General features: G+C 39.4%; 6 protein-coding genes and 2 non-coding genes across 16 annotated transcripts; 6 read left to right on the forward strand and 2 right to left on the reverse strand.

Annotated features, from left to right (window-relative positions):
* The first annotated feature begins 33,322 nt into the window (after positions 1-33,322).
* On the forward strand, positions 33,323-73,680 carry DARS1 (aspartyl-tRNA synthetase 1). Its single transcript, XM_064155712.1, has 16 exons — positions 33,323-33,485; positions 34,646-34,703; positions 40,571-40,663; positions 45,472-45,574; positions 53,907-54,009; positions 55,212-55,292; positions 55,740-55,799; positions 63,479-63,590; positions 65,536-65,670; positions 66,875-67,022; positions 67,961-68,107; positions 68,714-68,756; positions 69,600-69,680; positions 70,289-70,400; positions 71,279-71,350; positions 73,025-73,680. Exons 1-16 carry the CDS (start codon positions 33,414-33,416, stop codon positions 73,114-73,116), a joined length of 1,512 nt encoding a protein of 503 aa, XP_064011782.1. The 5' UTR covers positions 33,323-33,413; the 3' UTR covers positions 73,117-73,680.
* A 5,050-nt stretch (positions 73,681-78,730) lies between these two features.
* MCM6 (minichromosome maintenance complex component 6) lies at positions 78,731-94,189 on the forward strand. The gene is made up of 17 exons (XM_064155723.1): positions 78,731-78,890; positions 79,502-79,648; positions 80,155-80,265; positions 80,704-80,953; positions 81,849-82,014; positions 82,101-82,246; positions 83,095-83,245; positions 83,874-84,015; positions 84,994-85,135; positions 85,264-85,371; positions 85,970-86,125; positions 87,151-87,279; positions 88,394-88,555; positions 90,791-90,926; positions 91,487-91,654; positions 92,543-92,682; positions 93,541-94,189. Exons 1-17 carry the CDS (start codon positions 78,781-78,783, stop codon positions 93,652-93,654), a joined length of 2,478 nt encoding a protein of 825 aa, XP_064011793.1. The 5' UTR covers positions 78,731-78,780; the 3' UTR covers positions 93,655-94,189.
* Positions 94,190-96,676: 2,487 nt separating this feature from the next.
* Positions 96,677-120,914, forward strand: LCT (lactase). The gene is made up of 17 exons (XM_064155736.1): positions 96,677-97,340; positions 99,904-99,983; positions 101,617-101,700; positions 102,631-102,733; positions 103,349-103,424; positions 104,626-105,313; positions 105,672-106,317; positions 107,418-108,977; positions 109,310-109,578; positions 110,567-110,857; positions 112,523-112,721; positions 113,406-113,608; positions 113,958-114,067; positions 115,927-116,061; positions 117,087-117,310; positions 118,197-118,433; positions 119,120-120,914. Exons 1-17 carry the CDS (start codon positions 96,677-96,679, stop codon positions 119,326-119,328), a joined length of 5,778 nt encoding a protein of 1,925 aa, XP_064011806.1. The 3' UTR covers positions 119,329-120,914.
* On the reverse strand, positions 120,231-135,474 carry UBXN4 (UBX domain protein 4). Its single transcript, XM_064155750.1, has 13 exons — positions 135,341-135,474; positions 129,201-129,303; positions 128,355-128,383; positions 127,368-127,486; positions 126,655-126,808; positions 126,103-126,211; positions 124,534-124,588; positions 124,217-124,381; positions 123,299-123,426; positions 122,464-122,566; positions 122,027-122,158; positions 121,502-121,710; positions 120,231-120,861 (listed from the first exon to the last, which is right to left on the reverse strand). Exons 1-13 carry the CDS (start codon positions 135,420-135,422, stop codon positions 120,723-120,725), a joined length of 1,527 nt encoding a protein of 508 aa, XP_064011820.1. The 5' UTR covers positions 135,423-135,474; the 3' UTR covers positions 120,231-120,722.
* Positions 135,475-140,057: 4,583 nt separating this feature from the next.
* Positions 140,058-194,571, reverse strand: R3HDM1 (R3H domain containing 1). Of its 9 annotated transcripts, XM_064155780.1 has the most exons (27): positions 194,483-194,571; positions 193,481-193,691; positions 183,332-183,373; positions 182,786-182,875; positions 177,916-178,030; positions 175,327-175,405; positions 173,986-174,045; positions 173,764-173,904; positions 171,144-171,252; positions 170,951-171,046; positions 169,479-169,516; positions 169,345-169,395; positions 168,992-169,218; positions 166,215-166,469; positions 162,222-162,376; positions 160,723-160,824; positions 157,546-157,806; positions 156,505-156,625; positions 151,722-151,876; positions 150,967-151,115; positions 148,816-148,919; positions 148,076-148,243; positions 144,994-145,163; positions 144,653-144,803; positions 143,277-143,359; positions 142,676-142,760; positions 140,058-141,673 (listed from the first exon to the last, which is right to left on the reverse strand). In XM_064155780.1, exons 2-27 carry the CDS (start codon positions 193,649-193,651, stop codon positions 141,306-141,308), a joined length of 3,546 nt encoding a protein of 1,181 aa, XP_064011850.1. In that variant the 5' UTR covers positions 193,652-193,691; positions 194,483-194,571; the 3' UTR covers positions 140,058-141,305. The 9 variants fall into 9 exon arrangements, with proteins under 9 accessions (XP_064011850.1, XP_064011869.1, XP_064011859.1 ...); XM_064155799.1 differs by lacking the exon at positions 173,986-174,045; XM_064155789.1 differs by lacking the exon at positions 169,345-169,395.
* A 34,724-nt stretch (positions 194,572-229,295) lies between these two features.
* On the forward strand, positions 229,296-288,307 carry ZRANB3 (zinc finger RANBP2-type containing 3). Its single transcript, XM_064154297.1, has 22 exons — positions 229,296-229,351; positions 229,570-229,932; positions 237,223-237,381; positions 253,498-253,516; positions 255,953-256,131; positions 259,399-259,630; positions 261,623-261,708; positions 263,729-263,900; positions 264,286-264,414; positions 266,166-266,285; positions 267,533-267,652; positions 268,151-268,330; positions 271,044-271,196; positions 272,248-272,695; positions 273,612-273,812; positions 274,308-274,399; positions 277,220-277,321; positions 282,906-283,048; positions 283,823-283,948; positions 285,191-285,584; positions 286,815-286,946; positions 287,437-288,307. The coding sequence occupies exons 1-22, from the start codon at positions 229,296-229,298 to the stop codon at positions 287,533-287,535; spliced, it is 3,705 nt and encodes a 1,234-aa protein (XP_064010367.1). The 3' UTR covers positions 287,536-288,307.
* Positions 275,336-275,454, forward strand: LOC135188358 (5S ribosomal RNA). The gene has a single exon (XR_010307673.1). It is a non-coding gene; the product is annotated as a 5S ribosomal RNA (ribosomal RNA).
* LOC135188315 (5S ribosomal RNA) lies at positions 275,973-276,091 on the forward strand. Its single transcript, XR_010307656.1, has one exon. It is a non-coding gene; the product is annotated as a 5S ribosomal RNA (ribosomal RNA).
* Positions 288,308-288,358: the final 51 nt, after the last annotated feature.

Below are 288,358 nucleotides of genomic sequence, written 5' to 3' on the forward strand. Positions count from 1 at the left end.
GACTCTCTTAAAAGGAGCTCTTTCTCTTCTGCAGCTTAGCCTAAGGAAATCCTGCAAGAACAATGTGTGACTGAAATACACACAGGTTTCCCAAATGGTGGCAAGACCCATTGATGCTGCTTCAGATAGTACCAAGACAGCAATGTGTAGTACAAGCTACACAAGAAAGGGTCTTGCTTGTATAGGATTGATTTGGATTCAAGCTTTTTTCCTTTCAGTGTGTTGTATATTATGTAAAGTGTCCTGCAGTGAACAAGATACTTGGGTGCCACACTACATTACTTTTCCTCAAGTATTTCAGCAGATAGAATTGCAACACCACATACGCAACTACTTACTCTCAAAATAAACATTCCCATTTCTCTTCTTAGTAGAGTAGCCTGGAATCTCATTGCAGATGCTGAAGGTTTGGTAACAGAAAGAGGAGCCTTGAATACTTTCTTTCTAAAATCAGATAGCAATGACAAAACTTTATCAATTAAGGTGGACTTATTGCTTTAGAAAATGGCTGGTTTGATGCTCCTGAAGTCACACAACCTGTACACATTTATAGAAAAATGGTAGCACTGAGGATGTTGCAACTTTCCTGGAGCTATCTCTGTAAACAAGAGGAAATCCTTAGGACCCCTGCATTATCCAGCTCTCCTGCTGAGCTTATCAACAGGGTATAACTGATTCCAGTACATGGATATATTTTCATTGTACAATAGTGTCTTCTCCAGTCACAGCTGAAGATGTTGCTAATACTTTTTCTAGGCAGAGCATCCCTGATGAGCTTTTATGCTGTTGTAGTTTTTGTTTCCTTATTGCCCTTTCTGCACAGTTACCTCAATGAAGTGGGCACACAATACTTTGGAATCACACAGCACTACGCATGTGTTAGTGGATACACTTGATTATCTCTCTTCCCCAGAAGATCATACTCATTAGCCAAATAATTCCTAAAAGTTCCCTTCTTTTTCCATCCTTCTTTTTCTATTATTTCCCTGCTGATAGCTCTACAAAAGCTGTGTCTATGATTCTATGAAGTCTTGACTGAAACACCAGAAGCACAGCATGCCTAATATGCATGCAATTGAGACATAGTAAAATAAAATGCATTGTATTTTCAACACACAAAAAAATTGTATTAAAGCATTTATGACACTAACTCTAGTAATGAAGAAATGAAAACTAATAGTCCAACCAGTAACTGATTACAGAGGTTTTATGTATGGACAAATACCCTTCTCAATTCAGATAAAATACTTAATTTAAAATTAAACCAAGGTATAATAAAGACTATGTGTATTAAATGGATCCCATTTTAACTTTTTTTCCACTGAAATTGTTAATAATTTAGCTTTTGAGACAGAACAGAATAGTCTAACAAAAAGTACCACTTTCTTAAAAAATAAAATTAAGGACTAAGGTATAATGTTTCTCTTTGGCTAATCTTATAATGACCAGTCATAGAATCATAAAATCATAGAATCAGCCAGGTTGGAAGAGACGTCCAAGATCATCCAGCCCAACCTAGCACCCAGCCCTATCCAGTCAACTAGATCAAGGCACTAAGTGCTCCATTCAGTCTTTTCTTCAACACTTCCAGGGATGGCAACTCCACCACCTCCCTGGGCAGCCCATTCCAATGCTAATCACTCTCCCTGGGAAGAACTTCCTCCTAATATCCAGCCTATACCTCCCCCGGCACAACTTGACACTGTGTCCCCTTGTTCTGTTGCTGGTTGCCTGGGAGAAGGGACTAACCCTGACCTGGCTATAACTTCCCTCCAGGTAGCTGTAGACAGCAATGAGATCACCCCTGAGCCTCCTATTCACCAAGCTAAACAACCCCAGTTCCCTCAGCCTGTCCCCTGGTATCCATAGACTTGCTCATCCTTTTAAACAGAAATGAAGAACACCAGAGTAGAACTTTATTCAAATACCTGCTAAAATGATTGGAGACTCTGACTGATACACTTTCGATTAGGACACTAGCACAGGGTCTCTTGCACAATAACTTTCTCCATTATTTTCCTCTGCCATCACAGCTACCTAAGCATTTGTGATTAATTTTTACATCAGATAGTTGGGGCTTTTCAGAAGAGTCATTACAGTGGGGCCTATGTGGTTAACTGATGTGCTGAGCAAAACTGATATATTGCAAAGTGAAGTATCAGGCTGGAAAGCTAAGCCAGCTGGAATAAACCATGTTTATTCTTTGCCTTTTTATACATAAAAATGCTTTTGAGTGTATTTGTTCAAATGTTAAGATGTATCCATCTACAAACTCAACTTCAAAATTTCACATCTCCAGTTACGAGAGATTTACAAAGGGAAACACTCATTTACCCATCAGGCACTTCTGAACACATCTTTGGATGTTGTTGCTGTTAGGTTTTTATATAGTTGAGCTACTTATTTTAAGTTAAAAAAAAGTGGCATCTGTATGTAATTTCCATGCTCACTTGGCACCACTACCTCCTTTTGATGACAGTCTGTACTGTTTCTCTTTCTTCTTCTAGTCACTCCAGCTGCAGAACCCAGATGTCAAACTCAGGAATGTATTTTTTCCCGGCAGTGATAGCTGATTCTATTGTTGGCACCTCTGATGGTGGCTGTTCCAAGGCTGCATGCATGCAGCTTCCTAAGTTTAAACTGCAGACAGGATTTTAAATTAATGTGCTAAAACCTTTTCAGTTGCCTTCATTGTGAGAACTGTATTTTATAAATTCATCAAATACACAAACATAGAGATTTCATTATTTACTATATTGTTTTCATGGCAATTGTTGTGCTTCTGTAGCCAGAAACTAGAAGGCAAGAAGAAAGCTCCTAAAAGTGCTAATGAGACATCAGAAGTATTTGCTTACTTTTAATAACTAATTCACATGAAGAAGCAAACATAAAGCAACTGAAGATGAATGATGACAGTAAAGAGTAAGGTAGAAAGAAAAAAGTGAAAAAGTAAATAGACTAAAAAATAATGAACAGCAAAGATATGAGGGAGGAACAAAATATCAGAACTTCTAAAACATTCTGCCTCATGCTTCTAAAGAGTGAAGCTCTTTTAAAAAGTGACAAGGGGTAAACTTCTTTCCAATTAATATGTTTCTGTAATTGTATCTTTTCTCTTCTCCTAGCTTAATGTTTTGCTACAGTATTTGATTCTTCATCACATGGAGAACATATTTGTCTCCTTTGCTTACTTTGCTGCCATTTACTCATACACAATGATTGGTCTGGAGAACTGAATAAGCTAAGCAGCTTGCACCCTCATAGCAGCAACAGAAAGCACCTGCCTGCTTTCTCTATGTGACAAACTAATATCCTGTCAAGAAATACCATAAAGACAACTCCTTCTCCATCAGTAAACACAATTTGGAGGCAGCTTCTATTTTACATAAATAAATGTTAGCAGTTGTTTTACACTGATGCACACATAAGTCACCAGAACAACTTATTAAGACAGAAGAGTGGCCGAAGGCTAAAAGAGCTAAACTGTAGGCTGAGGGAAGGGAGAAAAACAGTTGAATTCTTTAATGTGATAAAACAGTGGTTAAGTGGTTAGACTGGAAACTTCGAGATAAGTGAGTATGACCAAAGGTTTAAGGATTCAAATAAAGACATCTAATTCATTTGAAATCCAGAAATCCAGATGCCAACATCATAATTCCTATTCATCACTAACAAATGCTTATGTGCACCACAGGTGTGGAATGGATTCTACATAAGCAACAAAAACATAAGCAGGAATCTACAGCATCCAGATAGGTAGACAGATAGACTAGTCAGGTTTTACAGTATGAAGAAGATAAATAGATGAGAGACAGTACAATTGGGCTGACATAAAAAATAGGGGCATCAGGTTCAACACCAACACCAGGAGGTATTGCTTCATATTAATAGTTAATTTGTGGAACTAAAAGATGCTTGCAGTTTATATGTACACAAAAACTGTTATCACTAAATTAAAGGAAGAAAATCCAGTGTGTACAATTAAATGCAAAGAGGCTCTATTTGACTTAAGACGTTCCTGCTCTGAAAAAACACTGGAGGCTGGGAGAGCATTTTAGGGAAATATAACTGTATACTTCCTGTCTTCTTACTCTTTCCTGTACTCTGGTGCTGGTCAGTGTGAAGATGACAAGTCTCTGATTTAAATGAACTTTTGGTCTGACCCAATTAAGCTGTTCCTATATTCACCCTTGGAAATTTGAAAAGTCCTACTGAAATCAGCAGAATGTCTGAATTTTTACCCAGTAGAGACTTGGACACCCAGCATTTCGTCGGAACGATCAAGAGAAAAAGTAATTTACTACAAGACAGAAAGGTATTGAGAATGTATTGTACAATATTGTAACTCCAGAAGCAGAAAGTTTCATTAAACCAGTGAGGTTTTATTTTAAACAGCTGGGGAGGGGAAAAAAGTTAGCAATGTAGAGAATGCGTTTGTGTGTTCTGGGGTAGAAGCAATTTCATGAGAAAGCACAGAAAGAAGGAAGATGATTCTGCTTCAGATTTGGTACTGGATGGAAAGCCAGTGAAGCCAGAACTGATGGCAGAAAAGCATTTTTGTAGTGAGAGTGGCATGATTGCTACCCTCCTGCTTTGGACAATAGAAGTCAGCTTTTTTTTTTCTTTATTTGGACTTACTTAGTCTCTACAGAGTCAGTAACTGAGTCTCAATTTCAGCACTAGGAATTTCAGTACCTCTAAAATAAATGTCTGTATATGCATCCTCAATCACCAGCCATTTATAAAAATGTATTCTCAATAATTTAGGAATACGCAAATGTCTAAGATTAAGTAGTTATCACAACTGAGACCAAACCAGCTACAGATTGTGGGTTATGCAGTGTCATAGCTAAAAGCACAGGGATGATGACAGGCCAGCTCTTCACCAAGAAGGGAAGCCTAGTATGAAAAGACTGCTATGAGAAGATAAATTCCAGTGTTTTGGTCCTGTAGGTAAAAATGAAGAATAACATTAAGAACATTGTCAAGAAGGGAGATAGAGACTGAAGACATTTTGCCCCAGGAGAAAATGTACTGCAGAACTTAGTCATGACAAGTGCATAATACTTACCTCATAAATACTTACTTCAAGCATCATGAAAACATCTAATTATTCTCACAGTTATTCCTACCAAAAACAAACAAACAAACAAACAAACCCAAACAAAACCAAAACCACAAAAATTAAAACAAAGCAACAAAACTTATGGGGATTAGATGCTGTTTGGAATTTGTGACCGAAGTCTTAGAAACAGTCAGTTACACTTGCAAGTGTGAAAACTGAAAATGTTAGCACACAGATGGAAAAGGGAAACATCTTTACTCAGCTGTTTTGTATACAAAAGTCAAAACTGACACCTTATCACAAGTAATTAGTGCACTCAGAAGTGCTAAGGACATTATCATATTCTTCTGTTTCTTATATTTTTTAATACAGCAAGATTTTATGCAAGTTAGAGAAAGCAAAGGAAAAACAAGCTTGCCTATATGTAAGTAAGCAAGTCAACTTGCCTATGAATGTGGTCTCCAGAACTCTGCCTCTAGTAAGTGGATTTGTTTTCCCTTCTACATCTACTGCCCAACCACTTCTTCAAATTGTCTGTATAAACACCAGGTATTAAAACAGTGAGGTCCTTTTTTTATTTCCATAATATCAGAAGGATTTAATTGAATTAATAACAGCTTTCTAAACACACAGAAGCACAGAAGTATGAACTGTACTCTCCATCCTTCAGCTGCTTTCAGCAAGTGTATTAAAAGGGCACCAATATATGGCAACTATATGTCTGTTCAAACAAAAATGTAGCTTTCAAAATCTACAGCAGGAAGCCATCCCTCAGCTTTTCAAGAGTACACTATCTGGAATAAGATGAGGCAAAATATTTTGACTTAACAGGTGATGAATTTCAAGACATTCTTCCAGGATAGAAGATTGAGTAGGAAGGAACATGCCTTAAAGTTGTTATTTTTGAAAGAAGTAAAAGGTATAATTAACATTACTGTTCATAAAAAGAAGTCAACAAGCTTGTAGCTCAAACAGCTTTCCCATTGAAAGATATAAATAAATCCATTTTATTTTCACATGGGGAATGCACAACTGAAATATTAGGAATTAAGAGGGATTACTTACAGATGTTACAGAAAGGAAGAACACAAATTATTTCTCTTTAGGAAGAAACACAGCAGAAAAATCTGGGTAGTTAACAAGCTACTGGACTAATAATCCATTACTATGCAGACTAGAATTTTTAGGTGAGACTGGAACCTGGCTAAAATCCATACTGAGAACACAGTCCTCTGGAATTATATGTCCATCAGATATCCTTCATAAAGGCTGGAAGGTGTCTAGGTCCTACCAGAGAAGAACCAGTATGCACTAAATTTAGGAACAATTGGCATCTAGCCTTCAAGCGCAGGTAGAGATGATGTGAAAGTAAGTCTGGAAACAAAGACAAGGGTTTGCATGGCTCCTCTAAGGGCTGGAAAAAATTCAGGAAAAGAACAGCTTCAGCCAGCCATAGCTTACTGTAATTACCTTGTTTGCATTGTACTTTATCTGTCACATGACCACCAAGCAGAGCTGAAGATATGAAAAAAAAATCTCCCCTAGCAGCTGAAATATGAATAGTAAGAAAATGAAGACAGCCTAAGTTCATTAAAGAAAGAGTGTTCTTCTTTCTTTTAGGTCTCAAAGGGAAGGAGATTACTTTTAAGGTACCCACAAATCCTGGAAGAAGACTCTGAGAATTGCTCTGCAGCTCTCATTTCTAATTCTGACTTCAGCAGCACAGGCTGTACAGGAATAACTTCTCTGTGATTCTTGAGAGGTAAAGAATATTCCAGGCAACCTAAACAAGCCAGTTTCAATGTCAGAACATTTATGAGCAGAGAAAATGGGATTCCACACTATTTTTGTCTGTTGATGCAAAATGCATCAATGGTAATAGCTGTTGTTACTGTTGCAACTCCTGGTGAAAAGGAGAAAACTATTACAAATGTCATGAGTCTCTATGTAGACTGCTATGCTTGGAGAGACCCTCCATCATAGACTGTCCAAATGCCAGAGTCAAGAAAAGTGTACGAAACTCATGACCTAGTCACTCACCAAAGATAACAGGACATTCCCTTGCTGACACTGTGTAGGTTTTTCCACTACCTGTGAAAGATGTAATAGCTCCTACAGACTTTGTGTTCATCATATCTACTGGAAGTGCACAGTCCAAAGCCATACTTATATGCTTGGAATGAAAACTTCCAAGGGAAAAGAATGGTTCCTGAAGCCAAGTAGGTCTGTGACATGAAACAAGCCTCCATCTTTTGAAGGATAGATTCTAGCATTTGGAATTGATTCCGGGCACATAGAATCTGGTGGAAATAAAATCAAGATGGGTTGTTATGTATACATCATGGTCTACACTTCAGAGGAGACTGTTACATGTTGACAGTGAGTCTTAAAGAGTTAAGAAATGCAAAATAGACTGTGGAGTTTGTAAAATGTTTTACCTGCCAGCTAATAAGATAAAGATTGGAAATAATTCAGTATGAGCAATGGCTACTTCAAGAAACTGACATTGACCCTCAAAGTAACAGGAAGATCAAACTGCACAATCCTGTACAGTGGTGCTAGGTTGCAACGAAACAAAGAAATTTCATATGGCATGAATTATATTGTGAAAACAAATTAAGATGAAGAGAGAAAAGGGAGCTGACACTTTGATATAATGGTGTTGTCATCATCAATGGTTACCACCACCATCCTGAGCTTGAATCTGACAACAAAAACACTCAAAGTTTGAGGTATCTCTCTAGCTTCTTTTCTTCTTTCAATGCTAGAAAACAAACATACCTTTTCTCTGACATAAAAGAGGAGACAATCTGTGGTTCCCAGATTATACAAGCACCTACTTTGTTTGGAAGGTCTAGTCTGAAGGCAACAGCTGTAAGGAACATTCAAGTAAATCTAGTAGAAAAGTGGGCAATATTTTAAGCATCTGAAGTGAGACAGTGGAATAAGCAACAACATTTCAAGATCAGACTATAAAAGTACTCTTTCAAAATTCTGTCAAGGTATTCTGTAGAATTTTAACTCTCACATGGTTATCCTAGTAAAAGCCATGTGGCATGGAAAATTCTGATTGGGTAGAGAAAAATTGGGAAGTTTAAAAAATAATTACTTTAGCACAATGCTACAATTAGGAAAAAAAAGAGAAGAGGAAGAAGAAGAAGGAAAAAAGGAACAACTGAAAAAATGCCTAAAAGGGAAACATCCCTAAACATCCCTATCACAGCAAACAGAATGGGTTAAAAAAAATCCCAGTATTGCTGGTTTTTTCCTTCTTTTAATTTGCTGTTGGAAAAGATTACCCAAGCAGTTATTGCACTTACAGTCAAGCATGGTGTAATTAGACATAGTCAGGTAAATTTGATATGTGAAAATACAATGAGATTTTCTTCTTCTTTTGGCAAATTCTTCCAGCCAAGTGAACATCCACACTGAGGAAAGAATATTGCATATTGCTAATAGGCACAGATTTCATATCTGAATGTCTATGTCAGTCACTAATTTAGAACTGTGAAGAGACTTACATTTATCTAACTTCAAAACTGGGGTTGTAATGCCATGTAATTAGCACCATGTTATTTGAGTTGTGTGGTTTTTTTTTTTTCTTTTTGCAGTAGATAGTAAAAGGAAAAAAATAAAATATAAGCAGAACCAATAAGACAATAGTTTGTTTAACACAACTTTTAAATTCATTGGTATACTAGCATTCTGTGGAACAGAAATAAGGGATCATTGTGTAAGTAATCATCAGTTGGTCAGTATCTAGCCAGTGAAGAAATACAATTTATTAGCAGTGTTCATATTTGAAGTCTTCTTCAACATCCTAGTGACAATGGCCTTTTCTAATGTTAGGGAAGAGTTCTTGCTGTTTCACAGTATCTTTAGGACACTATGACCCAGTGATGAGCTGCACTTGGCAAAACATGCAGCTGATAGGGAATTATGACAAATGAGCACTTTTTTAGTTTGAGAGAGATCTTAATGAAAATGACACAATTTATAGTTTCAGCTAAACAAACAGGTCAAATATAATGAACTAAAAACACTATGGAAACCACAAACTGCCTTATGCTCACTAAGATTTTGTCTATAGTCTGTTCCCTAGCTGAAACTAACTCGTGTCTTCTAGACATTTTTGGCAAGCAAAACAACGTCTGTAGGGCAGATGTCTCGTGGAAGTAGAGACAAAAGCAATATGATAGAAGTAATCATGCCAGATGTCCAGAGCAAGTAATTATTCACAATAAAATTAACTGATAGGACATCCAAATCTTAAGACACTCATTACCCTTAGCCACCTATGCCCTAGAAACACTGACAGAGGTGAGACTAATATCAATGTTAAAAGTGAAACCTACTATGTAGGTCAGTAGCTTTCATCTCATAAAAAGTATTTTACAGCAGTCACTTGAAAAGTTGTTATTATTTAGTGGCAGCTGACCAAAAAATATTTCTGCAGAGAATTTTTCAGATATTTCCTCAAAAGGTCAATCTCTTCTACATAAGGAAGAAGTAATTTAATGCTCAAAATCCAGTATTATACAAGACAGTGCAGGAAAAATAAATTAATTATTACTGACAATGCATTATTTAGGACTGCCACTTGGGTTAGTGTTTAGTTTAGTTTAGTTTCTTGATGAGAGTAAATGGAAATACAGGAAATACAGGGCCACAAGGATGAAGAGGGCTGGAGCACCTATTCTGCGAGGATAGGCTGAGAGAGTTGGGGTTGTTCAGTTTGATGAAGAGAAGGCTCCAAAGAGACCTTATTGTGGCCTTCCAATATCTGAAGGGGGCCTATAGGAAAGCTGGTGAGGGACATTTTAGGATGTTGGGTAGTGATAGGACTAGAAGAAATGGAGCAAAAGTAGAAGTAGGCAGATTTAAATCAGATGTTATGAAAAAGTTATTCACCATAAAGGTGGTGAGACACTGGAACCAGGTGCCCAGGGAGGTGGTGGAAGCTCCATCCCTGTAGGTTTTTAAGTCCACTTTGTTTAGAATAATTTTTTTAAACATGCACACAAGAATCTTAGCTTTTCACCCCCCGAATGCCTCCTGTAAACCAAGTATATTCACTATGCAATATTACAAGTCAATTAAATATACCACCCTTTTAGATTCACAGAAATGCTTAATGAATTAACACTGCATAGTTCTTACTCTCCTTACCTCCTGCTGATATTAGAAGTACTCAGAAGCAATTGTCTTTTCAAATTATCTCCTTGCACATTTACATATTAAATCAATTTTGCAGGCACAGGTGTGATTAGAACACACACATTTCTGGGTTTTCCTGTGCAAGTACGCTCTGTGCAAACACCATCATTCATGAATGACTAGAAGTGTCACTTTGAAATTTAATTTAGCTATTTGGTTTTTTGTTAGGACATATATTGGCAAATCAGACCAATATTTGTCATGATATCAATTTCATAATAGAAGTGTATAGTATTAGCAATGTGAGCTACAATTTCTTAGGAGCAGGCTTTCAGTGGGATTTTGACAGTAAGAAGTGACCATAGGTCTTGTTCTCTGCTTCACAGCAGAATGATTTTTCCATCTTGGTAGGGCACTTCACAGGCAAAAAGAAAAGTTTTGTAAACATTTGTCTACATTCAACATTACTAAAAATAAAATGTGTACACTAACCAAGGTATTTAATAATCAACACTTGTTTGAGAATACTATAGTCACAAGAAACACTTCAATGGGACTACTATCATGTCTTCTGAATTTTTTTAAGATAGCTTCCTTTGAAAGTATTTCAGACAAATTTGTTATGGAGGAAAAAGTACTGATAATACCAAGCAACAAACACTTTACAAAGTTCACATAACTGTCTTCACAAAAATAGAGCATGTACCTTCCACATGATATGAGAGTCACAGAATTTTTTGGATGATGTTGTAAATACAATCAAAGCACATTTTGTTTCATTTTGGCTTGTTAGAACTACAAAAGAAGAAGGAAGAAATAGCAATTTGCAAGGAAATGGAAAACAAGGCAAGATAAATGGGAAAAAATAGTTATGCTTAATAAGATTTGTTTTCATTGGAAATGCTGTTGGGCTTCACTTTCAAACTACAGAGTTATCTACTTTCAGTTGATTAGAGACAATGCTTTGCAATCTGTCTGAGCTGCTTTGACTCTCTCACCAAATAAAAGATCAAGTGTGTCACACCTAAAGAGAAGAAAAAACGTTAAGGAAATGAAAGAACAAAGAAAGAACCTATGTACTTTAGATATAAACGTGAAGACAATTGCATTAGAGATAGTAAATCACAGTCTGGCAAGGATGCTGGTGGAGAAACTCTGCTGTGACTGAAACTCACAAAGAATTACTAACACTCACAAGAATACTTTGGAAGACCATAGCTGTGTTTTTGTTTATACTAAACTCTATCTTGATATATTAGGTTTCTTCATTTTAGTAGTTGCTTCAACTTTCCCTTTGTTGTAGCTTTCCATCATCATCCTACAGTCTCCCAGTGATTAATGACTTTTCCATCTTTCCCTGTGCCACAGCAGCACTTATCACCTTTCTTCCTTCAAACTGTTTAACATAAGTAAGCAATTTTAATTAGTAAAGGTATTATTCTCAAGCAGAATACAGTTTGACATTTGCTGCTTCTCCTTTATGTCTCTTTCCATCTTACATTCTCAAAAGTGTTACTGATTTCTCCAGCTGAAACTGATATAATAAGAATTTACCTCTTCCTAGAAGCCTTACTTGCTGCTACTTCTGCACTCTCAGATTACTGTAACTACAGCACTACTACTAACTACTGCTAGAACCATCCCTATGTTGCATCACATTATCACACCCTTAAACATGTATTATCTCATGACCTAATTATTACCTGCATCTTAAAAAAAAAAATCACCTGCAATTCAAAAGTCACATATATTATGTATTGTAGAAGAGTAACTGTATCTATACTAGTTACAGTGCTTTAAATGTCTTGGTTAGCCACGACAAAATCTACAGTACCCCTAGCTAGTTAGCCAGAAAGCAAAAGCTGGGCAGACAGCATGCTCCCACCAGACTTAATGATCCAACACAACTGCTCATTCAGCAGGAGTCAGTTCTTCATCTGAAAACACTGCCAAGGTGCACCATTAATGTTACTACATATCTTAGATACATACAGAAATTAAATTTAGGAACTTATTATGGACATCAGAGCAGGGTTCAAAATACTGAATATTAATTTACAATCAGTGTTTTTTTTCCCGTACTATGGCTCACAACTATATCAAGTTATCAAGAGACAAATGTTCATCTGTAGACTACAGAAAGAGCCTTCAGGAACAGCCTCTAGCAAATTCTGTGATCACAAATCTGGAACGTATCTAATGGAATCTGACGGTGATTCCACACAAGCTACATCAGAGGATCTCTGTCTCAAAGTACGCCACTTCTAACTGGGATTGCACAGTATGTGGCACTATTACTGTCTCTGCACAGGAATCACTTTGTGATGCAGAAGGGAGGCTAAGGGAAAAAAAAAAGTTCTTTTCACAAGTACATTTCCAGTAGCAATGATGCTGCCACCATGACAGTTTGTGCATATAAATGATGAAAACTGTACAGGGATAGTTAATATTTTCACTAGACAAAACAATATATTCAGTAGTTCCTTTACTTCAGGTCAAAATAAAAGCTTATATGAAATAAGAGCTTATACCTCAGAAAGTCCTGCTTTTATTTCACCTAAGTCATTTGTCTAGTAAAAGATATTACTGCTTCAGACAAGCCTTGACTCAGTGTTCTCTTAATTGTTGATTACAACCGTTGTAAATTAATAGAGATCTCATGTCAAGTGTTCCATTACTTTTAACGCACTAAAAGACAGGTTGTTGACTTAATCTTTTACTTCACTTCTGAAGACTTTTTTTACTGCACTTTTTTTTTAAAATACTTCTAATATTTAAATACTTAAAGCTCTTTCCAGTGCTAACAAAGCAAGCCTACTGCTGATGGTAACATGTTAATTCAAGTGCATGTTTTAACAGGATTCCCAGGCTCTAATAACCATTACTTCCTGCATTCATAATAAAAACAGTGTGAGATGGCTATGTTCTCACATATCAAACAAAACTGCAGGACAGCCCAGTTAAATGACTCGCCAACATACAATTTGATACAGCATTAGCAATTTTCTAAGTCTGCCTCGATTATCCACGTTGCTGTTTAGTACATACCAGGTTAAATGCTCATTGGCACTATAAAGTGTTTGATTCAAATAACTCCTTGTATGTTTTGAGAAAACTTTGGTGATTTTAAAAATGAGAGGTTTAAAGATAGAAAGTATTTTTTTTAAGTTTGCCTAACCTTAATGTGTTTCTTTACAACATATGGTAAAGTCATTATTTAAAGGCAGGTTCTGGGCAGTACACATCTTTCACTACAGGCATTGAAACTAGGAACTCATCTGCTCATATTTATTAAACTCTCAATACAATTTCAAACATTTGCTGAGCTGATGACACTTTCAAATATGGTGGGATTTATATGACATAGGTGAACAACAGGAACACGATTTCACTTCAGCCAAAATCATCTTAAATTGTTGTCGGCGCAAAGAAAAAAGGGAATAAACAGCTGCAGTACTGAATCACATTAAACACAATGACAGGGCTGTGTAATACAGGCTTCATGTTATAAAGCTTTCTTTTTTCCCTTTAAACTAAGGAATGTGCAAATGGTAATCACACCAGCTCAACAGAAAAACACTTTATAGCACACCCAAAAATGTGGAGGTGATCTCTTTTATTAGGGCAACTTAAAATATAAAGAAGAAGTCCTTGAGAAATTTTATTTTAATTTGTTTTATCAGAGCTTGTGAGCAGTAAAAAAAAAAAAGGAAATCAAAGGGCTGCCCTGTGTGGTGCCTCTTGGTAAAATAATCAGCTTTGAAGTTATTCTTTGGATAACACAAGACACTGGGTTAAGTAAGGGGCACCTCCTTAGGATTTATTCCCATTTGATGCAGCACTGCCAAACATATGTAAATTTTATACCAAACTAAACGTGAAAACATGTATTATACTCAACAACTATACAAACGCTATGTTTGTTCCCTAAATAGCCACACAGCTGAGAGCAGACAGAGGAAAACACAGGACAGAAAAATCAAGTAAAAACTAGGAGGAGAAAAATGACAAAATGGAAGAAAAAGTGAGCTATTGATCTACCAATACCCTTACACCAGCCACTCCCCACCTGGAGCAATATATCACAGTTCAACAAGTCATTAGCTATGACAACTTAGACAACAGAGAATCTGTACTTATGTACAGAATAAATGAAACCAGATTCATTCTTAATCTGACAGCTAATTATACTCATTTAAAGAAGCACATCCCAATTCAGGATAGCTAAAAATGGTCTCTATGACCAAAAATCTGCTAATTTCTTATTTTTCTTCCTACTCATAATTCACTGATTTTATCGTCTAACACAAGGCGGGTGGGGGGCGTGGGGTTAAAATGGAGGCAGAAAGAGAAAGAAACAGAAACAAACAGAAAAAAAGATGAACAAGTGAAACGAGAATACAGAACTCACAGCAACAGTATCTTGTGTAAAAGACTACAAATGTAGATACTACCTCAGACTTTTTCAAGGAATTTTTAAACTGAATATATTCTCCCTTGTACCAAAGCTTTCCATAGCAACTCACCATAGAGCCCTCCATATATCCGAATGGCATCTTGATAAAAGCTAAGGACTTGTCTAAACTTGCCCATACAAATAAGATACAATCTATGTTGGAAGTAGAACAGTAACTTAAAAATTTCTATAACTCCAAATCTTCTATACATGAACATTCTTATTCCAGAATAAAACCATCCAAGAGGGACAGCTGCAAGAAAATACTCAGAAATTGTTTAAATACAGTTAATAGTTTGACTCCTGTATATGTGAACCTTCTGAAGAAAGATTCTACACTGATCAGATAGCTCAGTGCAGAACTCATAGTTTTGTTCATTGTTCATTTGAAGACTTAAAATATTTGCACAAGATGTGACGTTTTGATGACAGCATTGCCATCGAAGTTCCCCTCACCCAGTACTTCCACACAACCTCATTATCAGAATTAACAAACTTTTGCTTGACATATTTCTTATCATATTGACATACTTCTAATCCATCATAAGAAGGATATAGAGCTGTTGGAGTGAGTCCAGAGGAATACTGTGCACAGTTCTGGAGCCCCAACACAAGAAGGACATTGAACTGTTGGAGTGAGTCCAGAGGAGGGGCATGAAAATGATCACAGGGCTGGAGCACCTCTGCTATGAGGACAGGCTACGAGAGTTGGAACTCGTTAGCCTGGATAAGAGAAGGCTTCAAGAAGACCTTATAGTGGCCTTCCAGTAAGCAACCTGTTGTAATGGGAGGTATCCCTTCTATGGCAGAAGGTTGGAACTGGATGATTTTTGAGGTCCCTTCCAACCTAAACCTTCTATGATTTTACGATCAAAGGGCTGGAACACCTCTCCTATGAGGGTAGGCTGAGGGAGCCGAGGTTGTCCAGCCGACAGAAGAGAAGACTCCATGGGGACCTTACAGCCGCCTTCCAATACCTAAAGGTGTCCTATAAGAAGGCTGGATAGGGACTTTTCATAAGGCTGTCTAACAATAACAAGGGGAAATGGCTTTAAGCTGAGGGAGAATAGGTTCAGGCTGGATCTTAGGAAGAAGTTCTTCAGTACAAGAGCAGCGGGACTCTGAAATAGTTGGCCCAGGAAGGCTACACCTCCTCTCTGGGGGTGTTCTGGGCCAGGTTGGATAAGATCTAGAGTACTCAAATCTAGTTGAGAGGCTCCTATGCCCATGATGGGGAGGCTGGAGTAGACGATCTCTATGGTCCCTTCCAACTTAAGCTGTTCTGTGATCCTGTGATTAGCAGTTGATGTAATTTTATCATCCCAACATACTGGCTGATTAAATGAATTTTTAAATTCTGTCTCTTTACAGTAAATACCATAGGAAAATATATTCTGAAAATCATTATTTAAGTTTCTGATAATATTTTGCCACTAGAATATGTTAGAGTAGTTCAAATGCACTGTGGCTTTCCATCCAGCATGAAACTCCTGGAATTACCCTGGGTGACTTTCAAATGCTGTGTAGGAATGATACTATGACAAAATGAAGGCAAGCATAAAAGGGAGTCAATAAAGAAAAATATATATTGGTGTCAAATCATATTTGTGGAATCTATGGAAACCTCCATCAAAGTGAATGAGATTTGCATCAAAGACATTTTTTATGATGTCTGAGTGAAACTGAGTAAATGTGCTTGAAAATCCATACCTGGACAAAACTAAATAGCTCAGTGTTGGTCTGTAAAAGTTAGATGAACAATTGACAACTGATGTCTTCAAATCAGGTACTCCGTCTGGCATTTCAGAGCTTAAAATACACAACAAAGTGGTCAGAAGAGGTTTGCAAATGGTAGAGAATTTCAGAATTGAACATAGGCTCTCAACTTTGAATGTTGTCTCTAAACATCAAAGAAAAACATTAAAAAATACAGCAGTAAGTATCACAACTAACCTACTGCAATAACTTTTCATTCATTTTGACAGTGGATGGGATTACCAAACTGAAGCAGATCACAGAGGAATCATTTTATACAACAAATATCATACCAAAATAATAAAAAATTAAGGATACTTTCAGTCCTCAGCCACAGACCCTTCATCTTTGGATAACACTCTGCTTGTTGAGTGAAGATTTTAATGAAAACAGTATTTCAGAACTTCCTTTCTTTGTGAGTAGTTGTCCTCACCTTAACCTTATTTTAACATTGTTTTTTGTGTGGGCGTTTGTTGTATTGTAGAATATGGCAGATCTGATAAGAGAAAAGCAAAGACTGAGCCTAGTCTTATTGTATCAGAATGGTTGAAAAACCTGGGAATTTCTGATCCTGCTTTCAGACACAGAATAGATACACAGTTTTTGATTACAGAAAATTCTCTTTCAGTCAGATACAAACCTAAACTTCAGTTGGATTCTCTGATGAACAATCAACATGACTCATTTCCTGAGCTTTGGGAGAAAAATTGTTTCTTGCACAACCCAGTGAACTGAGAATAATGGGAATGATATGCTTGATGACAGCAGCAACAGAGAATCTAAGAAGTACCCCAGAAGACTGCACTTTGGAATTAAAGTATGAATGTCGCAGGGACAGCACATAGAATGTTTGATCCCAAAATATTTGCTTCTTCCAGTGCTCTGTGAGCTACAGCTGTAACTGTCACAACCACCCATTACCTGGACAGTTGGTTCTGCCCAGACATTCTAGCTTGTTTGTAAAAAGATCACAACAGCCATTAAAGGACAACAAAACCCCAGTAATTTACATTTTGGTTTCTAAAGGAAATAAAAATATTTCTTTTATCTACATTTCATCTTATTATAGCTTCTTTTCAAGCCTCATAATGCAAAAACCTGTAATTGTCTGAGTTTGTTACCTCATATGACAGGATTTTTCAGATATAATACAATTATTATTCCCCATTCTTTGGGTATTCTGTGCAAAAAGAGCTTCCTAATCTCTACTCTCACCATAAATCATCAATCAATTACGTGTCTGAGAAAAGATCCATGATGCTTCCACCTGAGTTTGTCAGAATCACTCCTGAAATTCAGAAGTGGTTGGCTGCTGCAGAACAGTGGCCTTCACACAACAGGACAGGATGACAGCACGTCCCTACTGTTGGAGGGTATGTTCAGTCTTTAACATCTCAGCAGTCTCATGTGCAATAATGACTTTCCAATTAATTTGAATATATTAAGCATATTCATGCTATTAGCTGGATTCCTATACATACTTAGAGGAAAACCAAAGAAGACTTAGGGTGAACAGAGCTCCTGGGTGAATGCACCAGTGAAACTGTTTTCTGCAGAAAAGTAATTCCAATGTATAATGGATGCATCTGTCTGTAGGGATTTACATCTTTTCTAGAGCTCTTATGAGGACCAATCATACTGACACGTTTGCTTTAACCTTTAAATTAAAAAAAAAAAAAAAAGAATCCTATCATCAATAGATTATGGCTGGAAAGAGAGTCTGTTTACAGGCAATGCTTCTCAAAATGATTCATAATATACTTCCTTGTGCTTCTGGTAACTTGTCTAAAATTGGCTTCGTATCACATGAACCTGAGGTAGAATTTTTTCACTGTGAGGGTGACAGAGCACTAGAACCAGGTTGTGGAGTCTCCCTCTCTGGACATATTCAAGAACCATCTGGATGCATTCTTGTGTGATCTGCTCTAGGTGATCCTGCTCTGGCAGGGAGGCTGGACTAGATGATCTTTCAAGGTCCCTTCCAGCCCCTGACATTCTATGATTCTATTATTCAGATGGACTATTGGTCTGATTTAATGCTGCTTGGATATTTAACTAATTCCAGTATTTTCTCCAGAGTTCAAGTTTTCCCTAAGAAAGCATCATGCAATAGCCTCCAGCGAAGGCTGCCTCAGTGCTTATTTCCTGAATCTGATCTTGACTTCTGAGGGAATTAGCCATTTAGTTAAGTGAGCTGCTAACTCTTACAGTGGTGAAGATACTCATCTTCACAACTATTTACCTAGCAACTCTGACAGGAGGATTTAGTTGGAAACATTTGAAAGCTTGTTTCATAAAACCAAGGGCTCCAGATTCCCAAATCATTAATAACTGAAATTGCTGATAAGTACTTCTGCATGTTAAAAATGAATACTCCATATCTATAAATGAGAGGGAAAGGAGAGCTGGACAATCAACAATAAATTTAAGCTCCTTTTGGAAACCGTAAGGCTCCCTCAGCATCTGTTCACTAACTTTCCCTGGGAGATGTCCAATTCAAATTCAGTGAGAGTTAAACACTTGACCCTCTCAGGTTTTTTAAAGCCCCAGATGAAGTGATATTTAACTAATTCCCACACTAATAGAAATTAGTCATTTGGCACAAGGATACAATCTAATTGTTGGTCACTATAATAGATTCAGTTCCCAGCACAGCATTTAATAACGTCATTATAGGAGCTCACATGTCCTGTCCTGCTGGGCTAATAGCAGTTGAGTTTACTGGCCTGAAAGCCCAGTCATCTGGACTTCGAATACAAGGGAAGTAGCTGCATTGGAGGATGTCTCTCATCACTTGCAGTAAGGCTGTGTCTGTTTCTTCAGCTTCCCACAAGCATGTTTTGTTTTTCAGAAGCTTGCATATCCTACACGTCAGAAGTAATGCATTTTTTGTGTGACCATCCTCACATGTTCCATAAAATCAGTGAAATTAGATCCTTCTCTGACATGTATGAAATAAAACTAGCTATTCCTGAAGAGTTTTACTCTTGAATAACAGGAGTTTTTCTCCCTTTTCCCATTTTTTTTCTCTTTCATTCTTAGTGTTCCTGCTTTGCTGCCAGAATTTCTAAACTGGTGAGCTCACTCTTCCCCCTCCTCCTTTTCTTCCTTTCTCTTCCTCCTCTGCCTGCCGGTGGGTTTCAATGGGCTCCTGCAGTTACTCAGGCGGACAGCATTCCGTTGCCAGGCAACTCCCTGAAAAGAAGCACATGCTGCTGCTGCTCAGACAGAGCGTGCCCGTCTGCTCCAGTGATGCTGTGGCCTAATTTCTACCTCTGTTGTGTTAGATACAAAAGGGAACATCTCCAGAGTAGAGGGTTACGGAGTACTGAATTATCTGCACTTTTTTGTTGTTTGTTTTTTCCCCGCTCTCCTGATCGGGTGCATCCCCTTCCATCTTGGGGCCTCCAGAAGTCATGCATGTCTAATCTGCATGCATACCTTTGGGACTGTTCACTGAGCTTTGAAGAATACTGACAATTTTCTGTTAGTTTTTGGCTGAACTAACAGTGCTTAGGGAGATCTGTTAAGCTTTCCTGTAGCTCTCCCATAAGGGCAGTTTTGCATGTAAATTCTCAAGGCCATTCATCTTTTCCTACCTGACTCTATTGCCTGGGTGTTTGGATTTTTTTTAAGGGCCTGTTTAGGAATGCAGGCATAGACTTTTTTATTTTCTCTCCTTTCACTGTGCCTTCCAGAGAACAAAGAATGGCAAACTAAGAAATTCCTTTGGTTTTTCCACAGTCTGAAGAAAAATCACTGCTTTATCCATGGATTTAGTTTTGAACTGCCTAATCTTCTCAAAAGGCAGACCCATACAGATTCAGATTTTGTGGTTTGAACTCAGCTCTGCATTCACAATACTTCACTGTCTGCTAAAGACAGCCTTATCAAAAACATCAGTCAGAGTAAGAAGCAAGTTTCCTTATATTTATTGCTAGCTGTCTTAAATTTATTGTTAGCATGTTTTTAACACAAGAGATGCTTCCATTAGTTGCCTTTTGTCAGTTCTGGTACCAACTCAGCAGTTCACTCAACCTGCAAGCAAACATCAACCTCGGAGAGAAGCTGCACTGTATGCAGCCTGACAGCATCCAATATTGCTCTGGTGCTGTGGGTATTCCCCCATCCTCTCCTCACTCCTGGACCAGGTCTGAAATCCCAGTCCTAATCTACAAATCCCTAATTTTGTTAGTGTGCATCTACTTTAAGGGTATCCAGGAATTTTCATCCACTGATCCCTAGAGTCAGCACTGCACTATAGATTTCTGCCAGCACAGTTACATTAACACAAGCTAAAAAACCCTATAACCTCCAGCTGACAGTCCTACCAGTAAATGAATGCCTCCTTCATCATGGTTTATGCCACCAGGGCAGAACATTTGTCATCTTAGTTTATGCTTTCAGAAATATACTGTAATTGAATGGGTAAAAAACACGGTGGCATGGAAAAACATGGGAACTTCAGATCTGCCTATATTTTTCTGATCTTTTGCATATCTCCTAGACAAAGGATCAGAACAGTTCAGCTGCACAGTAGCCGCAGTTCTAGAGTAGCAACATCTCATCCTTTTAGAGCAAAAGGATATTTCAGTTCCTGAGAGTTTCACATACTAAGCAGTCACCCCATTATTTACAAAATGTTTTGAGACCCTATGGAAAGAAAAGTGCTATATACAGGCAAAACAATAGTTAGTACTTGCATGAGTCATGCATACACAACTTTCAGCATTATACAATTCCTCAAACATCCTTCCTTCCCAAACACACTCTGTGTATGATGAAACACATACAACTTTTTTCCCCTTAAAAGCACAGCTTAATAGCTCTAAAGAATAAAAAAAAGTCTTAACATTACACTAAAAATTCACACTTATATTTGAAGTCAATCTCAAAGGGAAAATATGGCCCCAGAACTATTTGTGGCCATGGTAAAGCTAATGAAAAAAAAAAGGGGGGGGAGAGGGGGGGAATTCAGGTGATCCCTTGCCAAACAAGTAAAGAACTGAAGAGTAAGAACATAAGACAATTTACCATACAGATACCAATTTCTTATTCACTGTCCAGACACAGTCTATGTGTTTCTCTACACATTTTCAGATCTTGCATCAGTTCAAGATGATACTATACTTTGGCTCACAGCCAGAAAGCGGTAAGTGAAATAATGTTCCAGTACTTGCACTGTGAACACACAGCTGGCTTCAAAGGGAAATGGACTAATCCTACTTCATTTCCCTTCTTCAGTATGTGTTTAAAGAGCTTTGGTGCACTGAAGGAAATCGACCAGAATTCATTAGTTCCCTTCTGATTCAGCTCGTTGCTGTTGGAAAGGGAAACAGGTCGGGATTGCAGGACCCTACTCAATTTCCTTTTGAAGACTTCAAGCCAACTCTCCTCTCATCTCTACACACACATAGACCTTCACTAATGATGCACATATTTAAATGTAATACCTCTCTGAGATGGCTAAAATATATAAAGACTGTGAAGAGGAAATACTAAATATTTTTTAAAATAAAAATAATCTATTTGACTTTGTATCATTGAGAACTTTTGCCTGAGAGTATTCCTGAAAAACAAACTCAGAAAATCAAGACAGGAACTTCTAGAAAGAGACACAGGAGAAAAGAAAAGGGTAAAACCCGAAGTGAGACTAGGAAAAGCTCATGATGAAGGAAAGAAGAATAATACTACAAATGAAACATACACATTTTCTACCATTCAACAGAAAATTCCAGCAAACTTAATTACAATAGTTAAAGAAAATCCTAGGCATTATTTTGATCTTGTTTCAAGGTGGGTTTGAGATGGAGACATCAAGTTTAATTACTTGCTCTGGGTATAAGGTTTTTTCTTCCCATTTGTAATCAGATCCCTCCATTGCTCCATTCAGAGCTCGTGCCATATTTCTATGAGCCTTCTCAAGGTTACTGGAAGCAATAGGGTTTTAAATGACTCCAGGCTGCATCCTGCTCAATTTAAGGCTCATGGCTTTTGAAACAATAAGCCAGAATCAACACTATTCGAAAGCAAACCTACAATCAACCACCTACGTAGTAAGTGGCTTGTGACAAAGCAGAACAGAAGAAAACTACAGGGCTCATAATGCAATCATGGCTTCACTTGAATTAAAAAAAAAAAAAAAAAGCCACAACATGTAAAAATCACTTTTTGTAACTCTAGTGAAGACAAACAAGTATTATTGCTCTAAGTCTAAACTGTGATGCTTTAAATGGTGAACAGCTTATGAAATTTCCTACTAATTACAGATCTGTGAGCTTGGAGTAGTATATTGCACAGAAAATGCATCCTGAAGTTGGAATCATCCAAAAAGCCTTCAAAACAGCAACACCACACCTGAGAAAAGATCCTTAAGTTTTAGGTCTTACTGCCTGAAGGAATAGAGGTATCTGAGGAGCAATATGCAACAATTCACAAATTTGATTCCTTACTAGTTAGCTGCAGAACTAAGAGTACAGACACAACACCTATCCTACACTAACATCTTCTCATTGTAGGAAAATGAAGGACAATTAGAGAGCAAGTAATGGCTCAGTGATTCTGTAGAACACTCTACCACCTACAGAGTCAGTTAAAATGAGATTATTTTCCTTTGCTATTGTATGCCAACTTTGGTTTATGGCTTAAACTTTTATCCCTAGACCATAATTTAAAATGCTATCCAACCTGCTCTAGAAAAAGGTTGTATGACATTTATAACTCATAAAGGCTGAGAGCTTCATATGGAAGTGCTGGGATAAACACAGCAATAACACAACCTCTTTGCATATAGAACTTACTTTCTCACTCCAAGGACAAAGGTTGAACAACCCATCCCTCTTTAGTTGCAGTGAATGGATAGTGTACAGGAAGAAATCAGTCATCACTTGCAGATAACATCACAAACAAATAAATAAATGAAACAAAAACACTTCACAGCTGAAACATTCAAAGTCAAAACTAGTTTGTTCATCATTTTTCTCACTTTTGTTGTTTAATGCACTTCAATTTCAAAGTACAAAACAGTAGATGACACAAAAGCAATTCTAGCTCAATCAGCTCAGCGAGTATAACTAATAGCATTTTAAAAATTCTCTCTTCTTTGCTACCTTTATGCCTCTATGATTTTTATTCTTGTTTGCTACACTGATTGCATAAAAGGGTTTTGGTTCGTATTCCATTTGCAAAATCTGCATTCTCCTTCCTATGTGCTCACGTTCACTGTCTCTCATAGATAAACATTTTCCTCTGTTCATGCACACATATGACTTAAATTGTACTTGATGTCACCTCAGAATTCAAGTTTCCCTCCAATCTGAAATAAATTATTCTGGATAAAACTATATTCTAAATGTATTTAAGCCCTGAACAGGGATGAGAATTTTGGTTTTACTTTCAGAAACCTCTCGGCTTGCAAAACGTATTCCAGCAAACCCTTGCCATGATTCCTAATGTAGTGAGACATAGGTTGCTTTTCTAAAAATCAAAATTAAGTGCAGAATGACATAAAACAGTTTAATAACGTGACCAACCGTGAAGAATTATTATTTACAAAAGGGAGTTAGTATACGCAAGGAGAACTGGGCTCTTGAAGACATAACAGGAAAAGAAAACATCCTTTGGTTTAAATCAGAAATGTCTCTTAGATTTCAAATGAGAGGCAGCAAAGTACTGAGGAAGAGAAATTAAATACTGCGGCAAGAGGCAGAACATAGTGACAGAGTTACATTTGCCCTTGCTGTTGTTCTTTGACAGGTACCAATGACCATGTTTGTCTGCAAGAAAGATGTAATATACTATGGAGACGACCACAGGCTGCCCAGTAGAGGAATGAAGGTGATCAGGGAGCCAGAAAATATGAAGTCGTCCCACTATACACTGCACACTACGAAGAGATTTGATATCTGTGAACTTATTCTCAGTAAGAGGTTTAACCTGTGACTTGTCAATATTATACTGTCTCACTGATTCTTCAAATATAAAATATCACAAATCACTAGTAATTCAGTGTTCCCCCTAAGCAATACAGCCTCCTAAGCATGAGGTCCAGATTTTTGACATTAGGTAAAACCCCAAGGATTCTTCAGTTCACTGACAAATGTGCTTGCTCTAGTAATTGTGCCCAAACTAAGAAAAATGAGAAGAGCTCTTCCAACAGAAAGTCCAGTAGATAAATTCTTTAGTGAAAAAAAATAAAAAAGATGTATTAAAAATTTCTTTCTCTGTTCAACCTTGGATTAAGCAGCTGTCTACTTCCTAGGTATTTAGGAAGACTACAAATAGAACCTAGCCTATTATTATGCATTAAAAAGTGAGCTTTCCATATGAGAATTGCCCTCTCTTGCCTGCTCTACTAGTTTAAGACACACATTTAACACTAACTGGTCCAGACGGCTTCTCTGCTTTCTCAATAGCCTTCATAGCTTACTTAAGTTGTTTTCTAAGGTCTTCCTTTGGCTAGGTATGTTTACAGCACTAGGATACTGTAAGGCTTGTTAAGAAGTAGTTCAGCGCTATTAAAGGTGATCTTCCCACTTCCAGTTCTATTTGTTCTTCTTCCTCTACCAAGTCAGTCAAATCTTTCAGTTTAAAGTCTGGGCACTCTTCAACAGTCAAACCTCTGAGAAAAGCATTCGAAGTTAAGCCCTAGGATGTCCTGACCTTCTGAAAACCTTAGAGCCACATTCTAAGAAAGTGACAAAGATGAACTCCACAGCAGGTTGAAATTTGCTGATATAATACAAGACAACTGTAAGTAGCCTTCATCCTGGATAAAGAAACTGTGAGCCCCAGCAGTGCAGTAAGCATAGCGGTGGTCTCCAAATGCAGTATATCCAAGATGCACATCTCAAAATGATTCCCACTATAGACACACATGCCTTTGCAAACAGCAGTACCTTACAAGCTACTGTCCATCGTCCCTTTCACAGTGGTTCATGATGCTACGCTTCAGTGGAAACTGTTAACTCTTATCTACGCTCTGCTCACCAGAGCATTTCCCATTGTGTTTCAGGTAAGGTCAGACAGACTGGATTAAACAAACAGCAGAGCTCTCCTAACCTGGATGACTGTGCCTGAAATAGACAGGGGTGCATAAATACGGGGTACTTAATTCTGAGGAGTGGCACCACACTGAACTTAATTTGGTTTAAATGCAGGTTACTACAGAAAGTTAACTTTAAGACGGTACTGTGGACAGCCAGTCTCTACTGGGTCACTGGTTGAAAAGACTACTGTCCCTGGCTTGCTGTTAGGTACTTCTTTGGGAAAATTTGCAGCCCCTCAAATTTCTCAGCCATATGACCTTACCTATTTTTTTTTTTCTGTAGTGTGATCCTACAAATGCCAAAATCTTCCACCCAGTTCTTGAATCTCATGTTCAGTTTTGCTAACTCTTCCTCCTCAAGGAAAACAGACGAGATATTTGCTTTGTGCTAATGTCTATCTAGCTGACAACAAAATAAGGTACCCCAGTGTTTATTAGCTGAATAAATGCAAGAAAGGCAAAACCATAGAGCATATTGGAAGCTGTACATTTTAACTATATTTCACAAGGTGTAACTTACTACCTTTCACATCTTATTTTCCAGTTAGACACATTCAGATCATGAAATCTGGAATGTTGACTACAAAAATGAAAATCTAACATACAGACTTTGACAGTCATATTGTTAAATCATTTATAGCATACAGGCAAAATTAACAGGACAGTCCTCAACCCAAAAAGAGGAGTCATCTATCAAGGTCTGAGAAACAGAATCTTCAGAAAATACGTACCCTGATTGTCAGGTAATATATTTAGTCATTCTGAATGAAGAAGAGATAAACCAAAACATCTGCTATCATGCAGATTTACATTTGTGAAAAGAAGATGGGATATGCCAGGTTAATCACCCTGTTTCTCTGCTACCCGATGTGAACCACACACTCATTATTTTATGTCCTTTAAAACCCAGCAAAATGTAGAGGGAAAACTCCCCCAGAAGGATAAAGAACTAAGCTAGCAATTCTTTTATTCCCAGTCTTGAATACCATAAAGTTTATAAATGCCTGCAAGTTTTGCTCAGTAGATGAGAGAGGAAGTACTGCAGTGAAATGTAGCTGTGGTTTGCATAGTGCACAGGTCATACTGGTTTCTCCAGAACTGTAGGTATGTATACCTTGTAGGCTGGATGTATGCATATCACTTAATCACACTAGTTGCTCAGTGTTGAAAATTGGTGTCATAGTCTTTCTGTTTCCTGAATAAGAACCTAACTAAACATGTTTCTGAGCAAAGGATTGCATCCCATAAAATCATGACATGTTAGGTTTGCAAAGTGTAGTGCTTAAAATGAAAATACAAATCTTACAGAAAGGTGATAAGTGATAAACTTGGCACTACCAAAAAACCAGAGGAACTTATTTCCAGGTATTTAGATCATTCTGAAAAGTTGATTAGAACTCTGCAGAAACTAAGTAACTTCAACCCAAATGCTACACTTATCAATCTGCTCTGATCAAATTTAAGATTTACACTATTTCTTACTGGCATATGGAAGCAGTACATAAAGGAACTTCAGTACATATGACTGAATGATTTTTTCCCCAACATGAAAATGACCATCCACCTTTTGTCCAAAAATCAGGAAAAATGCCTATAAGCTGAGAACAAGTGCAAGCAGAATAGCAGAATTTGTTGGACACCTTTATTAAAATCCACTGTCAAATAAAATTTTTTCTTTAGTATGATGGTGAAGACAAAGGCTGAAGCAATACCTAATTCAAATCACACCACTCTAGTGAGATGGAATCATCTCAGTTTACAGGAGAGGTTACATCCTAACAGTGTTTGCCTGAAACTCTGGTAAAGAAAAGCTTGGGCTATAATGACAGAGTGTGCAGAACGACCCCTATTACCTTTTGGCTAAGCACTACTTTTAGAAAGCTCTAGTAGTTTATCATTACTATATGGTAATGATGACTTTTCTCAGACACAAAGAATTATGGGTTTTATCAATGGTTCATGCCAAATGCAAGTCCTTAGAAGAAATCAGCCCAAAGCAGGTGCACAGAGCTGTCAGACCTTGAAATTTGTTTTGAAACCAACCACCTGTTAGTGTAATTGTGTGGCTGTTTTTCCTGGCTTATGGGATTTTACTTCAGCTGTTGTTCTCATGCTAACGCTTATTTCCTCCAGGAATCGGTCAGTCCACTTACACTGTCCTGCAGATTTCTATGTGACTGTCTTCACAGTCCCATTCAAAGTATATATGCAAAGTGGCTGGTGTGGCACTCTTAAATCAATAACACACGTTGTTTACAAAATAGCTCGTGAGTGCTGTAGGAAAATGCCTGAAGAAACAGTACTTAACGTCCTCCGTGTCACATTTAATTGCTTAGATGACTCGTCTCTGTTTCTTGTTTGTTTCAGACAGTAACAAAGAACATTTACTCTTAAGGGATGATCTCAAAGATCAGATTTACTGTTGGTGCCTGATTCACATTCTACTGATAACAGAGCACTGTTCCTGCCTCTGCAATACAGTCTGAGTCAGGATTCCCATTAAAACCTCCTGTTTCTAATGGTTTATAACTTCACCAGAAGTTGGCTCTGGGTTAGAGGTTAGCAAAGATATTCTCAGTGCACAGGAACATTTACTCGAAAAAATCTGGAAAAAAAAAGGAAGTCTGCCTAAGTGTGAGATAAAAGTGTAAAAATTATAATCAGAAGGACAATGGCTTAAGACGCTTTTTGTAAAGGGGAAATGGCATGTAAGAAAGGCACTTAAAGGGCCAGTCAGAACTGCAGTCCCTTTATTTTCTAGACTGCTGGTTTCAGCACCCTTTGGACACAAGCCACCCCAGAAAAAGAACTGAACACTTAGGTGAAAACAATAGTTGAGCTGTTAATGAAAATAGCCAGTCCCAATAATCCCGCAGCTCCACACTGCCCTCCAGGGAGGGCTGACAACAAAATTATGACCTTTCCCTCAGTTTCCCTCTGTCAGGAGATAATTCCTTGGGTGCAAACACATGAAGCGAGTAAGAAAAATATAGCTAACATAAACATGAAAATATTCATAAGATATTTCATGACATGAGAACAGCAAAAGATAAATCATCAAGATTAAGCAGTCCATGTGCTCTTACTCATGCACAGATAGCTGCTATCCAAATGCCTTCTCCAAGTATCATGTAAAGGAAACAATAAACAATTTCTGGGTAACAGTTCATAAATATGTGCAATACTGCATGTCCAATGAGCACAGCTATTTCATTCTATAATCATTACTGGATATAGGCATTATATGAAATGTGAGTTGTTTGCAGCTACTTAAAATAATCCTGGAACACAATAAACTGTTGACAAGATAGCTCCTATCTAAATGTATTGTCCATCCTCGACTGTAAAGCACTGTCATCTTGTGTTTATCAGAAGAAACCCTTCTAAAATGCAGCGAGAAACTCAATTGTTATCATTGTCTTCACTTAAAAAGACTACACCTTTGTATAGAGTTCTGTTAAAAGAAATCCTGCTGCTTATCATAAGCACGTACTTCCCCAAAGTTCCTGTTTTTTTAGAAGTTTCATTAATTGCAAATGTTGTTTACTAGAGGAAAAGCGTGATTGAAGCTCTAAAACAAAGAGAATAGTTGTAACTTTAATCCTTTCAATAAGCCTTTGTTTCCCATTGACTAAAAACTTCCTAAAGGAAGTAGAGCTGCGAAAATCCAGGAAGGAATTAGATTTGCCAAATTCTGTTCCTACTTGGACGTAGATGCAAAGGCTTTGTTATTCATTGTCCAAATGTTTGACTTTTAAAAAAAAAAATGATCAACGACAAAAATGCTTTCCTCCTAAGGTTGAAAATTATTAATAGACAAGCTTTGCCTATCACAGAATGCACACCATGAACTTACATAACTTACAAAATAAAGAATATTTTCATTGCTGCTGCAGCATTTTTTTGGTGGTGGTTTCTTTTGTCTCTTTTTATTTTCTAAGGAGAATTCGAATACCAGCCTGACCATCATACAAGAACCTACAGAAGTAAAACAAATATGGCAAGGAAAACTCAAATTCAACCTCTTAAGCATGCTTTGCAGCATCCAAAATAAGAGAAATCTTCAAAATCCCTTTCCATAACAGTGAGTAATTGCACACTGGGAAGTGTACTATTGCAGCAATAAAGCTGAATTCCCTTAAGACCTTTCAGAGACACAACCAATTTGTTTTGTATTTTTTCCACACGCTCCTTTTAACTCTGTACCACTTCACGCTCTCCAGGTTTTAACTAGCTGAACATGTGGAGACTAGCTAAAGATATTCTCATTCATTCCAAAAGGCAGAAGTTATTTTAATTTCTTATTCTAAAAAAAGACAGTTCCTATCTCCTTCTCACTAACATGGTGTCTAAGTTCTTCATTTCTTGATCAATAGTACAGGAGAAGAGAAAAGAATATTTGAGATGCTATTTTTGTAAAGCCCTATGTAAGGATAAACTGCGGAAGGTGCTGGCTACTTTTAACTTTTTCATGGTCTTGGTGGAAGTGTTGTTTAACATATCATGGCACCCAGCTCTTAAGCAAAATAGGCACTCTGTGTTAACAAATGTCAAAGGTTTGGCCAAGCACAGCTGGATAACTGAGCTGGAAAGACTATGCTGCGAGTTGCAGCAGCCAACATAAGGCAACAGAATGCTGTGGTTAACATCATATCCAGCCAGAGGAGAGGCTGACCAGGCATTACCTTCAGCCGAAGCAGAAGCAAATGCTTCCAGCTACCTAATGTGACATATTTACAATGCTATGGAAACAACCATAGAGCATTTGTAAATACACAAATATGCACATGACCAAATTTTGGAACAGCTTCAGAATAATGATATATTGAATATCATTATTCACAGTGACTTAATTAAAACTTGCTGTAATATTTTCCTGCATGTTAATACAAATAAATGGAAGATATCCTCAAAATCAGGACAAAGTGTTAACTAGACTAAAATGTAACAGGAAAAAGAAGAAAAGGGAAGAGAGAAGAGACAAGAGAGCCTCCACATTTCTGCATTCCACTTATGAACACAACAGTTGACAGCCCACTCCCTCCCTTTAAGATGGAAGATCCAGTTTTAATTTAAACTACAAACTGTTGACCAGGCCTCAGCTTGGCTTTGCAATTCACTATATGCCTGAGGGATAAATTATTTAGCATTACCACATGGTATGTCATGTCTTGTTACTTAAGTGGAATATGGCTTCCATCCAGCTGCACCCCTGGGGCCCACCGATTGGCTGTGGGTGACGTCATTTCCATTTGGTAATCCTTGGAAAGGCCCAAGGGACAGTGCTGGCTGCCCAGCAGGTCCCCCAACCCCTCCGCCTCCCACCCGGGCCCAGCACTGGCTTTGCTCCTACTTATCACTCTAAGGTTCACTGCAGGCACTGCCCCAATTACATGAATTTCAATAACAGTGCAATGAAACAGAAGGTGCAGAGGATGAGCTATATCATCTGCACATTGTAGTTTGCTTTCCTCACAGATGACTTGTAATAAATTGAGATGGATGTAGCAAAACAATTTTTTTTGCTGCTGACCCAAATTAAATGGAGAATATTGAGGCATTTATTTAATCAAACATTAACTATTGTCAGTAATTCTTCCTAAAATCAGCTAATTTTTCTGTTTTCAATGTATCACAGAATTTTGTTCAGAAAACCTCTTTCTGTACTACAAGACAAAGGGATTCTGGATAAATGATCTGAGAGCACAAACTCTGCAAACTGCTGATTCTCAAAGTCTGGCAAAGGAATAATTAGCTACAGTGCCCTCTAAATTGCCAGATTCTGTTTACAGTTAACACCTCCATTATATTAAAAGGGTTTTCCTTTCAGAACCACTTTCAGGTTATTTGCCCCAGAGGAAAATACTCATTATGCTATTCACTGTTGGAAGGTTCCAAGCATAAAAATAAGGGTTACAAGGTTGGTTTGTTTCTACTGAATTTCACAGCAAAGTCAGAGAAATGACGAGAATTGCAGAGTGCTCTGTGGTGAGGCATGAGATTTGCATCTGTCTGCTAGCTAAGGTTCAGCAGTGGCTCTGCTCAGCCTCCTGTTCTAAGTGACAGGTAACAGAAAAGACGCAACTGACACGCTGAAAGAAATCCACATTTTGTTGCTGGTACATTAGTGTTTAAGTACAGCGCACTGTACCCTATTCTGAGAATGTTGTTTCTTGTGGTGAGTAGATACGAAAAATGACTGTGATTTGCTTTCTCTGTTACTGGATCTTAATTCTTTGCAACAGTTTTGCACTAGAAGAAAGGACTTTGCAAAAGCTATGTGGTATTCGGGTGTAGCGTGTAATGCTCTGAGAGAGAGGCAGAAGGGGAAATCTGCAAGGGGATTCCCAAAAGAAGAGATGCAGCACAAAGTGCTGTAAAATAAACAACTGAAGGACAGGAAGTGATGAACTCTAATTGATACCACAAGAGGGATTAGTTAATCAAATGTGAACATTCAAATCTGCAATTTAAACCAGGAGAACTCCTTTCTCTCATCTGGTACAAAATAAACAGTCTATAGCCATAGGATCCAACAGCTGCATGCAACTTTGATTTCTGTCATTTTAAAGTTGGCACCTGCAGCAAGCCCCAGCCTCAATACTGGAACATTGACTTAAGCACCCAGCTGGAGGGAAACACCTGGATTTGCACTGATGTTCATTCTCCCCAAACTATCAGACCTACTTTAGGTTTTAGCTGACTAATAATAGACAACAGGACTAGCAGGGGCACAGCAGAGTGAAATCCTATCAGCATAAGTAAGACAGCACAAAGTGAACTTCTGTTTAGCCACCAAGCTGCCCAAGCACATTAGTTAGTCACCTCACAGTCCAATACATCAGATTGTAACATGCCTGACTGCCAAGCAGGCTGAGCAAGGACCAAACCCATCTGCCACCTCAGAGCTGTGGCCTAGACCAGCATAGCTCTGCTGCAGCATGGCATTTTTTGCCTCAGCATCAAACAGGGCTGGAATTTAGGAGCCTAGTCAGGATGGTGCACTTTGGTGAAAATCTCAGAATAGTTTGGGTTGGAAAGGCCCTCTGAAAGTCTTCTAGTCTAGCTCCAGGTGATAAGCAGGGACACTTCCAACTAGATCACACTGGTTAGAGCCCCATCCAAACTAACCTTGAACGCTTCCAGGAATGGGGCCTCCACCCCCTCTCTGGCCTGTCTGGGTCAGTGTTTCACCACTGTCACAGGAAATGTCCTCCTTGTATCTTTTAGCTGAAAAGCACTGCCCCTTGTCCTGCAGCAACGGACCGTGATTAAAAAATGTCCCCATCTGTTTTATAGTCCACCTTTAAGGACTGCACGGCTGCAATATGGTTTCCCCACAGCCTTTCCGTGTGCAGGTTGAGCAACCTCAACTTTATCAACTTTTCTTCACAGGAGAGGTGCTCCAGTTCTCTGGTCGTTTTTGTAGTCCCCCTTTGGCCCCGCTCCAACAGGTTCAGGTCTTTCTTGTACTGAGGGCTCCACAGCTGGACACAGCACCACAGGTGCGGTCTCACCAGAGCAGAGAAGGCAGAATCACCTCCCCCGACCTGCTGACCACGCTGGTGGGGATGCAGCCCAGAAACGATTTTTTAAGTCTTTTGGGCTAAAATGACTCTTTTGCCTGCCGCCCGCCGTCTGGAGACAGGCGCCTACAGCAAACAGCTCTCCTCCCTGGCGGCAGGAGAAGCGCCACGGCCCTCACGCCAGTGACAGCCCCGCCTGAGCTCTCGGCGGGACGCAACTCCCTGCCCGCCCCGCCCGGCTCAGCTTCCCGCCGCCGTCACGCGCGCAGCGGCGGCGACGACTCCGCTCTCGCGAGAGTTGGCCGCCGCGCGGCAGTCTCGCGCTGCTGCCGCTTCGCTCGCGAGAGGTGTGGGCCGGAGCGGGCAGCGGCGTGGCTGAGCGGCGCCGAGCCGAGGCTGGTCGTGAGGATGCCGAGCGCCGCCGGCCGCGGCCAAGGCCAGGAGCGCCGGCCGGAGAGTGGAGACTCGTCGTCGGCCGATGTGGGTCTCTGCAGGGAAGGGGCGGGCGCGGCTTCAAGACTGCCCACCCCGAGAGGGGGAAGGGGCAGGGTCCGGCCTAGCGCGCGGTTGGAGCTGGTTTAGGGTCCGACGCTGAAGGGTCAGGCGGCAGCGGTCCCTGCGGGGTGCGGAGGCCGGGCCCGGGACGCGGGTTTGGCCGGACCCGAGGGCAGAGCTGCCTTTCGCTTTTGCCCTGCCAGTCCACTTTCCCCTGCCCTCGGCCCGGCTAGTTTGAGACTCACTGAAGAGCTCGGCCCCTCACCGGTCATACAGCGCTTCCAGAGCTCCGGCGGAACCCCATCTCCGCGCGTGGGGTGTACGAGGCTTTGCTTGAGCCGTGAGAACCAGCAGAACCCTGCCCTGTCACCGGGGCCACTTCTGCAAGGGCACTGGTGGCTCCCGTTGGCCTGGCAGGGATATCTGACACTGATCACAGATCAGTGCTGAAAAATTGTCGGCCACTATTTCTTAAAAAAAATTAAAAATAAAATAGTAATAAAAAAATTCTATTTATTTTTGTGGTAAAATCAGTTTTGCTTGCTGATGAAAGGCAAAAAAATATATCTGCACCAAGGAATTCTGCATATAGGTGGCTTCTGTAGAATTGCATATGGGCCACAATTCATCAGAAGTGGTGGAACCAAGTAAAGGATTTAAAATTTACTTAGGTTTATATATTAAATAGAATAAAATAACCAAGCTTTTTTATTTGGAAATTCAGTAGAGTTTAGTTGAGAAACTAAATTTGTGGTCATGTTGATGAAAAAACCCTACCTCTCTCTATCTTAACCAGAAGATTTTGGTAGTGGTCAGTCAGGTTTGCTTTGGCTGTCACAGTGACATGCAGGCTGATGGATTTCCTAGTGTGCTGGCATAAGGGAAGGAAATACTTAGCAATGGATGTACTGTAGGACTCAATTTTATCCTTTCAGGAGTGGACTCTTTATAGAGGTATTCACACTTAGTTCTGTGTAGCAAGTAATGGTCCTAATGCATGTTTGGTGGTGGAGTTTCTTTCCCTTGCAGGGCACAGTTATTTCCCTTGTGTATACCTAGGGGCTAATTGAGTTGTATTACTTCCATTAACTCTGTAATGATTGTGTTAATTTTTCTTTGATACGTGTTTCTCACCTCCATTTTAGGATTATGCTAAGGAAAGATATGGAGTTTCATCAATGATACAATCCCAAGAGAAACCAGGTCAGTTAAAAAATGAAAGCTTTTTTAAAAGAACGGGGGAAAGGGAAGAGAAAAAAAAGAATTTATATGCTTGGTATCTTCAGTATTTGTTGCACAAATCATTTACCAAACTTTTTCGTTCAAATCCTGTTGTCATTCTTTCCTTTTACTCAAATATGTTTGACACTCACGAGGCTGCACTCGAAGTGTCCAGTTTTGGGCTCTCCAGTGCAAAAATAGACATCGACATTTTGGAGCTAGTCCAATTGCTCAGGAACTGTAACAGGGTCTCTAAGGAGAGGCTAAGGGAGCTCAGCTTGTTCAGCCTGGAGAAGAGGAAGTTGTGGGGTGATTATTACTGTTTAAAGCTACTTAATGGGAAGGCGAAGAGAAGATAACAGCCAGACATGGAGGTGTGTGGTAATTGAACAGGAGGCCATAGCACAAGTTGAAACACAGGAAATGCTGATTTCTGAAGGAAAAAAAATTTCTGAGGGTGGTTGGATATTGGAAATGAGTCGAGAGAAGTTATGGAATCTCAGTCTTTGCACTTGCCTGGAGTACACCCTACACAGCTTCTCAGCTTTTGTCTGTCCTGTCACTGTAAACTTAACTTTTTTTTTTAAATAATTGTTATTATTTATCATGTAGAGAGTCCTGAGATGTCAGGCTTTTTCTTTGAAGTTTTTCTATGGTTTGCTGTTCCAGTGCTTTGTATGAGGATATCTGTCTGTTTATGCAGCCTTCATTAGTCCTGCGTGTGAGCACCAAATCCATTAATACTATATATTAGCATTACTCATACTACTGTGGATTCAGGAAAATCTTATTTTCTACTGATGTGGAATTGGAATTCGGAGAGATTTGTCAGCTAGAAAACAATCTTCTAGGCCAGCATCCCAATAAATAATAATTTTCATATTATTCACTTCATGAAACAGGAATGAGGGAAGGTAATGCACTGGCTTATTATAACTTCTTCGTAAAAAAGGAGCATCATCTGTGCTTAGGTGATTTTTTTTTTTTCTCCTCTGGATGGTTGTGTTGATTGACCTCACTTAGGAAGGGAAATGGAGAATGTAGGGAGAAGAAGAAGGCACAAAAGCAATCATAGATTAAAACCAACAGAGGGGAAACATTATGCCCAGAATGTAATGGGACAGGAAAATCACTAGGGACTGTATTAACAGTCATTATTGAATGAAATACATACTATCTGTCAAAGAAAGGAAAGGAAAGTTGGAATTGCATTGTAAGACAGTCCAGCTGCTGGCTGCTGTGGTCTCCTGTCTGATACTGGGTCTTTCTGATCCATTTCAACTATTAACAACAACTTGTTTAGCCAGCTTAGCAAAGTGAAAGGAGTTGGTTATGGATTGGCTAGGGATCTGATGACCATTGGAAGGGGCGGGAACACAGCCATACAAAGTTGGAACCGTGCAACAATCCATAGATTGGTGTGCATAACCAAACAAGTATAGTATTAAGAAATAAGTACTTTATCCAAGCTAGCATCCGACTGGTTAACCTGCACTGCTGAAAGATTGACCTGTTGGATCTTCTCTCCCTGCACTCTTCTGTAGAGGCATTTGTCTCACTAGGGTTTCTGCAAGTTGTTTCCTCTGCCAGTTTCACAACCTATAGCAAACAATCATGTGGGAGTCCCAAGTTGGCAGATTGAGATGGTGGATCAAATCCTACTCTCATAGAGAAAATCTACCCTGCCAGCTGTGTCATATTCAGAAGAAATACTGAAGAATGGAGAAAAAAGTATGTTGAGAAGGAAAATGGCAAAAGCTACAGGAAATGTAGGCTGAGTGTTGTGTTTATGTCTTCTGTTCCCTTGGCCCTTGATTGTCATTTTGAAAGAAAAGTCTCAACCAGTGTATGAACATGATGGGTAGGTTTTCCAGTGAGCTTAAAATACAACCTGCAACACTTCCACTGTTCAGTTTTGGAAGATGCTTATCCTGAACACCAAAATTAGGTAACAATAAAACCTAAAATACCTACAAAAAACCCTTCAAGATCAACCTAGTCCTTTTCTTGAGACTAATGCCCTCTTGTTTAAAGATTCAGTAATTCCCAACAGGAGAGCTCTTACCATAAGGCTAATGGGAGAGTGAAATCATCACTCAGCATCAGTAGTGCTGATGCTTTTCTTCAAAGTATTCTGCTTGTATTGAGTGTCTTCAAGGAACTACTACTTGGGGCACAGGGCGGGTGGGGAAGCACAAATGGGGGTGTTCCCATCTGTCTGTACATTATTGATTTTGTTGATTTCTGAAGTCTGGGTGCATGCCATTTCTAATGAATTGTGTGATGTGCAGATCCACATACCATCTGGTAGCTGGAGCCAACAGACAATACAGACAGCACAGACATGGGTAGGAGCTCAGTTGGACACTTGCAGCACTGCTGTTTTCAGCTTTGCTTTAGTAGCTGCACTGTTCTGAAGACACTTGGCTGAACATGAGAAGTTAAAAAGCGTAGAGTGATCAGAACAGATCACTCACCTTCCTGAGGGGTAGGCTCATTGTTCATTTGCTGTACTCATAGATGCTTCTCTGTAAACAAAACTTGTCATGTTTTCACAATGTTACTGCATAGATGCTTCACTCTTTTCTACTGACTTCACGCACACCTTTGCCTCCGTTCTTGGGTTACTTCAGTCTTCTGCTAGTGTTGGCTGACCTGGCTATCTCATGTTCTCACTTCCTGTTACATCATATCTTTTAAGTCCTTCCTGCCTGCTTGAGGCTATGATTGCTAGTTAAAACTCCACTTGCCTTTCCCTTTTTCTCCCTTCAGCCTTATTACTTTTATCTCTCTTTCCTGGAAGCTGCTTTCATCTTATATTGCTTTTGGCTTTCAGGATTTTCTTTATTAAACTTCCCTTTCTCAAATGTATCCAAGATTGTAAATATGTTGGCACTTAACAGAGACAGCAGAAACATTGATCATACTGTTCAAAACACCATGATGCAAGAGAAGTGAACTTAATATTAACAGGCGGATGTGACAGGCGGGGAACAGGGGTCTAGGGCTGGAAAAGCAATTTTGTCTTGTATAACCCACACAGCTTTTGGGATGTGTATCCTCTTCCCCCATTTTTAGAAAGGTTAGAGTACTGAGACAAAGACAAAAATATTTAGTATATTGAGAATAGACAGGGCTATGCATGAAGAGAATTTAAAAAATAGAGTTTCCTCTTAAAGATGATTCAGAATGGCAGCAAGGGTGAGGTAGCATGCGTACTGATTTGGGACTGGAAGTAGTTTCAGACTTGCAGAGTATTTGAACTCTGTTTCGAATCTTTTTTCCCTGTAACTGTAGCATGATTTAGAACATCTTTGTATTATTGTTTATAAGTAGGTGGTAGTCTGAAGAGTGTGGTGGGAAGACCTTAAAGGTGAGAGCAAAGCTTTGTTTTTATCATGTGAGAGATGTTAATGAACTGAAAGGAATTACAGATGAAATGATGTATGAGACCACAGAGGAAAGATTTGAGCTTTGATATGTACAATATGTTTGTTGGACAAGACAAAATCGGTGACAAAGACAAACAATTGCTTACATTAAGAAACAAACATCATCAACTACTCTTAGAAATAAGAGGAAAAGAATACTAGATTTAGGGAAAGTTGAAGTAGGGAAACAAAGTGACATAACAGCTTTTCCGTTGGAGCTCATTGACAATACTAGAGGCAATGAGTGCAAGCAGAAACGCAGCAGGTTCCCTCTGAACATCAGGAAACACTTTTTTTTTACTGTGAGGGTGACCAACTGCTGGCACAGGTTGCCCAGGGAGATTGTGGACACTCCATGGAAATACTAAAAAACTGTCAGAACTCGTTCTTGGACAGCTGGCTTCTAGGTCCTGCTTGAGCAGGGGGTAGATCCTTTCCAATCTCAGCTGTTCTGTGATCTGCTTTTAGGAGAAAATGACTTTATGATGTTGTGTTTGTTTTTTTTTTTTAATAATACTGTTTTATTACCCTTTTTATGAAAGGTGAAATAGTTTTTAGTAATTCATGCCTTAGAGGAATTTTTGTGTCCAAGATGTCTTGTTTAGTCTTGACAAAATGTGAACCATCATGTATCCAAAAGACATTTAAATATAGTTATCTAATGCAGGTGGTTCCTCAAGCCCTAAGGATCCATAAAAAGCCTTGCACCTCATTCTGTCTTTATGCTTGTGCCTGGAAAATGTTTTAAATTTCAGAGAATACAGCTTTAAGTTAACTGAGGTAATTTTAGCTGTATGAATATCAAACTCTTAGAAATAATAAAGCTTGTGGGTTGTACTGGTTGCACGTTTTCTATAGTGCTGTACTGATAAAATTTGAATAACAGAAGTTACTGGTGAGTGATACCATCTTTATGTCCTTTCTCCCTTCCCCAGTGCACACATGCACACACATTATTGATATATTTGAGTCAACTTCCTATGACATTTCTTTGTGGTCTTTTGTTCTGTTCTGGTTTTGATATGTATCTCTGAAATAAAAAACTACATTGCCCTGAACATAAGCTAATAGTTTTATCCCCTTAAAATTCCCTGTGCAGAATAATAGGCTTACAGGGCAAGCTGTGACTGGTATTCAGAGATAGAGGGAAGGAGTCCAGAGCAGCAGATGGTAACCTAGAGTAGGCAAACTGCAAAAGTTCTGGCGGGAAAAGTCTGGAGTGGAAGTATCTTAGTAAATGTAACATTACTTTGAAATAAGGGAGCAGTCTGTGATAAGAGGCAGGGATGGAGTTTGCTTGTGTTTCAAAATAGAATAGAATGATAGAATTTCTGGAGTTGGAAGAGACGTGTAAGGATCACCTATTTTTCCCTGCTAAGCAGTGTTTTAACCACATACAATCTGTAAATTAGGAAGTGTAGCTCTTAGAACTGTTGAGGATCTCTGCAGTGCTGTGTGTAGCCTCTAAATTAAATCTTTGAGACCATGTAAAAATACATTTGGTCAAAAAGTCAACAGAACAATATAGTTACTCCTTCTGGAATAGCTTCATTTGTAATAATAAAATGCATCTCAAGGAATAACGGCATGCACCCAGCATAGTGGCAGTTCATAATGGTTGTATACAATTCTTAGCATTTTGATTTACTTAAAAATATTTACCTTTACAGTTTCTTTTTCCTTTACTGTCCAAAAGCTGCCATTTCCAAATCATGCATTCCTACTGTTATTTAGCTTTCTTAGCTACATAGAAATTGAAGGGTTCTTTCTGGTGAACACAATGATAGTAGTGCTTGATCAGGTTGTCAGGGACACTCAAAATAATTATAGTATTACTCTTCTTGCTCTGAAGTGCCAATAATTTAATCAGATTTTCTTTTAATCTCTAATGCACATTTACTATTGATTTCCTTTTCTATTTTAAATATTTTATGGTGATACTTGCCCTACTTACAGATGCAGAGAATGATCTCATCACCTCTGAGCTGTTGTTTTGCTGTGTTCAACACACCGGCTTTCATGTCCCACAGTGCAGCAGGGCAGACATCCCCTAGATAGCAGAATTTCAGAGTAATAAGTGCAGGTAGTACAGGTCAGCACAGTGAAGTCCTATCAGAAACAGTGTAGTCATGCTGGGTTCTGCCATCCATGAACTACAGTAGGTCTTGCTTTTGGTTTAGGGCAGTTCAACCCTGCTATGTAACTCAAACAATAAGCTTAAACCAGTTTAAAACCACTGAGAAAGGAAATGGGATCTTGTGTGTTTCCAGTACATCTGTTATGCTATGGACTTATTTTAAAGTTTAGCAATGATGGAAAATGTATTTGGAATTAAAAGTGAAAAATGTTTTGTTTCAAAAGAAAAACCCAAACTGTTTTAAATTGTGTTGTTTTTTGCTTTTTTTCTCTGTAATTCAGATAGAGTTTTGATTCGAATAAAAGATCTGACAGCAGAGAAGGCTGATGAAGTGGTTTGGGTTCGTGGCAGAATTCATACAAGCAGAGCTAAAGGTGAGATGCATCCAGGGTTTTTGATGGTATAACCTGAATCTTTATTTTGGCTTCATGACTCCTTAGTTATGTCTTACACACAAGAAAACTTTACACCAGGTTACTCTTCATTTTAAGTTAACTTTTTCTTTTTTCACTTATCTTGCCCCAAGAAGGTAAAAAGAAGTTTTGTTTTCAGCTGATTGGAAATTGGGCATTACTACTACAATGTAGTAAAAATAAATAATGGTGAACAATTGTAAAGAGGAATTTAAAAATACTGTAGTCATACTTTTTTGGGTGATAATAGTTGTGAGGTAGATCAGTTCTATGCTTCTACCATAAAACATACTTTTGTTAGAAATGTATCAGTTTTCAAACAGGTGATATTCATTCTGCTGCATATGAAAATTTTCACAGGACCTTTTCTTCAAAAGGAAGCAAAAATATTTGCTAAAATTTGAGAATTTTTACTTTCAATTATCAGCACCTGCTATATAAATTAGAACTTAAAATCAGAAGTATCTTTATTTTAATAAGACAAAGGGAAAATCCTTTTACAGATTCTCAGTGATGTGGGCTGATATACTTGGCTGTCTGACAGCCATATTTCTTCCCTGAACTCAGAAGTCCTCTCTGGAGATCAGTTTGCCATATGCAAACTTAAATAGGCTTTGGCCTTTTCAGTTGACATCAGATGCAGACAACTGTTGTACTGATTTCACTTACGTTTGGCAGCTCTGTAGTGAGATATAAATATCTTGTCTTCTCAAGAGCTGAAAAAAAAAGACTATAATTGTCTTTGCATTGAGAATAATGCAAATTAGGAAGGAGAATCCAGTACAGAATGTTGTCACAGATACAAGGTTCATTTGTCTTTTTAAGGCTTAATTTTCTTAAAAAATGTCCATTTTAATGAGTGTCTGTACTGTGGTTAGTTAAAATAAGGAACTACATGGAAATTCATAGATATAATGCACATTTGAATTTGTATTAGAAACTTTAAAATTAGGGAGTCCTCTGTGATTTCCTCAATAGTTCTGTCATGAGGTTTTACATGGAAGGCACTCTTCCCTGTAAATAGAAACTGAACCCCAAAAGCTCTGAAAGAGTTGGTCATTATAACTTGAAGTTGTTCAGACAGGAGACACTAACTATTATTGTCAGTATACAATAAGGAGTATCCATATGGCTTTTTTCTTTTGCAATTATAGGAAGAGTTCATACAACAGTTGATTAAAATGAGGTCTCTATGCAGACATTTAAAACAATGTAAAATTCAATAGTTGCTTATTACTTGTCTCTGTGTTGCATTTATATGTAATATCTTTCCTGGTATATGCATTTACTTCAGTCAGAGTAACATATGTAACATGACAATATTAGGATGTGAACTGTTTGCCATCCTTCACCTTTAACCTCAGGAAAGACCACTGTTTTTTGTTCAACAGCAGTGCTTATTTTCAAAACTCTTTAACACAACCTGAAAAATGAAAGCTAAAGGTGTTGCTTATGGGCATGAAATATTCTCAATTTGTTGATTGTGCTTCTTGTTCCTTCTTGGTCTGACAACACAGAACAATTCTGACATTTGGGGAATGCTGCTAGGGAATGCCATATGCTTGTTTATTTAAGCTGTGGGAGAAAGAATCTTACAAGGAAAGCAAATGTTTAAGAAGTAATATTAGCCTTTCCCACACACATTGTGGTGCTATTGCTACCATTATGAAAAGGAAAGTCTTGCAGGAAACAGGAAAATCTTACACAAAAATAGTGTTAGTTTTTCTCAGAAGCTCAACTTTGATTCCTAAATATCCAACATACCCTTTATTTAACCCCGTTCTTGACCAATAAACCAAAAACCCAAAATGTGAGCAACTGCGGAATCCAGCTGTCTCGTATAGCAGGTCACTCATGAAGTCTGGTGGAAATGAACTGAAGGATGTGTAAAGAATGGGGTGTTGGGAATTTCTGTGGGTTATACTAAAATTAAAGCGCTTGGGGCTCTGTGTTTTTTTATCATTGATTGAATAGATGCTAATTTTGGCCTATTTTGAAGCTACCAATCACATTTATCATCAAAAAGCAGTTGGGAAATCGTCAGGGTTCTGCCAGGCAGCTGGGACTTGTGCAGTATGCTAGACCTGAACTTGGTTTTGCTTTAGGAATGTAAAGGTTTATAAAACATCAAAACAATGTGTCTCAAAAGAAAGAGTACCACCAAGAGCAATTTACATACTGGAACAAGTTTTTTAGTAAGCTATATAAAGTTTTCTTTGCTGGCAGATGTGTGTAAATAGTGATGCAATAATTTATATGACAGAATGGATTTTACTCTTTATAGAAATTCATTCCTTACATCTTTTTCTCTCCTAAGATGTTAGCACTTACATCCAAGAAAGGAAACATTCCTATTTGGTTTTATGTGCTTACTTTTGATGGGTTTCTCTGTGTGGTGTCTTATTTGTTCAGTGACTAAAAGTTCCTTGCATTAGACTGAGTCAGACATTTCAAACCAAATTTCTTTTGAAAGTTTTCATCTGTTTAGACATTTTTGTGGAACACAATATTGGTTTGTTTTATAGAAACTTAGTTTACTGTTGAATGTGCATGAAGTTAGTCTTACACTTTTCACTTAAATACTAAGTAAATACTGTGAAGTACATGGAAAACATCCCATAATTATTTTTCTTTTTTTTCTCTAATGCTTCATTTTCTGTCTCTTCATCTGGAAAGACATCTAATAATGAAGTAGATTTGATTATGGGTTATCTTTTTTATATTTTATTTTGCATGCCTTGAACTCTTTTGAGAAAAGTTCTGTTTCCTCTTAGAGTCTTTGTAGTTGATATTTTAACTATTCCTATCAGGGAGGTTTGTTTGATCACTTATCTTCTATGTGATTAAAAAAGGCTGTATTCTACAAAACATCCGATTTCCTCATGAGAACAACTACTGGTACTCATGACAAGAAGATTTGAATCCTTTTATGATGCAGATATTGATCAAACTCCTAGTGGTTGGGATTAAGTACAACTGCCAAAATTTTCCTTCTGGTTGGTGTGACAGCAGGTCCTGCCGTGTATTTCACTGTCTTCTCTTTAAATAGTTGTTCACTGTCTTCTCTTTAAATAGTTACTAGTTGAGGGGCATTTTAGCTGTCTTTAGCTGCATATTTTTTGAGCAACTCATATCATTGCCAAAACCTCAGTCATATTTTGCTAAATTATTTGTGACTGAAAGCATGGAGACAAGTACTGTTTTCTAGGGTACACTGTGTCAGACCACATTGTCATTAAGAAATACTGAGATGTCAAAGATGTGAGATACAGTTTGCTCATCCAAAGAAACTGAGCATATTGTGTCCCATGGAAAAACTGCTTCATTTGTTGACTTACTGGATCTGAAACACAGGCATGTATACCAGTGAATTCTCTTTTTAATTTCTGAAGCCTATGGCTTAATGTTTGCCTGCAAGAAATATGTACATCCCTACCATATTAGCTTCTTTAATTGCATATTGCAGCCTCTAGAATAAAGAAATAATTGTACTCTGTTTTCTGAAAACAGTGCATTTCAGAAATCATAATCATAGGACAAGATGCATTACTTCCCATAATTATGGCATTAATTTTTAGTAATATTTCATACTAGGTTTGTATGTTTGCTTTTACTTCCATCAGATTGTGTGTCAAATGTTCAGCATTTATCTTCTGATACTGTTTAAATTAGCTGCAGGTACACCTCAGGAATGGTCATCTGCATAATTAAAAATGAAAACTGAAAGTGGCTTTTAATGCCAGTCGATTCTAATGTTTTATAGTCTGAGTCAATGGTAACTGGGAAATAGCTATCTCTAACAAAGCTTCTGGCTTCTTCCCATTCTCACCATTTTAATGGAAATGTTGTAATGTTATGAGTCAGAACTTGGAATTATAATGATGCCTTTTATCTGATGCTGGTACAACAATGAAGTGTTTGTTGTTAATTTCTCTCTCCAAGGAAGAAACATTTTAAATCACCATATTCCTTTAAGTTAAGAAGTAAATTATTATTAGACATGTGAGAGAAATATGAAATGAATGTGTGGCAGCTAAACAGATTGGAAGATTTGTTGACTTGGAAATACACATTTAAAATGTCAACAAAGCTCTCTGTAAATTATTATTAATTTCTATCAACATCTTTTATGCTAAGCTGTTCATGAATAAATTGCTCTTACTGGAATTTTTATTTGGGTCGTTTAGGTTTTTGTCATTCACCAGAATCAATACTCTTGTTGTTCCACTTCATTCTGAATGTGTGTGGTGTATTATAGAATGAACATTGTTGGTTTAGTCCCTGTGGTGCAAAATCAAGCCTATTGCCCAGAGTGGTTTTGTAAAGTGAACTTTGCAGCTTTAATCTGAGATGATAAGACAAAACTTTTAAAATAATGTAGGCTCAAAGTAGTGAGTTGAGAGCAGAACAACAAGGAAAAGTATGCTTCACTTCTTGCTGTTGAAGAACAGTGGAGAGTTTAAAGGTTGTGATTTTTTTTAAATCTAGATATTATTTGGCTTGAAAAGCTTATTGTTATTTTTAGAAAAGGTCCATTCACATGTTTGTAGACATGAGGCAGAATTACTTGATTTATCTCAGTGTTTGCTCTGTGTGCAGATGCAGAGCAGACTAGTTTGGTGTAGCTGTTTCTGTGTGGGGACTGTTGAAGGAGAGACACACTCTTAAAAGCTCAGCTTAATACTAAAGTAGTAAACCTTTTTTCTCATTCACAAAGACCTCAAGTAACTTGTCCTTAATACACCTGTGTTGTTTTCCTTTGTATTCAGGGAAGCAGTGTTTCTTAGTCCTGCGTCAGCAGCAGTTTAATATCCAGGCTCTTGTGGCTGTGGGACAGCATGCAAGCAAGCAGATGGTAAAGTTTGCTGCCAAGTAAGTAAGCAATTATATCCTGTTGTCAGAGTAAACAATGGTGGGAACCAGGACTCCCAGGGGTTGGGACCATTTTCACACATTAACATCAATGCTTCGTTTGTCTTAAAATGTAGTTATTTAAATTGTCAGCTCACTATTGCTTTGAATACATTACACTGACAAAAGATAAAATAGAGAACAGGCTTGAAATTCATTCTGAACTGCTGAAGCAGCATTCTTTTGCCATAGACAACCTACATTTACTTTCAAGCTGGCTCACAAAAAGTCTGGCAAGCTGAGTTTAGTTGGACACTTCATTTTGTGAGTAGTGTTTGTGTGTGTCTGCACATGCCCAGGGCTCTTCTTCTACAAAGTGTAGTAATACATTTCATAGCTAGAACTGATCTGAAGAAGTTCATATTGCAAGTGGCTTACTGAGTTGAAGAAATTAGGAGAATCTTCTGAGCAGTGAATTAATCTTATTTACACCTTATTTTTAGCATTAGAACATTTAATAAGGGATTTAAGTTACTTTAAAAATATTTGTTTGGGGGCTAATAGTTAGACTTGCCAATCAAACAAGTGTTTATTGAAGAAATTTAAATTCAGTTATTTGCTTTGTTCTTAAAGATAAAAAATACTCTTCTCATGCTACTTACCTCAAGATTGTGCTCTAAGTTTGTCCACTACTAAACATACTTACATGACCAAGGTATTTTTGTAGGAGAGGTTTTAATAATATATTTCTACTTGTTCACAAACAGAAATGTGGATCAATTCAGTGCAATAATCTGTTTAACATGTGGCACTTGAGTTGCTTCTGTGTAGTTCTTGGCACTACTCTCATGCCTGGGAAAGGAGCCCCCACTAATTAGCTGTAAAAGTGCTACAGCCTTCAACCTTCAATATGTCATGGAGAGGAGGGATTCATTATAGTGTAGACTTCCAGAAGCCAAGTTAAGAAGGTTAGGATAATGCTTCTGCTGATGAGGTTCAAGGCAATGGGAAAACAGAACCAGCAGTGTTTGCTGTTTGGCGATGCTTAGTGTTGGCACTGCCATGTGAAGCATGCTGTTTACAGGTGTTTATGAGCCAAAGTGAAGTGTTCTGTTTCTTCATGAAATAGTTTGTTCTCTCCGGTGCTTAGAATCTTTGAAAAGAATTGAGTATATAATCTACTCATTCCCTAGTCTATCTCTCTCTAGCCTACCAGCTGCCTGCCTTTACTCTCTCAACAAATTTGAGCTACAGAACAGTGGAACAACACTTAAGAGTTCTGATGCACACTCTCTTTTTCTCCAGCTCGCTCCCACATCTCTCATTTCCAGTTTCCCTCGTAGCCTCTTCTTCAGTAACAGAATTTCTTGTATTTCATGAGTGGCATTTTTTAGTGGTTAGAAGCTCATGAGAGGGAAGTTGGTCTTTAGCCTTTTCTTCCATATTCTGATTCTGCTACTTATAAGCTTTTTATGACTTTATCTTTTTCATTTACTAGTATTTATTTTTATTAGTTTTCTCTCCGGTTAGTGAGAAAAACTAGGTCACAAAAGGTCCAGAGCTAACAAAGAGTGGAAAATGGTGGAAAAGGCTGTCTGGAAAGAGTTGAGGACAAAACTCCTTTATCTTCTCACAGCAGTGATCTGTTAAATCATACAGAACTTCATCTTTAGGTTCTTTCCATCTCCCTGTCATCTCCCTACTTTCCTTGATGTAGTAGGGCTGATTTCCTCCAAGTAGCCAGACTCATGATGTTTGTACTGAGTTTTGACTTTTCTTTCTTCTTTTTGTGGTGGCATTTGCTAGCGAAATCCTGATACTTCAGCCTCTCTAATTTATAGCATGCATGTTTTACTCATTATTTGTGCTTCTGAAGTGCTCACATGCTTATCTTCATGTTCTTTGAATGATTGAACTTTCTTTGCTGTAACCTTCTGAGTTTATTTTTGGAGGCTTGCTTTTGGTATTTTAACACCATCAGTGCAATCATCTTCTTGTGATGCCTTCCCACTAACAAGCCTATTATTTTAATACCCTGCCATGCTCTCCCTGACTCCAGTGTTTTATGTCCTTCTGCAATTTTGTCTGATGTTACCACTGTAAGCTGCCTCTTCTCCTTCAGAGGCTTCCGCTGTTCTCTGACTTCTAAGTGGACTTGCGGTCACTGTGCCAGCAACACCTGAAGCACAGCAAGAGAACCTGCCTTGTCTTCAGACACTTTCCTGCTAGTCTTTACCTGCTGTGGAATGATGACATTATTACTAGCAGATGAGGCCTGTCTTAAATGTCTAAAAATAGCTGTATTGTTTCCCTGCTTTTCTCAGTGTCTTTTTGTCACCTCGCCTTGTTTCCTACATGTTATTGAAGAAAACATTTAACTGAAATACTTTACATTTCAGTTAAAGTAGGTTAATCTTTTTTAGTGATAGCACATAAACTTTATTCTTCACTTGCTATTTTCTCTTATTTTGATACTAGGTCCAAAACTTTTTCAAAGTAACTTGTGAAATTCTGCATCGCAAGTTTTTTAATGAGAATTGGTTAGATCATCAGCATGTTTTGTACAAATATTCATAAATAATAAACAAAACACTTCCTCTTTTAGATATTGGCACATGGAAGCCAAGAACTTTCATAACCTTCTGTGGTCTGGCAACATTCATATAGTAATATTCTCCATTATCATAAGAATATAAGTTCTTAGAGATAAATACTAAAATACTGCTTTAACTCTGTTTTACGGAGAAATTTATGTGAATTTAACTATGAAAACTTTCTAGTTGAACTTTGAGAACATACACAGCCAAGAAGATAGAGCCAGATGAGATACTGGATTTTTGGTAACTGTGGAGTTCTTAATGCCTTTCATCAGAGAAAAAAAAAAACCCTAGTCGTGCAAGGGATGGTGTCTTAAGAGGAAGAGTTAATTGTCTCTTTCAGACAGCAGAGATGCCAAGTGATTCAATTAGTGCTCTATCAAAATACTTTCTTTTCCATAAAGTATTGGGTGTGCTCAGTTTTGGTTTTCTTTATCTTTTTATATCAGCCTTCAGCTTTTCCCTGCCACATCTACTATGCTACTGTAGCCACAGTAGGGTGATAGAGCAGTTGGGAAGGTGTTTAACAGGTTCTGATTTAGCTGCCCAAGCGATGTGCTCTTGTTTGGGAAGTAATTTGAGGCCTCTTTATTACAGACTAGAGAATGAAAATCCAGAAAAGAGATTAAAAATTAAAAATTATATATATATAAAAAAAAAGGTAAACCTGTATGGAAATATTTCATATTGTAGAAAAATATATACCCAGGTTCATCAGCTAAGATAGATGTATTATGTCAGGAAAACTGCTGGATATTGCAAAAATATTTTCTTTATACTTTTTCTATTTATTTTTTACTCAGTTATCTGGAAGAAAGTGTCAAATCACACCTGTTAAGTTTGCTGGTGAAAATGGAATGGTGAAGTAGAGGCTAGGAGTATATAGTAGCCAGGCTCCATTTAGAGTAATCAGTTTGATACTTTTAAGTGTGAATTTGTACCGTGGAGGTCATTAGTTCAGGTTTCATGTCTTTTCAGGATTATTATGTAGGAAAGTAAGTGATGAGAAATGTGAGGTCATGATAGACTGACTTAACAGAAGCCTGTGCAGCTCTCTTACCTGCTATGCTATGAGATCTCTTGAGCTTTGAAATAGAGGAATAAAATGCCATTGATATAAAATATGCCAGTCATTAGGCTATTCCTGGAATATTTTGTCCACTTTTGCTGCCTTTGTGTCTGAATATATGTCAAATTGGAAAAGGTTGATGGTGAAGCTGTAAGATTAAATTCTATGTGGTGAAGCAGATCTGACTTCCTGTGAGACTAAAGAAAACTCTATCCTATCCAAGAGAAATTAGAAAGTAATTTAAGTAGTAAGTAAATCCCAGTCTGATGGTACCTATGCAAGAAGATTTGCTGCCAGTGGAGGGTTCTTTGCTTTGCAGATAGAAAGGTGTGACAAGATAAAATGAACAGATGGTGAAGCTAGGCAAATTGAGAAGGAAAATGAAGTATTTTTTTCCCAGGGAAAATTATTTAAAATATGTAATGTTTTTGTTACTTAAACTCTTGTTAAGAAGATAGGTTTTGTGTTCTTTTTTTTAATACATTAAAAAAAAATTCCCCAGAAGATGCACAGATTCATCCAGATGTTAGAATGTTGGCTTAGGAAACAGATGGTTGTATTTTTAGAATGGAGAGTATTCAGTGTCAGTTAACTCCCTTTTCAGAGGGCTTAATGGATACCGACTGTGTTTGTGCAGGCAGTATTACAGGTGCTGCTATTGACTCCCAATATAAAATGTTTATGCTTTCAACTATTTATCAAGTGAATTAATTTTTTCAAAGCAAACTCTGTTGCCTTCAGCTTTAACTGACATGACATTCAGTTAAAGGACCATTGATTTTTATGGTTTATGGCAGTTATTTAATGTGTTTAGATTTAATAATGTACTTAGATAATGTGTGTGTGTGTGTATATATATATATATATATATAAAAAACAGTCTGTGGTCTGTGTACAGAAAACATTGTTGAAGGAAAAAAAACAAAACGAAAGTTTGAGTCAAGCATAGATGCTTCTATTAAGTAAAACATTTTCTGTTTGAAGTCTTATTATAAATAAGCAAATTTCTTCCAATTCCTTAGACTTCTGGTCAAGACAATGTTGATTGTGATTCACTGAGGGAGGCCCACATTGGGTTCAGCTTGCAACATGAAGCTGTTGATGAAAGATGTTGTCATACAGACTGCAATATTGCAATCTTGTGGTTAAAAGAGAAAGTCTTGGCTAATAGGCATGCAGATAATTAAGAGGGACATAAGGCATCTAGTGGACATTTTTGTAATTATAGTCCTAAGATTTTGGAAGGAACATTACATACAAAGAAGTTTGTTATACAGAGGAATTTATTGGACTTTATGAATCTGTCATGAAAATAGGTTGTTGAAGAATTAAACAGTATAAAGATGTCACCTGTCTTCCCTTAGTGCATCCTAGCTTAGTTTATAGTCATTTGTAATATTAATTACAGGTAGAAATACTGTCATCTTTAGTGGAAGTGGTGCTAGCTTTGGCATGTTTTTCTGCTGCTTGTTCACTTTTTTGTGTTTGTTCAGGGTTTTTGTTTTCATTACCCAGGGGAATTTTATCAAAAAATCACCTAGATGACTTTGTGATGCTGCTACTGTTGCAGAGAATTCTTTACTGTAGTTAATATACCCTTTGCTGTAGTTACCAGTGTTTAATTAAGGCAGCTTGTTTCTTTTTGTAGTCTGAAGTGAAATTATCATTTTAGTAACGTTCTTGAAATTACTTGTTGGGATCACGAAGACACCTTGTAGGTTTCTGTATCTTATAATTCATGCACTGTGTTAGGGACTACAGATTTTTCCAGTGCTACATCTTCTTGAGTGTGGTTCAAACAGAACTGAAAACACGAGCTTTTACTCTGTGCCCGATTAGATACATAGTCTGAATGATCGAAATCATGTTTTCTAAATACCAAATGAAAGTTTAGAGCAGATGATGAATACAAAGGTGGTCATATGCAGTAGAAAAGTTGGTAATGCTTTTGTGTGCCCTGGCAATTATATGTGTATTTGGATACAGGGGTCTACATTGAGAGGAACTGAGTTGAAATATATTATGGCAAATTTAATGACTAAGGGATGTTACAGTTTTAAAGTGCATTCCAGACCAAGTAACACACAGCTTTAATTGCAGCTTCAGCTTAGAGAAGGTGAAAAAGCACATTTAATCACAAGTGCAGAGTTTTAAAGTTTTGTTATGCGAGTTTTCAAAGCAATATTGCAGTTAAATGTAAAAAAGTCAGTTTCTTCCTGTATTTTTCAACTGCTACCATTTTGTATGTCTTGAGTTTTGTGCATGTTCAGATCAAAGCTCTGTAGGGACTTCACTAACACCAGCTTTCAGCCATGGGATCAGTAATCTGATTATGAATCCATCATACAACACATTTGCACTTAACCATTATTTTTTTCAGAGTGCAGAGAATTTGCCTCAATAAGTTTGAAACACATTGGTTTTATTTGCAGTTATTAGTGAGAGGCCTTGTATTTAATAGGTTAGAAGCCAAATTTTTCAATTTGCTGCCTCAGTCTTTGGAGACAAACATTTGTAGGAGAGTGTACTTCTAAGCACTTAGTTTCATTTCTCCTTGTCTTTCTTGAATTTGTTGTCTCTGCTCAAATAATGGAGATGAATGGTGGCTCACCCTTAGCTAAATGAGTTCTGATCAAAGCCTACTGTCAACCTGTGCCTTGTACAAATGTAGTCATTTGTTCATTACATTGATTTGAGCAACTGTAGCTCTTTAAAGTGTAAATGTACCAGAAAAACATACTATTCACAAATTTTATGCACTATGTGGAATTACCTATTGGTTAAGCAAGTCAAGCATATGAAGCACTGAAGTCTGTGTAACTTTTAGAAGAGCTGCTAAAGAGTTCTCTCACCTGAAAATATGAATGTCAAAGAAATTGTGTAATCAACTGAAATACTCAGATACTGCCTCTTTTTCATGACTAGTGACTTTCTTATGCTGATGCTATGAGGTTTTGAGAATTGCGATGCTTGAATTTTTCCCTACTGTTACTTTAACAACAAAGTTTTCACAATTTAGGTCATTTTTATAGAAAATCCATTGGGATAACTTAAATTTTGAACTCAGATGTATAACATTAAAAAGTTTGTCCCAAGTTTAGACCAGGAGATCTGTCTAGCTTTTCACAGAACTGATAAGGATATATCAGGAACAGCAGAAAGCAGAGGAAGTAAGCAGCTGTATTTGGCAGCACTTGAGAGTTTGTATCTCAGCTGCTTCTGGGTCATACCATTTAGGCTTTAACAGAGAAAAAAAGCTAAGTTTCCCTCGTCATCTAAAAAGGCAATTGTTTAGCTGGATAGATCCTACTTGAAAAATGTGGGAGAATGACTAATTCGAAACATAAATATTTCCAGAGAGAAACTTCTCAGTCCTACTAAGTTTCTCATGAACTTTTACAGTAGCTGAACAGAAAGATTGTAGGGCTAGAATAACTAGTGTTTGCTCACAGCTTTTTGACTTACTCCAGGTGGTGATGGGTAAACCTATGCAGAAATGAGTGATTAGTTTCGAATCATAGGTACCAGCAGCACTAGCTTGTATGTGCTTGTACTCTGTCCTTACCTGCTTTACCTTGGGGTTACTGCCCCTCAGTAGCACCTTCTGTGCATATAAATATTTATCTCACCACCATCCAACTTAGCTGTATGGGTCTGGGGGGTTGGATGTTTTGGGGTGTGGAGAGGGACCTTACTAAAATAAAGCCAACTTTGTAAACCTATATATTGTTAATTGCTCTTTACTAGGATCAGTTGTGGCCAGCCTACCTCACTTGCAGTTAAATTGTGGGCCTGCTACTTAGCTGCTTTCTAAGGGCTTATGTGGTCAGGTGATGTGCATAAATTGCTTTCCAGTCTTCTCAAGAAGGCTTGAAAAATTAAAGATTAAGTTTATTGTAACAGTTATTTTTCATAAAAAAAGAAGTAAGTATTTTGTGATATTTGGCCTTATAAAAGGAGTCTAGCAAAGGGACAGACTGAAAATACATTTCCAGTGGGAGTTGGGGTGAAGGCAAGATTATCTGTAGAAAATTACTGGTTTAAAGACCAGTACCTTAAATAATAAAAACTGCTTACACAAATTACTTTCTCACCTATGACTCTTGAGGCTTTTGTTATTATTTGCTTATAGCAGTCCCACTTTATATTGTATTTTGGAAGACTTTCAAGATGTTATATGGTGTTTTAATATACTATTAGTGACTGTTAGTGGAGAGCAATTAAGATGTCCCCTGTCATAGAGAAATGACTTACAAGCATCTTGCATCTTTCAGTAACAAGTCATGTAGTTTAAACAAGATCAATCAGTTTTGATTTTTCCCTCCACATCTAGGACTTCCTTTCAGTTTGTTTTTCTGCTGGTTAAGACACATCTTTCAGATAATTGCATCAGCTGACACATACAATAGTGTATGTGGCCTAGAAAAAGAGCTATGCAACTTGTCAGTTTATGTATACACACAGAAAGAATGAGTGAGCACTAAGCTTAATCACAATTCTTTCCCTCCCAAGTATTCCATCCCAGCTTGAATTTGTTGTGGCTGGGAACATTTTACCAAAGTACTTCATACTTATTTTATATAAAATAAGTGACTTTACCTGAATCTTTAACTCTGTTTTTCAGTACTGAGCCTAGTGCAGTGTGCAATGAAATTCCGTAACCCTTCTGTCCTATCTTTATTGACAGCATCAACAAAGAGAGCATTGTGGATGTAGAGGGCGTTGTGAGGAAAGCATATCAGAAAATTGGAGGTTGTACTCAGCAAGATGTTGAGCTTCACGTTCAAAGGGTAAATTTTTGAGCAAATGAAGCACTGGTTAATTGTTTGAGAGGTTATCTGTTTAGGCTGTCTATCTCTGCATATATGTGTCAGTAGGCAATCCCATACCAGAAAAATAACCTTTGCTTGAAAGGACAAATTTCAGTGCATTATATGTAGATGTAAAACATTTCTGGGCTCAAGATTTGATTTTCAGAATTTGCTATTTTTCTTTCTCATTTGAATTACAGTACCAAGTAAAATAAAGTACCTCACTAGAATAATGTGGCTAGGAATGCTTGTAATTCTAGCTTTTTATTCTTAACTGTGGCAGATACTATAATAAAAAGTCTGCTTCTTTTTGAGTGCAAGTCGGAGGTTTCTTCTTTATCAGAAAGTTACAATATTCCCCTTAGTACTCTCCAGTGGAATGGAGTACATAACTCTCAGCAAAAGTAAAGCACTAGTTTAACAGTACAGAAGCCCTTGAAATCTGAAGTTCCTGTAGTTTGTGCTGTAAGACTGGAGGAAGTGCAACTTTATAATTTGTTTAAATACAAAGCATATTTAAACCTTTATATAATACTCTTTCCTTCAAGGTTTACAGCCAACAATACAGCTGAAACACAGTCAACTCAAGAGTAGAGTACAATGGCTATTATAGCAGTAAGACACATTTTAGCTAAGTGGTGGAGAAAATCTGCAGATTTTGAAGAAAGCATATTTTAATATATGTGCAGATAATCATTTGTACCCATGACTAGACTGAAAGGCAATGCAAAGTGGTTTTCATTCTCTGGTTTTATTTTAGCTGTCTTAGAGATTTTCAGTCAGAAATGTCTCTTTCAGATGCAATCAGATGGTAAGTAAAATAATAAATAAACAGAAAGAAGAACAGGATGATCTTGCTGGAATCAGAACCTAAAACTCTGTGAAATCTAGTAATTCCAGAGCTGGCGTTCATGCCAATAGGCTTGTCCCTCAGGCAGTTTGTAGTTGCTCAGCTCACTGTTTCCCAGAAGAAAGAAAGATATTTTTAATCTTTCAAAAGGAAAATAAGAACTTAGCACTTCCAGTATTGCCATGAGAACGTACCCCTGTATCTCAAGTATTTGAATAAAATTAGTCTTAACAGCTAGCTGTTTCAAGTCTATGCCAGAAATACCCTTTTGTAAGTCACACCTCTGTTTGAGCCAAATCTCAAGCTATTTCTGTTCCCGTCTCAATTTCAGATCTATGTCATCAGTTTAGCTGAACCCCGACTGCCCTTACAGCTGGATGATGCTGTTCGGCCAGAAGTGGAAGGAGAGGAGGTGAAAACTTTTAATCCTCAAATTATTTTTGTTTCTGTAGTTGAACAAAAGCATGAAAGCCAAGCACCTTTCTAAATGCAGTGAATTTGTTAGGCTTGCATTTTACTGCCTGTATGTTATCCAGAACTGTGTTAGAAATCTCTCTGTCTTTGATATCTGCTAAAGTGCAGTAGAAGGTCAAGACCAGAGGATTTGCAGTCTTCTATGGGCGTGTCTTCTGCATCCTCCTATTTGAGTTCTGCCTGTGACCCTTGGGAGAAGTTACAACTTGAGATTTGCTGTGCTTTCAGTTTATATTCTTTCTAGAATGATCTAGACATTCTACTGAACTTATATATCACTCTTGGCTTTTAGACAAGGGATGTTTTCCACCATCGAATTTGACTTTATTTGGGTTTTTTTTTGAGGCATTATATATTCATTATGGTTTTTCACTCAACTGTTTAGGATGGAAGAGCTACTGTAAACCAGGATACAAGGCTGGACAACAGAGTCATTGATCTGAGGGTAAGGAATATGCTGTATGACATACTTCACAGTGTCTGCATGTTTTTACTCTTCACATTTCTGAATCCATGAAGAAGTAAAAGCTATGAATTTGATGGAAGGGTATTGCTGGCCAGGTTTAAACTAAAAACATTTGCCTATTTGTGAGTGTCATTGTGACATTAATCAAAGAACACATCTAAGTAGTTTAAAGGTGAAGGTTTAGGATTTGGCATGTGGCCATGTACATCTGGGCTTTTTTATTTATGAGAGTCAAACACAGCATTTCTTCTCAAATGTATTGTCAGATACCCAAAAACTGTATAAGGTGAGTTTTGAATTTAACATGTAATTGGGGTGCTATAATGCATGTGTCACAAGTGAAATTCTGCCAGGCTGTAATACCAATCTCATTCTTTCTGTTTCTTCCACAACGTTGATACCTATTCTTTTTTTTTCTGAAACACCTTTCTTCATCCAGGTGATAGAAACACAGCCTGCTGTGAATTCATATACTTCTCAAATATTAGTTCTTTCTGATCAACAGCAAACAACTACCTACATAATCACTTACGGAACTTTTCTCCATAAAACAGCCATGCTAAGCACACATGCAATGAACTGCTCATCCTGATAGGAGGCTTTCTGGTCTTTTCTTATATTGGTTCTTCACAGTAACACTTTAATTAATTTGTCATTGAATGAGGCATGTGCTTAGCTCATAGTGTATCTAGCACTGCCTTCAAAGTGCTGATAATGACAGTTTCTCAGTAAATCAGTCTGTGAACCAGGGAAATGAAACAACAAAGTTTGTTTTCTTGAAAATTTGGAAGAGTTCTGGCACTGAGATGCTTAAAGCATTTGAACATCTGACCTCCTTATCTCAACAACTAAAACTATTTGTGTAAATTGTTTTACTTGGACCAAAGTTAATTGCTTTTTACTTGACCTTTTGTACAATACTGAGCAACTTCAATTTGTGACTGCTTTTCAGGAATACTCAGTATCTCATCATATTGATCTCTTCATCTGTGGTTTAAATTAAGCCTTTGATGAAAAGAATTCTGTAGAATGGTTGAAAGTGAAAAACATTTAAAAGCATGATTGACTTATGGTAGTGATAAGGCAGAGGGAGAATTCTGGGATGCTCCTAGCGTGAGTTTTACTTGAACTTCTGGTAATGAAGAAAAATACTCAACAGCACTCTGGAGAAACTTGAGAAAATCCATTTAAATTAATTGAATACCAGCATAATAATCTGGAAAGAGCCATGAACCCCAAAGGAAACATAGAAGTAATACAAAGGGGAAGAAAATGGTGTGGAAGTATCTTTGGCTGTAGTGCAGATGAGGGCATCTGCAGAGTAAAACCTAAGAAGGTGTATGCTAATAGGGAAAAAAAAGGAAGACTGTAAAGCCTGAATGAACACAAGAGATGGAACAGAATGGAGTGGGCTAAAATTCTTCTGTCCCTGTATATTTTCAGCAGTCCAGCAGAACTCTCCTGGTACTTCTCATACATCTCTGCCACTGTAGGAGTACAACATTAGTTGTTAGTATTCTGCCAGGAGGGTACAGCTAGTGAGCTAAGTGGATGCTGCTGGAACCTTTTCTGTCTTGTGTGTTCCAGCCATTGGTGGTACACCCATTTATTCAGCAAAGTTTAGCACCTTGTTTTGAGATCTGAACTCTTGCCTTTACAGAAGCTGCTTTTGTCCTTGGCTCCATCAGCTGCTGCAGTGTGCTAAGCAGCTGTCTCATGCTGAACAGGAATTCAGGTTAAGATTTTACAAAATTGATAGAAGGATGAAATCTCAGTACTTCAGTGCTTTATGTCTCATCCTCTGCATGGACCTGTGCTGGATGTAATCTGCCCACAGCTTTCTCTAGATTAGGCATGGGTATCTGTCTTGCCCTCCTCCTATGTACAGGAAAAGATCCTGTCTCTGACTGTGTCACATTTCTGCATGTCTTTTCTGTTGCACATTTCATGATTTGTTTCAGAGCAAAAGGAGATTGTTTTGGGGCAGTAGCCTTGTGCAGATTCTTCCTAAGTTTGCTTTGTTTCTCTTGCAGGAGCTTTGCTTGCACAAGTGAAGATTCTAAATAATTATGTGTTGCTTTGACCTGATTTTTTTAAAGGGAGAGCTGAAAAAGCAGGAGAGGATTTAATGAGGAAAAGGGAAATCCCAGTGAGAATACATGTGCTTATATGAATGTGCACATCCTAAACACTAAACAGTGAAATCACAGGAGTGGTGACATGAAGGCAGTTTGTCCTTCAAGTAACTGAAAAAATCCTCCAAAGTAGTAATTGATTTTCAGTGATTTGGTTGCATGGACTGGAGCTGTAGTACAAATGGGACTTCAGAGAGTTCCTGGTGTTTTGTATGCACTAAGTAGCTATGCTCTGAGGAGGATTAGAAGACATGGTGTGTTAAAATCTCAGATATCTGAAACTATTGTTAGTCACTGTTCTCCTACACCTCTCCCTTTTAGGAAAACCAGATCATGGACAGCAAGGAAGAAATGTTAACAGAACAGGTCTAACAGAGATGCTCTGGTGGCCTGTTCCTAGAAGTGTGGGAGGAAGTCCAACCACAGCTATATGCCCCATCTATTCTGGTTTCCTCAGTGCCCCAGTTTAAGGAAGAAGGAGGTCATCGGATATCAAAAATAGAGATACTATGTTTTGGAGAAGGATTTAACAAATAAAATGCATAGGTGTTGGCTAGACTCAGACTAAAAAAAGCCCCAGTGGGAAACTAAAATTACTGTTGTGCATTTAAATATAGTCTTTAAAGTAGTTAACTAGTTTAACAGATTTTAGGTAGTGATTAACCAAGGAGTTCATTGGGTAGGGCCAAATTATGGTCAAGTGGAGTCAGTTTTGATGAATGAATGAATGAATGAAAGGAACTGGATTCCCAAAATTAGCATAATTCCATCCAGCTATGATATATGCTAAGAAAAGTTAGATTATTATGCAGTAGAAGTGCAGTTAATAATAAGGAAATTAGTGGAGCTGTTATGCTACAAAGATTGCAAGACTGCCTTTCATATATGTGTTTTTTAGCAGCTTTGCATTTTAGTTGCAGACAAAGATTTGCCAGAGGTGTCTGGTAGTATTTTGTGAAGGTTAGGGATGTAAAAATCCCAAGCTATTGCTGAGGTCATTATTCTGATCTATGAAGGGAAAATGGTGATTATCTAGGGTGGAGCAGTTTTAAAAATCCTTTCCAAGGAATGATGACTGATGAGGAACGAATCTGTTCCTGATGGGTTAACTCATAAAATACAGATCACAAAATTGTAAAGTAGAAAAATTAGGGGTGTAGAGACAAGAGAGCTGGTAAGAAGAATTGAGTCCTTGTATAGACCCAATTTTTCTTTCACATAACCACAGGTGACTGTGAGAAAACCACTGCTGGCCTCAGTATTTCTCATGATGGCTTAGTGAAAGTCGAAACAATTGATTCTAGAGGTGTTTGCTTTACCATTCCTTTATCAGAACAATTAAAAAAGCCAATTTGGAGCACTCATTGTGTTTTTAAATCTTTACTTCTGTGCTGTTCTTAAATTTAACTGAAGTATTCAGTGATGTATGGATTTTCTATGTGAAAACATCTACAGAAACAGTATTTCCTGAGTATCTCTGGTAGATGAGAAACACTGTAGAAAAGACAAGCAAAACACTGGCTTTTGACTTCTGCTTCTAGGTTTGTTTTCCTCTGAAGAAAAAAATCAATCCAGGTTCATCCAGTTTTAACACTGGACCTTGCTCTGGCTTATTTTTGACGTCCATCAGGCTTTTTATCTGAACAGTGTCTGTCCACTTTAGTCTTGAATTATACACATTTTGCAGACCTAATGCTATAATTGTATCTGCTAATGCACAGCTCACTGAGACCATAGCATAGTCTTTTTAGGGTCAATATTCCCCTGTTTAAGCTCATCAGGATAGAGGGTAAACATGTTTCTTCAGTAGTTTATGGATGTCAGACTATGTTATATGATAATCCAACTGTACATTGATCTTAATGCAGTTTTGCTTTTTTTTTTTTTCAAAATACCTGGTTAGTTCAAGCTTGATTTCATTGCATTGAATTAAATTTACTCATTGCAAAAGCTGTATTTTCTGGACTGAATTCAAACTGTCACAAACAAGTAGATGTACAGTTTATTTTATTGTGGGTAGGCATTTGGTAGTGAAGATATAAGACAGTCCCAGTCATTTAGACAACAGACTTCCTGTTTGTATCTTTGTCTTGTAAATAATGCTGAAATCTGAAGAAAATTTTACCTCACTCACTTGGGGGTTAAAAACTCCCTGCTATTTAACATAAATCCTATTTCCTAGCAAAACCTTAATTTCTCATATATATAGTAGAGAAATTGCAGAATTATTATGTCAAATAATTCTATTACTTAATGTAGATTACATTGTTTTCCCTTTTTATTCAGCCTACTTTATGTATTTAGCAATTGTCATGGTGGAAGATAGTTACAGCAGGCAAATAGAAAAGCAGAACTGAGGTGAGAATGGAAAAAATTCTACAGCTGATGTGAGAGTAAAACGAAAAGTTCACAACTTTGCACGTCTGTTCCTCAGTCACACCTCTTAGAGATATGATCATGTAAGGTGTCAACTGACCTCAATTCTACTGAAACACCCGTGTTGGTCTTTGGCAACTCCTGTGGCTATTCTAGCAGTGCAGCTTGTGCTGAATGAAACATAATTTTTAAAAAATAATCTTGCTTATAGTGTTAAAATACACTGTGTTCTGTTCTCATTAATACTTTCCTTTGTGGCATTTAAATAATAAACACACAGGTGAAATTAGAATGAGGTTATGACCTCAATTCATAGCTCAGTATTGTTAGCTAAACATGCTTTCTGCTGTCTGTAACAAAGGTGATTATTAAAAATAATGAGTTTTCCTGTAAAATCAACTCTGCAGACTGAGTTAAAACATTAACACTTAACTTCAGCAGCATTTAAGTGGCCTAAGTTTGATTCTGCTTAACTTTTGGGATATTTGCTGTCTGTGCTATAGTCTTGGGTAAGATAATTTGTCAATATATGTTGAAGAGTTCATATCAGGGTAAACACTACAGGAAAAGAATGTCATGACATAATATTTTTTAAGGCAAGGTAAAATTAATTTGATTTTGACAGCTATCTCTGGCTTCAATTTGCCATATTGTACCTAAGCGTGGTAGCTCAAATGTAACTCTGTTTGTTGCCTTCCCTAGTACCAAACATAGTAATACACAAGCCAGCATCCCAGTTAAAGACAGGCTAATAGCTTGAATTATTTTCTTCAGAAAAAAATCACTCTCTTTTTGTCCTAAACATTATATCAGTGCAAAGGATGTAATTAAATCTGAAAAGTTTTGCTCCATGGGTAGGTACTGAATCATCTTTAAAATCTTTGGAAAGTTGTAGTGCACATAAAACTTTTGAGGTCATCCATTTGATTACACTGCACGTTGACAGCTGCAGTTCTTAGCTTATCTCAGATGTCTTGTTGGACTGTTTAATTCTTACAAGGAGACTGCAGTATCACAAATTCTCAACAGTTATCTTTTTTGGCAGTTTGTGAATGAATGGGCACTGAAACTCAGCTACCTTTGGTAGAAAGAAGAGTGGTCTTGTCAGATCTAATTTGAGGTACAGAGAATTGCTGCTTATTCTTTGCTTGGTCTGTAGTTAAATACAAGTCTCAATGTCCAGATCTAGGAATCTGGTTGCTTTCATAAGTACTATTTTTTAAGCATAATGTTTCATTATAGATGGAATTAGGAAAGCAGTCTTTGTCCTGCATCCTCATTAAAGCAAGGAGGGGTTACTAACTGACGAACTACTGTTAGTGGAGAACTCTGTTAGTCACTATATGGCTGTGCTTTTGTGTACACTTTTAGGTCAGACCAAGTAATTGCTTTCACATTGGGTTTAGGAACCATTTTTCTTGTTCCTAGGACTGCTTGACATAGGACTGCATTCTTACCAGCTCTGGCGTGAAACTGATGTTGGCTCATCAGAAGGGTAGAAGAGGCATTGTTACTATCATGCTCCAGATACAAATGTTACACATTTTTGTCTCTTTACATTTTTAGATATGAGACTAATTATCAAAAACTATAATCTCAAATGTGACTGTTTAAGTTGTTAGTGCTAGGGAAAAAAAAATCTCCTTAGAAGCAGGAGATGTGTAAGAAAAAAAAATTGTATTCCTTTAAATCATTGCAGTGCTTTGATGTAACACTGTCAAATTACACCCAGAACTCAGGCAAGGTCTTAACGTCTGTCTGGTTCTGGGAGACTTGTATGAAAAAGGGTGAAAATGTTTGAGGGTACTTTTGTAACCATTGCTCAAAACCTCATTTCCTTAATTTTGAAAGTAGTGGGAGTATCAGCTGTGGTTAATGCTGTCAGACAGTGAGAGCAGCTACCTTTTATTTACTAGTCTCATCCACTTGCACTCTTGAGATACTTTATTGGTCAGCTAAAATTGGAAATAACTCCCGATTACTATAGCTCTGCAGTGTTATTGCAGTTTTCTCTTTTGCTTTTTCAGTGAAGTGATATCTTTATCTCGCAGAGATGATGGATGTAGCTCTAGCTCATCATACCTGCTGGCTGTCTAAATTTGGGTACTTATATAATTTGTTTTGGTTGGGGATTTTTTGTTTTGTGGTTTGGGTAGGAGTCATGTGAAAAAGACCACAAGGCTGCTCTTAACTTACGTGCAAAGCTGGGTACCTTTCAGAAAGAAGAAGTAAACAGTGCTATGACGCAGTTTGTCATAAAGAACTGTTCTCTTGGCTGTTTGCAAGAGTTCATTGGGTTTTATAGACACTTCGTAGTTGCTGTCAAGTCTTGAACACTGCAAGCACAAAATCAGATATGGGTTCAGTGCTGACATGCTGCAGTGTTTCCAGCATGTGCTAAAGTGGTTGTTTTTTTTCTTCTTCACACTAAAGCCCAAGATTGTTGCAGGAACATTTAGTGTAGGTATTTGCTAATCAGATAAGCAGCTTGACTGCGTCACGTACATAAAGAAAAAGACAAACAACTCAGCTAGATCTTTTGTTTTCAAGAGAGAAGGACTACAGTTCATGTGATCATATGTTATGTGGGCTGTTTTAAATGCTGGGACTTTACACTTTGTTTTGGGGATGGTTTTATGTCAGTGTTGTACGTGGTTAACATGTGGCTGTGTTTTTACACAAAAAATATTGTATTTGGTAGCCTTTAATAGACACAAACATTTCTACCCCGTGTAAGTTATTGAGGGCTTTGCTTTTATCATGCACTGTATATTACTGCAGCTGTTTTGGTTCAGTGTGCTGAAAGCTTTTTAATAGGTTTAGTGTTTTTATTCAATTTCTTACTATAAAAGCTTTATTTGCAGAAGCACGTCCCATGAATCAGTGAGTCTTTAAATGTAGAATTGACTACAGTGTCTCCTTTATAACTGAATATGCCATAAATTAACATGAGTAGTTCCTCCTGTTTCCTTTGCTGTTTCTTTTTGTGAAATAAACAATTACTGATTTGCACTTTTCTCTGTTTAGGCAAATACAATAATCAAGTGTTCCTAAGAGAAGAGATTCATCTTTCCAGCTGCCTGGAAAAAGTGCCAGATTCAGAAAAAAAACTGACCTAGAATTCATTATTCTATCTTCTTCTTATAGACCTCCACTAGTCAGGCAGTCTTTTGCCTTCAGTCTGGTATTTGTCAGCTTTTCCGAGAAACTCTTATTCGCAAGGGATTTGTGGAAATTCAGACTCCCAAAATCATTTCAGGTATTGTATATATGATCCAGCAGCTACAGGTCTGCTCCTTTTGCAGTTGCTTAGTGTATTTATCTGCCCAAAAGTTAGTAATATTTTGTTTTTAAAAGATGAAGCTCTACTTCTAATTTAGGTGCAACGTAGCAAATTTCTCCTAGGAGGTATTAAATCTGTCCTTTATTTTTTTCCTGAATTGGAATGTTAAAAGAATGACAAGACAAATATAATATATGTGGCTTCTGTACTCTGCAATGCATGTAAAGTTTCATTTGGTTAAATACAGATGTCTGCTCATATGCGTTGTTTTTCAAATTGGTGTTCTCAATGTTGAGCACTGTCAGTTCCATTACCAGTATCAAAAAGAGTCCACTCCAATTTAAATTAAAAGCAGCTTCCATCATAAAGAAGTTGCAACAAACAAAGCATGGTATAAAAGATGTTGCTATTATATACATCACTTCTTTAGCAGTGCACATATTGCTGAATAGAAGGTGGTAGCTGCATGGCACAACAGCTTCAGCCCAACTACACTCTGAAAGTGTAGATTTTGCTTCTAGATTGTTGCTGATCAGCTGTATTGTCTTCAAAAGTCAGAATACTTGATGTACTGATGGGTGTTTGTCTACCCTCTTTGTGGTGTCCTTTGAGGTTTGCAGATGTTGCTAAGAGATATGGCCTGGAAATTGTAGGGCAGAATACCTATGTTAACTCATTGCATATGCATTCATAATATGCATACATTTTCCTGCTGGATTTTATGCTTATGTATTTATATTTTTGAACACAGCTCTTGATTGAGATAAAAAAGGGCTTTTTAACAGAGTACATGTAGGCAGGTATTCTTTCAACATGGAGAGTATCATTGTACTATAAGATTAGATGACTTTTTTCCTACAGAAACAGTTGAAACAGCATGAAGTACTGAAGGCGTCTAAGTAGCTTATTCACATAGGTCCTTTGAGGAAGTGTGCTATTCTCACTGTGCAGTGTACCATTGCAAGCAAGCAAGCAAGCATCCTATTGTTTGAATGAGATCATACTCTGTAAAAATAACTAAGTTAAATTGATGCAATCCTACTCCCCTCCAAATTTAAATATCAGCTGTTCTTAAGTTCTGAGATTTTAGAAGTTATCTGTATTGAAAACTAACTAAACATTCACCGTAACCATTTCAGTGGGAGTAGTGATCGTGAAAGAAATGCAAATCTCAGTGGAATGGTTAATAACAATAATTAATACTTTAAGTAGAATTGTCTTAGTATTGAAACATTCAAACGTTATTAACTGATCTCTCACTCTGGCATGCTTTTTGTTAGCAAGTACAGTAGTTCTTCTATCACACCCTGGCACATGGAAAGGTGAAATGACTCAGCTGATAGTTTTGGTAGGCAGTTTGTAGTAAAGGTTTCAAATGCCTGTGTTTTTGGTTCCTGTTCTCTCAAGGTAACCTTCTGTGAAACCTGCCTCAAACTGAGAAAAGGCTTTATACATTTGACAGATGTCCTCCAGTAAATCTAGTTTTGATTCTGAGAGATATTTATTGCCTTCACTTAGAGAGGATGATCCTGGCAAAACAGGATATGCACTTTCATTTCAGCCGCCACAGTTAACCCCTGGAAGCCGACGTCACTGATGGAGATTGGTTTCCACAGAAGTTTTGGGCTGCAAGTAGACGTTGTGGTCCAAGCTGGCATCCTCTGCGGTTCTCACTCTAAGATGAAGGACAGCTGAGAATAGTAACATTTTAACTACCCCAACTAAATTTTCAGATTTGCAATACAATGTGTCACAGACCTGAGCTGAAAAATATCCCTTAGCAGTAATGGATGCAGATATATCCTTTTCCTCTAAATATGCTTTGAAGCAAAATCTCCATCTGATCTCTGAATATGAGACCAGTAGTATATCATTCTACCTCTTTTTATGTTAATAATTACTGCAAGCATTTGCTTTTCAGCTGCCAGTGAAGGAGGAGCCAATGTGTTTACTGTATCGTACTTCAAAAGCAGTGCCTACCTGGCTCAGTCCCCACAGCTGTACAAGCAGATGTGTATATGTGCTGACTTTGAAAAGGTTTTCTGCGTTGGGCCAGGTAAGGAAAGCACTGGTTTATCTGAAGTTTGAAGTGTGCAGAGATGGCTTTTAGAAGCTGTGGTGTAAATAAGATAATATGCACACTAAGAGCTTTGAATGGTTTCACTTAATGTAGTTTCACTTACTAAACACAAATGTCATTTAGAGCAAATAACGAGAGTAAAGTTGACAGAAGTTGCTGGAACAAAACTAAAACACCAAAATAAAGGTGGAGGAGTACTCTTTGGCGCCTGCTGTTCTGTGAGGAGAAAGAATAGAGTTACATTGGAAATGGATAGTGTGATGAAATTAATAAAACATGAAACAAACTCTGTGAATACTGAAGCTGTAGTTTCCTATTAACAATGGCCAGTAGTTGCAATTACTTTTAGTTGTCCAATAGCAAGCAGGTAAAAAACAGGCAAGCTAGGGTTTAATGTTCTCATGGTTGAATATTATATGCTTTATCCCTTGCTTTTGTACTTATACCGGACTTTATTTGGAAAATGCATACTTTGAACTGAGCTATCAGTAAGAATTAATTTCCAGTTTCATGCTCTTTCTATCTCAAAAGCTGACAGGATTTGGTTTCCTTTTAAAATTTCCTTTCTTATATATTTTTTTTCCTTCTAAGACCTCAAGAACAGGTTTAAAGCTATGTAAGCTGGAAATAGATTTACAGTCCAAACCTCAAATGCTGGAAAACAATAGCATCTTAGAAAATGAAAAAAAAAATGCAAGCAAGTCAGAAGATTTTCAATTTCTTGTTAGTTAGTAACAAATGACTCACAGTTTATCTGTTTACATTACAGTCATATGTTTACATTAGACTCCTATATCTGAAAAAAGCCCAAACTGAGAACACACATGTGCAGATGTCAGTTTCCTCAGAAAAAAAAAGCAGTTTTCAAATCTTAAAGTTCTTGTGTGCCTGAAAGCTTGTCTGTTCTTACCATTGCTCTCTGCTGGTCTAACAAGAGAATACTGCCTCTCTGCAAGGCCTGTCTTGTATCCTTGGAGCACCACAACTACAATGATCTTGTCACTGTTGTTTTAAATGATGCTCTGAGGCAGCTAGTTATGTTTTTTGGTTTTTTTTCAGTGAGAACTGTCATGTCTAAAGACAGCATTGTCTGCCTGATCCAAATGCTGATGTGATTGATTGTCAGTGTTGTTTATAATAATTTTGGGTCAGTTAGAGTTTCTGTTGTCTCATTTTACAGTATTTAGAGCTGAAGACTCCAATACACACAGACACCTGACTGAGTTTGTTGGTCTGGATATTGAAATGGCTTTTAACTATCACTATCATGAAGTGGTAGATGAGATTGCAGATACTTTGGTGCAGATATTTAAAGGACTTCAGGAAAGGTAATGAGAGCTTTTTCCATTTTATGAGCTACTTTCTTTGTTTGAGATCTCTTTCGCTGTGGTATGAAATGAGTGAGTGTTTTATCCTCAGCTTGTCACATAATGATTAGTAGTCTGGTTTGCAACAAAACTTCTGAACAAACATTTTTGCTTCTCCTAACTATTTCTTTCTGATGACTTTTAAAGTTCACTCAAGCCATGTGCCAGTAAATTGGTTTTAGTCTTGAGATATATCTCCTGGAGTATGATAGCTTGCACTAAGTAATTTTTACAGTTGCATGGACTTCTTAACAGAAATGATCCATCATTAATTTAAAGCATCCTTCTTTTTGTGCCACTTCAGGTAGAATGATTGTCATATTTTGAAACTTTTTTTTTCTGAGACAGACTTATCATAGCAGCCTGCATCTCTGCCATGAAAGCAGCAGATTATTTTTCATTATTCACAGCCTAACTTGTTAAAAAGCCAAGCCAGAAGTTTAGAAAGCAGTTTTCATTTGCTTACAAATTAGACTATGATGCTAGCAGAAAAACAAATCTTTTCATCTGTCTAGAAGGAAATGTCTCTTTTATATTTGAAAATGGATATTACTCAAATCAAAGAAGAACCCAGGTTAATATTACAAACCAAAGGGATGATTTCTTGGTCTTTACTGTGAAAAAAATTACCTACTCAATTATTTCTTACAAAAGGAATAAAACAGAAGTAATAATAGAATATTAACGTGTATATCATTGAAGCAGATGAATTAACTTACATGACACATTTCATTAGGATTGTACAGCATTTCTCCAGTAGTGTCTTTGAAAGGTTTTTATGTTGCAAGAGGGACCTCTTGTGGCAAAGTCGTATTGCCATTGCAAAATCTTTGTTAGATGCAGGAAGAGTACATTTCTTGATTGTTTTGTATTTTCTGTTCTTGTTTCTTCATATGTAGGTTCCAAACTGAAATCCAGACAGTGAACAAACAGTTCCCCTGTGAGCCATTTAAGTTTTTGGAGCCAACTCTGAGGCTGGAATACTGTGAAGCTGTGGCCATGCTTAGAGAGGCTGGTATTGAGATGGGTGATGAAGAAGATCTGAGGTACTTTGGCAGAACAGAAATGTGTTAGTCTTGTGAAAGTGTTAGCAAAGTGTCCTCTGCCACTGACAGCCTTGAAGAAGGAATCACAAGTTTTTAGAGGAATAGACAGTACTCATATCCAGGTCTCCTGACAAATAAACTAATGAGTATGAAAACATGCCTTTTTTTTCAAGGTAGACTGTATCTACAAACTCTGAAATCCCAAAGAAAATAACTTAGAGCATAAAGTGAGAGTAACTTGAACATTGTTCAATTCCTTTACTTTTCTGACTGACTGCAGTCCTTCATGTAAATTGTTAGGTGTTTAAATAGGATTAAACAAAAAGATTCCTCTGTCTTAAGGTCTTGCTTTTCAGGGCACGAATATCTTTAGGGATCAGTTAATTTAGGGATTTCTAGGACCAATGCAAAATGTTGGGGAACAGAAATAAAAATACTTTGTTTCTGACATTTCTGTGTGCACAATCCAAAACGTTCAGAAACAAGTAGGAGATTTTTCTAAAGGGCAGTGTGCAGCAGTTCTGTAGCTTCAAATCTTAGCTTCATGTAGTGTATAACCAGTACAGGTTTAAATCACTTACTTTCAGTGTTGATAATCTTTTTCAGCACACCTAATGAAAAGCTCCTGGGACGCCTAGTAAAGGAAAAGGTAAAAATTATTTTAGAAGAAACAAGTTTGCCACTGAATCTGAAATCTGATGTCATAGAGTTATTAGGATGGCATAAATGCCTACTTCATGTAAAACAACTTTTTACACACCAGTTGTGGATACAGTATCTTAGAATGTGTAGAAGATGTGAGGAGTTTGTGATTAGCTTAGGCATTTTTTGTCTAATTTCATTCTCATTTTGCTGCTGCATATTTTGTCTACTGACGGTTTTGTCTTCATTAATAAACAGTTATACTTTTACTCTTTTTATATTTATTTTTATACTTTTGTTACACTGCCCAGTTATTACAATTAACAAACAAACAAACAACAATTAACCCAAGCCACACAATAAGTGAAACAGAATTCTAACTAAATGTATAGAAGAAGATGAGATCTTTGGAAAAAAAATAAGTGCCTGTTCCTCTAGCAAGACATTTGATTGAGAAACATTTTTAAATTTACAGCGGAAGTAGTATTGGCAAACTGAAAAATAATACACACTTTTCATAGAATCATAGAATCAACCAGGTTGGAAGAGACCTCCAAGATCATCCAGTCCAACCTATCCCCCAGCCCCATCCAATCAACTAGACCATGGCACCAAGTGCCCCATCGAGTCCTTTCTTGAAGACCTCCAGGGACAGTGACTCCACCACCTCCCTGGGCAGCCCATTCCAATGGGAATAACCATTATTTTTTAAGACAATACTGTCAAATTTGTGGAAAGTTATTGGGAGAACTTTTTTATTTCAAAGATTTGCTGGTTGTGTCTTCATCTTGTAATTTGTTCTTCATATAATTTTCTCTTGTACTAACAGTTTTATATTACCTTCTTTCAGTATGACACAGACTTCTATATTCTTGACAAATATCCTCTTGCTGTGAGGCCTTTCTATACAATGCCAGACCCAGTAAACCCTGTGAGTAAAATTATTTGTTGTTGTCAATTTATTTGTTTGTTTGTAATTTAAATTATTCCATGTAAGGATAACTTGACAAAATAGATAAAGTTTATGTATGTGATCTGCTGTTACAATTGAAATACCAATTACAAGATTAGATCAGTGTTACATGACTTGGAAAATGTACACAGTTACTCTTCACTGGTGAAAACATCCCAGAAAGAAACAAATCTAGCTAGAATTGGGAGAGCTTTATGAAGAGATCTCCATGGTCAGAGCATTGCCACTGAAAAGAAGCAAAACCGTTTTTCCAGATAGGCTTCTTCACACTGTTAGAAATTTTCCACTTTATTCCTAAATTCAGGGTAAATATCTTTCATGCATCTTTTTTTCTGGGATAACTACATACAAGTGTGATGGTTTTTCAGAATGAACTTAAGATTTTTAGATTAATTCCAGTCTAATGAGAGGAGCCAAAGGGCTGTAATGCCTATAATGTCTAGGCAGACTGCAAATACATTGCAGTTCTACTGCACAGCTTTGGCTATCAAAAGAGAAATTGTTGAGGTGTGCATAAGGATGGAAAAACTCTAGGAAATAAACACATTTTTTGTTTGTTTTTCCAGAAAAATTCTAACTCTTATGATATGTTCATGAGAGGAGAAGAGATCTTGTCTGGAGCTCAGAGAATTCATGATCCTCAGCTGCTGACAGAAAGAGCCAAGCATCACGGCATTGGTAACAAGACAAACAACATGAAGCTGAATTTAAGAGAACATAAATCATGATTGGATTTGTTTCCTTGAGAGGAGGAATTTGGGGCAGAATTTCTTATATGGCAGTAGTGCTAAAATCACAATGCTGTTTTGTTCTTAATCTATCTAATTATGTTTAACCATTTTAATCTACCATGGTGGTATTAAGAAACTAATTAGTTTCCCAGCAATACCTTGATGAAAAGGAATTGTTCTCAAGGACTCTAAAGAAAACATAATGCAGGAAATACCTTCAACAGAATGAAAGCAGACAAGTCTCATTCAGTTGTGCCTCTCTGCACTCTCACAAACCTTTTACAGGGTACTTGAGCAGAGGCTTGGTTGACTGTCCAAAATTTTTACATCCTGAACTGAGAGCAAAATAAGCAGAAGTGTAGAAGGGAGAAAGAGTAAGCTAGGTGGAGACTACAAATTTAAAATGTAGCTTAAAAATATGCTTTCAGTGAACAGCAATGTGAAATGTCAGATAGGCAATAGCAAAAAAAAGAATAGCTCCCACTGAAGCCAGATGGAAAAATAGTTGTTCAGTCTTTGCTTTCTCACTGCAGTTTGTTCAGGAAGTCACCATTTTCCATAAGTTGCAATGAGCATTTACACCTAGCTCTTAACTCGGTTCTCCATTTTCTTTCCTGCTGAGGTTATTAACAAAGTTATGAAACAAAACTGTTATGGTCATAATTTCTGGACAGTCCTGGATAATTTGTATGTTTAATGAGTAAAAGCCTGTTTTAATTTTGTAAGTTAAATTGGTAATTTTTCTGTTGAGCAGTCTTCTAGTCACTTGTATGCTTGACTTGGGGTTCATTAAGCAGATGAGAAACATGTCATCTTCTTCTCTAGATTTGGAGAAAATAAAGGCTTACATTGATTCCTTCCGTTTTGGTGCACCTCCACATGCAGGTGGTGGAATAGGTAAGCATCTGTATTTTATTTTGTTTTGTGTTAGCCTGAGCTTAATGAAAACTGTTCAGGCTCAAGAAGGCTTCAGTATGAAATTTGTATTAGTAATGTTATTAGGGAAATGTGTGGAGCTGTTTATTCTGGAGAAATTAAGGAAAGAAACTATAATGTAAGTAAGGATTATCATAAAATAAAAAGCTGAAATATTAATGGCATATTCTGGTAAGTTTAAAATTAGGTATCACAAGAAAAAAAAAGCCAATTTATTTGGTAGGCACATCACTTTCAAATTTGACCAATGAGAAAAAGATAAGGAAGCAGGAAAATACTGTATTATTTGTGAAGTTTGATAGCCTACTAATACCAGAAGACAGCAGTCTCTTAGTGCATTTGATGAAGTTGTTCTGCAGTGATGAGAAATAAGTGATTGCTTCTGTCTTATTTGGTGATTTGACTGAATGTCACTGATCAGTTCTGCTGATGCTAATTATTTCAGTAAAGGTATTGAGGTTTTGTGTCTTGGATGTGAGTATTTTACATATTAAAAAAAGACACAGTTTAGGCATCCTAACGATAACAATTTACAGTTACACACATTGCTTTCATTAGCAGGATGAAATTCCTTCATGCATATGGAAATCAGACATTCTGTAGGTCCTGGACAATAAATACAATCATTTCCTTGATTCAGTCTTTCTGCATCTGCTTTACTTTTGTAAAGTATATTTAGTACATTCTCAGCATGTTCTCAGAAGAACTTCCTAAGCATGGCTCCAGTAAATGGATTAGGTCTGCAATATGCTATAGAAACAACTGGTTTTCTATACCTACAAGATGTGTTGCTTCCATGTAGTACATGTGAGCAGAGACAACATTTGCACGTAACCCAAAATAATTTAGGCCAGTCAGAACAGACATGGAGGTAGCTGAAGCCACATCTCTTCTGCAGAGTAAGTGTTCTTCATGGCACATTCTTGAGGTCAGACCAACTACCAGACAAATAGGAGATGCTGTATTGGGTGGAAACCTTAAAATAGAAGGGCGTTGTGTGAAAAGTAGTATACATTTGGGTTTCATCTCACCTGGGGTGGCTGGGGTGCATATGTGGCCCCATGGATTAGGGCCTTTCATGTTCCACAGTAAACACGTGACCTCTGAGATTTCAGGAAGAAACAGCACAATGATCAGTGAAATATTTAGTATCACCAAGATACCAGGAGTTACACAGGTATGTATTGTTGAATCTACATTTTTGTACTGTAGAGAGTTTGAGATAAGCTTCCCCAAATGTAGGTTTTTACTGTAGTTGCTTATGGCACTTACTCTGAAGCTGTTAAGACTGGTTTGGACTTCTCTACTGCGTTCAAGATAGAGTTGAGTACCCACCTCCCTTTTCAGTTTTCTACACCCATCTTTCTTGAAAATCTGACGTGATTCAGAGTAGGATTGAGTCTCTGGTACCATTGCTTATTGGTACGTGTTCAGGTGAAGTTTGCATCCTGGCAGAAGGTGCTGTATCTAAAATCCTGTACTGTTGGTTCTCCTTTCTGTGGTCAGGTACACTAACACATCTGTGTGTTGGGTTTCACTGGTGTGTCAGGCCAGCTGTACACAGGGAGTAACTTTAGTTTCTTGTTTCAAACAAGAAAACTTGAGTGTACTGATGAGTTCTTTCATTTGTTGCAGGGCTGGAAAGAGTAACCATGCTGTACTTAGGGCTGCATAACGTTCGTCAGACCTCCATGTTCCCACGGGACCCCAAACGACTGACGCCCTGAGATGAGCTGCTTGTGAAAGTTTGAGGTGATTTGTCCTGCAAGTGAGATATGATTGCAAACACAGCCCCTGCTGTCGATAAACCTCTGCTGATTAGAGCATTGTCACATGCAATTAAAAAGACCCAAAACTTCTCATTTACTGAAGTGCCACAATACTTTTTTTTTTAATCCTCAGTTTTTTATTTAAAAGAAGATATTTTAACAGATGAAGACTCTTTGTATTGGCAACTGTGCACATTTTTAAATGAAAATGTGATACTTTCAGTTAGTATTCTGGTGTCACACTAAATTGTATCATGTTTCTAAACATTTTAATAAACGATGCAATAAAAAATCTGCATTTTTAACTTATGCCAGCAGGATTGAATATTCTGAAGTACAGAATTGGCTCAAAGCTAAAATAAATGGCTACTTCCAATTTAATAATCGGAAGAAACCAGACAGTGTTAATTTACAAGAGTGTCAGGCAGAGAAGCAGGTGAGAAGAACATTCTTAACAAAAAGTCTTCATATGAAGTTGTGAAAACAGGTTGCAATAAATCTCTCAAAGTAAATTAGATGCAATATCTGTCTTTTGGTTTTTGCTTTGCATCCTCACAAGAGAACTGTGAATTGATTGAGGTTGTTTGTTGGATGTTTCAACAATGCTATAACTGGCTAAAGTTTAAAATCTATTTTCTGGGTTCCCTTTTTTTTTTAAAGTTGCATACAAGCCATAGGCCTATATTTTATGTTACTCTTTGAGAATGGATAGGAGGTTACACACATGGAATACACAAGGGATATTATATAATATTCTTGGTAAATAAATGAGAGCAGGACCATGTGTTTTCCTGCTTGACCCAGCCACTAAGATAACAAATAAATCAGCAAGTATTTGATACATCTGTTGCCAGTGAAAGAAAAGTAAATTAATGTAAGCCAACCTATTTTTAGTTTCTTTTGCAGTTATAAATGCCATGGGCAGCCCGACTGTTGGACTGTTGCACATTTAGAGAAACTGGGTGTTTCTCTAAGTCAGCTTCTAAAATTCTTTATAGACATCCTTTTTCTGAACTGAATCACTTGCTTTAACCTCCTCAGTTTGCAATGATGCACAAAGCTACTTCTCTTCCTCTTCCAGCCTGAAGGATGAGCCCTGCATTTGAAGAGGAGACAGGTTATTTGAAACTTCTTTTATGGGCTGCCTCTGACAATTATGTTTCAAATTTAGATAATTTTTAAAGTATGGATGCCAGAGAGCAAAAGATTAAATTCCTTATGTGGGCAGTACAATAGACTAACTGTAATCTTAATACACATTTGTAATTCTTGACTTAATTTTTGCTTAACATTTCACATGATGAAGCTTTCAGTGGGAGGCATGGTTTAGACAGTCTGTGTTAGTATTGCTACCTTGATTTTTAAATGTCAGAGAAGTCACATATTGGTTGTGCTACAAAAAGGTCAGTCAGACTGCGTATAAATTGTGTAGAATTTCACAAAAGGGCAAATCATCTTTTGCAGCTGCCATTGAACAAGACTTAATTTTAATGTTTTGTGACAGGAGTTGTCCATTAGAAAACAATCATAGTAAAGGTCAGCTAGGTAAAGTGCTGGAAATGTAGAAGTTAAACTTTGTTTAGAAGTCATACCATTCAAGGAGTAACATACTCTGCAAGTTTGCTTATGGGACTGTTACAATTAATTTACCATGGAATCGTACCCAAATTACTAACTTCAGAATCTTTCAGGCTCCTCAGTTTGTAGTTTACAAAGCTAAGTGGATTATAAACACGTCTTATCACAGACTTAATAGTGATGAATCCAACTTTCAAAACAGTTCCTTATTCAGCTAAGCCAACTGGAATGAATTTAATTTACTTAATGCTGTTCATATGTAACTGGTAATGAATTCCATGTCAGAAGTGCATCCTAATAAGGGGCAAAATTACTGACTTACATTTCACACCACCAAACAAAAAAAATACTCATCAGAAGTGTTTCTTGCTCTAGGTTTGGCAGCAAATACATTGCCTTAACAACTGTGTTTATCCCAATTCTCTAAGAGTTAGCTGAACTCACCTTGTAGTTTGATTTATTCACAGTAGCCACACAAGAACAAGAATTTGGATGGAGAAGCTGATTGCTTTGTATGCAGAAACCTTTCATGCAGTTTTTCATAGCTAACTGAAAGTAATTATGATCATAAATCAAAATGCAAAATGTCCTGAATGCAATCATAACAAGATACTTCAGTAGGAGTTGTGCATTGCTAGAATTTTATTTGAACCCTTGCAAATAGTAATTTCAGAACTTCACATTGCTTTGATAGGTAGCAGCTAGGGTTTGGTAACTCTAAAAAAGTCAAACTTGCATAATCCTTTATTTCCAGTAACTTGCAGGAAGTTCAGCATTTTATATGGAGTTCACATTGCTGCAGCTTCTCCACCAGTTAAAATGTTTTCCTTTTTTTTCCCATAACATAAAGATAGTAATTACAACCAACTTTTTAAACTAAGAAATTATAAAGGATATTGGTGAGGACTCCCCATGGAGTCATCTGATCAAAACAAACACAAAGATGTAGTTTGCCTCTGAGGTTTTAACAAGAAGATTTTTCTGTGAAAGCCCATCTGTGTTCATTGAGCTGTCCAAATCTGCTCAGCAGGAAAGAGGACTGGGGCTGCTCTCATGGAAGCACAGTGAAGGGCTGGTTCCCCATGGATGCACACAGCTTTTAACCTGGGGATTAACCCTAGTGGGTAGCCAAGCCCCATACAGCTGCTTGCTCCCTGCTTACTGGGACAGGGGAAGACGAAAGGAAGAATAAAAACAAGAAATCTTTGTGCTTCAACTGTGGGCCAGTCAATTCCAGGTGTATAGGACACCCTTCCAGGTGAAAACAAACTGTGGCCTGCAGTCCGCTACCAAAGGGAGAATGCAGTATCTATTGTGGCACACTGCTTGGCTGCCCTGGATTCCAATTCATAGTGAGGTTCCAGCATGTTTTGTATGTCAGCACTCAGCAGTAATGTGATTTCAAACTCTCCATGAAGGAATTCATCTTCTTTGGCAGTGAGATACTGCTATTGCAGGTGATTTCTGCAAAGTACACAGCAGAATGCTTTGGGGTTTTTGGCCTCCTGGGATTGTCAAAATTCAACCTGGTGCAACCCAAATCTTGGCTCATAACCATTTGAAGTTACCCATAAAAACCAAGCATTGTATACTCTCAGATTTAACACCATCCAACTTGCAAGCTGAAAGACTAGAAAAATAAGCCTCACAACCAACTTATACTTGTGCACATTTTTGCTAGTGTGAGCTCATAAAATACAGAATTTATTGACTGCAAGTTTTTGCAAAGTTATCAAGTTAATGATTTCTTACGATTTTCTTATTTTCTTTGGATTTGAAAGAGCAGGTAAGCCTAGAACAAACTGCAAACAGTTGGGCATTTTTTCTTCACTTTGCCACCACTTCAGCCCTTAGCCATCTTCAAAAAGAAAAAAAAAAACAAACAACCAACCAAAAATCACAAAGCTGTAATTAAGTACCAAATTGGATTATATGTTACCTGCATTAACAGCAACTTTCAAAGTTGCTAACACAGCCAGAACCTCCACTCTGACTTCAGCAATGAAAAGTGGGCAAAACATGCAGAGCTGAATCTTACTATACCCATCAAACCACAGCTTTGACCATTTTGCAATTAAGACTCTTCTTCACGATACGGCATTTGCACTGTAACACAAAATAACCCCACTGCAGGAAGCTTCTGCTTCTTGCACCTCTTACAGGGTTTCAGAAGTGAAAAGAGTCAGCCCTAGGCTGCCTTAATTACATCAAAGTTCCCAGTTTAGGCAGAGATTAATGACTTTGCAGTTGGCAGAGCGATTCTAAGCAATTTTTCATAGATATTGAAATGGTTCCTGCTGGCAGGCATCATGTGCCACCAGCTGCCATTCAGCAATGGCTGGCAGCCATGGCATCACTTGGCAAATTTATCATACTACCTTAAATGCAACCTTACAGACGTGGAGCCAGGTGTCAAAACTAAGTGCTAAACCTCACCTAGCTTAATTTATATCATTTTCACCTGAGGTTAGTCCTTCAGAAACCAAATGTGCAGCCTACTTAGTGGCTCTTGTCAGCCCGAAGCTGCCTGAAACACCTCCAACACAGTGTAGGGGCTTCCACGGCTCTCTGCTTTCCTCAGCAGCACCCTGGGTGCACTAGTGGAGTTGTAGAATGACAGAATGCTTTTGGTTGGAAGGTCATCTATTCCAACACACCCTGCAGTTAGTGGGGACACCTGTAACAAGATCGAGCCCCATCCAACTTGTCCTTGAATATTGCCAGGAACCAGGCATCTACCACTTTTATGGGTAACCTGTGCCAGTGTTTCACCACTCTCAGTAGTAAATAATTTCTTCTTTACATCTGTCTAGTCTAAATCTCCCCTTGTCCACTCACAACAGGCCCTGCAAAAAAGATCATCCCCACCTTTCCTATAGGCCCCTTTAAGTACTGAAAGGCCACAATGAAGTTTTCTCAGAGCCTTCTCCAAGCTGAACAACCCAAACTTTTTCAGTCTTTATTCACAGAAGAGGTGCTCCAGGTCTGTGATCATATTTGTGTCCCTCTTCCAGACCCATTCCAATAGGTCTATGTCCTATTTGTGCTGAGGACTCCAGAACTGGATGCAGCAGTGCTCTCATCAGAGCCGAGGGGCAGAATCCTCTTCTTTGACATAGTGACCACACTGTTTTGGATACAGTCCAGGATAGGGTTAACTTTCTTGGCTGCAATAATCATAGCATCACTCCAGTTGGAAAAGGTTCTTGAGATCATCAGGTCCAGCCATCATGTAGGCTCTTCACCAGCTTAGTTGCTCTTTTTTGCACCTGCAAAACACAGTTACTGGGTCATGTCCAGCTTTTCATCCAGCACTGTTCTCTGCAGGACTGCTCTTAATCCCTTGATGGACCAGTCTGTATTTGTGTTTGGGATTGCTTGCTGAACTTCAAGGTAAGCTTGGGTCCATCTCTCAAGCCTGTCCATATCGCTCTAGCTGACACCCTTCTCTCCAGCATGTCGACCACAGCGCACAGCTTGGTGTTGCCTGCAAACCCGCTGAGGGTGCACTCGATCCCTCTGTCCAATTCACCGACGACACTTTAGCGGGTCTGCTTTTTGCAGGCCTAGCACCCTGCGAAAGTTGACTGCCGATCGAGACCAAGATGAAGCCACTAAAAGCAAACAGCTATATGCTTATGGCACATCTTCCTCCTCGACCGCAGGCTTGAAGCTTCACTGACAGAAGCAGCCGCCACCAGCCTAAGCCAGCCCCACACTACAGCCTCACCCCCAAGGCCCCGCCGCCTTGCCAGGCACGACCAATGACCGCCAAGCTGCGCCGCGCCTTTGGCGCGAAAACGGCCGAGAAGGGAGGGCCGAGAGGGGGCCGCGAGGCAGTGCTCTGGGGGCTCGCGGCCGCCGATTGGCCGGCGCGGCGAGGCCTATCGGAATGGCGCCCGCTGATTGGCCGGCGCGGCGAGGCTTAGCGGGCCTGCGCCCGCTGATTGGCCGGCGCGGCAGCGCACGCGGGGTGTGCTGTGGCGCGAACGGGCTCGCGGCCGGGCTGACGCTGAGACAGCTGCAGCAGTAGCGGTAGCCGGGATGGATCTGGCGGTAGCGGTGGGGGACACGGGTGCAACTCAGCAGCACCAGCAGCTCCGCGATGAGGTGGCCGAGAAATGCCAGAAGTTGTTCCAGGACTTTTTAGAAGAGTGAGTACGGGGGACAGGGCTGTCAGGAGGCGGCGGCGGGCCGCCAGCGCCTCACAGGAGGGGCCGCCATTTGGCGAGGTTGAGATTCCGTCGGGGCCTGCAGCAACAGCCCCGCGTGTGTCAGTCAGGAAAGCTCTCGGGTTGCCTGGGCTCGCCGCTGAGGGGTCTCTGGGGAGTGCAGTGCCGCCTCCCTTCCTAGGCGGGTTTTGGGGGGACTTTGGCAGGCGCATCCAGCCTGTTTTGTGACAGCCAGGTTGCGGATGCCTTTGGCGGCTTCGTTACACCGTAGTATGTCAGACTCCCAACCTTTTGCTTCCCGAGGGACTCTTCAGTTACAAGCAAGGAACCTATTAACATCACCATGAGGAACATAAAGCCAAACCCGTTTTGTTGGTGCAAAGTCATTGGTAAACCATAAGTAAAGTTCAGTGTTTCAGACTACCTGTATGAATTGCAGATCCGGTGTTCTGTGCTGGGCTTTTTTCAGAATGGATTAGCAAGGGGGGCAGGAGAAGTATTGTTGGAAGAGATGTTTGCAAAGGAATGTAGGGTGCTGCTGTTCTCTTGCATGCTCTGTAACGTGTGTGATCCTTTTCCTGAACCACTTCCAGGTTTCAGAACAGCGATGGGGAGGTCAAATACCTGCGTGATGCCGAGGAACTGATTCGTCCAGAGCGAAACACATTGATCGTCAGCTTTGCAGATTTGGAGCAGTTCAATCAGCAGCTTTCTACCACTGTTCAGGAGGAATTTTACAGGTAAAATGTGGCGATCACAGCAGCATCGCTTAGCCCACAGGTCGTCTCAGGCCCATAGTGTCCTAAGTGTTAAGTGAAAACTGAGTGGTTTATCTGCTTTCTGTGTCCTGAGAATACTTCTATTTACTTTTTGTTTATATCTTAATGGATTCCTCTCAGGAAAACATTAGTTAACTAGGCATTTAGCCTAGTAAATAAGTTATGATGGTTAGTAGGAGGATACAGAATAAACTCTAAAACTTTTTGTTCTGAAAATATTTTAATAAGTCACTGGCTTATTTTGAGTATCTACTTCTTAATGCAAGGCTAAAAGTGTCATAAAATGAGACTGTTTTCAGATAATGTAAAATTGGATTATTATGCAGTCCTCTCATATTTGGATTAATTTTTGTGTGTTCTTGCATCATGTGGCAGTGAAAGCCAGAACCTAGAGATGCACAGTCCAAGCCTTTGATGTGGTGTGAAGCAAATAAGGCATTTTGATAGACTTCTTTCCTCTGTTTCAGGGTTTATCCTTACCTCTGCCGTGCAGTAAAGATTTTTGCCAGGGACCATGGAAATGTTCCTTCAAACAAAGACTTCTATGTTGCATTCCAAGACCTACCTACCAGACACAAGTAAGATGATTTTTAATTCCAGAAACTTGTGCATTTGTACTACTGGGAAAACATGCATTTGACTAAGACAGTTGAGAAGTTGACTGATCTTGTGCAGGATGCCTTTTTAAAACAGTTATTTATTTCTGAATCTTACTCAGGTACTTGCATTCATCATATTCCACAAACAAATGTGTCTTCTCTAATTAAAGAAAAGGCTATGTTGCTTTTGAAGTACCAGTGAAGAAACTTTTGGGTTGAACTTCAGAATTAATCTAAAATGTTAGTAAAATTATGACGTTATAATATATTCTAAGAACTTTTGTTTCTTTTGTCTGTTTACAACTGTTTAGTCAGGGACTGAAAGGAGCTGTGTGGCATCTTAGTATTTGGGCAGTACTCTGGGCCTGAAAATGTCAACTCAAGATTTTGAACCTTACAAATTTCTTTTTTAAACAGAATTAGAGAACTGACATCAGCAAAAATTGGCTCCCTGACACGTATCAGCGGACAGGTAGTACGTACCCACCCAGTCCACCCTGAGCTTGTGAGTGGAACCTTCCTGTGCCTCGACTGTCAGACAGTGATTAAAGATGTGGAGCAGCAATTTAAATACACACAGCCAAACATCTGCAGAAACCCAGTCTGTGCCAACAGAAGGAGATTCCTGCTGGACACAAACAAATCAAGATTTGTTGATTTCCAAAAGGTACAGTAGTCAAGTTGGGGGACTGTGCTGGTATTGCAGGGACAAAGGCTTGCTGTGGGCTGAAGGCCATCAGTTGTTTGGAGTCAGCCAGGATAGCTGCCCTGAGCTGGCTACAGGTGTATCCCAGACTATAAACCTCACACTCAGTATGAAAAGAGGAGTTTGCTACGCTGAATTTAGCTTTGTGTACTTTATATTGGCATTGGTATTGATTTGGCTGTTTCATTAAATCAACTTTCTTTTCAGCCTCTGCTCTGGTTTAGTCCCAGGTAAGAGCTAAACACAGACAGAACCAGTGACAAATAGGAATGTTTGCATGGTACTTAAAAGGTGTTGTTTATCCTGCTGCATGTTGAGGACAGTTAATTTTGGTTCCGTCAGCATCAAGAAAAGACCTTAAGAAGAGGCACTGGAATTTCTGCCATTTTCTTTCTCTGGGAGGGTTATGTTTAAATGTGGGAAATGATGCATAGTTTCAAAGCAGTTTTGCTGTTTGACATTTGTTGCCTAAGCAAGCCACTGAAAACCCAGATATTTGAGCCGTTTTTAGTCTTGTGTTGCAGGGTACATCATGTGTGTTTGTTTTGATTTAGTCTTCTCAGTTCATTTACTGTACCAAATCCTACTCACTTCACATCCTTCAGTAACATTTTGGGTCAGTCACATTAGCTGGAGTCTTCAAATTGCTTTTCCTAACCCTCAGAATTGTCATTGTGGCTCCCCTCTGAAGTTTCTCCAAGACTCCTTAGGTACTCATTACTGAAAGGACTTTTGGTTTGTCTTGCTGTAAGAGGAATTTCGCAGTTGACATGGATCGCAGCATTCTAATGATACTTAGTATGTTTATTGGCAGCTTAGCTTTTGAAGCAGTGCTCAACATTTCCACCTCCCCTAGGTTCGCATCCAGGAGACGCAGGCTGAGCTGCCTCGCGGCAGCATTCCTCGCAGCATGGAGGTGATCCTGCGTGCAGAGGCAGTGGAGTCTGCTCAGGCAGGTGACAAATGTGACTTCACTGGGTCGCTGATTGTTGTGCCTGATGTGTCCCAGCTCGCAACACCAGGTTGGTTGCTACTGCTCGCGGCCTCCATGACCTGTCCCTCCTGCTTGCGTTGGGAGCCGCTGTTCTGACTCCCACTCTGATGGCAGGGGTGCGCGCAGAAACCAGCGCCCGGTTGAGTGGGACAGAGGGCTACGAAACTGAAGGCATCCGAGGACTTCGTGCCCTTGGCGTCAGAGAGCTATCCTATAAGCTGGTCTTTCTAGCTTGTTACGTTGCACCGACAAATCCACGGGTGAGTCTGGAAAGAAACTAGTTGTAAAGGTGTTGATGATTCCTGGTCTGCATGGTTTTACCTCAAAATGGGAGTGAGAATGGGTCAAGCGTTGAATATGTATGTGTGCCACCTTCCTGTGTCTTGGACTGTCTTTATATTCTGATGGATTTGGTTACCAAGTGGTTTTGGTTGTCTTTATTGCTCACAGCAGCTTTCACAAATGTGGTTATTTGCCAACGTTATCAGTTTATTCTAAAGAGCTAACTGGCACATTTATTTCCATTCAGCTTTCATCCATTTCTGCTGTGTTTCCTTTTCCTCCTCTTGCTTTATTTTGTCATGGGGAAAACAGTTGATTTTTTTCTTGTTCCCTCTAGTTTAGCACGTAACATCTTGGGATGTTGCTACTACATAATAAAAAGTACTGACTATGTCTGGGTTTTAGCACGGTATGATACTTTAATCTAGAATTCTGCTGTCAGATTGACTTAATTATAGGATAAAAATGGCATCTGTATCTTCTGGGTATTGAACTTTCCTGCCTCATTCCAGAGTAATGGAAGACCCTGTAAATTCCAGTTAATAAAGAGTGCTTACAAAGGCAAAATCTAGCTAAAGGACACTGTACTGATTTACTCTTATCTTGATAAGCATCTCTTGTGTTTTTATCACTAAATGAAGTTACTCTCCACTGCTTTTTGCCTCCCAGGAAACTGTCTATTTGTTTTTAAAGTATAAGGTGATGAAATTCTTTAGCCTAAGGTCAGCTTATAGAGCAAGGTTTTGCAACCTGACTGCAGTACTTGACATTCAGTAGTGACCATGCTACTGCTTTTTTTAATGTATTTTTAATTTTCTTTGTTAAGTTTGGTGGAAAAGAGCTCCGAGATGAAGAACAGACTGCAGAAAGCATTAAAAACCAAATGTCTGTGAAAGAGTGGGAAAAAGTTTTTGAAATGAGCCAAGATAAGAACCTTTACCATAACCTGTGTACCAGCCTCTTCCCCACTATCCATGGTAAGAGTCTAGTTGTTGTTTCAGAGGGGAAAGATTTCAACTGTGAAAATATTCATGCTTTTTGCTGTCCCTGTGGTGCCATTTTGGGAAAGCTTGGAAACCCTGTTCCAGCTACCACTAGTTACGCTAGAAAGGGAGGATCTGTTTCCTGAGTGCTTGTTGGCTTTAATCACTAAGGCCTGGAAGACCAAAATGGTTGATTTTGCTATTGGCTGATCTACTACTAACCCTTACAGCTAACAGTTGGATCTGTTTTATATGAGTTTCCTTTGAAAGATTTCAGGGTTTTGAATACTGGCGTGCTGTTGTGTATGCATGTGTGTGTGTGTGTATTTGCAGTTGTCTGTCTGAGAGCTGCTCTGAATACTTAGATTCATTATCTCTAAAAACTCTGATCAGCTCTGTGTTCTGAACCACTGTAACATGAAGAAATTGAGTCCCTTTCTGGGTCATTCTTTGAATCTGTTAAGCACATGAACGCAGTTCTAGTGGGTGTTTAGGGAATAGAGAGCATTTGGGCACATACACTCAGAATCTGCCTAGAATTCTAGTGGGTTGAAGTTGTTTTAAGTAGGAAAAATGTGGAGTTTTCTTCAAGTGTTTTAGTTAACTGTCTTTTCTGGGACAGGTAATGATGAAGTGAAACGAGGAGTCCTGCTGATGCTTTTTGGAGGAGTTCCTAAGACCACTTCAGAAGGCACTTCACTGCGTGGGGACATCAATGTTTGTGTTGTTGGTGATCCAAGTACAGCCAAGAGTCAGTTTCTAAAGTAAGCATCTCATTAAAGCTCAGTATTTAAATACTGCCCAGTGTGACTAGAGCTATAAATATGCACTGTGCTTTTTAGGTACTAAACAGAGGAAAGGGAAGTAAAATGCTTAAGAATGTTTTCCAGTAGTTGTTTGGATGTGATTGAAGTATTTAAATAGGGCTGAAACTCAACCAGCCCCTGTGGTAATAGCAAAGAATGAATTATTTTTTTTTCATTGTAGTCCTTTACATAGTAATAAAACTATGAATTTCCAAATCTTCTCAGAAGTCATTGAGTGTTAAAAATACAAAATCTATTGCACATTTTAAAATAACAGAGACAGATGAAGTAATGATTAACTTTTCCTCTATTTTAACCTAGTCTAAATTGGTGGGTGCCAACACTTTGAACAAGTAGAAAACTATTAGTCCTGAAAAATAAATATTAAATAATTATGTTCTATGCTACACCTTATAATGCTTTTTTAACTGGAAGTTCTACTTAATATGTTTATGTTTTATCATGATGTTTATTTACCTCTGCTTTGTTCTCCATGAAACTGAGCCTTGCACCACATGCTGCAGCTCAGACATGTAGAGGCACCACAAAAGCTGCTTTGGGCTGCCTGTGGTCAGTCTCACTGCTTCCTGCTGAGAAACCATTTACTCTTTGTGCTGACATTTACCTGACCTGTAAGCATTAGCTACTGAAGTCAGCAGAAAACTTGTGGGAGGAGGTCAGGATTATTTTTTTCTGCTAGTGTAATCGCAAGTAAATAACAGACCAGTGATAGCGAGCAGCTAGATAAGGAAGAATTTCCAAGGCTGACACAAACATCAGCAGAGGTGGGAGGGCCTACCTCAATATTTGCTTCCTGAAGGAAGGAACAAGTCCTGGCCTAAGAGGTTGAAAGTAGCACTACATTTCAGTTACCTTGGTTTTGCAGGTTTTAATCTCACTTTTACACCTTGTTCCTCACTGTTAACTTCTCCATAGACATGTGGATGAGTTCAGCCCTCGTGCTGTGTACACCAGTGGGAAAGCCTCCAGTGCAGCTGGTCTAACAGCAGCTGTTGTAAAAGATGAGGAGTCTCATGAATTTGTCATTGAAGCTGGAGCACTGATGCTGGCAGATAATGTGAGTCCAGGAACTAGAGAATTTTCTGCATCCCTGAAATGTTTTTGGTTAGTGATGAAGAGCCCCAAATTGTCTTTTCAAAAGTGACTAAATTTGGGTGACTTTGGTTATTTATTTTTCCATTGCAGGGGGTTTGTTGTATTGATGAGTTTGACAAAATGGATGTACGGGATCAAGTAGCCATTCATGAAGCCATGGAGCAGCAGACTATATCCATTACTAAAGCAGGAGTAAAGGTATCTTGCACTGTTACTTAGGTTGTGTAGGCTGCATCTATCACTCGGCTGCTTTTCGCAATCACTGATCTAGTGTCATCTGTAAGACTTTTTTTGTCAGCTCTTCAGCTACCTCACTGTGGCAGGACAGAGATCATATGCTTGAAAAGTTTTTGTGCCACATGCCCCCAAAAAAGATCAGAAATGTTACTGAAAGGAAAAAGATCCAATTGTGGACAGTAAACACAAAGTGGAAAAATCCTCACCATGAAGTAACCCTGAAAGAGGGTCTAGATGTGTGTGTTTGTACAAGTAAAGATGGTGTTTTCACTATGAAAAACAGGGTATTGTGCAAAGCAGATACAAGGGCTTGTTTCAGTATCGTTTGCAACAGTGTTACAACATTAAAGTATTGATTCATCAAACTGTGTCTTGTGGCAGAGAGCTGCTTATAAAAGGCTGCTTAGAAGTTTGAGCTCTTCTGAGGAGTGGTGGTTGTAGTACCTCCAATGAAACTCTGTCTAAAACATGTGTTGACCCATTTGAATTGCTATGACTTGGTTGAGCAAATGGACACAGAGGGTACTATTTAATTACTTTTTTTTATCCCCATTGTTAGGCTACCCTGAATGCCAGGACCTCCATTTTGGCTGCAGCAAACCCAGTTGGTGGGCGCTATGACAGATCCAAGTCACTGAAACAGAATATAAACCTGTCAGCTCCCATCATGTCTCGCTTTGATCTCTTCTTTATCCTTGTGGATGAATGCAATGAGGTAAGTTTTAAGGAACTGTAGAATAATGTATGTCAGAAATGACCTCTGGTGTTCAGTAGTCTAACCTCATGCTCAGTGGGTCAGGTTGCCAAGATTTTGACCTGGTGAGTTTTGAGTATCTCTAAGAATGGAGATTCTGCAGCCTCTCTTAGTCCCCCACTGTAGTGTTTGACAGCTCTCTTGTATTTAAAAAAAACCAAAGCCTATAGCTACTCAGAATTTCTCATGGTTCACTTGTTGCCCCTTGTCAGTCTGCTTCTAAGAACAACTTGGCTCCATCACATCCATGGTTGCCCATGAAGTAGTTTCTTTTCAAGCTGAACAAACCTAGCTCTTTCAACCTCTCCTCATACATCATGTGCTTCTGCCTTCTGACCATCTCGATGGCCCTCTGAACTCTTAGGTGAAGCTGATCTTGTAAGAGCATCTTGCTTGTGCTTCTGTCAGCGAAGTTAGAAGCTGGCAGTACAAATTGGAGCACACTGCTGAATACAAGGATACTGCCTTCTCATCCTGTGGCAATTTGACCTGCAAACTTAATACCATTAGTCATTTTTACAAATGGCTGGTCACTAAGGCTGAGACTGCCACCAGCTGTTTATGTGGTGTTTGCCTTGGGAAGGGGTGAGATGCAGAGATTATTGTTGGTTCAGCACTGTTCTCTGTGCTGCTTTGCCCAGAATGATTATCTGTTTGGGAAGGGGCTGATGAAAGAGACAGTAGGCTGAAAAAGAAAAAAGCAGTTCCCACACTTCAGAATGCTGCTGTCTGCCAGTTCTCTGTCTTGCTTGTAGCCCAGGAGGGTTCCAAGATGTTATAAATCCTAAAACTACCTTTTATCCCTTTTCTGATATATTTTCTTGTATAAAAAACCTCCATTCTTCAGGCAGAAAGCTTGGCTTCTGACAAGACCAGCTTTGCCAGGAGGAGTGCAAGTGAGGGAGGGGAATGGGAAGGAAGAATACTGCTGCTATTTGGATGTTGGGGAGACATGGAAATGATCTGACAGAACAATGATATCCTAGGTCACAGATTATGCCATCGCCAGACGCATAGTGGATCTGCATTCCAGAGTGGAAGAATCTGTTGATCGTGTCTATTCATTAGATGACATCAGAAGGTACCTACTGTTTGCAAGGCAGTTTAAACCAAAGGTAATTCTACTTTCCTGTATAAGTTGCTCTGTATGAGTAGGTCCAAAGGAGTAGTCTCTCTGTAGCATGTGCTTTTCCAGCCAATGCAAAGACAATTACTATAGTGCTCTCAAGGAATAAAGGCATGAACTACAATAATGCCTAGAAATACAGCATATTTTGGAGCCATCTACTCCAGTTTTTGAACTCCAGAAACTCACACAGCCCTGCTGAGACTGTTACATCAATAATCTTAACTGCTATACTAAATAACTCATACTTTAGTAGTCTTAACTTTAGTGGCAGTTCTTAACCTCTGCATAAAATGAATGAAGAGTTCTTTCATAGTTTCCTTATGCCTCAAGGACACAGCTTATTCCATACAGCTTCTGCAGAGATTTTTGTACCTTACTGACTTGCTGCTTGCCTTTGTTTTAAAAGGGTAGTGTTCCTCAATATTTCTTTGCTTTCTTTTTGCTAAAATACAGAACACAGAAAATTGTTCTAAGTGCACATTTTTGTGATCTATCTAAATAGCAGCTTGGCTGGGCTGTGTTAGATTTATTTGACTTTTTTTTCAGACATTATTCTAAATAGAGTTTTCAAGTGGAAGGAAAAGACATTTTTCCTTTATAGTTTTGAAAACTCCCTATTTCATTTCCATGTGGTTGGGAATTTGTTTTCCAGCTGGTTCTGTGTATATGCAGATAGACTCAGCTTTAAAAGCATGTACACAAGGCTGTAGTCAGTGTTGGTATGTCAAGCGTGTGCTTGTGCTTGTATTTGCATCCAGAATGAAAGGTAAAAAGGTATGGAGCAGTCCAGCAGAGAGACAGAAAGCATGCCTGGAGCCAAGTCAGTGTAACAGGGAAACAGAAATGGTCATATATCTAGTGTTAAGTAATTAATACATCAGTGTACTTATTGTAATATCATTGTTACTGTAGTCATTATTGCAAGCTAATTTGAACATAGTATGATTGCTACTTATCTATAGTATGTGTGTAGCATAGACTCTATCAGAGAAAAGCAGTAGGTAGTATGGAAAAGTCTGGGAACTGACAGTCTGGTGCAGGAAGAATGGACTTTAACACTTGTAACATGGCTAACTGTCACATTGCCTTATGTTACAAAGATATCTAAGGAGTCAGAGGACTTTATAGTGGAGCAGTATAAACGTCTACGGCAGCGCGATGGCTCTGGAGTGACCAAGTCATCCTGGAGGATCACGGTGCGCCAGTTGGAGAGCATGATTCGGCTGTCTGAAGCCATGGCCCGTATGCACTGCTGTGATGAGGTACCTGGCCTTTGATGAAAGTTTATAGAAGTTTTTATACAACTGGTGGGAGTTCTGGCTTTGCAATTGGAGTGTGGTATTGTACATCTTTAAATCATAGAATGGTGGGGGTTGGAAGGGATTCCAGAGATCATTGAGTCCAATTCCCTTGCCAAAGCAGGATCATAGAATCATAAAATGGTTTTGTACACCCCCAGGGAGAAAACCTCCACAACTTCTCTGGGCAACCTATTCCAGAATGTCACCACTCTGATACTGAAGAACTTATTCTTAAGATCCAGTCTGAACCTACTCTCCCTCAGCTTAAAACCATTCCCCCTTGTCCTGTCACTAGGCACCCTTATGAAGAGTCCCCCTCCAGCCTTCCTGTAGGATCACTTCAGGTATTGAAAAGCAGCTATAGGGTCCTCCTGGAGTCATCTCAATGCTGACCAACCCAGTTCCTTCAGCCTATCCGCATAGCAGAGCTCTTCCAGTCCTTGGTCCATCTTTGCGGCCCTCCTTTGGGTTCACTCTTAACAGCTGTGTCCTCCTTATGATGGGGACACAAGAGATGGGTCACCTAGGGCAGGTCACACAGGAACACATCCACATGGACCTTGAAAGCCTTAAGAGGAGACTCCACAGCATCTCTGGGCAGCCTGCTCCAGTTCTCTGTCACCCTTACAGTTAAAAAGTTTTTTCTCATGTTGAGATGGAACTTCCTGTGTTCTAGTTGCCCCTCATCCTATAACAGAACACTACTGAAAAGGGGCTGGCCCCTTCTTGACACATGCCCTTCAAATATTTGTAAACATTAATGAGATCTTCTCTCAGGCTTTTGTTTTCCAAACAGTCTCAGGTCTCTCAGTCTTTCCTAATAAGATAGATATTCCACTCCCTTAATCATCCTCATAGCTCTCACTTGGACACACTCTAGTATATCCCTATCCCTCTTGAACTGTTACAGTACTCCAGATGTGTTGTCACCAGGGCAAAGTAGAGGGGGAGAAGAACCTCCCTCAACATGCTGGTCACACTCTTCTTAATGCACCCCAGTGTGCTATTGGTCTTCTTGGACCCGCATGGGCACATTACTGTCCTGAGGGTCATTTATTGTCCACTAGGACTCCAAAGTCCTTCTTCATGAAGCTGCTTTCCAGCAGGTCAGTCCTATGGGTAAGGGAGCTTGGGTCATGTTTTCTTGTGTGATGTGGTCATAGTCTGTTTTGGTTTGGGTTGTGGGTGGGTTTTTTTGTTTGTTTTGGTTTTGTTTGCTTGTTAAGGCATAAATACTCTTTTTAAGGTATTTGTTGTAAAAACTGGTCCAAACTGAGAACATGTTCAGTTTTGTTTTTTTTTTCATCACTGTGGTATCAGTGGTCTCTGCTTGCTACCTGTCAAATCATGACAAATAGGAAGAACAGTTATCACTTGGTATCAGCCAGGGCTCTTAGCGTTGTTTCTCCTAATTGTGTGTAGTTTGTTTGTCTCAGAGCTCTCTTCCATCTGCAGTCTAAAGAGTCAAAGGTCATCAAAATACCTGAACCTCCCTAAAAGCACCTGAATTTGTGACCTGAGCTTCTCTTCCCTTCAGCTACCTTTGAATTGTATAGTGTGTAGCTGTTAAATAGTGTGACTGTTACCCATCTAGGCCCTGCTTTAAAACTCTGTATTCTTTCTGAAATGTTGGCTAGGGGCTGTATGACACATACAGTGACAGAAACATGCTTGCTGGTTGTGTAAGAAGGACATTGTTGGGTTCTAAAAAAGAACTCCCTTAAATTCAGCTTAAGAGGAAGAGGATAGCTCTAGTGGTGGTTTTTCCAGTTCCAAAGAAGACTCATTACATCTGGATGGATTTTTTTTCCATGTTGTTTCTATTCAGACCCATTTCTTTAGAATCATAGAATCAACCAGGTTGGAAGAGACCTCTAAGATCATCCATGTTTTGTGCTCCACTGATCTTTCTTCAAAATGTTCCTGCCCTAAGTGAAAACTTCATTGACTTCACATTACCACCAAAGATTCATTAGGCTGCTTATTCTCTCCATAAGCTTGTGTGAACTCAATATTTGTAGTGGGATATAATTTGACTTGAGAGTCTTTACTTCTTAGGATTACTCAGATGAGTAGCAAGGCCCTTTGTCAGCATTAGAGGTGAGTCTCTGGAGCTATTGGGTAGGGGGAAAGGAGTCTTTAACACTAGAGGAGCCACTATGCCTACCTAATTGTGTTTTTTCAAATCTTTCCCAGGTTCACCCAAAACATGTAAAGGAAGCTTTCAGGCTTTTAAATAAGTCAATCATTAGAGTTGAGACTCCTGACATCAATTTAGACCAAGATGATGAACAACAAATGGAGGATCAAGAGGACCAAGATGGAGTTAATGGTAATTTGTATAGATTTTTTTCAAAGGAGAAGTGCTTCCAGCTTTTACAGCTTACTTGGTTTGAGATTATGCCAGCAGGAAGACACAGACTCCACACAATTCAATGTGAACTCCACTGGAGATCTTTATTGTTGGCTCTGCCTATGTTTGTATAGTCTTGAGCACAGAGCACACACTTGCACATTAGTACAGTCTAGGTGAGTACAGCCTTGTCTTTTACATAAATCATGCCTTGTTTTTCCCCTTAGCCAAATGTCCCACTGTTTTTCCTTCCCTGTGGGAGGCATCCTGAAGCCATGGGAATGAAGGTCAAATGCTTATACACTGCTCGCTATGATTCTCTCTTACACTGCATTCCCACAAGGTTATGCCTCTCTTGAGTTTCTCACCTATTTCCCATTTAATATAAAGAAAAATCTAGAAATTTTGACTCCTTAAGTCTGTTACTACTTCAGTCTCCCTCTGAATCCACTCACCTGGTTAGTCAATGCACCACTTTTCAAGTGACTCAGACTGTTTAACAGCTAAAAGGATTTAAACCTGGGCATATGTCCAAACAGGTGAAGCAGAAGCTCCAGATGGTGTCAATGGTCTTGTGAATGGGATCAATGGCCATTCTGAGGATGCAAACAAGGATGCTGCACCCAAAGCTTCTCTTAGATTGGGCTTCTCTGAGTATCGACGGATCTCTAATCTCCTGGTGCTGCACCTCAGGAAAGCAGAGGAAGGTAAGAATTTGCTAAAAAGGTAGAAGACCCTGAGTTCAGGGTGCAGCTGTGACTCTGTCTCATGCTGCTGCACTTGGCATTGTTGTGCCTACTGAGACACCAAACTTGTTAGTTCAGATGTGAACCTGTACACATGTTGCTGTGCTACATCTGATAATGAAGATAAGACTTACTGGATTTTATAGCTCTGGTATCTTTAGTCATTTGTCAAAATCCAGTAAGTCAGGGAGCATATTAACACAGCAGATTCAGAAAAGAATGTGTAGCATTTCTGGCTATGAGTCAACAGCAATTAAAAACTATAGCAAAAGTTTTAATGTATGCCAGCAACCACAGCTTAGAATATACTTAACCAGCATATGCCAAACGCCTGCATCCTTTCTGGGGAGGTGAAACACACTGCAGTTTCAATGAGGCTGGTCTTGCAACAACATGCAGCAGTCATAGCATATACCAGTGCTATAAAGGTTTGGAAGGGTTTGGAGACTACAACATCTGTTCAGAATGCTGAACAGGACTTTGGTTTTGTGCAACAGTGATTTTCTTTTACCCTTACTTAGAGGATAGTTATACAAGAACTATTTTTTCTTACAGCCAAAGGCTGATGTGGTTGTTAGGCTGTGTGTTTAATGTGTAAGCTACTTGGATGCATAGAACTGAAAGCTTCAATTCTCAGTCTAAGAATCTCCAATTAAACCATCACACAACAGCCTCCTGTACAAAACATGATGATTGAAGAAACAGAAGGCACTCTGATGGTTCTTAAGCATCTTAAAAAAACCTCTTCCTCTCTTTAGCACTGTAAATATTAACATAGAAATGCTTTTCTCCTTCTGTTTGTATGGTGTCTTACTGCTGCTCTGTTTGTGCACATTATTCTCTTTGCAGAAGAGGATGATTCAGCACTGAAGAAGAGTGAACTTATTAATTGGTATCTAAAGGAAATTGAATCTGAAATAGAATCTGAAGAAGAACTAATAAATAAAAAGAAGATCATAGAGAAAATCATTCACCGACTTACACATTATGTAGGTATAGAGTTGTCTGGATAGTGAAAAAGAGGATTAACTTCTGTAATGCAATGATTCATTTTTGATGGAGTACATGCCTAATTTGAGAAATAGCTTTTCTGCTTCTGTGTTGTTGATGCATGTACCTCCTTTGTTTAATACCTGTGAAAAATAATTACAGAGAAACCACTGAAATATATTAGAGACATGTATAGGTTTCAAGTACCAAATTATGTCCCTATAGAAGTGACATTTTCCTATGTATCTGTGATGTTAGTTCCATTAGGATACAGAAACACAAAGAATGTATTATTCAGTGGATAGCTTTAAGTCATGGAGACTCTAGTGCAGTTTGGAGGAAAAAGTATGAAAACAAATATTTTCATTTCTAAAGGTATAAATGCACTAGATGGCAGTGTTCCTAGCAAGATGATATGATGTAGGAGGTTTTCACTGAATGTAATTGTTAGCATTAGAAAGGGCATTCACAATTTGAAGGGTTAAATAATTCTTGGAATCATGATGACCTTAGAAGTCTTTCCATACTTAAAGTCCAACTTTTTACCCAACACCTCTGTGACCACTACACCATGCCCTGAAGTGCCACATCTACTCATTTTTTGAACACCTCCAAGGATGGCGACTCCACCACTTCCCTGGGCAACCTGTTCCAATGCCTGACTACTCTTTCAATAAAGGAATGTTTCCTAATGTCCAGGCTAAACTTTCCCTGTCACAGCCTGAGGCCATTACTGCTTGTCTTGTTGTTAGTTAATTGGGAGAAGGGGCCAGTTCATCAGTGAAAGAAGATGCCTTTCAAAACATACATACAAACCTTTCTGTTCTTATTTGAATACCAATTTTTATTTGTTGCAGGACCACATTCTGATAGAACTGTCCCAGTCAGGGCTGAGAGGATCCAGTGAAGAGGAGACATTTGATGAAGATCCATACCTGGTTGTCAATCCAAACTACCTGCTGGAAGACTAAGGGCTGAGAGGTGGATTGTAGAGCTGACTGGTTATGTGTTGGAAGACACATTCTTTTCTTGCAATGGTTGCTGTATTGCTAACACCTGAAACTTAGGAATACTTAACTGTGGAACACACCAGTGTGCAGTTAGCAGTATATGATTGCTCATTTACACTGAGCATACCTGGGAAGCTTTAAAAGAAATGCCACACAGTCTTATTAATTCTCAATTTCAATGCCATCATTGAGAGGCAGAGAGGCGTCATTCAGTAGCTCTTCTTGGAATCAAGCTGTGTAGATGCTTCTGTTCTAAATGAGATGAAATTTACGTTGTTCTTCTATTGTATTTAGTAGACCTTTTATGCTGTAGATTTTCTACTGTTTTTCTTATTAACAGAAATAAAAGACCATTAAATGTCTGGAGGTGTTTGGGGGTGGATTTGTTGTCGGTCATATGTGGGGTTGCTATTTTGATGCCTGTGTTTTGAGGCTGAAAAAGTAGTGATCCAAGTGTTTAGTGTCTAAAGGATGATTAAATTTCAAGGATAACAGATGCTGGTTTTCTGAGAAGTTTTTTCATTTCCAGTAACAGATAATGAGAGACTTTGATTGCTTCTCTTTCTTTTCAGATGGACTAAAGATGTGTGTTCTCCTGTTGTGTATGTAAAATAGGAAATAGCCAAGGCCAAAGCAAAGCTTTAAGTCAAGAGGTCAGAAACTCCCATCTTGATGAATATCTTGCCTTGTAAGTGAATTGAAAATCCATCATTTATGAGGGGTTTTTAAGACCATATTTGTAAGCTTGTTTATAGATTTTTTCCTTTTAATTATTACTATTTTTAATATGAAAGTTTTGCTTACATTTCTGTTGTTCTCAAGTATTTGCTTTATGTTATGGAATTAGAAATAACTGCTTCTGAAGCAGGTTCAGAAGTGGAGCTCATTTGTAAGGCCTTGTTCGTGTTAGCGTCTCCCAGCTTTGGAGAGAGATGCCTTATCTTTATGCTTACTTAGGCCGAGGTGTATTTAAGGAGTGGAAGGAGCCATAACTTTTTGTCACTAACTCTCCCTGCAGTAACTTCATTAATTTCTTTCATAGACTGCATTTTTGGCAAATGATACATCTAATTAAAAGTTGCCACCTAGCTGCAGCAGCAGCAGCTTCATGTTATTCTGTATTGTTCGTTTACTTTGCCCCTTTGCTCCTTTCAGTCTTTGTCTGATAACAAGTGCTCTTCACATAGGAGATAGTTGAGGGGGAGTTATTTTCTGTTTCTTTTCTTTACTGAACCTTCCCCAGTTCTGTATGCTGCATAGAGGGGGAGGAGTGTTCTCTCTCTGGCTTAGCCACTGCTCTACTGAAAAACAAGCAGCAGATGGTGCTGTAAAATTGGTAGATTGATAGAATGGTTTAGGTTGGAAGGGCCCTTAAACATCATCCAAATCCAACCCCCTTGCCTTGCACAGGGACACCTTCCACTAGACCAGATTGATCAAGACCTCATTCACCCTAGTCTTGAACACCTTCAGGGAGGGGGCAGCTACGACTTCTCTGGACAACCTGTTCCAATGTCTCACCACTCTAAAGAATGCCTTTCTAATATCCAGTTTAAATCTGCTCTCCTAAAGCTTCAGTCTGTTCCCTCTCATCCTTCCTGACTTTCTTGTAGGCTCCCTTCAAATACTGGAAGGCCACTCAAAGGTCTCCCTGAAGACTTTTCTTCTCCAGGCTGGACAGCCCCAACTCTCTCAGCCTGTCCTCATAAGGGAGATTCTTCAGCCCTCTGGATCTGCTCCAGCAACCTTATGTCCCTCTTGTATGAGGGGGCACCAGAACTGGATGCAGTGCTCAAGAGAGCAGAATAGAGGAGAGGAATCAAGTCACCTGTGCTGCTGAGCATGCTTCCTTAGATGCAGCCCAGGATACAGTTGGCCTTCCGGGCTACTAGCACGTTTGCTCATGTCGGGTTCTTATTCAAACTTTATTCAAGTATCAGTGGGGAAAAAAGAGCATGCAAGTGTCCAGAAAGCAAGCACAAGGTTTCAGCAAGCTTTTCAAGGGTTCCTGAAAATAAATTAGTCACCTGGGAATCAAGTGGGGTCAAAGTACACAAATTGCAATCCCTTTATAAACTGAAAGATGGGCTCCTTGAGTAAATACTGATAGATGTTTTCTACTGTAGCTTAAGGATAGTCTTGACAGAGCAGTAAGTTGCTCAGATGATTCCAGGTATGCTTCAGTCAAAAAGGTGATTGTTAAAGAAAGCAGAGATGGAACTGTTTTTTCAATACAGTTCTGTAGAGTGTTGTATTCTGTATTTAGGCAGCACACAGCACTTTCAGGTAAATGTTCCCAGCCCTTCAGTTTTGCTGCATTTGAATGCAGAAAAGTTGAGCTGTCCCTACAGCATGTAGGTCAATGATCAGGGTCTCCACCCTGCTGAGAGAGCAAGTGTTCTCAAGGCTAAAGAAAGGAGTACTTTGGAAAGCAATAAAACCATATTCAAATTTCCTGATTTATCAGGCATGGGGATATATGCTGCTGCTGCTGCCTGAATTCCCATAATGGTCACTTTTCCAACTATTTAAGATGCCACCTCTCAGATTTCCTTTATGCACCCAAGAACTGGAGCACAAATGTGCCTCTTGCTGGTGTGCCTGCCCTGAGCCGTGGTGTCACCCAGCCCCAGCTACGGGGGTAACTCTGCTCTTGTTATGTCCTGCATCCAGAACTATGCTAGGATTCTTCTTACGCCAAAAAAGGCCAAGAGGAGATTAAAAGCTTATTTACCTTCCTCTGAAATGGAAGCAGCTGCCAGTTGATGTTCAAGCACAGAGGGTAACCTGGATTTTTCAGATGACCTTTCTCCAGCTACTTGTTAGAGTCTGTTTGTCCATCTCTTGATTGAAACTCTTGATTTGTTATCTTTTGGTGTCAGCTATTTATGGAAACGTGTATCTGCTTAATAGATAATTGCAGTTAAATATTACTTCTACTCTAATATAAGTAGCATGGAATGACTCTGAAGCAGTTCCAGAAATGGAGCTGCTTTGTAAGACCATCGTCTTCTTTCTGTTTGTGTCTCTCAGCTTTGGGATTGACTGGGAATTTGCTCAAAATTTTATTGCCGTTGCTGGACCTCTAACCAGTGAGTTAGTAAATAGATTGCATCTGCAGGACCAAGCCCTACCCAAAGAAGATGGATGCCCTGCTGTATCTGAAGGCCATGGTGCCCTGTGCCAACAAGGTCTTGCAGCTCTTGAGCTGCCCCAGTACTTCTCCCGCCTTCGTGAGATTGGGGTGACACACTACAAAGTCTTCCTGCCGTGGGCACGCATTCATCCAACAGGAGATGCCAGGAAGCCAGATGAAGCTCAAGTGCAGTGCTACGAGGAGCTGCTCAGGATGCTGGTTGCTGCAGATCTCAGGCCGGTGGTAGTTCTGCATCACCAGTGTGTCCCTGGTGCTGTGGCTGCACAGGCCACAGGTGGGAAAGCCACTGCTTTTGCTGACCTCTTCCTGCAGTATGCAGAGTTCAGCTTCCGTGTGTTTGGGGACCTGGTCAGTATGTGGCTCACCTTCAGTGACCTGCCAGAGGTTCTTAAGAGCCTGCCCTATGAAGACACCCAGCACCAAGCCCAGGCCTTAGCTGCTGCTCATGAAAGAGCTTACACCACCTACCACGAGAAATACTCACTGGCAGGTAAGGAGAGTGGGAAGAGGGACTTTATGGTGTGACTTTCTTCACAAGTGTTTTGTGAGGGGCAGCTGCTAGGTGCAATCTGTGAGCTGTCAGAGCTCTCAGAATTCGGTTCCTTCAAATCCTTGCTTTGGTAATTGTTCTATAATTTAGTGATAATCACATTTTACATGAGATGGTAGCCAAAGTAGCTGTGTATATGTGCATAGTTAATCATTTAATTGTCAGGACAGTATTAAAGAGCCTCTAGTTAATCTGAACACCAGAAACTAGTACTGCAAAGCCAAACATTTTATTTGATATGCTTTTTTCTCTGAGGGCTGTTGTCCATGTGGTCTTATTTCAAAGACCAGATGTCCCTAATGATCTTGTAGACTCATACTGTTCATACACCAGACTTCAAATGTACTGTGTAATAAAAGACTTGAAAGAATCTTTGATTCCTGCCAGTCAGCTCGTTTTCAGAGCTGTATTTCAATGCCATTGAAAACTGGGATTGCAACTCATACCATTTCAGCTAAGAGAGGAAGATCATTCCATCAGCCAGTGACTGTCCTGTAACATCTTCTGTATGATAGGGACTTTTTCATTAGGGCATGATATGTTCCCAGGGATCACAGCTTTGGAGGTCCAGATCTAGCTGAAGAATCAGGATGAATTCAACCATCAGCCTTCTGCCCAAAAGGTGGAAATCTCTGCAAATATCTTGACAAAATCCACTTAAAGAGAACTGATCATGGTGTAAAAAGATGCATTTCATCAATGGGAAATGACTGACTTCTAAAAGCTAATCTAAAAGTTTAATTAAAGCAACAGGAAACAAAATGTATGCTTTTTTAGTGTAATTATCAGTTACAGATTAAAGTTCTTTTGTTTTTCCTGTCTACAATAACAAAGCCAAAATTATCAAGCTATTTGATAGCTAATAGTTTTTTGTCTATTTCTTTCTGGCTCACAGAGGAAAAACTAAAGATTTCCTGAAATGTATCTTCAGACTACAGAGGAACAAGGCATAAGAAGTGTCTTGAGAGATAATAGTACAGTGAGGAAGTCTGCAGTGTCCTTTGTTTGAATTCCCTTCTTGCAGATGCTAGGGTTTTAAAATAATTAACTCCACCTGTGTTAAACAGAGCAAGAGAATTTCATCTCTTCTTTGATGAGTACCTGGGATTTTCTAAGCAGCTGTCCCCTCCAGTCTGCCTTCTTTGGGCTTGGAGCCTTCCTGTCCCTGGAAGAACCAGTAGGGCTGGCTGAGTCATTGTAATTTTTCATTTTTCCCAGTTAGTTAATTCTTGCATTTGTCAGGAATACTTTGTTCAGCTTCCATCATGCATTATCTGTCCCCCACAAGTTCCCAGCATTCCAGTAGCATCCTCCACAAGATGGATTAAAAGAAAAAAAACAAACTGCTACAGAACCACCACAAAGTCATGAAAATTGAAAGATGTTACTTGTAAGCATGCATGGAGTGGAAGGGCACCCATGGGACAGCTGCACCTGAGCTCCACCTTCCTGCAAGCAACAGCAGTACAACTACCTGAAAGGAGGTGGTAGTGAGCCTGGTGTTGGTCTCTTCTCCTAAGTAACTAATGACAGCATGAGAGAAAATGGGCTTAAGTTGTGCCAGGGGAGGTTTAGATTGGAGATTAAGGAAAACTTCACTGAGGGAGTGGTGAGGCATGCCCAGGCAGGAGGTAGAGTCACCATCCCTGGAGGTCTTCAAGAAGGGTGTCAATGTGGCACTTCAGGATATAGTTTAGTGGTCATGGTAGTTGGATTATGGTTGGACTTGATGATCTTTAAGGTCTTTTCCAACTGTAATGATTCTACAAGAGCTATCATAATTAGACAAGATGTATTAAACTCTACTTTTAAAATTCTATCTTCTTCAGCTCCATTGAAATCATAGTATATATTCTGAAATCAGCTCCCAAGGGCACTTGTGCTAGTTTGAAGCTAGCTAGAATGTTTTGGTGAGAAGAACTAGATTATAGGCTGTGAAAAGGAAAACAGAATGATGTCTACTTCATTTATATGCTTACTGAGAGATACAAGAACCCAAACATAGATAGGGCACTTCTGCTGGGGAGCTCCGAGTTGCATTTCTCTCTAGCCTCTCTGCTATTTTTCTGATTAATCCACTTTGCTTCCTAACCCCCTGGCCAAACCTCCATTCTTTCTTGGGACTGGGGTAAGGTTGAGAGGGGGGGGGGGAAGAAGGTGAAGGGGTGGTTGTGAGCCCCTCCTGGGGACTCAGGTTTCTGGGAGGGCTGTTGTGGTTTCTATATTACCTTTTTCCTTGTATATTTCTGTATATGCTGTAAATATCTGCTTGTATATTGTGCTAAGCTATAAATATAAGCTTCATTCAGATTTTCAGAGCTGGCTGAGTCTAGTCTGGGTGATTTGCAAAGTATAGGGGGGCAGGGAACACCCAAACCACTACAGCACTGTCTCATGTTCCACATCTTCAAAAATGTTTGAATTGGTTTAAACCAAAACCTGCAGTGAACCAATGTCTTGAAATTTATCCTTAACATATTGCTCATAGCCTCATTTTTTGAAGGTGGAAAGCTGTCCATTGCTTTAGGAGCGGGTCATGTTTTGGATCGTTCTTCCTTGGAATTGCTTTCAGTTTCTCTTCAGGTAACACCATCATGGAAATTAATTCCAACATGATGTAAATTTAACTTGATTTTTATGTACAGGATCAAGTGACCTACTGCCAGTTATATAAAAACTTAGCAAATTGACTGATCAGCCACTTGGGTAAATTGTACTTATTTGATTAGTTTGATTATATGAAACTCACTGATTTTAAAAATGGTTTCAACATCCTTTCTTGACTTCTTGATTAAGAGATATGGATCCATTTGCTCTCATAATTGGCTGCTTTAGCAATTTATATACTTAAATGACAAGGTGTCTGCAAAAAGAGTTCCCACTGTCGTTTTCTTTGCCAGTCAACTTAATGTATCATCAAAGAAATAGATACTTTATTTCAAATAACTGCTGTTTGAAAAAAGCTACTTACTACAACAAAACAGACTGAGCTGTGATAAAAATTGACTAGATGGCACAGTATGAGGAGAACAAAATCACTACAAAGATCATAGAATCATAGAATGGTAGGAAAGGACCTCTGGAGATCATTGAGCCCAAAGCCCCTGCCAAAGCAGGATCACCTTGGGCAGGTCACACAGGAACTCATCCAGACAGGTCTTGAAAGGCTCCAGAGAAGGAGACTTCACAACCCCTTCTCAGAAGCCTGTTCCAGTGCTCCATCACCCTTACAGTAAAGAAGTTTTTCCTCATGTTGAAGTGAAACTTCTGTGCTCCATTGAAAAGAGTCTGGCCCTGGCCCCTTCTTGATGCTCACCTTTAAGGTATTTGTAAACTAAATGAGATTTCTTCTCAGTCTCTTTTTCTCCAGACTAAACAGCTGCAGGTCTCTCACTCTTTCCTCATCAGACAGGCGTTCCAGTCCCTTCATCATCCTCATAGCCCTCCATTGGATACATCTCTGATAAATCCCTTATTTAAAGGCTAAAATCTCTATTAGTGTTTGTCTTTACCTAGAGGATGTTCATACAGGATACAGGGAACAAACAACAGTGCAGGTTTTTTTTGCTTGGCTTCACAAATCTTTAAACTATAGCAGGAGGGTAAGCAATGTTTAAGACATGACATCTCAAGGTGTGATTTGTGGGTAGAGGAACACTGTTAGATAAAATGAGGTGGCTGAACTTGAAAAAACTTTGGACTGAAAAATAAACAGAGCTTATCAGTGTTTTCAGGTGGTTTAATAAAACAATATGATCTGTTCCTTCAAGCTTAATGATTCCAGTGGGATGCAGTCTGGAATGATTAGAGGCTTCTGAAGTGGACTTTCCTCAAGGGATAATTGATGAGACTTACGTGAACCACAGAGATACAAAAGTTTCTCTGTCTCATTAAACATTGATAGTCTTACTAATTAAAAAATCAACTGTAAATCATTAATATTAAATTCATAGGATAGTCATAGAATTTAATTTAGCTGTTTAAATTTTACCTTGTTAATAAGAAGAGATACAAAATGCATTTTCCCATGCAGTTTGTATCTTCCCATTCTAGTTTGTACTCATTAAATTATCCAGGGCTGTCATATAGCTGTATGGCTTTTTACTCCAGCAAATGGTTTTATCAAACATTCTGTATTTTTATGTGCTTTTAACATAATACATGCAAAAAAGGACATTTTACTCCAGGATGATTCTTTTCCCTTTCTTGTTTCCAGGATTCAGTAGACTTTCTGTCTCTCAACCTCCAGTACTACTGTGGAAATGAAACAGACTTCTACAAGAAATTGAGTGAATTCCAGGTAATATTATGCACTGTGTTATAATTTTTAGAAGCAGACCACAGACCATAAATAGAAGGGGAATTTCATGTTTCTTTATGTGTGTCTAAAACAGTTCTGATTTGTTGTGCATAGCTCAGACAGCAGCCACATTAGGAAACAGCTGCATACTGCTCATTTCTCTGTTATTCTGACTAAAAACAGGTGCTTGAAAGTGCTGGAAAGGATCACCTTGGTCAATGCTCATCATTGATCTGTTAACAACTGGAATGGCTTCATTCTTTTGTCCAGGAATGGAAAACCTTCTCTTTCATATCTTAAGTAGTTTATAAGCTGTTAGGGTAGTACCTTTACACAAAAAAGGCACTGTTTTATTCTAGCATGGGTTCTGCAATGGTACTACCAAGCTTCACAATTCTTATCAGTAGAGGAAGTGCTAGAAATGTTCACAAGGATGAGTTGTATTCCATGTGCAATGTCAGTGGTGCCACAGACTAGTACCTGGTTTTTAGTCTCAGATGGTTGAAGTGCATTCTTAAAATGAGTCACCCAGCAACTGAGTCACAGAATAATACTACCCATGCAACTCCTTCTCTTGAGGGTCCCAGCATGCTGCAGTTACTATAAAAAGCTAAAGTGGATCAAACATTTATGGCAACAAGTTCTAAGCAAGTAATCTTTCAAAACAGGCCATAGTTCCTGTCCAGTGAGAAGTCAAACGCTGAACGTTTCTGGAGGTTTTGGTTTGGTTTGATTTGGGCTTTTTTGTATCAGAGGGAAAGAATGGGTGGTATTTTATGGTTACTCTGCAGATCTATGAATTCAACTTTGTAGAACTTTATCACCATTCCTCTAGGTATTTCCTGTTCTGTGTTAAAAGCAACAAATGCCAAGAGCATGCTTTTGCTGTCTGCCTGGTGCTTCTTTTCATAGATGTCTCTGGTTTTGCAGAATGTCTGGAAAGACACACAGATCTTGATTTTCAGTCTAAAGTTCCTTGATTGTGATTCCGTGGAAGAGAATCCTTCCATACCAGTAGCTGCCGTTTTCACTGGTAAGTGACATATTGTAAGAAGAAGGAGAGGTTTTTAGCTATCATTTGAATGGCAAATATAGAGGAAATTCAAAATCATCCAGACCACTAATGTCAGATGAATTAACTTTATGGCGGCTTTCTTAGCCTTCTTGGAAGTTTAAGGGTAAATTGTGAGTGCAAAAGGAAAGGAAGCAGGAAATCTTCCTCCAAGCTTTTAATCATTTTCATTAGACTCAAGTTGTGCCAAAAGAGGTTAAACTGGAGATTAGGAAAAATCTTTTCACCAAAAGGGTTGCCAAGCTTTGGAACAGGCTGCCCAGGGAAGTGGTAGTCACCATCCCTATAGGGATTAAAAGACATGTAGATGTGATTTAGCATGGATTTCACTGTGTTGGAAATGGTTGGAATAGATCCTAAAGGTATTTCCAACCTAAATGATTCTGTGGTCATTTTTTAACATGACACTGTAAATCTCCAATGGAAACCCAATGTATTGGGTCTGAGAAAAATAGCTGTTAGTTAAGAAAGGCACCATCTTTCTAAAAGGTGAAATTGTATGTCCAAGTAGTGTCATGCAGTGTGTGACATCTGAGTTGTGACTAAGCCCATCACCTACCATTTCTTTATTTCCAGCTATTAGTAAAGACAAGACACTAATAATTGGAACTGATGTTAATGAGTTATTGGACTTCTCACCTCGCATTTTAAGGTACAGTTTTGTCCCTTAAATCAGATAGTATTAAAATAGTGCACTCTAGACCCCTATGTGCAGGCAAACCCAAGGCAGTTTTAGTGGTAAAGTCTGCTGTTAGCTGCTGAAAGAGCTGGAAAGGAATGGCTTTTTTGCTGACCCCAGTTTCTTGCTGTTACGCACAATCCTCTATCTGTGCTAGTTTGAGGTTAACTGGAATATTTTAATTAGAGAAATTAGATTATAGACTGTGGAAAGGAAACAGTGGTCCTGTCTACTTCACTCATAGGCTTGCCGAGATGTATAAAAACAAGAACATAAAGATAGATAAGGCAGTCAATGTGGGTCTCTGGGAGCCTGTACTTTTTCTCCTTGGGCTGCTTCTGTGTAACTAATCCTTCTGCTTTCTACCCTCCCTTGCCGATCCTCCGATCTCACCTTGCATGTAAGGCAAACTCTTGGATAAGGTATAGGGGTGGAAAGGAGGTGGAAGGGAACCCCTCCTGGGGACTCTGGTTTCTGGGAAGGGTGTTGTGCTTCTGTATTACCTTTAACTTGTATATTTCTCTATATATTGTAAATATCTGCTTGTATATTGTGCTAAGCTGTAAATATAAACCTTCATTTCTTAATTTCCAGCTGGCTGAGTCTAGTCTGGGTGATTTCCTAAGAGTGTGGGGGGGTAGGTAACACCCAAACTGTCACACTATCCTACTGCTACAGGTGATGTGATCTTCCACAGGCGAGAGATCTTCCGCTCTCTCATCCTTGATTCCCCAGCCCAGATTGCACCTTCAAGCCAGTAGTAACAAGTACTTTTGCAAGGCTTCTGTTCTTTTCAAGAGCAAAGCCGTTTAAAATTAAAATAAACTTTCCTAGGAGAGGAAGCAGTTGTACCTTCAGAAATGTGGATGTCATTGTGCAGGGAGATGCTAAGGGTTACAGAAGCAAGGTCGATTTGGTTTAGTTCATGCTGTGGAAACTGCCATGAGAATGCAAAGAACGCATTGGCTGTATAGCTCTTGAGCTGCTCTGTGGTTAGCTTGTTGCAGTCCACCTTCATCTGCTGGCTGGCTGACCAGGTGACAAAGGAATTGCACTCTTAAGTGGCATGTCAGCTGAATGGAAAGCAACTAATTCTTTTATCCTTTGTGTTTGCAAGTTCTGTGGTAGTGGCATCCATCTCAGAGATTTTAACTTCCTTTTGTTCTATTTCCAGCAAAGCAAATGCTCTGCGGGAGGACCAAGATGCTGTTCCCACCTCTCGCTCCTCCTATCAAACAGTTTGGGAAATGTTTGCTAAAGAGACTGAACTGGAGAGGGATTCTTTTCTGCAAGATGTTTTCCCAAGTGGTTTCCTCTGGGGCACATCCACAGGGGCTTTTAACATTGAAGGGGCTTGGGCAGAGGATGGGAAAGGAGAGAGCATCTGGGATCAGTTTGGGCACACAGGTCATGTCTACATGAACCAAACAGCGGATGTGGCTTGTGACAGCTACTATAAAACCAGCTATGATGTTTACCTTCTTAGGGGTCTCCAACCCCAGCTGTACAAATTTTCTTTATCCTGGCCTAGAATTCTCCCTGCTGGCACCACCAAGACCATCAACTCCAAGGGTGTTGATTATTACAACCAATTAATTAACCGTTTGCTAGAGTCTAACATTGAGCCCATGGTGACTCTGTTCCACTGGGACCTTCCACAAGCTCTCCAGGTTCTTGGTGGCTGGCAGAATGACAGTATCATAGATGCTTTTGTAAATTATGCAGACTTCTGCTTTGCCACTTTTGGGGATAGGATCAAGTTCTGGGTTACTTTCCATGAGCCTTGGGTTATCAGCTATGCCGGCTACGGCACTGGAGAGCATCCACCAGGAATCACAGACCCAGGAGTAGCATCTTACAAGGTAGGAACACAGAAATACTTAGGATCCTGCAGCTGCCATTGTGTTTTCTTCTGATGAGTTCTGTATTTAATCTGTGTTAAGCCTAATGTGGCTTCTGGGACAGCCATTTGCTTGTTGGATTTATGATAGTTGCTAAAAGTGGGTTAGCTGATGGATGCTAGAGGTCTTGATCTTACCGCTCTGTTCTGGAAGCTGGTGTTGATGGGTAGTCATGTTCTTCTGCTTCTTCCAAAACCTACTGCACTGTGGCTATGATTATCTGTTTTGTTTTTTCCTTTGTGCCTGGGACCATGTTCTCACATGACAGTAATCTCTTGTGCAAAGCAGTGTAATGTACTTCTCTGTTTTCTGCTCCCAGGTGGCTCACACAATTCTCAAGGCTCATGCCACAGTCTGGCACCTGTACAATAACAAGTACCGTTCTCAGCAACAGGGGAAGGTGGGGCTGGTGCTGAACTCTGATTGGGCTGAACCCAAGACTCCAACCAACTCTGAGGACGTGAGGGCCTCTGAGAGGTACCTGCAGTTCATGCTTGGCTGGTTCGCTCACCCTGTATTTGTTAATGGCGATTACCCAGATATCCTGAAGGCTCAGATCCAGGAAACAAACCAGCAGTGCTCCACAACAGTTGCCCAGCTGCCTGTGTTTACAGAAGAGGAGAAGTCCTGGGTGAATGGGACTGCAGACTTTTTTGGTCTTTCCCATTACACTTCCCGCCTGGTCAGTGCTGTGACTGATGAGACCTGCACTGCAAGCTACGAGAGCATCGGGCGCTTCTCCGTGCATGTAGATCCTTCTTGGCCGCAGGCTGCCTCTTCTTGGATCCATGTGGTCCCTTGGGGGTTAAGGCGCCTGCTGAAGTTTGTGTCCCAGGAATACACAGGGACAAAGATCCCAATTTACATAGCAGGAAATGGTGTGCCGACAGAAGATACAGGGGATCTGATTAACGACACTCTGCGGGTTAGTTATTTCCGGCGGTATATCAACGAGGCTCTGAAAGGTATGCAGAAATGTTAGTTTGGGATTTTGTAATAGTAGCAACTTCCACAGTGGTTAACTCTAAAACCTCAGCATTTGCCTGGTGCTATGAGGTCAGCTGCCTGTTTTGTATATAGTGTGACATCATATACTTCATCCTGTCTGGAGGGGAGGGTAATGTAATGCTGGAAAAGGTTGTCCGGGGAGGTAGTTGAGGCTGCATCCCTGGAGATATCCAAGGCAAAGCTGTTTAGCTTGAAAAAGAGGAGACTGAGGGAAGACCTCGTTGCTGTCTACAGCTACCCAAAAGGATGTTGTGAAGAGGCTGGTGCTGATCTCTTCTCAGAGGTAATTAGAATAGAATAGAATATAAATAGAATAGAATAGAATATAAATAGAATAGAATAGAATAGAAATAGAATAGAATAGAATAGAAATAGAATAGAATAGAATAGAATAGAATAGAAATAGAATAGAAATAGAATAGAATAGAATAGAATCAGACAGCTTGGAAGAGACCTCCAAGATCATCCAGTCCAACCTATCACCCAGCCCTATCCAATCAGCTAGACCATGGCACTAAGTGCCTCGTCCAGTCTAAAACAAGAGAGAATGGCCTCAAGCTGTGACTGGGTAGGTTTAGACTAGATATTAGGAAATTTGTTTTCACAGCAAGAGTGGCCAGGCATTGGAATGGGCTGCCCAGGGAGATTAAGTCACCAACACTGGATGTGTTTAAAAGTAATTTTGATGTGGTGCTTGGGGATGTCGTTTAGGGTGAATCTTGTATAGTAGGGGTATGGGTTGGACTTGGTGATCCTGAGGGTCTTTTCTAACCTGGATATTTCTGTGGTTCTGTGACTAGGCTCTGGGCAACCTGATCTAGTTGAAGATGTCTCTACTTACTGCAGATAGGGTTGAACTAGATGACCTTTGGAGGTCCCTTCCAACTCAATTGTATGAATTGCTTATTTTGTTATTTGTGGGTTTTTTGCCTAGAAGACCATTTTTAGATGTTTGGGTTATCACAAGTTGCCCTCAGTGGTGGTGCTCACATTGTGTTGTGCTGTGTTCAGAAAATGTCCAAATGAGTCACTGTGTCTTCTTCTGTTTTGGTGACAGCTGTGAAACAAGATAACGTTGATGTTCGGTCATATATTGCTCGATCCCTGGTTGATGGCTTTGAAGGCCCAGTGGGATACAGGCTAAAATTTGGGCTGCATCATGTGAATTTTGAAGACAGCAACAGACCGAGGACTCCCAAGGCATCTGCTTTTTTCTATTCCAGTGTTATTGAAAACAATGGTTTCCCTTCCAAAGTCTCGGACACATCTTCTACACCAGTGGTGTTTCACCAACCTGTGCCATCGAAGTTGCCATATTTGCCTGCTTCAGAAGTTCCCTCCAAGGCAAAGATTGTCTGGAAGAAATTTTCATCTCAAACAAACTTTGAAAGGGACATGTACTTATATGGGACATTCCCAGAAGACTTTATGTGGGGTGTGTCTTCCTCTGCCTACCAGATAGAGGGAGGTTGGGATGCTGATGGCAAAGGACCCAGCATTTGGGATAACTTCACCCACGTCTCAGGGAATATAAAAAATGATGATACTGGAGATATAGCTTGTGATAGTTACAACAAGGTGGAGGAAGATATTTACCTGCTGAGAGCCTTAGGGGTGAAAAACTATCGTTTCTCCCTGTCCTGGCCTCGGATTTTCCCCAACGGAAGGAACAGCTCAGTAAACAGCCATGGAGTTGACCACTACAACCGTCTCATTGATAAACTGGTTGCCAACAACATTGCTCCAGTAGTCACTCTCTACCACTGGGACCTGCCCCAAGCTCTCCAGGATGCTGGTGGCTGGGAGAACAGTGAGCTGATTGACCTGTTTGATAGTTTTGCAGACTTTTGTTTCCAGACCTTTGGAGACAGGGTGAAGTTCTGGATCACATTCAATGAACCCCAAGTCATTGCCTGGGCTAGCTATGGCACTGGAGAATTTCCACCAAACATCAAAGAACCTGGCAGTGCTCCCTACAGGGTTGCCCACATCTTACTTAAAGCTCATGCCAGGGTCTACCACACATATGATGACAAATACAGAGCGAGTCAGGGAGGGGTTATTGCTCTGTGTCCCAACATTGACTGGGTTGAGCCACAGACACCAAGCAACCCCAGGGACATAGAAGCTGCAGACAGGTACCTGCAGTTTCTGGTGGGGTGGTTTACACACCCAATTTTAAAAAATGGGGACTACCCTGATGTCATGAAGTGGAAAGTTGGAAACAGGAGTGAGCTCCAGAACTTGCCATCGTCTCGCCTGCCGGCTTTCACAGCAGAGGAGCGTGAATACATCAGGGGCACAGCAGATGTCTTCTGCTTCAACACCTACACCTCCATGATCATAACCCACGCAACAACCCAGTTGAGGCCCTTCTCTTATGAGTATGATCAGGAAGTTGCAACAAAAGTTGACAGCTCCTGGCCTTCCTCAGGTCTGTCAAACCACCGTGCTGTGGCCTGGGGGATGCGGAGGCTACTGAACTGGATCAAAGAAGAATATGGAAACCCCCCAATATATGTACTTGAAAATGGGGTGGGGCTAAAGACCACATCAGAGGTTGATGACAACAGCAGGATATTTTACTACAAAACATACATAGATGAAGCTTTAAAAGGTACCAATATTTTGTTCTGTTGGTGTTGTGTGTCTCCTTTTGAGTTTTCTGCTTACTTTATTCCTCTGAAGAGGAGTTTTTAGAAGTGGTCGATACCAGTCTTTAAATATCCTGAACACAATTTAAGTGTAGTGTTTCTTTTTGTAATCTGCCCTGCATGACTGTTTGCACTTTGTATTCTCCAGCTGTGAAGAGTCTTTTGATCTTAGTTGACCAGTGCCAGCTTTATGAAGCTAGAAATGTCTTAACTGCTTGCATATGAATGCCTTGTGGCTCATTTAATGTGTGATTCTACCACTGATGGTGCTCTTCATTTATTTCTGTTCTTTCAGCTTACAAGTTGGATGGTGTTAATCTGAAAGGCTACAATGCATGGTCTCTTATGGATAGCTTTGAATGGCTGAATGGTTATGAGCTAAGATTTGGGTTGCACCAGGTTGATTTTGACAATCCCAACAGGCCAAGAACCCCGAAGCGCTCTGCTGTGTACTACGCAGAGATCATCCACAATAATGGTATCCCACTGCTGGAAGAAGATCAATTCTTGTATGGAGAGTTTCCAAAGAACTTTGTGTGGAGTGTGGCAACTGCAGCATATCAGGTTAGGAGCCAGATGGATTCCTGTAGTATCTGCAGACAGATCATTTGTTTTGGATAAGACACTTAGAGCTTTTGTAACACTTAGGTTTTAATGTAATTGAGGGTTAGTGTAACATCTGACGTAAAAGGGAGGAGCTTGGAGATGTTTAAAGGCATGGTTATACTACCAGGACTGGGACTACATCATTCACAAGAGCCAGCCAACGCAGAGCAGCAGGTGAACTGAAACAACACCTGTGCTCTGTGCCTTTGTGCTTTGCTTGTACAGTGCCCCTGTACTCTGCACTGGTTAGACCACACCTTGAGTACTGTGTTCAGTTCTGGGCCCCCCAGTTTAGGAGGGACATTGAGATGCTTGAGCGTGTCCAGAGAAGGGTGACGAGGCTGGTGAGAGGCCTTGAGCACAGCCCTACGAGGAGAGGCTGAGGGAGCTGGGATTGTTTAGCCTGGAGAAGAGGAGGCTCAGGGGTGACCTTATTGCTGTCTGCAACTACCTGAGAGGTGGTTGTGGCCAGGAGGAGGTTGCTCTCTTCTCTCAGGTGGCCAGCACCAGAACAAGAGGACACAGCCTCAGGCTGTGCCAGGGGAGATTTAGGCTGGAGGTGAGGAGAAAGTTCTTCACTGAGAGAGTCATTGGACACTGGAATGGGCTGCCCGGGGAGGTGGTGGAGTCGCCGTCCCTGGGGCTGCTCAAGGCAAGGTTGGATGTGGCACTTGGTGCCATGGTCTAGCCTTGAGCTCTGTGGTAAAGGGTTGGAGACTTGATGATCTGTGAGGTCTCTTCCAACCCTGATGATACTGTGATACTGTGATCTTGCCTTGAGGCCCAAGAGGTCTTACTCACTGGGTGCAGCAAAAACATTGCTGTTCCAGTCTTAAACTGATAAGCCGAAAGATTGTGTAGTGCCACAAAGACTAAGAGGCTGAATCCTTTGCTGGGCCAAGTATTTGGGCTGCTAACAATTCCACCCTCCCATCTTCAATTACAGATTGAGGGAGGTTGGAGAGCAGATGGGAAAGGACTTAGCATTTGGGACAAATATGCTCACACTCCCTTGAAGATCAGCAATGGTGACACTGGAGATGTAGCCTGTGACAGCTACCACAAGATTGAAGAGGATGTGGAAATGCTGAAAAGCCTGAAGGTGTCTCACTATCGCTTTTCCATCTCCTGGTCTCGCGTTCTCCCAGATGGGACCATCAGTCACATCAATGAAAAGGGCCTGAACTACTATGAAAGGCTTCTCGATGCTCTTCTGGCAGCTAACATTATGCCTCAGGTAACTAAAGGTGGTGACTTTCAGGTAACTAAAAAGTAGCAAAATTTAAGTCTGATGCGGAGAGCTTTTGTCTGATGCTCAGAGCTCCTTCCTCACAGAGAAACAGTTTTTCTTTGTGTTCTGCAAGGAAACATGTTTCTTGCATAAGCAAATGAACAGGGGTGATAGTAATGTTAGAAGTTACTGCCTGGAAGTATCCCAGTAACCTTACTGTTGCCTGTTTCCAGCATCTTCCCTCACGTGATTGAGAGTAAGTCTTCCCAGAGGCTGAGGTGAGGCCAACCAACCTGTAGTTCTCAGGATCTTCCTTCTTGCCTTTCTTGGAGTGTAGCATTTATTCTCTTCAAAGAAGTTAAGAAGGTCCACTGATCAGCATGGCTTGTCACATATAATGGACAGTGAGCTCACTACTGCATCAGACAGCTCTTTCAGCACTCTTGAATCTGACCTGTTCCCACAGTCTAGGATGTATGTAGCTTTTTTCCACTTCTGTCTGCTGTTGCTGGCTCTTGCTGTTCTCCCCCGGTGATGCTGGTACACTGGAGGGTGCCCATGGCTGCACCAAGTGCTGCATATCTGTCTGTGTAGCAGCCTCATACAACGCTGCAGGCTTGGGGCAGAGTGGCTGGAAAGCTGCCTGGCAGAAAAGGACCTGGGGGTGCTGTTTGACAGCTGTCTTAACCAGCAGTATGCTCAGATGGCCAAGAAGGTCAGCAGCATCCTGGCCATATCAGAATTGGGTGGCAGGTCCAGTGAAGTGATTGTTTTCCTGTACTCAGCACTGGCAAGATGGTAGCTTGAGTACTGTGTTGGTTTTGGGCCCAGGACTACAAGGAGGACAAAGTGTTGGAGTATGTCTTGAGAAGGGCAGTGGAGCTGGTGAAGGGTCTCATCTCATGAGGAGCAGCTGAGGAAACTGGGGTTGTTTAGTCTGGAGTAAAGGAGGTTTGGAGCAGACCTTATTGCTCTTTATGACTACCTGAAAGGAGGTTGTAGTGAGGTGGGAGATGGTTTGTTCTCCCAAGTAGCAAGTGACAGGACAAGAGGAGACAGCCTCAAATTGTTCCAGGGGAGTTTTAGGAAAATTTTCTTCACCAGAAGGGTTGTTAATCCATGGAAGAGGCTGCCCAGGGAAGTGTTTGAACCATCATCCCTGAAGGTGTTTAAAAGCTACATAGATGTGGTGCTCAGGGACATACTTTAGCAGCCATCTTGGTTGGGTTAATGGGACTTGATAATCCTCAAGGTCTTTTCCAGGCTAAAAGACTGTGATTCTATGGACACCATGCAGGTGACAATCCAGGAATTATCTACACAAGCATCAGATGATGCCTGAACACACCTGGGCCTTCTCAGCATTGCTCCAGACAGGTCCAATGGCTGTACCAGCCCAAACAGCTGTTCTGTTGACTGTATTTCATCTGAGAGTCAGTGCAGGTGCAGCAGTTCTTCACTGATGAGTTCTTGTTATCATAAGGCTGTGGTGGGTTTTGGTAAAAGCTTCACCTTTACCCTCAGGCAGTCCCTAGAGTTGAGATCATGGTTTGAGAACAAGTAGCTGCTGATCAAAGCATGGTTTGTGCTTGGAAGGGGGCCTGGGTTACTGTCCTCATTTCCAAAAGGAAGAGTGACTGCCTGAGTGTCTCTCTTGCTCTTTCCCCACAGGTAACTCTCTATCACTGGGACCTCCCACAGGCCCTGCAGAACGTCGGTGGGTGGGAAAATGACACTATAGTTCAGAGGTTTAAGGAATATGCTGAGCTCCTTTTCCAGAGGCTGGGAGATAAAGTGAAATTCTGGATAACCTTGAATGAACCCTACAACACTGCATATCTTGGCTATGGTGTTGGCACAGCTGCTCCAGGTAGGGCTGATAGGCATAAGCTTGGAGTCTTCCCAGCACTATTGCACAACTGTGTTACACTGCAGCAGAGTAGACACTAGGGCCTTGCAAAGGGGGAGCAAGGAAGTGTGGTGGGGCTAAATGGGGTTTGGACTTCTTCCAGTTTGCCTGTGCCCTTCAAGACCCATCTTCCTTCCACACATTCTGTGCAGCCTCTGGATTATATGTGCTGGCTGGAGCAAACCCCATTGTCAGAGTAGCTCCAGGGACTGTGGAGAAGAGTTAGGGCTGGAAGGGGCCAAGTTCAGATGTAGGTTAAAAGAAGGGCAAATAGGGGGAAGGGGAGGGATGGAAGCTGGCCTGAACACACAGCTTTCTGCTTTTTGTGTTGGTGCCAGCAGCCTGTTGCTGGGCCTGGCAGCCCTGCATGGACAGAGAGCTGAGCCAGCCCTTATCCCAGCACAGGAGTAGGAGAAGAGAACAGTATGGGGTCCCACACAGCCTGCCCATGGCAGCTGTGCCTTCGGCTATCTCTGCAGTTTCCGGCTGTCTCTGTGATCTCAGCCCAGGGCACCAGCTGCTGCAGGTTTATTTATTTACCAGCAGGCAGCTGGGGGTGTCCTGGACATTGTGTTAACCTGGGAAGCAGTTGTGAGAAAGCCAGGAGCTGCTGCTCCACTGCCTGTGCTGTCGCTGTCCCTGCAGGTGTCTCCGTTCGCCCAGGGCGAGCCCCCTACGTGGTGGGGCACAACCTGATAAAGGCCCACGCGGAAGCCTGGCACCTCTACAATGAGACCTACCGGGCAAAACAAGGAGGAGTGATCTCCATCACCATCAACTCTGACTGGGCAGAACCAAGGAACCCACACAAACAGGAGGACATCGATGCTGCCAAACAATACTTGCAGGTACATAGACACCGGGTCACAGCTCTCCCTACCGGTTTGTTCATGGTGGTGCCCTCTCTCTGGGTGCTGCAGATGCTCAGAACCTGGGTCAGCAGCTCACTGAAAGAAAAGGATGAGCCAGAGGTATCACTCACTGCAAGGAAATAGTTCACCCTTACCTGAGGGCTGATCAAACATCCAACAGAAAAGAAACAAAATATGGCTGCAGTGACAAAAGCTTAGTAAATGTACTGCCCTTGTGTGGGGCATCCCAGGGTAGCTCTGCATGTCTGTTCATTATAAATTCAGGTACTACCTATAAAGCAGCAATGGTTAAAAATTGACCCTTCTCCCTTATTTCCTGGCTCAGTTTCTTTTAGGCTGGTTTGCTCATCCCATTTTCAAAAATGGTGACTATAACGAGGTGATGAAAAGGAGGATTTGGGAACGCAGCCTGGCGCAGGGTCTGAGTCAGTCCCGGTAAGAGCCCAGGCACACACCTGCCTGTGTTTTCCTTGCTGTGCTGAAACCTGCTGTCCTGATGGGAGTGAGAAACTTCCCTGATTCTGTTGCAGTGCTGCTCTAAAATCCTGCTGTATCCTCTCTGAAAACCTCCGGTGTACATTTTGCCAGTTCCCTGCCCTTACCTCTCTTGCAAATTCAGTTCACTGACACGACTTATCTTTGGGGTAGTAAGTTGGCAGCTCAGGGTGGCGCAGGGAATGCTCTGCATTAAACACAGTTTTTCACCTGACAGCCATCATGAAGGTGTTTTTCTTCAAAACTATGTACTCGACTTGAGCACTGAGAACTCACTGCTCCCCCTGAACTATACTTCTTGTTTTCTGTTCCCATGAATTATTTCTAACGCTACTGTGCTAGCAGTGCTCCATCACCATCTCTTTTCCTTTTCTCTCCTCTCTAGGCACGTGTTAAGTAAAGCAATGTCTTCCTTCCTTAATAGCAATTTCCTGGGGTGTGTTAGATCTGAGGCTCTACCTCATCACACCTTTCTGCAAAGGTGGGAGGCCACTTGTTTTGAAATGAGGGGGCTGATGAGGAGTTGGTGTGTGCTCTGCAGCAAAGGCAGAGCGCTCCAAGATTCCAGGCATATTTTTATGTGTGCCTAAGTCTCTTAGCATGCTTAGGCACTTTGGGGGACATTATTTCTTCTTTGGCAGTTGCTGCTGTTAACAAGAGAGCAAAGCCACCTGTGTTGCCTTACGAGGTAACATGCCCAAGCATCTCAGTCTGGGGAAGGAGTCCTGTCTTCAGCTTAGGACTGCAAACTCAAACATCACCAAACTGCCTGGAGCACTTGCTGTCTTTTCAGTGTGGCTTCCCTAAGGACCTCATTCCCAGGAGAATTTTCTCCCTCTTCTGGATAGAAGAGAGCTGAAACTTCACTCTTTCTTCCAGGATTCCCTAGCTGTCCCCTGATTCTGTTTCTTACTCTGTCAGACTGTGTAGGACTACAGATCCAAAAGGGGTTGTTCTCTGAGAAGTTCTCCCTTTTGAAGAGAACCAAGGTTTTGGGGATGTAATAGAGTCCACAACCAGTTTCTCCTGGGTTTCTCCCTGCCCCTCCAGAAGGATCATGGTACCTTCTCTTGTGGTTGTGGTACTGGTTCTAGGCACCACACACGGAGTGTGTTCTAAGCATGAATTTCAGGGAGAAAGCTCAGAAGTTCTTACTGTTTCTTGTGTAGAAGCCAGAGTTTCAGACAAGACTGTATTAGCTGCTGCCACAACCTACCCAATGCTACTACTGCCACACAGAAGAGGTCCCCTTGAAGCAGATGCCTGCTGCTTGGTAGCACATCTTAGCTGACTGCACCTTCACTGTGTCCAAGCAGGAGTATGGTGTTTTGGGAGGGCCTCCTGACAGCTCCCCTGATCAGGGACAGGACCCCTTGGATATCTGTGGCTGCTAGAAGACACCACTTCACATTTCCTTCTGTCAGAGCTAGTCATGCTCTTTGCAGGATGGTGAGCCAAGACAGGTCACTCATGAACACTGCAGCCCTGGGTCTCCATAGGGCACACAACAACCAAAATGATTCTCTCCCGTTCTTCCAGTGCATTCCTGACTTACCATGCTCTAGTTCTTATCTTATAAAGCATGATGGTGGTCAAACTGCTTGTTTGACCACAAGTATGACCTCCTTGCTCTCAGATGCCTCTTTTCTGGTCAGCGAAAGGTCTGTTCCTCTCTTGAAGAACATTGCTTAGTCTATACAAGAGGATTGGGAGAGGGGCAGAAGTGAAAGAAGAGGAGATCTTGAGAAGAGTTAGTTATATTTTGAGGGGTTTATGCTTTTCTCTGTTTTCTATTCCAGACTTCCAGAATTTACTGAAAGTGAAAAGCAAAGAATCAAAGGCACCTATGACTACTTTGGTCTAAACCATTACACTACAGTTTTAGCATACAAGATAAACTACCCTGCTGGTATTCTGTCGTACGACTCTGACCGGTAAGAGGCAATTTTAAGTTATTGGTCAAGCAAAATACACACACCTGGAGCCAGCTGAGCAATGTCATTTGATAGCAAGTAAAGGCAGGAGACAGGCATTTTAAGCTGTTAGAACCTCTGCTAAGGAAAGTATCTCCAAACAGTGCCTGTGGTGCTGTCATTTTCACACAAGTGCAGCAACAGCCCCTTTTAAAAGAGCTGATGATAAACACGAATTTTTGAAACAGAACAAGGAAAATTTGGGGCTCTGCTAAAGGAAGGGATCTGCTCTTGGCAGTCTCCCACGGGTTTGGGGTCAGCTGTAAATGCTGTTAAAAAAAGAGATAGATATTTATCATGTTTCCTGTCCCAGTCTAGCAGTTGGACCTGCTGGATTACCCTGTTTATGGATACTGATCCATTTGATGTCAAGGGTTCCCTCACCACATTGGATAAATGCAAGTTCAAAGCCTAAGTAGCTGAACTGCTTCATGGTTCAGTATATGCAAGTCAAAGTTTTTATTTAGATACCAATTTGTACCCCCAGCTGCAAAAGGCAAGCAATAGAAGCTTACCAGTTTTTCTGATGAGGTAATGGTAGGACCACACATGGGGGTGCACATAGGCTGGTTTCCTAACCATCTCCATAGAGAATATATGAAATTCTTTAAACTTCCCTGTGCTGCTGCATTCCAGCCCCTGTGGCTTAGCCCCACGAAAAGGCACTGGGCTCAGTCTTGCATTCCTGTACATAGACGTAAATGGCAGTTTTTGTGTGCTCAAGCAGAAGTGTCAAAGCACAATGATTTAGAGTTAACATCACCTCCTCAGCTGTAGTTGATTTAAGCAGAATAGGATTACAAGCAAAGTACAAAGATTTATAGAGGCTTGTGAGCAGCAGCATCACTTCAGCTCTCTGTGCTTTGCCACAATGTTATCTCTGGTTCAGTTTTCTGCAGAGCTGAGCACAGTGTTTCTCAGCCCTGCAGCAAGGAGGTGCCAATCACGTGGGACCAGTCCCTTCACCAGAGTGTCCTTCTCTGCAGGGGTGTGGCTTCAGTAACAGACCGCAGCTGGCTGGGCTCTGGTTCCCTATGGCTAAAGGTGACACCCTTTGGTTTCCGAAAGATCCTGAGGTGGATCAAGGAAGAGTACAACAACCCTCCCATTTATGTGACTGAAAATGGGATCTCGGAACGGGGAGCCGCAGACCTCAATGACCCCTGGCGAACACATTACTATTGGAGCTACATTAACGAAGCACTGAAAGGTAGGAGCGGTTGTTTACATCAGATCATCCAGCTCTCCAGTCAGCAGCAGTGTCTCACCACAGACTGGTGTGTACAAAGCATGTTGTGAAGGGCTGAAAGACTACTGCCATCATACTTGCTAGTTACGCACATGGGTTTACTCTATTTGCTTCTGGAAGCCTTTGGATTTGGGAGGTACTGCCCACAGATAGCACAACTTTGCAGGGAAAGGTCTTTGAGAGGAAAAGCTAACCTTGGGCTTAGGAGAGTAACCACAACCTCCTTGTAGAGCTGAATCTGGCAAGAGAAGGCACTTCTACTTGATGAATACCTATTTTGGCATCTATTTTGAATGCTACTGTGTCCAAAACCCTCCATCTTTTAGAAAAACAGAAAACAATCCAGCCCCAAACTGGTTTCAGTTACAGCAGTGTTCAAGGAACGTCAGGGAAGGGCATTTTCAGTTTGCTCTGACACACTGGGAACTGCCAGCCAGATGTTCAGAAAGTGCATTTTTACTGCCTGTTAGCAGCAAGGCCCCACAAGCATTTGTTTGAACACCTTTTGTGTCATGATGACTTTTATCATCTGTCCCTAAACCTTTGCTTATTGGACAAAGGTTTCATTCCAGGAGCAGAGAAAAGCAGTCTCCACTACTGGCAGGCTCGCTTGTTAGCTGTAACTTGACAGCTGAGCTACCTCAAAGCAATGAAGCTAAGGCAGCATGTTGGAGGTGGGAACAGGGAGACAGGAAAACCAATGGAGCCAAGGCAGCAATAATTTCACTGCACTCAGCCCCATTCTCCTGTGTAGTAGCCAGGAGCATCTTCATGCCACTGCTGGCCTAATACTGACATCTGTCAGTTACCTGCACAACTGACCTGTTCTCTCTGGTCCTGGTAACAGCTGTTGTGCTGGACGGTGTTGACTTACGAGGCTACACTGCCTGGACGCTGATGGACAACTTCGAGTGGGCAGTGGGCTTTGATGAAAGGTTTGGTTTATTCCACGTGAACTTCACAGACCCCAGCTTGCCACGGCGCCCCAAGGCCTCGGCCAGGTATTACTCACAGATCATAAACTGCAATGGGTTTCCAGACCCAACAACGGGCCCACATCCATGCCTGGAAGCAGAGCCTGAAGGTAAGAAATGCAGCACAAATCATGCTTGTGTGCACACAACCCTTTGGGCTGTAGTCCAGTCTGATTTCCATTATCTATGATCTTATATAATATCACCACTTTCTGCAAATTTCCTTTTAAGTGCTCCAGTACAGCACTGGCTAATCATCAGTCTTCATTATGACCAAAGACATTCATATGGAATTAGGTCACTTCTCTCTCCAAAACCAGAACAATGCCACTATTCTGTGATAGGGCACCTTGCTCTCTGCCTGCTTTCAATGACATTACTCCATTCTACTTGTCTCTGATCAACAGAACTGCTCAAGATGCTTTCTAAACCACACATATTCAGTATTCTTACACTGGTTTTGCTTAACAGGTTTGAATACTTTATACAAATCAGTTTTGAGTCTTTGGAAAGAGAAACATTCTCTGAAGTAGAGAAGTACACTGAAAAGCAGCCACAGGCAGTGTGTGGTTTTAGGGATGACCCTGGCTGCCAGAGAATGTTGCCCTCTCCCACTCACAAGTATCAGCCTCAGTTATGTCTGTGAGGTAGAATGGTGTCAGTCACCACTCCCAGAGAATGATGGCTCGTTCCCAGGTAGTGAGTAGCAATGCAGGAAGCATCAGTGCACCCACAGCCATGGAGAAGCTCACCCCAGGCCATGGACTAACCCCTGTTTTTGTTTTCTCATGGACAGTGACACCGACGGACACTGCCCCAGGAGTGGCCGACAGCGTGCACTTTTTGGGACTAGATCTAACATCACAAAGTGCAGAACTAGCTCTCTATGTGCTTTTTGCCCTTTCTGTAGTTGGAGCATTGGGCTTGGTTCTTTCTGCATTCAGGTGCAGAAAAACACCCAAATCATCCCATAAACCACCACAGATGGAACTCAGTCAAATGTAGAAGTTCCACTTGGTTGTTTTTTCTGTTTAGAAAACCCCTACAGCACCCAGAGAAGAAACCTAGTGCTTGTACTGCTGCAGCTTTATGGCTTGCCTCAGAGGTGACTCCCCACCATTCTCTTCGCTTACCAACTTCATGTTTTAAAAGAAATACTTTTTCTGTGTTCCCCTTCTGTTTTCTCCCCAGGCACAATTGATTTCTTAAAGACAAAAGTAAAACTGCAGCTTTCTGTCTGCATAAGGATTCTGAACTTACAACTTTCAGCTGTTCTCACTTCACCATCTCCCCTTAGGTGATGAAGATCTTTTCAAGTGATCCAAGAGCAGTGCCTAAAAGCTCTATTGCTTCTTAGTGGTGAAAGCTGAGGTGGCAGAAGATGCTGCTTTAGTGCAGGCACTGTACTGGGGCTTTCTTCCCATTAATTTTACATACAAGGAAAAAAAAAAAAACACATTAAAAATGGAAGTGGCCTCAGTGCAACGTCTTCATGGTTGGAGAGACAGAACTTAAGTCTCCTTTAAGCAGCAGCTGAAGCAACACAGCACACCTCTAACACTGAGGTCTCTAACAGTGAAAGGCACAGTCCTTTGGTGGGGGTGAGTGGGACAGAAGGTTGACATCCTTCCATGTAGGAAGGCTGTAACCCATTCTCTAAAACAAGCTTCCAGGCTCTTGTGTTGCAGCCCTCTTGCTAACGACATTTTCATTCGATGTGATAAAAACTCCTCTTTTTTTCCACTGTAGCACACCACTTCAGATGTGTTTTACCAGATTTTAACACAAACAACTCCTGAGTGTAGTAAACTGGGACAAAAAGTCTGCGTTTTAAATTTTGGTGTATTATCCTAACTGCTCACTTCTTTGTGACAAAAGTACTTCAGAGAAACTTCAAGTGAAGACAGTTGTTTTCTGGAAAATAGTTTATTGAGTGCTGGGGGACATTTAAAAACTACAAGATTTTTGCTTGCAGTTGCAGGAAGCAAGAAAAAGTTAAACATAAATTAGTTACCTGATTTGCTACTTATAGTGCTTCTGAAACCCTCATTTTAATCAGTCATTGCCTACTATGACCTTTATATTAATACCTGGCTTTTAAATTTTTTTAGCAGAATATTTATAGATTAAAAAGTGCCTTTCTAAGGCAGTAGGGTAATGATTATGAAAGCTGAAGGAGATTTTCAGTCTTTTTAACTCTTTGCCTCTAGGCCTCAGCTACACCCACTCCATTTTTCTGACTTTGGTGAATGTATTCCATACTCCACTGTGGGAATAAGACTAAATAATAATTCAAGTCAGTGTAAAGTAAACCCCACTTGCCCAGAAGCTTTAGCTGACTCAGATCAAATAAGAAAGAAAGAAAAAAGCCAGACACCAATTACTGGAGTTACTTTAAACTACATTTGTTGTGTAGAATTTCCATTCCAAGTATTGTTTTCATCTTCTCCATCATCTTGCGTCCTCAGTCTATAGATTTTGCCTTCTTTTTTGAAGTCTTCCCCCCGCTTTTCCATGACTCGTTTCCTGACTGCTTGCCTAGGGTACAAATGACAGCAAGGTTGGACAGTTTCCCTGGTAATACCTTCTCTTGTCCCCAGTAATCATCATCTTAGTTTCCTTGGGAAGAACCACCCAGCTCACAATTTTGTCATTTAGCAGTCGGACAAACTGACAGAATCTCATTTCTCAGGTGCGTGGTATGTGGCTGCTTCAAATGAAAGGACCAAGTGGCTCTCCTGGTACAAAGGAGATCTCATTTGCTAGGCAATACAAAGCCTTAACTGTCATCATCAGACTTCAGTCCCCTACCAATCTGACATCTAATTTTCAGAATTTGTATCTTAAAACAAATCTTAAAATGCTGTTTGGGGCAGCTGAATGGCCTGTTCCTAAATGACTGCAAAACAATGTTTTTCCTACTTGTATGACTGGAATCTGAAGCAAACACTAAGGAGCTTGCTTAATGACATATGTAGAAGCCAAGAAACGCCAGTCAGAGCTGATGTGCAGTTTATCAGCCACTGGGTTAACTCTTGCAACCAGAGGAGAAGGGTGGTGGACAGAAATTGCAAGCGAGAAGCAGCATTGGAGAGACAAGATACAGTTCAGTACCCCACTACGAGATGAAGAGAATTGCAGCAAGCAGTTTGAGAAACAGCTGCCTTAGTTCCTTTACCTGCTTTGCTCCATGCTGCTAGATGTTGAAGGATTTGAGTGGTCTTGCTGATGAGTTGGCCTCACAGCAGACTGTGAGGGAGGTGGACTCGTAAACAGGAAGTTGCTAATAAATCTCCAAACCGCTAAAAGAGGATAAAGTATTGTGCCCAAGAACTTCCACAGGTCACTGCCTGAAGCCTGAACAACAGAAGTAGCAGGTCTTCCCGCCTGGGCATGAACACATAAAGCAAAAGTGTCAGATAGTGTAGCTGTACACTTGTAGACAAGAGCATTTAATCCATAATTGAGAAGCAGCACAGAAAACACAACACCAGCTGCTTTGGTTACACAGTAGATAAATGGCTATGCTACTGTTTATTTGCTTCAGAAAAAGTTCTTCATCAAATCAGTCATGACAGAACCCTAATTTTGCAGTATTTCTTAGGCACCCAAAAGACCAAAATTCAAACCAAATGTTATCATGGCCAACTAACAGGAAAGATCCAGCTACAGTACAGCAGCCAAACCAAAACCCAACACCTACCGGCAGCAGCACCACTGAAGCACTGGGTGCTAGCTCTAGTTCCAGTAACTTCTTTCCATAATCTTCTTTGGTAAACTCCCTTCTGGGGAACATTGTTGCCAGTGAAAAATTGCCATAAGCATTACCAACCGTCTGTGAAAAGACAAAGAAAATCTTCTATGTGTAACTGTTCACTTTACACCACTGCAGATTCGCCAGCTGAGTATACCCTACCACACTGACCCAACCGTTCTATACCAAACTGTCCATCATCACAAAGATGACTGAGAAATGAAAGCTTTTTCATCCCCTCCTATCTCAGTTACTAGGAGGACTGCAGCAATATAAAGGCAGCTGGTGGCACTGCAGAAGTTGATGGAATGCTACCACAAACACATAATTGATGTTACACCAATCTGTTATCAGCACATACCTGAGAAAACAAAACACTGACTTACCTGTGCAGCAAACTGCCTTGCTTCTTCCAGCCGTGCTTCAGATGGGAACTGGTTAGTAAAGGAAGACCCGTCTGGAAGGCGGAACTGAATCCTGGCTATTGCACTGCAGGACATATATCAGAGTCAGTCAGCAAATGAACAGCTACAGACAAGTGCTCCTGTGGCATTAGCTTGGTAGTAATGAAGTGGGGGTGGGACAAGACAGTCATCCTGCTTAGGGCAGTGCAGATGGGTTCTAAGTTTGGATCCACAGTTGATAACCGTCTAGATAGGTCCCAGTGTTACTGCCATGCTTGCCTTTTCTTCAGGGGCAGTACTAGACTTGCAGTGGGTCCTTAACTCCAAGTAAGATTTCTACAGGTTAGAAGATCTCTTAAAACAGTCGTGTTGCCCAAAGTAAGAGCTCTGACACGAAGAGCTGATGACCCAAATGAAACCTTGCTGAATCCAAGACAATTTCACACACAGTCAAACAGCTGGGTCAACACCATGCTTCTCAGCACAGTTCTGATGTTATCAGTCACATTTTCACCTTATCTAGTGCCCTGTCTAGCCCCATTATACATGGCATGTAAATCAAAGATCAGATGGAAAAAGCTCTTCTCTAACTAAAACAACACCCAAAGAAAGGTTGGTGTTTCAGAATCAGGAAAGTCAAAAGGATGAAAGGTATCAGAGAATACAGAATGTAGTATTATAAAAGAAGTGCAGCTTTTAAAGTCACTATTTAAGCAGTTCAACACAACACCAATTAATAGATTAAGATATTAATTAAATCTTTGGAAGTTTCTTTACCTGTCTCTCTCGCAAAATAAGCCTTTCTATAGCAACTCACCTTCGCTCCCTTTGAGCTGCTTCTTTTCTGGCCTCTATTTCAGCCTGCTTGGCCTGAAGAGCTGCAGCTTTTGCAGCTTCTGCTTCTTCCTTTGTTTTTGCAAAGCGAGCTGCTCTCTCAGCACGATCCTGTCAAAGCACCAACCAGAAACCTTAAGTTTTATCGTGAACTGTAGCTTAATATTTATTAAACCAGAAAGCTACAATCTGCACTCAGTACCCAACCATGCAGATATAAGCAGGTCATAACAAGGCAGCAGTGCTGCAAATAATTCTTCATTAACCAGCTGCAGAGTGTCACATCATAAGTCAAGATGACACTTTTCAATGAGTCATTCCACGCAAATATTTAATCATCTTCCCATGCAAGTTTAACACTCCCGTGAAAATAAAGAGAAAAGTCTTCTGACACATTACACCATTATCATTCTAGGTGGTGTAGGCAAAAACTGAGCAAGGAGGAGGGATTTCAGTTGCTATGAACTGTTTACATCTACATATGTACACATACACATGTAGAAAATAATCCTCACCAGCAGCTTGAGATCAGTGCTCTTCTGCATGTTCCATAATTAAACATTCCCTGTGCTTCTATTGCAAAACTATGCTTAAACTGCAATTATTTTTACATTTAAATGACAATTCTCCACTAGGCTCAAGCAACAGGACAGAAAAGTTGGTATATTCATTCAGATCAAAAAGATCACCACGAAAAAGAAAGCAGAAGCTTCATTTTATCCACAGGAAATGCTACATAAACCCCAAACACAAATGGCTACAGTACAAGGCCACAAGATTCCAAACTGAAAAACAGACAACCTTTGAAAGGTTCACTGAAGGAGAAAATGCACCCTCTCAGTACACTGGTGGCTCCTGTGAGACAGCACAAGCAAACTATCTTCCAAAACAGAAGAATTACCATTGCAATCTGTTGTCTTATCCGCTCCCGAGCAGCCCTCTCTTCTGCCTTCTCTCTGTTCCTTTCCTCTAACATACGCTTTGTCAGTTCTTCTTCCTGTCGCCTTTTGTACTCCAACATTTCTTTACCGGTTTTCCTCCGTTCAATTTCTTTCTTAATTTCTTTCTGAATAAACAAGAGAGACATAAAAATTAGACCCTGAAACTGCCCTGGACAAGAGTCAGACGAGGTTGAAGCACGTGTGTTTAAAAAGAGTTAAGCATTTATTCAAATGAAGAGTATAGAAAGAAAACGCAAAGGTTTTTCATTTTTATTACCTGTTCTTCTTCTTTCCGTTTCTCTTCCCGTCTTTCTTCAAGCTTTTTTGTTAGTCTAAATTTAAGAATGAATAGTCTTAAAAGTGCAGTGTCTGTTGTTAACATTTCAAAATCATAAGAAGCATTTGCAAACATTCGTGGAAGAACAGAACACAAGTCAACAAACATGATCTGTGCCACAGTGCCAACACCTAGTGTAACAGTCATGATTCATTCACGTGCAGGTGTACTACCCATAAAAAGATGAGGTGGTGATTCACCACCAAGCTTCCAACTTTTAATGGAGCTCCAGCATATCCCTTCTGTCCTTTTCTGCTCAGTAAATGAGGAATCTTCATGTTGAACAACTCATAAGACACACAATAAGCAAATACTGTTTAAGTCACACTATTTATGACTTGTGATAACAGAAAGACTAAATCTCAAATTCTTCTTAGCTGTGGAAGCCATCTGGTTTCTCCTGCACATCACTTCCTAAAATGGAAAGCAAATAATATACAGCACTGAAAGATGCACATGCATCCACCCCATCTATGCAGAACAGTGCTGTAGGATAACAATTAACCAAAAAAAGGCCACACAGTAATTCAAAACATATTTTAAGTTTGAGGAAAGGGCAGACATGGCCAAACAACATGAGAATGATGTCAGATAACCAGAAAAAAAATTGGTTGTAAGATAGTTGCTTTGCTTCTTGAAAAAATAAAATGAGAATTACCAAAGAGCTTTGCCTCTCCCCTGAAAGAAATGCTGTAGATATGTGCAAACATGCTATAACTTACCATTAATGCACAGTTCAAAAAAGAGCTTTGGTATTTACAGTAAAATACTGACAGCATTCTCCTATCAGTAGCAAGTAAAAATTACACTTGCTTTCCAACACCTTTCAAATAAAACAGAAATGAAATAGGAAATGTATTTTAGCAGTATAAATAATCCTGTTGACTGGTTTTAGGTAGGATATTACAAATATTCTCTGTCTTAGAAATGCTAACAAAGAATTTTATATAGTAAATCTTGTACTTAAAGTCAATTTAATGTACTGAACAGGACGCTTCTGGTCACCATAGTTAACTCAAACTCCTCAGATCTCATTACTGGTTCTTGATCAAAAAGTGTCCCATAACAGGATTCCTCTGGCTTTTATCAATATGCCTAGACCACAAACAGTCATCAAAAAGACAAATAGGATGGCATCTCTGAACAAACCTAGGTTAGCATTTTTTCACCCCAGTTTCAAGTGCTTTAAGTCATTAAAAAGTTTGCAATAAATGTCTGTAATCGAGTTACATCAAAGGTGAACATTTAGTTCTCCAAATTATCCCTTTCAGAGTACATGAAAATGAGATTAATTTAAAAGCTGGTTTTATATCAACTGTAGTACTGTCACAGACATCTCAAGCACAACATAACACTTGCCAGATGATAACTGTGAGCACCAAAATACTGTAATTGGCCCTGTTTGTTAAACAAACCAAAACCAAACAAACCCAAAGCCCAGACAATAAAATTGCCTCCTAGGAGAGAAGCAAATACAGTACATTAGGAAGTTTGCAAAAGAAGACTTACCTTTCTACTTTGAGTGTAAGATCATTCACAGGCTGAGCATCACTCACTTGTTCATCTGAAGAATTTGCTGTTTCCTGGTTTGCTTGACCTGAATCTGCTCCATCTTCAACTGATTTACAAGAAAGTAATGTGTAAGAGAAAAATAAAAGAACTGCATTTCTCATCGTAAGAAGTTATTATGCTTATTGTTAGCTATACCTCACAGCAAGGAGGGTATCACAAGGAGATAGGAGGTTCCGCTATTCAGACAACCCCCTCAATATCCCAACCAGATTGGTTTCAGGTTACTAGCCCAGAGGACCTTTTGAAATGGAATCCTGTCTCCAGACACTGTACACAGGTTTTATTTCACTATAAACCACAGATTTCTCCCTCAGTAAAACTGAGCAGTTATTCTTTCTTCTAGACTTGCAAGCAGCTTTCTAGTACACCCAAGCTTTTCTTCAGCAAGTCCACTCAACATACTGTGTTTCATATGCAATCATCACTTCACAACTTAAAGACAACTATTTGAAAAGCAAGTTATTTAGCATTTCTGTAAAAATGCATTACCAGCAGAAGGCCTTATTGTCTCAGACGGGTCAGGAGAGTCACAAAACTCGGCTGTTCTGGATTGCCTGTTTTCTGGAGCACCATTAACTGGAGAGGAGGGACATGGAGATGATTGACTTCTGTTTTCCAAGGGCTGCCCTTTTAGTGTGTGCAACTAAGAAATCAGAGGAAAAATGAAGCTTTGAATATTTAGCACAGATTCAAAGATCAAGACAAACCAATTTTTTGGAGGAGAATCAGTCCCACTTAAAACATAAGCTTGAACTTATCACATATTGTAGAGTGTGATACAATCATAAATTTCTTATTTTCACTGATTTACACTTGAGATCCAAGTGATAAAACTATTTACATTTACATTACATCCTATAGCATAATTTCATAAATCTATATGACAGGACACTCTTACAAAACCACACATGAACTTCACTGAAAGAGTAATGGCTATGTCATTCCAGTTTAGAGTTCCTGACATATTTCCTCAATATCGTGGGTGTTACACAGATGATCTAAAACCATCTGTGAAACAAACTGCAGCACTTCTGCTCAGTGCTTTCCATCTTGTTCAGTTTGTGCAGTGATTTTAAGTTTGCAGGTATTGCTGTCTTAAGGATACAGAAGTCGACACACTAATTGTCAGGGCCATCTCCTGTCTTGAGCATGTGAGCACTTTCAGCTGGATCTGAAAGATCCAATTTGCCAGCAATAGTTACCTGTTTGACTCTACGGATTCTGGTAACAAGCTCTTCGACAGAAACACTGCCAGCAATTACTTCCAAAGGGATTCCATTGTCTCCTATAAAAAAACTTGCTGGAACACACACTACAGGATCTGCACAGCAACAGTTAAGGACAACAAATGCCAGAAGTTTATAAAGTAGCTTTCAAAGGAAAAGCAAAAGTCCTTCCTTTTTGGGCAGAACTTTCTAGCCCAATTTTCTGTCTCCACCTGGCTGCCGACAGCTAGTGCCCAGGAAGGAAGAAAAACACACTGCTAACAAAACCATGGAAAATATCACATGCAACTGATTAGCATTTCTTCTTTTCTTTGGGAAGCATTCTGGCTTAAAGAAGTTCTTCAACATGCATGTATGGAGTAACTGATTATGCTTTGACTTGAAAGATTGTTTTAGTGTGAGACATCTTATGTAGACAATAATGAATTCTTTACAGCACTAAGAAAATCCAAGTTAAGGTACAGAATTCCATTCCTCAGCATCATATGGAATTCCTGAGCTACATGCAGTGACCTGCTTAAGACAGGCAGATATTTACATTAACTTCAGACCTATATATCAGACAGAACCCAGTCCACTACTCAGTCTTCCTCCTCTGTATCTCTGAACTCCAGCCAATAATTTAACTCACTTCTTGCTTGTTTGCTTTCTAGTGCTAACTGGCACTATCTTATTCCGGTACTAGCTTATTCCGCTTACATAAAGCTTTGGATCATTTTCTATTTGGAGAATTACATAAGTTTAACATTTAAAAACCCAACTTGTTCACTTTCTCCAACAACTAATACTAAGCTGAATACACAAATACTATCTTTTAACCACACAGTTTCTTGCATATTTCTGCACCATAAGAAGTAATTTAATCACGTTGCTCATACATAATTTTCTTCAGAGCAGCATTAACTTTTAAAGAGCAATTATCTGCAATCATCAGGTAGCATCTAAAGTTATCTCAAAGGATACAAATTTGAGAAAACTGCAGGCATGCCTCACTGTTTAAAATAAAAGATTTGTTTAGAAGGAGCAATCACTTGAAGTTTTTTTTCATCACAGAAATAACTGTCCTACTACCACACACAAAACTATTTAAATACTCGAGAGAACGCTGAAAGCCAATTTGCATTGCATCTTCTCATTGGCATTTTGCATAAGTGTTGACATGGTGACAATCCCTGGTTATCACAGTTCACTAAGATTCAGGGCAGCAGTACTAAGCAGCAATTCAGGGAAAAGACCTCCAAGTCTATTGAGTGCAAATAATATAGGAAGTATAATAAAAGGACAAAGAGCATTTCAAAGTAGTGAATTTGTTGGAAATGGCAATGCACTTTCTGCACTTGGACAGCAAAAAAAAAAAAAAGGAGTAATTCACCCAGGAGTTTCAAAGCTTTCTCTATGTGTTACAATAGAGATACACACATTTTCTCTGGAACTTTAGAGATTTTTATCTTTCTGAATTCATGAGAGTTTTTACATTCCCTATGCAACTTGGCAAATCCAGAGCTGCCTCGGGAGTACTTGCATTTTGATTCCAGCTCTTTTACATAACTTTTCCATCTCTTCCTGTTGAAAACGGACAACCTCAAGCATTCTTCTACTAGCACTGAAATGCAGTTCAAAATACACAAGGAACATTCTGCAAAACAGTAAATTTGGCATTTTCTCAGTTTCTAGAGGCTGAATTCTCTTATGTTCTGGAATCTTGTATTTAGGCTACTTCTAAATCAGGGCAAGGACTTCAAAAGCCTCTTACTCTCATCATTGTCAATGAAGGACTATGTAAGAGACAGAATTAGAATAGGATCAAACCTTTTGGAGTCGATTTTAATAGCAACAAAACCATCTGAGGCAGCTTCAGTCACTTTCTCATCTTCCCACCTCGCAGCCATCTCAGTAGATTGTTCATCCTCACCTGCAAGATATAGCACACATGTTAATCTAAGCCCACCTCAAATTACTGTCTGTGGTCTGATTTTAGCTTTGCTTCAATTGCTTGCAATCACCACTGAAAGACATGCTTGTAAGTACTTTAACCTTCGAAAGGCAGGACTGTCATTATTTTCAAGTTAGCTGATTATGATTTTTATTTTTTTAAATAAAGTGGAGACAGTTGACTCCAGCTGATGTTCCTTGCTAACATGCCAAAAACCTAACATACCAAAATTCCTTCCAAGCCAGTGAGCACATCACTTTCACAGTCATTCAACTATATGGTGAGCTGGTCCAAGGGAGCAGAAGGGACTGGACCACACAGATGGCATAGAGACAGAAGAAATGGAGGTGACGGCAAGTCTGAGGATTGGCTTGATGGCATCATCTAACTGCACAACCACCAAAGGATCTCACTTTTGTGTTAAGAGAGTATGATTATGCTTCAATAGTGTCCTTATAGACTCATGGTATATAAGCAGAGCCTGCCACACAGTCAGTAGGAACCACTGATTCTCCCTGACATTAAGCTTGAGCTGCTAACACACTAAAGCTACCCACTGATTACCTCATCATAAATTTAATTACTGGCTGCTAATAGGCAAAACTGCACTTTCCACTTCTTTGTAAATACAGAGTTCAGCAGACAAGGTTTCACAGTTTGATGATATTAAAAAAGAGCCAAAACCTAAAAAACCCCCATTTATTTACACAATTATTTGTAACTTAGTTTTATGTCCAAGTTCCTGACGTGAACAGCAGTAGGAGGAGGAAAAGGAGAGAGCAGCACACAGGAACAAAAGTAACAGTGAAGAGGAGCTACTTGATTAAGGAAAACAAAAAAGGTGCTCTGAGGCCACAGAAGTGTTGTTTTAATCAGAAGAAACAACATCAATCATACTTTTACCTTACAAAGCACCAGTTTACTGGGGATTTGGGTTAATACATACATTCCAGTGAATATTAACCATCTCTCAACAAGTAAACTGGCATGCAACCATTTGTTTATCTTCCATCTGTATTACTTCCTAGCAGCTTGGAATGGACTGTACTCCTGATGAAGAATTTGAGTCACAAGTATAGGAGCACAGTAAGTCTATTATTCAATGACAACAACAAACCATTTGTTTGTTTCATCCCAGTTGCCATTTCATGCAGTATCTTTCATTTGTTAAAGATCAGGACTTGCATGTGCAGTCCTCTGGTGAAGCAGTGCTGCCTTAGGGCCATGACTGATCACCTGGCCACAATGCTTCTCAGAGAGACCTGTCAAAAATAGACCAATTTTGGAAAAGTGTTTTCCAACCATATGCATCGATTGTTCCCTGGAAGTACTGGAGCAAGTGCAGATGTATTCATCTCTATCACTGTCATTCTACATAAGCAAGTAACCATTTAGGATGTTTAATGCAGGAATCTTTCCTCTTCCTTTCAGTGCAGAATTTCCAACTGCGGTCAATGGATGCAGCTGTTCTGCCCAGGGCAGTTTGGCCTCCTCCCCCATGTCCAAATGCTCAGGGACAGACAGCTGCCTCACCGCACATTTTTTCAGAAGGACACATGCTCATCCGATTAGGCTACTAAAAATACCTAAATACTTACCTAACACTAACTTTTCCATACAAACAACTGCTCTAGGAAAAGAATGCTCCAAGACACAAACAGAGGTGTGATCTGTGAATGAAAAAGCTGGTAACTCACATTTTCTAAGGCTCTAAGCCAGGAAATACAGTTGAATACTGTGACCACTCCAGAATGGTTGCTTATTCTCATGTATTTTTTAGTTTTGATAACCCTTTCTCATTTGGAGGTTAAGGTTCATTTCTTACAATTTTATAGCAGTAGTTATATCCTGAAGTGAAACCTCCCAGCTCACAAGGCAGGCATCAGAAAAGTCAAGAGGTCAATCTGAACGGAACTGGACATAATTCACAATTCTGCTAAACACTGAGCTATCAGAACTGCCTCAGAATTGCAGTTACCAAGACTCTCAGATATAAGTTTCTCTAACAAAAGCGTTGCTTTATTTCACTTACTGGAAAAGACCTGTACACAACTCACAGTTCACAACTCTTACATTTGGTCAGGTAAATTTAGTTACCTATTTTGGGAAAAGATATACCTAATTTCTCAGGTAATTCAGATAATTGGAAGAATCTCTTTTTCTGCAATGATTTATTTCCTGTATGAGGAACTTATTTAAAATCATCAGAAGGCTTCAATTCCCCTATTCCTCAGTATACATTCACCAAGGAAAAGTGAGAAGGACAGAAATAAGCCCAGATGACTTACTGTCCAGTATTTGATAGCTACTTGATAAGTGTAAGGATTGCCCATTCTGGACATGAGAGAGAGCCAGGACGTTGAGCTATTCACCTCCTCCTCATCTGTGTCATTTCACATATTTAACTTGAAAAGTGCTCTGATACAGCTTGGATACAAAACACTAACAAAGACCTTGTTGATTGCAAACTCTCACTCTGAAGAAAAACCCCAAACAACTAAAAATGAAGTTATGAACAAAGGATGGAGTGTTTCTACAAATGTTACTGAAGAGAAACATAAAAAACTTCAAGCTAAAACATTTAGTTTCTCCTCCCTCCATTTTTTCACTTCTGAAAAGGCCTGGTGTGCTCACGATAAGAACACATCAGCTTTCAGAAAGAATAATCTTAATCACCTCAGTGGAACACAGGAGGTATCCAAGGACATTTCATAACAAATGAACAATTAAACTTAGATTAATAATTCAAATAATGAGAGAAGTTTAACTCCACAGGCTAGAAAAGCATACACAGACAACTATGAGCAAGACATCAGAGTCATTCACCAGACCTATTTCAGTATTAGGAATACATTTTTCCCTGTGCAAGCATCAGAACCTGCTAGCAACTATTTGATGCCCCAGAGTAACTCACCTGGCCCCCAAACACAACTTCTTTGCTTTGTGTGCACAGAAGCCTCTAACCTAACATCTCACCCGAACACTTAAAATCAGTCTGGTAAGGCAGACATGCTTCACCTCGTGCTCCATGAGGAGTATGGACCAGCCTCTTTTATTGCAACTCCCCATAAATTTGACAGGATCTTTAGTACACTTAAACAGCTGCATTAAAACAGCTGCGTTAAAAATCCAACTTGGCTGAACAATGTGCAACTACTGTCACAACCATCACCCCACTGTTAAGGTAAGTGGATGCATTATTCCTTACCTGACTGCAAAATATTCTAGAATCAGAAAGGAAAATCCAGTTCTTCACTTTCTAAGTGATTTGGAGAAGGGTGGGAAGAGGACAGACAAAGGGTAGCAGAAACCAAATCCAGATGGACCTGCCAGAATTCAGTAATTTTTGCCAAGGCTGTATCTAACAGCTACCCTACACAATGCCCACCCTGAAATTACTCCTTACTTATCTTTTCAATTTATCTGATTTTTTCCTTTATTAATTTTCTATCTCCATAAATGCTATGGGACAAAGCACACAAACTAAATCAGAAACACTGAACACTTCTGAAAGTGTGTTTTCCTGCTCAGAAAGCTACTTTAAAATACTTGTCTATGGTGTCTATGGACAAGCACACACCATGATGGCTCAAAGTGTGGTGCTAAACAAGCATCTACTCAAAGAAGAAACCTAGTCAGTGCTAGCATTAAAAAAAAATCATCTTTGAGGGGGTGTGTTCGCTCCTCGATGGACGTTAGCTCACCAAATCCACTCTATCACTTCCTTCCTCAGATGGACTTGGAAGAGAAAAATCTAACAAATGACATGTGGGTTGAGATAAGGATAGGGAGATCACTCACCAACTACCATCAGTGACAAAACAGGCTTTGCTTAGGGAAAATAATTTATTACCAATCAAAAGAGTAGGAATAAAACCAAATCTTAAGACATCTTCCCCTGACCCCTCCATTCTTAGGCTCAACTTCACTCCAGATTTCTCTACCTTCTCCCTGACAGCAGCACAGAGGGACAAAGAATGTTTTTGGGCAGCTCGTAATTCACTTTCTTTCTCAGAGGCAGGGCTTTTTACAGTCTTCCCTTGCTCCAGCAGGAGGTCCCTCCCACGGGAGACAGTTCTCTGCAAACTTCCCAAACACAAGTGTTTCCCATGGCCTACAGTTCTTTATGAGCTGTTCCATCTCCCTTCCATGAAGTGCAGCCCTGCAAGAGGACTGCCCAGCATGGGTCCCCCAGGAGGTCACAAATCCTGCCAGCAATCCTGCTCCAGTGCAGGCTTTCCACAGGGCCACAGTCTACTTTAGGCATCCACCTACTCCAGTGGGACAGGCTGCTTCCCCATGGACTGCAGGGGAATCTTTGCCTTGGTGCCGGGAGCACCACCTACTCTCCTCCACTGACTTTGGTGTCTACGGAGCTGTTTCATCACACTTGTCTCCTCCACTCCTTGAGCAGCAGTTTTCCCCAACTTGTTAAATATACCACCACAGAGGTTTTAGCAGTGCTGCTGATGGCCAGCAGTGGGTGCATCTTGGGTAAGCCGGCGTTTGCTCCAGCAGACCCAGGTAGTTCCAGCAGCTTCACACAGAAGCTACTCGCCAGTAGCTTGCCACACAAACCAAATACGGAGGATCTGAGACATCCGAGAAATCTAGCAGTGAACTTTTCACTTCGAGCAGGGAGCTGGGAGGAAGACTGGCCTTTACACAAGTCACAGCACATTATGTTTCACCAAGGAAGATGTTGAGTGTTGCAAGACACCCAAGTCGCAAAGGTTTTTTCTCGTTTAGTATCTGGCTTCCATTTAATCTCATACAAGGTACTATAATAATCTTACTATTGATTATGAAGACAGAGAGCTTTCATGCAGGTGATGTAGGCAAACACACTATATCCCTGAAAAATAAACATATAAACCAACTCATCAGTGGTAAAAGAGGCTTTCACAACATAGCACTCGCCTGCCATCATGATTCACAGGCTTCTATAAAGCTGCCTTTGAGCCTTTTACACCACTCCATCCCTTCCTCCAACACCAACAGAGCACGACGTGGGCTAAGAAGACACTGATTTCCAGCAGCAGAAACTATAAGGAGACTTGTGCCAACAAAGAAACTTAACCACACTTCACTTTTCTGTTCACAGTGCTTTTGGGCGTGAACTTCTTCTTGAAGCAAAGCAGATCCCATGGTTCAGTAATTACTAAGGGAATTACACTAGCCAAAGGTTTCGGGTAGCTGGTTTTAGGTAAGTCATCTGAAAAACTTCAAGCGACAAGCACTCAAGGCAAGCAACAGTAAACAGAAAAGAAACAACACACACACAACAACACAGCATCGGAACGTTAACGAGCCTAACATCCTCCTTTCTCTGACCTCATCCTTTCAGTCAGAAAGAGAAGGTACACCAAGAAACGTGAGTTTCTAAGGGCTTTAAGCACAGAACAGTGCAGAGAACTGGAACGGACGCGGTACACTAATGAGTACGAAAGTTACACCAGTAAGAACTGAACGCAGGCTTATGCAAGGATCCAACGAAAGGAAAAGCTAAACATCCTAACGCCCGATGTCACTGCCTGGCGCACGGCCTAACGCCACGATAAACCACTGCAGGCACAGAGCCAAGGCCTGAAACAGCTCTACGGCCGGTAACGCACCGCCAGGCCGGACAGCGGGGACGGGGACTGACACAGCAGAAATCACGGCGCGGCGGGAGGTGGAAGCAGCAACAGCTGGAGAAGGCGCTGCGAAGCCGCCAGCAAGCTCCGCCCGGAGGCGAGCGAACGAGCAGCGCCGGCGGACAGGGCCGCGGGCGGATGGGCCCACCCGACGGTGAAGGCTGTGAGCAGCGGCACCCCGAGGGGCAGCGGTAACTGCACTGGACCCTTGCGCCGCCGGAGCTCAGAGTTGCTCCGGTCAGCCTCAGGGACTGCACCGCAGCCTAGAGGCCTGCCTCAGCGGCAGCTACTCCCAGCCCCGGCAGCGAGGCGGCCTCAAGCTGGGGAGCGGGCGAGGCTAGGCGCCCAGCACCCCCCTTCTCGCCCCGGCCGAGCCCTACCTGCCACGAACACGACGAAGACCGAGCTCCGCTGCTTGGCGGCGGCGATAGCGGCCGGGATGGAGCCTCCGAACCACATCATGGTGCCAGCGGCCGCGGGCGCTGCGAGCCGCCGCCAGGCGCACGCGCCGCCTCCGCCGCAGCCACCGCCGGCCCCGCGCGTGCGCCGCCGCCCGCGGCCCCGAGCCGCCTCGTGATTGGCGGCCGCGCGTGCCGCGCCTCGCCCTGCCCGGCGCGGGCCGGCGGCAGGGGCGCCTGGGCCCGGCGCCATCTTGGCGCCTTGGAGCCTCGCCTGTGCCACGGCGCGGCCTTGCCCCGACCCGCGCCCGCCTCAACATGGCTGAGGCAGCCTGGGGGCTGCTGAGGGAGAAAGGCATCCGCACAGTGTGCCTTCTGCGCCCTGCTGCGCGGGGCGGCAAGGACAGGATGGCCGCTGGTAACCCGGCACCAGGCCTCTGCTCTGGCAAAGCCACGGCTCTGACAGAGTGGGAAAAGGCTGCAGGATGGAAGTGTTCGGTGATAAATAGGTCCAAAAAATGGAGTCTGTGGCACGCACAAAGCCTCCAGGAGAGGTAAGCGGCCAGGGCACGTTCCGTGCTCCCTGCTGAGCCCGGCTGGGAGGGCAGGGCACAACCTCGGTGGAGGTGCAGGCAGCGAAGGCAGGCAAGCTGTTTGCTGGACAGTAACGAGAACAGGACCATTTCCTTCAAATGCTCTGTTGGGAGCGTTAGTTTTTGTCTTGTGAAAGCTTTTCTGAACTACCCTTAGAACTGTGGCTACCTGGGCGTCTGCTGCGGGGGCAGATACTGTCCAGCCTTTGAAGGCCAAAACCTTATGCAGTCTCTAAGCCTGAGAAACTTTTCATGGCTGCACTTGATGTAACTTAATTATTATAGGCACTGGATAACGGCAGCTGAAAAAAAACCAACCCCAAAACCTACAAAGCTGTAGCAAGAAGAGGCGTATCAGTGTTAACAGCCGTGCAGACAAGTGCTTTATCTATGGCTGCAGCATACATGAAGTGTGTCACAGTAACTGCTCAGTAGGTAAGCTATGCATGCATGCAGTGTGCTTTTGCAAGTCTCTTCCAGAAGTAACTGAGAACGCTATGGCTTTGTTCCTGAGATTGTAGTACTTTTTGTATTGTCATGGCATAAAACAAATTCAGTACCAAAGATTGGATGGTATTAAACTGCAATTTAAAAAGGCATCTCTCTTATGGATGTACATAGAGAGAAAGGGGGTTAGGTTGTAATGTGTGTTAGCATCTTAAGCTCTGTAAAGAATTTTGATTGCATCGCACTAGGTTTTGTGCAGCCGTAGTTTGCATTTATTGCATCTCCTTTGAAACACTTAAGTTTGAGGCTAAGCTGCATGAGAAGGGTAAGGGACACCATATGCTTTGGAAGCTGTTTTGCAAATGTGATTTTCAAAAATTTCTACAACACTGCAAGCAAGGAGGTAATTTTGCTCAAATACAAGAAATGATCTTGCTAACCACTGGACAGGTAACTTCTGTGAGCATGCACAATCTTTTACATCATCAGGAATTATTAACATTCTCAAATAATTAACTTTGAAAAGTATAATTCTGTGAGTGTAGCATCACAGAGTTGTTGTTGCACTTGCTTCTGCTGCTATATTTAAGAGTAAATGTCACTGTTCAGCATTATCCACAGCTGCACCAGTTTTAAAACATACAACTATCAGCAACATACAGACTTATGTATGTCCCTTGGTTTACAGCACTGCTCTTACCCAACATTCAGGTTTCTCTTCAGGAGTGCAGAAACAGCTCATTGCAGTTGCACGTATCTAGGGTTAACAACTAGGCTTCTATGCTTCCACTGGTAAAACACAAAACCAGCATCAGACACCAAAGCGCTCGTGCCCTGGACCAAATTTTTACGCTTAATTGTCTCTTAAGCAAGATTCCTTTTCAACCTGACAAAATTTTGACAAACTTCAAGCATCACGAACCATCAAGTAGTTATAAGCAGGATCAAAACGAAACTTTGCTAATAAGGGGCTGCCAGGCAGTCTGGTCTGAGCTTCCACCCTGCAAAGCTAAACACACAAGGTAGATGTGAACTAAAAGGAGGCTTATATAGGTTGTGTTAAAAATGTAACTGCACCTATCTTTAGCCAAGAGGAAACTTCATTTACACCAGACCCTGCATCTTTAGTTTTCAGATGTGAATAGTGACTGTGACCTCAGATTCCACAAGAGAACTTAAGTGACTTAATTGTCAGAATGTTTCGGACACTAGGCCCTTCTAAGGGTTCTGGTTTACACCACAGAACTACGGCTTCCAAAATGTAGCCACACTAACTTTGTGCACCTGAAGTTTACACTTGTCAGTATCAGTAGCCAAATACCCAAACCAAAACCACTTTGAATGTCAACAGGAACAGGATATTGAATAGAGGCAGCACATCAACCTTCCCAAGACTGAGCTGAATGAAATGTGTCCTTTCTCATCTGGAAAAAAAATAAAAGTCCCAGCTACAATAATTCTTCATGACGTGTAGCATGTAAGTGGTTTGATTAATTTTCTCTAAACTTCATGTAAACATTCTTTGCTTCAGGACTAGAGATAAGAAATTACAGCCCACACCATTTTTCTATGGAAAAAGATGTCATGGAGCTAAAGTAGGTATTTATAAAGGAAGTTAATTGCAATTTTGATTCTGTCAGGTATCCAAACACATTGGTACAAGATAATCTCAAAACAGATGTCAAATATGAAGTTTTAAGCCACAGATGAGTGTCATAGCATGAGAATATAACCACCTTGAGAGACAAGCAGTATGCATTACTAGACAGAAGTGTATTTGACTAGAGCAGGACAAAACAAACAAGTCTTAACTGTAAAACAATCTTGATTCATCAAGAATCAATGCATTCTTGTTGGGCTCTGACAAAACTAAACTCCCACCAACGTATTGCTGTCCACCTGCATTTTGAAACGTGTTCTGCAGAAAGCAGGTGAGACCACAGGATCAAGGATGGTTGCAGGTAGAAACACTTGAGTACTACAGTCTTCAGTACACCAGAGTGCTAGATGTCTTTCTCTGTAAGCATTCTGCTACTTTAGGTCATTTCCTGAACATGCACATGTGCATGAAAGAAAAGGATTTAAAATTCTAATAGGTTAACATTTGCCCAGGGAAGAGTCTCAAGTAAAATACAAGAAGCCTATTGTGGACACTTTACTTTATACCAAAGCAGTCACGCTGAAACCCATGAGGCTGTAGTTATGTAGCTGTGGGGAGGCTGAGAGTAGATTCTCAAGTGTGCTGTTATGATCCACCCAAATCCAGCCTCTAGGCTATGTTGTTTTGAATGTTCCCTCAGTAAGGTTGTTTCCTTAATTTTGAATTATCATTTTCACTGTAACACCATAAACACTGAATCTGTTCACAGTACAGGGATGCATTTTATGTGGTAATGTAACTGTGCTAACAGTTAAAATCAGGAAAAAGTAGCTCTTGGTGCAGTAGGTAAGAGCCAGATCTGTGTACTTTTCAGGTTATTCTGATGCTTTTTCCTCACATTAAAAGTTCTAAGACATCCTTGTGTTTGGATTGCTCATGTTCTTCATTTACCACTCTTACATTTTCTTCTCTTTGGTTATTATGGGGCAAATTTATTAAACAAAGCAAGTCAGAGAGTATCCTTTAGAAATGGTTCGGTTTGATAGTAGATTGAGTTCTCTAGGTCATTCACAAGAGATAGAAGCTCTCAGCAATTGCCTGCTTGGCTACAGCAATGAAAAAAATCTTGTCCTGGAATGTGTGGGCCATAGGAGGCAGCTGCCCCTCTGGGTTGTGACAGCTGTCATTACAGACTTTAATCTGCTGACTACTCTTATGGGATTAAACCCATAAACTTAAACCAGCACTGCAAATCAGCAAGAGGCAGTGACAGAACCTGCATGTCAGTCACATTATCTCCATGCTGTTTACAGGGGAGTATTGTAGCCTGCATAAGATAGTATCCTTACTATCTTCAGGTTTGGGTGCAGTGAGCTACAGCAATCCATTCCTGATCAAAAATATATCTCCCTGGTGGATATTCAGTCACGAAGTAGCACAACAATGCAAACACCAAGAAGCATCACTCTTTTAGGGAAGCAGACAGGGTTAAGAGTCATTTGGCAAAGGGCTTGAATCTTAACATTTTCCCCTGTTTTAGGGGAACATCCGAGTTTTAAGTTTGCCTTTAGTCACATAAGTACCTGTTGCTAAGCATTTTTCAGAATCAAGTCTGATGTACAAATTCATTAGACTACATTATTCTCTGAAAGATCAGTTTTGTTCCAAGTGTCTTAATTCATCAGATGAAGGGTTTGAAGCACTGAACATGTACAGGACTGTTCTTACCACTTCATGTGTGTGTTTGGTGAACCAGGAACAGGATTTTTTTTGTTTACAAGATGTAAATTAATGCTGCCTTACCTAAATTCTTTACTTTTTCTCTAAAATGCTATTAAACTGAACATTTACCTGGAGCATACACTTGCAGAGGTTACAGATGCATCCTTCAAAGTGACAGTAGTTGCTAGTCCATGCAGCAAAATCTCTGCCTGTGCCAAAAAGAACGAACAAGGAGCAGTCCCTTAGGGTGTCTGATTCAGTTATCTCTTTTTACTTATGTAGGGAAACATTTTAAAGTGATGAAGGGCAGGATAATGTAATGCTCCAAGACGAGTAATAGTGGTTGAGAAGTTCTAGTATTAAGTTTATTTATCACATTTGAAGGGCTCTAAACCATTAATACCTGTTCACCCAGGTTTCAGAAAACTCAGAAGTTTAAACAAGTGCACTGAAAGTTTGTGTTTGTAAACATTTATTTTTTTTTGAACTGAAAAAGGCTTGCATCAGCACACATTGTACAGCCTTGCAAATTACACAACTTGAAAAAAATGTTTCATTTATGTGCATTAAGTCTTTAATGTCCAGTGAGCATCTGCAAATGATGAAAACTTAAACCATTAAAAAGGTTTCCAGCACTTACCAAACACAATTACCTTAGTGTGAAAAGGAAAATAAAGAGATCCATACTGGTGGGAACACAATTAAAGTGCAAACATTTTGTCACTTGTGAAGATACACTTCAGTTTCTCCACATTTTTGCTAAAAAGAAATATTAAAATGTGATTCAGTGTAACCTATTCATATTCCCCTTTAAATAATTATTAAACTTGCTGGATCAGAAGCAAATCCTTCAAGAGTACAAACTATTTGTAATTCCTTTTCACATTGCTTGAATGAATCTCAAAAATAAATGACCATCTAAGGAGTTAGTTCCTACAATTATGGTCTGTTTTTTTTTTCCTTCTTAAAAAAACAACAAAACAAACCCAACAAAAAACCCTGAACAAACAAACAAACACCCAAAAAACCCCAAGCCAATCAACAATCCACAAAACGAAACAAAAACCAAAACAACAAGGGACAAAGAACAGGTTAACTTGAAAATCTGGAGTAGTTTTCTAGAAAATGAGTGTAATTAATTGAAAATGGTTCTCTTTTCCCCTCCACCAATCCTCAGGTTCCTGCCTTGGAATGGACAGCTGTGTGCTGGCTGTGAAAAGGGATTATAAAATACAAATCTGAATATGGTTCTTATGAACGTTTGCTGTACAATAGAACTTTGGATCTGATACAAGAATTCAAAAATATAAAACAAAACTACTATAAAAGTAGGGGGCATTTCAACAGCATTCCTTGTAGACAGATGCCTGTCTCAAAGATGATTCCTTGCTCTTGTCTGGGATAAACTCTATTTTTTTTTCTTCATCTGGCTAGATAACTGGGTTATTTACTCTTCAATGGCTAATGTCATGACAAAACATTCCCAGGAGGTTCTATGAAGAGAACAGAAACCTCATAACATCAAGCCAATCAAGGAGAGGACGACATGGAAGTAGTAAAGGCTGAGTGTCCACTGATGGAACTGCTACTGAGAACTAGCCCTTTCCAGAACGTGAAAGTCGTAGTGCTTCTTGCTTGTTCTCAGCCTGAACTTGTTCACTGAGGTACTGCTTTGTTTCTTCAATGCATTCTGAGCGGCTGACATTGTAGGGAACGTAGCTAGAACCGTGTACGTGGAAGCCAAGTCACTAGGTTTGGATGGCTCAGTGTTCACGCTACTGTCCCCACTGCCACAGTAACGGCGATGGTGCTGCTGCTGCGTTTGCAGACACTGCGAATCCCTCAGCCACCGAATCTTGGCACCAACTTTTAAAAGTTCTCCAAATAGTTTTTCTGCTTCCACACGAGTTATGCCTTCTGGCAGCTCAGTAATTTCTAGAACTTTTCCCACAACTGAAACAAGAAAAATTGAAACTAAGTTGGTCATTGCACTTAACAATACAGCAAATACAATGGAAAATGAGTCATTTCTTACTAGTCTCCAGCTGGCTGATACCAAATACACAGGCATTCAATTTTTCGTGGTCTAGAGAGCCTTTTGCTTTCACATGTAGCACTGCTTAGTTACAAGCATGCAAATAAAAGCTGAGAATATAAAGAGAGCCCTCAAAAGAGAGAGGGAAAAAAACTCAAACAAAATAACCCCTAATTTTGCAGCAGGTTTTAGAAGTTATTGTATCACCTCACTGGCTCTGCCTGTTAACTCCTCACACAGCACTGTGCTAAAAGCTAATTTGTCTTCGCTCAAATAATTCTACTCTGTAATTTGTTAGAAAAGCTGATTATCTGTAACTCTGCAGAGAGTTGATAGTAGGTAAGACTTGCAACAATATTTCTTTCCAGTAAAGATATGAAGATAGCTGATGTCAGGAGTTATTTGGATTACATCTTCACCAGCTTCAAGGAGCTAATCTGTAGATCTCCTAATATGTCCCTCAGAATTATGTGCTTATTTGTATTAGAAGGAAAAAAAAAAAATCACTTAACCAACAAAGCACAAACTAGGTTATGTTTTATATTTGATTCTCCATTTCATGCAAGTGAAAGGGTACATATATTTAATATAACAATATATAGTGTAACTGTATCATAGGCCTTACGTCCAGTAAACTGACCAAATTGCTTTTCCTTTTCAAGTGCTGATGTTCTCTGGTCTTTTCTCCAGCCTTCAAAATTACACTTCTCTAAAATGACACTTCTCTCTTTTAGCCCCCTTCCTCCCCTCTCTTCAGATCAAGCCCTTCTCTCCATCATTCTGTTCCCAGTGTTTGCCATGCCCACTTCTGTCTAATTACTCTCTTGGCCCTTTGCTCACTTGTGCTTTTCTTACTACATTCCCTGCCCATCACCGTAATTCATTTCTCAAGTGGACTGTGTCTATCAGCAATTCTCTACCTTGTTCTCCTGCACCAAGATCTGCTGAAGCAGCCTTCTTCGCTGGTTTCTTTCCCCTGTTTCCATGTTTGTTTCCAGGCTGACACTGGGAAGATGAACATAAATAACATACTTTGAAGACAATCCACCAGTTACCTTAAAATTTCTTGGTCAGCTCAGTGAAAAAACAGGGAAGAGGAATGTCTGGAAAACAACCTGAGCTACCATGATACAGAAAAGATTGTCATGTTCCATTTTAGTCTTGGAATTAGCAATCTTTTAGTCAGGGAGACTCAATCCTTGGCTTCAGAATAAAGGAAGAAAATGATGAAGAAAAAAATTAAAGGAAGAAAAAAAACAACCCAAACCCACCACTTTCCCCAGACAAATCTGTCACATCTGGCTGACCTTGGGTAGAACTGACCTAACAAGAACCACCTAAAAAACCCAACAAAGAACAATGGGAAGTATTCATACAGAATTAAGCTGTTAGTGGAAAGTAAGCACCTTCCATTCAGCTACTTTTATAATGCAGTAACATATTCCCCTGTTCATGGTGGTTGTAATGATAGTCCTGAGTTGGTTTATTTCAGTGTTGCCAGGACATTGTTCTCTTTAATACCTGTTGGCTTGTTACTTGTCCACGTAATAAAGGTGGTGGATTGTATTGCAGGGGTTGGCCAAGCAATGGATATCTGGCATCTCCTTAAAGAGAAAGGTAATTAGAAGGGTTTTTCTGTTATATGACTGTTCCTCCAAGTTCCATTTAGGATATATATCTTACACAGAAAGGAAGGCAGAATAGCTATGCATTTGGCTAGGCTAACAAAGCAAGATTTGGCACAGTTTTTCTTTACTGCAGTCTTATCTAAATCCTCTCATTTCACTATCTTAATATGGCCACAGCTCCTCAATGTACTAAATAATTTTCATGGTTATATCCCTAATTAGAGCCAGATGCATTATTGCATTTCTATTTGTTTCAAGGATCCAGAGAAACAATGGAATAGAAGATTTTAGCAATCACAGAAGCCAAAAATAAAGATGAGAAATACACTTTTCTACAGGCAACCTGGATTTTTCACAACAGCAATGAGAACTACTATGCAGCGGATAAGATAGACAGAAAAATAAGGGTTTCTTTGTCAATAAGGAAGACACAGAATTTTCTGTAAGCTTTTCTTTAGTGTAAATCTTTCTGTAAAGCAGATCTATTAACTCTGACTTTAGGAACTAAGCCCAGACAACTCTGCAAACTGACAAATGTGGATTTTTAATGTTACTGGTATCTCAGTGATCCCTATTTTTATTTTTCTGTTGACATGGCAGCAGAGGATTGAAATTCTTCTACAGAGATTTTTTTTCTGAGTGGATACCATCTGAAATACTAACTAGAGTAGCAACAGTAGTGGCTAGAGGCTTTAGTCCCATCTTGCCAGTTTTTCTACAAAGGAATGAAGAAATCCCCCTTAGGCAGCGGTTTGATTCAGCACAGAGCACAGCATCAGCTAATAAGCAATTCTGGCAGAACATTTACCTCAACACTGCATTTCTAGACCCTTTCCTCCAAAAGATAACATGCCAACCTTATGTATCAAGATCAGATAGTTACACATTTATCTTTGTAGCTCTAAAATTATACCCTTTGTGACAGTGCATGTCAAGTTCTTGATTTATGGTTAGAATGTGAAGCTTAACTATGTCAAATATTAGTATTTTCAATGCAGAAACAAGGAATTGCACACATGAGAAAGCTAGTGGGTTACAGAAGCTCTCACAATAATAAGATGATCAAAAGCTTTTGAGAATACAGGTGGCAGAGTCACTGCCAAGAGATGAAGTGAAATTCTACATGCTGCTTGAGTAACTTTGATGACCCTGCTTGAATAGCATTCTACTTAAGTGAGCCACTACTTGTCAAAAAATCCTCATGTGTCTTGTACTTTAAAACATTCAAATAGAAAAGATAACACACATTTTAGTTAATTAAAAATATACCTTGTCCTGGGACAAAAGGTCTAGAAAACTGAGACACAATAGAAAGAGGTGTTAATGTGGGATGGATGTTCTTCATGGTTGATAGCTGAGCTGGTGCTGGTGACTGGGTCGGTGAGGTGGTAGGGCTACCTACTTGAGGACTATGCTGCAACTGGAATAAACTAGAAATTAGTGATTTAAGAAGAGTCTAGTTAAACAAGCTAAACAACAGCTATAGCATTCAAAGACTTAAAATATCTATATTGAGTATTATTTACAAGATATTTTTATTTCCCAAAAAGGGTCTTTCATGAAAAGATGTAATTTAAGTCATCCTGAAGAACAAGCCAAAAGCTTCATACCTGTGCAGCACTGTCTAAAGTGCTAAGTTCTGTGGACTTTTGCCCCCTTTGATGATCACAGTAATATTTATTCTGTTTCCACTGTGGAGGTGAATGGTTCCGAGGCTGAGGGCTGTTGGGTATGTTTAGCTGCATCATTACTACTCCTCCACCTGGTGGTGGTGCTACTGCTACAAGACAAGTTCAGAGGATGCAGTTAGCTCATCATGCATTTGTCATTTTAGTACAACAGACATAAAGGGCAGGGGGGGAGAAGAGGGGAATAATAATAAATGTTTTGCTAAATAAGCTGCTGAATTTCAGAGAACTAAATAGAGCAGCATCTGCTGCATATTTGCCATATTAGGTAAATCTGTGATAGTTAGCTGGGACAGAGCTTCCTAGAATTACAGATTGCAGAACCACTGAAGTTCATTCTTGAGAGTGTTTTGGAAAAAAAATCATTTGTTGTAGGAGTAGCTGAAAGTATTAAACATTCACTGCAGTTACTGCCAGAGCAGTGTGCAGAAGAACATGTGATATTAAGCAAAAATATGCTTCATTTAAAAACAGAAGTTACTGAGTTAGAAATATGCACAGCAATAACAACACAGATTTTCTGAGGTGACAGCATACATCAGAAAGAGTGGGATCAACCTTTAGCCAGAGGCAAAGTCACCCCTTGTTTATAAGTTATAGCAATGTTCTTCTGGGCAGAGACTGCATTGACCCCCACATCCTGTACCATTTGGCTACTGTGCCAGCTATAGAAAAGCCAAAGTCAGGGAGAACAGCTGAACAGCCAATGCTGTTCTGTGAGGGTCTAGCATAAGGAATTGCAACAAAAGGCTTCCCTAGAGGGAAGCTGTCTTCCCCCTTTAACCTGGCTCTAATTGAGACAACGTCCTGTTTACATGCTCTACCCACAGTTTACAGCATTTCTCAGAAACCAGGATCAAAACACATAGTTTAAACATAATTTAATCATCCACCTTTGAAGGAGGAATCTGCAATCTTCTCATTTACTACCTACATCATAGCATCAGTTAGCAGCATCAGATACAGATTACAAAATGCATTTGTTTTCTGTCTTTTAAAATGGGCTATTGTTTTCACACCCCACGCTCCACAAAACGACTGGATAGGGCAGTTGAGGATAATGAACTCCTAATACTAAAACTATTAGTCTTTGTAAACAGCATTCTGCCATATTCACTACACTGATATTTATAAAAATCATGTGAAATGCCAGCAGCCTTTTCACATCTACACTTTAATGGCAAAAAGTTCTAACCACATGCTGCAAAATGGAAGCATCAGATATCTGGCCAAGTTTAGCAGAGGATATGGATTTCAGTCCCTGTGAGAGCCACACTATGAGTACTTCAATGTTACTGCACAGTAGAATAAAATGTAACTGTTTATGGCTATCTACAACACAAGCAGATCAATATATAACCCAAGAGTTTCCAAGTGGTAAAGCCATAAGCTTACATTATTATATGCACATTTCAGATATACCAGACAAGCTTCTGTATGTACATTACATTTTATGCAAGGTGACATTTTAATATTTTATGCATATAAATGACACTTATTTACATATTCTTTTATAACATTATAGTATTTTATTATGCAGCATCAGCACACTCTTTTGACTGATGCTTGTTCTGATGGAACTGAACACCCAGGAGAAGCAGGTTTGTCTTTCAAAAACATCTACAGCTCCATTCTGAAAGTGTCACCATCAGAAAAAAATAATTAAATTGCAATTTAAAAACTTTTTCTGTACATTCAGAAAAGCTTGTTCTTTCCAGCACTTCTAGTTCCACATCATTTCAACAAATGAAAGTACCGAAGTGGAATTCTCTTAAACAAGCACCCTGACAAAATGAAGTATCACAGAATATGTAGTTAGCTTGTAGACACCTTATTACCAGTCAAACCCATGAGAAGACAAATCCAGTCAAAAATCCTTGAAAGGCTTTCCAAGATCGCAGTCTGGTCCTCTCTAACTTCTTCAAAGGAAAAGAACCGCAACTCTGCTTACTTGTGTGTGTTTGTCCTCATTGTCCTTACCTCAGCAACCCTGACGCATCATCTCAGTACCACTAAGTGAAAAATATGCCTGCCTTTATTCAGTCTAAATCTGTTATTCTCTCTGCATGGAAAAGGACTCCCCTCCCCCAAGCCTCCTTAAACTACAGTTTAAGAGGGTTGAACCAGACCTTCAAAACGGCATAAAACTAGCACTTCCGAGACAGATAAGGAAGGTAGAACAAATAACTAAGGTGAGCCCAGTTTTAGAGATCCTGAAATGAGTCTTCCAGAATTAAAGTCAAACAAACACAAAGCAAAATGGAAACAAAGCCAAACCTGCCCATGAACTACAGCTAATCCAGCCATCTCGCCACATAACCGCACCTTAACTACTGACTAATAAACATGCTCCAAAAATACCTTACAATATAAATGTTTGTATGAAGCACCTCAGCACTAGTGGAATCTAGGTCATTGACCTGGAGTTGTGTTTAATCTGTTGCTTGCATGCAAAATACTGACACAGCAGTACAGGAGATTACTGTTTTTTGGCCAGCAAGCCTCTGCTGTATCAAATTCCCTCTTGGTAAAATAAAGACAGCACTGCTGTGATCACAGGATTGCTCTGGAACCCTTTGGACCAGTCCATCAATTTTATGGTAGCAAATTCAGAGTTCAAATGTTTGGATATTGACACTGAAAAACATTTCATGGGTAGGACAAGCTCTATGTCACCACTCTTTTCACATGTCATTTATACATCTTCTAAAAAGTGCCCTAGTATTTTGTAGATGAAAGCAATTCCAAACCTTAAGTGCTTATGCACTTAAGTGCAGAAGATGAGTGACACTTACCTGCTGAAGGCTGCCTCCAGGCTGCCCCAAGAAGTTTTCTATTGTTTCAATTAAGTTCAAAGTTATCATTAAAATAAGTTATAGCAATTCAAATGAAGAATCATGAAAAAAGCATTTTGAGATGGCACTCAAGTAGCAGTAAGCCACAAAACCAAGGTGACAAATTTATGACACATTTCTAGACAGAACGGCTTAGATGAAAAATGTACCTTTTATTGGCTGCATGATGGAAAGAGCAGTGGGTGAACTTTTACATGATGAGGGTGGAGACACTATGCTGTAGTGCACAATGGAAGCAGCCTGCTGTGGCTTTGACTTTGATGAAGGTGGCAATAATGTAGAAGGTGATGGCTTCTGACTTGAATGGTTGCTATAAACTATTAAAAAAAAGCAGTAAATAAGGCTGCTGTAAAAACAAAACCAAAACACCACATGCAGCTTCAGAGCACTTCAATTAGGTTTTTCAGTAGGTCAAAAAAGCTACCTCTTCTCTCTAACCAGAAGTCTTACAGTTTTCACCCTCTTCTCAGGAGCTTCCAAGTGCTACTCTTACTGCATTAAGTGAAATCTTCTTGAGTAGAAGAGACTGCTTCCAGAACCTACCTTGATGGTTCTATCAAATGTATACCAAATCTTAACATTTCCACTCCCATGTAGCTATTCAGGAACAGATGAAAGTCACTGCTGACATAGTTCTCGTGTCTGTCCCCACTCACAAGCAGGTGTGCAAGGTGTTACAATGCCCATTACTAAATTCTAAGAAAGTAACTTTAGATCTTTCAATGATAAACAAATAGAGATGTCAAGTTAACCTGCCTCAACACAACTTCAAAAGTGGAACACAGAAGGACATCTGCAAACTGTAAATCAAACCCTTAACAGCAAACATGCATTTAGCCAGCAGAGTAACAGCTAGGTGTTTTTGAAGACAAAATGTCATGCCCCCAACCTGCACACTGCTGTCCTTGAAGCTGCTGTGAGTTGCATGGTGATGATGTTCTAGGAAACTGTATCTGCTCTGATCCAGGAGGCTGCAAATATCCTACTGATGAACTGTAAAAACAATAATAAAAAAAGAACATGACTAACAGGCCCTTATGCTATGCTTCTTTCACTACAGTCACGCACTTGCTGTCTACACATCCTGCAAGTCACCGATCCTTTGTTATATTAAAGGTCAATAATATTCTGACCTGCCCCCGAATCTACTCACTCTTCAGGAGACTGATGTTTCACATCTCTTCTAGACAAAAACCATGCCCTGCATACATTAAGAAGCTGTACTCATTGACCTATTTTGATAAGCTATTTTTGCATCCATAGTGCTGTGTAGGCATAAAGGCATGTAGAATAATAAAATACCCCACATTTGCTGTCTTTCCCAGTTAACCTGAATTAGGTCTGAGTTTAACTATCACCACAGAACCTGCCATGAGACTTTCACATTCAGTCCCTCAGCTGGAGGCTGGCCCCATGCAGCCAAGCCAGCTCATTCAGCACAAGCAGCACACCTCTGATTCAGTGTGCAGTAACACAGCTTCAAGAGGTGAGTGTCTTTCCATGGCTTTACAAACAGGGTGTGGGAAAAAGATGATAAGGAGATAAACCACCTTTTCTCTGTTTGGAATGTGTAGGAAAAGGATACGTTTATTTATGCCAGGTATTTTTCAAGGCATTCAGAGGAAAAAAAACCCTAAACATATGAGTAACAGACACAGGCAAGTCAAACCACTAACTTCATACTGCCAGAGGTTGAACATCAGGTTGGTGGACCATAATCAGAATGGTGCTTATAGAATCCTGTCCTTCATCTCTCCATCCTTTGTCCAATAGTTCAGCTATATAGTTTTAATGTAAAGATTCCCTTCCATTAAAGCAGACAAACCTCAGTGAGAACTAAACCAGATGGGTTTCTATCTGCATGGGATGTGTGCTCTGACACAGCTTCTCATCTGTCTAGTGATTATAGTTTTCAGCAGGAACCTGCAGGTATGAAGCTATTCAGTTCCTGCAGAACAGTTTTCTGCTGGCCTTGTCGAAGTGCTGCAATAGAACTGTTTTGATAAAAGCAAGATGCTGTCATTAGTTGCTAGTCTGCCCTGAATTCCTGACAAATGTTTCCCTGTTCAAAAGAGAGATGCATTCTAAATGATGCAAAAGATCAAGCAACAAAAAACTTACTTTAAAAATGTCTTGGATTACATCTACCTATGACTTCACTGAACCTCAAATATAACTACAGATGAAAAGGATAAAAAGAACCTTCAGACACAAAGAAGAGGAATTTGTATTCTAGCAGATGCTACGCAGCAATGACACAAATGCTCTTTAAGCCTCTGCACTCACATTGCTGCTTGTTTGAAAGCTGCAACCAAGGTATTTAGAAATAATGCACATTTGTAACTTTAAACAGAAAAAAACTTGTAACAAGCATTAATCCTAATGAATTCTTTTAGGTATCTGCCTATCTGTTCTGTCACCAACCCTCAAACTGCACTGGGGACACAGCTGCATACACTGGGAGGTCAGCAAACATAGGCAAATTTGCAGTTGCCAAGGTAGGTTCACAAAACATTATTTAATCAAATGCAAGTAGGAAAAAGTTCCTACACTTGTTTCATAGCCAGATTTGTGCCAGCAGGCCTTGTTAGCCACGCAAGCTCGCTAAGCTAAGCTCCTTCCAGAGAAAGCTCCAAAAACAGAAGGAAGCTTGCCTTTTTGTGGGATTCAAGCACTATTCTCTACAGTTAAAGTAGTACCTTTGAGAAAACCAGTGGATGTGGATAGTCATCTTAAATGTCACTGCAAAAAGGCATTGCGACTGAAAACAATGGGCAAGAAAAGGAATGCAGGAGAGTTAAGATTTGGAAATGTAATAAAAGTATTGCAGAGAGTGATATGGAAACAATGTTTTCCAGTCTAGCAAGTATGTCCCAGTTAAAGCAGTACTGGTTGTTTTAGTTAGTTGCTTAAGAGCAAAAGCAGATACTAAGTTGTCTATAAACCTGCCTTTAAAATATATTATGTAGCAGATTCTGGTAGTTATTACAAGAAAACTAAGCCTGGCTGCTGAGAAATCAAATAACTCTGTTAAACTCACCTTAAATTATTCTGTTGGCCTGATGGAATGACACTGTAGTAAACTGGCATTCCTGTGGTGGGCAACCCTTGATTTGACTGGCTGGGAATAATAACAGGCTGTTGATATGTCTGCTGGGGCACTGCTTGGGAACCTTGAGGCACCGAAACCTAAAATGGAGAGCACATTAAGATTTACATCAGTGGACAATGTTTCCTTCTGCCTCTTGACCATCACCTATGTTGTTATAACAACTTAAAAAAAAACCCTAGAAGCTGAAAGATCTTCTGGAGTTCTCTAACTCCTGAAGACCTGTGATAATAGATGATGAAAGAAGAGTGCTTTATTTAAAAAAAACAAACACTTTTTATCCTCCCCTGAACTGGAAATGTTGGTTCTGAGGGACTCCATCAGTTGACAAAAGATTTTTTCCTCTACAATAGGAAGGAAGGTGGTAGGATGGGAAATCTTGGAACTTCCCCTCTCTCACTCTCTGAATCACAATTAACACAGCACTTGGCTTTCAACAGGACTAGAACTTGTACACCTGAGAAAGATTTTCTTTCTCTTTTCTTTGGTTGGTTGTTTTTCTGTTTGATTATTTGGGTTTCTTTGTGTTTTATTTTTACAGTTTCTGTCTCCTAGCTCACCTCTTACAACTGTGTGCAGCTTTTTGCCATTTACAAAGTAATGCATTTAAAAATAAAACTTCAAGAAAAAATTAAAATCAAAATCATGCACAAGAGTTATTGGAAAGTTAGAAATGCACTACCCACCTGATATGATGGCACTGAAGGATATGGAACAATCACACCTTGAATTTGATTCCCAACGTTGTTGTGTTGGCCACTGACTAGATTTTGACTCTGAGGCTGCTGAACTCCGACTAAACCCTGGTAGTTTTGCTGCTGGTTGGGCAAAACCTGGTAACCTGAAATTATACATTTAACTCTTACTTTGAAATAATGAACATGTTTTATACACAGTTGCTTATGTGAAAATGTATGTGTAGCATTTTCCAATGGCTCTCTAAATCTGGCCACTTCAGAGTTGAATGTATCATGCATATAAGAAGCCAACATCAAAATCAGCAGATCTATTCACTTGGATACAGCATGAGATTCTTTACATACTGTTTGCAATGCTGCCGTTGCATGCTTGCCATATTTATTGACACTCTAAGTGGGTTACATGCATTAACACCTTGATTGGGTAGGTGAAAGCTAAAAGCACTAGAAGGAAGCATGCCAGATAAATATCAGAACTAGTCAACTGTCCATTATTATGAACAAGGCCATTATTATGAACTAGGTACTTTATTTTGAAATTCTAGTTATGGTAAGCTCTGCTAATACCTCAGGTGCCCTAGGGCTGAGAGCATCTTGGCTACAATTCAAACCCGAATCACACTTCAAGACAATTTGTGTAATGCATGTCTGCAAATCATTTTAAGAAGGGCAATTTCCGTAGAAATTTGTAATGCTAAAAACAGCTGGGAACTGCAAACAATCTTCCAGGTAAAAGCTATGGTTAGATGCAGTGGAAGACATTCTATATTCAAAGTTGTCTTGGAATTTCACATTAACCACTCTGTAGTGTCTCTACAACAAATTATTATTGCTTAAACTATTGTCTTTCAAAAATGGCCAAAAAACCTCCAAATCCCACATCAAGTGTGAATGCCAAACAGGAAATCTGTGCAGTTATTAGGTCCAACTTTAATTCCCACTTCATTTTTTTTTTCAGAATAGGTAACTGCTACCACAACCAAAACACATGCAGAACACAAATGCAGTTCTTTGTCATACTCTGTTGTACAGGTACAAGCTACTTACCACAGCGGCAAAACCCCGTAACTCTCAGTGTGTCTGAGACAAGCCACTTACTGCTCCAGAATAACAAACCTGGGCTTGTCAAGATGCACTGACAGCAAGAAAGTGTGTGCATTCACATTCTACTGACCTTGGCATTCCCCATGCTCCCTACCTTGGTACGGAACTATAATAAAGCAGATACAGCTGCAAAAACTCACTTGGAATTGTTGTTTAAAATATTGCATGGTCTATTCTGAAATCACCCAGTTAACACAAACCACTTCTGATAAGCAAACCCCACCAGCCTTCATTGATCATACACATACATGGTAGAATGAACATTACTGCAGTCTCAGCAGGCTATCTCTACAGCAATTGTGACAATGAAGGCTAAAAAAGACTTTGAACATAACAAAATACTGCTTCAGAAAATTACAGGGAGAAGGTTTAGTTTGTTAAATCCAAGAGAGCTATTAATCAGAAACACACAACACTGTAAATGTTTTCAGAGAACCATACAAAACTTCAGAACGAGACATGCTTAAATTGCAATTAGTAGTTAGATTTAAAAATAACTCTTAAGCTTGAAGTGTCCATAGAAATCCATCTCATACCCTTAATGAGCAAAATGCTTAACTGTATGTTGATACAAAATGACCTATGGCACCTAAAAGGCAGCAGAATGTGGGGCTTTAGTGTAGCACAGATCCATACAGCTGCCATCTAAACTCCTCATTTCCCAGAAACTGCAATGTAGCTGTGAATAATTCTCAGCTTTTTCTGGCACTTCCAGAGACAGACATGATCAATTTTGCTAGCAGAGAGAGCTGGAACAATACAAATTGACTGCCAAGAAGGTTCCCCACAGTGTTCCAAAGAATGCTCTATTTTTAGCTTCACAGTTTCACCTCTGCATAGAGAGTGGTCTGACAGAAATGCAGCACTCAGCAGAAAACCCACACCTGCCACAGCAGATTGTCTCACTATACAGAAACATTCTGAAACACTGAATAAAAAAAATAAGCACACTTCTTAATATTTACACAATTAAAAAGAAATCACTGTTAATATAAGTTAACTTGGAAGTACATTTCACAAACAGCATATTGCAAACGAGAAACAGCCTTTGTATAAGAATGGAAAAGCAAGTACAGTCACTCAGTTAACGAGCTATGGGTACAGCTTGATTACAGCTATAGCTATGAACCCTGGCCAATGCGAGGCAGAAGCTAGCTGAACTTCAGCTGATGTTCCTTCAGCAATTGTAGTTCAGACAAGACTTGTAATCAACCTGTGGGTCTCATGGTCTCTGGGTCCTCATCATGGCAGCTGGAAACACCTTTTCTTAAAGAGAGTTTTCTCACAGTATCTTTTGGGCAACTGAAGCATTTTTTTTGAAAGTGAACTCCCCAAAAATGTCACCTGAAACCCCTTTAAGAAGGAAGCCAGGAAGCAGCTGAAAAAGAGACCGGTTCACTGTGAGAAATGTAAACCTCTCAGACAGTGTTACGGCCCCGAATCCAACAGCTCATAAATAAAGTCAGGCCACTTCTGCATTATTAAGCCCAAAGTGGCTTCAGTTGCCATGCTCTCAGCAGCTGTCATCTGTTATCTAAGGTTGTGTTTGGATAGTTATTTCATAGTTAGTAACCACTTTCTAAAATTAATAAAATCCATGGCTTTTCTGTAATACACAATGTGTTAATTTTCATTTTTTCCCAGGCATGTTGCTGTATTAGCCAAGTATCATGCTGCCTCTGGCCTCAAAACCAGCCATACCTAATAACCATCAACCACTTCAGATGTAGCTGTGTGGCAACTTGATACAAAGATTTATGGTTTAAAATAAATCTTTGGAGATGTAATTTCAAAGCAGACCACCTCGTGAGCAGTTTACAGAGCAGAAAACATGATGAGGAACCTTTCATCTCTAGAATGCTCACTCAAATGTGTCTCTAAAGCAGTAAATGAGAGCCAGCAATGGCTAGGCAGCAGTTCAGAGATTTTGAGTTACAGGCTAATTATGCAGATGGTAGTAAAATACTGCTACCATTAGTCAACACCAAGTAACCAAATGGGATTGACTGGAGTTACTGGCTGAAGCACCCCTTCACTACTTAAACATCATCCCTAAATGTCAGAGTACAAGGTACAGTAAAGTAACGACCTGTATGGCTTCCTTACTTCATTTTTCTAGGGACACAGAGGGAGATTTTAGCTGCTGATGCTTTTCACCCTATCCACATCACAGGCAGTGAAATTGAATCAAAAGGTAAAGAGCTGAAAACATACAAGAAAGAAACTTACTTACCCTGTAGCACCCGATTCCTCCCTTTGCATCTTGGTACTGATGCACCCTCACCCCATGCTTTCAAGCCCAGATTGTTTTGTTTGCTACATGTGTACATTGGGCTCTCCAATTTAAAGTATCTGTGCTACTCAAATGTGCTGGCCCCACAAACAGGGAAGTCACCCCAGCGGAGCCCCAGGTTTTGTGCAATTGAATAGCCTATGTATTAAAAATTCTGAGGAAGGAAAGCAGGTTGTGTAATACAGTTGGATAATCTTTAAACAGCAGCAGATGAAAGGAGTTGTAAAAACAACTATTTGTTTTCTTTTAAAAAAATGTCAATATACAGTGAGGAGTGAAAAGTGGTATCTGTGTTAGTTTGTGAACTGAACCTCAAACTACTATGTCAAATGCTGCTATTGGAGCACTTCCTAGAAGAACTGCAGAAGAGGGGAACATGCCTCTTGCAGTCTACTTCATAGAACAGCTGTAAGTAGATCCAACTTTTACAAATATTAACTGATTTTTCATCCTACTAACATACAGCACCACATAGCTGGGAGTGGAGAGAAGAATGAAAAAAAAATTTTTCTTCCTGAAGGAAGTAGAAAGGAAAAATAATATCTAATGTAATCAATTAAGACATGGTATAAAAGCCTGATTTAGGGACTTCTCCCTCCAAATATCATGAGATACTTCTGAAAAGTGAGACTGTGAGTTAAGATATTACTCAGAAGTAAATTTGTTTCAGGAATCCAAATCTTACTGAATAAGTCATAGCAATATTTTAAAGTACAGATTATTAGAATAATAGAAGCTATAGTTAACATTTTTAAGGAGAAAAGACAGTTGGAAACAAGAGAGAAATACAGCTTGGTAATGCTCACAGAACAGTAACTCGGGAACAACTGAAAGGTCTTTACTGAAAACAGGAGGAGCAGAGAATTAATTCTAACCACTTAAGATCATTAAATATTCTGTTCAATACCCAGATGCCTTTAATCATAGGACAGAAAGACAAATTAAAACAGAATCTTCCACACAGGACTCTTTTCATGCCACAGCATGGTTTAGAACTTTCAGCTAAGGTACATCTCTGCATTGTGACATCATTTAAAGGTACTAATTAATTTTACTTTGCAAGTTACTAAAAAAATTAGTAACTGAGTTAGTAAGTTTTAAAAATTATTCAGTTCTGAATTTTGAAAGAGAAAAAAGAATAAATTATTATCCTGTAATGGAAATTATGGCACAAGGCACTCACAGTGATGGCTCAAGTAAAAAATTCCATGAACAACTGACTCAATTTTTCCACCTTAGGTTAGTTATGCTCTGTATCATATACTCTGAACTCCTATTTTCTTTGAAACTTCACAACAAATAAGTTTAAAAAGCAAAACTGGAAGAAAACACAGCCAAAGTACTCCAAAAGAATGATAAAGGAGTCCAACAAACCTGTCTGCTGTCCAGGCTGTGCCAATGCTTGGTTTTGCTGCGTGTTGTAGTGGACAGACACGGGTCGGTACTGCGGACTGGAGTGTGGGTACTGACTGGGGGTACAGTAACAAGCTGGCATCTGAAAACCAACAATTAAAGAGACTTACTCCCTGCACATCTATAGAAGACAGACATTTAAATGCAAAAATAATCACCTGGTCAAAGAAAGATGTAAAACTTAGCAGAAGGTGCGACAAATGTTAAATAGTTTAAGAACTAAAAAATACATACACTACATAGAGTGCCTGTTAAGGGCCAACTTCTGCTTTCACTGCAGAAGTGCTAACTCCCAATTTCTACAAAGACACTGCATCATACAAGTTGGAAAAGATGTCCAAGATCAAGTCCAAGCATTAATCCCTTCTTGCTTGTGCTCTATGATAGGACAAGGGGCAATGGATGTAAACCACAGCACAGAAGTTCCACCTCCTCATGAGGAAGAACTTCTTTGCTGTAAGGGTCACAGAGCACTGGAACAGGCTACCCAGAAACACTGTGGAGTCTCCTTCTCTGGAGACTTTCAAGACCCATCTGCATGTGTCCCTGTGCAACCTGCACTAAATTATATGGTCCTGCTCTGGCAGAGGGGTTGGACTGAATGATCTCCAGAGATCCCTTCCAACCCCTAACATCCTGTGATCCTGAGAACCTAACACTGCCAAGTCCACCACTAAAACATGTCTTGAAGTGTTTCATCTACACATTCCATGACATCCATCACTTCTCTAGGCAGCCTGCTTAACCAGATTTTAGCCGAAGCTGAACCACAAGGAAACTACAGCGAGCATGAGTTTTATCAGCTGCAGAAAAATAATCACCTAGGTGATTATTGCTCAAGTAAATTGAAGTCATTCATTTCAAAGCACACAAGCCAGAAACCCACCCCAAGCCCAGAATAAGTGGCACAGCTGCAAGTGAAGGAGGAGCCTACTCATTACAGACCAGCACTATCAATGCTTACATGCAGCTTGTGACAGAATAGAAAAAGATCCACTGTACCTGTGGCACAGGTTGCTGCATGTATCCCTGCTGCTGGAGGACTTGCTGGTTGACAGGGTGGCTAGATGTTGAATAGCCTGGAGCAGAAACCGGTTGGCCAGAGGGTGGTGGAGGTGGAGCAGCTGCAATGATATAACCAGACTGCTGTGGAGGCTGGAGAACAACAGTGGACTGGAACATAGCAGTATGAGGTTCAGCTGGATCAGCAGGTGGCTGGCGGGCAAGACTCATATGGCTGAACTGTGATCCTAGGTTGTCTTGCTGTAATAGTTAAAAAAGGAAAAATCACGTCCATAAATGCACAAAAATGGACTAAATCAGCCAAATACCTCAGCAAGTTTCAGGTATGCAAGTCTCAAATTACAGGGCATTAGCAACATCAGCCAAAGAACAAAAGGGAAGAACAAGACAGAGAACACTAGTAAATTATCTTCGTGGTTAACAGCAGAAGAGAACATCCATGTTCTAAGGCTTTACTCATTTCACTGCAAAGTACTTCACTTTTGCATTACATCTGCCTCTATTATAAGAATTCATCTGTCAAATACAGAATTTGTGTCATCATTTTCTGATTGCACTCCTCTGACCTGGTATTACAGTACATGCAAAGATTTTTTTTTCCTGGAATCAAGTAATGACTGCAAGAAATCTGTTCCAGCAATTACCCACTAACTGTGTTTTATTAACATCTGAAACTACGATAGTGATTGCACCAAGCACTGCAGGAGTCCTGTGAAATTTGAAGCTTCTGTCACTGTAATCCCAAGCTCCTTTTCTCTACAAGCAATTCAGCATCAAATAATCAACATCCTGGACATTAGAAGCAATTGCTAATATTGTTTGCTAAACAGGAAGATTTGGTTTGTTCCTCAAAAGTGGAGTCTGCAAACATGGAGGAACATTAAAAATATTTTAAGACTATTTGATTGTCTCTTGCATCATCCTGAGGAAGACAGGATTTAACAAAAAGAGTAAGTGCAAGCTCTGTCTTTTACTGATTAGCTATGTTCACATTTTATGATAAAATTTTATAGTTCCTAAGCTAAATATAGGCTTAATTAGTACTGAAAATGCAGATTTGCACCTAAAATTTTATTTAGAATACCTTTACATCTTAAAAAGCCTTATTTTCATTAGATCAATAATCTAACATTGTCTTTGGCATTTCATTCCTTAATGAAGCCTATTAACACAATTATATTGTTTTTCTACATTGCATTTTATGTTTTGATTTTCATAATGCCTACTTTAGAAAGGAGATATGGATACTAAGTTACTATTACCTCAAAAAAACGTCCAAATGATAAAATCAAGCCATAGACATTTATTTCTGTTACACTACCAGTAAGAATATATTCTGATCTGGTCACTTCGTTCTGTAGTGAGATGTTCAGTTCAAGCATGATTAACCACTAAACATGGTATTGCCAATAAAGGGATAAAGCAAATTTTCCTGGTAACAACTACAAATGTGTTTCATTTAGATTACCAACCAGGACCATTAATCCTTTTCACTATGCTACTACCATCAGCAGGAATTCATTTCTGGAACTAGCAGCAACCTTCACATTTGAATCCATTTCCTGAACATGAAATTCTCTGGAATCACTATGAATCTGGAAGGAGTTTCATTCTTTGCTTTAACACCCATATGCCCAACAAAAACAGACCTGTCTTGGAAAGACTAATTGGCAATAAATTTAATTAATAGCAGTGCAGGAAAGTGAGAAATAAAAGCAGAACTAAAACCAGTTTCCCCCAAATGCCCTGCTTCTGCCCAAGCTCAGCTTCACTCCTGAGTCTTCCATCTTCCCAAGGTGCCAGAGTAATGGGGAATGGGGGTTCATAACACTTAGTCTGTTGCTCCTTGCTCCTCTCAGTCTTCTTCTGATCCTACATAGGGTCCCACTCATGGGATGTAGTCCTTTATGAACCTCTTCACTATGGGTCCTTCTCACAGTCTACAGTTATTCAGGTACTGCTTCACTGTGGGTCCTTTCCAAGGCTTCCAGTCCTCCAGGAAGACTGCTCCTGTATGGGTCTCCCACAAGGTCATTAGACCTGCCACAAAATTGGCTCCTGCATAAGCTCCTCCTCTTCACGGGCCACAGCTCCTACCCAGGACCCTGCTCCTGCCCTCTATAGGCTGCAGCTTCCTTCAAGGCATCTCTGCCAGCTCTGGTGTGGGATCCTACGCAACCACTAGATGGGTAACTGCTCTATCCATGGTACCCATGGTACTCCACAAATTGCAGGGAGACAATATGTTTCAGAATGGTCTTCTCCACAGGCTGGAAGAGAATCTCTGCTCCAGCAGCCTTTCGTCCTTCTGCCCTTGGTGTCTGCAGAGGATTTTCTCACTCTTCTCCCCAACAACTGCTGCATAGCATTTTTTTCCCATTTCTCAAATGCATTATCACAGAGACATCACCAGTGATTGACTTGGCTTTAGGTAGTGCAGGGTGAGCTATCAGAGCTCCCTGCAATTAGGGCTGTCTGACATGGGGCAGCTTCCAGTCCCTTCCCACAGAAGCCAGCCCTTCACTTTGCCTGCTACCAAACCTTGTCACATCAACCCAACATAAACAAGTGTCCTTTGAAGTATCACAGCAGCTTGGTGAACTCAGAAGCCTTCCTTTTGACCTGGGCTCTAATACAGATTCTGCTTTGGACAACTCTGGGTTTCAGTTCCCATTTTTGTGGGACATTTTGTTTATACATTTTGGTTTTTAAACACAAAAGACTTGGCTTCCAGCTTCTATTTACTAAACAAGGGATGCTAGTGAAGTAGTAGTGTTAAGAGTTCCAGCAAAAAGGTTATAAAAAGGAAACTTCAGAAAATCAGAACAGCTGACCCCTCAGAATGAATTAAGAGTTCAGGGGGAGTAAAAGCAAACAAACAAACAACAAGACAGGGTGAAAAGGGGTTAATCCAGAGCCGAAGTACTCACTTGCTAGCAATAGCACTGAAAAGCTGTTCCTTCACATAGGAATATATATACAGAGCATTAAAGTCTCAGGAACCACTGTCCCCCACTTAGGTAATGTTTTAATGTGATTGAGAAGCTCGCCGGTCATTGCACTGCTATCACACATCACTTACAAGCAACCAAGCAAAGCTCAGCAACCACTAAAGATTAACTCATGCAGAGAGAAGATGAAGAGAAGATGTAATACCACAGAATATTGCTGTGTAGAGGAGACTGGCAGGAGCGGGGGCGGATAAGAGACTGCAGAGTACGGAACAGGCTGGGAAGAAGGCTGCAGAGGCCGCATAGGCTGAAGAAATAATAGGTTTATAAACATGGTTAACATCAGGAGTAAGAGAACTGAAAACAAGTCTAAATCATTTGTAACAGAAAAAGCAACTATGCTCCATTACCGGAAAGGAAATGGACACTTCTTAAGCTCAGGACTGCATCAAATTAAAACAGAAGTAACTTTCAATATGTCAATCTTTCAGCAGAAACACAGCCTATTATCTGTATTTCAACACATCCTTTCTATTTTGTATTTACTGTTTCTCTCTGAAATAATTTTTTTTAATTATAAAATAAAACCAGCACATGCATTCTAAATATGAGTTGTTCCAAAGCATCTGAAGACAGAATGAATTTACAAATCAAAACACTACTTTCACCTACTCCACAAAACTGTAAGATTTTTTCTGAGCTGTGGTTATCTGAACATCAGATATGTGTCATTGCTAATCATAGTTTGGACAGGTTGAACTTCAAGTGCCCATTGAGAAGTTGATCATATAAACACTGAAGGATTTGTGAGGAGAACTGCAAATACCACATACACACTTCCCTTAAAAACAGCGAGGAAGAGTACAAGTGAGCCTTTTGCTCTGCTGTGGCACAGCACAAGTATCCTGAACAGAAGATTTGAATGGGGGAAAGAACAAAGAAAGGTTTAGATGAAGTTCTATAAATAACTTCTGATAAAACTTGAGAGCAATTTGAAAGTACCACAGGAGCTGAGACCCAGTAACTTCGTGCCTGAAATAGGTGCCAGGGAAGAGAGACAGAACTCTCTCTTCCGCCCACATGCACCCTTTGCTTTTTTTTCTTCTTATTCAAGGGCTGAGGTCACCTTTAATCTGGCCTATTTTGCTGAATTTCTCTTGTACAAGAGGAGGATAAAATATCTGGCATTTCAGCATGCAGTTCTCTGAACAGAGTAAGTCAAAGTGCCACTAAGAAGGGGCTCATACTCTACCAGCCCTAAGCTACTTCTTTTGTGTTGTGAGTGCATCTCAAGAGTTCAGCCAGCTAAAAAATAACCTTAAGACAGGGAGACAAAGATTCTAGTTGGATTAACTCTCTCCTCATATTGCTGCCTATATTTTTGTTAATGCCGGGGGTAATTACACAGTGTGGCTAAGGAAAAAGGCAGAGCCTCTTTTCCAGAGCAACCTAGGGTAGTTCTTGATACCAGAGCATTGTCATATAGTAATGTCTCAAGTTGTTAATGAAAAGCTGCCTACCACACTCAGTTAGTAGCAGAACCACTCTGAGGACTCTGACAGAACAGTTCCAGTTACCCACACCTGCACAGCTATTACTTCTTAACTTGTGCTTCCAGCAGAACATGCCTGCTGGTCCCTTGCTACCAGACAGCAATATGACAGCATCTCATCACTACAAGCACCATGTATTTGACATGTGCACCTGTGAGAGGACGTGGTTTGCTGCTGGCTGCTGCTGAGGAGCTGCGGGAAGAGGTGGCTGTTGCGGAGGTCCAGGCACTTGGGTCCTAACAGGCGGCTGAGGCATGGGAGGATTGTACACAACTGGAGTCCCATCCGGATTAAGGAATGGTTGACCTGGGAAGTTGGAAGAGAACAGAAAAACCAATGACAGGCAGCCTCATCATCTAAGTTTGGAGAATATAAAGACTAATACATTTACTCTAGACAAAACTGATAGATTTTGAAAAGAAGTCAGGCTGTTTTGTATGACAGACTTAAGCCAACCCCCACAGCTGTACTTACAAGAGCAATGACTACCAGACCTCATTCAACAAAATACATGCAGTTGAAAACCCAAACATTTAAGGTTAACAAAGATACCTCACTATTTACTTAGGAAACACAGACATTGATTGTATCCTGCTTGCCTTGAAAGCTCTTTTTTAATTAAGTGGATTCAAAGGGACAAGACTAATAAAGGAAAACCCTACTAACAATACTCTTTTAAGGAACTGAAAAAAATGAAATGACATCTCCTCTAATCAGTTTGAACAGCAATGACAACACAAAAGCTTAAAGGTATGCACTTTTAAAAATACATGTAGCTGTAATGGTGTTCCCATAGCTGCTAATGAGATCACTTCAGCTTTCAAATAACCTAGTATCTTCCTATTTGATAATCTGCAACTTCAGTACTACAGCAGTGGACTAATGAAAAATAATGGGAAAAAATACTTAGAAGTAAATTATGAACAATCTGTGATTTATTTTTGTGCCTGGGTTGAAAGAAAACAAAACATAAGGAACAACAGATTAGCTAGCAAGAACCTGTGTTTAGCTGCTTAATAACATGTCTTGCATTGCTTATTTTGATGTTTATTTGAAGGTCCAAATACTGATGTAGATTTTTCTCTCCCATGTTATAAAATATTCTTATCTGACATTTCTTCCAGAAATAATGTCAGGGGAGAATCTGAGTCTGAATGAAGACTTGAAGCCTTTGCATTCTAGCCAGAGTCCTGTCAAAGCAGGCTAACGATCACTCAGACTTCTTTGTGCCATCATGTTTAAAGCAACTGGCCAACATAAAAGAGGAGACTAAGGCAATTAATGCAAGAGGTAGCCAGGAAACATGGACAGATCTGCTAAAATAAGCCTAATATTATACAGCTGGACTGCAGGTGACCAAGCTATATTCAAATCCAGTTTAAGGGATTTCTCTTTAATGCTGAAGAACTGGGAATGTTCTACCGCTTGCTAGTAATCACAGGAGCTTAATTTGCTCCCTGTAGTAGCTGAAACAGAAGTGGATTTTCATAATTGTCTTCAACTAGTGACAATGACAATTCTTATCTAAAGTCATGAGATCCTCTGTGAGAAATGGACATGCTAATTTATATTTAACTCTGTCATTTGGAACAATAAAGGCAGACGAATATTTACAGAACATGATGATTTGAGTATACTGTACATCAAAAGTTTCTCTGGACCTAGAACTCCCTTCTTCTGGAAGAGTACTTCGTCTTGTGTTAGACACTCACTAGACAGTAATGTAATCTTCTCTTACGAAAGACCATTAACAACTCATTTAAATACATTAAAAATGAATAAAATGTAGAAAACCAAGCTAACCATAACAAATATCAAAGCCTAGTCTAAATTCTGCTGCCTTTTCTCAGGGAGGTGACAATACAAGACACTCTCAGAGGAACAACTTTCACAATCACAATCACATTTCTTTCTCTGGCATTCCCTGCTATGTGGACATGCCATCAGTGGAAATGGGGAAATGACCAACAGCACAGGAGGAAGACAGTGAAACTATTCATATGTGTGCTGCTCTGAGGCTAAGTGGAATATTCTAATGAGAAAAATTTGATCATTAGCTGTGGAAATTAAAAAAATATCAAATCCACATCATTCACTGGTTTGCTGAAAGGGCTGAAAGGTCAAAATGTAAACAATTTGTCCCTGTCTGCTCTGGGCTGCTTCTCCCTTCACTTCACCTTTACTCTGCTTCATTATCTTCCACTAACTGTGGCTAACCATGTAACAAGCATACTTTGCTGGTTGTTTTGGTTTCTGTTCTGGCAAGGGAGACAGAGAGAGGGTGACTGAGTCTCTTCTGGGCAGTTTCTTTGTCCAGGAGAGAATTTGGATTTCTTTAATCGTAAACATTTGTAAATCTATTGTACTTATATGCTTGTAAATTTAGCTTTGCTGTAAATATAGCTTTATCTTACTTCCAAGCTGTCTGAGCTGGTCTGGTAAATTTCAATGGGGGAGGGGGTGGGCAGGGGAAGTTCCTAACCCACCACAATATGCATCATGAGAAGCTCATAACTGAAATGAAAATGATTCAAAACTTGCCATTTTTTAAGTGACAAAACTGTATCATGTGATTCTGTATTTCACATGAAATCACTTCTAATTTGGTGGTACTGTTACAGCGGCTGCAGTATCTCTTTTGCTGCATAGTAACAAGATTTTAGTCTGGCCATGCTATAAACTCACAACATGAAAAGTGCTAGCCAGCACTCTCTGTATTTAATGTATAGCACACAAAGCAGTCAGAGTATGCAAACACTAAGCTCACTACTACCTTTAAGAAAACCTGTTCACTAATCATCATATTGTCTTCAGATGGTCACCACACACAATGTGTGAGAAGTACAACCATCACCTTCAAAACAGAAAAGCTAAGTGAATAGTGCTCTCATCCAGAACCTGGATCCAAGATAGCAAATGCACCCTCTTCTAAATCCAGCAGCTATCTGTGATAATTAGATGCTACTGCTCATTATTTCTAAACTTTTTTTTTTAATCAAGACTGGCTTAAACTACTAATTTCTACAGCAAGGCATTTAAGAGAAACCTCTGGCAGCACTTTAGTATGAATAATCGTGAAAAGAAAAATACATTTGTATACAACAGCAACTGATTTGTATTAAAGAAAAAGAAATGTATCTATTTCAATGTTAAATCCTCTTAAGTATAGGAGAGAAATACTTAGAAATGTGTATCAGATCAATAGTACTTATGGTATTTAGGAGTATTAAATAATTGATCTTTTTAACAACCCTCATGCAAAAAAAAATTAGTTTAAAACACCTCACACAGCATTACACTAAGACATAATAAATCCACCTACACAATGATAGGAAATAAAACTTGAAAGAAACAAATCTTTAAGCTAAAATAACAGTATAGTAATTTAAAAACAATTATAATGTGTTACATAAGAGGTCAATTAAAAATTTCAGGATTTCTCAACTTCTACAATCAAGTAAGCCTGCCTGGAGCACGCTAACTAGTCACTCACTCCAGGTCAGCAGTAACACATCTCCTTGCCTCTGCATCAATTTCATACCACTTACTAAAAATCACTATTAGCCAATTCCTTCAATATTGTTTAATCCTGACTTCAACTGATAAACAGCAGTCTGGAAACAGTATGTAAACTCAGGTTTATTTCTTTCACTTTCATTAACCCAGTGGCATGAGCACAGAGACACAAGAATACTTTGTGACTAACACAATGAAGGATGATAAATTCTTTCAAGTCAAGACAAGTACTTTTTCAGGCTCTTTGCCCTCACTGAAACTGTTTAACAGTAGCCCTGGGAAAGAATTTTCTCGTTCCTCAAAAAACCCTCAAACAATTCATTTAAGTTGTGCTGAATTCTGGATAACAAATCATAGGATTTTTGTATTTTGTGCAAGTCACTAATTAAATTTTACACAGAAGTTAAAGCTTCTGTGTAAGCAGAGAAAATCAGGTGAGTTTACTGGTTTCCTTGATGCTGTCTTTTTAAATTAAGCACACTTGAACAACCACAGTGGAGGAAAAAAAAAGCCTTTAAGAGGAAAGGAAAAAGAAAGTACAACACTGACATTCAGTCTTAAGTAAATACTCGCGCATTCTTCCCCAAGTTCTCAACTGTAACAAAAGCATCCACAAGCATGTACCAACCTGTTTGAGGGTTGATCAGAACACTGCCAGGTGGTATGCCTGCCGCTTCCAAGGGAAGCAAAAAGAAGCTAGTGCTAGTAGGTGCCACTTGCCCGCTTATGCCACCATCAAAGGAAAGAGAGTTACTAGTGCTGACAGTTGGATAGACGGCAGGCGTGCCATGAGAAGGCTGGCTTAGAGCTGGCACTGGAAGAGGCTGCTGGGTGTGAGAAAGAGAACTCGTGGATGACCCTACACTACTAGAAGACTCTGAACCTAGGAAAGGAGTAATGAGAAATTGTTTTTACCTAGAGACACAAACATCATGCTCACTTAAATTATATATTTGTAAATGCTTATCCTTAAAGCTTAGCATTAAGTACATTATCAAACAGTAGCCTTTACAGTTAAGTTCCCCTTCATTTCCCCTGAAATACCATTACAAGATTCCTTATGTGAACCAAGGGTCAATTCATCACTGCTTTGCACTGTGAAGTGAGTCTTTCATGTCCAGATCTCATTTTCTGGACAGAAAACACATGCTGTACATACGCACATGTGCTAGGCATCGGTTTGCCTGCAACAGTGTAGAGCTGTGGCACACATCCAGGCCACATGGTCACACAGATGCAGTGTTTCTTCAGATACACTAAATTCACATGGTCTGCAGACACAGCGTACATGACAGCAGTGACCACTGGCTTTTACATCAGAGGTCATCTTTGACTCACTGCTGGACAAAGATTACTAAAAATCCCAAAACTTTTTCCCCCTCCTCTGACAATTTTCAGATGGAAATCAAAGAGAGCTGAAAATTTTATGGTAATATGGTAGCTTTAACCTAGCCTTATGCAAAAAAATCAAAGTTAAAAAGGGGTATAAAGTAGCTGATTAAAAGCAAGGCAGTGGAGAACCAGACCCTGAGCTTTCTAAGAGCCAGTGCATGCAGCTGAAAGCAACATTCCCAAAGTCCAATATGGAAAGGACTCTGTAACTGCACTGCTCCTCTATTACTGCATACCTAGATATCTAGGTATACAGTTTAGCAAACTTTTTATTAAGTCTTTGCTCTGATACTTGCAAAAACAGAACACGGGTGTTTAAATTCCAAAGCTCTTCATTAGCAGCCTCTACACAATCTAGAAGACAAAGCAAGAGTCAAAAAAGGCCATGACGAAATTTATGTAGTTTGCAGTTATTTTGCAGTCCTTCATAGAAATTTCTGATTGTAAGCCTTTCACTTGTATGAAAAGACAAGAAAGCCTGAAGCATTTGCTGATGCTATTAATCTGTTTCCTACTGCTAGAAGTGAAACAAAATTCTTCACTGCAAACCGGGCGAAAAAGCATGTCCCAGCTCTATAAAACAACCTTCACCTGACCAGTTACTTTGATAAGATTTGTTTGCAAGTGTATCCCCTTCTAGATTATGTAGAGAAATCAGGCTGAAGCCATTGTAATTGAAGCAAATTACATCCTTGATCAAAACAAAGAAACAAAACCAAATCTCAACACAAGCAAAATCACCACAACCTGTAACCACAGCCAAGCAACGACTACAAGACAGGCATTCTGAACTTTGAAAGTTAACTCTGATTGCTAAAATGAGGTTTAAAGCAAATTCAAGAATCCAATTGTATTCTTGCAATTTAAAAAACAATGATTTCTAAGAATACATCTTATATATACACCACTCATAGGTTGTAGCTTCTTTTCAAGCTATGCCAAATAGTATTGCTACACTGCTAAATAAAGTAATCCAATACGATGGCACAATTTCATGGTGTAGGCAGAAATACCTCAGATTCATTTCTATGCAAGTATACAATGGACAAACAGAATTGGTAACTGGTTTACTGCATTAAAACAATGCCAAGTGTGGTGATACACCTGTAAGGTAGTGGTGATTTAAGAGAAAGGCAAAAATTTTAAACAGATCCTCATAAGAAACAAATTTGTAAATAAGAGCATCATGCAGGCAGGCAATAATATTATCTTTTTTTACAATTCTACTTCAAATTCTGAAGTAGTGCATCTGTAGCCCACTCTACTACAAGTCCCAAAACTCTCCATAAGAAAGAATATGTTTCATCAAATCACATTGTCATTTGGAATATAAATATTTGCTAAATTGAATTTTTGGCCTACAGAAGGTATGTAACTACGTTTTGACATAAACAAGTTAACACGCCTTTGAAACCTAGACTCTTATGTACATTTTGTTCCACTGAACTGATTTTTCAGCAATATAAAAATTGAGCTTTTCAGCCATACTCATTTAAACATTACAATGCTGCTGAAAGGTAACACAATAAAGACAAGGAACAATTTAGAGGCTTTAATGCTGTTTTCTCCAGCCTGCTAGCAGCATAGCAGCGCAGTTTCCCAAGACTGCCCAATGCAGCTTTGCCACACTGAAACTGAAGAGCTGAACCCTACAATTTTATTTTATAAAGTACTTACAGTGATGTTTTCAAATCTTTTGTATAAGGTGAAATGCATTTAGCTTAAAGTCATCTATAATGAACTTTATAATTCCACTTCCAAAGCTAAAAGCCTTTGTTTCATTAGTTACCTATTTAGGCTATGCCCTACGGGAGGGCTAGGTCTATATAGGTCTCCTATGGCCTGTATGGACTGTAGGAGGCCAGGTCTGTAGATGTTCAATGTATGCAGCACCCACTGCATCCAGAGGGAGCTGTACACATGGAGCACCTCTATGTATGTACACACCTGCAATGCGCATTGGGTAGCACTTCACTGCTATGGAACTACACATTTGTACAGATTGTATGATACCTGTCTTAGACAGCCTGCCTGTGCTTTTGCTGCTTCCAGAGCTATCTCCTCGTGTCAGAACTGATATCCCACTGAAGCTGCTGGCTTTGGTTACAGCTGGCTTCAGATTGCGGAGGGAGCTATCGGAGTCGGTGCTGCTCCAGGGCCGGGGTTCACAATACTTCAGCTCATTCTCAGTACTGCTCTGATGGCTGTTGTTTGATCTCCCTGATGTTTCCTTATTGATTCTGCAAGTCACAAACTAAACTTTTAGAACAAGCATCAATTGCAAAATTAGGAAGGGGGAAAAAAAAAAGAAAAAGATGAAAAGCATGCAGAACATTTTGGGAATTTTTTAAGCAAGCATCAAATACCTAAGTATCTGTCGTCTTTGCTGTGTACTATTAGTTTCTTCCTCCTGGATTCTGTTGATATTTTAATAAGATAACTTAAATATTTATCGAGAAAACAGGAAAATTAAACAGAATTAAACTGAAAATTTTCTTACCTTTTATCAGTGAAATAATTCTCTTGGGAACACAGTGACTGAGGGGCAAAGAAGTGTAGAAATTAATACTAATGGCATCTAAAACTCCCACCACAGTGCAGTAACAAAACATGCTGCAATTTGGAGTATTTTACAAGGACTTTTACAGTATCATCTTTATATTAAGACATCTGAAAACACAACCTCTTTGGTGTACAATTTCCATATTATGAGAACAAAAAGGGACAAATAAAAAGGCCCATCTGCAGGAAACAAGAGTTAGCATTACAGTAGTCAGTGCTGACCATTTTGTTTGCATTGGCATTTTCCTGAAGGTACAACTCTTTCCTTGGGCCTTTGCTGCCTTATGTCACAGCTGAGGCATGACTTCACAACTCAGCACCATTTGAGCTGCATTGTCTTCTGCTTGGAAGCGTGAAGATGATGATGCTGGCTACTGTAATAATTGTACTGAATTAACTGGGTGCAAGCGCATATAAGCTGAAAAGCAGACAGAATACACAACCAAAAAGGCTCATCAAAAACCTCAATTATGTTGTCCTTGACTCTGACCTCTGATATCTGTTAGAGATTTTAAGGATACAATACAAGATTAAAAAGAAACAACCATAAGTCCCCTATTTTTATTCATAAACAAGGGGGAAAAAAAGACACAAGACTTTTGGAAGAGTGTTTGGATACAACAAATTAGCCCCTCAGAGTCTCATTACTCTTTCTTCAGGAGAAGTTGTTTGGGATGTGCAAGAGCTATTGATAAATGTCAGAAAAAGAACATTATTGTAAGCAACACATTTTTGGGAAGATATTAGTTCTGTTTCACTCAGAATTAAATATAATCACTACTGGTGATTGAATTACAATTTATGTATTGTCCTGCTTGGTAAGTCCAATCAAAAGAGACTGATACTAGACTTCTAGATTTCTCACTTAAACGTCATACATGGGAATTCAAACCATAGAATCAACCAGGTTGGATAAGACCTCCAAGATCATCCAGTCCAACCCATAATCACATTTACAATCATTGTACTGTGACCAATCACAAAAGGTGTCTGACACAGGACAAGTAAGACAAAACAACATTTAGGCTTCCTGGGGTTTTCTGTTTGTAAGGTTGGGGGGGTTTTTTGTTGTTTTTTAAATAATCATTGCTCTGAGGACAACTGAAATGACTGCAGTACCAAAACTCTGTAATTTAGATTAGCAAAATAAAACACTGGACTGAAATCAGTAATGCAGCAAAGTAACTCTTGAAGACTGCTTGAGTTTTATGCAGTAGTCATTAAACAGAAAACTTCTAGTTAATATGTACAACTTAAAACTCACTTTGGCCACTAGTGATTCTTATCTGCTCAGTTCCCTTCACAGAGACTGCACAGACTGCAAAAGTTGTCTTTCAAGAACACGCAAATGTGCACATGTGTGCGTGAGAGGCACTCACTCAAAACACTAAGACTTTCTTCGATACCTACATCTTGTGCAAATATTCTTTCTCTAGCTCTCTGATATTCTTCTTCACGTTCTTCTATGGATTTACTTCTTCTGTCGTCTTTTAATCGTATTCTCATCTAAAGGAAGTGATACAGTGTCAGCTTCTGCAGGTAAACAGTATAAACACACAGCCAAATACAGTAAGTTGAAGGAAACAATCCACATGCATTTTACCTGACTGTCATCTTTGTCTAAACTAGAGTTATCTCTTTTAAGGATGTACCGCTTCTGGAAATCATCGCTCTTCTCATCCTTTATATGCTCACAAAACTTTTGGTCAGGTCTGTGGAAAGTTGTCAGAAAGAAAACATTTATGGTTTTGTAAACATGTAGTATCCACAGTGGAGCAAACTGAAATACAGTCAAGGTTAATTCTAAAATATTAATATTCTAACTGAAGGGAGGAATAGATTTTGGTTGTCCAGGCAATGGAAAAGGTAACAGCATGTAGAGATGACGTGTAGCCTGGCAAGCCCTGTTCCTGTGGCATAACAAACCTGTTTTAAAAATATCTTCTTCAAAGCTTTTGCTTCAATTTCCAATTAAAGTGGCAAGCAAACTACATGCCTCTGGGGAATCAGAAGTGCTCCTGAATCCAGACTGATGCCATGCAATGGATATGGGGCATGCATGGAAGTGAAGATAGGTGCTTTCTGCTACAGCTGTAATACCTCAGAATTCATTTCAAGGGAAAACAGAAGGTGACAGTGGAGAAAGACATTGAAATTTAGAAACTTCTAAACCAAAATTAAGTAGATATAAGTAAGAGGGGAACAGTACAATGCAGGCAAGCAAGAGCTTCACAAGATAACAGTGAGAAGATGAAGCATCAAATTATATTTCTTGGGTTTGTATTCTATCTATTTTGTGAAAGAAAATGAGGTATTTCGTAATCTCTTGTTATTAAAAAACCAGGTACTGAGTACCTAGACAATAAAACTACTACTACTTTAAGTTCTCAGTCAGGAAATATGTGTCTGATAAGACAAAACATATGTGTAACTCTTCTCTACTTCTGTTTATTCAACACCCAGGAGATCTTTCTCTATAAAGCAGCCAAGCCTAACTTAGTTGCTGGATGCCCAAACATAATTAGCAGGCATTTCAGAGAACCTTTAGACTGTCTTACCTCTTTCTTTTAAAGGTCCCTGAATTTACTGCCCTGCAATCACCAACTTCCCACTCCACTGAGACGTCCCAGTATGCACTGGGTTGTTGATGTCAGTAACATCACTGATCGGCGATGGAGCCGGGAATCTGCCTATGAGGAAAAGGTAAGTTGGGTTTTATTCAACATGGAGCAGATCTCCAAGGTTTTCCTTCTAAATTCTTATTTTATATCCAAAATGATTTAAAATAAGAATGCTGAAAACATTAAGAATCTTCATGTCTGCAGGTTAGATGAAATGCCTGCTAATTAGTAACTACACCTACAGGGGGCTTCCAGAGGCCATAAGCTAGTCAAATATGCTCTAGGAAACAAACAAACAAAAAAGGCATTAAAAATTAAGAAATCATCCTTTAATAGTTCTTATTCCACACCTTAAGTGCTAGACTGAAATTCCAGCTTAGAAATGCTGGGAGATGGCAAAGGCAACAGACTTTGAAGTGTATGGCTTTAGGTCAACTTACATAATTTTGAGCCAAAGCAAACACACATACTTGAATATGTAATTTATTTAACAGACATTTAGGCTCTATATATTTTTCTTGAAACTTTTGAGGAGGAAAACACTCACTTCAGTGAAATTTCAGTGTGACTTATTATTTCAGTTCTACTGACTCCAAAATGAGGGAGGATAATTAGCCTTTTTTTTTTCCTCCCAAAGCTACAGTGAGTGCACATAGAGACTGGGATAAGGATGCAGATGCTAAAAACTCCTATTTTAATGGTCAAATCATAGAGTACTTAAGAAACCCAAAATACTAACAAAAAACAGTGCCAAGTAAATGCTTTATTTTAAAATTAGAAGCTATGTGGCATAAATATACCAACGCTCTAGTTCTTTTGTTTTTCTAACAGAAAAGGAGAAGACAGAGCAATTGCAGAGAGAGAGAACAGCTAGGTACTTTGAATGGAAACATCAACTGCACACAAGTTTTGGAGTTGCTGTGGCCCCAACACTACCTTTTTTGTAACATGGATTTTCCTAGTGGTTTCTCCAAAATCTCCCCAGCCCTCCCAAATAAAATGCCATGACTTGTTAACCTGCTTCACACTTCCACTGATCAGATGTCCTTATTCCCTGCTATGTTTATTTTGTAGGGCCAAGGGAGATCTGTATGGAACACTGTTCCAACAAAAACTTCAATGCCCAAGTTTTCCCATTAGATTTCTGCAGTACAAAAACTGAAGTTGTGCAAATCTTGGCTCCTCCCTTCACTAAACCAGAAATGACCCTGTTCTAAATTAAGGGCTGATTTTGCTTTCCAAAAGGAACAAAAAGAGTGTACTTTGCAACACTTAACTGGCGTCGATCTTTAGGCAGATAAAATAGTTGATATAAATACAGATTTCACAGAAAGTTAGAAATGCATCTTCGTGAGAGAAGCAAGAAAGTGCCTCATTTACAGATAACATCCTTCCTTCATTGCTCCCTCCCTGAGAAAGTTTAAACATGAAGTAGATGCCACCATTACCCACCGCTGGAAAATGAGCAGTAAAGATCTTGCAACCTGCTCCCAAGGAGCATACAGACAGAGCCTTGATACTACAGATGCAACAGCACTGCACAATACACCCCAGGTGCTAAATGGCTGTATCAAGAGGTTCCTCCAAGACTTGTACACTTACATTCTTGTATTGCTAGTTTTATTTACTATGACTGACTTCCCGCTCTGGTCCACGTTGTGCTCTAATCCAAAGTAAGCAGCTACCCTGTGCAACAGCATTCTATGGTAAGATGTCATTGGGGGAAACTTTTTTCTTGGAACTCTGGAAGAAAGGAATAGTAGCTTTATTAAATAAACAGGAATGCTCTTGAATTCTTTTTTCCTATGAGAATACAGTACTTACTCATTATTACCAATGAAATCTAAAATTTCCTGTTCTAATTTCAGCAGCATCATTCTGTCCCTGAAAATAAAAACACAGCAACTCACATATGAGACACTCCAATAACTGCAGCTGTATTCATCTTAAGAATACATAGACAAGATCAAGGGATGATGGCAGACTGTAAAAAGGACCACCAGCTGTCAAATGCAGCATTTTTAGGACAAAGTATTAACTTTTTACTAATCTATATTGTACTGAACATTTCTAAGAAAAGAAGCTGCTCTCATGTCAAAAATCAGAATACAAAGATCATCTGAATAGTCTCTGCCTAGGAGGCTCAGCAGAAACTAGTGTCATTGAGAAGACAGTTTGAAAGAAGAACAGCTGCAAGTAGGTTGCTTCTTGTTGGTTAGTATGCATGGAAAGACTTGCAGAGGCCTTAACTGGCCCTTGCATTGTGAAGGACATCATAGCATCACTGAGACAGAGTGATAGTATTGCTAACAAGAAGCACAACTACAACTTAACCACTTGGTTGTCAGTATAAGCTGGCATACACTGCAATGTGATGAGATATTAGGAGAACACGAAAAAGCTAAAACTCAAGATGACAGAAATGAACGTTAATCTTAAAAAAATCTTGCATCCCTTCCAATAAATAACTGCCAAGCAGTGATCTTAACTGTTGCAGTTTTTAGTCTGTGTGCATCACAATTAAACTTCCCAGTTACTTGGACATAGAAGCAGACCTTCAAGCTCTTGTTTTCACTGGGATGCTTTATGACTTAAAACAGTAACAATGCAGAAGTCTAGCAGAGATTCATGTTTTCCAGTTTTACTCTACAGGACAAAATGGTGTTGGGTCTCTATCATATAGTCACTTTACATTTTGGCAAATAAAATGGAATCTCAATGAATTATCAATGTGTATGTTTAACTACAGGCATGTGGTGCAGCTTAAAAAAACTCCTTTGTCCATAAATCCAGTGCAAACCAGATTCAAGCAAGAGAAGGCAGTTTGGCCTCTAGCAAGCAAACAATAAAGGAGTACAAGTTTTAGAGACATGGTGTTATCAAGTCTCCTCAGGAAAAGAGCTCTGCACAGCCAGAACTCATTATTTGCCTGTTGAAGATTACAAGCATTTAGACCATTTCCACGTTCTGAACCTCTGTTCACGTAACACACAAATTACAGGAGACTGGTGTTCCAGACAGCCACACAACAAAATCTTATCCTAAGTAACTCACACAAAATGTTAAGACATTTAAGAGGGGAAAAAAGCCAAACAAGCCAGGCAGTGTGACACTTCAGGCAACAAAAAGAAAGTAAAGCAGGAAGTTGACATTACTGGTGCTTACCTGGGATTATTTTGTAATGTATTTACTAAAAACTCATGAAGATCTATACCAGTGGAATCTGTATACTCTTGGCTGGAATCTAAGGGTAGGGGGGAAGAGAGCAAAATTACACTTTGACAAAACCCACTAATATTACTTTTTCCCCTTTATTGCTAAACGTACCATTTATTAATCAATATTATAGAACTATTAAGTATGTTATTCCCAAAATTAAAGTCACAAGTGAAAAACAGAACAGAGACCCCAATAACATCACCCCCAATCCCTTAACTCAAGTGTGATACAGAAAAGCAAGGGGTTCAGTAACACTGCCTATCAATTAACAGATGCTATGGATTTTGAAGCAGTGTAGCACCTTGAATCACTCGATTTTGAGAACTTTGGAAGGTTGCTGAATATACTACACTGCTCTGTTGCATACACCTCTGTGGGCCAGCAGCCCAGATACAGAATGACTGGATGTTGCCCAAAGAAATACTCTAATTCAGATATAGCAGTTAAGCCATCAGAAATGGTATTATGTGCTATTAATAATTCCCACTCTATTGGCCATTGTTTTTGCAGCAACATTTCTATTTCAAAAAGAAATCTCACAATCTTCTGCCTCCTGTCTGGTTTCAGTGTAACACAGTATTCCAAGTTACATTTTGTTTTCAAATCTGCCACTTCAAATGTTTAAATTCCAAATCTTCCCATAGATGGCCACCTCAGAGAGTCCCAGGTCTTAGAATTCCAAGCCAGAGGTGTTCTAACAACAGTTTAGTAATTAGATTTCTCACAAGAACTATTTAGGTGTAAAAAACCTAGTCTCAAATTAGGTACAGCTCAAACTTATAGCTAAATCCTATATACTCCAGGTCATTTTGAAGTCAGTATGAAGCTTGGTCATTGCAAATTAGCTTCTAGAAGCAATGAAGGAACCACTGCACAAAGAAGGGTAAAATTTGGTGGAGAAAGAGAATCTATGCAGGTTTTACCGTTAGAAGCAACAGCACTAGAGGAGCAGCCTTTGGCATAGCAAGAAACTGGGTGACTGAAGTGTTCAGTCCTCAAAAACGAGACCTAATTTTTCCTGGAGAAAACGCAAGACCCACTTGAAAACTCTACTTCCCTACAGAAGAATGACAGTGCATTCCTTTGCAGAGCTTGTTGGGCAATCAATCCTGCCCATCTATTGTCAGGAGAATATAAATGAACTAAGCAAGCTTGAGCATTTATAGTTTGGGATTGCTTCTGATTTTGAGGAAGGGAAGGGAGGGAGGAAGTTATGCCTGGTAAAACAACTTAAAGATTGAATAATTATTTAATTTGTTACATTTTAGAATAAGCAATAATTTAATTACTATAATAATGATGCTTAAATTCTATCATTTTCTATTTTGGCACATCCTAAATTGGTAAGTAATTCACCTCCTGAGAAGGTACCTGGTGAATTTAGAACAGCTACCTCTACTTTAGGCATTTTGTCACTTGGCACTCAACTCTTCATCATCACATAACACGTTGGGAGGATGGCTTTTCTAGGGGAGAATGCGGAGTGGAATTTGGTCATCTTCTTCCCCCTTACTTTATTTCAGAAGCTGGGTATGTAGTTCAAAGTTGAATAAGTTAGCTCTGAAAGACCACTATTTTTTTTTGAGGCAAAAATTCCTGAGGTTTGTTAAGCACAGTTAGTTCTGCAGTCCAAGTGCTTTTTATTTCAGAAATATCTGGCTGCCAGCAGGGACAAGATGCGCTGAAATGCCACACGGCAAAGGCCTTATGGAATTCAGTGCTGCAAGATGGACACATTCTACCTGTCCCAAAACAGGAATTCTAGCTCTGAAGAGATTGCCTACACACTGGTTAAACTAAGATGTTTAGATAAACATTCTTGATCCTTATATTAAAGAAAGAGCTGTACAATGACTTGCCACCTTAAATGCATAAAGTTTTCTATCTTTATGAGGCATTAGATTACATGGAGAAGGTTATGTCATTAATTTCACAGCTCTATCTCAGGTCAAAACCCAAACATATTCAGCAAATAAAATACATCTTCAGTCTATAATGTAGGAATACTAAACTGAAAACATAATGCTTATCATTTTCACTCATGTTGTTCCACTCTTACTCCAAAACTATTAAAAAAAACCCTACATGCTATCAGAAGTAAAATAAATAAACAAGAATATTGACTTTTGCTGAATAAAGATGATAAAAAGTACCAAGGTAGCTGTCATTTTCACTCAAGTTTCATAAACCCTGTAACAAAGCCTTTGAATAACATCTTCTGACTACTAAAAGCAGTTTTCCAAAGACCATCTGGACACAAATGAGGCCACACAACTGCTTTTATGATGTTCTGCATGGCTACACAGGTGAGAAAGGAAAAGCATTTGCAGGAGTATATGTGCCTGATGAAGCCTCAAAAGGATTGTATCCTCTGGGACCAATTGCTTCCTAACCTCAGAGATGTCTGATCTGTTTGCCTCAGCTGCTAATTAAAAGAGCAGTGTTTATGCAGCAATGACCTGGAAGCAAACTGTATATTCTCTAGTAGTCTTTCTCTACACAATACATAGAAAAGCACAATGACAGATAGCAAACCTCTTGATAACATTTTTCTGGACAGCTTATCACTGGATTTTTCCTTTTCTGTTTCATCTTTCACAGGGTTTTCTTCTTTCTCAAAAGACTGTGACAACTGGATCTGAATTTTCTCCTGTAAAGAGTAAAAATCAGTTATCAGGGAAATTATTATAAACAATACCTGTAGGACAACTGTTTCGTATTATATTACCTACCTGCCAAAGAAGGAACAAGGAAAACAATTGCCTTCATATTCCTTCTGCTCTCACATATACTTTATACAGCCACAAAATGAAATTATTTGCCCGTAAATCAAGAACTATAGATAAGGCATAGAAAATACCACACACTTCAGAATTTACATATACTTCCATGTGCTGAATACTATTTCAAACTGAATCTAAAGTATCTTATTTGATACACATATGAAAACATTCCAGTTTTTCAGATGTATACATTTTATACAGCTTCTACATTTTTTAACTAATGTACCATTCACAATGTTTTTTTTTCTCTTTTCTTCACAGTTCTTGACTATTAAAAACTTACTTCAATTTTCAGTTGAAACATTTCAATCTAAGACAGATCAGTATTCCCAAATCCACAAAAAAAGGAAATACTTACAGTATAATATTCAGAGACAAAATCTGCAAACCTTACTGTCAGCAGTGCTTAGATCACTCCTGTATATTTTGATGAAGTAGCTCTGCATATAACCATCTCAAAATCCATGTTTTCATACAAGTATGTGAAACATCATAAAACCCTCTTGCCCAAAACAGCAAAAAAGGACTTCCCTTTGAAATGGTAGTGACTTAATGGTCCTCCAACTGAAGATTTTAAGTAGTTTTCATGCCTCTTTACTCCTTAACAACATTGTCAGTGAAGGACCAATGTATTTCAGACAGCAAAGGAGGCAGAAAGAAACAGAGACACCACACGTTTGAATGACTAAGTAGCAGAGTCCTTTGAGAGTGAGACTCTCCCACTACCTTTCATCTTGAAGTCTCTCTAATGTTGATTTTGCTCCCCTAGATTCCAACTGAGTTGCCTTCAACCCCTTGATCTGAGAACATGTCATCTTTCCTAATTCAAAGAGCCTGCCCCTCATCCATTTTTGCCTATCATTTCTTCTGTCCTGCACTAATGCTTTCCCAGGCAAGTCCTCAGCCTTCCTTCATACCCATTCCTACTCATACACAGACAGTATCTCTAAGCTTCTCCTCCTGTGTCTTTCCTCAGATTTGATCTCACTCATGTAAGCTGGCCAAAGTTAAATATAGTCAGGATTCACCCAGACTAAAGACTGTTTCACATGCAAACACATCCTTGCACAACCTGCAGTAATGCTCCTCCCTGCTTAAGTCCATTAAACTGCTCTGCCTTGGACCTGTCAGCGTTGGGCAATGGGAACCTCTTACTAATGAGACCATGGTTAAAAGCTAGTTTCAATATGCTTTTTTGTAGAAACAACTTTTTGAATGAGGTGGGAAAAAAGTGCTGATAGCTTTGTCAGTTCTCTTGCATTATGACCTCTCTCCATATTAACTGTTCGAATTTAATTCATATACAAAACAGCATTTCAAGTGTGAAGACCTGTCAGTTTTTATGAGATTATTTATACCCAAGCATGATTAAAACCATTATCAATCTCTAAAAAAGAACTCTGTTAAAAAATTCTTTCCTAGTGTTAAGAATTCACTAGGCCACAAACCTTGAAGAGTCCAAACAAAATCTTTGCAGTCCTTGCCTCATGAACCTGACTATAATTCAAAGAAGCAGTTTGTGCATCATACCTACTGTTCACCTAGTAGCTGCACAACATTTATTTCAAAAAGAAATAAAGAAAGATGGTTTACATTTTACTACGAAATTATTTCTGACTTGGCTCCACCAATATGGAATTCCCTATTTCACAGTAGTCATGTACAAAACTATCAGTAAATTCAGAGGAATTTTCAGGGTGTTGATTTTCATTCATAGAAAAGTGACTACATATTCTAACCTCATCCAAGGTAAAAGCACACAGCAATGGTTTAGTCAAAGGATTTCGGTAAGTAATCATTTTCTTCTTTTCCCAACAAGAGCTAAAAAAGGCATCACCATCTGAACAGCCAGTTCTTCTACTACCACCAGTTCTACTTCAAAGCACGATACAACAGAACTGTGTACTGAAGGGCACTTGTGATTTCATGCTATAAAAACTGTAGCATCTAATTAAATATGACCTACTTGACTGGAAAGATGTTGAAAAAAGATCTTTTAACATCTATTCCCTAAAATTCTTTCAATCACACGCCGTTTGTAGTGAGTCTCTACTTCATACTGCTTTATCAAACTCCTCACTGTAACTCAGATCATTTATCTTAAGTTCTCATTGTGGCAGAAGAAAGTGTCATCAAATCACAATTGAAAAAAAAAAAAAGGAAAGCCAAAAGAAAGCAACCCAAACCCATTAAAAAAAGAACAACAATGAAAGACTTGAGAAAAAGGTAAGAGTAGGAAACATTACAGAGTATCACTTAAAGGCCCTACATCCTGGAGCTCTGGCTCACCAGCAATGAGCTGAATTTACACAAGTCACTATAGACTAACATTACAGACCCCGGGCTTCTTCCACAACTCCTTCTCCTTTGTATTATTTTGCTGCTGAAGCCATTGTTTGATCTTTGGAAACTTTATTTACTTGTTACCCATAACAACAAGCATCCTTCATATGGAAACCATCTTTCCTTAAAAGGAGCTGAAATGGATTGTCCTAGTAGCTAATACTTACAAAAATAAGAGAATAAAGATTCAGTGTATTAACAAGGATACAAGATCAAATATACAAGTTATGGTATTCCTCTTGCAATTAACTGGTAAGCTTGTACTTACCTAGCACTTTTTAGTAAAGGGCTGCCAGTGCTTTTTAACAACTAAGGCATAAAAATTTGTGAGGTCTTCTCTACATTTCTCAGCCATTGTTCAGATCAAAGGAATTGATCTGCTCAAGCATTTGTCTGGTCTGTCAACTTGAGCCTCTTTCATTATAGCCTTCTGAGGAGAAGCAGCCAGTAGTGGCAGCACTGACTTGCTAAGTTACTTCCACACCTCTATGTGCCTAGGGAGTTTTACCTTGCTGAAAAGCTGCTTTACACACTAATGTGGAAGCAGTGAATGATAAACAGTCACAGTTAAGACTAGAATTATCTGAAAACTCACACCATTTGCTATATAAGTATATTTTTCATCCTATCAAAGATTACAGTTTCTAGTCATTAAAATCCAGGGTTCTTCAAGTACTATCAGCAATTTCATCCAGAATTTTATTCTTCTTAGCTCTTACAATACATTTGAAGTATGAACATAAACCTGGAAGCTATTTTTCTGTTGCAATCAGTGAGACAACAGAACGCTGACTCTTCCAGCACAGAGAAGCAATCAAGAGGTTATTCTTGTGCTGCTAGAGTGGGCTGTGCAAGACAGTCTCTCACTTCGACTAGCCACTGGACCTCCCACATATCCCAAGCACAATTAACACCTACGCATCACCCTTCAGACAATTAGATTGCTCAGAGAAGAGCTCTTCCATATCATTTCCCACAGACTCTTTGGGAAAGAAAGCAAACTGCCTGTATGAGTTGTTACACAGGCTCATGGAAGACCTGTGCCCCATATGACGTGTGGTCCAGCACGAGAACTTGTAAGAAATGCCACTTCTCTTACACATGCCTTGCTCTATAGGGAAGAATTAAATGTCTTCTCTCAAACAGTGCATACTTACTGGGATTTATTTTTATTCTAAATTATTGCTTCTAAGGAAAACTCACAGCTTATTTTGTTTCTTAAAATACAGACCCTTACTGTGCAGCCTATACCAATCTAAGTACAACTTAAAAATTTCATTACGTTAGCAGGCTCAGTTTCCAAATATCTCTAGTGAGCTTATCTAATGCTGCTTTATTAATGAAAGACTACACAAAATACTATTTTCTCATTTTCCCAGGGAGGAAAACAAAACTACAACAAAAAAAAAAAATCCCACAAACATCTATACACTTTGTAGTTCAATCTTCAAAAATTTCAATTAGCTGGACAAAAAACACACTTAAGTTCTCAGCTACATCAGTTCTCTCACTCCTTCTCCAAAACTGAATTACCACTCCTCTAGCAAAACCTCCTCATATTCTGCTATTCTGCTGGTTTCTTCTGCTTAATAGAAGTGAGACTCTTCACAAAAATAGTTGAGCAGCTTTTCAAATTACAGCAAAATAAGCCAATGTATTTCATAAGTCACTAAGGACCATTTCAGATTTGTGAAGGAATAAAAAATGCATTTTGTTCTTCTCATTCCTACACAGAACTAAAACCAGGAATAGCATTTTGCTCTAAAAATACAGACTGAGATAAAGATAAATTCTGGAAAGAGATTTTTCTTTAAATTGTCTAAGGTATTTTTACATTTAGGACCTACTTTAAGTGTGCCCTATCAGCTTTCTGACCTGCATGAATAAAACTACTAGAAATTGTGACTAATATGCAGGAATTTTGCTAAAATATCAGATCTTACAACTGTTCAAATTTTCTAAACTTAAAAAAGGGTACACTACATTGCAAACTAATAGAAATTTTCATATTACTGTTGGTAGACAGTTTAAGACTGCCTCAAGGGCACTGTAGCACCAGGAAGTCTAACTAACCAACAAACCCCATCATCCTGTTCCCTGGGCATCAAGTTATAGTTCAAAAACCAAGCAGTAAATTCTTTGTCTGGTATTACCACCTCTATTAGAAAAAAAACTAAAATAATAAGGTGTGTGCATATTTATGGCATACCCAAAAGGTTTTCTTTTGAACAATAAGTTACTTCACATTGTTTCAGAAACTTCAGTAATGTGATTTTTACCTGGACATCCTGTGATATTTCAGCTGTGGGAGGTGGTGGATATTCTTCACATACAGCAAGGCTCCGAACTAACTTTAACTTTGTGTTTGACTAAAGAAAAGTATGTAAAATTAAAAACTATAGCTTATAAAAAATTTAAATATACCATATGCCATGATTTTTTTCCATTCACTTTATGTAAAATCAAATGTCTGAACACGGCACTTTCGATATTTGCAACAGAACAGGTCATTTCCTTTAGGATGAAAATACCCAAGCAATTGCAACTATTGAAGCCACTGTCAGCACAATAGAGCACATCTAATGAAAAGTAAATAAAATCTTTGGGAAAAGTGTTTCTCTCCATAACAACCAAAGCCATCAAAATGTAACGGCAAACCACAAAAGCAGACAACTAGGCAAGACAAAAAGAATCCAACAGAATAAAACAAAGCTTCAATGCCAAAAAAAAAACCAAACCAAACTAAAGGCACTTTTCACAAAGTAACAAAGCTTCATCAAGCATGAAGAGCTTCCTTAGCATGCCAGCACACAAGACTACTGTACCTTCGACCTTTTTGCTGTCTGTCCAAAAGACTGCACTGGCCGCTGAATGATAGGCACAACAGAAAAGGTTTGTATTAAACTCAATAGTACAATTTTATTAAAGCAAAAGTCTGTAGAAGAGAAAGCTTTCACTGTTATCACTGACATGATGGTCAAATCTGTGAAAAGAACAGCAGGTGCTTTTGGCTGAAGGATTATATGCTCTCCCAGTTTCATTGTGCTTCTTTTATCAAGAACAGATATAACAGGAAGCAAGCATTATTCTCATTCAGCAAGATCCAACCAGTTTACTTTCTCATCCAGCTCCTACAGTTTAAATTCTCATGTCCTAATTTCCTTGGAAACATGACACAGTTTTTATACATTTTCTTCTTACTCCTAAAATCTACCTGGAGAAGTGACATGAAAGAAAAAAACAAACAAAAACCTCCACAAGAAACGACAAAAAACAACCAAACACCCCAACAACAACAAAACAATCACAACCACAAACAACAGACAAATGAAACAAAGCACCCAAAGAAACAAAAAAAACAAACAAAAGCCCAAACTCCCCCAGAATCACCACGGGTTTTATACATTTTCCTGAAATCTACCTGGAAAAGTGATATGAAATAAAAAACAACAAAGAGAAACCACCCAACCAAACACACACACACCACCACCACCATCCCCTCCCAAAAAAAACCCCACAAAAACCAAAGCACAAACCACTGAAACCCCAAACAAAAAAAAAAAAAAGCAAAACCAACACCCCCCCTCCCCCCCCATAAACACCACTGCCTCTACTAGCTTTTTCTTTAATTTTAGGACATCTGGAAGTGAACTTTAAAACACAACCCTGGCCAATTCCTTTCCTTCAGTTCAGTGACTTCCTGTGCCTTGATTTGCTTTCTCTTTCCAGATCCTTTCTATTACTGTTTCTTTTAATAAAAAGCATTGCCAGATTTTTACTGCAGTATGCCTGAGTGAAAGGTACATCTGAATCAGCAGAAGTGTTTAACAATTTGTTAGCAGCATTGTTAAAGCTAATTCAGCCCTCAGTTGCAGTTACACAGGAGTAGAAGCATAACAATAAGTTTTCACTTCACTGTAGAAGTAAAACTGATCGATAGACAAGCCTTCAACAACTGGGTCCTAAACTGTTTTTACTGAGCACAGTCCTAGTATTTGAAAGGAAAAAAGTAACATTGGTGATATACTTTAAAAGAATTTCAAATGCTGTTTAGTGGACACTCTTTCCTGCTTTACAGAAGGGGTATGAATGTCAGAAAGAGCAGATGTAGATTGGATGAGAGGAAAAGGTTCTGCACCATGAGGGTGCTGGAACACTGCAGGAGGTTTCCCAGGGAGGTAGTTGAAGCCCCATCCCTGGAGATTTTCAAGGTGAGGCTCAACAAGGCTCTGAGCAACCTGATCTAGTGGAGGATGTCCCTGCTGCCTGCAGGGAGGTTGGACTGGATGACCTTTGGAAGTTCCTTGCAGCCCAAACCATTCTATGCGAAGGAAACAAAAGCTGTTTGAAAACTTCATGAAAGCAGCCCTCAGATGTTTATCAAGTGCCTTAATTTCTTAGCAGGACATACACATTGCTGAAAAGAACACCTACAGTAAAAGGTTCTAGTATGTAAAAAGCAGAACTCCCATTTCTCTCATTTTCCTCAAGTCTCAAATGTCTTTTTTGTATGTTGTGCCAGTTCGGCTGAAGAGCAGCAGATGGGGAGCTCATTTAAACACATTTCACTATATAACAGGATTTTAAATAGCAGCACTGAAAAGTAACTGAGCTCATCATTTTTTCAAAGGAAGCCTGCTGAGATTTTGAGCAGCAAAGACAGTTCAAATGTTCTCATACCTGGAACAATACAGAGACTTGGAGTTTTGTTATTTTCTTTCTACACTGAAAGCTGGCACTATGCAAACCCTGGTAAAGATTCCATTATACCAAACTACTAAACTTTGGAATTAACTGGATCATTCCCCAGCCTTATATCAATTGTATCAGGCAGGTTCAAATGAAGTAAACTTAAAATCAAATCAGCACTGCCAGTGGAATCTTCAGTTCACTGTCAAAACAACAGGCAAAAATATCTACACTTGAGCAATTGTTTATCTTTTGTGAAGTTTTGGAAGCTTTGAAGCCAATACATAACTGCAAAGAGTGTAAGGAGCAGACACACCACATCTTCCATTTCAGACGGTGTGGAGAGAAGAGGGGAAATCAGCCCCGAAACATTTCAAACTACACAAACAGGGTTTCTAATGCTGTTAACTGAAGCTTCACACCTAAGTTACTGCTCTCAAATTAGAAAAAAACACACATATTTCTATTATTTTTAGGAGTGATTTAAGAGACTCACCAAGATAAGAGATTATTACAGGGAAGCAGGAACTATATAATAAATAAATTTAATTAAGATCTCTGCAAAGCACTTATCTCCTCCTCATCTCAATAAAGACTCAGAAATCCACTGCAGCCAAAACTTAAGTATGGTTGTTCGTGCCAGATAAAGTGAAGCAAATTCCTTGAAATTTAATTGAGACACTGAAACCATCTAGTGTTAAATTTCATTTCTTACTAAGAATGCTTTAAATTTATGTGCTTTTCAAATGTCAGTCACAGAAAATGTGTTTTCTGTGTTGTACCTCATTTCCCACTTTTCTTGTGGAGTTACAGTATTTTTTCCAGGTTGGAAAACCAACTCTATTGACATTGTCAATTACACTGCATTTGCAGACTTTTTTAAGTATAGGAGCAACCTATGGCAAGTTAGAGTAATTTACAATATTTGGGATAGGAAATGAAGGTATTTAAACACCACAGCACAGAATGTCATGAACACCTGATAATTTTTAGGGACTAAACCAACACTAATAAAACTGGGGAGCCACTGGTAAGATGGAGATTCTGCCTTGACTGAATTGATTCAAATGCCTCAGCCACATGAGGTTACTATCCCACCCACCATATCTAGAAACAACTGCCTCACAAAATAATCCTTTGTTAAGGTAGATTTCCTTGCTTTCCTGCATGACTTTAAGGATGTCAAATCTTGAAAGACCAAGCCCCCCACCCATACCCAGCTCTAGATGCAAGGAATAAAGTCCATGCACTTCACAGGTAAGCACAGGAATAAATCTGGCATGGCTGGACTGCAGGCACAGCTAATGTGAGAGAAGATCTACTGTGTAAGGTCTGCACCTGGAAATAACAAAACCCAAAGTCCTGTGATACCAATAGCTACTGCACTCACAGAATGTGAAGATATTTGGCATAGTTCCATTATTGGACAAAATCACATCAACTGGGGTCACTATATTTCCTCTGGAATTCCAGGACAATAGATTATCAGTGCATACTGAAGCTGTTAATCCACGTTTTCTCTCTCTTCAGGTCTGTCAATTTTATCCCTGTCCTAATTTCTCTGCATTTACTAAGCTTTGCTTCTGCAAAGCATCCTTATATTTCTCACTTGTGAAAAATAATTATAACTACTTCAGAATATGTAGCTCTTTGTGAGTGCAAATTAAGCAATTTCTTCTTATTTGCAGCTCTCAGAGTTTCACTGACTTGAGAAAACACTGTGTTAATGAAAGATTAAAAATAAATTTATGCCCCACTTGATGTCATTATGGGCATGATTTCGTGTTTAAAAGCCAAGTACTCCAAACAACTGCATAATGAAAATAGCAATAAGGGTTTTGTCTTCAAAACCCAAAAACTTTTAAAACAAACTACTATGCTTCATTTCCACCTAGAAAATGGGAATTAAGAAGGGCATTACCAAATGCATATAAATCACATGCACCCAGTAGGAGCATTTGCCCGCTTTATTTTCTCCTAATTACATCCACAGATCATGTATATTAAATGCCAAGCAAAGATCTGGAGCTGTTATATGCCTTCCTCTATCAGCACTACACTCTCTAAAACAAGTTGGGTTAAAACAGGTCAGGCACAAGATGGCAAACTAAGAAGTGTGAAAGATTTAGTGAGAAGTACCATTTCTGAAGTAGCATTTGCGCATTTTGGAGAACAGGAATGACAAACTTGAAAAAAGGTTGTTCTAAGGACATGCATTTTTTTCCCCTTCTAAATTAGGTCTCGATTTTCAATCCAGTTAAGAGCTACAGACCTAACTACAGACAGCTTTACAATAGTGAAGGAAAGAACAGCATGGTCTATGGTCACTCAACGTCCAGCATTAGCGAGTAGTGACAGCAATTTTCCATGACACAATAGAGAATGACTGATGGAAAAAAAGAGTTTCACCATTGGACACAGAGGCATTTTCAACAGTTCAGAAGAACCAAACATAACATGCCTGATCATTATCTGTCAAAAAGTATTAAGATGTACATTTTGGAGACCAAGACAGTTAAATTCTACCAAGTTCAAAACAGCTGGGGAGAAGACATAGAAAGACTTCAGTACACTCAAGCTAAGGAAGAGGCAAAAAACTAAGGTTTGTGCTAGTATGAAGGGAAGAAACTTGTATAAAGAGAGATTCTGAGTTGCTTGCTAGAAAAATTATCTCTGTCCTCTGGAGGAATTAATTGCTTAATTGGCAGAAATGCAAACCAGAATTATACTAATTTAATACATTTACCTCACCCATATCATACAGAGGATGCATACAACTTCTGCATTCACACCATCAGTCTCCATCCTCTGTGAGGCTTTTCTTCTGGTTGGTAGTACTTTGGTTTTACTCTCCACAACCTCCAAGTACTTTTCCTGATACGAAGTAATACACAGCTTTCTTTCCACTCAATCTTTTACTGCTCTGGCAGATCACCACCCCACCTGAGATCATCTACCTACTTTTTTTTTAATGCAGGTATATTTTATTAGTATACAATCCATAGTCCTGAGTAAGAACAAATTTCCATTACTGAAGTATACATAACCTAACGTGACTTGTTATGGAGATCTTCAGATAAAAAGTAATCTTCTTAATAGTGACTAAAATGCACTATCTTGCAAGATAAACCCAGTCTATTTAATTTTTGGTCAGTATTTCCCAACATGCTAACTTTCTAACACCAGTTGTTATAGTGAGAAAGGTCAGCTTTGGAATCCTGTATTCTAATTCAGAATGATATGTGGTCACCTGACCTGGGGAAGATTAACAGATGAGAGCCAACAGTGACTGATGAACCAAAACCTTTTAGATCAAAGTCTACCATAGTGCTGGCACACACAACTTCTATAAAAGCACATTTCATACAAGCTTCACATTTTCAGTCCCATTTAAATATTGCTTGACTGTCACTTCAAAAATGTGAAAACTCAAAAATCTTTTTTATTAATCTCTAAGTTGTACTACTCTTGCAATTCCTACAGAATTTGGGAGTGCCAGCAATGGATTCTACTATGGTATTTTCTCATTCACGTAGAGACTCCAACAGTGTATGCAACAGCATATATATTACTAATACAAAACACCTCAAAGGCATCTGCACTTCAGAGCCACAGTTACATTTCAAAATATAACCACCAGTTTCTGGGACCAAAGATCCAGAAATATACCCGAACTGAAACCTGTCATGGTGATGGTGCTGGGCCCAGTCCTATTCAATATCTTTATTGATGATCTGGACCAGGGGAGAGTCCAGCATCAGTAAGTTTGCAGATGACACCAGGCTAGGAGCAGGTGTGGATCTTTTGGAGGGTAGGAGAGCCCTGCAGAGGGACCTAGACAGGCTGGATGGGTAGGCAGAGGCCAGTGGGATGAGACTGAACAAGGCCAAGTGCAGGGCCTTGTTCACTTTGGCCACGACCCCAAGCAGCACTACAGGCTGGGGACAGAGTGGCTGGAGAGCATCCAGGAAGAAAGGGACCTGGGGGTATCGGTAGATAGTAGGCTCAACGTGAGCCAGCAGTGTGCCCAGGTGGCCAACAGTGACAGTGGCATCCTGGCCTGGATCAGGAATAGTGTGGCCAGTAGGACAAGGGAGGTTATTCTTCCCCTGTACTCAGCACTGGTCAGGCCACACCTTGAGTACTGTGTCCAGTTCTGAGCTCCTCAATTCAAGAGAGATGTTGAGGTACTGGAATGTGACTAGAAAAGGGTGATGGAGCTGATGAGGGTGTGGAACACAAGGCCTATGAGGAGAGGCTGAGGGAGCTGGGGTTGTTTAGCCTGGAGAAGCCTCAGAGGGGACCTCATTGCTGTCTAGAATTGCCTCAAGGGAGGCTGTAGCAGGTGGAGGTTAGTCTCTTCTCCCAGGCAACCAGCATCAGAACAAGGGGACACAGTCTCAAGTTGTGCTGGGGGAGGTCTAGGCTGGATGTTGGGAGGAGCTTCTTGACAGAGTGATTTGCATTGGAATGGGCTGCCCAGGGAGGTGGTGGAGTCTCTGTCCCTGGAGATGTTCAAGAAAAGCCTGGCTGAGGCACTTCATGCCATGGTCTAGTTGATTGGACAGGGCTGGGTGCTAGGTTGGCCTGGATGATGTTGGAGGTATCTTCCAAGCTGGTTGATTCTATGACTGTTTACAGCCAAGTAAGAAGCCGGTAAGTAAGAACTTAACCATGAGGAATATTACTGTAGTGTGTTCATAGGTATAAAAGCTATTAAGCAACTAACCACTTGCTTCGAAAAACAAACCGAACCCCACTCAAATCCCACCTGCAAGCCACCCTCTGATTTACTCAATTAGTATACAAAAGAACACAACAAATTTCACTGAGCTTCTGATAACACTAACACTCCAACTCTCTGCTCTTTTCCCCACCAGTACAGTAATATGTAATCTGCACTTAGTGAAAAGTAGCACATCCAGTGAAATTTCACTAGTCACTCTATTTAATCATCCATTAGTTAAGAATTTGATGACTATTCTGCTGTTCCCAGAAATTTTGTTTACCACGGAAAGACCAAAGTTTTTGTTTTATGTTACACTGTAAAACATGATGTCAGTGAAAAGGCCTCAAGTGTATAGCATAGTTTAATTAGCGGCTACCATGGTACAAGTGGCATTCATTTCTACTGACTGTAGTGGAAGGCTAATAGGCCTAAAACCTGTCCTGGCTTACCCCACCCTTTTGCTGATGGGGGAAGTAAGGGTGGGAATAAAACAAAGGCTTGGGCCATTATGTCCCCTCCCAAAGTGATTAACAGGTACCCAAAGGTGTTTATGCACTTGTGAGTCTCTTGCCCAAAAAAAAGGGTACGTAAGCCCTGGTTTCACCCAGTATGGTCATTTTGGCAAATGCCATTCTGATTGGTGAATCTCTGTGGACAAAGGAAGCATTACACTCGGGCAAATAATATAAATGGAGCTAAGTTGCAAGCAGGGTGCGTTGCTCTGCACTACTTCACTGAGTTCTGCTCTTGCTTTGTGCTTCAGACTAGCAATGCTTTGACGTACAAGCTTTGACTACCTGGAAATTTGCTGTGCTTCAAGTTTATCAGGAGAAGGCATTAAGTGGCTCACGATGTGGCAAGAAGTGCCACCGACACCGTGCTCTCTGCACATCTGCAAGACATCCTGCCTACACCTTCGCCTACATCTCCATGCCAAGAGAAAACAGAATCAGCTCAAAGATTGTGTGCCTCTTTCCTGGCATCCAGTTTGGGTACTGTCTGGGAATCGTAGTTAGCCCTAGGAATCCAGAAACACTATTTTGTGAGTAAATATTCTTAAGTCTCTATAACTGAATTCTACTGTGCCTTCTGCCATAACAGAAAGGAGTCTCTTGGGTCTCCCTTGAGGGTAAGTGGCATATTATATATTAATGTTCCTTATATTATTCCTAGCGTTCTAGATTCCTTGTTTATTTCCCTCAATGTAATACTTTCCATGACCATGCAAACAACCTATTATTAAAAATTATGGTCTATGGTGAAATTGATAAATATAAAAATTAATACACAGTATTAATTTTGGAATAGATCCTGCCTATATCAACCTCAACTGTTGCAAAGGGCTTCCATAAACAAGGTTCCATTTTGTTAAGAACTGTCTTCCTATGAGTCTGGAAATGCCTATCTTCAACCTAAAAACTCATGTTTTTAATTATACTACTTGTGTAACAGCAATGTTCTGATTGTGATGGAGACTCCTGGACACAACACTCACATTAGCACTAAATTAAAACGACCATGAAGCTGTTGCCATCAAACAGCCTTCATTACACAGTTGTTCAGTTCATCTTGTGTATGCCAGATGATTATTTCAGCCATCACTTATTACACCTGTACAAGAAAAGCAACCCCTTTGCCAAACCCTACAGCTACTGACAGCACTGACAGATTTGTTCCCCTGGACTAGATCTGACTACACCGCAGCACTAGTCTGCAGGAAAGCTGATTTGACAGTTCAGTCTCATAGAAGTTTCCACACTAAAATCTGTTGAAAGAAAAAAATGTAAAAGAGAATTTTTTATTCAGTTACTAATGTGTATGAAAAGAAATAAACCTTGAATTAATTTTGTAAGGCTCACTACTGGGATCTTCCCTTGATGAAAACAACAGCCATCTAAGACCACAGCTATAACATCTACCAGATTTTCAGTAGCAATTGTTTCAACTATGTTACAGAAATATTTCATTTTCAGGATTTATTTTTTCCATAAAAATATCTCTTTACACTGACATCAGCCTTAATAAAGCTTGTACATATTAAAGTGTGAAACAGTATGGTTTTCACAGTGGTCTACAAGATTTATTTGGAAGTAATTTAACACAGTGATAGAGCTTACTTCACTCAGTGGAATATTGAATTGTCAGTCTTGGAACAAAATTCCTCCCAAAATAACCTTGTACTCAATTCTTAATAACACAAATCTGATAAGCTACTGTCCCGTTTTTGCAACCCACTAGAGAATCTTGTCACACCCTATAACCCAGTCAGGATTTTTACCAGAAAATAGTTTATTACTTACCCAAATCCATAAGATTTCTACAGAGAAGTAGTTTTTGTCAAACACTAGCTCTTGTGTTTTCTCTAAGACATCTGCCATTTTCTAGGTTGAGTCAGAAAATTTTCAGTTGCTTTCCTTCACTCCTCACCTTATCTAAGATAGTCATTAATGATCAAGTAGGCAGCCTCAGACAGGATTTAGCTGATTTGCCCCATGTGAAAGAGATCCACCTTTCAGGATCCTTGAAATAAAACATTAACTGCACAACTACACTTTATATGGCAACAAATTTAATACCTCTGTTCTTAAACCATTTTTTCAGTGCATTCTCCTCTAACACAACATATTTTCTAACTATTCCTCTTAACCCCTTTTTCACTTGAAATCTGATACCACAATTTCTTTATCTTCTGCCTTGTAAAGGCCATGCATTTATATGCATCAGCTCCTCAGTGTAAGCAGAACTGCCTAAGCTTGTATACCTAACAAATCATGTATCAAAAAAAAAACAACCCAAAACTGTCATGCACTGAAAAACAGAGGAAAAGAGAAGGCAGAGTACTGTCTAGCTCAGAAACTCACTCCACCATTAATGTAGGGATAAAGTGGTTTGTCCTCTTGCTGGTGGCTAGAGCAAGATTGAGATCTACTGGCCTCTGGAGCTCTGCTGATTTAATTCCTCTGACACCTGGTGATTTGGATTACCTACATCTGACTGCTTCAGCCTTCTGCTGTACAGCTCTGATGTAGGAGTTACACCTGAGCCACCTGTAAGCTGCACACAGTTCAAGAGCCCTAGTCTGGTCACCCGAGCTCAGGGCAGACTTGCTGAGCTGTGCTGTAGTGCTTAGTTCAGGCAAGCAACACTCAACAGCTCAGCATTTCAATCGTGCCACACTACTACTGTTTACTGTATTCTTAACACAGCCCGGTCCCTGAAGCTCTGTCAGGATTAGCAACAGCAAAAACCTGTTTGAGTGATGAGTTTGTCCCTTGCTCTGCTACAATGAAAAGACTGAACTTCACATTTGAATTCAGGAATACACACGTGGGCAAATAGGTTTCCATGAAAACTGCTAAGTCAGATTTACATGAATATAAACAAAAGAGGGGCAAAAGAGGAGAGGAAGCAGTAATTATCCTACTTGCTCCCAGTCAAGCTTTCCTGACCTGTACCAAGGAAACACGTAAGAGGCGGCTAAGAAAGTGAGAAGAACAAGACAGAGACTCATTTAACTTGATATACTAGTCAAAAACTAAATGAAAAAGCTTCTTACCGGCATATTGGTTTTGCTGTCAGGACCATTTTCATCCTTTTCCACTTGAATCTGCTCCTGACTTCCTGATTTTGTAAGGTTTTCGACTTGGTCTGTATCTTTAAATTCAGCTTCTGAACCCTTCATTGTATCAGTTTCATCTTTTACAGTAAGAATATCAGACATCCTCATTAGAAAATATTAATTTAGAATTCTACAAGAAATATGGAACCTTTAGGACAAAGAAAAAGTGAATGACTGAGTAACTTTCAATTTAAAAAGAAATTACATATCTAAACAGCTACCCAAAAGAAACATGATTTTGCTGCAAAAATAATTCCCCTTCCCTGTTACAAGTTTTCCTGTCTTGTACCAGAGGGAAAGAGTGATCAATTTCTTTTCAACCAATTTTGTCAAAAGGCTCAAAGTAGCAAACACCTACAGAAACCACAACCAACAGCTATCTTAGAGGAGAAGACCTGCAGATTTTCCCTCTTCTGATTTCACATCCACACCTGAGCATCCAGATACTGAAAATGAAACCAGCTTCCAACAGAGTGAAACACATTAAATCATAATGCATTAAATGTGCTAACTTCCATAAATTTCATTAAAACCTTTACATTTCCTGGTTGCCAGACAACAAATGGACAAGTTCTGAACGCAGGAAGTATCTTACCTACTAAATGCAGTGAAGCTAGTCTTAATAAAAATAAAGCACACTCTCAAAAGCAATAAAAAGACAGCTTTGGTAATTAGGATAATAGCAACCATTATTAGTAATTATAATTTATAATAATACTTTGAAATACTACATAAAGACAACTCTAGAGATTAAAGATATAACAGAACCACCCCAATTTCCCCCAAGGAGCAAGGCAAACAATTTTTTGTTATTACTCAGATACAGTGCGAGATGTGAAAACAGAATTTTGCCATTTCCTGAAAGAAGAGCAATTCACACAAAACAGTAACGATCAAATAAGATTATGGAGAAACCTAATGAACTATTTGATTTAGTACCTGATGTGTCCTACAGTTTGGGGATTGTGGTCTTCCACAAAAATAAAATAAAAAAGTCCCAAGTTCCTTTTCACAGTTGTCAACCAAGATGTTAGTTGCAATGAACCATCTGGAATCTGGCAGGAGTCGTCCCATGTCCTTATCCCCAGTGTGGAGTCCTGGACAGATCTATGTTGTCTTGAATCAGCAAGAACATCCCTTTTGAATGCCTAAAAATCAGCAAACAAAATATATATTTTTACTTGAGGTGGGGGGGGGGAGGAACATGACAACACCCAAAAACCTCAGCATTTGTCACATCTAATCATTCTACTTGCTTTAACTAGCAGTAATCACATTTTTCATTAGACTTCCAAGAACTTATGTATTACAGAGTTAAAAAGTAGTCATAATAAACATTTTGTTGGCATTCTTAGTGAAACTCTGTTTCTGTAAATAAGCAGGTGTCTTCCAAAAGGTTCTGAAATAAACAGCCAAGCAGTTGTGGAGGAGTAACCCATCAAGAAAACACACAAATCTCCATTAGGGTAAGATCATTTTTCTCTTTGTGGGTTAATAACCTACAAACACAATACATAATCCGTATTTTAGGCAACCTGAATTAGAGAAGGCAATTTTACTTCATTTAACAAAGTAACCACCTTTTAGGAAGAATGTACAAATTTCTATAAAACTGACAATGCTCTAACCTCCTTCCTTTTCAGATTTGCTTTTTTGAGAAGTGTATCACCACACACAAAGCACTGTGCATTTGAAGTGGTAAGCAACAACAAACATGTAATAGCAAACAAAATTTAGCCCTTGAACACATCAAAAATATCCTAAAGCAAAAAATACAAATAACACTCTCTCAAGTCTGTGAAAGATATTCTGAGGTAAAAGAGATGAAAAGGATCTCTGCACTACATTCCACAAACTCTTTTCTCATGACTAACCAGGGGCTTACTTAAACCAGTAAATGATGACAAACTTCAAGAATACCTTCTGTTGCCACAGCTGAACTACTTCAAGGTAACATGATGATTAAAATAATATTTTGAGAAAATGAGTGAAAAATATTGGAATTGTTCAAAGTGAAATTAGGAAGCAAATAAGACATTTACACCATGGTTATAAACACATGATTTTAATCAATGCAGGTGAAGAACCTGATCTGAACTGTTCTTCACAATGAAGAACTGCACTACATGTGAGAAAAAAGGATGGAAAGGATTGAGAAGTCATGTCAAGATCTTGATGTCTCCAACAACTTGCATCTTGGCTGGAAAAACCTGAAAGTATGCAAGTGTTTTGTACTGAGAACACTCGAAAACAATAACAAATTACAAGGTCAGGCTGTGACAGTGCCCAGCCTCTTATCAGTTGCAATGTTTTACTAAAACAAAGACTTCAACATAGGAGAAAACTAGCTAAATGTAACACTGACTTCAGAGAAAAAAAGCTGTATCCTGTTTGGAAAAAAAACCTCCAGAACTTCTGATAGGAAGCAGACTTCAATATGAAATGGAAGAAATCAAATGCTTTAAATTCTTTATGTTCCACAACAGTAGCACTGCCTTGCATTCAAAATTATTTCTGCACACAAAGATACTGCAATCCCTTCCTGGAAAGCAATCCTGAAACTTGCAGCAAGTCACACTTTTTAAAGGCACATGCACAATGAGGTACTTATCCCCCAGCACTCTAAATAAAGCCTGCAAAAGGGATTCAACCAGGAAGAATTCTAAAACTAGCATTTAAACCGTGTAACACGTTTAGCATCTCTTCCTTGAGTTCCACAGTATCTTAACTGTAAACAGTTACAACTCTGAGCAGAGCACCTCAACATGCTGAACTAGTCCTTTGGTACGACTGAGAAGACTGCAATAACATGGTACAGCAGCACAATGCCCCACAGACTTCCATGTTTCCTTGCAGGTGAGATTAAAGCCTGGCTGCAATTACTTTTATAGATCTGAAGTAATACATGGCTTGCTAAGACATAAGAGATAGTACAGATACTTTGACTACATTCTTGCTGAAAACAAGTATGGAAAAGAAAGATAAAAGGTGGGCTGTGATTTAGGTGTATAAAAGATCCTATTCACTGAATCTAATGGAGGAGAAAGGATTATAGATGAAAGAACACACTGGAAATAAAAGGTACAGAAATGCCACAAAGGATATGCAGCGCTGTTTGTTTGTTGAGTTCATTTTTCCAGACAATGCAGACAGTGATTTAAGACTTACGAAGCAGCTCAGATTAACAACCTTTACTGTAAACAAGACTTGAATAGAGATGCTGTTTGGTTTTGTAGACTGACAAATGATTTGTATTGTGCTGAGCCAAACGTCTAAAAATGATTAGGCTGAAGACAGGGCAAAAAAACCAACATATATTTATGTCCAATTGCAAACAATCTTAGAAATTAAGTGTAATTTTATTGCTATTTCCTACATGAGTCACAAAAGTGATAATTTTAATTAAAATCTTGACATTTTCTTCAATTCTATCAGTTCACTAAGTAACATATTTAGCTTATTTAGCCTTTGAGATTGCTGTTCCCATCTAAATAATGTTGAAATGTGTGTTCTTCCCCTCCATCATACTGGTAACACTATGTCACCACCATTCATCCTAAGCTCTGCAAGTTCTCTCTCTGAGAAGTGGTAACCACTTCATCTAGGTAATTATTCTGCATAATCCCTTTTTCAGTGGGCAAATTGTTTTTAATCAGCTTCAAGATGGAATTCTAGTACTACACAGGCATACACTTTTCAGTCAGAACAACTGTCAAAAAGCTCTATTGCTTTTTTTTTTTTGCACAGCCCAGAGGATGAGTGTAAAAACAAAGACATTAAGCAAAGCCATTCCTTGAGTTTAATGACAGAAGGTTCCCAAATCATCATACATAGAAAAACACCCAGTCCTCTGCTTCAGGTTCTAACCTGAAAATCATCATATGAAAACCTGCTAAATTGACTTGTAGTGAGTGAGGATATTTCTGGGAACAGAATCCACTTGGCTTAATCCTATTTCTGTAACAGGCATCAAGATTTCTATCTTCTTGTTGGCAGTGTAGATGGAGATAGGAAGCTTTGCTCTGCCCATGACAGAGCAAATAAATTATTATTTTAAGGGTAAAAGACAGAAGGTGACTTTTTTGACTGTCATGCAATTACTGTCAAAAAGACTCTAGAAATAGCTCTCAAAATAACAGATATCTAACAAGTTTAGGGCAGGAAATTGAATTGGAAGGGTGGGAAAGAAAACTCTACATTCAACATACAAATGGAACACATTGTCAATGAAAATATGTTAAACAAGCTTCAATTTACCAGATATTTCAGTGGAATTCTTGCAGAGGACTGGAGCGTTCCTTGTTGTGGAAAACATCCACTCACCTTAATTTTACTATGGCTTTAAGTTCACCCCCTAACCTGACAGTCAAATTCAGATAGTGAAAAATTCCCAATAAGGCTTGTTGCAAATCATTCAGGAATCTTCAGAATGTATGCAGCACCTTGCCTTATCTCTCAACATTTGTTTTAGTTACATGTAGAACTCTACTTTTCCTCAGCAGATGCTTTAACTTCCATGCACTAAAGGCTGGAACTTAATTATCTACCTGTACTCTCCCTGAAACCAGGATCACAGGATGTTAGGGGTTGGAAGGAACCCAGAGAGATCATAGAGTCCAATCCCCCTGCCAGAGCAGGACCATACAATCTAGCTCAGGTTACACAGGAACACATCCAGACAGGCCTTGAAAGGCTCCAGAGAAGGAGACTCCACAGCCTCTCTGGGGAGCCTGTTCCAGTGTTCTGTGACCCTTACAGTGAAGAAGTTCCCCCTTGTGTTGAGCTGGAACCTCTTGTGATTCAACTTACACCCACTGCTCCTTGTCCCATTGCAAGAGGCAAGTGAACAGAGCCTGTCCCTCAGCCCTCAGACATTTATTAAATCCCTTCTCAGTCTTCTCTTCTCCAGACTAAGCAACCCCAGGTCCCTCAGCCTGCCCTCATCAGGCAGTGCTCCAGTCCCCTAATCATCCTTGTAGCTCTCTACTAGACTCTCTCCAGCAGATCCCTGTCCCTCTTCAACTGAGGAGCTCAAAACTGAACACAGTACTCAAAACAAGGTCTCACCAGGGCAGAGTAGAGGTGGAGGAGAACCTCCCTTGATCTGCTGGACACACTCTTCTTAAATACACCCCAGAATCCCATTGGCCTTCTTGACCACAAGGGCACATTGCTGTCCAATGGATGTTATCCACCAGCACTCCCAGGTTCCTCTCAACAGGGCTGCTCTCCAGCAGATCACCTCCCAGCATGTATTGGTACAGTTTATTATTCCTCTCCAAGTGCAGGACTCTGCACTTGCCCTTGTTGAACCTCATTTGGTTTCTCTTTGCCCAGCTCTCCAATCTGTCCAAGTCTTGCTGGATGGCCACACAGACTTCAGCTGTATCAGCCAAGCCTCCCAGTTTGGTGTTATCAGCAAACTTGCTGAGCAGACACTGTCCCTTCATCAGTGTCACTGATGAAGATGCTGAACAGCACCAGACCAGGTTTATGTGAAACAGTACTTAGAAAACCATACATGCTGTACTGTGCATACATCTTAGAGTTTAGCAAAAAGTATCAAAGCATTAAAATATAAAGCAGGAAGTAGTGTTTGCTATCCCAGCACCAGAAAGCCAGCAGCCACAGGAAAGACAGGTGACATACAGGGCCAAGAAGCAGCTGGGGGCAGGAGCAGGTAAACATTAAAATCACAGAATCAAGCAGGCTGGAAAAGACCTCCAAGATGATCCACTCCAACCTATCACTCAGCCCTATCCAATCAACTAAGTGCCTCATGCAGGCTTTTCTTGAACACCTCCAGGGATGGCAACTCCATCACCTCCCTGGGCAGCCCATTCCAGTGACAAATCACCCTCTCTGGCAACAACTTCCTCTTAACATCCAGCCTATATCTCTCCCCCATACAGCTTGAGACTGTGTCGCCTTGTTCTGTTGCAATTGGCCTTGTTAAATCTCATCCCATTGGCCTCCGCCTACCCATTCAGCCTGCCTAGGTCCCTCTGTAGGGCTCTCCTACCCTCCAACAGATCAACACCTGCTCCTAGCTTACTGATGCTGGACTCACTCCCCTGGTTCAAATCATCAATAAAATACAGAGACAAGCAACAAGAAAACGTAGAATTTGTCCCAGCTTTTTACATGCATGTGAAAAAAATGTGCAGTTTTGTTATCTTTGTACAGTTTCCATATGTGAATGTGAGAGATACAGACAGAAACTGATTCTCTCTGGCACCTCTACATTTTTAACATACATTTCTAAAACACTTCACACTTCTGAAATCTTTTCACGTCTTTCAGAAAGATAATCCCAGGGGAGATGAACAGAGGACTGTAATACAGAAGATTTCTGACCAGCAATCAAGAATCCTCCACTCACTACAAGAACCATCTGTATGATCAAATTAAGTGCTCAAAACAGATGGAATAGAATTGAGAGCAGACTGTATTAACCTAATAAAAGGTACCTACAATTTACATGGCTTTGCTGTTGGCTTGCTTTCACTACATTTTACTTCTTAATTCTCCTAGCTTGGAGTCACAGAGCTGACATTCCTTTACTTAAAAGGAAGACTCCTTTATGCACGTACACATGCCCAGAGGAATTGCAGAGGTACATTATTTTCTATTTATGCTGTATTCCATTAAATGGAGAAGAATCCATGTTGTGTTTACTTATTTCTGTTTGAAGCAGGATTATAAGGATAATCTTCCCCAAAGAGGGACTATTAAGAAGGGGGAAAACCAAAAATGCATAAAAGAAGCTCTGCACCTTTACTGCAGAATGACTAGACTAGTAATGTCCTCATGAAAAGCTGCACTGCCTAGTTAAGAGTAATCTACAAATTTGCCTGGCTTTCCTCAGAGATTTGAGGTTTGTACAGAGTCCATGATCTTTCAAAAATCTGTCACAGAAGTAGTTGTAAGAGCAAAAAATGCTCCAGAAAACTGTGGCCTCTTAGTGTAACTTACATAGCAGCTCTGTGCAGCACCTTCATCCACAGCTTAAGAACTGACTGACAGGCACAGCAAAGTCTTTGGGAACGGTCCTACCTTACCTACCTAACATGTAGGCAATACAAGCCTTCCTTGGACGGGGAAACACTTCGTTTCCCCTCCCTTTTTGAGAAAGGTCAGGACCTTCCCTAGGAGAAAAAAAAATAAAATAAAATCAAACCTCTTATATAGAGGTTCAACTGTTTTAGGAAACATTTAAGCACCATGTAAACATATTTACATTAGCATCATAACCTCTGGCTTCCTGTGATGAGAATAAACACCAACCCTCTCAAGCAACCAGAAACCTCACAAAAAGTTACATATGTTTCCTTGTTAGGGAAAAATATTTCTGCCTTAAAGCAAAGATATCCATCAGAATTGTCATTGTGACATTTAACAAAAACTATGGGTTTATTTAAAATAAAATTATTGCACACAGCTACTGCTTAGTTATTGAGAACTGTGTGTAGATGGTGGTCAATTTTAGCACAACAGAGTGATGCCAGAGAGCTAAATCAAGAAACTCACTGCTATCAAAAACAGGAGGTCTTGCTTATTCCTTCTCCCTGGAGCCTCTGCTCCATACTCTTCAAGTGCAGATCTACCTCCACCTTCACAACAGCTCTGGTGTTTGCTGATCTTTAACAGTGTGATTGAGTAAGATGTGTGACTGAGAATCATAAGGCTCTTCTGTCAGGGCAGATTTTGCTGGGCTGTTAAGCTCTGGTGGTGCACAGGAAGTTTATGAGCCTTAGCCAGCTTAATAAAAGCAACAAGAGGGGCTGAGAAAAAAATGTCTGTACCTTCCTCTTCTTGCAGTGGTGACTTGTAACAGTGCTGCCACAGTCTATTATGGACACTCTCCAGGAACATCAACCTAATTAAAATAAAACTGTGTGAAGGTGCTCGGGTTTTGGTTTGGGTTTTTTTGGGTAGGCAGGGGGAGTACCTATTGAAGTGAAAGGTTGTAGAGATAAATCCTGAGACAAAAGATGGACAACCTGATAAGCACATGGTACAGGTTAGTTTCTTGTGGGAAGTTCTCCTTAGGAGAGGAGGTGAGAAAAGGACCGCAGAAAACTGTTTCAAGTGATAAAGCAGAGAAATGAACAACAAAAACATTTCTCCCCCACTCCAAACCTTGGAGACTTGGAGACTAAGGGAGGATTCCAGAGGGAGCAACAATACTACCCATGAATAGACCAAGTTACACCCACAGAAGCTGATAACCAACAAAAGTTTCATCTTCCTTCTCTCAGTGTTCTACTTACCTCTGTGGCCCAAAGACTTTTAAAATGTACCATCAAGCTTTTATAAAAATGTCCCAGTTCGTCTTAAGACCATCATTAATTCAACAGAAAATTCAAAGTAGCTCTGTACAAATTATGATAGAAACTGGAATTATGCAGAGGCAGCTGCTCCTTCTTTCCAAAAAAGGCCAACACACACAACTGTGCACATTTTCTGCAGGCTATCTTATGCTTAAAGTTTCAGATGCATTAAATCATTAACTAGGCAGAAAAGAATCTTAAGCTTTGCTACTTAACTATGATATTGTGCAGGTCTGACCTTAACAATAACACAGCACTTAAATGAGAAATTGGTTGAATACTTAAGTATGTATCTTGCTTACATTTATATACTGAGAAACACTGCACAAGTGAATCTAAGCTGCATTGACTTAAGCACACTTACATAAAAAAATATGCTTTTCCCAGTAATACTATCTACACAGGCTTTAAAGTTATAAGCAGTTCACGACTGAAAGCTATTTACTGATTTGATCAATTACTTGATCCAATTTAGCAAGCTATTTAATAATCAGATTCTCCAAGAACCAATATGATAAAAGCATGATGTGCAGTTACTTTACTGCTTCCAAAATTGAGGAGTGAATGCATTCCACCAGCTATGCAAGTTACTACTAAATACAGACATCATTAAAAATGAACTGGACAGAAACAACACCAAATGTATCAGAAAACATTTTCAGGCTTTGAGAAAACTCCCTTTAAAGGAAAATTCAGAAGACAGAAGAAAATCCCACAACTGTGACATAAATAACAGGCCCTCATAGCTATGCTCTGGTTTCTCTTACTGTGCTGGTTGCACAAAGTAATCTGCTTTCTTATTTATCTGTCCTCTCCCTCTATCAGAAGTACTACTACAACAGCAGAAGATGACAGAAGAGAAATGTTTGCCCCTCAATAACTTCAGTAACTTCAGCTTGGCCTAACTGCATACACCAAGATATGAAGCCTCTCACCATCTCACTATGTTCCCATTCACAGAAAGAGTGTCTTGAATCATGACAGCCCTCAATCTTCTATTTAATTATATTTGAAGACCACCTTAACTGAGTTGTTTTGTATACTACAATCTCTCAACAACAAAACCCACCAAAAACCAAAGCAGTGCTTTGTCACACTCCTGCTATAAGCAAGGTCACTACTATGACCGTAACACAGTTGACAAGCCTTTAAAGAGGACACCTTTCACAGTAATAGGCATAACAGAAGCTAAGATGTATTAACTATGTATTATTTTTCTTTTTTTTTTTCCACCTAAACATTTTAAATGTTGAGTAATAATTTTCTAAGGCTCTTTAACCTTGCTTCACATTCTCCTGTGAGTACACCACTGAACGTAATGAAATTGCTTAGCTGACAGGAACAAGGAATATGATAACTCCTACAGGAATATAGTTCCACACATATCAATAGGAGACTACAGTATTGAAGCATTTAGGGGGATCGGAAGGAGTTTGTTGCTGGTATTTGTTATCCATGAACTCAAAAACTGTGCTCTAGGAAACTCCTGTACACCGAAGGACTGAAAAAGCCCCAGCACTGTACATTGCTGCTTTAATCTGGATCACGGGCTCCTCAGGAGGGCCAGCCTTTCCGTGCTGCACACACCACTGTAATACTCTTATTAGTACTCTTGTTGGAATCACTTTGGACTTTCAGGATATGAATAAAGTGAGGTACATCGCAAAAAGTGAACACCTCTGTCTGGCTTTCTCATGGCAAATGAACAAGTCCTCAGAATGCAGACCCTGACTGGCTAAGCCCCTCCTCTTCCAAAAAACGTGCATGAGCAAAGACCTACTCAGAAATGTAATGTATTTACTAAACACAGCATGACATCTCTTAAGTTTTTCCTAGCATAGTTCTACTGGCTTGGGAGCTGAAAAATGAATGCCCCTCTCACATAACACTGCTGTACCAGCAAAAGATCTGCAGAAACAACTACGCTGACAGAAGATTTTTTTGGCTTAGCTTACATCATTCAGAGAAACCTAAATGACAGCAGAAAAATTCCTCCTGTCTCTTAAGCCATTCTGACTCTGGGAGCTTTACAGCAGATATACATACAGTTTGTATCCATGACCCCACACCAGCACCCTCCCCCAGCTTCAACCCATTTCATCTTTCAAGCAATCCCAAACTCTTCCCTTTCGAGCCTTCGGTTGTTTACATTGCATGCTCACCCATCATCCTTTATCAATTTCTTTTGTCACTTGGATAATTTCTTCCCATATAATTCACCCACTTTCACTTATATATTTAGAAGGCCTCCTCCAACAATTACATACAACACTCTGTAATACCACATAGCACTTAACTTTGCATCACTGTGTAATACTGTTGTGTATTTAGTATTTTGTGAAGTCATTTATATCAAGGCCCCAAAATCATAGAATCACAGAATGTCTGGGGCTGGAAGGGACCTTGAAAGATCATCTGGTCCAGCCTCCCTGCCAGAGAAGGAACACCTAGAGCAGATCACACAGGAACCCATCCAGACAATTCTTGAATATCTCCAGAGGGAGACTGCACAACCTCCCTCAGCAGCCTCTTCCAGTGCTCTGTCACCCTCACAGGGAAAAAAATTCTTCCTCAGGTTTACATGGAACCTCCTATGTCTCAACTTCCACCCACTGCCCCTTGTCCTCTCACTGGGCATCACCAAGAAGAGGCTGGCTCCATCCTCCTGGCACTCACCCCTTACATATTTATAAACATGAATGAGATCACCCCTTAGTCGTCTTCTCTCCAAGCTAAAAAGCTCCAGCTCCCTCAGTCTCTTCTCATGAGGAAGATGTGAAATTTCCTTAATCATTTTTGTGGCTCTGTGCTGGTCTCTTTCAAGGAACATCCTGTCCTTCTTGAGCTGGGAGGCCCAGAACTGGACTCAATATTCCAGATGAGGCCTAACCAGGGCAGAAGAGAGGGGAAGGAGAACCTCCCTCGACCTACTAGCCACACGCTTCTAATACACCCCAGAATGGCATTGGACCTCCTTGCCACAAGAGCACACTGCCAGGTCATGGCCATCCTTTCATACACCAGGACTACCAAGTCCTTCTCCCCTCCATTGCTCTCCAGCAGGTCAGTCCCCAACCTATACTGATACATGGGATTGTTCTTTCCCAGGTGCCTGACTCTATACTTGCCCCTGTTGAACTTCATTACATTTCTTCCTGCCCAACTCTCCAGCCTAAGTCTCTCTGAATACCAGCACAACTCTCCAATGTGTCAGCCACTCCACCCAGCTTGGTGTCACCAGCAAACTTGCTGACAGTGAACTCCATGCCCTCATCCAGGTCATTGATGGGTATGTTGAGTAATACTGGTCCCAGTACCGACCCCTGGGGAACTCCACTAGTTACAGGCCTCCAGCTAGACTGCTCCACTGACCACAACTCTTTTGACTTCTTTCCTTTAACCAGTTCCCAATTCACCTCACTACTCCATCACCCAGATTACACCTCCACAGTTTAGCTGTGAGTATGCTGTGGGAGACAATGTCAAATGCTTTACTGAAATCAAGGTAAAGCACATCCACTGCTCTTCCATCATCTATCCACTTGGTTACATCTTCATAGAAAGTTATCAGGCTAGTCAAACATGACTTCCTCTTTGTAAAACTACGCTGACTGCTCCCAATGACCTTCTTGTCCTTGATATGATAAAGCACATCGCTAAGGATAAACTGCTCCATTGTCTTTCTGGGGACAGAGGTGAGGCTGACTGGACTATAGTTACCTGGGTCCTCCTTCTTACCCTTTTTGAAGATCAGAGTGATGTTTGTCCTCCTCCAATCACCAGGCACCTCTCCCATCTGCCATGACTTACTAAAGATGACACAATGACCTCCGCCAGCTCCGTCAGCACTTGCAGGTGCATGCCATCAGAACCCATGGACTCATGGATGTTCAGTTTACGTAGTTGTTTCCTAATCCAGTTCTCACTAACCCAGTCCCCATCAACTAAGGAAGCCTCCTCCTTAACCTTGTCTTCCTCCATGGCCTCAGGAGTGTGTGGCTCCTGAGTATAGACTGAGACAAAGAAGGCAATCAGCAACTCTGCCTTATCCACATCCTCCATCACCAAGGCACCCATCCCGTTCAGCAGTGAGCCTACATTGCCTCTAGCATTCGTCCTTCCTGCAATATATTGGAAGAAGCCCTTTCTGTTGTCTTTGGCCTGCCTTGCAAGACTGAATTCCAAGGAGGCCCTAGCCTTCCTAGTAGCCTCCCTACATTCTCTGGCAACCATGAACCTGTTTAGAACTGTCAAATAACAGTAGCTGTCCGGTTAAAAACAACCCTTAAAAAACAAGGAAAACAATCATATGTTATTAGATCATTCTCTGAAGCTGGGCTGCTAGCCTTAAGGTCTTAGAATAAAATCACAATACCCATTTCCCATGTCTGACAAATAAAATATTTAAATTGTAAAAAAAAAAATTGGGCTTTTCCTTTACATTACTGTCAACACTTATTAAACATCATAAAAGCTTTAAAGCACAGTAAAGTATAGCCTCAGTTGTTTAAGCTTGCTTAAAAAAATATTACAGAAATATAAAGATTAAAAACTTCAGTACCAAACTGTACACCAACCACAGCTTTCTTATCAGATCAGCATTGATTAGTAAAGCAGCAGCTAGGAGTACATATTTTCACTTCAGATGCAGTAAAGAAAAAAAGCCTTGCTACTCAAAACACTTCACAGAAAACATGTAATAAAAAGCAAGAAAATGTAGAAAATAAATAATATCAAATGAAGTACATGCCATGCATATGCCTTCAGATGATACAGTAGCAAACTAAAATCTAAAGACTGATTTTTTCCCCTCCAGTTATTTTGAGTAAATAAAAAGTGTTGCCTGTGACTATTTTCAGTGAATGTTGTTGAGACAGTAGCTTTCTTGAAATACATATATCTTCATTTCATTTATACAACAGCCATCCACACTTTTATACAGAATTTAGCTTTTACTCTTAGAATATATATAAAATTGTATTTTCCTTTTGGTATTTTCATTGATAACAACAGGGAAAAAATTAGACACTAATTTCAGGAGTGGATGGTAGCAACAGGTTCCCAGAGTCACCTAAGATTCTGCTTAGGGCCCTAGATAATAAAGATTACAAAAGGGGCTTGGTTTTCAAAAAATGTTATGAATCAAAGCTTCAAATGCACCAGGTACTTTCCCTCTTGTAAAGAGAAACACTATCTAAATTAGTGAATTAACACATCCTTAGGGTCTCTCCCCACATGAAATAAAATAAAAACCACTGAAGCAAACGAGAAATATCCCAAAACTTTCTATGGGCATTATCAGTATTTTCACCTATTTATTTCCACAGCTTCATGAAATACTACATCACATCAACCAGACATACATAATTTGGTAGCTTAAAAAACATTTTAATGATAAATATCACAGAATAACAAATCAGATTTATAAGAGTCTACCTAGCAGTTATTAATCCTTTAGCAGAGTATTTTTGCTATTTATAATAAGCCACAGCAATATGATATCTGCTCTGACTGCACAGAAACTTGACCAAAATTTAAATGATCACTGATCTTCAGAGAATCAAGAGTTGTAATTTTTAATAGCCACTCATAATTACTTGTTAGCTCAACAGAAAGAGACTTGCTCCAAAATACAAGAGAGTCATTAACATCCTGTGTGAGGAAAAAACCATATTTTTTTGTTATAAACCCTCTTACTATTCAGATATGAAACCTATTTTTCAGCTCAAAACTTTTATTTGCTGTAATTGATTAGTATTAAGCTTATAATTCCCTGTTACAGTGGGATTAACAAATTAACACTTTAAACAACAAACAAAAACAGACATCTCTCCCATTATTACTACCAAAGCAGTCTTGTTTTGCAGAGATATTTACAATGTGCTCCCAATCTCAGCATAATTAGACTATCCAGTAAATAAAAATCAGAAAGAATGCCACTATTAAATAAGATGACGGAAGAAAAAAGTATTTTTAAAGTCAATGTTTTAAGAAAGAAGAGATATAGGGATACTGATGATCTCCATTAATTGATTAGGCCTAAAACAGCTTTTGGGGGTAGGGAAAAGGAAAAGAAAATGCAAACTGCAATCTACCTGCAGACTTTTTATTCTCCTCCTTTCAGTCAGTATTTACATACCTCATTTCAGAACACACATACCTGCACCACAGTGGCATTTTGCTTCGTTATGCAGTTACTGAAGACGTGTTTTCCACAATAGCTCAGACAAGGCTGTGCGTGTGCCTTTAGAGAGCACACTGCAGACAAACTTAGCTGATTCCTTCTAGAACCACGATGAAGCAGCCTGTTGAGGCTGTACTTGCTTAAGCCTCTGAGACAATAGAAAATCAACAGCTGGGCGCTGCGCTGTCAGTGACACTCGGCCAGTCACCATACACTGCCATCAAAATACACAGCGCATGTACTGAGCTACTCATTAGGGGCTCACAAGCAAGAGACGCACAGGCCTTCTGAAACTGGGAACGTGCAATAAAATGGCTGTACAGATTGTAATCACTGTCATCATTAGCAGTCAGACTGTTCTCAAAATGAAAGTTTGTAACTGCCCTAAAAGACACTTTCCTGTGACAGAAGCAGGCAGGACAAAAATGTCTGTACTGTAAATATATTCATTTCCTCTCTAAACACTTTTTTATTCAACTTGGCATTGTGAACACAACTTAAAAATCATCAGCAAGTTAGCTCAGTGCCAGCAGATAAAGGCAGTTGTCATCAGCAGTATGAATGCCATGGTCTGATTTTCTGGCCTGGCACGTCACTGTCAGAATCCAAATAAGGAAGAAAAACAGCTTCTGAACAGAGGAGTAGGGGAAAAAAGCCAGTTATGATATGCTGATTACCATAATTCTAAAATCAGTATCCAGATCAGAGGCCTAGAACATTTTTGCTTGGGAGAAAATGCTATCACTGTCCCATCTGTAGCACTATCACAGTACTTTGCAGTACTACTGTAGAATGATAATCCCCCTTCTCTAGGCATCACTCTGAAGAATTCTGCATACCAAGGAAGGCTGGAAGGCAGAGAGAGCAGTACGTTTAATCTGGGGGCTCCGGAGAGAGATGAGGCTATAACTCTTGGCCAGCAGTAGATCAAGATTCTAAATGCATATATACGTACACATATATACACTCTTCTATGAGATAAGCATAGGAAATATTAAATATCAAAAACCACTATACAAAGATTCAGACCTGTCACTGACTGCAGTAGTCTCAGGAATAAAGCACCTTTTTTAAAACTATAAATAATGATAATTAAAAAATTTGCTACTTAGACTGCTACAGATGTGATGTATGCTTGTTATTCCCCTCTTCTGCTACCTTTGTGCTCCAAAGCCCCCAGCCTTACTGACCATCATCCCTTGACCAGCAAAGATCAGTTCAAAACTAACAAACAAACTTTTTCCTTTCACTGAAAATGGCAGCTCTTGGAGCTTCTGTTTTTCTCTTGTGCATGGCATGCTCTATATAACTGCTGGCCATCCCTTCTCTACTCAACAGTTACCTCCTTCAATACACAAGACAGCTAGCTACTCCCATCACTCTACCCCAAGCTATGGCTCCAGAAATGCAGGCAACAGATCTTCTGATGTGTATGAAGCCTCACACATGTTGTACCATCAACACACTCGGTCAGCTCCCAACCAAAAAGCTTATACAAACTCTAAGAAAATACATACAAAAGGCAAGCTCTGGAAGGTCCTTGATGTTTTTACAGATTTCACCTGTTTGCAGGTCAGTCTGCAACAGGAGTGTTTTTGCCATGTTAAAGACTTCTTCAGTAGGAGAATACGAATTCCATGCAGGTGAACATTTATGTGCATAAGCCATTCATTGAAGGCTCTGTACTCTGAAGGATGGCAAAAAGACTAGTTTTTAATTTCTGGACACATTACTTAAAAGGTTATTCTGATACTGATGTGATCTGTATAGTTTCCTTACACAACACCAGGAAAATGCGCCTGCATGCATGTGTGTTAACTATTGCCAGATTTGGTATTCACATACAGCAGACCAGAGGATCTAGGAGTCTTTTCCTGTCATCAGTAACAAGGTGCAGGTAACTCCAAACAGGAAATAAAGCAGTACCCAAGCTAAAAAGAGAATTGAACAATGAACTACTGTTATACTCCACACCAGCCCTTAGGAAATTTAACAAAGACTTTATAAAACTCACACACCTTTCATAAGCTTTTGTAATTCCTGCCATAGTGATTGTCATCATACAGGAAAGGGAAGACTGGTCTGGATTTACTTTCTCATAAGCAAAGCAAAATATTCCCTCCCCTACACAAATCTATCAGTCTCCTTTAAGTGACAGATTAAATAGCAGTCACTATGATTTCCACAAACACAACACACACACACACACACACACACCCCCATAGCTAGAAGCTTATCCTTCAGTAGAAGCTTTATGTAAGAAAAGTCTCCAGTAAATTCTATAAGGCACTTCACATAATCCTCACCTTCTAACTGTCCAGATTCAGTTAGATAACATTTATCTTTCCCAGGAGTTCTCTGTTTCTCATTATTTCCAATAGAAGAGAATATCCAATACCTTTCTCTCTTGGAAAAGCTTAAGATCACATATCTAATTGAAAAGCAGAGAATGCTATTTAAAAAAAAGCAAACTGGTACACATTGTAATTCCCTATACACACTTCAGCTACAGGGTCTTCTCTTGACTTCAAATATAAATCAGAACTACAGAATAAACTTCAACGCTTCTGAGTTTCCATTTCTGCAAGAGGAGTCTATAAATCATAATCTTGTCAATAATTGATAATTAAAAATAGACTCCTAAAAATAATTAACATCAAGCAGACATCCTACAAATAAGATATCTGTGTTGTGTACCCACAGCACATTAAGTCTGTTAATTACCATTGTTACCAAGTGTTCTTTTGAATAGAAGTGCAGAAAGGCAAGATATACAGTCAAGTGAAGAAATGTCTAGTAGGAACCAAGGTAATAAAACTGTCTGCATCTTTAAGACTGTAGAACTTTAAAGGAAAACGAAAATGTGAACTTAAAAGCATATCATGAAGCTATCAGTAAAATCTGACAATTAGTGCAGTACTTCAGTTTTCATAAGCTGCCCTCAAAACATGTCTCTTGTATTTCATGTTGTGAACACAAACTAAGAGAAAGATAAACACAATTTGTTTCTATATTTCTGAAATAGGAGGAGAGAAGCATCAACACTTGTGTTAAGCAAGTGCAGATTACAAAGACTTAGGATCTTTTCCACTCCAAAGTTACATCAAGAATGGAATGGAATCAATTCGATCCATTTGTACAACCTGACGTACTTCACTCTACTTTCCTTCCCATCAAGTTAACTTCATTTCAGTTACTGCTGTTCCTTACAGACTGAGGCAGAAAGGTGTGGGATTTAATGGTGTGATTTCATTAAAGTAGGAAATCAGAAAAAACTTCCAAAGTGAGAGGAAGGGAAAAAAAATAGAGGCAATCTAAGGTATATGGTCCCAAAACTTGAGTCTAGTTACTATCATCTCAGTTTCTCCACAATCACAGCACTGAAACACACCTGCTGATATCTTCAATGACCCAAGTTTTCCTGAGGAGATAAGAAATAGTTTTTTAGCTTAATATTACAATAATTCTCAGGGTTATTATTAAGCACAGAAAAGGTTTCCAACAAGCATCAATAGCTACATGAAACATTTCTGTCCAGAAAATGTATTGTGTAATGCTTGTTTGATGTTGTATCTACAATCTATGAATGTTTTTAAATAGAGATTATGCCAAATGCAACTACAAGTAAATGAATATAGAAGTCATTAATGTGAACTAAGAAAATAATTTGAACTAAGTATTGCAAAAAAAAAAAAAAGCCGTAACATTTCCCCTACACGAGACAAGAAAGAATTAAATATGATTAAGAAAAGTAACTTATATCCTCAAAACAGAAGCTGAATCACTCAGGGCTACTTTACAATTGCAACAGCAACCCTGACTTGGCTGATCTTCAACTTGGAACATGAGTAAATTGTTTTTCTTACCAAACATACATCCTTACCTGTGCTGAAATACCATCTAATAGAATAGGCATTATAAGCTCAGGAACAGTTATGCAAATGAAGTTTCAGTTAGATTTGAATTCCCAAGCAATACTACACAAGCATACAAGATATATATTCAATAGAAAAATTACAAACAACCCAGACAGCAATTAGATGATTGCTCACGCAGGAAGGAATCTCTAAGCTTAAAAAGAGTGAAGAAATGCATCACAACCCAAATCACTTCAAAATTTTCCTGACAAAACAATATCCTCCATAATAGTTGTACCAAAACCTCAATCATCAAAATTAATATCTTAGCTTTCTGGATTTTTTTAAACTCGTAACAAAACTCCCCAACTTGGTTAAGTGACCAAAGTGCACCATCCCAATCAATATCTGACTTACAGAATGGAGGAGACTTGACTGCCCTGAGTGACATTTGCTTTTAAAATGAAACAGAAGTATCGACACAGACAGAAACTCAAATTAATTAAACAACAACTTAAAATAAAATGTAGCATGCTCTGTTACACAGGAGACACCTGAGAAGTAGGTACTGATGACTTAGCAATACCCAGCTACAACTCATACTAAGATTTACAGGACTGTCTATTTTCAGGACAGAAAAGGCAGAACAAAAATTCTGGAGAAGCAAGCACAAAGCCAACTAACTGAAATGTTCAGACTAACAACAGCCTTTCCTTTTAGAAGGGAGAGCAAAGCAAGAACAATAAAATTAGTTATTTGAAGACCCAAAGAACAAGCTAGAAGTGCAAGCCTCTGAATCAACCAAAAGACATTCAAGAAAAAGCCTAGAGAACAAAGTGTAAAAGGGACCAGAATGGGATACTTCAGATAAAATATTTATTACAATTCCAAAACGAAGTTTCACAGACCTAAAGGAACTACAGCAGTTTTTTTTCTCAGCTATAAAGTGAGACACAGTGTAAATAATGTTTGGCTTATCTGTATGACAGAAGCACCCTAACAGAAGTCATGTTCTGATCACACCAAGTTTTGCCCACTTGACTGATTCAGAGTTCATCCCTTCAGAGATGCTAATAACTCTTAAACATTTGATTGAACATCTTTATCTCTACCCTTAGAGAAATTACATAACTCCAGATTCACCTAATCTGTATTTAGCTTATACACAAACCCTCAAGTATTGCAATTTCATTTTCTTTCAACATAAACACAGTTTAGACAGTATAGTGAAGCTGAAATCAGCATCTTTCTCTGCTTGCTTCATATTTGTTCTCAGAAGTTCCTACTAGTACAAATGAAACAACTTTACTGCTACTCAGAAATAATTCACTATGGTTACTTGATAATGACCAAGTGTGGTCCAGTCTAAATACAGTATACTTTAAGCTAAAGCCTGAAATATGAACAATCCCAAAACACTGTACAAAGCTACTCTTGAAGACTAAATGGAATTACACTTCAATTGCCTCTGGATAACAGATACCAAATGAGCAAGTGTCTCACAGTTCAATTTGTAGGGCTGATTGATGATGAAAATATAAATGATTGCTACTTAAAAAGTCTAAATAATAATATAAAAACAAACTCAAAAAATAATTTTAGCATCCACAGAATTGATGACAGAAAATCTCTTTACAAGTACTCATAATCTACTATCAAAATATTAGAAATAGCTCTGGGTATAAGCAAACTTGTGGTGTTATGTGGAATATAGAAATTCTAAATAATTTAGTGTAACACTCACATAACTAAGCTTTTCAAACTAAAATACCCAACTAAGCAAACTTAGCATCCCTGAAAGTTACTAAACACTATTACTAAGAATGTGGAAGAGATGTTTTTGGGACCAGATAAAGCAGCAGCTGAAAGATACATTCTGTACAATTCTTCCCTTTTTGAATGGGCAACTAATGTGTTGTTTAACTCAAGGAGTGAGGAAGATTCAGAAGACAGCAAATTCTCAGTTACTGAGGCAGTCATTCACTTCATTAGTTATGATCCTAAAAGTCATGGCTACTGAAGCAAAAATCCCACCACCCACCAACTGAACAAAATTCAAACTTTCACCCCCCTCAACCCCAAGAACACATCAGAAAATATTTTTCAAAGCTGTAGTTCTCCATAATTTATCTCCACACTCTGGAATAAGAACCACTTAGATTAGTCAATAACAGACTGATTTCTGAGATCTGAAGAAAACATTATTGCTTAATAAACTAAGTATGGTTTCTGCAGTTTAACCAAACAACTGAGAAATGCCTCGTGCTAAACAAAGGAGTGAATATATCACAAAGCCAAAGACCAGTTACTAAAATTTGCCAGATACGTGTTTTATCACTGTAATCTCTGTCCTTCCATCCCAAGCTACTGAATATTCCCATTCACTGTTGCTTCTAAAAAATCCAAGCCTATAAGCCTTTCAAGATCGTCACATTTTCTCCCTATCTAACCTTCATTGTTAATAAATTGAAAAGAAAATTAATTTGTAAAATTAGTCTCAATATAAAGTCACACAAACCTAATGAACATGCTTTTTTTCCTCAACTGTGATTTATACTTAGACTATCCTAGTCATTCTCATACACAGTTCATACAAACACCAGGCATTAGCTAAGCAGAGAATTAAGATACTCACAGCTAAGAGGTCATCCTAAGTGCCTAAAAGCAAAAACCAGTAGCCTGTCAGTCACATAAGGTTCACCATATTTTGGATTTTTTTTAATGAAAAAAATCAGTCTGAACAAAAAAAACCCAAAAAACAAACAACAAACCCAACACCTCTGATAAATTTCCTTCAACTTTTGTCTATTCCATAAGGAAAAAAAGCAAAAAATATATAGCTAATTCTGTGAACAAAGAAGACAGAACTGTAACACTGTTTATGTTAAACCAGAACTATTTTCTGCAAAGGGACAGATGAACTTGAAGTTCACAAATACTAACGCCTACTCCTGAAATAACAAAAAACCCCAAACAATAAACCTTTTCTCATGTTTCGGTGGCACAACAAATTTGTTATCACGGGAACTGAGCTTCAGATGTCCAAAACCAAGGAAAGGCAGGAAAAGGGGAGGCTTCGTCTAGAAACAGAATAAGCAATTCAGTTGTAAATCTACATTACCTCAGTTGTTCTTATCCTTTCCCACAACTTCTCATTTCCTGTGCTACCAAATGCCTTGATTAAATACCAATAAGCCTTCTGGAAAGCAAGTGATTTGCCCAATGTCCTACCCTTCTGCCTTCCTTCTCTGTAGTTCCATATACTCTTAAAACATTGCAAATTGGTAGTAATGGCCACCAGCATGCTTTCACATCATGAAACAAGCACAAAGGCAGAACAAAACATCTCATAAATTCCAATCCTCATGTACTTCACAGACAAAAGACTAAAGAATAAAGGGAAACAGAGAATACAGACAAGTAAGTATTTTCCTTGAGTGAAGTTTGACTGCAGCTTGCTAATTTATTACCCCCTGCAATTCAGAATAGGATAATCAACAGGTCAAATAAGACAAAAGTGACATTTCCTCGGAGCTTGTATGCATTACCTTCCACCCATACAGAAAGGAATGAGTGTAACTGTAGGGCTGAACCAAACATGTGACAACACATGAGAGGAGGATAAAAGAAGGCCTAGGGAAAGGGCTGCTGCTTTCCTCTTGCTTCAATGGTGAGGATTTGGGACATTGGGTGTTTTTAACATTATTTTTCATTTTTCCCCCCTCTCTTGGTAAAAACAAAGTCAATTTTGTTTTAGAAGTAAATGGTGGTGTATCTGGTGAAATAACAATGTTCAATCTAAACTAGGGAGAGCTAAAGTAATGAGAAACTTCTGCTGTAGCATTAGCAGTTTCCAGAAGTTCATTAACACCACCCCTACTCTCATCTCAAATTTGACTAATGTCAACTTCTTAAGTACTAATAAAGATCTTTTTAAATCTCAGAGTGCTTAAGGTAGAAGTCAAGAGGGAGGGAGAAGGAGAAAGGAAGGAGGAGAGATGGTTAAGAATGACATAGTGGGACCCTAAGAACACCAGGAGTCAAGATGTGATTTTTGTTAAAAGTGATTTTCATTTTCTTGCATACCTGTACAGTCAAGCATCTCTACTCAAATAAAATGGAACTGTCAGACCCTAAAGAGGCTTTTAGAAAAATGAGTGTCATATTTAGATGATCAAGGGAGAGGGGAGACAAAGTTTCAATTAATGCCAGATAAAGGAAATTTTTTTAAACAACTAGGGCTGGAACCTGGAGTCACCATTCAAGATGCATCCTGCAATAATTACAGATTGGACAGTAGGCTTTGCTAGATAAACAGAAGCTTGTCATAGATACAACACTAATTTTCAAAATGTTGCTAGGGAACAGCAGACTCTAACAAGCATTTCTGAATAATGAGCAGGTGGCAATAAATGGAAATCTTAGACTCTTGATTGAATTATTCATATATATTCCTGAACAATATGATTTATAAAAGTAATAGCCTTATTCCATCAATACAAATGTCAATACTATGTACCTTGTCTAGAACATTAGAAGTCTAAAAATATATCCCTATTTTAACACAATACATAATACAAGGTCGCTGATCTGAAGAAAAAAGGCTTATGTCTCTAGCACACAGAGATATTAGCAGTTATTTTATAGAAAACACTGTTACACAATCTAAAGGAATATTTTTTCTTAGCCAAAGCTAAACCTCTTCTGTCTAGGATTCTCCTTATATAGATTCAGTGATAATTCCAAAGGGACAGGAAGAAATCTTGACAATGACTAAGGACCAGCCTAACTAGTAAGAAATGAACACTTTATCCATCATGAACATAGCAGGAATACTGCTACATATAAAATGCTATGGAGGGAAGAAAGCTTTATGCCCAGTCTAGACATATCTTGTTACTGCACTTGAAAAGCAATAGCAGCACTACTTGGAAAGAGTTTTCTTAATTTAGAACTTTTAATTCTGATAAGTCAGGACACTACCAAAACTTCAGAACTAACAAATTCCTTTGGCTTCCCAACACGGTCTGTGATTAGCTTGTCAGCATTTATTTGACTATGTGGACAAGGCTAGCTGTTACATTCTTCTTTTGCTAAATATGACAGAAAATAAGTCTTTGACTTAGTCTAGGACTCAACTGTTTCTCTTAGTTCTTTGAGAAGCTGTAATGTAATACACAAAAATACAAAACCCTGTTCTGCCTTTTGGGGCTTTTTGTTACAGATCTCAGATCTGGTTTATACACAGATAAAATACTAGAATCTGTAGTCATCTTAATCTCCAGAAATTGGAAACTTTGCTTAAAATGACTACATCGTTTGCAACTACAAACTACAATGCTGCTTTACAAAGATGATGAAAAAAAACATTAAGAGATGGATATTCTAACCATTTGATATTGTTCTGATGACTGCTCCTTAGCTGTCTATGAAGCCACTCAATACAATAAAGACTGAAGTGCTGGAACATGTTCAAAAAAGGGCAAAGACGTCCTTCACCCCCGAGGAAAGGTCTAGAGCACTGGTCTTACAAGAAGCAGCTGAGGGAATCAGCACTGTTCAGCCTCAAAAAAAGAGGCTTAAGGAAGACCTTCTCATTCTACAACTACCGGGAAAGAGGTTGTAGTGAGGGGGGTGTTGGTCTCTCTCCCAAGTAACAATAAACATGACAACATGAAATGGCCTCAAGTTGCACTAGGGAAGATTTAGGGTGGACAGTGAGCCAAGTTTCTTCATCTAAAGGGTCGTCGAACTCTAGAACAGACTGCCCAGGGAACTGATGAACTCAAGAAGCCACCATCCCTGGAGTGATTTAAAAGACATGTTTTAGTGGTGGACTTGGCTGTGCTAGATTAACAATTGAACCTGATCTTAAAGGTTCTTAACAACCTAAATGATTCTGCGACTTAGTAAGACCAACAGTTTCAGTTCAGTTGATTTTCATTTTACACAAATTAATTCCAAGTCAAGCCCTGGAAGAAGTTACACATTAAACTGTCTTGTCATCAAGTGTGACTGTTGTACAGATCTATATATCCCACAGACAGCAAGAATTCGTTTTTAAACAGAAACTCATCCAGTGAATTTTTGCAACAGTAAGTTGACAGCTGGTCATGTTTCACCAGCAATGCCTTCCATATCAGCAAAGCCTCTTGAATTAGGTTATACGTAGACAAGTTTTCTGTGGAATCCACAATTCAAAATGTTCACTGGAGACAGTCTAACTTTCAGAACATTGAAGTATCTGATTCTTACAGCTAGTCTTCCTGCACTGTTTATAAACCAGTAACTGTCCTCTGCAGCAGCTTCAGCCTTAATGGGTTTAAGACTCCCTGCATTGCCACTGAATCTTGTAAATTTCTTTGTTCAATTTTGTGGTCAGAGAGAAGTCAGAAAATTATTGCCTCACTGAACAGCTGCTTAAGCATGATTTTCTGTCTCTAAACTGAAAAACTTGGTAGCAAAGTAAAATTAGCACTGTTACTTCCCAGCAAACACTTCTGAAAGCACACCAGCATCAGAACAGTAGCTTAATTGTCTGAACCCAAGTGCAAGGAAGTCAGAGACGATTTTTCCTTTCTCAACTCAAGGAAACATGAAGACTCATTCTCTGCCACCTTCGTCCTCAGCTTTTAAAGGTATTTTGCTGTCTTCAGTAGCAGAGAGTTCAAGTTAAGGAATCAATGCTGACATTCACACTAAGTACCAATTTTTTTTGGAGACAGCATATCCTTCCCATTATATATCCAGCCAAACAAGATGCTATGCATTAAAAAAATGTCTTTAGACAAGAGGGAGGAAGGAGAACTTAATTAAAATTTGGGTTACAGTATGATGAGGGAGTATACATACAAAAGTATGAACACAGGGCAAATACTGCCACCACTAAATTCAGATTCTGAAAGTTCTCTGTAACTATTACCGTTTAGATGAGAAACTAATATAGTTCATTAGAACGACTTGAAAAGTTTTCTGGAAAACTACATTAGAAGCATAAAGGTACGGAGGGAAAGGAAAAACAAGTACTGTTGTTTCCTTCAAAAATACCTCAAAGGCTGCATGACCAGGCCACTGCAAGTCTGAGAGAAGAAAAATCCACCCCTGAAGTGCAAATACCAAATGCATCTTTCTTTGGCTGAACAGAGGTATACAGAGCCAAGTTTGTGGGCACAAACGATTTGAAAGTTGAAAGTAATGGGAAGGAAAAAAAAAAAGAATCTTGCTGCACATTAGGTTTTTCACATTTTAAAGGTTTTTGAGTTTTATTTACAACCCATATTATGCCTTGCTGGACATACTTGGGAAATATGATCAGACCAGAGGGTCAGTGGTACAGTTATTTTCTGTTACAGCAAAGGTTGGAGGTGGAAAAGAATATTGTTTAAAGAGACAGAACACTTGAACACTACCATTGGAAAAAAAATGCTGAAGAATCTTTGAATATAGTCCAAATATACAAGCAAAGTATTATTAATAATTAGAATAGCTATTAATAATCATTAGAATACTGTATTTCTCTGAACAAAAGCTTCACTTGATCAGCAGTCCAGGACAGGGACTCAGGCTATGAAAATCCAGAGATTAAGAATGGAGCTGTCTTTGATGTACCATTTCTTTATACAGACATACAATATGTAGTTAAAATAACAGATATTAAAATATAATGCTGAATTTAATCTGAATTTAATATTTAACAATTACTTAAGGAATCTTGCTAAAAACACCTTATGAACTTGGCCTCACTACAGATTCCCTAAGTTAGAGGAAGAATGGGTAAGGAAGGGAGAAGAAACGACAAGAGAACTACAAATTCAGCTGGATGAATAAATGAAGAGAAGGCAAAACAAATAAACAATTGCAAAAAAAAAAAAAAAAAATCTTGCCCAAACAGGCAGCCCAACCAAAACGTACATCTTGGAAGTCAGAAACACAAGCTACCAGTTCAAAATAGAACTTGGTAAAAAAAAGCTCATCATCCATATAAAAAGAATAAGGCAACAAAAGAAAACACCACAGCACATCTGAAATTTAGTTTGAAAGAGTTCATTTAAAGGAAAAACAAAATCTACAATGTAAATGCTGAAGACAGCACATACACTAACTACAGATAATCAAAGAAGTCCCAAAGCAGGGAATTTTTTTAATACACAATGACATCATTTGACGTGCGAATGACAAGAACTAAACATAAAGAGAAAATAATTGTATGCTTGGCTATTGAACAATTCTTAGAAGAAAGAATGAACCAAAGGCACCAAAGTCAATGGAAAATTATTTGACAGAAAAAAATATGTGTAAAAGAGAATGTGCCAAATAGGTCTAATAAAATAACATTTCTTGGGAAAAACACATGACGTAGACCTAATTTATTTGAATTACATGTAGTATTATACAGGAAATTGACAGAGATAGTGGAGATAACTAAAATATTTATTAATTAGAAGGCTTACAAACACAAGTTATTAGAAGAAAAAAGGTGATAAATGGCTCAGGCTGTGAGGAGAAAAGGAGCAATGGAGACATAGTATTTCAGATCCACCACATCAGATCTAACCACATCTTCGGACGTGGGAAGTACCATCAGCAGAGGCAAAAAGATCTCTCTTAAGGATACTGATAACAGCACTGACTGCTACTGACAAAAGAAATTCTTTAACCAAATAACTATCCAATAGAACCAAGATGGAAGAGAAATAGTTAACCAATCCTAAGATCAGTACTGATTCTGTGACTAAGTTCACAATGTCATGGAGTCCTGAAAAGAAGAAAATTCATTAAGACAGACTTAGCATTATTCAAGTTACTCTCAGAAAGATGACAGAAGCATAAATACTATTCTAATAAAGTCCTGATGAGAGCTTATACTGAAGATATAGAGAAGATGTTATTTGGACTGATAAAAACTTGTATGGAAAACATCATATTTAAAACAAGGTAGCTTAAGACTGAAAAATACCATCTAGCTCAGTGAAAACACAGATTTAACAGGAGAAATCTTTATTAGGTGGCACATGTGACTGTAGTAGGTAACAGATAGAAAAGCTACTTAAGGTAGAGGAAAATGCTGCCACAAACGTGTCTATAAGCTTGCCACAGTCTGCCAGGCTGGAGGTCAGGAAACATCAGAACACCAAGTTTTACAACTGTTACCTAGCAGGAAAGAAGATGGTTAGCAATTTAATTATCAATAAGGCAAAGTTTGACACAGTTACAAAAGGATTATTTCCTGTAATAAGGTACTGGAATAAACTGCCCCCAGAGTCTCTCCTTTCAGTCTAAAGGCACATTCATTCAGTGCACAGTGCACTAAGTCACATATTTGTCCACAAACATTTTAATATTTTACTGATAATTATTGGTATTTAATACCAGAGTACCTGGATGACCTTGATTTAGTGGGAACCAACTTTACTTTCCATTGGCATGGTAAGAAGCTTTCTTATGGTCAGCAATAATTTTTCCTTCAAATTAAATGAAATTGTAGAGTGTACTTGCACTTTCTTTCTAAAAATTTCAAATTATAACTTCAAATCAATTTTATGTCCTCCAACATTTTCTATAGAAGTCCATCTTATAACATTGAATATGTGAGAGAATCCATCTTGCTTACATGGTTGCAACTCCACTATATTCAAACCATATATAGTTCATGGGTATTCTGAATTCGATCAGTTAAAAGGTTTCATGATCACTCATTGTAAGCAAGAAACTGTAGTATATGTAGATATGAATAAAATACGGCTACAGAAAACTACTGATACTGCAAATATTAAAGACTCCCCAGGTTAATAAGTTATGAGCAGCACTAAAGCTGAATACCTGTTAATTTCATGCATAAGGACTTTTCTTACTTGCCATATCAAGAGCTAGTCAGTTCACTGAGATACAGAGGTTTAGCGTGGGCAGACATGACACAGATTTACAGGAGGCTGCTATCTTTCTGGGGCAGCATGGCAAGATATTTAACTGGACAACTAAGAACCTCATCAGATCACTCTAATCTCAGTCAAGTAACAGGTCTTAGACTTGTCACCACTGACCTAAAGCATGCCTGAATTCACACACTGTCTGATCAGAGCTAAAAACTCTTGTCAAGGTGTTCCACCCCTAATTATTCTATATGTTAAAAATGAGCTAAACTATTTCTCTGCTTAAAAGTAACCTATCTTTCACTGCATATTGGACAGGACAAGAAAAGGCGATACTGAGAGAATACCTACACATTCACATTTCTTGATCTTTATGGAACATTGTAATTTTAAGCCTTCACACCACTATGGAGCAAAGAAGACAGAAACAGAAATCCAGTTTCTAGCACTGTCCAGTATTTCACTGGAAAGGACCAGATAAAAGCTAACTGTATTCTGAGCTGCCATGACCTTCACCACTATTTTGGTATGCAACTCTTAATGAGGACAGTTGTTCTCTGGGCTTTTCAAATCAAACTTTATAATGTCAGAGAAGGTACAAATGAGTAACAACTAATGGGATGTCATCACACCTTATGATGAATGGCCAAGTGTTGGAATATCATGAACTGCAATAACCCAATAACATCATTAATTTAATTTCTATTACTGCTTTAAGAATTTAAGCACCATTGATAAAGGTACTACTCAAAGCTCAGAAATCTTAGTTGAAACATGCTACTACTTATTAGACTAGATGAAGGCTCTTCTGCATTTAAATAATGACTAGCTAACCTCAGTCTGGACTCAGTTGCTTCCACCAGCAACAAGAATGGCCAAATTAATACAGGCTTTTCTCTAGAAGCCATTACCATTATCTGCAAACAAGGACATAAAACATGTGTAGCACTATCATGCAAAGCATTAAGATTAAATTCATAACATTTTGACAGATTAACACAGTACTTTGTGTGAAAGATTCATATCCATTTGACAGACCACAAGTCTAACCAGAAGACATTGGTATTCCTATGGCAGCTTCTATAAAGTCACTTGGCATTCCTCTTTATCCTCCCAGTCCATACCACAAGGATGACACCTGAGAACAATACTGCCACAAGCTTGTGGTACAACTTAAAATCCTTTAAAGAGTAATTTATATTTCTATAACAATGATGCTATGTGCAATGAAACACACTTAGAATACTTCTAAAAGATTATTTGTGAGAAAAATGCATTAAAGATCACTTTGACATGCTTGGAAAAAAAAAGAAAGCACAACATCTAAACTAGAAAATTAATTGCCTGTAATCTTCACTGCACAGACTTGTTATTATCAACTCTAACAGTACAACTACTATCAGCAGATTCATTTTATCACAGTTTATTTCCCTGAAGTGTACACAACAGTTATTAATATAAGAAAAATAGTCAGTCTCTCTTGGAAAGCAATACGCCAAAGTTCTTGTTCGGGAATAATCACGATTCCCATGCACAAGCTCAAAAAGACAAGTCAAGGGTTTTTTTGAGCCACTGTAATACTCTATGTAGCTATGCTAAGCATCAAGCTCTTCCAAGGGAAAAGAAAAATTGGCAAAGATTCAATTCTTGCTTTAAGTTATTGAATGGATTCAGTAAGAGAAAGGGAGAAAATGAGTCTAATTCTGGCAGCCAGTTTTACTCTAAGCACCTAGAGAGCACAGTGAACCTGAAATGCAGCTCTTCATCCAAAAAGAGTGGTTTACAATGCTTTTAAAGGAAACAGGCTTTTTATTATTTTATCTTATGTTGAAATGCTCCAAATCACACTGATAACACAGACAAGAATTCCCCACAAGCCGATTTACTAATTACACTACAGTGTCATTTGGGCACAAAACCTCAACACCTGACCAAAATCTAAGTTATAAAGGTTAACAGTTTTCCTATGCCTTTCAAAACTCATCCTGGATCATTAAGGAATTCTTCTGAGCTCACTTAGATGACGAACACAGATGGAAATTTTCTGGATCCAGCTTGCCATTCAATGATGCAACTGCTCCCAGCTACTTACCACCAGAAGGAAGTTTTTATGCCCAAAGATCCAAAAGGACTGTGAGAACAGTCCTCAATCTGCCACTGGCAGAGGCACTCGAGTTAGTTCAAACCTCACTCACCAGCTGCACACCAAAAGCCCTTTCTAGATTCATCTGTGCCAAAGAAGCCACTAATCTCACTTCCAGTCACCATTTCCTCCATCTGCCAGTTAAACTGCTCCTGTAAGCCTCCCTAGATGCGCTGTTTCAATTTCAAAGAATAAGAGACTTACATTTCACAGAGCTGAAAGTGAAATGTTCAGAAACTCCTCACAGGAACAGCTCATTTACCCACCCCACCCCCCCCCATGAGATGGCATGAGACAAGGCATGAAAAAAAGCTAAGGAAGTGTCATTATGATGGCACATGGGCAGATATTTGCAAGGAGCACATCTACTTATAACCCTCCTCCATATAATGTAAAGTGGTTTAGTTGGACACTATGAGAAAGGTGTTATATTTAGTTGTGAACTTTTTTTTTCAAAATAAGTGTGGTCAACTACTGGCTGATTGTAAAAACAGTTTTTAGATACATACAAAAACTAAGCACCAGGTATTTGCTAGGAATGCTGAGCTAAACCAAATCCAATACTGACACCTTCTACATTTATGCCTTTTAGAGATTTTTTTTGTACCTGGTAACAGAAGTTATCCAAAAGTATGCTTTCAAAATGAAGAAGCAACTATGCTATTCTAGTTAGCTACAGCTTTAGCGAAACTTGTTTGCCCTGACAAACTTCAGCCTTCAAACCATTCTGTACATACCGTTTCACAAAGACCTTTCATAAGTGACAATATGAGCTTATTAACAAATAAACCAGGGGAGGGAGACAGGAGAGAGTTAAGAGTGTCAAGTAAAGTACAAAATTCCAATTTATACACAAGTTTTTGAGTTACAGACTAAATAATAAGAATGATGAAAGAGATAACAGGACATAAAAACTCAGCAGTAGGTGAATGGTCAGTATATAAATGTTTATGCAGAAATCAACAGCTGTATATAAAAGAACTCCATTCCCTATTGAAGATCAAAGAATAGAAAATAAACCTTTGGCCAAGCATCACAGAGCTATGCTCTTCAAATCCAGTTTGCTTCAACAACTTGGATATAAACATATCATAAACAAATATAATATTCTTAGAATTCTAATTCTTTGTATGAGAGAAGGGTTTGTATCACAAAATGACACACTGACTGGGTTCTCACAATATGTACATTACATTGCATAAGTTACGCATAAGAGCAATAGTGGAAGCTGTTCTGTAATTAAGACTGCTGAGCTTCCAGAAATCTGCTTTCAGACATTATTCGTTTACACCACTTCTTCAAAGAGTATGAAATGAAAATAAGATTATAGGCAGGCTGAAAACACAGTTTTCACAACAATATTTAATCATAATCTATTGCTGATTTATGATCTCCTAGAACTAGGGCTTTTCGATATCCCTTTCAAAAATCTCTTCACATTATACAGCACCTCAAAGAAATGCCAACAAAGAAACATAAAACCTGCTTTACTAGGCTTTCATAGATACTACTTATCCAGAGTAAGTAGCATATTAAGGCATTAACACAGATCCTTTTGCCTGAAGAGTATGGTGTGAATGATCTTATTATTTCAGGTCTTGCCTTGCCAAACGACTCATCTTTCCATTACTGAAAGGCTCAATTTGGAATTCGAGGTTTAACAAGAGACCCTTGGTCACTCCTATCCAGCCATTACCAGGTGGAATGTAAACTGCCACCAAAAGCTTGAATGGACTCCCACACTCCAACACCCTGCAGTCCTTTCAACCTAGTGGTGCCAGAGTTACAGAATACCCTACCAGGTCTATGAAAGCTCCTTAGATGTCACACCCATGAATTACAGTATTCTGTTTTTATTTGCTATTGCTTAACCCTCTTTACAGCTATAAAGTAAGAGTTATTAGAGCATGCTGGAAAAATGCAAATTCTGTACACTTTACTTTGATAGCAAATTTATTGCTTATCACTAATCCAGTCATCCAAAGTTATTTGCATGCAAGCACTAAAAGCTATAGCACAGAGCTGTCTAGCTCAACAAAGTTGAACAATGGTGTCAATATCTATTAAAAGATTGTTAAAATAGAATATATGCTGCATTGCAGCCAATTCAAAGTTTTGAGTGTTCCATTAACGTTACCTGACAACCACCCACTGCTCAGGAACATGCTGTCAGAAGTTCCATTTTTTCCCAAAGAGTCAAAAAAAATGCAATGCTAACTATTTTTAAAAGCCTAGAATACAGTATCATGAAACTTCAAATGTAGGACTGATTTTTAAAAGACAGGACACTGCATTTCTCAGTCTTGTCTGGAGAGAAATAAGTGTGTGAAAATAGTGACACAAAGATAGATGAATTTAAGTAAACTTAGGCTACCAGTGTAAACTCACAGCACCTTTCATCTGAAGAAAACACAAACTAATGGTATTTGCGTTTCATACTCAAACCTATTCCTAAAGCACTTTCTTTAGTCTATCCAGCACCATTTTCACAGGCAGATTTTAAGCAAATAGTATAAATTAGCTAAGACTATGATATAAGACAAGTCTATAATAGAGACATGAGAAGAAATGAAAACCAACACCTTAATACAAGTTACAAGAAGGGGAAAAAAAAACACAAAACAAAACAACAGGCAGAATTACACTTAAGCAAAGAATGAGGGAAGTAGTAGTAGTCATCTTTTCAGATTTTCATTCTTTTGTCCTCCATATATATACACAAACCCAAAACAATCAGATCATCACTGCCATAAATTCAGGTTATTCACCTTTCATGAATCCTTAGTATTTGGTTTCTGGAAAACTGCTGGAAAAAACACACCTTTCTGGGAACACAGTACACTACACGCTCCTTAAAATGACTGGTATTCAGTTAAACTAATTTTTACTCCTAAGCAAAGTAGCAGTTGATCTTGACAGCAATTTACAGCTCTGTAAAATAAAAAGTGACCTAGCAATATTGAGCAATGAAGCTACTAGCACTACATTTTTACCTTCCAAGAAGTAAAATATACATTCTTTATATTATCATTACCACAGGGGCTTTTTTTTATTTTAGGAGTGCAAACTATAAATTACATATTTTCTACAAAACACTCAATCCCTTGACATCAAAGTATTTACTGTAAAATAAATGCTTAATATTGTCTGCTTGCTAATATTATAATTGGTAACAAACAAACAGAAGACTGTCAAAGAACACGTTTCCATTCCTTCTCTTGAATAGCAAATTGTTCAAATAAAATATTTATAAAACAATGTCAGACATCAGTTTTCTATTGCTCTCCCTTCAACAATTAAGATGTATTACTAATCTAACATGCATAAGAAACACTTCATTGTAAGATTAGTGATCACGTCTTCTGCTTAGTGTTCAACCAAAAAGCAAGTCTCAAGTACGATACTCCTTGTAGAAGACAAGGTATCAGAAAGAAAACATTGAAAATGGCAAGTTAATCCCTCAATGAAAAAAGGCTTCTGTCAGGCACTCGGTAAAATAACCCCAACGTTGTATGCATTAGGCACACAAGATCTCGTTAATGTCAGGCTAATGAAAAAAAAGCTATATGTATTAAAAATTAAAACCACTTAAAAACCACTCTAAACCACCACACGCTTTTGAAGCTATTACCTGACAATGCGCCCTAAACAAAGTATTCATCGCTCATTTATGTTTTTTCCGTCACCTTCCTAAGAGAGATTTCTTTAGAGATCACACAAATCCACCAATATGTATCTTGTACCACAGGCTTAATTACGAAAAACAGAAGTTGTGTAAATATGAATAACTGGAATACTTCTTAGACAATGCAAAAACTAGGCATGCGTCACTTCTCTCATTATATCTCATAAAGTGAAACCTTCCTTCAGCGTTGAACACGCGTTTAAAAACGTTACTGAGACATTAAAACCAGACTGCGACACAGTTTGCCCTCGATTTTGCTTAATTAGATATATCCACATGCAGATTTATCCTACACGCGACAGAAAATAAAACGGGAATATTAACGATCTTTTCCCGCACTATCACAGGCAGAACAAAAATAACGTTTTCCCCTAGACAACTACGGGGACGTCTGAACAGGAACCCACAATAGCCGATAGGCTCGCAACCAACTACTGCTAATCCGAAGGGCTGAACGCTAAAACCCACTCCTGCAACGCTTGGCACCCCTAAAAGCCACCGCCGGAAGGGCCTAGAGCCACTAACCGACCTCCAGCTCAGAAAAAAAAAACTCTTGTCAAGGGACCAACCTACTCCAACAACAAGTGACGGCGACAGCGCGGCCGGAACAGACCCCAGGCCAAAGCGGCACAGGCTGCCGCAGGCCGAGGGCGCAGCCCCGGGGGCCGACCGGCAGCCCCACGGGGAGGTGGCGCGGGAGCATAGCTCTTAGTCGCCGTGTCCGCCGCGGGCGGCCAGCCCTGCCTATATTAGGGAAGGGAAATGGGGCCAGTCTTTCCCTCCCGTATGGGGGGCCCTCCGTCTGAGTTCCATCCCGCCGAGTTCCCACAACGTGCAGGTGCCGCGGTCCCAGACAGCCCTAACGGCGGCGGCACGCGCCCCTCCCCCCCCCCGCGCGGCCGCCCTCCCTCAGTCGCTGCCCCCAGCTCTCCGCACTGCGGGCGCGGCCGATCGCCCGCCCCACTCCCCTCTTCCTCCCGCACTCCTCAGTGGAGTGCGCGGGCCTGCCGTCGCACCCCCCCCCCCCCCTCCTCCATGCAGCGGCGCCTTCCTCCAGCGAGGCGGCGGGCTCCTTACCGCTGCAGCGCGGCCGGCGGGCTGCGGCCGGCGCGGCGGCAGCGGGCTCACGCACGAGGGGTACTTAACCCCATCGCCAGCCCCGACAGCCGCCTGGGTTCCTCCTAGTGCCGCGGCAGGGAGAAAGGCCCGCCCGGGCGCGCCACCACCGCCAATAACCACACAGAGCGCTAATGAGTAACGGCTCCAAGGACCAATTAGCAGCGTGGCACCCTCCCCCGGAGCTGCCTGTGAGTGGTGCCTCTCAGTGCTTACGCGAGCGCACGCCCGCCCAGAAGACAGTGACCAATTGGAGTGTGCCACTGCGGTGACAGACGGTCGTAATGACCAATAAGAATCCCATATTGTCCCGAGAACCGGCACTGCAACTCCCGCCCATTGTGGGCAGCTGACGGCCACTGGCAGCGCGGCGGCGCGCAGATGGACTGGTCCCACCACTAATGGCAGGCCAGCCGTCCTCTCTTCCTTAGCTTTTCTCCCTGGGCGGTGGCAACCATCTTTTAGTCGTGATGCATGGGAGCAGGTCTACCTCCATCTGGCATGTATTATAAGCCGAGCAGCGGCACTCTAATTCCGCTAGGTGCCCACCACTGGCCCTCTCGACATGCGCACCAAGAGCCCGGACCTCCGACAGGGCCAGCGCATGGCAAGACGGGAGCTGTAGTGCCGGGTCTGCTCTGCCGCCTTTCCTCTTGTTGGCCCATCACCCTGGTTTCATCGCTTAGCCGCTCTATCTGCCAACCTCTAGAGTCGGCAGCGCTGCCCGGGGCGCCCTGTCCTACACACCTCTGTTTAGCCTGGCCCTCAGTGTCACGCTGCGCCTGCCATCCTCTCCCAGCCACCCCACCCATCTCGCAACGGCCCCTCTCGTGAGTTAGCCGTGCCGTTTTCCTTTCCCCTCAGGCCGCCTTGTCTCCCTGCCCACATTCTCTAAGAGGGGCAGGGGCTGGTGAGAGGCACGGCAGAGCAGGAACCTGTTGTTTTACTCGCTTCCGGGGAAGTGGGGCAGGCAGAGAAAACAGCGAAGAGAAAACCACCCCCAAACCACAACCACCAAGGTCCCCAAGGCCGGGGGCTCCGCGCGCGCCGCGGTCAGTGGCGGGAAGCGCGCGAGTGCGTGCGCGCTCTCATGCGTCACTTCCTGGCGGCGGCGGTTTGAGCTTGGAGCCCGCGAAGGCGCAGGCCGGCGGTGGCTGGAGCTGTGAGTGGTGCGGTGGAGCTCGTCCCTGCGGCCCTCGCCTGTGAGCGGCTTCTCCGGGTAGCAGGGAGCGGGAGGGGTCTGTGTTCAGGCTGTTTCCCGCGGTTGCGTTGTGATGCGATGCAGTGCGCAACGGCCTGGCAGGAGGCCGGGAGAGGTAGTTGCAAGAGGTTCCCTGTGCCTCGCCCTCCCTTCAAGGGAGAAGGCCGGGCGAGAGCGCGGCTTGGCCCTCGAAGCACTGGAATATGACAGGCTAAGGCGCTGCGCAGTGAGCAGCGTCGAGGGTGCTCTAGGTGGGATTCTTTCGTGATGGGACGAGCTTTCCAGTTCGCAGCACGACGAAGCTGATGAAGCGTCTCGAGAACAGTCCTTATGAGGAGCGGCCGAGGGAAATAGGGTTGTTTAATCTGGAGAAAAGGAGGCTGAGGGGAGACCTTGTTATTCTCTACAACTACCTGAAAGGAGGTGGAGTTCAGGCTCTTCTGCCTAGTAACGCGTGATAGGACTTGAGGAAATCACAAAATGTTAGGAGCTGGAAGGGACTTTTGAAAGATCGTTCAGCCCAACACCCCTGCCAAAGCAGGATCACTTAGAGCAGATCACACAGCAGCTCATCCAGTTAGGTTTTGAATGTCTCCAGAGCAGGAGACACCACAGCTTCTCTGGGCAGGCTGTTTCAGTGCTCTGTCACCCTTACAGTGAAAAGTGCCTTGTGCTCCAGCTTGCATTGGTTGCCCCTTGTCCGATCACTGGACATCACTGAAAAGAGCTTGGCTTTGTCCTCCCAATACTTGTCCTTCATGTATTTATAAACATTGAGGAGGTTACCCCTCAAGTTCCACCAGAGTAGGTTTAGATTGGAAAAATTTCTTCTAATATCCACTGAAAGGGTTATCAAACACTGGAACAGGCTTCCCAGGGAGGTAATTGCATCACCAACCGTGCAGGTGTTTAAAAGGCACAGAGATGTGGTGCTGAGGGACAGCCTTGGTTGCATTAGATAATGTTTGGACTTAAAGGTCTTTTCCAACCAAAACAATTCTGTGACTTTTGCTCTTTCTCAGCCTGTGTTTTTGACAGAAGTTCTCACTTGCGTTTACCCTGGCTGCTGCTGGGTTATCACAGTGTATGCTCAGCTAGTTCCAATATTGCAGGATGTTGCTGTGTACAATGAATTGCTCAAGTGAAAAAGAAAAAAGATTGCCCCTAGGCAAGTATTAAGATGTCTGTTCTGCTGTGTGCTGGCCTTTGGAAAAACTGTTATGTGCTACAGAGCTCTGATTGCTTTTTATTTTTTCACTTTTTAGAGTGCTGTGTTCTCATGACTTGGATAGTTTTTTGATTTCTTACTAATCCACTGATGGAAAAATTGTTGATGAATCAGCATTGAATTCCATACTAAGTTTTGTTAAACAGAGCAGTTAAGGCTATCAAAAGGGAAATCTATGAAACAAAGACTTGATGGAAATACTCATTTGTTGTAGACATAGAATTGTAGAATTGTTTTGGTTGTCAAAAAGCCTCTCAGATCATCAAGTCCCACTGTCAACCTGACACCACCACAGCCATTAAACCATGTCCTGAAGTGCCATATCTGCATGTTTCTTGAACACCTCCAGATGCAGTGACCACCACCTCCCTGGGCAACCTATTCCAATGCCTGACCACTCTTTCTGTAAAGAAATGTTTCCTTATATCCGTTCTAAACCTTCCCTGGCACAATATCAGGCCACTTTCTCTCATTCTATCAGCTGATACTAGAGAAGAGACCGATTCTCACCTCAATACAACCTCCTTTCAGGTAGTTGTAGAGAGCAACTAGGTCTCCCCTCAGTATCTCTTACTAAGCTGCATTAAAAAACTATACTTAGTGACACGTAAAAATAAAAAGTGGGCTTATATAATCACATAACAGCTCAGTATATTTAAAAGTTTGAGGGACTATCAGAAATTTCCCAGGAAGTTGTAATTACTGTACAAATATGTTTCTAGTACTTACTCTCTTAATCCTGAAAAATAGTACCTGGACTACATCATCCAATTTATAGGTACGTTGTTGTAGATCCCCTTAAAAAAAAACTTAAGCAGACTTGATAAGCCTTCACAAAAGATGCTGACTCCTATGGAATAGATGGATTTATCCTAGTGTTCAAAAATTCTGCATGTCCTAAGTTTTCCCTGCTTTTTATGCCTTGTACATAAATGAATTGTTCTGTAGTTCCATGAGTCTTCTACATTCCAAGCAGGAATTAGGATCGAACCTGAGATAATTTACCACTAGCTAGACCTGAATTACTAAAGCAATTTTAGATAAAAAGCTACTGAATTTAGTAATTCAGCTATTTAATCCTTGATTTCCTTTAAAAGGAAATCACTGAGAAAGCTGCAGTTCTAGAGCTTGTAATCTAGACAGGTGGGAAGTAGATGGGATGAGTATTACAACTCATGGTTATGGTGTACATAGTTGATCTGTCTCAAAACAAAATATGAATGACCACCACTACTAAAGTCCTCATGCACAAGACGTCAATTCTCAGTATAATTATTACTTCATTAGATCAAGGAAAGACAATTTGGTGGAATTAATTTATTTCTATGTCTTGTTTCATCACCGCTCTCATTTTCTACTGAAGCATAATCTTTCATGGGTAAATATCCTTTCATAGTGGTTTCCATAGCTTTAGATATCATAAAACAGTTCTATAGGTACAAATACAGACTGAGCATTAATTTTTATCACTGCTGTTCAGTCAGAAGTTGTGACAGATCTTTGAATCTTCAGAGTATGATTGTATGATCATTAAGAAGTGCATATTTACAATAACTGAAGCAAACTTAAGAGGTTTGGGGAAGAACTTTTTAAGTGTTGCTTTTTTGAAAAAGTCCATTTTAGTTCTTGAAGTATCTAAGTTCTTAGGACTTCATTCTGAAGTGCACATTCTCAGGCAGTCATACCTCAAGCATCAAGTATTTACCAGAGATAGATTTTTACTTACCATGAGCTCCACAGTAAAGAACCATGAGAGTAGTCAGTTACATATGCACAGCAGATAGCAAAGCTCATCTCTGAAAACTTGTAGTCCAAGTTAAAATCATAGAGTGGGTAAGATAAATGCAAAGGACTGGAGCATAAAGTTGGTAATGAGGAGAATATTGGAGTGCTACGATAATGCACACTGCTTTGCCTTTCCAAGGAGCAACATGGTTTAGTAATGTACATATTGCTATCTTGTCTCCTGCTCTGTATATGTTTTTTCATGTCACTGTTCACTACATGTGGACTTTAAATATTTGCCTATCCTATAATTACCATTCATTTACTTTTTCAGAGGAAAAAAAACCACAACACAAACAAGCAAACAAAACCCAAAACAAACCCATTAAAACAAACAAACATGAACCCCAACCCCCTGATACATATCTGGTAGTTAGTGTTTTCTGTGTTGTTGTTACTGCTTTTTAAGAGGGATCTGCAAAGTCAGTGATAACCTTATTAGTGATTGATGCAGAAACATTTTTATGATACTATTGCTGTGTACTGATGAATCATATGTGCCTCCTAATTCAAATTTATGCTTCTGAAACTGCCTGGGTTTTACTCAGTGTTTCAGTAAAAGAATCTTATAATAATCTAATTCAACAGAAAGTTAATTATGTTAACATTTCATTCTCCTAGTGTCACTCACAACAAGTTATACAGAGGGCTAATCAGAAGGATATAATTTTCTCAGTTTTTATAGAATGGAAAATCATCACAGAAAATGAGTCAGAAATTTTCTTTCAGTGTGAATCACAGCTGAGTGTTGAACAGGTTTGTTGGGTCCACCAGTCCTGAAGCATACCTCCTAAGGTTGGCTCTGCAGAAGTGTTTAGTGTTTGTTTTTTTACCAACAGTACTGAAGTACTTTAATCAGATTTTAAAATAAGAACCCCACAAAACCTGAAAATATTGTGATAGAACTGTTGAAGTAATTATGATTGCTTTCCCAATAGTCAGATCTGAAAACTTCCTGTTTGTTCAGCTGAAATATGTTGCAGGTGATTACCAGAGCATTGTGACTTCTTTTCCATGAAATGCATGTCTTTGGTAGACAGGGCAAGCCAGAGGCTTTCCTTCTTCTGTTGCATGTTCTAGAGGCCCAAATACAAGTATATTGTATCTTTAAAGATACAAGACAAATTCCACTTTAAAAATAGCAGGGAGAGAAGAAGAAGCCATAGTCAATAGTGGAATCACATTTAGAGGACACAGAATGTCTGGTTTGCAAAAAAATATAAATCAAGATTTCCTTTCTCTATAACTGACTATTCCATTGGCACTCAGAAAGTATCTCTCTTTATCTTTGGACAGGTTATGTTCTAGAAGGTCTTTAGTTTGAAATCGTTATCAGGATATCAGGAGGAGATTTAGTGGCATTGGACTTGTCTCTTTTCAGGTTAGCACTTTGAATGCATGACCTGATTTGAATCTAAGGAGAAAAGATCCTGTCTTTCTGCTAGTAGTACCAGAGCTGTTTGGAAACTGGGGTTTCTGTATACCATGATCATGCAATTGGAAGCACAGCGGCAGCCTCTCTCCAGCCATCAAGTTCTTATTGCTGTGTAAATCACTTGCACTTATCTAGAAACATCAGGTGAACTTCATGGTTTTGAGATCGGGGTTGAAGCCACATTTGTTCAGAAGCACACACATGTCTGTGATAGCAGTTATCACTGTTGTTTTCATAGATGTGCAATAATATTTCTGGGTCTTTAGATGCAAGATAAAGGAAAACTCTTCAAGAATGTGCTTCTGGAAAGAGATTCTTTAGCAGATAAGTAATTTACTACAAAAGAGAACAAAAGCAGTGGTAAATACAACCCTTGTGCCTCAACTTTGAGTGTTGCTCGATATTTTAAATTTACTTTGTTCCACTCACTGTCTAGCCAAATGGTACATAAAATGGATGTAGTTACACAGCACTTCATTGTAGAAGTGGTAAGAGATGTCTAAAAAGGTATGCACAGAAGTGCTTCATGATTATCCTCTTCAGTACTTTCAGAATGACAAACTTATGGAACTTGACCGTAGGCTTGTCTGCAGCATTTTCTTTCCAATTCTGAGTGTCTCTGATGTGTGTCTTGATAGGTGTGCCAATTAATCATCTAACCAAAAAACCCACTCATTTTCTGTCCGAATGTCATTAGTCTGACTTGTGATGCCAGTGACAGGATGCTCAAATCCTCATTTTTATAGGGTTATACAATAGTTTAGTGGATTTCTAGAATAATCAAAACTTTTTTTTTTTTTTTTTTTTTTTGGTGAAGGTGAGGGTTCCTTTATTGATTTAGTTTGAGGGAACCTTTGTCCATTTATAGACAGCAGTCAGAAGTGCCAGGTTGTTTTTCCCTAAGTGGCAAATTCGTGGTAACTCTTCACTGTTCTTCCTCTTTTTCTTTGGATCTCCCTGATTCCAAGCATATATTAACTGTCCAACGATGCGGGACCCTGATGTACAGGAGTGGATCAGCGGATGCCAACCCCTGTCTCTGCTGCACACCCTGCAGCACCACGGCCAGGGGCTTCCTGCACTGCCACTGGGCTAAGCACCATGGAGAGGGGCCCTCGGGGGCCAGGCACTTCCCCTGGCCTCAGAAAACTCCTAGTGGAACCCTTCTTCTCATCCTAGTAGAAGGATCTCATTCTAAGTATGACACAGGCCCATGGAAGATGGAGTGTAATAGTTGCACTAGAACCAAAGTCCATGCTCTTCAGTTTGAACTATATAGAGATAGAATTAGTGCAATAGTGCAGTTACACAGAATCACAGAACTTTAGAGGTCGGAAGGGGCCTTGAGAGATCATCAAGTCCAGCCTCCTTGTGAGGGTAGTTTGCCTAGATTCTCTTCACTGGAGAGAATGTAAGCTCAGCTGCAGACTATACATCAAAGCCCCTATCTAAAATCTAATAAATGGAATTCTTTAGGAATACAGAGGTTCTGTTCTTTTCACAGTTTCTTCTGAATCAACCTGTTTGGTTTACCTTTTCACTTGTACTCCAAGATAATAGATGGAAACTTGCAAACTCTTTTGCCTGATCTTACCTTATTAAGTTGGTTAGCCATTTGCATTGTCCCCAGGTCTGTCTTGCTTTGTAACCAGTCAGTGCAGAAAAAATAGTTACTTAATCCTGCAGATTCTTGAATGACTGTTTAGCTCAGCACATTTCTTCTTGTGAAAATAATGGTTTGTGCTATCAAGTCATATTTGATTTCTTCCAAGTTATTTCAGAAATACATCAATATAAAAAAAATTAAGTACAACATGCTCAGAGCTTTACTGTCAAATCTGATGGTACAGTAGCTACTGTTGACAATGCAGAAAGCATTGGCTGATATTTTTTGTTTCCATGATCATGAAAGTAGTCCTGTGCCTCACATAGACCATAAATCCAAAGTAATGAGGTAAAGCAGAGGCTTGTTGCTTTCTTCATGTTAGTTAGTATACTGCTACTGATCTTTTTAACTATTTGCTTAAAACCTGTTGAAGCTGTAAGAGCAAAAGCTAGTATTTCTTCTCTGACTCTGTCCTCTTGGACAGAAATGAATGAAGAATCCACATATTTAGACTGAGACTGATTTGAGCATGAGAATTTTCATTGGTTAATTTTGAGGTTTAAGATTGTTCCATTCTGAGTGGGACAAAGTTCCTTACTGTGTTTTTGTTTCCCCCCACACCTCTAAACTGGGTGTGGTTTACCCTTTTATCTTATTTCATTCTTAAAGATTGTAAAGGACTATTAGCTCTATCATCAGAAGGTTATATATCCTTTTTTTCCTAACTTTGCTGAAATATGTTTACTAAAGGTGTAGTATTTCAGTGTTTGTAAGTAAGCTCTATTTGAATGGCCAATACATTTTATCCATGAATAAGGAACTTTCTTAAATAGTATTTCATAGCATTGAGAAAGCAATGCATACTAACCTCTTCATACTAACATAGAATATTTTGTTGATACTGAGATGGTGAGCTCTTCTTCCAGCATCTCCTTCTGCATATACTTTCTAGGGAGAATTTTCAATGCATGAGACGTTGTGGAGTCTGTCAAAGTTCTGGAGACTTTCAAAACCCTCCTGAAAGCATTCCTGTGCAATTTGATCTAGGCAAACCTGCTTTGGCAGGGAGGTTGGACTAGGTGATCTCCAGAGATGCCTTCCAACCCCTGCTATTCTGTGGTTTTCTGTGACTGAGTATTTCAGGATGGAGTTATGATTGTTGTTCCAGGAAGCTTTAATAAATAGGAGATCTGTCTTTTAAGTGAGGCATCTTTTTGTTTTGTTTTGTTTCCCTTAGGTTCAAAATGGCTACTACATTCCAGGAGATATCTACACTTGAAGCTACTTATTCAGAAAATGTTGATGCTAAGCTGTCTTTTCTACCTGAAAGACTGAGAAATAAACTGCTTCCCTTTCAGGAGAAAGGCATCATATTTGCACTTCAGAGAAATGGCAGGTAAAATCTTTATTATATCATATGTTGAAAATAATTCTTTCAGATCAACATAAATACTACTGTCTCTGAGGTGAATTATCTTACAGACATCTTTCAAAAGCTGTAAGATAACGTGGTTTAAAATACGAGGTTGTTTTGTGTTTGGTTTTATTTTTTTTCACCAGAGGATGAAGCAATGTTTAATAATGCATTATGCAAAAAAGGATTGTAGTATCAAAGATCACTTCATGTGAGAGGAGGCTGATACCAGTAGGACCATCCTTTTTGTCATGTTAATAGAGAATTCTTAAAATAAGTTAATTCACATTTGTTTCTTTAGGTCTTACTGGCATGATAGAGCTGTTAAGAGAATGACTAACAGATCTTGATGCATCTGTGTGGTATTCTATTTTAAACTTGGTACAATTGTGGCATATAATCAGGGTGTTCTGGATCACACTGAGCTACAACAACAGAGCAGATCAGGCCTTGCAGAGTGCAGCAACTGATAGAGCAGGCATTTAGCAATTAACTACCTAATCAGAAAAATAGTTTGTTCACCAGAGGCTGGAAATATTTTGCTGAATAAGAGCCTGTTACTGCATTTCAGGAGAAAAGAAGAGGGAAGGGAAATGCTATTTTCATGTTTACAAAGTTTAGAAAAGTTAGGCAGTTGCAGCCTAAAGCCATGAAACTACTGCATGTTGTTTTGTTGAGGAGTAATGACATTTTAGCCGTCTGCCACAAATTAAATTGGTTTCCTTAGATTTTCAAGAAGGATGAAGTTTCTTTCAGATCATTTCATCAAGAAGTTTAAGATATAAAGGGGTTGCTTGCTAACCTTTGTGATTTTTTTCCCTCCAGGAGAAAAGAAATATAATTTTCTTTTTCAAAAGGTGAAAAAATGGAAAGGAAATGTTATCATCAGTTCTTGCAGTTATATGGAACATTTGATCAATTAAAAATTCCTCTGAGGTTTTACATTTTGATTCTGTTAATTTGGCTAAAAACCTTTGACAATTGCTGTCTTCAGGAAATGAATCAAGCCATCTAATTTATGCTGCCAGACTAGGGAGCAGAGTAGAACGATGAGTCCAGCCATTAATGTGCAAGCTTTATGCTGTATTGGTGTTAGCTTCTCTGTGATCACTGTTCATATTAGGCACTTCTCTGCTGTACAGCATGACTGTTTTAATGGGCCACCAAGACTTTAATAAAATGGACAGCAAAGTCCACATTAGAGTTGGATTTAATAAATCCAAAGCCTTTGGCTACAATATCTCAGTTGATCTAATTCTACTAAGAGGAAATGAGGTTTGTATAACATGAAATTGAGGTGGATTTATATATACCCAAAGTGAAATAATGGAAGACATTAAACATATATAGTTTCTTTAATGTTAATTAGTGTATGCTAGTTGATGGTTTCAAAAGTAGCATAATCTTTTGCAGCCTAAGATGTAATACAGAGATCTCTCAGGAATCAGCTCAACTGTAGTACTAGATAAATTTAATCTGATATTTCTTTCTTTTTGTTTGAGATGTAGAAATTGCCTGAAATAAATATCTGAAAAGATTTAGAATACCTAGGCTAGTGACTCCATAAAGGAGGGAACTCTGTTATTTTCTTTAGGGTTATGGGCTTTATGTTCCTTCCTAACAAAAGTCTGTTGAGTAATATGGCACTGATGGTCATACTCTGGCACATGCATGAAGGTATTGCCATCATGATTGCAAGAAATTTCATTCCCTGGCATAGCAAATTCTATGTGTTAGCTGGATCAGATTGAGGAATTGTGTGCGTACTCTCATCCAGCGTCTATATAAAGTAAAATGTGTTAACTCAAACTTTCCTGAGGAGTGCTTTTTCAAATCTGTCCCTTTCTCAGGCAAATCTAATTTTACCTGTCCCAAAAGAGAGAACAAGAGCATCTTTTGCTTGTAGCTGAATTTTCTTATTAGTTTGTCAGCCCTGGTCTCGCCCAAGTCTTTCCCTCTTGTGTACTCTGTAATGATTTAACCCTTCTTTCGGTATTCCCAGTGGTATATTTTAGCAGGGTCTAGTACTTTCCCATAAAAATGTCTTTTCTAGTTTTATAAATATATAAACATAGGACTTAAGTAAGTAGTTAGTGCATCTAAGCTCTTCTTTCTTCATTCCCTCAGGCTACACACTTCCTTTGCAGTCATCACTTAATCCATGCTTAGTTGCAGTGGTAGGAAACATGTATTAAAAATGCTCTATTGTTAGCTGAAGAGATTCAATTAATATCAACTTAGGTTAGAAAAGTGCCTAGCATGAGAAGGGACTTACTAGAACAGACTTTTTATTTCTTGCATGGAAAAGGCTGGGAGTAAGCTATTAATTCCCTTGTCTTTTCCTAGAGTATAAAATAAATATGTCATTGCAGTTTCTGCTTTTGATTCATTAATAAATGAATGAAAGTTTTTCAGTAGGTGCTCCAGAGGTATCGTCTAGACTAACAGAGGCTGCCTAACACTCCTCTAGGAAATAATAAATCTAGAGGCAAGATGAGGGTGTATAGCTCAAAATATTGTAACGTGTGTTTTAGCTCACATGGAATACCTTGCAAATAAATAACTGCATGATTGTTTATTCCTTACTAGAGACTATGCTTCAGAAGTGCACTTGAGAATAGGTACCTAGGAATCAAAATAATGTTTGGTCTTTATTTATAACCTCAAACATTAAAGTGCAAAAAAGATGGGCGCACACAAATTCTGTCCTTGAAAATTATTTTATTTTTATGCTTTTCTTCCAGGAAAAAGGTACAATTCTTTAAAAAAAAATGCAAACATGTATTCATTTATTTATATGTACTTTAAGTTTTCTCCTAAATAGAAGACAACAAATTTGTCCCTTCCAGGAACATGAACTCTTAGCAATTGACTTAGGAAATATTTAGGGATGTTAGGGTCAGTTGTGTGTACACTGTTGAGAGGTGGAGGTGAGCAATTCTCTTTGCTGATCATTAGTCATAGTTCAGGCAGATGCAGACAAACTGCATTTTCTAAGAGCTCATTGTGACCTAATCGCAAGTGAAGAGGCATACATTGAAACCCTTAAAGGTGTCATCTTGCTAATTTGGTTTAGTTGTTCTGTTGGCATTTTTAGGTCTATTTTATTCTTCCACATAAAATCTGTGAAATATGCAGGAGAAGCTGATTTGAGAATGAAGGCCTAAATAGTGCTGAGAAATCACCAGCCAAGGGTCAGGTATTAGTGAGGAGTAGGTGGCAGTGTGGAAGCACAATACTTGTGAGGAAGTGGTAGAAATTTGAGCAAAATATCCAAAATACAGAGATATATGGGCAAATGGCTTGATTGTACCAACAGAGATTGTATGCAATCTCTTGAGCCTGCATCTCTCTTTGGATACTAGTGATTTTCATTGTAGCTGTTCACTAACATAATACTTGGAATGTCTCTCTGCCATGTGTTCTTCTTTTATACCCTCTTTTGTAGTGTGGTGTCTGTTTTGTGCTGCAGTTTGCTCACTTGAATATACTGTAAGAGTTGGGTGTGTACTATTGTTTGAAAATCAACTTTCACTACTGGGCAACATGTGGAAACCATATCTCTAAATACACTTATTGCAAATATCATTCCTTATCTGTGCTTGCCTTGATGATATCTCTGAGAGATACCTTCAGACACACAAATACCATTTTTTTTCCTTTTCCTCTATAAATGTTGGCAGAACAATTTGTTTAGGCTCTCATGCTTGTGGATGCAAAAGAGGACTTGGAGATAGTTGCCACACTGAAGTGCGCTTTTCCATTCCAATTTTATGTTCAAGTCATTTTATGGGAGTAGTTTAGTTTTCTGTGTTTTCTTCTCAGTTTCTTACATGAGGTTCAACTGCATTAACATAATTTCCATTTTCTGACCAAAAAAAAGGTTTTTTTTAATTGTAAGTTTTTATAAATATTGAAGTGTTTATGTTTACCAGAATCTGTATTTTACTCCAGTATTGATTTATAGATTTTTTTTTCTTGTTAGTGGCACCTCTTTAAGTTTTAGAGGGAATACATTAACTTATATGTTGTGGAGCACATGATTTTTAATTCCCTGTACATGCTGGCTAAACACTGTTTATTCAGTATAGACACAGTGGAAAAAAGAAGTAAATTACAGTGGATATCAGTAAGATGATATGCACAGTTCATTTCTTGCATTAGGAGCTGTGAGTTTTAATGAAAGGGAATTTGTTTTGTTGGGCAGTCTTTTTATAGAATAAGGAAAAAAATACAGTATTTAATGTTGTTTTGGGTATGATACTGAGCTCACTAGAGAATGGAATGTGAGTATCCCCTGCTAAAATGAGTCAGTTGCCAGCACTTCAAAATAATACATTTTTTTATCACTGACTGTCTGATCTCTGGCAAGCTACACAGGAGAGACACATACTTAATTCCTTGTTAATTAGGACAGATTTTTAGTTCAAAGACTTCGTCAGTCTTTGCAGAAATTAATTCCTCCTCCCACTCTGAAGGCAGAGCAGAAAAACAGAGTCTCAAACCAAAAATTCATCAATGCTTATGAACACAGCGAAAAGATTCTATCTGGCATCAGTTCTTCATTGCAAAGATAGAATATATATAGCCTGCTGAAGTTTTAGTAGTTGAACCACAGAAACGACAGGTCTTGGGCAGGAAATACATACAAATGTGTAGAATTCCAGTATCTCATTCAATCTGCTTGAACGTGAAAGAAATCACCCTATAGTCTGCACGTCCAGTGTTTTGGGCAGGGATGCAGGGGTGTGAAATATGTCTTTTAATAGAATATTTTAGACTTTGAGGAGGAGGTTAAGCTTTCTTTGTTAACACTGTGAAATGGATAGTTGAAATCAGGTGAATTCTTCTATATTTGCCATTGAGTAGTATGAAAGGTATCATTTCCATTTGAGCTGAGTGTCTAAGGGTGTTAACATTTCTGTGTCTAGGAAGCTGATACAAGAGCAAATATATTCTGTCTATGTTTGCTTCTGTGCATCTTCTCATATGCACTAGAACAGCAGAGCCTTTTTCTCTTACACTTTAACTGTTTTTCCCGTTCGCTCGTACTTTTGTTATTTTACTGCATTTGATTCTGGTTATGTTGTTTTTATGTCACAGGTTGCTGCAGGTCCATGTTGTGATTTAATGCAAGACCAGTTGCTTTTTACCCATTGTCTAAACTAATTCAATTTCTCAGAATCAGCTGCATGGTTTGGAGGAACACTTACCAAATATTTTGCAGGCTACTGTTGGATTGTCCTCACCATAATTTCTCAATGTTTCTCTTCTGGGAGATGTACCATTGTTATTTTCAGTTGAATATGACTACTGTTTTCATCTCAGTCCTCACAAAGCTACAGTCTGTTAGTTTACTTGATGCCTTAGCTTAAATTAAGCAAGTAGCATATGACTTCCTTTATGCAGTGAAACATTAACCATCAGTTTCTAAAGGAAGAAAAATATAACAGAAATGGTTGACATGGAGAGGTCGTATTTTATAAATCTATAGTTATTTGATAATTATCAGTATTTATACTGATAATCTTGTAAGATTATATACTGAGTAGTTGTACTGATAATTAGCTGTGTTTATGGACAACTTTTCTAAGAATAATCTTTATAACTAAGTTTCATTCCTATCATTCTCAGTAAATTGCTGGAAGTCTTAGTGAGCCTTGTAAACCCATAACAATGGCTATCAATCATTCTTCTATGCTGCAGGGTAAAGATGCTGTACTGATCTAGATACCAAACAGAATATGCTTTAATAACTCCAGATTTTGTAGTATCAATGCTGTGAGACTGGACTTAATTTAAATTCTTGTTATTAAAGTAGAGACCAATTTCATCTTAAGACTGAGAGTTCAGAGTTTAACATGAAGAAGATAAACTCAAAACCAGACAAGATGAAATTAATAAGATGTCTTATTCTCTCTGGTTTTGTCAGACTGACTTTCATAGATGCCAAATTAATTAAATTTGTATGTAAGGAAATTAAATTCTTTTCACATTTGTTGTTTTTTAGTCATATCTAGGAGTATTTCAATAATCGTTTCATTTCAATTTTAATTTGTGTTTGATGGCTTGCAGAATGAAGTGCCATCAGCAAGTGTCTCTATTATTTGTAGAGGGAAGTGGTAATAAAAATAATTGTAACCACTAGATTGTGGTTAGGTGTTAGAAACAAGGCATCAGACTCTTGCTAGAGGAAGAAAAAAATCTGCTATCGTTCCAACATATTTAGCAATTCATTTTATATATATGAAATTATTATAATTTTGAGATAAGTCTGAGCCCTTAAACTCTGCATTGTAATACATGAACAGTCATTTCCAGTCTTAAAAAGCAAAAGTAAAAGTAATCCTGGGGGAAAAGCATAGAATGGCTATTATTGAATTGTAGAGGATTAAGCAGTTAATTTAATACATTTCAGCAATTAAATATGGATTAGTTTTGTGAGTACTATGTTTTTAAAGAAAGGTTTATTTCTTTTTTTAAAGACATTGGTTTGTAATGTTTCAGAGTACATCTGAGAAATGCCAAAGGAGGGAGAGAGAGAAAGATAGGATTAAATAAAGATGCTAGCTCACAGAATGAGGTTCAGATGCAGGAAGTATGAATGAGAGCCTGAGCCAAATTCTGCAGAGCATTCGTGGCCAGGGAAGCTTGTTTGGAAGTGATGCTAGAGGAACTGGGAAGCAATTCAAATATAACAGAAAATGCATTGTCAGAAGTGAGTGTTGAATGTCATTCAGGAGGCAAACTGTGTGGGGTTAAAAAAAAAAGAGCTATTTAAGAACAGAAGAAAGCAGTGGTAGTAATCTGAGATGCTACCTGGGCTTAAATGTGGACTTTTATCAGCAGAAATAAAGAGGAAAATACCAATTTTTAGAAATGTAGGGTACAGTTTCTTAAAATGGAAGAGGCCCAAGCAAGATAAAAGACTACAAGTAATAGGTTGTTGACAGTGATGGAGAGAAGGGAAATTAGTTTAATGTTAGCTGTATGCAGTGAAAATTTGAGCTAGGAGAATCCACAAAGAAAAATCAGTGTGTTTGTAAGCATCAGGGAGGGGGCATAATCAAAGAGATCCATTCTGAGTATGTAAAACAAGCCACTTTAAGTGAGAAAAAGTAAGGTTTTAAAAAAAGATGAGTCAAATTCTGACGCACTTAATGGAAATTTGAAGGAGAGGAATAATGTGGGTGGAAAACTACCACAAAGGTAGCTAGGTAGGCAATTTAAATCTAGGTGCTTTAGGTTGTCTTTGTATTGTGTTGAATGGGGAGATAAATCAACTTAGGAAAGATAAAGAGAATTGCCTAGTTCAAAGATACTTGTCAGAAAAGAAGTGGGATATATTGTCAGCAGTTGAATGGATGGTTGTTTTTGAAGCATTTGGAAGGTACAAAAGTGTTCTGAGCTATTGGTATGGAGAAGGAACCAAATGTAGGAGAAAACTAAACACAGATTTTGGGAGCTTGAAGTGCTGGAAGGAAAAGACATTGAATTCGGGAACTATTGACAATGGAGGGACTGGGGCTGAGACATTCTTCTGGGTAATTCTTCTCCCTATTACCTGATTCAGCTAACTTCAAAGGAGAGAGACATGAAGAGAGTAGTTCTTGCAGCTCTTGCATTGCAGATCACAGCTAGGGGAGGATCTTCTGGGGAAGAAGGGTTTACTGGAAAAGTAGTAAGTAGCTAAGTTACATTGAAAGTCATTAGACTACATACTGAGAAGGAGCTACTATTGATCACAGGCATTTCAATCATGCCAACTAATAGCAAGATTAAGGTTTATAGCCTAGATTGTCAGTAGTTGAAATTAGCTAATGCTATTCCAACTGTGTCCAATTAACTGCAGTCAATTTTTCTTGCACTGAATCAGCTGGTGAACCAGTTTGTCTCTGAGGCTGGCTGTCTCTGAGTGACTGAATAGGTGAAGGGTTTTCACTATCACTGTCAGGTGTTTTCTTGGCTAGAATTTTTATCAGTTAACAATTCTGTTAAAACATTCTAGAAAACCTACTGAAGTGTCCAAGCTTAACCTTCAGCTTGACTGCTTTGATTTCTGTTATTCCACACATCATAGTCAAATCTAAAATACTTGAATATGTTGGAAAATTTGCTCTCTTAACTTTCAATTTGTAAGAAAGCACTTGAGTTGTTGGTTTTCAACATGTAATTACATGTTGAAGAGCCCGAGAAAAAGCATAAGACCACAGCCATTCTCCTCTATGCTCCTTTAGAGAATCATTATTACCACTTGCAGATGTGGCAATCAAGTGCATCTTACATTAGCTTGAAGGTTGGGTTTTTTTGAATACCTGGTGTAGTTCAAGAGCAAGAGTGTAGTCTGGCTTAAATCTTCTGGAGCTCTATTTTTGGTGAAACAACCTTGATCATGTTTGCAAAGAAGCCAGCTCTCTTTGTTCTGGTTTTAGGACTGTGTGCTGTGATTACTGACACACAAATGCAATGGTTGCTTGCTTGCGCAGTTTTATGTAAAAATGTACTAAGTTCAGATTCCTTAAATAACCCTTGGTTGAGATGCTAGTGCTGAAGTGTTGGCTTGTGAGTAGGAGGTAAATTATATGTTGTAGTGTTATATAAAACTGACTCACATGAGTAGGTGAGAATCCCAAGAATATCAGGACACCCACACTAGTGAAAGAAAAATGCAAGCTTCCTCTGTACAACATGTTCCAAAGACTGCATTAACAAAAACAGCTTTAATTTGTTTGAGTAGTAACAAAAATTTTCAGTGTTTTAAGAAATGAAGTGCCACTGCTTTGACTATTTATCTTGGAAAATGCATTTTAAAGTGGAGTTTGTTCTGAAAAAGTTACCTGGGGTTCTAACCATATTTTCTTGGAAAAAAACCCTGCTGAAAACTAGTCAAGAAGTTAACTTATCCCCATAAGCAAGCAACAGGTGTACTGTGTTGCCTCCTCAGCTTTTAACCTCCCATGTAAGTAAGCAGAGGTGTCTAGTTTAGAGGGGATATTATTGCAAAATATTTGTGTACAAGAAGCTTCTAACACTGACCGCTGGGCTTAGCAGGACTCTCAGTTATATAGTTCTTAGAAATATTCCAGTCTGTTGTTAATCAGTGTTCTTGCAAGAGCTAAGTTCTTTATGTTTGCAAAGATACCTTTCTGAAGTGGCACTAATGATCATTAACAGGAGAGACTTCTAGCTTTATCATTTGCTTGGTAAATATTCTAATATTTTGAAAGGGGTGACCTGAATTTAACCCAGACACACAGAAATAGAAATTATTTAAATTTAAACGTTTTGTCCTCCTCTGAAATTCATTTTGTGAAACTTTTAGTATGAACCTTTTTCTGATGCAGACTATTTGTGTGTGGCTGTATGACATATGCCACATGAGCTTAGCCTCAGTTTTCCTCTGCTTCTGCAAATAACTCATCTGCATAAAAATTTAAAGATCTGCTTCTCCTTCTGCTTTGTGAAGCTGGTTTTAATCTTCTTGACATCAACACAATCAGGAGCTCTTTCTCTGCTCTTCAAGGTTTGAAAAAAATATGCTTTCTATTCTTCCACAGGACTGGGGCTTGAGTTTCTTTCTTAATTCCTTCACCTATTTTTTTGCTAACTTACGGTTTCTTTCCAAGGTTTGCTGTAGTAAGAGTCTCTAAGTGCTCCTTAGCTTGGTGTTTGGTATCTTTACAAGATACTTCTGATTGAGCATGCTAACTTGTGAATGTCTGGCTCTGGGGTTCTGACTCATCCTGCCTTGTGTGATCCTTTAAATTATGTGATTCTTTAGTTCTAGAAGAAAACTTCAAACACAGTGATGGATTTTGTCTATAACCTCATATGCTTGCATTTGTTCTCTTTGGTGAGTGGATCAACAATACAGTTTTACACCTGAGTTTAACCAACACAGTAGACTTCTTGCTTTCTTCTCTGCATGCCAGGCTGCATTCTCACACAATTCTCTTACCAGGATACGTTCTCACACAAAGTTTCCTGCTTTTTTTATGTGTCTTTGCATTTTAATAGAAAATGTAGTTTTAATTTTAAGGTAATAGCTCTTGAAATCAAAGGATTACTAAATCCTATTGGAGACCCCAGACTATGTGGTTCCCTGCTATTTTTGAAAGCACTACTGTGCCCAAAGCCCATTGCTAACCCTACAACTGCACAAGGGTTGTGAACAGTATAAAGGTTGTAGCTGCATGTGCAATACATCTCAATGAGATTCTGATACTTTCTGTTAGGAAAAAATAGCAGATTTCTTTGGTAAATGGACAGAGATTCAAGGGCTAGCCACAGCATTCACTGTGAAGGGAAATGTATAAAATTAAATGGGAAAGAATCTGAAAGAATTTGCCATTGACCGGGGTGCTTTTTGCACAGCCGGGCTTTGCTGCTGAGAGTAAGTGTGACTGAAACATCTAAAGTGTTTCTTTTCCTCCCTGCTTTTCTGAAACTTTTGGCCATGTGGGCTGAGCTTTTAACAGGATATGAAACTGCGTATCATAGCTCTGATTTATATTCTTGGATAGAGCTATTATTAAGGTGTCATATGAACAGATGGGATATGAATGATGAAGCTCAGATTGGGTAACTACCAGTTGAGAGGAAATGACTAATTGAACTTCAGAGAACAAGAAGTCTGTCTTCTTGCAGTCAAAATACATGAAACAAAAATACGTATTTGTCCCTTCAGTGTAGCTGAAGATCTGTTTCTTCTGCTTTGACAGCACAGAACCTTTATGTTCATGTTGGCATCTTGTCTGACTGCAATAATATGGAACATACTGAGGTTTGTTTTAAGTAGAGGTGGCATATCTTTAAGGTTATGTAAAGCACTGATTCTTAAGAGCTGAATGCAACTATTAGATGTCTTGTAAGTTCTGTGTGGTCAAGACTATAATATTGAGGAATTTCTTTACGTTTCAAATCTAATTGTTGTGATTATAAACTGCAAACACTTGATGATTACCCACTCAGTAATACAAGCTATTCTTCATTGCTCTAGAATCTAATGGAAAAAGATTGGACTAATCATATTTTTTTAACTACATTAAGCAGGCATCTTAAGGTTCTTTCTCTAAAACTGTGAAAGCTGCTGAGAATGAATGCTCTACAATTTCTGAAGTCATTGCATAATTTTCATAGCCTCAATTTCCACTTATATTTGTTTTATTAAATTCTACACAAACTCATTGTGTGTGTCATGTCACAACTTCTATCAAGTCTAATTGTCAATGATGTTAATTAATTGACATAAGTCAGCACTTCTATAACTGTAACACTTCAGGACTTTGAGTACGAAAAGTCGATCATGGCAGTGATTCACCATGCTAATGGTATCATAACAGAGGACTGAACACATGCAAATACTGTAAAACCAGTTTTTTACACCTGATTCACATCAGTTTGCAATGTCTAATGAAATGTCAAAATGACTGCAAAATGGATGCGTTGCAAGAACAGGAAGAAAATCCAGACTACTTAGGACAAAACTGTTTCATCATTGGGTGGGATAAAAGAATGAATACTTAACCAGTGGCAAAATATCACTGTAGATACTCAACTTTTAAGCATATAGATATTTCCATGAAATCACTATTTGCACTGGTATTTGCACTGGTATTGCAGAAACAAGGAAGATAAAACTGTGTTGATGGTTTTACTAGGACTGTTTCTCAATCATGGAATCGTAGAATGGCTTAGGTTGGAAGGGACCTCAAGGATCATCCAGTTCCAACCCCCCGCCATAGGCAGGGACACCTCCCACTAGAACAGGTTGCTCCAGGCCTCATCCAACCTGGCCTTGAGCACCTCCAGGGAGGGAGCAGCCACGACCTCCCTGGGCAGTCTGTTCCAGTGTTTCACCACCCTCACTGTAAAGAACTTCCTAGGATCTAGTTTAAATCTCCCCTCTTCAAGTTTAAACCCATTACCCCTCATCCTGTCTTTACAAGACCTTGTCAATAGTCACTCCACAGCCTTTCTGTAGGTCCCCTTCAGATACTGGAGAGGCCACTATAAGGTCTTCTTGAAGCCTTCTCTTCTCCAGGCTGAAGACCCCCAACTCTTGTAGCCTGAGCCTGTCCTCATAGCAGAGATGCTGCAGCCCTCTGATCATCTTCACAGCCCTTCTCTGGACTCACTCTAACAGTTCCATGTCCTTCTTGTGTTGGAGGTTCCAGGACTGTACACAGTACTCCAGGTGGGGTCTGACAAGAGCAGAGTAAAGGGGGAGAATCACCTCCCTTACCCTGCTCGCCACGCTTCTCTTGATGCAGCCCAGCACACAGTTGCTGTCTGGGCTGCACGGGCACACTGCCAGCTCATGTTGAGCTTTTCATCAACCTAGACCCCCAGGTCTTTTTCATCAGGGCTGCTCTCCAGCCATTTGCCACCCAAATGGTTATGTTGGTTAAAGAGTGGTTATATTATGGATAAAATGTTGACAGTTATTTCATGTTTCCAACTACAAAATCATGAGTTTTTATAAATATTCAAAAGCCATACTTTGTAACTGCTACGTAAGTTTCACTTCAAACATGTTAAATGGAAAGTAATAAATATAAAGACAGAAGATACTCTATAACAGCGAAGATTTTATGAGCACAGTCTGGAAATGAGTGCAGAAAGGAAACAGAACCACTTCTTATTCTTCAGCAGATACATCATCAAAGTTTAATGGTTACAGTTCACCCTAAAAAAATGAAATAAAATCTTGTTTTATGTAAAAAACATCTGTGCCTGTCATTGACATGTTTTAAAGACATTTCATTTTGATTGCTATTCAGCTTCTCTTTGTCAGAGCAATTTGTAAATCACTCTGAATTTCTTCATTTTAGCTTGTTATCCTGAAAAAAATGAGAATCCAAATCGTTCACATATGCTGAAGAGCAGTGCAATAGGATCTTAGTATTCTCACTTTGATTTCTGTGTGTCTCAACTGGCGTAATTAACACTTCATTATTTATACAATTCTACTAAAATATAAGTTGATACACTGAGAAATTCTGTATTTGTCAGCACAAGTTGGCACATTTGTATTCCTGTCCTCTTTACCACATTTCCTTACTACCAGATGCTACTTGGCTGCAATATACTCTTGGTTATTGCTATATTTGTGCATTTGCTCAGATGTCCTTACATTAAACATACTATATAGTTGAAGAAGGTCTTTGGTTTGTTCTTGAGATGCCTCTGCTCTGTTGTTAATTGCTATAGGCTTCCTCATTTGCAGAATTTGTGTAAGGAGATTAAAAAACCTTACCACACTGGGTGGTTGTGCATTCCAAATGATTTCCGGCTTCGAACTGTATTAAAAAAAACCCCACCATGATTAATGTGCTAAAAGCAGTTGGCCTCTGAAAGAGTGCAGAAAGAAAGACTTGTTTTGAAAACTTCACTTCAAGCAATTAACAATGAGTGTTAAATGGAGAGGAAAAAAAAAAAAGTCAGTCTTTGAAGTGAGCAAAAACTGGCATTATTTTGAAATTAGAATTATGTATTGGTTGTCTACAAATAAATGTCTTTGCCCAGCTGGAAATCACAGGCATTAAGGCCCTGCAATTACGAGTCGCCAATAAAAGTAATTGCCTGTCTTTTTCTCCTTTGTAAATCTGTGCAAGCTTTTGGGGGGGGTGGGGGGAGTGTTTGTTACATTTTCTTCCTTTGTTTTCATCACTCTATCCCTAACATTTTGGAGACTGTAGTTACAAATCTATTGCAAGTCTTTCATTTATTACTCATATGTAAGATGTAGTTTGCATTCTTGTTTTAAATTAGTGGAAAGAAAGAAGAAATTGGTGGATGTTGAAATTTCTGCTGGCAGATTGAGTGAGCAAACAGCAATATGCTGTATTTGTCAGCATATCAAATATTTATCTCACATGTCACATTTGAAAAGGGCCAGTGTACATTTTCTGCTGAGATTTCCATTTGGACCACAGAAATGTCCCTTTTGGTCACATGTCAAGATGGATATTATTGGACATAATGTCAGCTTTATAAATTCACGGTGCTGGTACAAGCATTAATCATTAGCATGAAGTTTTGTGCAGAAAAGAAGACTTCTGTTGTGGTTCTGGGTAGCCACACTGACTTCAAAGTACCTACCACTAAAAGCTATGCATTTAAAAGATTTTCAGTATAAAAATACAGAACATTTTACCTCAGTGTATTAAATTTTATTGTAGACATGGAGACAGAGAAGATCTTTTCCAATTTTTTTGTGGAAGAAATGTTGCATTTGTGTTAAATGTTGTAGTGGATACATACCTAATTCTGTGGCATAGGAATAGAAGTTTCAGTTTCCTTAGAAGATGCAGTGTCTGGGGACAGACTATGAAGAAGGATTCATTCAGGCCGATTAACCAAAGCTAGTTTGCATCTGTCACTGGCAGCTACAGGTGCTAAGAAGTGGAAAGTGTGAGGCAGAGGAATACTTGAGTCAGGAGGAAAACAAGCAGAGTGGCCTGAGAAGTATATTCGCTTTCAGAGTATGAAACATTTCAGCATTTCTGAGACTTGGTGCTTTGTTCTATGAGTAAATATTTTTTAAATCCTCAAGCCAAGTGATGGACTGTAGAGACCTGTCAATCTACTGCTGTCAGTTCAACCAACAGCACTCAGTGCTCTGTTTCTCAATCAATGATTTGACTAAGCCCATGCCCTTTGTGTGGCATAATGATACTGACTGGTGGGAGCAGTTCTCCCACTTTGATTTTTATGACAATTTGGAAAATTCTACAATGCTCAAAAAACTTCCCAGATTACTTAGTAGCTGGAGAATTACTCTAATTGTCAGTTATTTAACTGCAGCCCACGCAGGTGTTGCTATGAAGTGATGCAGATGCAGAAATTCACACTTTCGGCAGGTTTCAGACCTTGCCTTCAAATTTTCCTTCAGTCTGGTCTCAGGATACTTAATAAATCCATATCTTCAAGCAACTCAGGGCTGCTATAAAAGGGAGCATTTAATCATCACCTAATTGTAAGTCCTAGTGTAGGTCGTCTCCTCACTTTGTTTGTACCATCACAGTTTTTGGTTGTCTCGTGCCTTCCTCTGAACTTACTTTTGTGTATTAGTTTAGTATGTGTCTTTTACCTGCTAATTACTGGAGATAGAACAAGCTCTTATAATTCTTTAGATTATGCTTTTTAATGGGATGGGGTTGTTGGTTAGTTTTGTGGGGATTTTGTTTGGTTTTGTGAATGTTTTCCCAGCTTGGAAAATTTTCAAAAATAGCTGAGGTAAAAGTTTGTGAAATAGCTGAGAGCTGAGTTTGTAAAGCTACAAAGGGAATATATTTGGAAAGATACAGCATTATTCATTGAATGGCTTAACTAAATGTCCATCAAATAATTGTCTTCATCTAGTCTCAAAATTTTGATAAAGAAGCTTTCCTTAGCCAGAAACATTTAAGTTTCCGAATTCTGCTTTAGTTATGAGTGTATAAGTAACTGAAATAACTTAAAATATCTATAAAGATTTCATATCAATGGTAACATTAAATGTTTAGAAAATGTAAATGTGGTGGACAAGATTTACTAGTTTTGACCAGACACTTGGAGTTGTCATTTTCTGCAGCAGTAAATAACTGACTGAAAAATGGGGCCAAAATGGGGTTAATTTCCAAATATATCAGTTAGTACAATTGGTAGGGGAGAGGGAATAGCTGTTTCTGTTTCAAAACAAATGTGACAGTTCTGGAAAGCAGCTTTTTATAATCAGTTATATAAATAATCCTTAATCATGAAGCAGCAAAAAAAATGCTGTTTTTGAAAGACACAATAGCTAAAGATGCACTTCTTGTGTTGCAAATGTCCCTGGAGATTACAGTTCATGGAGCACTAGACCAAAACAGCAATTTGTTTTCCCAGTAATGCTAGCAAACTGAATATTTTTTTTTTTTAGAATAATTAGTGTCCTTACTTAAAAATTCATACCAAATTTACTTTTGTAATTGGTATGTGTAGGAATGACATCTACCGTTCTTCCTTTCATTGATGCAGTAAATCCATATGTTGTAGTGAATTATATGTAAGTATTGGAACATCTCTTGTATTTACTACTAATTTCTGTATTTTCCCCTCTTGTTTCTTATTTAGGTGTATGATTGCTGATGAGGTAAGTGATGTTCCTGTTCCTATAACACCATTTTTCTTATATTAACATACTTTGTGAGAGATGTGGGTAGAAAGGTTGGTAATGAAAGAAGCCTAATTACTTTAATACTCAGCAGATATTCTGAAAATATCTAAGTGGGGGGAAAAATGGAACTTGACAAGCTTAGAAGTCTTTGAGATACATTAGAAGGTTATTCTTAATTGTATTTAGAGAGGTTAGATGTCCTGTGTCATTAAACCTTAACAATTCTAGCTCAGTGGTGTTGCTGGATATTTTTTTAAACAGTTTATAGTTGCATAGCTTGCTGGTTTTAATGGACTAGGTGACATTCCTGGCCCAAAGAGGTAGATTTTGAACAGATTCATTTTCTTAAATGTACTAATCAAGTACTAATAATGAAATTGATTACTTCCATACATTTGAAAATGCATACTTTATTCCATATTAGAGAAATTGGAATCCAGTATTTCTTTCTAGAGATAAAATATTTTTGTAATAGAGTACAGTGTTCTTGGTGTGTTGTTGTTATAAAACCATACTGGAAAAAAAGGCCTGTTTGGGGATTGATATGGTTTCCCAATTCTAATTTGGCTTTTCATGAAACACTGTCAGGGGGAGAAAGAGATGGATTACTGGGATTAAAGCTTCTACTCATACTATAAAAATCTCATTATAGCTAGAGATAAACTATCCTGGCATAGAATGTGAAACTTCTGAAAGCTATGGAGAATACAAAAGTATTCAAGGGAGGGTGAAAGGAAAGCTTTGGGAAAATCAAACTATCAGCAGCAGCTGTTTATTTATTGAAGCAAAGGTTCTTATTTCCATTGTGAATGAGAATATAAACTGTGTGTAGTTATGTTAGCAATAAAACATAATGCAAGATATATTATAAAATACATAAATTTAAAAATATGTATATTTATAAATGCATATATATCTTACATATTTGATATATATGTGGTTTATGACAGTAGGTCTGGCACTGGAACAAGTGTGCAGTGGTGTGAATCTTACGCTTGTTGACAAATATCATTTTTAAAAGAAGAAAATATTGTTTAAAGAAACATCAGTATTGTGAATTTATATACAAAAAGAGGCTATCATTTAATTGATATTAAATGATCATTTAATTACTGTGCATACACCTGGAATATATAATTGCATAAAAATTATAATACAATAATAACACTATCTTTTTGGAAAACATTCTTGAAATACTTTGCCACTCCTTTCTTTCAGTGGGAACAGACAACATTTTTTTTCTCCTTAAATTTCACACTTTCCATGACTGAGACACCATTGTATCTTCTACATTTTTTTTCTTTTCTCTCACATTATTAAGACCTAGTCTGGTGATCAGTTATATGGGATCTAGATTCAGTTCTTGGTGTGCTACCACCAAGAGACCTGCCTACTCATTTCAACTCAGTTGCTTGGATCATCACCAGATCAGCAATATGTTAGTGACTAGACAATCTGAGTTAGGGAGACAACAGTGCAACAAACTAAAAATGTATGTGTTTGGTTTATTTTTTTACTTGAATTTGTTTTCAGCTGGCACAAGCATTGCTGGGCTTGCAGGAAAATTTTAATTAAAACTAGACATGTTTTAATAAAAACTTAGTATTGCAGTAGTTCCCCAATTTATTTTTCTTTCTAGCAGTAGTTGAAATATTCATTGTATTTCCCTCTGTACTTGCAAAATCTTGTGATATCATTACATCAATCCAAATAAACTCAATACACTGAGGATATCACAGAATCACAGAACAGGTGAAATTGGAAGGGACCACTCAAGTTCATTTAATCCAACTCCCCTGCCAGAGCAGGACGACCTAGAGTAAATCACCCAGAAATATGACCAGATAGGTTTTAAATGTCTCCAGAGGCAGAGACTCCACAACCTCTCTGGGCAGGCTGTTCTGGTACTCTGCCATCCTCAAAGGGCAGATGTAAGTAAGGCAGAAGTAAGTTCTGAGTCTAAACAGAGTTCTTCATAAAGTTATTATTTTCATCTGCAGTTCCCTGTGCAACCTAGAACAAAATTGTCAGCTTTTGTGTTGAGAAGACATCCTATATGTTAATTTACTTTGTGTGGTCTTCTTTAAATGGTTTTAATAGTTTAACAATTTAGAGTTTTATCTTTGTAGTCTACCCTACTAAGGCAGAGAAAATCTTCTGAAATAAATGCAAATGCTTCTTTAAGCTTTAATGAGATAACTATATATATATTAAGCCATGTAACAAATCTCTTCTTTCACAAAAAATGATCTGTGGTAACAAATTGACAATGAAATAGATACCATGTAACTAACTCAGTGGCTTTGTTTCCTGTGTAGATTTCTGGGTTTTAGAGTATTTTTGTTTTCTGTGAAATGTGCTTTCTGAGCAGGAACTTCTATTAATTTCTTTAATTTTGTTTCCTTTTTCCAGATGGGGCTAGGTAAAACCATTCAAGCAATTGCCGTTTCCTATTACTATAAAAATGAATGGCCTCTCTTAATTGTAGTGCCTTCATCTCTGAGATACCCTTGGGTTGATGAGATGGAGAAATGGATTCCAGAACTCTCTCCAGATGATATTAGCATAATTCAGAACAAAACTGATACTGGGTGAGTAAAGTTTGTTATTGTTCTATAGAAAGGCTTATTCAACATCCCCTGCTCAAGCTGTGTCACCTAGAAGCTGGTTGCCCACCTGTGTCCAGGTGGCTTTTTAATATCTCCAAGGATGGAGACCCCACAGTCACCTTAGGCAATCAGTTTCAGTGCTGAGTTACCCCTGCAGTGAAAAAAAAGGTGGTTACTGATTCAGCAGCAGCCTCCTGTGTTTCAATTTGTGTCCATTCCTTACGGTTCTGTTACTGGGCATGACAGAAAGGAGCCTGGCTCCATCCTTTTTCCACCCACCCTTCAGGTATTTGTATAGGTTAGTAAGTTACTTTCCCCAAGCCTTCTCATCACTAGGCTAAACAGTCTCAGGTAGACTTTCTTCATAGGGGAGATGCTCCAGTCCCTTAGTCATCTCCATGGCCTTTCATTGCACTCCTTCCAGTACATCCATATCTCTCTTGCGGTGAAGAGCCCAGAACTGGACACAACTCTCCAGGTGTGGCTTCAGAACTGCTGAGTGCAGAAGGGTCATCTCACTCAGCCTGCTGGCAATGCTTTGTTTAACGCAGGCCCAGGATATCATTCACATCCTTTGCTGCAAAGGCACAGTGTTGGCTTATGTTCAATGTAATGTCCGCCAGGACGCCCCCAGGTCCTTTTCTACTTAGCTGCTTTCCAGCTGGTTGGCCTCAAGCATATATTAATGCAGGGCATTATTCCTCCCTGCATGCAAGACTTTGAACTTCTTGTTGAACTTCATCCAAGTGTCAGCCTGTTTCTCCAGCTGGTTGAGGACTCTCTGGATGGCAGTATGACCCTCTGTTGCATCAGGCACTCATCCCATCTTTGTATTATACTACAGTAGTTGCTCATCTGGTTTGAAATTGAGAAGACTTTTGCATGGCAGCAAGAGTTTGTCAGCTGGAAACCAGATTACTTCAGTGTGTTTCAAATTGAACATACACACTTGTTTCTCAACTCTGATGGATTAGCTTGTATCCATTAGACTCTGTAAAATGTTCTGAACATATTTTTTGAAACTTTTGGTATACACTACAAAATAAGGAAGTAATTACTGTTAAAATCCTATTTGGTGCACTGAGGAAATTTATAAGTTAGAATAAGTATTCTCTAAATAACCAAAAAGGTCGTCATGACCTGGGTTTTCTATCTTTATACTTCATAGCATTAATTCATCAAAGAGGCACTACAAGTCAGGAGTGTTGTTAGACTGACTCTCCTGTTACACTGAATTACCAGGGTATTTTTTAGTCTACTTTGCTGTAAATTACCTGATTGATTTTTTTGTCTGGATATTGTTCTAAAACTTCTGGGTGAGAGAGACTGATCTTCCTGTTGTCTGAGGAGTATCAGAAAGCAACTTGACTGCCAAGATGTCCATATGAGATAGTGTGGAACCTTCCTTCTAGTAACCAGAGAAGTCCCACTGAAATTGTATTTTAAAAGCCTAATCAAGGGATAATTGCTACAGACAGTCAAAATTTAAGTTTATTAAAAGAATATGGGGAGTAAAATAAAGACCCAATGAGCCTTTTGTTTTGCAGGTTATTGAGGTAAAATGCACACAATTTCATGCTCATAGTATCACAGTATCACAGTATCATCAGGGTAGGAAGAGACCTCACAGATCATCAAGTCCAACCCTTCACCACAGAGCTCAAGGCTAGACCATGGCACCAAGTGCCACGTCCAATCCTGCCTTTAACAGCTCCAGGGATGGCTAAATACTGAAAGGCGAAATGTGGAACAAGGGAAATGATGACAAAAGGAAATGGCAAACAAAACTCTATTTATTTTCTCTAAAGATTTTAAAATAGTAGAGACCTTAACCATTATCACCTCTATTCAACAGCAAGGAAAGAGGAAAACTTCTGTTTCTGCTTGTTTAACTTCCAGGAGGCTTCCTGGCCATAAGCTGTCGAACTAATTAATATTGTAGCATTAAAAAGTGTTTCATGCATTTGCAACAAAATGCAAATGCAAAAATACAGCTGCCAAAGTTGGTGTAGCATTTTGTTAAATTGAGCTCCCATATGTTCAGCTATGATTTCTCTCAGTTCAATGCTTTGCTTTTTCTTCAAAAGTTCAGCAATGGCATTTTCTGCTTGAATATTGTTTGATTTCCTAAAACAGGGTAAAATTACTTAGGCATCAATTTAAGGTCATCTAATTTCTTAACTAAATTTGAAATTGGATATTTGTCAAATAAATCAGTTCCATAAGAATATATAATTTTCTTCCTAATATTTTTTTTATCCACTCTTCACACAGAGGTGGGGAAGGTTCTTTCTTTCTTGGTTGCTACATTCATCTATACAGTAACAGCCACAGTCAGTAGTGCACAAACCACAGTGCCAGTCTCTTAACCACTGTCTTCCATATCCAGAAGCATGAACATGCACAAGTGTGTTCTTTCTTTCTCTTAAGTACTCAAGGAAACTTCAGCTTAGTTGTTTTTTTTTAATCTGCTGCAAATATAAGCAAATGAAAATCATTCCAGCAGACCAGTAGCATCTGACAGATGGGTGAATCAGCTATGGCTCTCTTCCTGGAGACTTCTTTGTCTAACAACTTTAAGAGCTGCTGTGCTGCTCCAAAGCTCATGAAGGGCCACAGTGCTCTCTAGTGAATTTAAAATTAGTTCATGCCCTGGGCCTCTCTATGTCTTGACATTTATCTTGAGACATTGTTTTTCCAACTAAATACTAAATATTCATCTTGCACTTTGCTGATTCTCTGCTTCAAGGTTTTTTGTATGTTTTTGTCATATTCTGTTAAAAAAAAAAGCTGAATAGGCCACACAACTTTTTTTTTTGTTTTCAGGTGGTAAGGTTCAGCCCAAACTGTCCTACTACCTTACTCAAATACTCAGACAGTCAAGTTGGTGATTATAGGCTGCTTCTAGGTGACTCTGTAGACAGAGAAATTAAAATTATTTGTCCCATGCAGTACTCGTGGAAAGGAGCAGAAGTTGAAGCAAGGCAACCAGATAAATTCAGTTCCTTTTAAGTGCAAAGTATGTACTCTGAAAATGGTTGTGAGATCTGTGTGACATATGTCTGAGATGCTAGAATGCTTTTAAACACCAGAAGTTGTTATTCTTTGCCTGGCATCCCAGTGATTAATCAATGCAAAAGGTATCGTACATACCTTCTGAAAAGAAATTATATTGGCATAATTCCTTTGCTTTATTCATTTTCCTGCAATGAAATCTTGCTAAGGAAATGTGTGGATTTTCTCTTTTAGGAGAATATCAACCAGCAAAGTAACAATTCTGGGATATGGCCTCTTAACTTCTGATGCACAGACTTTAGTAGACACCTTGTACAGGCAGAACTTTAAGGTAGTAGTGATTGATGAATCACACTACATGAAATCCAGAAATGCCAAGCGGAGCAGGATTTTGCTACCGATTGTGCAGAAAGCTCTAAGAGCTATTCTTCTTACTGGAACTCCTGCTCTAGGAAGACCTGAAGAGGTATTTGACCTGATATGTTTCATTTTGGCTTTATTGTTTTTTTTTAAGGATGGTGTTAGTAAGAAATGAACAATGTCATAGTTTTCTTAATATATACAATTACATGCATTTTGTCATCAAGCTGCACCAGGTGATTTAAGGAAGCACAAGAAACTAAACTAATGTCTAGCTGATTGTATTGGTGTTCTACAAACCTGTGTTAAGCTCATGCACAGGTGATTTGAAATGAAGTTAAAAGAGATTAATCTTGCATGTAGCAGACTGTCAGTGAAAATAGGATGAAAAGAGCCTAAGTAGAAAACTGTTTGTTTCTACTGGGTAGGACTGTGCTTGGTAGACAAAAACTTGCATTAAATATTCTACTTCATTATCTGGTAAAGGAAGTCCTTTGTTGGTCTTTTGAATATTCCTAATGTTCACTTGTATTGCAAAAGTGGGAAAAAAATGCACCCTGTGCTTGTTCTAGTCCAGAAATACAAATCCCTTTGAAGGAAGTTCAACTTAGGGAACTGGAGAGTAGCAGAGTGGAAACAAAAAAACTCCTGGATTTTATACTGAACACAAGAAAACTGCCTTTATTTATCAGCTGTAGAAATATGTAGAATATAAGAGCTGATTTGAACCTATGAAATTTATAAGGGTTAAGTAATACTTTGCAGTTTAGAGTTTCTTGTTATGTAAGTAGAATTTCTGCCAAGATCCTTTAATAATTTAATTTGTTCATGGGGGTTATAACTCAAGAAAGGTGTCCATTGTATGAAAAAGGGCTTGGTGTATTATGAGTGTTCGCTTAAAACTTTCAAACAAATATTTCTATCTGTGGGTGTGGATAATTATTAAGTTTCTGTACACATACCAAAGACATTGCAACCAACCCTGCAACTGGTAAAGGTTGCTGAAGGTCTTCAAAGGAGATTTCATGCAAGCTGTTCTTGATTACAGTAGTAACCAAATGAAACAATTTGAGGCATTTTTGTATTGATACCAAAGTTCTGCCATGGCTTGTAAGGCTGAGTGTAAAAGCATTACATCCTTTTACAAGTTTTGTGTCATAAGTCTTTAAATGAAGCATGTATAGAAAATGAAATGCAGATAATTACAGGCAATGTCATGTTTGGCCTAGATCTTTGTCAAAACAGCAGCAAATAAATTGGTTTTTTTCTTAATATTGCTTTTCAAGTCTTTAAATTCTGTCTTGAAAATAGCTTGTGAAGAACAAAATTAGGTTGTAGTAGTTTTCTTTTGGGGAGAGGTCACTAGCATGTGAATAGGTAATATTAAATTATTTTTATATATATAAAAAACAATGACATTTCTGCCAAATTAAATGGCAGAAGTGCTGTACAGTACACTTCAAAGGATAGCAGAGAAATGTGTTTAGGAGAGAGCTCTTTGTCTCTATTCTACCACTTCTACTCCTTGACAGTATGCCTTGGATCCAGCAGTGGTCTTTGAATCCAGAAACCTTTGACAATAAACCAGCTTGTTAAGTAGAATTCTTTCTAGCTAAGAAATATCTGAACTTGTGCTTACCTTCTGTTACTCCGCTGGCAAGAAAGATGTGATATCTTTGGTCCTTATTGATTTTATTTTTGAAAGCAGAACTAAAGAATGAGTAGGTTTTTCATGTATTTTAAGAAACACACTCTTCATGGAATACCTGTGCTGAAACTTTGCAGAAGTCAATGTACCTGGCAAATGGCAAAAACTGTATTTTTAGCAATAGTATCTTCTCATCCCTATTTCCTTGCTCAGTGTAAGGCTTTTCCAAGTTGTCAGTACTGTATTACAGTGTTCAGGGTATGTTGCTCTTCCCACAAGTGTCCCATCTCAAAACACATTCCTGTAGAATGTCTTTTGCATGTGTGCCAAGCTGTGTATTTTTTAATGCAGCTATAAAATGCAAACTTAACACAATAATCATGCAATAATGATTTCTGATAGTCTTACGTTTGCAGGCAATTTTTCAGTTTCACTGTTTTTTCAATGCAGCTTTTCATGCAGATCGAGGCACTCTTTCCAAGAAGGTTTGGAACTTGGAGTGAATATGCCAAAAAATACTGTAATGCTCATGTCAGGTATCACTCAGTCACATATTTTTCTGTAAGTCTCTTTGATGTTCTGTGAAGTGAGAGAAGCAGTAAGTACTACATCTATTGCTCTATAATGCTGTCTTGCTTGGAAACTCAGGGTCAGATACCATCTGCTCAGTGAAAGAGGTCTGGGAAAAGGAAACTTTATTTGAGGACAAAATTGGAAGCTATTAAAGTTTGAAATAAAGTTTAAGTGCCAGCATTCTGTTAGGTAGAATGATTTACAAATGTAAGTAGCATGAAGTGTGTAAGTCTGACCTTTAGAGTGGGACTTTTTGCTACAGCTGGAACTTAGGAGTTTATAGCCCTCAAGTCTTATGCTCAAACAGTGTAATAATTTACATCGCTCTTCATTATGGGACCCAAACTTTTTGCTATACCACCATTTTGGGCTGGAGAAAAAGTCCAGTACTTCTTTCTGTATTTTACAGGTTGACTGAGTAAAAATAAAGGTATAAAATTCATAAAAGCACAGTAATGTGTTTGCAATTCTGTTTGAGGAGTGGAACACAGGCAATGTAACTTCTTGACTACCTACTTGCCTCCAATTTGCTAGGTAGCATTACCCATTAGACATTTTTCCACATATGTGCCTAATGAATTTTAAGCCATTTTTATCCTTATATCTTTCAAGAAATTTCACGTTTCATGTGTTTTAAGTTATCATGTTAAGGAGGATTCCAACTTGCTCCCCTCAACTTTAGTTTAATGATCAGTTTCTCTAGCTATATTCTAAAATAGAAGGGATAGAAGCAGCTGATTTAAAATACTTAGCTTTACCCATTTGAATCTATTACACTCTAGAATGAAAAAGAAGTTAAGAGAGGGGAAGAACCTTTGAAGTATTTCTTGTCTAAAAACCTTCTTATCTACAACTTTGAATATATTCAAAAGAATAGATTTTGTCAGCTAACATTTCGATTTAATTTTTACAGTAATAATTATGTGGTTCCATTTTCATATAACTTAATTTTCTTCCTCCATTTTATAAGCATTTCACTTCAAATAACTTGGAAGAGTGCTAATTTTCAGACAGAGAAATGCTATTTTTTCCACGGTGTTTTGACTGAATGCATCTGTAATTTTCACACCACAAGTGTACGTGGGTACAGCATCACTCAATCATAGATGATTATCTTATTTTTGGAATACCATAAACGTAATAAAAAATCAAGTTCAGGATTTGGCAGGCTTTCAGTAAATAACTTTGTCTTTGTGACTTGGCTGAAACAAAACATCCTGTGGCAATAAACTTGATAGGATTATTTTATGCCACACTTTCCATGAAAATATTGTGGTTTTTTTCCACTGGGGTCTTCACAGAAACCAGTTTCTAAAGATGAAATTTTGCCTAATTTTTTTTTTTATGCCCTCAGTGCTGAGGCTGGAGGGAGGAAACATTTTTAAGGACAGCCATGTAAATAGACAAAAGAGGGTTATGAGCAAAAGATATTGCTGTCTTCCATCTATGTAGCATTCTGAGTGAATTCTGCTGATACTTCTCCAGTGTAGAAATGAGACTCTCAGCCCCTTTCCTGAATGTTGATAGGCAGCCAACTAGAATGCTGGTGATAAACTCAGTAAGGCTTAAAATTCTCTCAGTTATGGTGAGCTTGGTTTTGTTCTTTGGAGGTTTTTTTATTACCAGTAAAAAAACACTTGCAGAATACTCTCCTAAACTACTTTGTGCTGAAAGGGAAGTGTAAATGAACTAGAGCTAGATGATTTTTAATGCCCCTTTCAACCCACACCATTCTATGATATAGAGGACTGCCTGCATTTAGAGGCAGCAGTATCTGCTAGAAAGTTGAAACAGCTCTGACTTCAGTGCTAGAATGATTCAGACAGAAATCAATCATCTCTGGCATAAACAGTAACACCAAACGTTGTTACCCAACACATCTTCCTATCTAATAGCGTGTTTTACAATTTATTATATACTGAAGGTTTCTATCACATTTAGAAGATCTAGTATTTTCCTTCAGTGTGGAATTCTCATTTTCAGGTTTTTTGGTAAAAGAACTCAATGGGACTGTAGAGGAGCTTCAAATTTGGAAGAACTACATCAGCTTTTAAGTGAAATAATGATCAGAAGACTGAAGAATGATGTTTTAACTCAGTTGCCTCCCAAAATCAGGCAGCGTATTCCATTTGACCTCCCACAAGCTGCCGCTAAGGTAAATTTTCCACTTCTGCTAAACACATTTTTGTTAGTAAATAGTAATATCTGTGTATGGTTTATGTGTAGGCATGTGTATTATAGTAGTTACTAAGAATATGAATATACAACACATCATCTCTGTTGTTATTTGAAAAATATAATATGAATCTAGCATTTTTTTCATCAAATAGTGATAAAATTTGCTCTGATTTTAGTATGATCTTCTTCCTTTGTCTTCCTTTCCCTTAGATTTTGAACCCTAGAGTTACATTTAGCTAAATTTATCTAGTAGAATTCTCAAAAATACTCAGTGTCAAAATGTTTCATCCTTGCAATGTAGATAGTGAAGAAAGACATGCTTTGTGCTACATATCTAACCACCGATGTCTTCTACCAATTAGAATTTGAATACCACTTTTGCAGAGTGGGAGAAATTAATGAGAAATCTGAATTCAGATGCTACTGAAAGCCACTTTTCTCAAGTCATGAATCTAATCACACGCATGTATAAAGAAACAGCCATTGCCAAGGTAAATATGGAAGTATTTTCTTAATAGACTTAAAATACCCAGTGTGTTCTTACTAAATTAGATGTATTGGCCTGAAAGTGAGTTGAAGTTGGTTGATTTGTTTTATAATCATGACATGAAGAAATATTCTTTTCCCATGTATGTTTGTAAAGAAGGCTGAACCCCATTATAAAGATCTGAGCTAAGTGTTAAGACCATTACTGATCCACCAAACATAAATGCATCTTATAGGGATATACTGAAAGTGAGTACTTCAGGGACATACCTGTGTGTTGACAACTGCTGCAGCTGACCCAGGTATGATGCTGATGCAGCCCTCATCCAGACTCCATTCTGTCAGTGCTCATTTTCCCCATGGATAAGTGTGGAAGAATGATCCCCTCCAGCTGATCTCTTGTTTTATTAAATGGGACCCCAAGTTCCGCATTTCCTCCTATAGCACTGTCACTTAACATGTAAAGAAAAACGAAGAGCTGGTGAAGGTCCTGGAATAAAAACCCTATGAGGAGAGGCTGAGGGAGCTGGGGTAGTTCAGCCTGGAGAAGAGGAGGCTCAGGGGTGACCTCACTGCTGTCTACAACTACCTGAAGGGAGGCTATAGCCAGGTGGGGTTGGTCTCTTCTCGCAGGCAACCAGCAACAGAACAAGGGGACACAGTCTCAAGTTGTGCCAGGGGAGGTCTAGGCTGGATGTTAGGAGGAAGTTCTTCACAGAGAGAATGATTTGCCATTGGAATGGGCTGCCCAGGGAGGTGGTGGAGTCACCATCCCTGGAGGTGTTCAAGAAAAGACCAGATGAGGCATTTAGTGCCATGGTCTAGTTGTCTGGATAGAGCTGGGTGATAGGTTGGACTGGATGATCTTGGAGGTCTCTTCCAACCTGGTTGATTCTATGATTCTATGAAGTAATGAGCAAAATTTTTTGCACACCTACTTTTTCTCTTGCTATCAGGTTTGATGATGATAACCTATTTTTAGAAAAGAAGAAGGGAAAAAATTCTGCAGGCTGCTGGAGCAGTAAGAGTTGAGAATCTGACCAATTCCTTCAACTTTTTTTCCACCTTGCCTTGAAAATATCACTGTGCTTCCATTGCTATTTCTTCCTACTTTTCTAGTCTCTTCCCTCTGGTAATGCAGGAATCTGAAAGACAAAAACAAGAGGGAAAAAAAATGAAATCTGGGGTGTTGCATTAACCATTGACCGCTGATAAATGTTGTTATTAATTGTCATCATTACTTTAGTAGTTTTTGTAAAATATATTGAAAATCATATTTGACACAGAAGAATTCTATGAATGTTTAAATAGAGCAATATTTTATGATTCCAGTATCATGGAAGTATCAAAATTACTCTTTCAGTTTTGATATATGGTTTTATGTGGGGGCAGATGTAGAAGTTCTGATTAAATAATATCTTGTCTGTTTGAAATATGTTTGTGCAGAAATCAGTTTTATTGTTTTTAAATATGGCTTAAAACATCAGATAATGATGTTGCAACTGGAAAGAAGGTTATCTACATCTTAATGTGGAATAATGTGATCTTTTGAGCATAAAAGAGGGTTTTTTCCCTGAAAGAATGAGATTTCTGTAAGATGTAATGTTGTCTTAAGATGTAATGATAATCTTGAATGGATTTTTAATGAGTATGGAAATTTACCTTTTCTTATTACAAGAAATTGATAGACATTAAAATAGAACCCTTTTGTGAGCATTTTGTATGTCTAACTAATGCAAATACTCTCTTACTCCAGGCAGGAGCAGTAAAGGACTATATCAAAATGATGCTTGAAAATGACAAACTGAAGTTTCTAGTTTTTGCTCATCACTTAAGCATGCTTCAAGCCTGTACAGAGGCAGTTATAGAAAGTAAGGTAATGATTTAAAAAATATACAAATAGTTTTAACTTCAGACTTCACAAGTACATATGAGCTGTGTTTCCCCTGTACTCAGCATTGGTTAGGCCACACCTTGAGTACTGTCCAGTTCTGGGCCCTTCCATTTAAAAAAGACGTTGAAGTGCTTGAATGTGTCCAGAGAAGGATAACATGGCTGGTGAGAGGGCTGGAGCACAAACTCTATGCAGAGAGGCTGAGGGAGCTGAGGTTGTTTAGCCTGGAGAAGAGGAGACTCAGGGGAGACCTTACTACTCTCTACAACTACCTGAAGGGAGATCGTATCCAGGTGGGGTTGGTCACTTCTCCCAGGCAACCAGTGACAGTACAAGAGGACACAGTCTCAGTCTGCACCAGGACAGGTTTAGGAAGAAGTTCTTCACAGAAAGAGTGATTGGCGTTGGAATGGGCTGCCTGGAAGTAGGGGTGGAGTCACAGTCCCTGGAGGTGTTTAAAAGGAAACTGGATGTGGCACTTGGTGCCATGGATTAGTTAATTAGAAGGTGTTAGGTGATAGATTGGGCTTGATGATCTTGAAGGTCTTTTCCAACCTGGTTAATTCTGTGATTCTGTGAATGCAGAATCTGTGTGAGTAGGAGTTTAGGGATTGTAAATGCGTACAGATTAGTGCCACTGTGTTAAGAAGGACTGTGTGGTTTAGAAGAATTGTTTTGCATTTAAAAATAATGAAAACACTTATATCTGGTATGATAGTTTATTGTTATTGAATCAGCCTTGTAGGCAGTCATTTCCCAAGCTTTTCTACCAATATACTTCTGTTTTTTTTTTTACACAACACTCTCATCTCACCTGAACATTTAATTGAAAGCAGTAAAAATGTCTGCAAACAGCCCTCACATTTTTTGATGATGGTCTACCAGTCATTGCTAGGGAATAGTGGCTGACTGCTATTTTATATTATTTTGCACATATTGGAAATTTTAATAAATAATGTCAGGGGAACTACATATTCTTCTATAGAGTGTTCCATGTTGAGATCCCGTGTTCATTCTCTCTTCTTTTGTACACAGGGAACACTAACTTTACACTTCTTTAGATAGAGGCTCGATTATGAATCAAAGGGCAGAAGAGTGCTGATGCATCACCATCCCTGTGACAGGAGCAGAACAGATGTTTTCCTATTTTCACTGGGGGGACACAGGATGATTTGGTCCAATAATGAACACTGATAATGTAATTTTGTTTCTACAATGGTATGTTCTAGGTTCGCTACATACGAATAGATGGAAGTGTGCCCTCAGCAGAAAGAGTGCATCTTGTTAATCAGTTTCAGAAGGATCCTGATACCAGAGTTGCTATTTTGAGTATTCAGGCAGCTGGTCAGGTAAGACAAAAAAGAAAGCATGTGAAATCAGAAACTTGAAGAATGAAGGTACAAAAGTCATTGGTTGCTTTCTGAAGGCAATTTATCTTCATGCGATATATCTTTTGTAGACTCAAATGTCTATCTTTTTGCAGTAATCATGGTAACAGTTTTAACCTCCTATTAAAATTACTTAAGCAAAATGAAGATAAGCAGAAGCATCTAATTCCAGAATAATCAATAAGAGCTCCATATCTCTAAAAGCACCAGATTAATAAGCAATAAGTCTCGCTTTCATAATGTAAACCAGCATGCAGTCTTTACACAATATTAAATGTTTTTTGAGTCTTACACCCTTGAGGCCCAGGGAAGAAATAGGCCTATCTGATGTCCAGGTAGCTCCTCTTACTTCTATATAAAAATGTCCTGTACAACCCTTATCTCTTTCTTTGCTTCAGATATTAAGTTGTTTGTGTATGGAATATTTTTCTCTAAAATTAATCTACTTGTTTTGTTTAGGGTTTAACTTTCACTGCTGCTACTCACGTTGTGTTTGCTGAGTTATACTGGGATCCAGGCCATATTAAGCAAGCAGAAGACAGAGCACACCGAATTGGGCAGTGCAGTTCTGTGAATATTCACTTCCTTATTGCAAAAGGAACTATGGATACTCTCATGTGGGCAATGCTGAATCGCAAGGTATGTGTGGAGTATACTCAAGAACTCACCATGGATAAAATGCTTATCTGGGGCACTCTCCTACTAAAAGATACTGATGTGGCTACACCTTGAGTACTGTGTTCAGTTTTGGGTCCCTTACTACGAGAAAGACAGTGAGGTGCTGGAGAGAGTTCAGAGAAGGGAAACAAAGCTGGCAAAGGGTCTGAAGAACAAGTGTTAGGAGGAGCAGCTGAGGGAGCTGGGATTGTTTAGTGTGGAGAAGGGAAGGCTGAAGGGAGACGTTATTGCTCTCTGCAACTCCCTGAAAGGATGAGGGTTGGTCTTTTCTTTGTAGTAACGGGTGATGGGACAAGAGAAAATGTCCTGAAGTTGTGCTAGGGCAAGTTTAGATTGGATATTAGAAGAAACTTCTTCACTGAAAGGGTTCTCAAACGCTAAAATGAGCTTCCCTGGGAGCTGGTTGAGTCACCATCCCTGGAGATGTTTAAAAGATGTATAAGCGTGGTGCTGAGGGACATGGTTTAGCATCAGAGTTGGTAGAGTTAGATAATGGTTGGACTCAATGATCTTAAAGGTTATTCCCAACTGAATTATTGTATGACTTTATGATGCACCTAGAACTGATAGTTTTTAAAGTGATTGTGTCTGTTCCAAGTTAGTCTTCTTTAGCTTTTAACTCTTCATTTAAAATCCAAAGATGAATAAGCAACTCTTTGCTGACATGAATGAGATGGTTCACATCTGGAGGAGATAGTTGCTTTTTCTTTCTTCTAGCTTTTTATTGCTGTAGTTGTTCAGTTTACAGATTTTGAGATTTTCTGCACAACACTAACAGATAGAGTTTGATGGCTTTGGGTTTGTTTGTTTATTTTTGGGTTTTTTTTTTTAATTGGATCAATGTGTGAATTTAAAATCATTGCCCCTTGTCCTATCACCTGCAGTAATAGGACAAGGGGCAATGATTTTAAATTAGAAAAGAACAGTTTTGGGTTGGATGCTAGGAAGAAGTTCTACCCATGAGGGTAGTGGAACACTGGAACAGGTTGCCCAAGGAGGTAGTTGAAGCCCCATCCTTGGAAATATTGAAGGTCAGGCTCAGTGGGGCTGTGAGCAACCTGATCTAATGGAGATGTCCCTGCTCACTGCATGAGGGTTGGACTGGGTGACCTTTGGATGTCTCTTCCAGCCCAAGCCATTCTATGATTCTATGATTACCCAGTGCTTGTTAGGGTGAGTACTTCCATCCTGCTTTCTTACTTGGAAGATCTTTAAAACTTCACAAGGCTGATTGACTTCTGTGACTTTTTTTGTAGCCTTTGATACCATCCATTAGTGTCTTGTTATGATAACTGAGGTGTGTTTATATTCTGTCAGCAGGTTTTTATTTTGACATTTCTGGAGGCTCTAGTTGTCAGGATTGTAGTTGCACAGGGTTTTCTTCAGATGCAAATGCCAACCTAACATTTTTCTTGTATTTGGCTACCAGTGATGCAATTGCTTGTGTCCATATAGTTAGAAGAGAAACTGATAACCCATTTTTAATCACAGCTTGAAGAATCCAGGTGCTGTAAACTGTCTTTGACATTCAGCTGGGGAATGAAACTGTGTTCTAATTCATGTAGATATCTCTGAAATAATGTCAGTCCATCCAGTACATTAAGTGTATCCTTAAACATGACACAGATGGATCTCAGTAATTCACCAACAATTTACTGTGCAGCTCTGCCTTCATTTCACAGTATCACAGTATCACCAGGGTTGGAAGAGACCTCACAGATGATCAAGTCCAACCCTTTACCACAGAGCTCAAGGCTAGACCATGGCACCAAGTGCCACGTCCAGTCCTGCCTTGAACTGCCCCAGGGACGGCGACTCCACCACCTCCCCGGGCAGCCCATTCCAGTGCCCAATGACTCTCTCAGTGAAGAACTTTCTCCTCACCTCCAGCCTAAACTTCCCCTGGCGCAGCCTGAGGCTGTGTCCACTTGTTCTGGAGCTGGCCACCTGAGAGAAGAGAGCAACCTCCTCCTGGCCACAACCACCCTTCAGGTAGTTGTAGACAGCAATAAGGTCACCCCTGAGCCTCCTCATTCCAGGCTAACCAATCCCAGCTCTCTCAGCCTCTCCTCGTAGGGCTGTGCTCAAGGCCTCTCCCCAGCCTCATCGCCCTTCTCTGGACACGCTCAAGCATCTCAATGTCCCTCCTAAACTGGGGGGCCCAGAACTGAACACAGTACTCAAGGTGTGGTCTAACCAGTGCAGAGTACAGGGGCAGAATGACCTCCCTGCTCCTTCTGACCACACCATTCCTGATGCAGGCCAGTATGCCACTGGCTCTCTTGGCCACCTGGGCACACTGCTGGCTCATGTTCAGGCGAGTATCAATCAGCACCCCCAGATCCCTCTCTGTCTGTTTCCACGTGCTGAGCAAAATGTGCAGGGTGTAAGAGATGTACACAATGCATCTATTATCTGCTATCTTCAATAAATACTAATAATTTGAGCAGGTTGTAGTGTGTCAAATGTGCTACTTATTGTTATTCTTGCAGAAATGGCTCCTGGAAGAGAAATAGTTTTAATCATTTAAGTTGTTTTTTATTATTACAGAATTTTTAACATTGCAAATTCTGAATTCAGTTTGCAAAGGATGCAAGATGAGTGAATATGAGTAAAGAAATCAATTCTAGCATTACAATTCCCTGGAAATTTTATGCTGGTCTTCTTTCTGCAGGCCAAAGTTACAGGCAGCACCTTGAATGGCAAGAAAGAGAAAATGCAGGCTGAAGAAGGTGATAAGGAGAAATGGGATTTTTTGAGTTTTGCTGAAACCTGGACCCCAAATGAAAGTCTAGAAGATCCCAAAAATGAACTTTTATTTACGCATGTAAGATTCAAACCTTATGTTTGGCTGTTTTCTTTCATTTAAATAAATTACGCTGTTGTTTGCTAATGCAAAGCCCTGCAGACTCCACTAATGGAGAAACATTAAATAAATGGAGAAAAGTTTATAATTCCATTTTAAAAATAAGGTGAACTTGGGGAGAGTCCTCTATTGGGTATTAAGGTCAACCTCAGACTTCTGATGGATGCTTATATTACGTTTAGGTGACTGCCTCACCCTCAGAGTCAGATAAGACCAAGTAGTTTCTGTTTAAATTACAGCATCATTTGTTACCCTGAATTTAATTTGCCATTATTTTAAAACATAATGTGTAAAAACCTTTCCTTGTAATAGGCATCATGAAAAAAGGCATAGCATTGTAGTCCTGTGTATCTGTTTTCTGATTGTGCCATTTCAGAATAGTCATGAGAATATTGAAAATACTTTCACAAAACAGGAGAGGAATGTTGAATTGCTTTTCTAGGTAGATGTTTGTTCTTAAAGAGTCACCATCCCTGGAGGTGTTTAAGGAAAGATTGGATGTAGCACTTAGTGACATGATGTAGTCCATGTGGGGGTGTTAGGTCATAGGCTGGACTTGATGATCTCAGAGGCAACCAGCAACAGAACAAGGGGACACAGTCTCAAGTTGTGCCAGAGGAGGTCTAGGCTGGATGTTAGGAGGAAGTTCTTGCCAGAGAGAGTGAATTGCCATTAGAGTGGGCTGCCCAGGGTGGTGATAGAGTCACTGTCCCTGGAGGTGTTCAAGAAAAGCCTGGCTGAGGCACTTAGTGCCATGGTCTAGTTGAGTGGACAGGGCTGGGTGCTAAGTTGGACTGGCTGAGGTTGGAGGTCTCTTCCAACCTGGTTGATTCTACAATTCTCTGATTCCAGCCTCAATTATTTTGTGAATCTATGAAAGATATCTTTTGTTTCTACTCCAAAACTAAAATATTGTATTAAAGAGTAATATTAATGGAGAGAAATAATAATTGAACAGCTTCTGATGCATTGCTGATAAGGGTAGTTTACAGACGTGTTTCGTCTTTCTCAGTGTGAAAAGGAAAGGCAGCATGACATACGTTCATTCTTCTCCCCAAAATCCTCTGAGAAAAAACGCAAAATATCTTCTGATAATGAAAAGTTGCATGAGGATTCAAAGTCTTCTGAAGTCACAAAAGAAGAGGATGCAGAGAAAAGCACTGAAAACCTGCATTCTGCAAGAGCCAATGATGAAAGTACCTGTGAACATGAACCGAAGAGAGCAAGAAGCATAAGTGGATATACTCCAGTCAACTCCAGTAAGAAAAAGACAGAATCTTTGATGGGAAAGAAGCTCTCTTCACTGTCAGAAAAAAACAATCAACTCTTTCCTTCTGGCTTAAATACTTCAAGCAAAAGTACAGCTTCAAATAAAGTCTGGCACTGTAGTGTTTGCACTTACAAGAACAACGAATTGCTCCCTTACTGTGAAATGTGCAATTGCCCTCAGAGCAGTAGCAGTAAGTAATGTGTGCTGGAGAGAAAAACATGCCTCTTTCATTTCAGTTGTGATTCGTTTCAGAAATCACAGTTTCTGAGTATGTGAATAGACACAAATGCAAGCAAAGTATAAAGAACAGTGTCTCCACAGAACAGACACCCAATAAGTGATCTTTCTTAGTTTTGTTTTCCCCTAAGGGTCTTTTACATTAGAAACAAATGGAAACTTTAGATAAATGTTAATAGGATATAAATTCAGTGAGAAAGAGTATATGCTAAGTTTTCTTTGCAGCAAATATAGCTTTCCTTTCCCTTGAGGTTTATGGTTATTCTGAATACTATTAACTGGAAAACTTCCTCTCTACCTGTCAAAATTAATGATGTTTTATTAACTTGGGTATTGTATATTTGTCATGAGATATGTTACCTGGAAAATAGGACGTTTCTTACTCCAACAGAGTAAATGTCTTTTATTAAATTTATTTAATCTATCTAGAAACTTGCAACTTCTTTATAAATCTGTCCTCATATTTGCCATTTCAGGTTCAAAGCAAGGAGTAAGATTCTTCTATTTTAAACTTATTTAATTTCCTATGCTTGTTCAAGTAAGGACAGCTTCTGAATTTCACAAGTATAGATCAATGCCCGGAAAACTACTTCATGTGTTTATGGTATACATAATAACTATTTATTACATATATTTTGACATTAAGCTGGGTGCCATGAAATTGCATGAACTGGAAACTTTGTTCCATGTGCTATTGTTCTTCTAATATTAAAGGTAGCTCTAGTTTTGTAAGTGGTTGCACCATTAGAGCGTAAAATGCAATTTCTTTGTATTTCAAGTACATAGTCCCGTCTCCAGATGTGTTTTGATTAGGTTCCTGTCTGTATGGGTAGCATAAAGAATTGCTTTTCTTGTTTCTTTTTCCTTAGTTAAGAGAAATTGTGATGCTCTGTCTAGCCAGACTGAGGAAGACTTGTCAGAGGACTCTAGGAGAAATGAAGAGAGCACAGTGTGTAGTGCTGGAGATAGAAAAAAAGATGTGGGAGAAGTGGTGACCCAACAATTTGTTGAAATCAGCAAACAGGAAACTGTTGAAATTGAAAATGAACAAAGTAAAGAAAAGTGTGAAGGTAAAGTGGAACTTCTGTGAAAGGAAGATTATGTTGCACCGTGAAGCTGTATTAAATGCCTCTGGCATGAAAAATAACTTCTAAATAAAAACATGTACATCTGAAAGACAGACGTAGATACGCCTGCACCTGACTTTCCCCGTTTAGCCTGGGATGTTTATTGAATTCTGATGATGGATAAAAGCAGCTTTTCCAACTCCTGAAGTAATGTAGACTTTTTGGCTGACTTAAGAACTATGTCAAACTAGCAGCTATGAACCTGTCTAGTTTTATTGAAACTTATAGTGGCATTTACTTGTGTTCAGGATAGCCACTGGCAAAACAGATGGAAGGAAATTCAGGAGAAACAGAAAAATAAAATACACAAATAGCTCAAGCAGCAAGCTATTAAGATGTGCTTAAGATGTAATTAGATACATATATAATATTACTTTTAATGTCTGAGTAAACTGAATGAAGTAAATGAAGAAATGCCAATGTTTTTTCTCTTTGTAGGAGTTGTAGATAAATCAGACACATCTGAAATATATGATGGGCTTATGTTTTGTGCAAGCAGAAATACTGATAGAATTCACCTCTACACCAAGGTAAACCTGAAATAGACATGTTTATTATCATAAGAGTGATAACAGTCATGTTTATTATCATGTTTATTATGCAGATGGGTTGGAACTAGGGGATTGTTAAGGTCCCTTCCAGCCCAAACCATTCTATGATTATTTGATTAAAGTTACAGAGTAAAATGTCACCCTGTGGAATGTGTATGCATACTTTCATTTGTTACACCTTTTATAAAAAGATGGCTGCTTTTGTATTAGCTGAAATACACAAATGTTATGTAGTTTATCATTCTAGTTGTTTCCTAAGTGAAGTAATCATTCCCTAGATCTTATGCTTCTCTCCACTCACCAAATGGGCCTAATACATTACATGTCTGCTCAGAGCATTGTTAGAAATGCAAGTAATAGTTGGTTTAGGTTCTTTCACAGTATCACAGTATCATCAAGGTTGGAAGAGACCTCATAGATCATCAAGTCCAACCCTTTACCACAGAGCTCAAGGCTAGACCATGGCACCAAGTGCCACGTCCAATCTTGCCTTGAGCAGCTCTTTCTTTTATTATAGAGTCTTATCATAAAATCTTTTTAATAGAATTAAAATTAAAATGACAGTGAATCCTGTCAAACTAAGAAAATAAAGTACTGATCATGTGTTTTCAGAAAGTTAGACATCTCAGCTGGGCAAGAGTGTTGGAAACTGCATGTGCAGGTGTTGCGGTGGGTGACGTTCCTCGAGTAGTTCTGAGTGAGATTGTGGAGGGTGCTGTGTCATAGCGGAGTGCTGTTGTAGCATGGATGTAGGGTTCTGTGTTGTTTGAGAGAGATGATTTTGCTTGAGTTAGCGATGTGTCTGAATGTATGAGGTGGGTGTGGTGTTTGTGAGGGGCTACATGTACAGCTGAGTGTGGAGTGTTTTGAGGGTTGTGCAGGCAGCTCGAAACGGCTGCTGCTGATGACTGTAGTGCCTACAGCCACACCACCCTGGGAACGCCCGAACTCGTCTGATCTCGGAAGCTAAGCAGGGTCGGGCCCAGTTAGTACTTGGATGGGAGACTGCCTGGGAATATTGGGTGCCGTAGGCTTTTTGCCTCTTGCCAGGCAAGTTTGGTGAGTGCAGCAACCTTTCAGTTTTCAGCAGGTTACAGATCAGGGGTTTGGAAGGACAACTGCGGAAGGGGACCTTCTCTCTTGGTGCCACTGCTGATGCATGTTGGGTGGCCGATTTTTGGATTTGCATGGCACTCCTCTGGTTGGATTAGCAGGGTGGAAGCATCATGGTGTTGTGGTGAGAGGTCTTTTGGTATCTGAGGGGGGCAGGAGTACTGTGAAGTGGATGTGCAAGTGTGTTGGTGGGTGATATTGTCAGGGAAGGTGTGGATGAAGTTGTGAAGGGTCTGGTGTCATGGGAGAGCTTGTTGTAGCATGGGTTATAAGGTTCTGTGTTGTTTGAGTGGGCTGTTTTTGTGTGAGTTAGCAACGTGTGTGCATGTGTGAGGCATGTGTGGCGTTTGTGAGAGCTTGTGTGCACAAATTAATTTGAGTGTCAGGGTGTTGAAAGCTGTGTGGGTGGCACAAGACGGCTGTTAGCAGAGGCAGCAGTGCCTACAGCCACACCACCCTGAAAACGCCCGATCTCGTCTGATCTCGGAAGCTAAGCAGGGTCGGGCCCAGTTAGTACTTGGATGGGAGACTGCCTGGGAATACTGGGTGCCGTAGGCTTTTGCCTCTTGCCAGGCAGGTTTGGCGAGAGCAGCAACCTCTCAGTTTTGAGCAGGTTGCAGGTTGAGCATCATGGATGTGCCGCTGCAGGGGGGCCTCAGTCTTTTCACTGCTTGTGATGGATGTTGGGTGGCCGATTTTTGGACTTGCATGGCACTCCTCTGGGTGGGTCAGTGGGGTGGAAGCATGGTGGTAGTTCAGTGAGTATGAAAGTCAGTAACTACCTGAATAAAAGACATTATTCTTAATCTGCCATTGTAATAGCAGTATGGAAACTAACAACTGGCAGTTTTCCACATCATCTTTCCAAGGAGAGGCAGGGGCTTTCCAATTCCTTCTTTTAGGGGATAGAAAAGCTTACTGGGAAGTTTTTTTTTCAAAGCTGCTAAATGAGTCAGTGTATTCAGGTGCAACTGCAAAGCATCACTAATGAGTGCAAATCCTTGAAATAATTCATTTTTAATAGGCTAACTGATACAGCTGGCAAAACAGAGTCCACTTTGCGTGGAATTTGGGCAACTGTCTATTGGTCTGGGTTGGTTTTGGCTTGGATTAGAGCTTCATTATGCCACATACTGCACAAAAGCTTTCTGCTGAACACTGAGGAATTCTGCTTTGACTCCTTTCGAATGTTTGCAAATCATCAATAAGTTCCTGGGTTATATGTACACATTGGGACAATTTGTTCCTTAAAAATGAAGTAGAGGAGCACCTCTTCAGACACCTAAAAAAACCCAAGTATAATAAACAATGCTTTATCTAGGATTCTGATTTTAAATTGTAATGAAGTTACATTCTTCGATCCACAGTTATTCACTTCCCTTGGAAATGCAGTCAAGAGTGTTCTAATTTCAGCTTCTTAGTTCAGATACAAGCTGCCTTAAAATATCTGCAAATAAAAAAATGCAGATACATTGAAAGAGAACATTTTCATGCTGTTTACTTTCAGGTATATTACTGTTAGTCATATTTCATACGTCTGTGGCTTATTGCTTGTTTCTGGAAAAGTCTTATCTTGAGGGACTAAATTTAATAGGAAGGGAGGATAATTCACTTGGAACAGATAATGCTTTTTTTTTCTGGGTCGTGTTTCACTGCATCTGTAAACAAAAGTGTTTGCTTGTCTAGGATGGTGAACCACTGAAGCATAATTTCATTCCACTGGACATACAGCTGGATAACTGGGAGGATTTGCCAGAGGCCTTCCAGCATAAACGAAATCGTTCACTGGTAAGAACAAACTCTACTGGCACACCGATGTAGAGGAGGCTGAGAGGAGACTTGATCACTCTCTACAACTATTTGAAGGGAGGTTGGAGCAAAGATGGGACCAGCCTCTTCTCCTTAGTGTCAAGTGACAGGGCTAGAGGACATGGTTTCAAGTTGTACAAGGGGAGGCTTAGGCTGGACGTCAGAAAATATTTCTTCACTGAAAGGGTTCTCCAGCATTGGAATGGTCTGCCCAAAACAGTGGTGAGTCTGCTGTCCCTGAGGTGTTTAAGCAGCATGTTGACCTGATGCTTAGATCATGGTTTAGTGTTAACCCTTCAGTGCTGGGTCAGGGGTTGGACTGGATGATCTTTGAGGTCTCTTTCAACTGGATGTATTCTGCATGATTCTGTGTATTTAATGTGGTTTTGACTTTTTAATTAATGCAGAACATTTCCAAACCTTGAGATCTAGGCACATTTTTATCAGTGTAAGCAGATCTTAAAAATGTTGATGTAAATATTAATTATGCAGTCTGTTACTTCAGCAAATTATCACACCTCCTGTTAACATTTCGGTAGGTGGAATCGATCAGGCATCATTTAGCTTCTCATTTACAGGATTAGTAACTCACATTCATAAGTCAACAAAATAGCTTTTTAAAGGTTATGGATTAAATAAGGCACATTGTGAAGAAGAATGTGCTAGACTGCATCAGAGCTGCAGTTCTGAGCAGGCTTCCACTCTCACTTCTTCCTTTGGGCTTCTGTACTGCTTCAGAAAGTGTTAGGGCACAGCTTCACTGAGACATGGAGCTTCATTCATGGTGGCTGGGCTAAAGGAGGAAGTTGAGAGACTAAGGTCTGTATGGGATTGTGAAAGGGAAACTGACTGGTGGAGCCAGGCTATACCATCCCCAGGGGAGGGGCAGCAAGTGAGGGCTGCACAAGTAGTAGAGGATTCTGTTTCCTCTTGCTACCCAGACAAAATGGATCTGCCCATTCGGTTTCCTCTTGCTACCCAGGAGATGAGGGGGACTGGAGACAGGTTCCCCCAACAGAGGCAGGAGAGCCCCCTCCTGGTCTTCTCAGTCTTATCAGCTGCCCTTGCACAACAAATATGGGGCATTAGAAACTGAGGTTTGGGCAGAGGAGGATAGAGGGGAAAGTCCACCTGCTCAGGTGCCCAGTGCAGGTCAGCCAGCCCCTGAAGGCTCTGCTAAGGCAAATGGAAAACAAAGCAGAGGTGATTGGTGGTAACCAGCAATGGCTTCACCAAGGACAATCATGCCTGACAAAGTTAGTGGCTTTTTATGATGAGGTCACAACAACAGTGGATGAAGGAAGGGCATCTGACATAATCTACCTGAACCTGAGTGAGGCATTTGACTCTGTCCCACATGACATCCTGGTCCCCAAACTGGAAAAACGCAGACTTGATGGGTGCAGCACTGCTGGATAAGGAATGGGCTGGGTGGTCACACACAGAGTGGTGATCAATGGCACGATGTCCACCTGGAGACCATTGACAAGTGGTGTCCCTCAGGTGCACTGGCACCAGTGCTGTTTAATGTCTTTGTCAGTGATATGGACAGAGGAATCGAGTGCACCCTCAGCAAGTTCGCAGATGATGCCAAGCTTTGTGGCACTGTCAACTTGCTAGAGGGCAGGGATGCCATCCAGAGGGACCTGGACAGGCTGGAGAGGTGGGCCCAGGCCAACCTCATGAAACTTAACAAAGCTAAGTGTAAGGTCCTGCACCTGGGTGGGTGCAGTCCCAAGCACAAATCCAGGCTGGATGAGGAATGTATGAGGGCAACCCTGAGGAAAAGGACCTGGGGGTCTGGGTTGATGAAAAACTCAATGTGAGCCTGCAGTGTGCATGTGCAGCCCAGACAGCAACCCTGTGCTGAGCTGCATCAAGAGCAGTGTGGCCAGCAGGGCAAGGGAGGGGATTCTCCCCCTTTACTCTGCTCTCAATAGACCCCACCTGAAGTACTGTGTGCAGTTCTGGAGCCCCCAACACAAGAAGGACATGGGACTGTTAGAGTAGTCCAGAGGAGGGCCATGAAGATGATCAGAGGGGCTGCAGCAGCTTTGCTATGAGGACAGGCTACAAGAGTTGGGGGTCTTCAGCCTGGAGGAGAGAAGGCTTTGAGGAGACCTTATAGTGGCCCTCCAGTATCTGAAGGAGACCTACAGAAAGGCTGTGGAGTGACTGTTGACAAGGTCTTGTAAAGACAGGATGAGGAGTAATGGGTTTAAACTGGAAGAGAGGAGATTCAGACTAGATGTTAGGAGGAAGTTCTTTACAGTGAGGGTGGTGAGACACTGGAACAGGTTGCCCAGGGAGGTTGTGGCTGCTCCCTCCCTGAAGGTGTTCAAGGCCAGGTTGGATGAAGCTTTAAGCAACCTGTTCTAGTGGGAGGTGTCCCCGCCTATGGCAGGGGGTTGGAAGTGAATGATCTTGTAGGTCCCTTCCAACCTAAACCATTCTATAACTCTATGATTTAATTCAGTAATAAAGATCACATTCATAATGAGAACATTAACATTGTAAACTCAGCTACTGAAGTAAGGAAATAGGGAATTTAAATTGGTTGTGCATTATTATCTGCTTAATGTAGTTTTGCTAACTGTCTTCTCCATTTAAAGAGAAATAGAATTTGGAAAATTACTCTGTCATTTAGAGATGGAACTGATTGTTTCTGGTGGGTTCTCCAGCAGGGTTGGAAATTAAATTTCTAAGACCAATACCTGACTGATACAACCAACAATTCTGTGCAGCAGCTAATGAGTGTGTAACACAAATGCTGCCAAAGGATTCCAAAGCAATTTGCTGGGATGAAAAGACAAGTTGAGAATTTTGTTTGTGGAACTTACTGCCCCTCAGCCTTCTCCTCTAGATTAGAAGATGCAACAGAGATCTTGCTTCTGTTTCCATTATATCCTGCCATTTCCTTGTCTTCTTTCTTGCTGTTTGTGCTAGTTTGAAGCAGGCTGGAATGTTTTGGTGAGATGAACTAGATTACAGGCTGTGAAAGGAAAACAATGGTGATGTCTACTTCGCTCATAGGCTTGCTGAGATGTATGGGAACAAGAAAAAAAAAACATTAGATAGCACACACTCGGCACCATTTTCACTCTGACTTAGGCTGCTGGCTGAGCTGCATCTCTCTCCTAACCACACCCTCCATGTTGGGCTAACCCACTTTGCTTCTTAACCTCTTGGCCGAACCTCTATTCTTCCTTGGGACTGGGGTAAGGTTGAGAGGGGCAGGGGGAAGGTGAAGGGGTGGTTGAGAGCCCCTCCTGGGGACTCAGGTTTCTGGGAGGGGAGTTGTGTTTCTGTATTTACCTTTCACCTTGTATATTTCTGTATATAACTGTATATACTGTAAATATATGCTTGTATACTGTGCTAGCTGTAAATATAAGCTTCATTCATGTTTCCAGAGCTGGCTGAGTCTAGTCTGGGTGATTTTTCTAAAGTGTGGGGGGCGGGGAACACCTAAACCATCACACTGTTCCAGCTCTGAGGAACTGGGACTCATTGTCACTGTTACATTTGCCATGTAGAAATACTCCAAGGAGAAAGACAGCATCATTGCCAATCTTGAAGTATGGAAGTTTGTTCTGGAAAAAGATGAAGTCACGATGAAGTCCATAGTGCACAATGTGTTTATTCTTCTCATAGTCCATTTTCAGCCACAGTATGACACTGCTGCAGGTAGCTGCAAGTTGGTGAGAAGGAGAGGAAAAACAGAATGGAAAAAAGCCAAATGATAAAGCCACTTGTTCAGTTGTTGTAGTGTTACTGCCATTTCTTTTCTGTTGTAGAAATGATGGAATGAAATAATATTTCCCCTATACACGTGCTAAAACAAACAGCCATATTACAAATTCCAGATTCCTATATGGAACAGTTTTCCCCCCTCTCTGTTCTGTAGTTACATTTATTGAGGTAATTCATGAAAGACACCAGTCCTGTCAGTTTAGAGTTTCAAAGGATTGCTTTTTTTTTGTCTCCCTTACCTGTTAAAAACCCCTTTAGATTCAGTGCCAGGAATTAAGTTCCTCTGAGCATCTTTCTTTTATTACACTTTCAGATTCTAAATGCAAAATAAGGAAATTGGTCAGTATTGTGCTCTACTCTTCATTTTGCTCTGAAGTCCTGTTAAACAGTTCATCAGTTTTTCCTCAAGATCCCATGGTTCTGTTAATTTGAGGTTACTGTGGAAGATGACAAAAGGCAGGGTAACCTGCCCGAAACTGTTGTCCTTGGACTACTTTGATAGTTGAGCCTGTCTCTACTTGCTAGTCAGGTCTTTGTGTGCTGCACTGATATTCTACAAAAAAAGAGGATTGCAATTAAAACAGATGCCTTGTTAAGATAATTTGGTGATCTGGTTTCTCATGTCATTAATTGCTAATTTACCTGTGTTTTTCTGACACTGCATTATTGTGAAAGGAAGTAGTAACCTCAAAGCAAGTAAGGTAGTGATGACATTAAAATTTCACAAGCTGGAAAACATTTATTAAGAAATGGCCAAACACCTAGTTGAACTCAGTGGGTCTTTCAGCTTAGAATTGTAGAACTGTTGAGGTAGGAAGAGACCTTTGAGATCATCAAGTCCAACCACTTGACTAGAATTCACAATCCCACAACTACTGCTAATCTACTACCACTAAACCATGTCCCTAAGCACCACATCCATGCACTTTCTAAATGCCTCCAGGGATGGTGGCTCCCACCATATCCCTGGGCAGCTTGTTGTAATGCCTGATAACCATTTTTCCTAATATTCAACTGGAATCTTCCTTGGCACAACTTGAGGCTGTTTCCTTCTGTCCTGTCACTTGTTACATGTGAGAAGAGTCCAACCCCCACCTCGCTCCAGCCTCCTTTGAGGTAGTTGTAGAGGGTGATGAGGTCTCCCCTCAGCCTTCTCTTCTGAAGACTGAACAACTCCAGTTCTTTCAACTGTTCCTCATAGAATTTGTGTTCAAGGCCCTTCACTAGCTTAATTGCTCTTCTTTGGACACTACTTCTTGTAGTGAGGGGCCTAAAACTGAGCACATCAGCTATACACTGCAGGTTGTTAATGCAATGTTAAGCATGTTGGGTTAGAGGAAAGAAAAGAGGAAAGAAGAAAGGGTATCTGTAAGCCCAATTCTGAATGCTGTTCTGGAAAGGGGAGGAAAATTTCCTTTTCTGAAAGACCAGCTCCAACAGCAGGATGGATGCTGTAAGAGGAAAACTCCTTTGCATGGTTGTTTTTCCCATCGTTAAAGTCTTGCTTACACAAGAAATGTTCACCTGAGGCCTTATTAAGAAACCATAGTAAAGGCTGTTTGTGGCCTTATTTCCTGTCTTCTGGATCAACACATACCATTCTTGTAGTCAGTACCAAAGCTGTTGGAGTTCTTCAGCAGGTAAGGATGGAAGGATTGCAACTAGTATGAAAAATTACCTGAAGGGATTGTCTCTGATCACAGCAAATGTTTTCAGACAGTTCTGAATGTATGCATTTGTAGCACTCTTTGACTGTAATTAGTTAGCTCTGTATACCTGTCATGCTGCTGACAGTAATGTTCTCTACCAGATACTGAGGTTTGTGAAAGAATGGAATCATCTAACAGCAATGAAGCAGAGGATTGTCAGAAAAAGTGGTCAGATATTTTGTAGTCCTATTCATGTTGCAGAGGAGCTGTCTAAAAAGCAGTCGGTGGCCAGCAGCACAAAAAGGTATGTGGGGTTTAGTTCCTCTTCCTAACTGCTACAGGAAGTTTGATGTATTTAATGTAACTTTTCAGTGGAATGATGCTGAGACTGAAGTGATCCTTGTGTGATTTCTTGTCACAGTGACAAACGTGGGCAGCCAAGCATGCCAGTAAATCTGCTGGACTGGAAGTGTCTGCTTCCCTGCCTGGCACCATGCCGCTTTCAGCAGCGGTGCTGACTTTGCTGTGCTGCATCATTAAACATCTGGAAGTTGCCAGAGATTTTTGAGCAAAAATCCTGACCTCAGGGACTCAATAGAAAAATAAGGTCCAAGAATCTTCTTTGCTTCACCTGGAAGCAGAAATAAATTACCAGTTGCCATCAGTGGTGTAATGCTGCATTCATAATTCACAGGCTACTCCAGTGTTGTCTGATACTCATTTTTAATTATACTTATTTATCATTTAAACAGTTCTGTTCTCTGTGAGTGACATTTCCCAAAACTCTTCTTTTCTTTGCTGGGAGTCTTCACTGAACTGAGACTGTATCCCTGTCAAGCAACACCAAATTGATTTAATTTTTTAATGGTTATATACAAACCAACTTAACTCTTTGCTGGGTAGAGCTGAATCTTGTTTTAGGAAAAGGTAATTTTTTAATAAGGAAGTATGATGGTGAAGTATGTTCTCCCAAACTCATCTGGGAAATGAGGACTGTTTTAAGAGAATAGGTCATACAAATGCTCTTTGAGGAAGGTTCTTCTCTTTGCAGTAATGACAGAGGTTGGCATTACTCTAGGTACCTGACCAAGGAGGACGTAGCAGCAGCCTCACTTAGCAAAGCCAGCAGCAGCGGGGGCAGCGTGCGTCTCATCTCCAAAGAAGGAGAAAATGCTTCTGCTGAACACTCAGGTCCTTCCACAAAGTAAGTTTATTCCTGCAGTAAGGTGATTAAGCTCTTACTCCATGCATTTATTTTTACTTCTTTTAAGATAGCAAAATTAATTTACTGTTTATTTTGCTGAAATACAGTGCCTAGCACTACAGCAAATTTCTTACTTAATAAGCTATTGTAACAATTCAGAATTCATCTGTTGTTCGCTGACATTGCTGCTAATTAGCTGAGTCTGATTAAAACTAAATGAGAAAATAGCTACACAATTCATTTAAGTTAAAAAAGAACTTTAGCTCAGGTCTGTTTGTGAGGTCAACAGCAAATTGGGGACATCAAGTTTTCTTCTGTTTTTTCCTTCAAATTTAGAGAAAAGGAGAACACAAAAACTCTAGACAGAACATGCCCTTTTACAATACTTCATTAAAGAAGCAGCATGTATCCTGCCTATTGTATCCTGCCTGTTGTATCCTGCCTTGTTCTATTGCTGGGTGCCTGGGAGAAGAGACTAACCCCCACCTGGCTACAACCTCCCTTCAGGTGGGAGGTTGTAGCCAGGTGGGGGTTAGTCTCTTCTCCCAGGCACCCAGCAATAGAACAAGGGGACACAGTCTCAAGTTGTGCCAGGGGAAGTATAGGCTGGATGTTAGGAGGAAGTTCTTCACCGAGAGAATGATTTCCCATTGGAATGGGCTGCCCAGGGAGGTGGTGGAGTCACCATCCCTGGAGGTGTTCAAGAAAAGACTGGATGAGGCATTTAGGGCCATGGTCTAGATGACTGGATAGGGCTGGGTGCTAGGTTGGACTGGATGATCTTGGAGGTCTCTTCCAACCTGGTTTATTCTATGATTCTAAAGGTATGCCTTGTTTGGAGTAGGAAATTGGCAGGTAGCCTTGAAGGTTGTGTGGAGAAATCAGGATGTTTCTTTTAATTCTATTAAAGAGGAGAGCTAAAACATTTTACATGTGTAATGCTGGACAGAAACCACCATTTCTTTATAAATACAGCAATATTTCAGCTGACAACTCAGTGCACATGTGTAAATGTCTTAAAATATTCAAAAGAAGAATCTCTTCTATTGTCCAGTTTTCTTTAAATGGAAATACAAACCAATTACTGTAGGAATCAGTCTGAGCAAGATATTATTTCAGCTAAAATTGGTATTTCAGAGCATTAAATGTATCTTATGGAAATGTGCAGTACATAAAAATATACTAAACTGTGTTGCTGAATACTTCCTTTATTAACAACTGTACTTTGTTCTCTGCAAACAGATGGCTTTCAGACAACAGAAAAGGGCCCTCAGCTCCTCATTCAGAGCAGACTAAAGCTGAAGGTTCCTCCCCACCCAAAGGCTATCTGCAAGCCCTGGACAGCCAGGGGAACCCCCTCTGTCTTAGCTGTCAACAGCCAACAGCACAGCTGGAGCCAGGCTGCCAGGCCCGTGCCTGGGACATGAGGTTCTGCTCTTATGCCTGCCAGGAGGACTTCTCAATTCGCTCCAGTCAGAGCTACCTTAGGATTAAAGTGTTTGAAATTGAACACGGAGTCTGCCAGTTTTGTAAACAAAATGCCCAGGAGCTTTATCTCAGTGTCAGAGATGCTCCCAAGAGTCAGCGAAAGAAACTTCTGGAGAGTTCTTGGATGTCTCACCTTCCGCTTGGGCAGGTACTAGTATTGGCTGTTAAACAGTAATGGCTAACCTGTGTCTCCCTGAAGCAGATAGTTCAGAGAAATCCAAAAAGGTTCTTCTTACAGGTTAAAGATTGAAGGTTAACCTGTCAGCAACAAGAGTAAGAAAAGGCCAATCCATAAAAGAACCCCACAAAGAAATGAAGTTCCAATGTTTTCTAAGACATTTTTCATCTTAAGTACTTCATCTGTAAATACCATGGATGGTTGCACTTGACATGTGCTTTATTAACTTGATGGTTATGAAACAGTGTCAGAAGGGATGTAGTCTAGATGCACGAGGTTATTCCTACTTTGCAGAACATTTGCTGGAAGCTTAACAAAAGCCAGTTGGCACAGCTCCTCAAAGCACATTCTATACTGCCACCATTCTTCCACGGTGTGATTGCCGCTTCACTGGTTTGAAGGCAATGGAGTAGGGAGGCAGAACATTCGTATGTGCGATTTTTATTCCGAAACTAAGAGACTTCTTCATTTTCTGTAGCAGTGTTGAAATTCTGCTTCAGAAACTGCTGGTGCTAAATTGTTTAAATAAATTCTGCAGACTCCATTGAAACTTGCAAAAGAAAAAGTAATTTATTGGCTTGTATGCAGGAGATAGTCCTGTTGCTTGCCGCTTTGTACAGTAAGGTGGTGTACTTGTGAAAGACTGAGATGAGAAGCCTGGGGGAGTGAGGGTTTCTTACAGCCTACTAAGTGAACAGAACTCCCTGCTGTTGTTAAGTTACATTCTGAAAGCTGACATTTGGCCTATTCACCTGAGGTTTCAGAGTGTTCCTTAGTACAATTTACACTGTCTTGATCAAAAACTTACATGACAGGCACCTAGCTGGAGTCTGCTTTAAGCTACTGCACATTTTCACTTGTTATTTATATTTGGTTTTAATACTAGCAGTTGATGATATGATGGCATTGAAGGTGAGCTATTCTGCCACTCAATGAAACTGAACTTTCCATCCTGTCTTTTTTTGACTCACTGTGATGTGCTTCAGCACCCTGCAGGCTAGGAGAAAACATGGCAACTGAGGTTACAGTTGTTGGCTTGTCCAGTAGAGTAACAAAAAAAATACTAAGTCTTGCTTGCCTTCTGATGACAACTATAAATAGCTACTCCCCTCAATTATCTTCTCCTTCTAACAGTAGAACACACTTGTAGTTCAGAAGGAGCATCTAACACTCCAATGTCATGTCCTTTGTTTACTGCAGCTGAATGAAATAATAACAAACCCAACAGAAGGCCAGTTTTGGCAGGTAGACCACATCAAGCCTGTTTACAGCGGAGGAGGACAGTGCTCCCTGGAGAACCTTCAGACCCTGTGTACTGTCTGCCACAGAGAGGTCAGTACAGTGTTGCCAGACATCTTTGTCCTCTCACAGAGAAGTGCTGTGGCAACTGCACCATGGTGGTATTTACCACAGCACACAAGTATTTTCAGTGCCGGGACTCACAGAGGTGTAACGTAGCCTGACCCTGGGCTTAGAACCACTCTGTGCAGTCTGGCTCCATCTCACCCCACTGACCCCTCTCCCATGTGTAAGGTGATGCCCTAGGGGCAGGCAAGGCTTGGTGGCAGTGCTGTCCTGTGCCCCTCAGTGGGGGCTGGTTGCCACACCTCTTTGTAGTGGCAACAGCTGGTAGGGTATGTCCCCTCTCAGCCCCTGTACTCCCACCCTCTCCATCCCAAACAGCAAAGGTGTAAAGGAACATTAACCTTATGATGTTACCTCCTATGAAATTAGACTGACGTTTAAAGGTAGTCAGTTCTTTCCCCTGAGCACGCTGTCACCAAGTAACAACTCTGACCAGACCTGTCTGTCTCTTGTGCAGAGAACAGCAAAGCAGGCCAAAGAAAGAAGCCAGCTGAAGAGACGATCTTTAGCCATAAAGCACGGCTGTGATATCACCAAGTTCTTTGTGAAGATGTGAGTGCAAAATCTGTTCCCTTACCTTGTAACTCAGAAACCTGTGCAGTTCCATCACTTTTCCTCATATGCCGACTTAAAAAGCAGCTTTGTAGTCTAGTGTGGTGTTGATAGAAGAAAATAAGGAATTAAAACCAAGTCATCATGTATAACACTAATTGTCAGATGGCCTTGGGTGAGGACATCCAAAGTACTTGATCATGGTTCTGTTTTTATGACCCTGTGGTTTAAAGCTCAATCTCTGTGTGTAAGTGCAGTGTGATTCTAAAGCAATGCTGGTTTGCTGTGACACAGTTGCAAGAATTTCAGGAAGTTCTGTTGAAACTTCCATTGGCTTCAGGTGTACTAGGCACAGTGTGGACCAAGATAGTGAAGTTTAAATTCTTTTCTTTGTTCAGATACCAAAACTGCTGTAGAAGACACAGGCTCTGGTATCTGTTACGACAAAAATAGAATGAGTGAGTGATTTGTCTCTTCTAAAATTGTCTAACATGGCTCTCATCAGCTGTGAAAGGCCTACTGTTGGCACTGGGCCTGGCTTACAGGGCTTTGGCATTTAGAATTAATGTGTATTGAAGTTGGTTCTTACTCAAACCAGCTTCTATTAGAAACTCATCCAGGCTAAGGAACAATATATATTACCAATTATAGTTTCTGGCAAATGCTAGTCACATTCTCCTGACCAAGGCTGCAGTGATGCTGATTACATTAGACCATTTACGTGGCTCTCTTCACGGTTACTTCACATTTCCTCAAATAAACACATTTCTCTTTTTCCTGGTGATATTTGTAATGCTTTATCTGTCTTTCCCTCACACCTTGAATGC

The sequence above is a fragment of the Pogoniulus pusillus genome, chromosome 2 (genome assembly GCF_015220805.1).
Source record: "Pogoniulus pusillus isolate bPogPus1 chromosome 2, bPogPus1.pri, whole genome shotgun sequence".
Taxonomy (NCBI): domain Eukaryota; kingdom Metazoa; phylum Chordata; class Aves; order Piciformes; family Lybiidae; genus Pogoniulus; species Pogoniulus pusillus.

Excerpts from the sequence above, each read along its gene's own strand:
- LCT (XM_064155736.1), top strand. The coding sequence starts at position 96,677 with ATGGAGCTGCTTTGTAAGACCATCGTCTTCTTTCTGTTTGTGTCTCTC. Across the intron at positions 110,858-112,522 it reads CAGCTAACATTATGCCTCAG|GTAACTCTCTATCACTGGGA; the intron begins GTAACTAAAGGT and ends CTTTCCCCACAG. Across the intron at positions 114,068-115,926 it reads CAGGGTCTGAGTCAGTCCCG|ACTTCCAGAATTTACTGAAA; the intron begins GTAAGAGCCCAG and ends TTTCTATTCCAG.
- ZRANB3 (XM_064154297.1), top strand. The coding sequence starts at position 229,296 with ATGCGCACCAAGAGCCCGGACCTCCGACAGGGCCAGCGCATGGCAAGA. Across the intron at positions 263,901-264,285 it reads TCCCACAAGCTGCCGCTAAG|AATTTGAATACCACTTTTGC; the intron begins GTAAATTTTCCA and ends TCTACCAATTAG. Across the intron at positions 277,322-282,905 it reads ATAAACGAAATCGTTCACTG|ATACTGAGGTTTGTGAAAGA; the intron begins GTAAGAACAAAC and ends GTTCTCTACCAG.
- UBXN4 (XM_064155750.1), bottom strand. The coding sequence starts at position 135,422 with ATGATGTGGTTCGGAGGCTCCATCCCGGCCGCTATCGCCGCCGCCAAG. Across the intron at positions 127,487-128,354 it reads CCTGCAGTTTTCTCAAATTT|ATCCTGTAGTGTGTGTTCCA; the intron begins GTATCCTTTGAG and ends GTTGCTGTGCAG. Across the intron at positions 120,862-121,501 it reads AGCAGCATGGAGCAAAGCAG|GCAAGCAGTCAGGAAACGAG; the intron begins GTAAAGGAACTA and ends TTTGTACCCTAG.
- R3HDM1 (XM_064155780.1), bottom strand. The coding sequence starts at position 193,651 with ATGAGGATGTCTGATATTCTTACTGTAAAAGATGAAACTGATACAATG. Across the intron at positions 182,876-183,331 it reads AGACAGCAAAAAGGTCGAAG|TCAAACACAAAGTTAAAGTT; the intron begins GTACAGTAGTCT and ends ACTTTTCTTTAG. Across the intron at positions 141,674-142,675 it reads TCTTGGTGCAGGAGAACAAG|TTGTGGGAAAAGTTCTAGAA; the intron begins GTAGAGAATTGC and ends TTCTTGTTTCAG.
- MCM6 (XM_064155723.1), top strand. The coding sequence starts at position 78,781 with ATGGATCTGGCGGTAGCGGTGGGGGACACGGGTGCAACTCAGCAGCAC. Across the intron at positions 82,015-82,100 it reads GTCCCAGCTCGCAACACCAG|GGGTGCGCGCAGAAACCAGC; the intron begins GTTGGTTGCTAC and ends CTCTGATGGCAG. Across the intron at positions 90,927-91,486 it reads GGACCAAGATGGAGTTAATG|GTGAAGCAGAAGCTCCAGAT; the intron begins GTAATTTGTATA and ends ATGTCCAAACAG.
- DARS1 (XM_064155712.1), top strand. The coding sequence starts at position 33,414 with ATGCCGAGCGCCGCCGGCCGCGGCCAAGGCCAGGAGCGCCGGCCGGAG. Across the intron at positions 40,664-45,471 it reads TCATACAAGCAGAGCTAAAG|GGAAGCAGTGTTTCTTAGTC; the intron begins GTGAGATGCATC and ends CTTTGTATTCAG. Across the intron at positions 70,401-71,278 it reads AGCCAAGCATCACGGCATTG|ATTTGGAGAAAATAAAGGCT; the intron begins GTAACAAGACAA and ends CTTCTTCTCTAG.